This window comes from Sitophilus oryzae, unplaced genomic scaffold, assembly GCF_002938485.1.
Source record: "Sitophilus oryzae breed Bouriz unplaced genomic scaffold, Soryzae_2.0 scaffold_177_pilon_pilon, whole genome shotgun sequence".
Lineage (NCBI taxonomy): Eukaryota > Metazoa > Arthropoda > Insecta > Coleoptera > Curculionidae > Sitophilus > Sitophilus oryzae.
The window spans coordinates 4918107-5206464 of NW_022146479.1; the positions used below are offsets into that span (position 1 = coordinate 4918107).

At 30.8% G+C, this 288358-nt stretch overlaps 11 protein-coding genes and 1 long non-coding RNA gene across 26 annotated transcripts in view; 3 read left to right on the plus strand and 9 right to left on the minus strand.

Moving 5' to 3' along the window:
* Positions 1-6879: 6879 nt before the first annotated feature.
* On the plus strand, positions 6880-48859 carry LOC115882187 (calcium-dependent secretion activator). 4 transcript variants are annotated; one of them, XM_030900082.1, is made up of 26 exons: positions 6880-7063; positions 15846-15988; positions 18130-18237; positions 21126-21398; positions 23676-23851; positions 26212-26306; positions 27222-27364; positions 31084-31164; positions 31342-31671; positions 32178-32444; positions 32499-32781; positions 33219-33245; positions 33309-33497; positions 33679-33815; positions 33928-34115; positions 35138-35251; positions 35567-35754; positions 36098-36210; positions 38681-38866; positions 41955-42111; positions 42362-42503; positions 42556-42865; positions 42945-43103; positions 43157-43378; positions 43434-43564; positions 45797-48859. In XM_030900082.1, the coding sequence occupies exons 2-26, from the start codon at positions 15875-15877 to the stop codon at positions 45978-45980; spliced, it is 4317 nt and encodes a 1438-aa protein (XP_030755942.1). In that variant the 5' UTR covers positions 6880-7063; positions 15846-15874; the 3' UTR covers positions 45981-48859. The 4 variants fall into 4 exon arrangements, with proteins under 4 accessions (XP_030755942.1, XP_030755943.1, XP_030755944.1 ...); XM_030900083.1 differs by having other exon boundaries at positions 6881-7063; positions 26227-26306; XM_030900084.1 differs by lacking the exon at positions 38681-38866 and having other exon boundaries at positions 6881-7063; positions 35150-35251.
* Positions 48860-51424: 2565 nt separating this feature from the next.
* LOC115882534 (calcium and integrin-binding family member 2) lies at positions 51425-54705 on the minus strand. The gene is made up of 5 exons (XM_030900656.1): positions 54615-54705; positions 54485-54519; positions 54310-54427; positions 51694-51841; positions 51425-51642 (listed from the first exon to the last, which is right to left on the minus strand). The coding sequence occupies exons 1-5, from the start codon at positions 54663-54665 to the stop codon at positions 51425-51427; spliced, it is 570 nt and encodes a 189-aa protein (XP_030756516.1). The 5' UTR covers positions 54666-54705.
* Positions 54706-61182: 6477 nt separating this feature from the next.
* LOC115882525 lies at positions 61183-121873 on the minus strand. 4 transcript variants are annotated; one of them, XM_030900640.1, is made up of 6 exons: positions 97393-97499; positions 94953-95070; positions 64672-64926; positions 64447-64605; positions 64114-64390; positions 61749-62107 (listed from the first exon to the last, which is right to left on the minus strand). In XM_030900640.1, exons 3-6 carry the CDS (start codon positions 64894-64896, stop codon positions 61950-61952), a joined length of 819 nt encoding a protein of 272 aa, XP_030756500.1. In that variant the 5' UTR covers positions 64897-64926; positions 94953-95070; positions 97393-97499; the 3' UTR covers positions 61749-61949. The 4 variants fall into 4 exon arrangements, with proteins under 4 accessions (XP_030756498.1, XP_030756500.1, XP_030756501.1 ...); XM_030900638.1 differs by lacking the exons at positions 94953-95070; positions 97393-97499 and adding an exon at positions 94151-94528 and having other exon boundaries at positions 61183-62107; XM_030900641.1 differs by lacking the exons at positions 94953-95070; positions 97393-97499 and adding an exon at positions 121796-121873.
* An 8343-nt stretch (positions 121874-130216) lies between these two features.
* LOC115882230 lies at positions 130217-168177 on the minus strand. Its single transcript, XM_030900150.1, has 13 exons — positions 168079-168177; positions 167440-167626; positions 167103-167369; positions 155841-156016; positions 152968-153207; positions 151167-151345; positions 150926-151043; positions 150470-150593; positions 144186-144331; positions 143842-144089; positions 142461-142682; positions 132050-132245; positions 130217-130613 (listed from the first exon to the last, which is right to left on the minus strand). The coding sequence occupies exons 1-13, from the start codon at positions 168122-168124 to the stop codon at positions 130477-130479; spliced, it is 2286 nt and encodes a 761-aa protein (XP_030756010.1). The 5' UTR covers positions 168125-168177; the 3' UTR covers positions 130217-130476.
* A 5047-nt stretch (positions 168178-173224) lies between these two features.
* On the minus strand, positions 173225-182029 carry LOC115882163. 2 transcript variants are annotated; one of them, XM_030900036.1, is made up of 13 exons: positions 181972-182029; positions 180920-181013; positions 180451-180628; positions 180040-180208; positions 179636-179984; positions 179120-179572; positions 178933-179053; positions 178604-178746; positions 178342-178530; positions 177150-177302; positions 175655-175821; positions 174205-174397; positions 173225-173996 (listed from the first exon to the last, which is right to left on the minus strand). In XM_030900036.1, exons 2-13 carry the CDS (start codon positions 180990-180992, stop codon positions 173845-173847), a joined length of 2340 nt encoding a protein of 779 aa, XP_030755896.1. In that variant the 5' UTR covers positions 180993-181013; positions 181972-182029; the 3' UTR covers positions 173225-173844. The 2 variants fall into 2 exon arrangements, with proteins under 2 accessions (XP_030755896.1, XP_030755898.1); XM_030900038.1 differs by lacking the exon at positions 181972-182029 and adding an exon at positions 181219-181241.
* A 1768-nt stretch (positions 182030-183797) lies between these two features.
* Positions 183798-187096, minus strand: LOC115882164. The gene is made up of 3 exons (XM_030900039.1): positions 187082-187096; positions 186692-186932; positions 183798-184169 (listed from the first exon to the last, which is right to left on the minus strand). Exons 2-3 carry the CDS (start codon positions 186750-186752, stop codon positions 183859-183861), a joined length of 372 nt encoding a protein of 123 aa, XP_030755899.1. The 5' UTR covers positions 186753-186932; positions 187082-187096; the 3' UTR covers positions 183798-183858.
* Positions 187097-190456: 3360 nt separating this feature from the next.
* Positions 190457-200477, plus strand: LOC115882412 (basic proline-rich protein-like). Its single transcript, XM_030900466.1, has 4 exons — positions 190457-190500; positions 190562-190666; positions 197612-197845; positions 199125-200477. Exons 2-4 carry the CDS (start codon positions 190618-190620, stop codon positions 199739-199741), a joined length of 900 nt encoding a protein of 299 aa, XP_030756326.1. The 5' UTR covers positions 190457-190500; positions 190562-190617; the 3' UTR covers positions 199742-200477.
* Positions 191279-196398, minus strand: LOC115882413 (putative gustatory receptor 2a). Its single transcript, XM_030900468.1, has 3 exons — positions 196353-196398; positions 192045-192134; positions 191279-191966 (listed from the first exon to the last, which is right to left on the minus strand). Exons 1-3 carry the CDS (start codon positions 196389-196391, stop codon positions 191871-191873), a joined length of 225 nt encoding a protein of 74 aa, XP_030756328.1. The 5' UTR covers positions 196392-196398; the 3' UTR covers positions 191279-191870.
* Positions 200478-203065: 2588 nt separating the features above from the next.
* On the plus strand, positions 203066-206497 carry LOC115882397 (putative tyrosine-protein kinase Wsck). 3 transcript variants are annotated; one of them, XM_030900449.1, is made up of 11 exons: positions 203066-203217; positions 203320-203586; positions 203640-203785; positions 203844-204140; positions 204192-204418; positions 204469-204670; positions 204851-205020; positions 205073-205310; positions 205370-205617; positions 205722-205935; positions 205996-206497. In XM_030900449.1, the coding sequence occupies exons 2-11, from the start codon at positions 203423-203425 to the stop codon at positions 206283-206285; spliced, it is 2196 nt and encodes a 731-aa protein (XP_030756309.1). In that variant the 5' UTR covers positions 203066-203217; positions 203320-203422; the 3' UTR covers positions 206286-206497. The 3 variants fall into 3 exon arrangements, with proteins under 3 accessions (XP_030756309.1, XP_030756311.1, XP_030756310.1); XM_030900451.1 differs by having other exon boundaries at positions 203323-203586; XM_030900450.1 differs by having other exon boundaries at positions 203066-203207.
* Positions 206498-207478: 981 nt separating this feature from the next.
* Positions 207479-213860, minus strand: LOC115882227 (histone deacetylase 6). Of its 6 annotated transcripts, none has more exons than XM_030900145.1 (15): positions 213553-213860; positions 213435-213479; positions 212398-212627; positions 212164-212344; positions 211833-212104; positions 211588-211780; positions 211382-211441; positions 209937-210238; positions 209741-209877; positions 209516-209688; positions 209319-209459; positions 209070-209260; positions 208818-209013; positions 208638-208764; positions 207479-208579 (listed from the first exon to the last, which is right to left on the minus strand). In XM_030900145.1, exons 2-15 carry the CDS (start codon positions 213465-213467, stop codon positions 208260-208262), a joined length of 2556 nt encoding a protein of 851 aa, XP_030756005.1. In that variant the 5' UTR covers positions 213468-213479; positions 213553-213860; the 3' UTR covers positions 207479-208259. The 6 variants fall into 6 exon arrangements, with proteins under 6 accessions (XP_030756005.1, XP_030756006.1, XP_030756003.1 ...); XM_030900146.1 differs by lacking the exon at positions 211382-211441 and adding an exon at positions 211465-211524 and having other exon boundaries at positions 209522-209688; XM_030900143.1 differs by lacking the exon at positions 211382-211441 and adding an exon at positions 211465-211524.
* Positions 213861-215829: 1969 nt separating this feature from the next.
* LOC115882508 lies at positions 215830-217278 on the minus strand. Its single transcript, XR_004050200.1, has 3 exons — positions 217092-217278; positions 216502-216790; positions 215830-216033 (listed from the first exon to the last, which is right to left on the minus strand). It is a non-coding gene; the product is annotated as an uncharacterized LOC115882508 (long non-coding RNA).
* Positions 217279-221958: 4680 nt separating this feature from the next.
* The window catches only part of LOC115882532 (tyrosine-protein phosphatase 99A), a 291693-nt gene continuing 225293 nt past the window's right edge, over positions 221959-288358 (minus strand). The window contains exons 6-18 of the mRNA XM_030900649.1: positions 268526-268707; positions 254579-254693; positions 236481-236678; positions 236145-236422; positions 235843-236084; positions 231186-231499; positions 230917-231128; positions 230492-230635; positions 230271-230440; positions 229900-230197; positions 229243-229808; positions 226137-226585; positions 221959-224789 (exon numbers count right to left, since the gene is read on the minus strand). Coding sequence (XP_030756509.1) covers positions 224752-224789; positions 226137-226585; positions 229243-229808; positions 229900-230197; positions 230271-230440; positions 230492-230635; positions 230917-231128; positions 231186-231499; positions 235843-236084; positions 236145-236422; positions 236481-236678; positions 254579-254693; positions 268526-268707 — 3206 coding nt within the window. The 3' untranslated portion in view covers positions 221959-224751. The remainder of the gene's footprint in view (positions 224790-226136; positions 226586-229242; positions 229809-229899; positions 230198-230270; positions 230441-230491; positions 230636-230916; positions 231129-231185; positions 231500-235842; positions 236085-236144; positions 236423-236480; positions 236679-254578; positions 254694-268525; positions 268708-288358) is intronic.

Genomic DNA, 288358 nt, shown 5'->3' on the forward strand with positions numbered 1-288358 from the left:
AAACGGGTAATGGCGCCATTTAATTGTGGCGCCAATAAACTGGCGAACACTGGCGCCAGTAATCCTTGCATGTGGAAACCCCGCTTAAAGTTCAACGCTCCTGTACTTTTTGGCGCCAGTTTTATGTGTAAACAATACAGCGAGCATCTCCAGTCGTAAAAATGTCGTTTGTTTCAAAAAAGTGGTCTACTGAATTAATAATAAAGTTTTTGGAAGCCTACGAACAACAACCATGCTTATAGAACAATACAATAAGTGATTATAAGGACCGAAATAAAAGGGACGAAGCCTAAAAAGGATTGTTAGAGTCATGTCTGATTCTCTCAGCAACTTTGAAGTAAATTCCGCAAAGGCCAAAATTCGAAGTATTATGAATGCTTACACCCTAGAGCATAGCAAGGTGTTAAAATCTCATAAAATTGACCGTAATGACATGCCAGTTTTAAATTTACTATAGACCTGTGGAAACGGGTAATGGCGCCATTTAATTGTGGCGCCAATAAACTGGCGAACACTGGCGCCAGTAATCCTTGCATGTGGAAACCCCGCTTTTTTTTTAGTTTCAAATTAATTATAGACACGTTCAAGCTTCGGAGTTAGTTCAGATCAAATTCAAGCAGGGTATGATTTCACCAGGTCAAAGGAACAGCCTGCGCAGTCGACCGGCAGTTCCCAGTTACAGAGCTTCCACACGCGGTCTGTACCGAAAAAACGAGCGTTTATGGTGGCCTGGCATTCCATTATACTTATTCCATTATACTCCCTGGCTTAGGCAAAGAATGTAATTTTGCAACTTTATTTCTGTTTAACGGGATTTAAATTGTTGTTAATTTTTCTCTTCTATAACATTTTTTTTCTTGTACACCTTATTATGAAATTATGTATTTACAAATCATTGAGGTTTTAAATACAAAACTAGATTATAAACTGGCTTACGTTGATTGTATAATAAAATTCAAAAAACCCTCTTCATTTTTTCCTGTTACTTTTCGAACAATTAATGAGAGAGGTGTAATATCGGAAAAAAATAAAAGGGTTGACTGAATTTTTAATTCCCATCTCCGGCGTAGGATTAAGCTTTCGTCTTAGGGCGGAAATAACATCGGCTTGGTGGTTTTTGACCTAATTCTGAACAGATTTTTATGCTTTATTTTAAGCCTGGTGTTGGTATTATTAGGGTCGTAAAAATAATTTTGTAAAAAGGAAGTATAATAGCTATATACAGATTCGCTTTGTGATAATCAATTACTACAAGTGCACACAGAGTGATGACTAAAATCATGACTGAATTGAGTTGATCTCGTTATCATAAAATTCGAGAAGTATGTTTACAATTAGCATGTGAGTTAGGAAATACTGTGATGTATCAAAAACGACGAAAATGTCGTAGATGGTGGGCTCGGCAGTGGATATTACGTATAATAAATAGGGAACTATACTGAAAAAATAGTTTTGGAAGTCCGTTTTCAATATTTCATCAAAACTTGGGAAACCGAACAAAAAAATACGGCCTCAGTCTTCAGCTTGTATTCATTGTTCAGTCAAAACGAACAAGCTTTCAGTTTTACCCTTGATTATATAGATAAGGGTTTTACTGAAAGTATGAATATACTGGTCAGTTTTAAAGATAACGTGTTCTCATGTTCATTATTCGTTCAGTCCACAAGTATTATTAATTTGTTGTTCAGTGTGAGTGAGTCAATCATACTTAGGGTTTCCAATCCCAGTATCCTAACATCCCGGGATCCCGGTGTATGTTTGTCGCCGAAATCCCGGGATCCCGAAAATCTCGGAAAAATTAAATCACAATCTAAAATGATTAGACTTTATAAAATTTAGAATCTTCTTTCTAAGATCATATTTTATTTAAGCTAAGCAGAACGTCAATATCTAAACGTTATATTTCCCTGTTTGCTAATACCGTATGATCGAAAAAAAAATGGCGTCCACTTGGCTGGGAAATGACGATCAATGACATTTCCCATAAAAATTTACATATAAAATGACAGCGATCTTCATTTCATAGCCATCGCTGACGCCATTTATTTTTGATGATACGGTATTTTGTTTTTTTTTCTGCAACAAGAATTGTATTTTTTTACTAACTATATATGTATGAACGATACTTTGTTTTGTATGTTTTAATAAAACTTCTGTCATTTTCTTTTTGATATATATGTAGTAGCATTTTTATTAAGTATTTCTGTAGATTAGATTTCTCATTCTGAGAGTCAATTTCGGGATCCCGGGATTATAGGTTTTTATCCCGGGATTTCAAAACGGGATATAGATACCTAAAATTAGAAACGCTAGGCATACGGTTTTGGACGTTCTCTATACTATGTCCGAAATGTTCCACGAAATATTTCTGGAAAGGCCGCAAACTCCGAAAGAGATTGAAATCGACCGAGGAAGGCTGTGATTGGTTGTTTGTTTTTTATTATTATTGGAATTGTCTCGGTTTCGACATAATTTTGCATCTTGCAAAGCATTTGCAAAAAAAACACGCATCTATATTCTTTATACAACTTCGCGAAGTAATCAATATCAACCTTTATGGTGGCTTCAGAAAAATAAGTAAAGGCGGAGTATGAATAAATATAATTAGTTTGTAATGGAGTGTAATGTAAAACTAGATATTAAAGTGATATCAACAATCAAAAACAGTTAAAACCAATAAGAGAACATTGCTTTTTAGAAATGTCCGTGAACCATACTTTTTTACATCAAGCAATATTACTGTTATATTAATCAATTAAGGCCGTAAACAAACAACATACAATTTTACATACTGTTGCATTATAATAAAATTATATAATAAAAATATTGTAATTATGTTCCTGCGGATTAAGTAAAAACTTTTGTTCTTAAATATCTACTATACATATTATAAACACGTGTTCAAATATTAATCTTGTAGAATATATATCAACATAAAACGATACCTATGTAATTAACGACATATCATCGTAACAACAGATATTTTAGAAACGTCTAGGCTTACCTACTTCACTGAGATTTACGAAAAAATGTTCTTTGTCTCGGGTATAGAAACCGACACGTCGTAGAAGTAGTTCGAGACAAAACGAAATTGTAAGAAAGAACAGGAAACAACCGAAAGTCGCCAAATAAATCCTCCTCCGTAGAGTAGGTCAAGACAAACGGAAATCGGTCGAGACAACTGGAGATAAGCCGAGACGGGACAAAGTTTGGCGAGGAAACACGACCTGACCTACTTTGGACTGTTTTCCGCATAGTGTAGAGAGTGTATTAAACTCGTGACTCGTGAGAACACGCCATTTAGCTTCGTCTATTCATTTCACTGAACTGGTCAGTTGTATGACTCTATTATGAGTATCTCAGTTTCTGTATAATTGTATATTTTTAGTAGCGCCGTTGTAGTAAGATTAATAAAAGCATTGCTCTGTATTACTCCAAGTAGGGACAATGGAAATTGAAACTGATTATTTTGTTTCTCTTAACATTGATTCTTGAAGATTTATCAAAATTCCTAAGCAGGAAATTAAATATAATGTGTATTATGGTACAATAAACCATTCTAAATAAAAATAATATCTTCCCTTAATAAAATTGCCTCATATTTGAAGAATAAAAGAGAAAAAAAGTCTTTTAAAAGAAAAAAAAAGTAATCTGTCATATCCTCAACGGTTATGACCTTCCAGTTGGTTAATTTTGATTCCTTAGGCCGAAAATATTCTTTTTATTTGTGATGAATCTTAACATTGCAAATAAAATGGTATAATTAAAATATTGTAAGGTAGATTTTTGTTTAATTTTAGTGTTTCTATAAAATAAAACTTAATATAGTTACAGCTGGGTAGAAAATAAAGAAGTTAGGATAGGAGACTATTTAAATTTGGTTTATATATTTGATAGTGTGTACAATTGTTGCAATTAATTTGACAGTCTATATTTGACTAGCTGGAAAACTGTCTTTGTCCATGGAACTCGAAAGGCTTAACTTCTATAATAATCTAATAAGTTATTACTTCGCAATTTAAATATGTTTTGTGATGGTTCTTTAATTATATTTTATGCTAAATATGCAGTATTTAGTGCAGGTATATTATGTACTATATTGTTTATGATTTTTGTATACATTCATTTTAAACTCAAGTTTTATTTATATTGATATGTTCCTTTGATACAGCCATTATCCATAAATAATATTGTCTTTAAGTTTGACTGATTGATTGAATGAGTGTTAAATTAATAGCTTGTCAGAAGCAGGGGTATTTAGCGTCTGGAATGAAAAACATCAAGGTGAAACATAATTTATATTTTACTTTCTCATGATCTGGTTGGATATCTGAAAGCGATTTGAAGTATGGTATTATGCTTAATAGGAAATTTGTGAATGTATATTTTAACTAGCACAATTTCTAAGTTTATTATATTGGGATGTTAAGCATTTTAAAGCAACACCAAACCATCAGCAAAGAGAATAAATTTGTGACTATTATATGACTATTTTATATTTTATGACTACAATTTCAATATTTACTAGTAGGTAATTGAGTAATATGTCTCCGATGATTATCAGTTAAAAAAAAACGCTAAATGAAAAATTAAATCAATTTCTGAAACCCAGAACGAGAATGGCTTTCCAGTCCATTGGTTTAAATACTATAGCCGGAATCTATAATATCCTTTTCTGGACTTTCTGAAATCAATATAACGCCCGATTTTGGAATGGATGATATTGCAGAGATTATGAGATGCCAATAAAAATACCCACTTTTTTTAACAGAAGAATTTTCTCTATACATTATTTTTAATTATAATTAATTTTATAGAATTATAAAAATATTTAAGCTAAAAGTGTAAAGGTATTTTTTAAATAAAGTATCTAGAATAAAGCCTTTGATTTTTTAATATTCAAAATGAAAAGAAATTCCTTTAAAGGAAAGAGGAATAATAAAATAATCTGTCTTATTTCGAAGGATAATGGCTTTGCAGTCGGCTGAAAAGTACCCTAAGCCGAAAATACATTTTTTGTGACTTTTTTCTTCATTGAGTATGCAATGATATTTTTGGATTGGATGATGTATTTGGGGGTTAAGCAATTAAACATTAGGTATTCATTTAAATATTTATTTACATACTACAACTTTTTCTTTTTTTTTGGAAAAGAAAATAATTATATGAATTTTTACTCTCACAAACTAATTTAATTATTATTTTGTTCTCTTATCGAAAAAATGATACCTTATCAAAAATGAACCGGAATAAAATAAAGAATTCTTTTATTCTAAAAATAAACTATGTTTGACAAAAGAAGACATTTAAAAGATAATATTACAAGAAAGAGAGAGTACCTATCTCACGGAAAAAGAATAAAGTGTGTTTTGTATCATATCTCGAAGGATAATGGTTATAGACCTTAAGCTAAAAATATCTTTTGTTGTGTCTGAAATGTGTATACTATGTATATTTTCGAATTGGACGGTTTATATGTGTGAAGGTAGAAGAAGAAAATAAACATATGTATATAAAAATAAGTAGGTTTAGCGAAGAATCGTCTAGTCCAGTTGAATGATTTTAAATGCCAGTAAACTGAACATATATATTTCATTATGTATGATGATGAATTTCGGAGTTATTAGATGTCATTAAAACCTTACGTCATCTTTCAGATAAGTATAGAAATAAGTGTAAAGGATACCTATACGAGGTGACAACTTGAAAACGAACAGTATTTAATATTGCCTACCCCTAATTATTAGGGGTAGGTGCCCTGGGGGTCAAAGGGTTGAAAGTAACACGACAACATATGCCTCAAAAATTGTCCCTCTTGATATGTAAATTGACGTATTTCGCCAAATTTTCATACTATCATCGTTAGAGGTAATATTAAATACTGTTCGTTTTCAAATTGTCACCCTGTCTTTGTCACCCTGTCACCCTTGTCATTTTTTCGCAAAAAAACCCTCATAGGCGTGTTTCTGAGGCCGAAATATACTACCAGTTAAAATACTTGCACCTATTTCTGGGACCCCCTGTATAAATAGCTGAAACAGTTTCAACTAGTCATGGGATAACTCAAGCGAAAATTCGCTCGAGTACTCGATTATTGAAATAATCGACATCGCTCGATTATGAACGAGCGATGCAAGTGACGAGTTACGAGCGACAAACGCAAGCGATCCTAGAATGATATAAATTGAAATCCGATTTTAATGTGACATACGCGATAAAAAACCGAGCGAATTTTCTACATACATTGCAGGTAGCAAATTTATACGACGTTATCCGTTGCGTATCTGAGGGACAAAATTTTACGACCTACATCGACAATGCTTTGAAATAAACTAAATCAAGCGATCAAGCTTGCCATTCATCACCGAAAGAATATATGCCCTGCTCACCCAACTTACTGCTTGGCGTTAACGAGTACTTAAAACAAGCGACGGTCGAAGAACCGTATTTTTAAATGCGAGCGATATTTCGCTCGAGCGGTCGCTCGATTATTGCAATCGCTTGAATCTCGAGTACTCGATTATTAAAATTAATCGGTTTTTCCCATCATTAGTTTCAACTGTGATTTAAAAATAGTGGTTTTGCCCATCACTAACTACCCGGATTACTGGAGTGCCCTGTCTAGAGTTTGTCCGGATTATTGAAGTTATACTGTATAAAGAATTTGGAGTGAACGGCCCGGCCTTTAAATATTAAAAGCAAAAAATTCCTTTAAGGAAAAAGAACAAAGTAATCTGTCATCTAGCGAACGATAATGGCTTTCCAGCCGGTTGACTCGAATGCCCTAGGCCGAAAATATCCTTCGGTGGTTTTTCCGACGCCGAGTCAATATTTCCTTGAGCGTCGTTATTAGAGGCGTCGAGAGCGCCGCCGTCGTCACGCAGGCCGGAATGGCGAGTCGCGAGCCGCCATTGCCATTGATCCCTTTAGTTCGGTGTGCGGGTCGCGACTGATGACATTCGCTCTCCATCACTCCCCCCGCAACACAACACAATATTTCCAGCCTTCATACGAATAACATTACTAATATAGGGTGACGCCGAAAAGGATGACTTATTTTAAGGTAATGTTTGCCCGAAAGGGTTTCCCTATTGCGCTCGCAGCGATGCAGGTGTTTTCGACGTTTTAGGTCGCTTTACGGAAATCGATACTATCCACTTTTGTTTCGTAAAATACTGTAACGCTAATACCACTATCTGCGGTTTCGCAATGAACCGAAAAAAAGTCGTCATTGTTCCGCGTCGAAATTAGTTGCTTCATCAATTTCCAGCGTAAATGCCCGTATACTCTCGTAAACATGCTATTCTAAAATTTTACCTATGCATCAGAATATTTTTATTAAAGTAAGTAAAAGTTTATAGCTTGTAACAGTAATTAGCAAATCACTGCAAGAAATTAACGACATAGCATTTATATTGCTTTTAAGGAAAATTCTCAAAGCTGCATTTAACTTTTATTATTAGTTTTTAAATTTGAATGAAACCTTAATGTTAAAAAATATTTTTACCGCATTCATTATTTGCTTTTATATAAATTAGTTTATGCTTTTTGTTGCCTTACACTAATTTTCACATTGCACCGAAAACAAGTAAACAAGTCGTATTATTTACTTTTTCAATATTTTTAGTTAAAATGTGACAAATTGCATTATAGCTTGTAAAGAATATTCTCAAAGCTGCATATAACTTTTACTATTAACTTTTAAAATTGAATGAAATCTTAACGTTAAAAAATATTCGTACTGCATTCATTACTTGCTTTTATTAAGTTTTTAAATTAGATTATGGGCCTTCTTTACCGAATATTAGTTGTTCATGACATTGCACCGAAAACAAGTAAACTCGTGCAGTGTTCCGTCGGTCGAATCATTTACTTCCTCAATATTTTTAGTGAAAATGTGACATCGCATTATCAATTTTTAGATTATATAGGGTGAGTCTTAAATAAGTGCAAATATTTTTAAAGGTAGTATATTTCGATCTCAGAAACACGTCCTTGAGGTTTTTTCGCGAATTTTTTTTTTAAATTTGGAATTTTTTGAAAAATTTTGAATTTTTTTAATTTTCATTAAAAAACATAACATCTTCATAATATAGCAACACAGATAGTAAATTAAATTTACAAGAAAGAAAATCCAGAAAAGATCCTTAAAAATGGTTCTTAAAATTTAAGGGAAAAATTTTTTTTTTTTTAATTTTTTAAGTAAAATATCTCAGTTTGGGACTTATTTGAAAAACGGTAAAGAAAAAATATGTTTCTTTTATCGAGATCTACTAGCCCTGAAAATATTTGCACTGATTTCAAACTCACCCTGTATTGCTTTTGCTTGAGTCACCCTAGTTCTATTTTAAAAAATTGAGATATGATTAAAAATACGATTTGGGTATCTTTTAACTGGCCAGGACAATACACTACAAACGGACAACCAATTCTATTTTTCCAAGGCTCCTTGATTAAAAATTACCGTTTTTAACACAGCCATGGCACTCTAGATTGAAATTTAAAATACAACTTTTTTTAAGCGCGAATGTCAAGTTGACATATTATATGTCATTCTATTCAGACTGTCATTTTCTATCGAATAAAGTAAAAAAATACCGAGGGTGTCATTTAAAAATCAAAAGTTGTAGTCATTTCCGGTGAAACAGGAAGTAACCGAGAACAATTGAATACGTTAATTAATTCCTAATTTATGTCATATACTAACATACCAAATCTCGTTTTTTATATGAAAAAAATAAAAAAGTTATAGCACCCGGTATAGGATGAACCAAAATTACACATTCATTTCAGCTTCAACAGGGTATAGTGTGTTTTGTTCAAATCTAACTAGACTGATTAGTGGAATTACTAATACTGTTTTTTTTTCGTTTACCGGTTTATCTAGAAAAAAATGTGTCATCATCATCATCAATCAGTCTGAAGTGTCCACTGCTGGGCGTAGGCCTCCCTCAAATCTTTCCACTCTTCTCGGTCCTGTGCCACTTGGATCCAGTTTTCTTTCAATCTCTTTAAGTCATCTGACCATCTTGTCAGAGGATTGCCTCTACTTCTGTCTTGGCCGCCATTCTAGTATTAGCTTGGTCCATCTATCGTCCGGTCTTCTGGCAATTTGCCCAGCCCAGTTCCATTTGAGTTTTTAAGCAGATATATAGCATCTATTATACGTGTACGCTGTTTTATAACTGTATTGGGTATCGTGTTTTTAGAGATATACCAAGCATTACTCTTTTCATAGCTCGTTGGGCTACACGGATTTTTTGTGGACTTTTTCGTCAGTGTAAGTGTCTTTGTAAGTACTGACATCACAACCTTCCTCTTTAAGCACATTGGTAGATCTGAAAAAAATGTTTAGATATAGAAAATTTGACAAAAAAGACTGGCAAATATATAGAATGTTCGGGTAGGTTGGACAGGACTGGAGAATGCAACCTAAAAATCCAGAAGGGGACCACAATAGATCTGCAAAGGGTAGCAGTAGTATAGACCGATAACATACTCAAAAATCTAGCTATACTAAAAAAGTTAGCTATTTCATATTATTGAGTAATGTTCTTCAGTAACAGTGCATTTTTATAATATATACAGTATATATTTTAGTAAAAGGAAATAAATATAAACCCCTCCTGTACTATCGCTTTATCACAGTTTTTGAAACAAACTTTTTATTTTTAAAAGAAGCTGTTGTTACCATCTAAATTCATACTTACTTAAAAAACGTTGTACTGAGTATATATTCTTGAATTATTTTTATAAACTGTATATATTTTAATAATTAGAAAAAAGAATAAAATTGTTCTAATTTCGACTTATAAAGCCACTTTTTATACTCCACCCAGTCTAAAAACTCTCAAAGAAAGTTATAATTGGATTTGTTTTTATTATACATTTGGCTCATTATTTTTGGCTTAGTCAATTTCTTGTTGAGTGTTTATGACAAAATCCTATTTAATACCATTTTCTCCCAGAGCGACCGAAAATGACTAAAAGGTAATAAGTAAAGAACAAAATAGAAAGCAGATATTTCTCTTAAACGATCTAATTTCAGCAAGTTGGTTGCGAAAGTTTTACCGAGTTAATAAAAAAATCATTATATTTTTCACGATAATCTTTGATTTTTTAAATAATAACTATAGTAAGAAACTTTAGAATATGTGTATCATAGCATTACAAATTATGGAAAAAACTTTATTTAGAGCTATTTTTATACAAAAGATAACAGTATACTGTAGGAAATTTTATAGTGCTTATTTTATAAAGTTTTACTACACATAATTTTTAACAATAAAACTTATGTTCCTTTTACCACTATTACACTACAACGCTATATTAGTTTTCTAAACATAGGAAATTATTTTCTGGTCAAAACCAGCGCGTCGCTTCGCATAATATGATTTATATTTAACGCCTATAGAATATGTATTCTTGTCAGTAGAACGAGGATTTCTTTAGAAATGTTTGTCGCTGGCAAATATTGTAATAACTCGGTTAAATAAAGGGTGGAATGATTCGGAGAAATATAATGATGATAATACTATATAATATTGTTTCTGAAATATTTTTTAACCTTATGTATTTGTTATTTTATTCTCTTTGTTAACATTATTCTGAAAGATTTTTTGTGTTTTTAGATATCTAATCGTTGATTAGATTATAAATAAATAAATATCTTTATTGTCAAAAAATTTTTACAATTGGTAGACAAAGGTAAACTAAACAAACAAACAAACAAAAGGGAATACAAAACATTATACAAATAACTAAAATATATAATTCGCTATTGCCTTGTTTATTTTTTTATTTATCTTTGTATACATTTTCAATATCACATTTGTAGGTATTTATTTCAGTATTAAAGCTAATATGTATGTTCGTACATACATTTTATCGCTATTTTAATTCACAGCTTAAAAGTATTAATGGAATACTTTTATTTTATACGTTTTATATATTTTGTTTACAAACATATCTATTTTTGCTCTTTTAGTTTTTGTTGAACCGTTATCGATTTTAATTGGCCTGTGCTATTTTTAGGTCTTTAACATTCTTTTGATCAGCTATTTAATCCATGTAAAGGTATTTTTTATAAAGGTATTAAGTCAAATTATGGAGATCGATAATGTCGACTTTTGTTTCGTGATATAATTCAGGCATAATCTCCCAATCTGCCGTTTAGTTAGGGGCTTAAAACTGTATTATTTAGTGTATTTTTGCGTGCACGGACAGTTTTACGATATTTCTAGTTATTTTTCTTTATATAAATACACAACCACTATACGTATTATTACCCCTATTTAAATATCACAATAACTATATATGCTATTTTTTTTAAGATAAGAATTCTCTATTTTATTCTAGTTTTTATAGTTTTGTGGAAATAACTGTACACCTCGATATAACGTTATAATATTCACAAATGCAGAAATACTAACTTTAAACAGGTTAACGGATATTTAACTATTAAAGTTTTCTACTTGCCTTCCTTCTTTTATATATAAATTTAAATATACATATATTTTATAATATAATTTCAACTTTAGTATTCTAGACGATAGTATCTCCTCATGATAAAGCAAACTTTATATTATAAACACTAACATATGAGGTGGGATAGTCTGATTAGTTACTAAAATATATTTTTATCTGCTTTATTAAATGCAATTATATTCAATTGCTGATTACTGGGTAATGTTCGTCATATTTGTATAAGCATTTCCATTTATTTGCACAGACTTGCAGATTTAGATTAATTAAGAAAACAACTTTTTCAATTGATTGTATTCCTCATAAATTAGTTATTAATATGTAGAATAGAACTGTTATACAGGGTCCGGCAATAGTGCGTCGGGCCAGCTGTAGTTTCTTAAATAAAAAACTTGGAAATTTTGTTCAAGTGCTAACCTAAAGTATGTACTAAGATATATTTCATAAAAATATTTTAACTTCTACAGGGTGGTTCAAAAAAGTGTGAGTGGATCGGGATATTTTTTTTTAATGGAACGCCCTATATATTATTGAATTTTTAGATTTCTTTCAGATCACTTTACATAATCCTAAGATATGAGTAGATATATTTCGATAGTTTCAGAGATAATAAATACATAAAATATATATATTTATATCAGTCTTTCTTAAAAAAATTATTAAAAATACAAGAACTGTCTTGAAATCAAAACTATATTATGTATTTTCGTTAGATGGTCTGTACTTACTTTGCTATAAATATCGTAATCTTAAATCATACAAGATGTTCAAAATTCTACGCCAAACTTTCTAAAATATAAAATACATTTTTTCTTTTTTTAATGGAACACCCTGTATATTATTTTTTTAGTAAATGGAGAACTAAAAATTAACATTTGTTGTATATAGAGTATTTCAAAGTTTTTAACGGTTTCGCAGATATTCGCGGTTTTATACTCCATATGGCATTTTCCATAGTAAACTTTTATCAAAGCCGCCCAACGATGTTTCTCGTATTTTACCGTTGAAAGAGGCATATGAAACAATACCGCGAATATCTGCAAAGCCGTTAACATTTTTGAAATACTTTAAATACAAAAAATATTCATTTTTTAATTCTCCATCTATTAAAAGAATAATATACAGGGTGTTCCATTTAATATAACGAAGAAAAATTATTTTATATTTTAGAAAGTTTGGCGTAGAATTTTGAAAACCTTGTATGATTCAAGAATACGATATTTATAGCAAAGTCAGTACAGACCATCTAAAGTAAACACCTAATATAGTTTTGATTTCAGGACAGTTCTTGTATTTTTAATAATTTTTTTAAAAAAGGCTGAAAAAAAAATATTTTTTTATTTATTTATTAATATCTCTGAAACTATCATAACTTATTTAAAAATATCTTAAGATTATTTAAAGTGACCAGAAAGCCAAAAATGTAATAATATACAAGGTTTGGTTTGGTTTGGTGCCATTAAAAAAAGTCATCCTTATCCACTCACACTTTTTTGAGTCACCTTGTAGAGGTTAAATTATTTTCCTGAAATACAGCTTCATACATACTTTAGATGTGCACTTAAACAAAATTGCCAGGTTTTTTATTTTAGGAGCTACAGATGCCCGACGCACTATTGCCGGGCCCTGTATATTAAAAAGTATATTATACTTTTTCATTAGCTTTTATTATAAAACACTTTTTGATTTTTATAATGCTCTAAATTATTAGGAAACGATAAAGTGATGTAATAATAACGATACTTTAAGTCAAGATGTCACTTTGGATCATATATCTCGTGCAGTAATCTTCGATCGATAAGTTTCAAAGCAAATTCTGTTCATAACATGTCCTTAGAACTCCGCAACAGAGACGGAAGTAAAGGGAGTTTGAAAATGATTGCGTTTTAAAATCATTCGAAATAGTATTAAAGCCGTAAGCCCCTAGTTAGTCTTCAGAAAGTAAAAACAAATCTTCTTTTCTATAATTATTATACAATCTCTGTTCTATTATAAAGCCTGTTTAGAATCAACTGAACTTTTAATCTAACTAAAGTGTTACGCCATATAATTCTCAAGGCTTTATTAAATTTCATCCCGAATGAAATGAGTTTTATTCGTAGTGTTCAAATAGAAAATTTGATAATACAGAACAGTATAATTATTATGATATGGTCGGCAACACACTAAGTCCAATTTTTGACTATTTGTGTCCTTTGAAGCACAAAAAACGGACACCGGCAAAATTTCATGTATTTTTAAGTTTTATATATTGTGTTCTAGTGGACCGATTTTGATAATTTTTTAAGAAATTTGTAGCTAAATTATTTTACTTTTTAGTTTAGTTTAGCTCTTTCTAAGTTAAAAATGAAAGTTGTCATCTGTCAATTATACGAGGGAAAACAAAATATTGATATTTTGGGTGAAAGTTTGAAACACCCTGTGGAGTACGCTAACAATGCAAGAAATTTAAAAATCATTTAGGTGTATCTTTTCTTGATAGTTTAATTTTTGATTCATTACAATAGCTTTATTTATTTTAGAGATATTTGCTTTTGAAGAAGACACCAACATTTTTTCGTGTTTGTTACATTAAAACCATGCCTTTGGGAGACTGTTTTTGGAAAAATTATATTATTATTGTCTGTTGGACAGTTACTCTAGGCAACTTTAGCAGATATGATTTTAAGTCCAAAAAGTTGATTTTTACCTTGATCAATAATTAGAGCAACAATAGCCTACACTAGAACTTAAACCATCTCTACTAGAGTAAAATCAAGTCAATAAAAAATATTATGCCTTTTTTAATGACAGTGACATTACAAAAACAATAAACACTATTTTATAAGTGTATGGATGAGTACCTAAAATTAATGCTAAAATTGCTGTCAATTGTTACAGTCTTATTTCAAAGCGAATATCTCCAATAAAAATAAAGCTATTGAGATGAATTAAAAAAATTACTATCGAGAATTGACGTGCCTAGACGGTAACATTAATTTTAAAGTGTTTACCCTCGTATAATTGACAGATCGAAACATTCAATTTTAATTTAGAACGAAATTCTAAGAAGTCAAATAATTTAGCTACAAATTGCTTAAAAAATCATTAAAATCGGACCACTAGAACACAATACATAAAACTTTAAATTACATACATTACTTTCAGAATATAAAGCTATATTATGAAAATTTCTACTAAGTGTCTAAAAATGACTAATAAAGTTTAATTTTTAAATTATTTTCATGTTCATTAAGTCCGTTATTATGCTATGGCGTTATATTCGTTCTTTTGAATGAACGAATATAACTGTGTTAGGTTAGGACGATATAGACTATATGACATATAATGTGACACGGTTGGAGTCCATCTAAAACATTTTGTATTTATTAAGCGCAAAAAAGTTTTATTATGCATTTTAAGCTGCGTACAGACATAACGCGGCGCACGCGTTATATTTGCGAGACACGCGTTTGGCGATCTTGCTGCCATACGCCAAGCCAGTCAGATCCTAGTGAAACTTAAAAAAATATATACAGTATTGTCAGTGGCGATGAATCCTTGATTTGCTCTTATGAACCCGAAAATAAACGTCAATCGGCTATTTGGAATTTCCGAGATGAATCAAAGCCGGCGAAAATTATCCCTTCTCCAAAGAGATGGCGACGATATTTGTCTCAAAAGCCAGTCATGTAGTAACAATTTCTCTGTAAGATCAAAGAATTGCTACTGCTAATTGGTACATATCTATTTGTTTGCCGGAAGTAATTGCTGAGTTTCGAAAAAACAATCCTCAGTGACGAATGATTTGGAATGGTCCTCCGCCAAGACAATGCAAATTCCCACACAGCTTAAAAAGCAGTTGAGTTTTTAAAGCAAGCAAGCATCGTTGGACCATCCTCCATACAGTCCCGATTTAAATCCTAACGACTTTTTTGTTTTACCAAAAATTAACAATGAACTGCGTGGTCAAAAATTACGAGTGGAATAACTTCTTTTAGAATTGGGTCCAACGGATACGAAAATGCATTTTTGTTCATGCATTTCATATTCTTCTAGTTATTACTGTTCTCTGGAACCCTCGTATATAGCTCTATTAGTTCCAACTGCGCTTCATAATTCGCTCCTCCATCTCAGCATGTACTGATATCTCGCGCGCCTGCTACGCATCCTTTATTTCCGTCCAGACTGCGACACGCGCTTTCTTTGATCGGCCGTCGAAAAACCGACAGTAAACGGATAGCAATGCGCCTCGATTGTTCCCCGTACTTACTCTGAAAATTTCGAGTGCCGGGTGCGTGTCGCGTCAGGCCTGTACGCAGCCTTACAAATTCACAACAATTAGGAGTTTTTGGAAAGTATCATAATTCAATTTTTTACAGACCAATCGTTTAAAGCGAGATAAAAGAAGATGATAGATCCATCTTCGTCTGAAGAAGACAGTGAAGAAGAACATGGATCTGGGCATCATGTGGGACACCATCCATCCGCACATCATTCTCATCACCAGACGCATCAGCACCAGGTAACAGTCAGAACCTAAGTACCCCTATGCTATATCATTTGTCTTTATCTGCAATTAGTGATGAATGAAACTGGTCTTGGTCTTGCGGTATTGGTCTCGCACAAAAAGCAAGATCAAGACTAAGCTTGCTCATATGCAAGATCAAGACCAAGACCGACCAGTGCAAGACTGATCCAAGACTAAATACCAACAAGCAAGACTCTTGCTCTCTTGAATTTTTTTTTCATTCTTACAAAATCTGTTTTATCGAAATATTATAAAAGTATATAAAAATTACACATTATTTCAAAATTATTGTTTTAATTGATTGCAAATAATATTTTCACGACTTTCGCAAAAAAAATATAAAAAGTAAAATACAGGGTGGTCCGAATTTAATTTTTTTCAGGAATGTATTTTGCAGATAAAAGTTAGTAAAAAAGTTTGTATAGATTTATGTCTTAGAATGCTTCATTTCAGAGATACAGGGTGTAGAAGTCCCATTTTTATTTATTTTTTTCAAACAATTTCTGAATTAACGTCAATATTTGGATGAAAATTGATGTCTGTATCACTTGTACATGTACTTCGTTTTTTCTTTTATTTCTCACGTCAATAGTTACACATCACTGTAACTTTTGACATGAGAAATTCGATTCCTATGTTAGTATGACTCCTACTTGTAGAGGACTACCTACATGTTTTTTAAAAGTTGTGTATTAAGAGTTCTTAAGTATATACAGGGTGAGTCTTAAATAAGTGCAAATATTTTAGTATATAGTGCAAATGTTTTAGTGGTAGTATATTTCGACCCCAAATTTGTGAGTATATATTTATTCCAAGTTTATGAGGGTTTTTTGCGAAAAAAATACATGAAAGTTTGAAATGTTTTAAAAAATATTTTTTTTTTAATTTTTAGTTAAAAAACATAATATTTTTATAATACGGCAACATAGATGGTAGATTAAATTTATAAGAAAGAAAACCCAGAAAAGATGGTTCAAGTGGTTCTCATAATTTAAGCCGAAAATATATTTTTTTAAACTTTCAAAGTATAATACCTCAGTTATTTTGATTTTTTTTGAAAAATGAATTGAAAAACGGTAAAGAGAAAATTTGTTTCTTTTATCGAGATCTGTAGAGTAGTTCTGAAAAGTAATAACTTAAAAAATTATGATAAAACAGTTTTTGTTGAATATTTGGCAGAAAAAAATTTCGATTACAATTCGGGCTACCCTGTATATTGACAAATAAAAATTGTCATCGGAAAAGTTTGGTTTGCATTAAATTACTTAAAATACTATTTATTTGAAGGTTTTTTATATAAAATGTTCCTTTAGTAAAAATCCATTAAAAAAGTGTAAGACTGATTTGATTTCCCCTTACGTCTCAAGTGCTGTACGGTGGTGACACCAATCGCTCTGCGACGAACCCCATAAAACACTTATTTTCTCTAGTTCGGCCAGTGAAGGCATATCGAAAACAGTGTGGATCTGAAAGCGACAGTGTTGCCATATTGAAATACGTAATACATATCTGTAATCCGTTTAACGAAAATATCTTTGGATGAAAAATCCGCGTTTATGTATTGAAAATTTATTCGTGAACATAGAATAAAAAACAAAAATAAAAATTATTTTATAGTTACTGAATATGCTTCTATGATTGAAATAAGTCGTTTAGTTGGTAATGACAGTTATTAACATTTACCATAATATTTTACATATAAAATATCAGCGATCTTCATTTCCAAATCAACTCTGACGCCGTTCTTTGTTTAATCGTATAATATTATATTAAATTGTTTAATGATAGAAAATCCGTATTATTAACGTACCCAAAATCCTTAAATCTACGCATTAATCAGTAGTTTTGGCAACATTGTCTTCGGCAACTACTCACTCTATCGACTTAAAGCAAAACTACGGTACAGTATCCTTTATCCGCTGCGCTGTAAGATTGTTTAGATCAGCGCGCAGCGGCGCTGAGCTAAACTAAATCTCGGAATTCTCGGACAGGCTGACGGTAACGCTAGCTACATCTCGGGCAGGTTTTGTGCTGCGAAATAGTTCATAAGGTTGCGTATCTACTTATTTCTTCAATCAACGGTATTACATAAAACTGCGCGGCAGATTTTAAATAATGTTGATTTAATGTTTTAGGCGGAAGCGTCGCCGTATCATTCCCATGGATCCGAAGGCAGTGGGGTCCTAGAAATCCCCAACAGTGCTGCACTGCAGCGTTCTTTATCACCAAGCAGTGCCGTCTCGGTAAGTTTTTAACACTATTATTTCATTTTCTTTCTGTGGTTTTTTCTCAAAATTCATAGCTTCAAAAAGGATTTGTTAAAGAGTTGATTAGCGATGGCCACTATATACACTGTTTTTGGACTGCATACTTTTACTACTCCAAATTCAATCTGTAATTTATATACAGAGTGTTTCAAGAAAAATGCGTCATCTCTCGTAGAGAGATTCCTCACGTAAAGCTAATATTTATTTTATATAACATAGGTCCGATTCTATTTTGTTTCGTAGCTACAAGGGATTAAAGTTTTAATTTTTTTTCGATTTATTATAATTTTCGTAAGTGCTTTTAGCGATTCGAATGAAATTTGAGGGTTAAAGTTACCATAAGTGCTACATATTTTAATGCTAAAAAAGTGTCGACCTATTCACCATGGACGTGCATATGGGTTGTAACTGAAATATTTTTCTAAAAAAACATGTGCGCCACTGACCTTTTTTTGCCGATTAAAAGTTGTCTTTTGGCATTTTGTCGATTTCGTTCTTCTTAATGGGATAAACGAAATTTTATTAATTTGCCTCAATCCAAGTTTAATAGTAACTTTTTTTAATGTCATTACCTAGTCAAAGTGTTAAATAAGTACACATTGATTACTCATTAAAAAGTATGAAAAAAAGTTCCTATAAACATCGGTACGAAAATGCATAGTTTTAAAGTTAAAGGATGTTAAAACTTGAAAAAAATAGGTCTTCTGTAATTATCGTAAATACCATTATATTTTATTTTAAATTTGCTGTCGGTATCACATAAATGTTGTAAATTTTAATAAAATTTAATAATAAATTAAATTTAATAAATACTTTATTAATTCTATTTCAATTTTATTAAATGTGATTAATAAAATAGCGTTTATCTCATCAACGCGATCGAGATCGACAAAATATAACGATACAAATTTTAATCGCTATTAAAATGTTTATTTAATTTTGCTAACAAGAGAAAAAAGTCAGTGGCGCATATGTTTTTTTTAAATATTCCAGTGATAACACATATTATGCATATTCCTGGTGAATCTACCGAAACTGTTTAGCATTAAAATATGTAGCACTTATAGTAACTTTTACCCTCAAAATTTGATGATTGAAATCACTAAAAGAACTTGAAATTGAATTATAATAAATAAAAAAAAGTCTTTAACCCCCTGTAGCTATGAAACAAGGCAGAATCGGACCTATGTTGATGTGACAAATCTTAGTTTTACGTGAGTAATCTCCCCACGAGAGATGGCCCATGTTTTTTGAAACACACTGTGTAGTTCATGCTTTTTGTAGTAGGTACTTTTTGTCGTAAGTAGAGTCAGAGTCGAGTTAGTTGTTACATCTATATAGAAATAGTCTGTCTAACTAGTTTTAGAATCCGCATAGAACAGAATTAGACTTAGCTAAACTGTGGTGGTTTTTGTTTTAGACATCATAGTAGCAATCTCAATTTGCTTCGTAGGCTTTCTTTAAGATAGTTAAAAGTCGTCTCCTGTGTTTTTTCTCTATATTTAACATTGCGATGTTATTAACAATGCAAGTTATATAAATATTGTTAATATTCTTTGTGTTTCTTCAGTTGTAATCAGAGGAAATTTGGAACAACTGATCTATTTTTACTTTTTTAGTTCTTTCTGTTTTACTGTATCCAATAATAAATACTATGCTTCTTTTATAGAAACAAACTTATTTACTTAAGTCTTGCAGCGAAACTTTTTATTGCAGTTTGAAACAATAGTTTGGAATTAAGCCGCAAAAGTAAGCGTCTTAGAGAGAGTTTATTTTAGGAAATCTGCTTTTCGAATTAGAGATAAAATACAGCCTTTATCGCATTTTAGTAAAAGACGATTCTTGAAAAATACTGTAAGAATAAAAAAAACCTTATTTTTATTTATGAATTCAGGTTTGTGTGGGTTTCGAATTAATTAACTTGTTTTGGTCTCTTTTCTTATACTTTTTCTCTTATTAACTCATAAATGTCAAAGTAGATTTTAAGATTATTACACATACATAATCTATTGGTTTCAAAGGAAAAAGAAAAAATATATATTTCATATCAATTAAACTTTTAGTTACGTAATCGAGGGCGCAATTTTTAAATTCTGCGTTGCCAACCCCATTATTCGGCGCCGTGCTAATTGGAATTTAAATTTTGCGTTGGGAATTCAGGTGGTAGCTCTGCTGTAAAAAATGCCAAGTTGTCGCATTTATTTATTTATTTCCTGACATTGTCATTTGTTTTGACACTTTAGTTTTGTATATTACGAGTTTTTGGATTCGTAGTGTAGTGTTAGCATAGTGTTATAATACTTTAAGCTTGAAAATGTTTACTAGCATACCTTGCAGTCAAACGTTGTTCTTTTTAGAGTCTCTTTTAGTGAGAAGTGTACAAGATAGCTTAATAGCCTTAAAAAACTCATGACAACTTTATTAGAATATTTTGAACGGGAAATCGGTAATAATGTTCCTGTATGTCTCTTAAGTGATGTTAATAAGGTGAGTTTTGTTGATTTAAATAATAACTGTTTATATAATATTTATAATTAATTTATTTTTGTTTCCTAAAATATTTTGATTAAAAGTAAATATATAAAAGTTGGCAAGGCTGTTCCGGTCAAGCTAAATCACGTGACTAAAAGTTTATTTGGTATGAACTGTATATCTATATTTTTTACATAAGATAAATCCCTTGAATTGAACTCAAGATCTATTAAGTATATCGCTAAACGGTTTGCTGCAATCAATTTTACGTACAATTAACTATCAGTAAGAATATTTTAGTTGCGATCTGAGACATTTCGGATTTTGACAAAATTGACAGGGGGATGCCGAGGATGTTTGACCTGTTATTTTTGATAGGTGGTCTTTTCTAGGTGGAAACCCATAGTATTGGGTCTTCCTCGAGAGCTAATTCTCTCCCAAGACCGACTAGTCCCTCTCCTTCAGTCGCATCGGAAAAGACCGAGGTCGACATCCAAGAGAAGCAGGAGCGCGAAGAGGAGGAAAGGAAGAGACGAATACAGCTTTACGTTTTTGTATCTCGATGTATAGCGTATCCCTTTAACGCCAAGCAACCCACCGATATGACAAGGCGTCAGACCAAGATTACCCGGCATCAGCTCGATGCCATTGTAAATAGATTCCAGGTAAGCGACACGCAGGCATTGTAATTAAATAGCCGCATATCTATATGCTCCTATGCTAGAGTGTCACAGATAAAGTCTGCTTCGTATGGGAGTTCCTTTACTTAATAATTAATTTATTTACACTCATATTTGCAAAATAACACAATGGAAATTTTTTTCGTTAAATTTAAAGTGTTATATTTTTATATTATTTTCATGATTTTTAAGCAAAATGTATATAAAAAATATATTATTTCATAAACTTAGTTTTATTATAAACTAGCGTGTACCCGCGACTTCATTCGCGTCGAATTAATCATTTATAATGGTGATGATAAAGCAAAGCAAGAATTTCCATTAACTTACAAACTGGATAAAATTTTCTCACATTTATGTCAGCATGAGAAAAAAAAACAATATGGCGATATTATTATATAACTTGGTAATATTTGAGGGGTAGTTTCATCTCGTTGGAATTTGACTTTCGAAAAATCCGTTTGCCAAAAATAAGCTTTTTACGTCAAGCAGTTTAAGCAGAATCGTGGTTTATCAATTATAAAACTTTTTAGAACACCCTGTATAATTTTTTTTTAATTTCAAAATATGTAAAAAACAAAATAAATTATGGGTGTCCAAGCGTTTTCCCGAAAGACTAACCGTTTTTTAAATAACAAATATTGTAATATTTGAGGGGCGTTTTCACCCTCTTGGAATTTGAAATTCGAGAAACCCCTCCTTATCGAACCTCTACACCCCACAGTCAATCCGTTTACCAAAAATCAGCTTTAAACATCAAGCAGTTTAAGCAGAATCGTGATTCTGCTTAAACTGCGTTTTATAAAACACCCTGTATAAATTTTTAAAAAATCTTAAAATTTGTTTAACAACAAAATAAAATATACGTATATAGATTAAGAGTTTTTCCGAAAAACTCACCGGTATTAAATAAAAAATATTCTCATATTTGAGGGGTGGTTTCACCCCCTGAGAATTCGAGCTTTGAAAAATCCCTTCTTATCGAACCTCTACACCCTAAAGTTAATCCGTTTTCCAAAAATCAGCTTTTTACGTCAAGCGCTTTAAGCAGGATCGTGATTAATAAATGACCAGATTTTTCGAAACACCCTGTATACATTTTTAAAAAATCTTAAAATATGTAAAAAAACAAAATAAAATATGCGTTTTTTCGGAAACTTGACCGTTTTTTAAATAAAAAATATTGTAATATTTGAGGGGTGGTTTCACCCCCTTGGAACTGGAATTTCGAAAAATCCCTACTTATCGAACCTAGACACCCTCATCAACCTGTATGCCAAAATTGAGCTTCTTAGGTTAAGTGGTTCGAGCAGGATCGTGATTAATCAGTGTGTCAGTCACTTAAGGATTTTATATATTAGTATAGATTTTAGTATTTGGCTTATTATACAGGGGGTTAATCGAAGGGTTGCTAACTTTAAAACACCCTGTACAATAAGTTCTAAAACATTTTTTCTCGTTCAGAACAATGTCTCCTGAACATTGGTTTTTTGAATCATGTTGAATCACGAAAAAAACTTGCCCACCAACAATTTGCAGTTTTTTTTCCAGTTATCATTTATTATGATGATATTTCTCAATATGACGAGGTGGCCTTGGTGATTTTTGTGAATTATATAGCATTATAAACTGGCCCAACATGTTCGACAGATCTGAACCCTATAAAACACGTTTGGGAAATGCTTGGACATGATGGTTTGGTTAGGTCGTGAAGCGGCACCAGCTTCATTAGGCATTTGATGACATGAGACAAAAAGAAAATGTTCAGGAGACATGGTTCTGATATAAAAATAATATTTTAGGAAAATTTGTTTCCGAAATTATTGCACAGGGTGTTTTAAAGTTTGCCTTAACTTAATTAAAAAAATGACACTTTAAATTTGACTTGAAAATGAAAAAATGAAATTGAAAAATTTGAGTGTAGTTAAACTGGACGTCGCGTCGATGCTATTTTGGGAGGGTTAAAATTTATTGATAGTTATTAATTTAATTAAATGGGTTTAAGTAATTGAAATTATTTAATCCTCGTTTTATTAAAAAAAGCTTTAATTTCCGTCCAACATTCTACAAGAGGAACGTAGAAACAAAGAATTTAACAAGTATGCCAAAACATTTGTAGATTTTAAGGTATTTTTCTTCTTCGCTTTGTCTTGAATTAATAAAATCGAAATTCTTAGAATATCTAGCTTATATAATCCGACAGCTTATAAAGCTGGAAGAGGCTTCCTGATCCGTTTAAGATGCCTCGGTTTCTTGTTGCAGAGTTTTTTAAAAGGAGAAACCCAAATAATGGCTGACGAAGCCTTTCAGAATGCGGTACAGAATTATTACGACGTGTTTTTAAAGTCGGAAAGGGTCGCCAAGATGGTCCATTTAGGAGCGTGGACTCAATATGATTTCAGAGAAGTGTTTAGAAGTAATATCGAGAAGCGTGTTAGGTAAGAAGAAATTCTTTTAAAAATGCATGCAAAGGGAATCCACCATATCCTCAGAACGAGAAAAAAGTTTTATTTTAAAATATCTTTTAAAAAAGAACATATAACTTGCTATACCGGGTGTTGCATCGTCGTACAGGACATAGGAAATCCCATGTAAATTTTAATGGGGTCAATTATTGGCTTCCCTAATTATTTTAGACAATAATTCTATTTAGGTTTATTGAAGAGCACTAAAACCCACATTCAAAAGAATAACTTTAGATATTTTTGATTAGCTCGTTTACGAGTTATCGCCGATTCCTTTTTAAATATTTCTCCTTTCTTATGGCCCGGTATTTACTTATGAGCACCAGTCAAGGTAAAAGATAACTGTCAAATGAAGTTGTCATTTCAGAAATTCCAAATAATATTCTGCATTTAAATTTCGCGTAAGAAATAATGGCCGATAATATTGTGTCCGAATATCCCTGCCCAAAACATTTACTTTCTGTGGATATTGCGTCCTTGTTTCGACAAACCTGTGTTGGTTTTTGTTTGTTCCAATATCGATAATTTTGAACATTGGGTTCATTATTTAAGGTAAACGTGCATTCGTCTGTGAAACATATGTTTTTTAAAAATTCCCTATCCGTGTTTGCTCTGTCCATCATATCAAAACAAAACGCCTGCCGCCGTATTTCGTCCCCATCTCGTAGCTCTTGGTGCTTTTCATATTTGAAGGAATAGTATTTATGTCGTTTCAAAATTCGAAACGCTGTAGTGTGATCTATTCCTATTTCATCCTCAAGTTTCCTTGTGCTGATCTTTCCATCGTTCTCTTCCACGCACAATAAAACTTCCAAGTCTTTGGTCTCAAATCTCTGGATATTCCTTGCGATTGTAGATTTTCCAGGTATCGGTCTATTCGGATACAGAGCAGCAAACATGTCCGACACCTTTCGATAACTATTTCCTTGATAATATCATTTAATCATCAATATTTTTTCTTCGGTAGTGTAATTCATGGCTAATATTTTTCGATGTAGGTATGAGTTTTTAATAATAATAATAAAGCACTAAATAGATAAATTTCTGAAATGACAACTTCATTTGACAGTTATCTTTTACCTTGACTGGTGCTCATAAGTAAATACAGGGCCATAAGAAAGGAAAAATATTTAAAAAGAAATCGGCGATAATTCGTAAACGGGCTAATCAAAAATATCTAAAGTTATTCTTTTGAATGTGGGTTTTAGTGCTCTTCAATAAACCTAACTAGAATTATTCTCTAAAATAATTAGGGAAGCCAATAATTGACCCCATTAAAATTTACATGGGATTTCCTATGTCCTGCTCGACGATGCAACACCCGGTATATTCTTGAACAAACTAAAATGTACTTGCATTTTTACGTTTAAAATTTTTGTTACAATTAAGGTTTTAATTTAAAATATTTCTCAGTGAAAATAAAAATTAAAGGCTTATTCTCCATTTTCAAGATATTATATTTCTCCAACTACTGAGTTTCTTCGGACAGTTCTTGTTTTTGAAAAGAAGTTACCTTCTACGACTATAAAAGTTTTTAAAATTGTTTTAACCTCAAGACCCGCTTGAGGATAGTGATTTAGGCTTATCCTGTATGTTTAGAGTGCTTTTACTGTGAACTAATGCGTGATATTTACAAACTAAATTATTTCGTTAATTTTATCTTTAATACAAAATGTATAGTTGATATACCCAATACCCTGCAAGGAACTCTATAATATTTATAAGATCTGTATTGATAAATAATTTTTATAGTCTCCTTTGCAGCTTTAATCAATTCCAAAGATTAAGTAACTGTCCTTAGGACTACACTTTAGTATCTTGAACTAACTTGGCTTGTCAACTTGTATTCTTAAACTTTAGTAAGTTGTGATAGCAACAAATTGATCGTTAAATAAATCTTATTAAGCTTTTATGATATACTGAATATACACATTTACTTAATTTTTGAAAAACTTGAAATTAAAATCACTTTTAAACTTTTTTTGGTAACTCTATCGTATGTAATAGTCACTCTCAATTTTTTTCTTATTTCTCCCTATATGGTATAATAATTACCAATGTTGTAAATTAAGATATGATAATAGTTAGATCAGTAAGTTGTGATATCAACAAATTAATCTTTGAAACTTATTAAGCTTATATAATATACTGCATAAACACATTTATTTAATTTTTAACATAAACTTGAAATTAAAATATCTTTTAACTTTTTTTTGGTAACTTTATCGTATTTAATAGTCATTCTCAATTTTTTTCTTGTTTCTCTCTATATGGTATAATAATTACCAGTGCTGTAAATTAAGATATGATAATGGTTAGATCAGTGAGAACAGGTATAACATTTACAGGTCATTGCCTGAAATGGAAGGCTTAAGCAAAGAGACCGTTTTTACATCATGGATGGCTAAATTTGACTGCATTTTGAAAGGTAAAGAAATCATTTTTGTCACAACAAGTCATTATTTTATTAAATGCAAATCCTTCTTTCAAGAAAATTAAAACCTGTTCATCCCGAATACGTCTCTAAATTAATATTTGTTCGATATGTGCTGGTTATTTTGTTCTGACTATAAAAGCTCCAATAGACGCTCAGTTCTTTAGCACAGGCCAGTTTGCGCAGTTTAACCTGTACTAATTCTAGTCGCACATATACCCACTTTTATAGCGCAGTTTTGTTTACAGTTAACTGAGTGATCCACCCACTAATAGTTTCAGCATATTTTTTTACAGTGAAAATAGCTTTGCGAGATATAGTTCTGTCTTGCATTCTGGTCAATATTTTTTTTAATTTCTGTCATTGTACTTCATACTTTTTCTTTTCCATGTACATGGCAAACTTTTTTATAATTCGATAAATTGACATAAAAACTCTTTATTTAAGTTAGACATTTTGTTTAAAGTTAATAATAGACTGAACTTTGTCTATGGATTGAACAACAATGATGTGAATGTGAGGTGAGCACACACACGTTCAAGCTTTGAAGCTTGCGCAGGCCAAAATCAAGCAGGCTCTGATTTCGCTCAGGTAAGGCCTACAGTTTGCACAGTCGACGTGAAGTTCCCACTCACGTGTCTATATGCCTGCTGCGCAATTCAATTACGGCCTGTACGAAAAAACTGAGCGTCTGTGGTGGCCTTGACAGAGTTCGAGAGGTGAAGGAGGAGAATGCGCTATAATTAAAACCCTAATAAAAAATATTGGTATACGTTCAGTTTTGTAATGTACCTTCATATGCAGAGCTGAGGTTATAGTAGCTGGACCTGGATTTGACAGCTTAGAGACGTATCATGGGCTAATGTCCGACACATAGTTTATTTCCCGCTTTGTTTCGATTTGTTTCAGTACAAGACGACGAAACCAAAAGGCCTAGAACGCAAACCATCAACTCGGAACTGATACTATCAAAAGAACAGTTGTACGATATGTTCCAGCAAATTTTAGGGGTAAAAAAGTTCGAGCACCAGCTCCTATTCAACGCTCTCATGGTAAGTAGGTGGATGAAGCATGTGAACAACACCTATGTTGTTGGCTTAAGTGGTAGGTATTAGAGATGTGCCGGATCATAGGTATTGTAGTATCTGCGGAGATAAATAGAGTTAATTTTATAAACCTTAAATGACGAAATGTGCAAAAAAATTGTTTCCAAACTATTGATTAAACATTATCGTTTTAACGTACTATTCGGATTAAAAAATACAGGTATTTTTGTGTGGTTGACTGTCTCATTCGATGTTCTTCAGATTCATGTTTGTTGCAACAAAAAATCCTGTAATCCAATATTACCATTAAAAACCGGTAATATTCTCTTGTAGAATAATTTATATATACATAGGTAAGTAAAAGAACTAATTATTTATTTAAATACATTTGTTGATATTTTAATAACAAAGACCTGAATAAAATGGAACGAAAATGAATTTAAAGAAACCATTTCTTCTTCTACATTATCACGTATCTCTTCGCTCACCAAAGAAAAGGTAATATCAAGTAGATGCATGATCCGTACAAGTATTCTATGTTTAGAAGTCAAATATTATATTTTCAGTTAATACACGTGCGCAGATATAATCTTTATTAAATGATAAATTGCCGATTTAAATATTCGGTAAAAAATGAATTTAAATTTTATATTTTGTTTATTTTTTTAATTTGTTTATATTTGCTTTAATTAATATTATTTACTTTTAATTTGTTTGTTCTACACTACTCATATTCCACTTGCATTTATTATCCTTTTGTTTTATTATTATTTAACATTTTTATGGATTATTTTATCAATAGCTAGAACAGGTGAAAAATTTTTAGTTTGTAAATTGATCACTTTTAAAACCAGTTTATAATAGTTCAAATGTGGATGGTATGATAGAAAGTTTATTTGTAAATGGTGGTATTTAATGTGTATTTAATGATTTTATTTGTAATATCTTTGTTTCTTAGAATTGTTTGGAATGTCAATGTTTCTGATTAAAAGTCTGTTTAGGTCTGTTAATCTACACTGATGTTTGTAATGATGCCGATTGATACATCAAAAATTTTAGTTAAAAATAATTAGTTTATTATCTAAATTTAGTTAGTTGTTTAGAAACACCTAAGTAAGAAATATATATATTTACTAGACGAAATTTTCAGACTAGTTTTGGACAATTTTAGAGGTTTTCTAATTAATTAACATTCTAAGTTCATTGATTGACGATTTTGATTATAGCGTTGCATTTTTTATATTCATATTTTATTCATATTTATATTCATATTTTTATATTCATATTTCTACTTCTAAATAATATACTGTTAATGTAAAAAGTATATTCGTCTTGTAAGTTTTGATTGTTAAGAATCAGTCTATAAACTTTTATTATAGAAACCTGTGTCACTTGAAATATAAGTTAGAATTTTTAACAACTTGGTGATACGTTGACAAAAATTAAATTATGTAGTATATCCCTGACTTAGGTGCAATACCTCGTATATAATCTCAGCAAAATTATGAATACGAAGAAAAGAAAACTCCTAAGAACTGTCTAATTTGAAACACTTTTTATTGACCAATAATGTTTGTAACAGTGTTTACTGCTGTTATTGGTAGATTCTTTCTTATTTAATAGATGCTATAGAGTCAAACAACGGTTTCATGCAAAAATTTGGAAATACTCTGGACTTAAGCCTCGTGTCCACTTGCAAGTAAAATTGCTATATTATATATAATATTTATTTTTTTTATTTTTTATTGCTATATTATATATATATATATATTTATATTAATATTTTAATATTTTTTTATTTAATTTTTTTTAATTTTTATAATTTTTTTTATTAAATATATATTTTTATATTTTTTATTTTTTTTTTATTTATAAAATTTATATTTAATTATATATTTTATTTTTTAATTTTTATATATTTTTCGTATATATTATTTTTTTTTTATTTTTTAATATCTTACAGAATCACGAAAGCAAGTCTTGGAATTTGCTTTATATTCTTTTTCTTTTCATAATTTCATATGTTATGATACACATTTTATGAAATTTTACTGTCGATTTTGAATACACTCCCGAGGCGACATTTCTCCGCAACAAAAAAATGTGTGTATACGTTTCCATTCACAACTGAAGAAAACCAGGTTGCTAGAGCAACACTCTAAACTAAACTTGCAAAAACTAAAAGGCAGTGGAGACAGATCAGCAAGTAATTGCTGTAAAAATTATCGTAACTTGCTTACAAGTGGACAAGAGGCATTACGATGTATTGCACGTAATCGAGCAATATAATGTCGGCTTAGTGACTAATAGTCTAAGATCCGACTGCAGGATTAGTACGCTCATCATATTTTTAATCAAAACCTAATTCTTACGCATATTTATCAATAGGAGTATACGCTATTAACAGGGTGTTGATCAAAAAGTTACCGCAAATAGGGGTTGCGACGCGACGCGCGACGGTTCAAAGTTTTCCCTACTGTTTTACATGGGTCCGGCAACGATGCGTCAGGCATCTGTAGCTTCTATAATAAACTTGGGAATTTTGGATAAGTACAAACTATTAAAGTACGTATTAGGATATATTTCAGAAAAATGTTTTAAATTCTACAGGATGGCTGAAAAAAGTGTAAGTGGATCGGGATGTTTTTGAACACCCTGTGTATATTATTGCATTTTGCTTTCTTCCTGATCACTTTACATATTCGTATGATAATATTAAATATGTTTTGATAGTTTCAGATATATTAATAAAAAATAAATTAAAAAAGTCTATAGTTTTACTTCATTGTGCTCATTGTCTCTTTTCCCTTTCTTTACAACTTATTATATTTTGGACTATACGATATATTAGCTTCCATTGTTCTTCCCCTTTAACTAAGTACATCATAAATGCGGATAAGTCAAAGTCTCTGCCGGTTTCTATACGGCATTGTTCCCTAAAAACCTGCCTTCGTTTGCAGCCACCCAAACAGTGTATGTTGAAAATCATCATCTTAACCACAGTAGATGCATGATGCACCATCAACCCTACGACGATCGTATAAATATTTTCTAAAACATCCATGGCCAGACTTATGAAGTAATCGACTTCTCTATGTACTCGTATGTCCATCTGCTATATATTTCGTTAATCCATTTCTCTTGCCAGTGTTGGAGAAGTTTTGTGGTTACTAGATTTTTATCCATCCCATGGGGTATCTGTCATATCGCTCCTGTGTGAGCAGATCAATAGGCGCTATTTCAGCTATAACTCCTATAGCCTCTCCAGATTCCGTCTTGTATGTGCTGCACACCCTAATAGACATAATGCGGTGTAGCTTGCTGTTGTTGTTAATTCTACCTCTAAAGGCATCTATAATTCTTAAATTTTGGTTAGGTTAGGTTGTGACAGGAGCTACAAGGTTCGGTATTATTACAGGTGCTACAAATACCCGAGGCATTGTTGCTGAACGCATATAAAGTAGTAGGAACTTTGGCAACTCCTATTTGCGGCAACACTGTTTGATTGGCATCCTATTAAAAGTGATTCCCCTATTGATAAATATACGTAAAAATTATGTTTTGAATAAAAATATGATGAGCGTAATCCTGCAGCCGGATCCTGTATTATTATTGGATGACGCAATATGTGTAGCATAGATTATTATCCGCGGATACCTGTACGTTTTCGGAATATCCGGCACATCTCTTTGGTGGCTCGGGTTACGACTGACATCATTTTCCAGCTCGATTCTGCCGATGAGCAAGCAGCTGCCATTAGAAGAGAATTAGACGGACGCATGCAAAGGGTCGCTGAAATGGAGAAGGTAAGTCGTTGAATTGGACAGCCTCGATGATGAGAACCATCTTTCTGTCTTTATCGATGGACCATGGTTTCTTCAATGCGACGAATGTGGCGCGGGCAAAAATAGCCTCCTGATAAAGGCATAAAGATTACTTAGCGCAAAGATTTGATTGACGCAACGCGTTCTTTTTTCCGATAGAATCGCAAGCTATTGCCCAAATTTGTCCTCAAAGAAATGGAATCTTTATACATCGAAGAACTGAAGTCAGCAATCAACTTGTTGATGACAAATTTAGAATCACTGCCTGTATCGAAAGGATCGATGGACTCTAAATATGGATTGCAAAAACTAAAACGCTATAATCACAGGTTGCATAACCATAATAATCCGTATAATGTGAAGCACATTTTGATGAACTATGTTACTTCTTTTAGATCTCAAGGATCTTTAGCAAAATTGGAAGGTGATTCCGCAGACAGTGACACTACTCTCACTAAAATGGACGTCGTCCTTACCTTTCAACTAGAGGTAAGATTATACTCTTAATTTTTTTTTAAAACATTCCTAGTTATTGCTCATTATCTTGATCACTACTTAATCATTATCTACTTTTCATTTTTTTAAAAATAGAAATGACTATTATATCATGATTTTCAATTTATGTTTTTTACTCGATTTTTATCGCCACTTATTTTTTAAAATGTTTACATTTCTTTATAAATCAATTGCAATATTGTATGCAGAGTGTCTCTCAAAAGTGGTTCACCCCTACAACTTTTTTAATTTTTTAAATAAAAACAAGATTTGGTACGTTAGTATATGGTTATATATCAATCCTAATTTATGTCATAACACATATAAAATACAAAAAAAGTTATAGAGGCGAGCCAGTTTTGAGAAACACTTGGTATATATTTATTTAAAAAAACTTATCTAATTAAAAAATTAATAATGAATGTTTTTATTATGGTAGATATAGGCTGATTTTATATTCCTGCAAATGTTCTGTTGGGACTCTTAAACAATTTTTTAAGGTATTAGTCATGGAAGTTAGAGGTATAAAATCCTTGCAACCAAATAGAATTGTTTATTGCACGATGGAGGTAGAGAACGGTGAAAAGCTACAAACAGATCAAGCAGAAGCTTCTAAGCCCATGTGGGACACTCAAGGCGATTTTTGCACAACCCATCCATTACCAATCGTTAAAGTTAAGCTTTTCACCGAAAATCCAGGAATGCTTGCTTTAGAGGATAAAGAACTTGGCAAAGTGATTCTAAAACCGACACCTTTATCCTCGAAGGTATTGAAAACGGAGAAGTTTAAAATAAAGTCAACTTACAATAATTTTTAACAGGCTCCGGAATGGCATAAGATGACTATTCCAAAAAATCTTCCTGACCAAGATCTACGCATCAAAGTGGCGTGTAGGATGGACAAGCCTTTAAATATGAAACATTGCGGTTATTTGTACGCTTTGGGGAAAAGCATTTGGAAGAAATGGAAGAAGCGGTACTACGTTTTAGTTCAAGTCTCTCAATATACTTTTGCCATGTGTAGTTACAAAGAGAAAAAATCCGAACCGTCAGAGATGATGCAGTTGGATGGATATACTGTTGATTATATAGAAGCATCAAGCGGTAATTTTATAAAATATAGGAATGTAGAGCTATTATATAATTTTTTTGCAATATCAGATATAATTTGTGTTATATTTATGATTTCTTAATTATACTAGATCCTTACTTAGATCTAATCTTATTATATCCTCTTATGAAACGCATCATAGTTTGGTTTGGTTCTTTTACTTTAAGGTTCTTTTACTTACAAATTACATTAGATAATATATTACTTTAAGATAAAACTTGGAAACTTTTATGAACCAATTTTTCTGGAACGTATATAGTTTATATCACAATATCATTTTAGTAAAACGTTCCACGTGAACTTGAAATGACCTTTTACTGCTGAATTTTAATAGAACTTTTAAACTTTTGAATTCGATTACAGTAGCTTTTAATAACAATTAACTAAGTCCAATTTACAAACTTCAGACTAATTTACTTTATTTTTTAAGCAACTCTCATGGTGGGAACCGGTAAGCGTAAGTTATAGCCCCTATAGTATTTAGAAAATATTTTTTTATGAAAACCGTCTCATATTTTAGATTTGGAAGGTGGAAGGTACTTCTTCAATGCCGTCAGAGAAGGTGACATTATTATTTATGCCTCTGATGATGAAAATGAATGTCATTTATGGGTGATGGCAATGTATCGCGCTACTGGTCAATCACATAAACCGACCCCTCCATTGACCTTGCAAGATAAGAATTCAACTATTTCTAAAATTCAAGGAGGTAAATCAAAACTGTAGTATTTAAAATCTTAATTCTAATAAAAATAATTATTAGGTACTTGTAATAAGCATATACTGATTAATAAATAATTACGGAATTACAGAAGGAACCTGGCAATAAACAATAACAAAATTCTTTTAATGACTGAAATTTGTTTTAAAAAAATGTATGACTGTTTTAGATGCTGATAGAGCTAGAAAGCATGGGATGGAAGATTTCATATCAGCAGATCCTTGTCAGTTCGACCACGCTTCTATGTTTAAAATGCTCCAGAATTTAACCTTGGAATATCGATTGAATGATCCTTATTGTTCATTGGTAAGAAACATTGCGTAATTAATGGAAATAAATAAGAAACATACATGTCTGACGTATATATTTTACAGTTACTGTATTTATAAATAGTATATATTGTCTATTTTATTAACAGGGATGGTTCAGTCCGGGACAAGTTTTTGTGTTGGACGAATACTGCGCTAGATATGGAGTTCGAGGTTGTTTTAGACATCTGACGTATTTATCTGATCTTCTGGAAAGAGCTGATAAGAATTACATGATCGATCCAACATTAATCCACTACAGTTTTGCATTCTGCGCTAGCCATGTTCACGGAAATAGGTTTGTATTGATTTTATTTATCAATAAAGCTCTGACTAGGTAGATAGGTTAAAAAAACTCTGCGATAAGATAGGTAATTTTGATGAAGCAAATATCTGTTCTAATTGTTAAATGATTAAATTAACTTGGTTTAAATCTTGGTCCTATTCTAAGAGAAAAACTTCATATGAATTTTCTCAGAAATCTCTTTTTTCATGAAGTGAAATTTTCTTTTTCTTAAAAAAACCTTTTTTTTACAATAACTCTGATTTTATTATAGATATCTTTATGAAACTTAATACACATGTTCTATGCATCAAAATACCTTTTTTGGTGTACAAAGAATTTTATTTATTTCAACCAGTGCCGTCCATACGGGTTTTATATTGAATATTTTTAGAGAAAAAAGGGGTACACCACTGACCTCTCTTAAAATAAAAATTATCTTCAAAATTTCCTTTCATTTCTAATTTATTTTTATCTCTTGATGAAAAAAAATTATGTCAAATCGCTTAAAATCTGATGCAGTAACTGTTGTGTGGAAATAATGTCTGCATCGGCTGGAAGTAAATTAATGAATAAAACATTCTTTTTGTATATCAAAATATTAATTTTGATGCATGAAAGTATGCACGTGTATCAAATATAACATTAAAGATATTTTGAAAAAAAAATTGAAAATTTTACCACCCTGTAACTGAAAAGTTAAGATGTTTAGAAAATATATTTGTATGAAGTTTTTTTCTTAGAATATGTCCTAGAATCACCTCCTTAAATATTAGCAAGTCATTAAGGGACATCCTGTATAATTTTGAACTGTAATTAAATCTATTTTTTTGTATTGTTTTATATTCTTCTTGGATCGGAATATGGATGTGTTTATCTTGTCATTTGTTTTATAAGTTAAATATTAATAATATTTTATAAGTTAATCAATTCGATCCTTTTAAAAGAAAAATTCAACCGAAATTTGCTTTATGAAATGTCCAGTTTTGCCGCGGAGATTTTTTGACTCATCTACTCATATTAATCGGTAACTCTAGTATTGACTCTAGACCAGATGGAGTTGGCAGTGTCACCCACGAAGAGAAGGAGCGCTTCCAAGAAGTAAAAGAACGGCTTAGAGTATTGTTAGAACACCAGGTGACGAATTTCAGGTAAAACAACAGCTTTATTGCAGTGATTATGTTTGAATTCGCTAATTGCGGGTCTGTGGCGTCACTGCTTAATATTAAATATCCACAAATAATCAAAGATACACCAGAAGACACTAACACCAACAAAAACATCGTACACTTCTCTGCACAAAGGAACAACAGCTTACAGCTTATGAAGGTGTTTGAATATGGCTTGATCTACAAGTTCAACATGCAAGGAAACACTGTTTTGTCTTGTTGCTTGAGTATCTTGTTGCTTTTATTTATAATTTAGTTTCGATTTTGTTAATCGTGGATATTCGTGCTAATTTCTAGATATACATTTCCATTTGGGAGGCCAGAAGGTGGGCTAAAAGCAACGATTTCGTTGCTGGAAAGAGTTTTAATGAAGGACATTGCTACACCAGTTGCACCAGAGGAAGTTCGAGGTGTTATTAAAAAATGTCTAGAAACAGCTGCCTTGGTTAACTATACCCGGTTGTCATCTGAAGCCAAAATTGAAGGTAGGAAATTAAGTGGTAGTCTATTCAGTGATTTTTTTAAATTTTATATTGTATTTTTTTTGTCATAATTGATCTAAGTAGGAATGACACTTACTTGTTTTATTATGTTAATTTTAATTCTCATACCTTTTGATGCTTAATTTACGCCTAATATAAATAAAATTACAAGTATGATTACGTAAGCAGGACTAATTTATTTCTTATAAAAGTTTTAACATTAACGTATATTTGAATGAATATTTTTTAAATATATTTTGATAAATGATTACATATCAAGTAGGGCACATTACAAAAAAAATCATGTTGTATTTATATCTGTTTGTTTAAAAAAACAATATTTCAGAGGATTTAAGAGGCGAAACTATGGTATCGCCAAGTAAAAAACTTGACGACTTAATACATCTCGCTGAACTGTGTGTGGACCTACTACAACAAAACGAAGAACATTATGCAGAAGTAAGTAATTACCCTACTGCTTTTTTAATCATAAATTAACTTTTTTTCGTGTGTCCAAAATAGGAAACAACTAGCTATCTTGTTCTAATCTAAAATATTTTTTTTCTCAAAATATTGCTTTCTTCTAAAAGTGTCATATATTTTATATAATAGTTTTTCTGAAACAAGATAGCATTATACCAAGATCTCAACACACTATATAGTACTAGATACCTACTTAACAATTATATTGATTTTTTAAATACAGGAAAATAAACATTTGACATACTGTACTCTGTCCAAATTTTATTACTAGAAAAAATCCATAATTAAACAGTGAATGTTACTCTAACTTTGTAAATGAAAAAATCGTACTGTCGGACTTGTATAAAACATACATACAATACCTTGATCTCTCGAGAAAGTAATATAGCTAGTAGCAATGTTTTATAGATAACAAAAATATGTACAGATCAAGGTATGTCTGTAAAAATACAATTGTGTGTGCGTATGCTATATTGTGTGATAACATCATTTGTTTAATGTAATGATATAGATACTTTTCTGTCTTCTGACTGGTCTCAGTTATTACTTACTTTATAGGTATTTGGATAACTTAATATATATCTCGGATATTTAGATTTAGATTTTATTATGTAGATAAAGTTGTAGAGGGTGTCCCAAAATCGTATTTTACAGGGTTCCACGCTTATAAGTAGCGGTACAAAAATGCGGTTTTTACATTACTGTGCTACTTTTTTTATGAAGCTAAAGATGACGTAGAATTTAGTGGCGTAACTAGATTTTCGCTATGATCCAAACTTATGTTTTTTTTAATGTGATACCTTGTATATTATTTTATTCGCCTTGTTGTGAACTTTGTAAAAATATAATTTATCTATACGTATTCTCATAAGCAAGGTAAAAATGCGTTATTTAACTTTTTAACATAAGCAGTCGTCGGTTCAAATTCGGCAATCAAAACAATGAAATAATTTATTCGACGTCAAATTTTCGTTATTTGCTATTCCACGCTAGTTTCTGTGTGTAGAATTATTGCGCAAGTGCATCAAAATATCAATAACTCTGATTAACAGCGTGTTTGGTTTGGTTTGGTTTAGTTGTTAAAAAGCTGCTCAAGTTTATTTCCAGTGCAGATTATTAAGATAACACGACGCAAAATTATCTGGTTAAATTAAATAAAATAAATTAATAATACTGTTTTAAGCTAGGTTTATGTTACTTTTTTATGTTAAAAAGTTAAAAAAATCTTTTTATATTTCATTAGTGAAGATAAATATACCGTGCTGGCAACTGTTACTTTTGGGTCGGTATTTACATGTGTAGAAGTAAATCGCATAGGGTTAAGTCGGAGGGAGAGAAATGCGACGGTGTGCTGTTGCGGCGTTGCCGGTACGCCTTTCCCTATCAAGTAAAGTAAAATCACGATCGCAAACCGCTTATTTTTAAAAGATTTTTTTTTCGAAAATATAGATTTCGAGATATTAAGAAGAGAAGAAATATAGATTTCGAGATATTTTCGATAGATTTAAAGATATCGATTTTTGAATTTAGAGTTCTAATAGTGCGACCACTGTCGAACACCACTCAATTCCACTTATTTTTACCAAAAATGCAAGTGTTTCTAACTTGCACTTAAAATTTTTCAAGCTATAGGGAAAATTACAATGACTCGTTAATAAATAAACAAATAAAGCATTACGAGACATAATTAAATCGTGAAGCTGAACGCATGATGTAGCATTTCCCTAGAACTTTAAGTACTGACAGAGGTAGGTACTGATTGAGGCGACGCGACCGGTCGACTGCGACAAATCTACTATATCCCCTTCCACGTCTCTGAGCCCTTAGTAGATGAGTATATTATATTTTTAGACAGCTAATAACAAAGTCAAATAAAATAGAAAATAATATACGGGATATTCAATTTTAAAAAACATAATTTGACTAATATTTCGAAAATTACAGCTACCAGTAAAAAAACTATATACGCCACTGGATTCTGCGTGAAAAACTCTATGGAACTCAGTTTTCACCTTTTCGATATGTTATAAGTTAACCGAGATACGAAAGGGGTCGGAAAATGAAACATTTTCAAATTTGTCCTGTATTTCAGAGAACAAGAAAACTATGACAAATCTGTGAGTATCACCTTTAGTTTCATAACAAAGTAACACAGTGATGTGAAACTTTAAAACGCATCTTTGTATCTCTACTCATCAACGAGGAACCCCACAAAACACACGAAAATAGGATACCCTGTACATTGTGTATGACTATTAATATTTTGAATGCTATCTGTAATAAATTTTTGAACATTCCATAGGCGGTTAAAGATCTTCTTATTCTATGCATGTATATCAAAGCCACTCAAAGCTAAGTACTAATTGAGAACAGCCAGATATGTACCCTTTCTATCTGTAACCATATGTGACTTAACTGTCTGTGTAATTCTGTAATGTGACTGTAGCAACTGCGCAAGGCCGACCGGCCATTGGCCAGCCAGGCTCAAGCCCAGGCCGGACAGGGCCAGGCGGGGGCGCCAGGCCTCCCCGCAAATCCGGCCACGCCCAGTCGGCTCGCCAAGCAGCACTCAAACTCTGTGTCTCGCTATTGCATGCCTCCGCATGCCACTTTCACCCCACCAGATCCTACGGCACGTACTACATTTCTTTCTCTTCATTTTCCCTAGATCATACACGTTAACATAGATGGAAATATCCACGTCTTACCTTGTATAGTCTCTACTAAACCAGTGTCTAACATTAGATTTATGTTGATGCTATTAGATTACGTTTTCGCTCTTCAAAAACATATGAAGAATGTACAAGTTTATTATAATTTAACAAGGCAGCCATTAACTGAAAAGAATAAATAATAATTCTTATAGATTAAGAGTTGGCGGCTGCGGGGGTACTATTATTATAACCTCCGGCTGGAATTTTAATAGACTACCTAAAGGAGGACGCGTTCTCAATCGACTCGACTAAGAGCTATCGTCAGATTTTTTGAAAATTTGGAATTTTCTGAAAAAAAAAATTTGAATTTTTTTTAGTTTTTTGTTAAAAAACATAATTTCTTGATAATATGGCAACATAGGTGGTAGATTAAATTTACATTTTTAAAACCCAGAAAAGATCCAGTGGTTCTCAAAATTTAACCAAAAAATATATATCTTTTTAATTTTCAAAGTAAAATAACTCGGTTATTTTGGACTTATTTGAAAAACGGTAGAGGGAAAATATGTTTCTTTTGTTGAGATCTACCAGCCCCGAAAAGATTTGCTCTTATTTAAGAATCACCCTGTATATAGTGCGCTAGACTATTATTACATTTGTTTTGATAGTTATAGAGAAATTTATAACTACATATACATTTTGCAACATTTAAAAAAAAGAGATTCTCCTTCATTAACCATAATTTATTGCCTTTTGTGTATTAGAAGTTCCAACTGTCCATGGGGGTACCTATTCTTTCTTACGTACTTTGTTACCTACTTAGTAGGACTAATAAATTTTAAAATAAAAAAATAAGATCTGTTGACGAAAAACAGTAAAAAACAGCTCTCTGAAAAGGAGACAGAACGAAAAAGATAACAAATTATTGTCGATTCTAAAATATATATTTATATAAAAATTAAGATATATTTCCATCTATGTATATAATCTAGGCTTTTTCTTTTTCAAATTAAATTTTTTGTTTAACCGTGTCCACAACTATATAAATTGTTCTTAACTATGTTAAATAATACATATTCAAATTTAAAGAGATACCCAAAATAGCTTGTGGACAGTGGAAAAAAAGACAAACATAACACTTTCTTAAAAAACGCAGTATACACATTCGTGAAGTGACATACGTCTTTAAATTTCCAACATTTCAAATAATGTATTTATTGACTTAAATTTTATTTACAGTTATTAAATTGGTACAATTTTTATTTATCAATAGGTTGGTACAGTACTTTGATTTAATAAACATATCTTTAAAGCTGTATCTAAAATAGACTGACTCAGACAACAAAAATAAGATCTGTTGACGAAAAACAGTAAAAAACAGCTCTCTTAAAGGAGACAGAACGAAAAAGAGAAAAGAAAATAAGGAATATAAAATGACAGACACTAATGACAAGAAAAAAGCTGAAACAGCTAAACAAAGTATAATAATTGAATTAGGAAAAAACATAAAAAAATTGATAACATTGACAGGAAAACATAAAAAAAATAAATTAAACATAAAGAAATAAAAGAAAAAACAAACAAATTCAATTAAAGCAGGAATAAGAAACATTCCTAGTTGGTTCTATACCATAATAAATCAAATAATAATTAAATATAATAAAATAAACTAGCAAATTATAATTGTACGTATATCAACAGCAGCAAAAACAATCCATAAGTATAAAAAATATAATAAAAAATAATGTAACACAAAACAATAAGCCAATTAATTAAATTAGTCCTTTGTTTCTGTTGAAATAAAATAATAAAAGAAATATATATAATAAAACAACAAAACATCTCACAAAATAAGGTAATTGGTTGGCATTTCTGAAAAAAATTTGATATGAGCTTACATGCTTATAACTTAGAATAGAATCTTGTTATTTTTTTACATTATTTTCGGATATAATAAAAATCTTGGAAAAAGTCGACAAAGAATTTTTTTTATTCCAACTAATTTTGCTAGGATTCGATGAAAAATATATATATTACATTTATTATGTATGGATACAGCTTTAGTGTATGGTATAAAAATAGCGACATACTTATATGGCATATTCTATCATAAATTATTTTCTATATATCACTGTGCAGTTTAATTATATTATTTTAGTTTTCACATTTAATGAAAATATTCTGTCTTAGTATTATTTATGATGACTAAGTAAAAGTATTTTCAATAATATTCTTTACATTATATTTCAAATATATAGATACCTATATATGGACTTAAATTGTCGTTACTGTAACAAGAGAATGTAAAGAATGAGATTTATTAGATTTTTTTTTATTTTTAACCCAGGTGCCGACTGAGTCAAAAAACTTAGGGTGTAACCAGAACAAAATATACTTATTCTAAATTTCATTTTTATTTCCATTACACTGGGTAAATATCTAATATCTCGCTGTGCTTTTCATTGTAGTGTGGAGTGTCTCTTGCATTCTAACGCATACCTCTTCTTCGCACTTTTCAATATAAACAAAGATCTAATGAAAAAAAAACAATCTTGTGCTTGTATTTGTTATTGAAAAGTGATATTTGGTGTTGCATAAGTTTTCAGTCAGCGCCTGATATGTCGCATGCCTGAATGTTTCCCTTTATACATAAAAATATTCACATCAATCAGAACAAAAACTTAAATAAACAGAGAAAACTCTTAAAAGGTACAATTCTACAAGTGTAGCTAGGTATTGTAAGTACACAATTCGTATCAATTACTAATGAAAATTAATTGATAGAGAGTCTTGTTCTAAGACAATGTCCAAAATAAAAATAATTCTTACAGAATATTATATCTTAAGATCCTTTTGCTGATTGAAGTAGAAAACTAAAATTCAGAAATCTATCGCAAACTTACTTCCCCCGCGATGATACATTTTGAGAGGTGCCTTTAACATATATAATCTTATATATTAGCTATACTTGTACAAGCTGTATCTTCGTAGATATGAACACTTTTTAAATTTTATAAGTGCAAAAACTCAAGATGTATAAATTATTACTAATTTATGTTCTAACAGGCATTTGCGTGGTTTAGCGACCTTTTGGTTGAACATGCTGAAATATTTTGGTCATTATTTGCTGTTGATATGGATCGAGTGTTAGCAGAGCAACCAGCCGACACATGGGACTCTTTTCCACTTTTCCAAATACTTAATGATTATCTCAGAGCAGATGGTAAGATGCCTCTTGTATGAAGTTCCTTTATATGTTACTGAAGTCTGAAGTTCTTATTAGCGCGGAACGGTGGATCCAATTTTGAATGCTGCCTATTCTTATTACTCAATATATCAAGACTACTTACCTATACATCACTACTAAGATATTTAGTCTTCGGTGATTAATAGAAACGGTGGATTATATCACTGTCATTAACAGACCAAATCGTTTAGTTCTTCTTAGTCATTACGCATAATGTTTTTTATAGATAATTTAAAGAATGGGCGTTTTCATCAACATCTAAGAGACACTTTTGCACCTTTAGTAGTTAGATACGTAGATCTGATGGAATCTTCTATAGCACAGTCTATTCATAAAGGTTTTGAAAAGGAAAGATGGGAAATCAAAGGGTAATTATTAATAATTACACTACTGCTTGTTTTCCAACATGTTTTTCTTTAGGAACGGGTGTGCTACATCAGAAGATCTGTTCTGGAAGTTAGATGCCCTCCAGTCTTTCATTCGAGATCTGCATTGGCCGGACACAGAATTTAGACAACACCTTGAACAAAGATTGAAACTTATGGCTTGTGATATGATCGAATCGTGTATTCAAAGGACAGAAACAGCCTTTCATCAATGGCTGAAAAAGTCAGTTACTTTCCTTTCAACGGACTACATTTTACCATCGGAGATGTGTGCTATGGTCAACGTCATTTTAGATGCGAAAAATCAGTCCTTCAAGTTGTGCGCAGTTGATGGAATTGATTTGGTACGATAGTTTTTTTTAACCTTTCTAATAGTAATATAACGGATAAGTAATAATTAACGGATATTATTGTACTATCTAGCATCAATACCATACGAAGATCGATGACCAAATAGATAAGACATTAGCTAATATGAATCAAGGGATGTTGAGTAAACTTATGTCTGTACTTGAAGCAACTTTGTCTAAACTTTCTCGATACGACGAAGGCAGTTTAATAGGATCAATTCTAAGTTTTACAGTGTGTTTAATAGAGTTATCTTAATCAATTTGTATTAACTAATTATTTTTTAGAATGTATCGGGATCTGGTAAAGACGTAGGTCAAAGTTATGTAAATTTTTTGCGCAACTGCATGGAGCAAATTAGGGGGAAAGTTACCGATGAACTTTGGATCTTAAATTTCTTCGAACAGTGGTATACAGGCGAGATGAATATGATTTGCAATTGGTTGTCAGAGAGATTGGACCACACTTTGCATCCATACCAATGTACGTGCCTTGCTCATATTGTAAAGGTAGGTTAAAAAACCTTTAAATAAACCGACCTATTTTGAAAGTAATATTTTATAGAAAATATATTCCGATTTTGAACTTCATGGTGTTATGGAAGATAAACTCAACTCTAAAGCCTATCAAACGATAGCTCAAAGAATGCAAACTGAAGAAGCAACTTGTGCTTTAACGTTAGGTCAAACCGATGGGTAAGTTTTACATTTAAAGAAAACATGTGTCTAATATTTACTAGAACATTATACTCTGATCCAGTTTTTTACGAATTTTACCATCAAAAAGCTAAGTTTGAAATGCAATTTTTTGCATACCTCACCCCTACTCCCTTTCATAATTACTTCCCTATACAGGGTGCCCCAGAAATAAGTACAGATATTTTAACTGGTCGTATATTTCGACTCCGGATACACGCCTATGAGGTTTTTTTCGCGAAAAAAGAAAATAAAATTTGTAATTTTTTGAAAAAATTTTGGAAGGAAAAATCAAGAGATAAATGTTTAAAAATGAATGGAGATTTTGAAAATAAGTTTTATTTTAAGAGAAGTCAGTGGTGTACTATTTTCTTCTCCAAAAATATTCAATGTAAACCCCGTATGGATGGCATTGGTTAAAATAAATAAAATTCTGTGTACAGGGTGGGTCAAATTCGACGCTTTTAAATGGAAACACCCTTTTCTATAGGAGATAGACAAAAACTAATATCGGTGTCTGAGCTCAATTTTTGTCAAAAACATGATGGTGAAAACCGCATATCGATATCTGTTACCGTTTCGGAGTTACGCGGTGTTTTTCAAAAATATACATTTTTAACAAATCGCTGTAACTTTTTTGCTATGGAAAATTTTGTATTTTTATGAAAACATTTCCAAAGCACCTTTTTACGTTGAATTTAATGGTTTAAGTATAATTTTTTTAAAATTAATAATTTAAGAATTATCAACAGAAAATTTGATTTTTTGTATGGGACACCCTGTATATTTTTAATTTATTGAAAAGAATTTAAAATTGCCTTTCCAAAAATATAACACACTTGATATTTTGCTCTATTCGTCTTCGAGATATAGAGTATATAAAAATTCGCCCGCTTTAAATAAGGAGGCTTTGAACGGCACCGGCTGTAATGCAAAAAATATCTAGCTGTGAGCATCAATTAAAACGAAAATAATATTTGCTATGAGAGATGCAGAATTTTATAACAATTTAAATATATTTAACCAACATCAACACATTTAAACTATATCTAATAACAATAAAAATAAATAGCAAACCAAGACATCAGATTTTGCTACAGGTGTTCGACATATCGACGGACAGACGGGACAGTTTTTGAACATTTCTCGCGGAATTCATTAACTCAGTGGGGGTGAAACATACCCTCACATAACTGCTAAGTATTTCTAATTCTTGTCTAGATTATACGGAAGAATAAGGAACCTTTATTCTTCCGCAAATATATTCATAGGATTAGATCCATAGGCACTAAGTCAGACGGCCTCGACGGCCAACGGCTGGGATCTTGGTTAGCTATTCAATTATTCTTGAAATTGGCTGAAAAATTTGCTGATAACTTCAGCGTTCAGAGGCGGTGCGTTGTCTTGCTGGATAAATATGTTTTCGAGTTCCATTAAGGGCATATCATCAATAAGGGGTCCAAAGCCTACTAGTTAAAAGTGGTGAACTTTTAAAAATTCTGTATTACGAAGGGGATTATAACAAAATATCAAGTGTGCTATATTTTTGGAAAGGTAATTTTAAATTCTTTTCAGTTAATTAAAAATATAGAGGATGTCCCAAATAAAAAATCAATTTTTCTGTTGATAACTCTTAAATTATTAATTTTAAAAAAATTATACTTAAACCATTAAATTGTACGTAAAAAGGTGCTTTGGAAATGTTTTCATAGAAATACAAAATTTTCCATAGCAAAAAAGTTACAGGGATTTGTTAAAAATGTACATGTTTGAAAAACACCCCGTAACTCCGAAACGGTAACAGATATTGATGTGCGGTTTTCACCATCATGTTTTTGATGAAAATTGAGCTCCAGACACCGATATTAGTTTTCGTCTATCTCCTATAGAAAAGGGTGTTTCCATTTAAAAGCGTCGGATTTGACCCACCCTGTACATCAAAAATGGTATTTTGATGCATAGAAGAGGTGTATCAAGTTTCATAAAGATAACCGTAATAAAATCAGAGCTTTATGAAGAAAAAAATTAGAAAAATTAACCACCCTGTATCTCAGAAATTAAGATTTTAGGACATACATCCATATGAAGTTTTTCTCTGAGAATAGGTCCAAGAATCACCTCCTTAAATATTAGCATGTCATTAGGGAATACCCTGTATATTAATACAATGTTCTGGCATGTTCCCTAAAAAGGGAAATTTAGAAAATTAACACGAGAATATATTGTTTTCAGATTGGGAATGGGAGAAGATGAAAGCGATAGTCGTAGTAAATCATTGATGGAGAGCCTTGGAGGAGATGATGGAAATCCTTTATCAAACGTAGGAAACATGGTTGCGGGACGTGTCAGCAATTTCTTAGGAAAAGGCATTGGTGGAATTGGCTCTAAGCTTGGAGGAGGTTCTAGTTGGTTTTAAAATTTCTCTTCTTTAATCTTCTAGTAAGTTTTTTTACTAAACATTGAATTACCATAATTAACAAAAGCAAATATAAGATGTAGGAAAATGTTTAGTAAAAAAATAAAATTATTCATATAATAAAAGTTCTTACCTAACTATATATTCTTTCACACTTAAAAAGATTTTATATTATTGTTACATATTTAATTAACCAAAGCTTTGTGACATTTTTAGCTTTAGCATATTTAAATACACACAAGTGAGTATTTTGGGGCATATCAAAATTATTCTTTCATCAGTAAAAATGTTATAATGAGTCATGACAAATTGAGTCATGACCCACACACAGGGTGGTCCGAATTGTATTCGAGAAAATTCGTCAACCTATTCTACAGATAAAAATAAGTAAAAAAGTTCATATAAATGTATGTCTTAAAGTGCCTTGGAGTTTTTCGATATGGAAAATTTGATCTCTACTACTTTTAGGGGCCGCCACCTACATGTTTTTGAACTGTTTTGAAGAGTAATAAATTTTCTTCCATACCTGTATAAAACTACTGAGTGAAAAAATATTAATTTCCGTAATTTTTTTTTACGTAAAAAAGATCTCTTGGTAAAATCGCTACAAGTAATGGCTCTCGAGATATCTTGAATCGAAATTATCAATACATGTCATTATTGACATAAACTGAACACGTTGACTAGATAGTTATTTCACAGAAATTACGAATTTGTGAACTTTTTAGTTTTTTTAATTAATTATAGTTTTTTTTCTAGAAAAAAAATATGATGAAACAGTTTAAACCTTTCAAATCTATTCTTTTGATAATTTTGATTTCAAATATCTCGAAAACCATTACTCATTTTTTTACGCGATTTTTATCAAGATATCTTTTTTACGCAAAAAACGGCGGGAACGTATATTTTTTCTCTCAGTAGTTTTATACAGGTACGGACGAAAAATTATTACTCTTCCAAACAGTTCAGGAACATGTAGGTGGCACCCCCACAAATAGGTTGCCATTATATTAACACCGAAATCAAATTTCTCGTATCAAAATACTCCAAGACACCAATTTTCATCCAAAAATCGACGTTAGTCCAGACATTATAGACATTATTTGAAAAAAATCGAAATAAAAATGAAATTTCTACACCCTGTGTCTCCGAAACCAAGCATTTTAGGACATACATTTATAGGAACTCTTATTTATTCTTATTTGTCGAATATACTGTCGAAGTTTCCCGAATACAATTCGGTCCACTCGGTATATATATCCCAACGAGTTCAGCTCTTGCGTAACCAACTTTTCAAGTACTTATTTCACATGTTTTGAGTCAAATTTCCATATCCACGGGAAAAAGAGATACGTAAAATATACTCTCCGATTTAGGTTCTAGTGGAAACTTAAAGTTTGTTCATAATATTTTTTTCCACTTTAATTAATTTTTGTCTATTCAAAATATTTTAATAGTGAATCACATCGAATTCTTTTTAAAGTATATTTTTGAAAAATTCTATTAAAAAACGTTAGGTTTCTATTCAGAAAAAATCAGAGAGTACATATCATATTCAGATATTTTTTTATAAAGTAACTTTTTTTCAGTTAAAAATGTAAACTTGAATAAATTAAATTCATTTACCTTAACTTAAATCAAATCGAATTTATCTTAAGATTATCGAAATTTAATAATATAAATACAGTATTATGTCATTTTCGACAAGTCAAATATTTCTCACAAATGAAATTAAAATTATTCAATTATTCTAAAAACCTGAATATATAGGTTTGTAAAGAATAGACGACTCGCCGTAATTTTTGCTTAAAATTTGTAATTATTTAAACCTTAATACTTGAATTTAACATGATGCTTGGGAATATGATAAGTACAAATTTGTTTTATATCTTAGATAGCTAATAATGAAATAATTTGTGATAAGTGTGTAGTTAAAAGTAGGATTTCTCTATATTTATTGTATCGACTTGAAATTGGATGAAAAATAATAGGAATCCAACTACATATACGGATATGTATTGAAGGAAACCCATTTTATACATCATACTAAAATGGTTTGATTTCACCGAATTGTTTAGAAATATGCCTATTCTTGTAAGTAAATATACGGTATAAAACTAAATCAATATTTTATTCATAATATAAATAACTCAGTATATTAACTTTAGAGATAGTTTCAAGTTTCAACTAATTTGTTCCTGCGTAGATTTTAATCAAACTGGACATTCTTTATTATCTATTCGGTTATTATAAAACACAATCTTACAAATTAACATATGCCTGTAGGTTCAGAGTCCGCGCAGAGAATATTTTCGTTAAGTTTTTATAATACTTTAATATATTAATTTGGCTTATGAGCCTCGAAAAATTTCTCTCTGTAGGTTTTAAAGAAATTGTCTTTATTTTTGCAAATATGTATTTTGCTTTTGAAGTGATGGAGTTTTAGTGGAGCAATTTTGTTTGAGCAAAAAAGTGATGAAACAAAAAATACAATTCGGTGAAAATAAATCTAAACTAAAAAATGAAACCAAATTCTTAAAAAAAGAAGATTGCAAGTTCAACATCCTGTATTTATATGTGCTTAGCCTTAAAATTGCATTTAATATATGTATATTGTTAGTTATTAAATAATATTTAGAGAATAATTCTTTTAACACCAATTCATAACAATTAAGATTATAATATAAATATTAAAATTACTAATGTATATTTTCAATTAATATATAGGGCAGCGCTTCTCTTAGATATATTCCGCTAAAATTAATGCTTAACATTAACTAAAATACTAATGCTGTTTAAGATATGTGTGGTAAGTAATATTGTTATACTTAAGGAATATGTATGGTAACTTGTATGGTAATTATATTGTTTTAAATTAAGTAGTATTATTTCGACCCTAAGAAATCTTCTTATCCTTCCTATAACTTCCTTATATTCTGATTTAGTTCTAATTGCTTCACATATTGATGGGTGGTGTGTCCGACTCAAATAAGGTCAGTATATGGCAGTACATTTTTTTATGTACCTTATTTTCACTCTTATTCATTTTAATTTGTTAGTAAATTTAAGGGTATGTACACTTTCTAAATAAGGTCAATATACCTGATTGGATTTTTCAAATACAATTTTTTACACTCCTCATCACTACAGCCTTTCATAACAACCCTCTTATGGGCTTGGTAGCAAATTTGAGGTAGGTTTCTTAAAATATATGTCAATTACTACTAATACGACAAATTTAAAGTTGTACATACACTATTCGGATATAGTCACTATACCTGAATGCATTTTTTAAATGCAATTTTTACACCCCTCATCCCCACTTCCTTTATAACTACGCTTTTATGGATTTGAAAGGAAATTTGAGGTAGGTTTCTTAAATGTATGTCAATTACTTTTAATACGACAACTTTGAAGTTGTACACAATACCCCTGATAGGATTTTTCAAGATAAGGTCAATACCTGATACCTGGTTGGATTTTTCAAATGCAATTTTCACACCCCTCACCCCTACATCCTTTCATAACTACCCCATTATGGGATGGAAAGAAATTTGACGTAGGTTTCTTAAAATATATGTAAATAACACTTCAATAGCTAGTTGGATTTTTTAAATGCAATTTTCCACACCCCTTACCCTTACTTCCTTTCAGAGTTATCTTCGTTCTACCCAATCTTTGTATGGGTTTGGAAGTAATTTTAAAATAGGTTGCTTTTTTGAAATACATATAAATTACTTTTAACATATAACAGGTATGATATGTTTTTTCAAATTCATTTTTTACACCCCTCGCCCCTTCATTCTTTCATAACTACCCTCTTATAGATTTGAAAGGTAATTTGAGGTAGGTTTTTTAAAATGTATGTATGTAAATTACTTTTAATACGACAAATTTAAAGTTGTACATATTTCAGATAAGGTCAATATATACCCCTAATAGAATTTTTCAAATGCAATTTGTCATACCCTCACCCCTACAGCGTTTCATGACTACCCTTTATGGGTTTGGAAGGAAATTTGAGGTAGTTTTCTTAAAATATATGAAAATTACCTTTAATATGACAAATTTAAAGGTGTAGACATCTCAGATACGGTCAATATACCTGACTGGATATTTCAAATGCAATTTTTCATACCGTTCACCCTTACTTCCTTTCATAACTTCTTATTCTCTTATAGGTTTTATAATTTACATATTATCTTATAATTTACATATATTTTAAGAAAATTACCTGAAATTTCCTTCTAAACAGAAGGAAATTTCAGGTAATTTTCTTAAAATATGTAAATTATTTTTATTATGACAAATTTAAATGTGTACACTCTTCAGATATGGTCAATATACCTGAACGGTTGTTTTACATGTAGTTTTTCACATACTTCACCCCTACTCCCTTTCAGAATTATCCTCGTATGAAAAGTAAAGTAAAGATTTCAGTTAACGTCTCCTTTTTGCTGCCAGGGCTAATCTGGACGGGGCCTACTTTGTTTACGCGGAATCCGAACCGCGGTCCTCGGCCATATCATGGTCAATGGCCTACCGACTTGGCAAGTGTCTAAATCAACTCTTACTCACGAGATATCCGATCTCATCCGGCCTCGAACCGGCGTGAATGAGCAGTGTGTGTCAATAGATTTGACACTTTTGCCTTTATTGGACAACAGCATGATACAAAGTTTCGAACCGGTCACCCGTCCATCCACTAGTATCGCTTACGTCGCTTAACTTCGGTTGGGAACCGGTGTTTCGACGTAGCTGGGCCGGTGCCCTATCCTCGTATGAGTTTGGAAGAAATTTTAGGAGAGTTTTTTTAACATACACGTAAATTATTTTTAATCTACCAAATTTAGGGGTGTACACATTTCAAATAAGATCAGTTTATGTGATTAGAATTTTCAAGTGCCATTATACACATCCTCAAATCATCGCCTTCAGAACTACTCTCGTATAGGTCTAGAAATAAAATTTTATTTCAACTTAAATAACTTTTTTATTTACATATAAAAGTGTTCAATTTTCAGATAACATCAATATACCTGATTAGATTTTTCATTTTTTTTGTGGCAAAATTTCAATGTTATTTAAACTTCATAATCTCTCAAGGGAAAAATCAGGAAATAAATATCTTCCCTTCGAAATTTTATATAATGCTGTTGTTTACCGATACTCTTAATACAAAAAAAAATAATATTCTGATTGTTTCTTTTTTGTGATTTATGACTCCCCGTACTATACATTAAGCTGATAAAAAAAACTGGAATGTTTTTAAGAAAAATGAGCTTGGAAATATACTTTGCATTAGAGAACTTCTTGACAAACGAAAATTTAAAACACAAATTTATAATTAAAAATTATATTTTATTAAAGAGAATTAATTACAATATTTAATATTTACTAAAATTACAATTACAAAGTAGTAAAAAACGTAACAAATCTTTTAACTAAATACGTATGTGAAACGTCGATAAAAAATCTGGAGCCCTTGTAATACAGTGCTGAAATTCGATATAAGAAAGTTTCCCATCTCCATCTACATCGGACTCTTCTATTACTTTTTCTGTTATTTGTCTCCTCTCCTCGACGGTAAGCTCCTGCCTCGTCAATAAAATCAGCGCAGTGTCAATATCTGTAGGCCCGACGAAATTGTCGTTATCAAAATCTGGAAAAAAATTGTCGATATTTGCACAATAAACTTCGGTTCGCTTTTTACCGTATATTCGAAAGGCGTAAAAAACTTTAATATCTCTGGGAGCGGATTCGCTGAAAACCGATAACATGTCCAGGAAATCCTCGAAAGTTAAGTTACCCTTAGAATCCCTCGAAAAAACTTCAAAAATCCGTTTTTTGAATGGGTTTTCCTAAAAAAAATACATTAATCGTAAAGATTGATATGACGCTATTGTGAAGTAAAGAACATTACAGCTTCATATTTCGAAATGATTAGACCTAACAAAAAGTCAAAATCTCTCCAAACTTCTATTAAAAATGTAATCCCCCCATCGCATCGCATGGATTTTCCTCTATATACAGTGTCCTCAAACAGTCTACATTAAATGCTACATACTACATACTACATATAAGTACACTAAATTAATCTCAGTTGGTTTAATTATAAAATGTCCTTTTTATTACCATTTTAAGAAATGTTGTTTGAACAAAATGGTTTAAATTGTCTACCAGTCAAATCTTTCTCTGTTCGATCATTTAAATTTGTTGTCAAATATTGCGATTATTTTTTATATGTCCCTGTACAGGGTGTCCCAACATTCCGTGGACATAGAACTACTACGTATTTTTGAAATCAAAATAAGTTCACTGGACCCAATTTACCTCTATACAAAAGTCCTTCGTTTGTCCGCTAGAGGGCATCAAAGGGCTACATTTTTTGAGAAAAAACATTTTTGGATATTTTTTTTCCAAAGCAGACTTATAAAATATACAGGGAGTTTCAGTATTTCATACAACTATGTATTTATTGAATCAATATAAGTTAATTGCACACAATTTACTTCTATACAAAAGTGCTTCGTTTGTCCGTTAGTGGGATCAATCAAAAATAAACCCGAATGATAATAATTAATGTAAAATGTATTTATTTTTTTAAGCTTTTTAGCGAGTTTATTTTCAAATATCATTTGTGATACTAACATAAAATTCCATATCTCCAAAAAAATCCTTTATGGGTGTTTCGCCACTGCACTGCAAGAAAAATCTACAAAATAAAATAGTTATTTTTTGTGTAAACACTTATGCGTTAAACCTAAACGGACACTGCTTGTCAAGTTATGTTTACAGTAATAAAAATTTGCCTAACAAAGAAAAAAATGCTTAACGTTTCGGAAAGTTTATTTTCCGTCGTCGGAAGCAAAAAAAATACAAAGAATAAAGAAAAAAAAACTATTTAAAATATTTAAATTCAACTAAAGTGCTCTCGAATAGTTGCATTTAAATAGTTTAAATAGTTTTTTTCTTTATTCTTTGTATTTTTTTGCTTCCGACGACGGAAAGAGATAAACTTTCCGAAACGTTAAGCATTTTTTTCTTTGTTAGGCAAATTTTTATTACTGTAAACATAACTTGACAAGCAGTGTCCGTTTAGGTTTAACGCATAAGTGTGCACACAAAAAATAACTATTTTATTTTGTAGATTTTTCTTGCAGTGCAGTGGCGAAACACCCATAAAGGATTTTTTTGGAGAGATGAATCCGCCACATAGGTATAGACATTTTTTTTTATAAAATTCCATATTTTCGGTAACTAGATTAGAGCGTAATAGATTTTATGCACCTACATAGGGCAAGAAATATTTTTTGTAAGTCGGCTTCGCAAAAATATTTTTTTCCTCAAAAAGGATACGCAGTGGCGTTTTTTTAGAAAAGACAAAAATGTAGTAAATATTAGCAGGGCCATTTTATAAAAAAAAACGTTGGTGGGGTTGGAAAATATCTATACTAAAATTTATATATTTATGGGGGTAGTTTTCACCCTTCCCGTACTTTCTCTTTATTTTTGTGAATGTCAAATGATAAAGCACTTACCAAAACATAGGCACCCAAAATCTCATTCAAATCGGAATAACGGTTCTTAAAATATCTCAAAAAATGTGTTTATTTTTTTAAAGTTCGATGCCCTCTAACGGACAAACCAAGCACTTTTATGTAGATGTAAATTGTATTCAATGTACTTATTTTGATTCCAAAAACACGTAGTAGTTCTACGTCCACGGAATATTGGGACACCCTGTATATTGACAATTTATTATTGTAAATAAATATATCAGATACCCAGTTTTCAAAATTATATTTATGTTGAATCAACGGTAAATTTTTGATTTGGTTTGCAGAAAAAGTTTAATTCTGTTCAAGATATTTTTATTATAATAATTATATAATTCTCACTAAGATACAAATTATCATAATTTGTGTGTCCGGAATCCATTTCCAGAAGCTTAACCTTTAAAAAACTTCTAAAGTTTGACCTTTTTAAAATATCGTTTTACTCTTATCATGTGACATAAAAAACAAGAGCTGCCACCCACTTGAAGGCATTGAGTGCATCCCCAGAGATGAATTGATTATTTCTTTTGTTTTTCATTCCTAGATCCTTTTACTCCGCTTTGTCAGTTATACTACACTTCCATTTGCATACAGTGCGAAATTTTGAACATTACCAATCGGGAATATCTCTCAGATCAAAAATATTAAATAAGTCTATACCTAAAACGCGTTTTGAATATTGAAATAAAGTTTTTTTCGTTTTTTTAAGTGATCTTAAGAAACAACCAGTTTTATTAAAGTAATTGAAAAAAAAATCAAAAAATACTTGCCCTAAATTCAGGTAGCTCTTCTACAAACTCGACAGGAAGTTTAAACGTGTAAGGTTCATTTTTCTTCATTACAGTAGGCACCAAGTCTGATTTCATATCGTGAAATTTCTTGTACACTCTGCAAAACACTATGTTAAGTGAAGCAAACTCCCCTTGTCTTAGATAAGTTACCTGCCTTAAAATGTCCTTTCTAGTAAAAAAAGTACAGTCCTAAACAATAAACAGTACAATAGACAGAGGATTGATGTGATAATTTTGATTACTAATTCAATTATGTTGAGATATTAAGCGTCAATAATTGGTACCTGGTAATTTATCAGCTGTTGATCCGTGAACGTAACCAATTTATTTCCCATATTAACACTACAAGCAACGCTAAACTACTAAAAATACTCCCCTTGGATGCGATAGCTAAACTAACATATAGACTAAATGAACTAACCCTAAACATTCTAGGTGTGGTCTTCTAATTAATCAAATGTATCGATTCACCACGCTAAACGCTACGGAAAATGAAAGGAAATATGAAATAAAAATATATTACTTTCTTCTGAAAGTCATTTCAAAAATGTTGTATTACCGCAGATTTTTTTTTAATTTTTATTTTACACAGTGACCAGTGACGTAGCGACGAAGTCATGGCTCCGTGTTAAAATATCTTTTGAGCTCCTTGCATACACATTTAAATAAAAATTACATACATATTTAAATCAGAATACAGATAAAAAAACCAAAAGCTTGGACTAATCGCAAAAAGCTGCAAATGATCTCGTGAACTATTTGCCTTAAGTGAAAAGGTGAAAGTAAACTTTATGTTGCATTCATCTACCTAACGAAAGCCTTCGACTCTGTAAACAGAGATGCAACAAAAGACTTTGAGCAATTATGCAAAAGTTCGGAGTACCCAACAAATTTCTTACTGTATGTAAAAGCCTCCATAACAAGTCGAGAGTGTGACATCATGGATCACTGAGCGATCCCTTCCTGACAAATACAGGAGTTGGGCAGAGATATGTGTCCTATCTCCTCTCCTATTCAACATATTCATGGCAGCGCTCTCTATTATAGTGGACAGCAAACTGCAGGAAAGAGGAATAGGTGTTAGAGATACAGGTATGACGGCGGTCTGTTCAACATAAAAAGACTCAGGGTAAAAATACGTATAAAATTCATCACAGAACTCCAACACGCTGATGACTGCGCTCTAGTTGCCCATACGTTACAGCAATTACAGGAAACGCTGAACACATATACCTGGGCATACGAGACTTTGGGCCTTAAGCTGAACATCGATAAAACTAAAATCATGTGCACTCCCCCGGAAAATCATAACAGCGCTATAAAAATCGGAGAAGAACTATTGGAATATGTATCGGAATTTAATTACCTCGGCAGTTTGATTTCGGAAAAGGCAAATATCGACTCTGAAATTCAACACAGAATTACCAGCGCCTCAAGAGCATTCTGGAAATTAAAAGACAGGGTTTTCTACAATCATGACTTGAGCACAAAAACGTAACTTGCAGTGTATCGAGCAGTAATAATCCCCGCCATGTTATATGGAAGCGAAACCTGGGTGCCGTACCGCCGCGCCGGCACACGAGCGCATTAAACAAGTTGCAACAGAGACACCTTAGACAACTTTTAAGAATCAAATGGTACCACCATGTCTCAAATGTATCAGTCCTTAAAAAAGCAAGCTGCGAGAGTGCTGAAGTCATGATTACTAAATCTCGCTTAAGATGGGCTGGCCACGTATGCAGGATGCAAGAAAACCGCCTACCGAAATCTCTTCTTTACGGTGAACTTGTAGAGGGTAAGAGGAAACCGGGTGGACAACTCACAAGATACAAGGATGCTGTTCACGAAAACTTAAAGGGGATAAGTATGCAGCATCAGTGGGAGGAAACAGCGCACAATAGAGCGCAATGAAGGAGAATTGTAAACTCAGTTAACAACGACAACCAAAAAGTAAAGAGACAACAAAGTAATGAGATTTTTGAATGTCCGGAGTGCGGAAGAGAGATAACATCACGTATCGGGCTTTTCAGTCACAGAAAAGCTCATGAAAGAAAAGCCTTGCGTAACCATCTTCTGATGTGTCAAATACTCGTCAGCGAATAGTGGCAGTAGTAGTAGTAGTTAAGTGGAAATAATAGTAACGTTGATATTCCTGTTGCCCGATTTTTAGTTACTTAAAATTTTATCAAGCTACCAGTTTTTTTTTAATATATATTTTAGAAAAAAATTTTTTTTTTTTTCTCGTTTTTTGTGATTTGAAATTAAAGTTTGATTTTTGTTTTGACCAAAATAAAGGTATTTTCTATTTTATTTTTTTGCATATTAGCCCAAAGACGAAATCTTAATTTCTGATATATATCGGATATGATGTACATCCATAGTATAAAGATATATATATATATATATATTGCGCAGGATATATGCGCTACGTATATATATATATATATATATTGATATATGTTATCGATGATGTACATCCGATATTTCTGATATCTTATAAACCTGTTTTTTGTTTATATACCGTCATTGAATTATCGCTAAGCAAGTTACTGTGGAGCAGTGCGTAAGGAGTCGGGCTAGAAAGCGAGAGACCGGAGTTCGAATCTCGGCCGGGACATAACTTTTTATTTATTTTTTTAAATACTGTTGTATTCTATAGTTTTTTTTGTAGTATAAAAAAAGAACTATTTATTCTGTTATTTTTTAATCTCCGTTATTAATATAAATTGATTGTTGGTACAATACCTCATTTAATATAAAATAATCTACTTTTTGAAATGTATCGGGCCCTAATTGTACCTAAAAGTAATATATTTTTAGTGATATACCATATTGTAAACTATTTAATATTTCAGTCACTTAAAAAGCTAATTTGCATTGAATAATTGTCTACCATTAAAGGAAATTTGAGCTATAATATAATCCTCGATGGGCATATTCTGGGTATGCAAATACTTCCTCTAAATTTTGGGTGTCGTTCAACCAATTTATTCTCAAAACCTGAAACATCTACATATAAAAAGAAGCACAGGTCACTAATTACAATAAACTTCACCCTTGGAATTACTTCTATCATAATTACAATACGTTCATCTGCATTGGCATTTTCTACTTTTCGATGGGAAACAATAAACTTCCCAACATTTTTTAAATGATGTAATAATTCCTCTTGTGGTTACTTTTCCATAGATAACCTCATCTCTGTCCTCATGTGAATTAGAGGCAATGAAAATGAAAATTATTTACCATAAACATCGCAAACTAAAAACCTAATAAACAATTTTATACCGAATATAGAAATAAATTCAGTATTCTTACCTATCGTCCAAATCCATGTTAATAGATAATTATTATTTTTAAATATATTTTTGGAACTGCTGGTTTTAGTAATTATTAAATTAAACGAACTAAAAAGTCTTAAAAATAAACAATTCTTAACCATAACCCCAAAAATGCAGATCTCCTGTCAACTTTCTTTATTTTTTATTCATTCATTATTTTCCTAGTGACGTCACAGGTGGTATGCGCGAACTGAACGAAATTGGAGCCGCTATCGATCATACCTTGTATTCTTTGTACCATGATGTACATCCAATATTAAGATATTTTGATATTTATATAAATATCATGATATTTGCCAACCCTGAGTTGGCTGGAAAATGACGATCGATGTTATTTTCTTATACATTCGATTCATTTCATAGCCATCGTTGACGCCGTTTTCTTTTGATAATTGCAGAACATTTTTTTATTTAAAGTTTTTCCTCTTTATTAAAAAAATTAACAAAACTTTTGAAAGTTAAGGGGACAAGGAGCTACATACATACATACAGGTTGTTAACTGGACAGTTACTTATAGGGGAACAGAATGGCAACACTGCCTATTGAGAACGCATGCACTGATAGGGTTTTCTGCCGACTCGTCCCGTCGCGTCGTCTATCGACTAGCGGGCCGAGGTTGTCAAATTTTAACCATAAAGCTCTTGCCGCGAGTAATAAACAAGTTAACAACCTGTAGCAGCATCGCCGACGCAGGGCGATTTCAAATGCGGCCCACCCACAAGCTACTTTCATGGCTTTCTGGCAGCTAGCGATGTCGCCAGCGTCCGAAACGCTCAAAAATCGCAAGGAAAACGCCTGTGTGTGCTTGTTTGCTGCCGCGCTAGCGAGTCGCCCGGCGGCGGCGTCTCAAGACGCTCGAGATCCAACTTGTTTGATTTTTGCGTCGAGTCAGCGGCCGGAAAGACAACAAAACGCTTGTGTGTGTTCCAAAATGGCGCAGAATTGGCGATTTGGGCAGACAGAGGAGATTAGATTTTCTTTTTCAACAACCACTCTTTCACCAATGTACGACGGTTTCTGGATTTTTTGTTTTCATTAATTATAATAAGCGCACTACCTAGTCGTTCCTCAACGGTATTTTTTAATGCTATGCAACCCCAAAATCGCAAACTACTGGAACGCTTGTGTGTGGCAAAAATGTATTAGGTCTTGGACGCTGGCGACATCGCTAGCTGCCTGAACGCCACAAAAGTAGCTTGTATGTGGGCCGCATAAGAAAACATAACGCCGCGTCGCGCGTCGGTCGTATCACTCGCCTCGTCGCGCCTCGGTCGTATCATTTGCGCTGTCGTTGCCCACGCAGGACGCAACGTAAGAACGCTTGTACACTTTTGTATGTGATCTGTGCTTGTACACACACCGGCAAAATCGGTGCCTGAGTCATCGCCGTTTTTGCACCCGTTCCGACAGTTGTATTGCCGGTCCACCTATTTTACCGGATCGGAGTATATGTAAAGGAGCTAATTTATTTATATTGCAGTAGATTTCAGCTACGACACCGGCACCGATTTTGCCGGTTGTGTAAAAGCGCCCAAGCGGACCCCTAAGCCCGTGTTCTATCGAACACGTTTGAACACCGGTAGTTACGTCACTGACAGTAACCTAGTTCCGATTTTTTTACATAGGTACTCTGCTATGAATCCAGTGAAGTAACCAGTTATTGGGCCGCAAAAACTCGAAATGAATAATGACTCGACACGAAAAAGTTAAAAGTGAATGCACTAAATACAATCTCTCTTCTATTGAAGGGAAAATAAATAACATGATCACCCTGTATTAAAAGAAATATGCGCTACCTTTTTCTACTTTTCTTTTATAAATATATATATTTTATAATTGCAAAAAGGAAATAATGTGTTTCCCCGAATTTCGTCTCCTTTTTCTAATATCCGATTCTTTTTTCTGTTATATATATATCTGTTATATAATACATATTTTTTTCATATTTTCTTTTCTTGATTTCTTGGAAGCAACTAAGTCATCTGGAGTAGATTACATTTTTTTTTATTTTTCAATGTCCGGAAAACCAACTGGTATTTTTTATGGCATGTCACTGTCCAGTCGAACGAATCCAATATACTTTATCGATATCAGTATCCAATAAATTAAAAAAAGCAATAAAAACGTTTATCAAACTTGAACAAGGGAGAATATAGAGTAAAGCTGTTTTTATTTCATCTCAGTGAACATGACTGTCAGGAACAGGAGTGAATGAAGCAACAATAGTAATCAATATTTCAAAATTTAAGAGTTTCAAGTGATGGTATACATACGTACAATTTACAGTAATTATCAGTTTCTTAAATAGATAATTTAACTTAAAATATTTAATTAGGTCTTTTATGTCGAATTATTTTTTTATGGGTTTATAGAAATAGTTTTACGATTTTTTTTATAATAAATTTATTAATTACAAGTTTTCAATAGCCGAAAGAGAATTATTATTTAGTTCTGTTCTGGCTATAGTCATACACAACCAACGTATTTATTGTTTTTCTTTCTGAAATTAAGTGTTTAATTAAATCCGCAACTTGGGATCTAAAACATGTCTTCATATTTGGCTGCATTGGCATAGACTGGTGTATATACCTTGCGAATTTATATGAACATATTCCTTTATTTAGCTTAATACTTTTTTATTAAGTTAATTAATAGGTGGCCGGCCGTAGCTTCAGCGTTAGTGTGTCGATCTGCGGAGCGGAAGGTACTGGGTTCGATCCCCAGCCAGTACGGTCGTTATTATTTAAATAAAAATATTTATTTATTTAAATAGAGCAACCAACGAGCCGCCACCTCAAGGAAGGCAATGGCAAACCACCTTGAGTATATTTGCCTTGTACAGCCTCTCAAATAGTGCCGTTCGGATTCGGTAATAAACTGTAGGTCCCATGTACCTGTGAAACACTGATGACACACTCTATATAGAGTATGGCACTGTAAGAAGAATTAATAGGATTCGAAGAAACTTAAGGTCGTAATTTCTCTTCGTTTAGTTTTTTATTACTTTGCCTTAAGATGAGCATTCCTTGTGTATTAGTGTAATGCAGACGTAATAATCAGAATTACTTTTCTAATAATTGAGGGGAGGAGAAAATGAGACACACGAATCACAGTAAATATATATTTTAAGATGAGTTGACAGACCATCCAAAAGATAATAGTAGTAGATAGTAACATCTTTTACATATAAACATTTAGCACAGAGAGTTTTAGTTATCGATTTTCGTAACACAACACCTTTCGTTATTTTTTTTTATTTTCAAATAATTTTTATTTTTTAATTTCAATAAAGTAAAAGTTCATAAATTAAAACGCATTTTAATTTCCATTTTGCTATACAACGTTTGAGCATTTATTCACCTTTACGATAACATGTTATGGATGTAGTGTCAATCTTTTTGATTTAAATGCTTCAGAACTTAATTAAAATAACACTACTTATTTAATAAAATGTAAAAAAAGGGGACATCAAATAAAGCAGGGGTGGATCCAGGATTCAAAATTAAAATAAATGAATAATATCGTATTACTTGGCTCTGAACACAAGGAGGGGACTTGAGCCCCGAAGCCCCCTCCCCGTGGTTCCGCCACTGAAATACAGATGTTAATAAAAAAAATACATATTTTTTTTAATGGTTCAACACAGCCATAGACCAAATTAAATAAAAATGTAAAATTTTAGTTGGCTATAAAACATCTAATTATCATCTACTTATATTATTTTAAAAATAATGTAAAAAGTCCTCTTCTGTGGACTTTTCACTGAATTTTACCTTAAAAATTTAACATCTCGATTATGTAATGTTTCACAATATTAATTTGGATATCTCCCTTAGATTATTTACAAGTTTAAAGCTTTCAGACCATATTTTTGATTTAATAACTCTAAATAAAATACACTTTCATAATAGAGTAACATAATCACCGTTGAGGTCTTTTGTATATATACATAAATATATAAGAAATGTTATCACAAAGAAAATTGAAAAATATATGTATATCTCTTTACTATGTTATATAGCAAAATTTTTATTTCATTGGCATATTTTTACATAACTTTACCCGGACTTTTTGATGAACTAGTATCGTGGAATATTGATATTCCACAAACTCGTGTACAGCTTTGTAATAAACTTTAGGTTTGTTTGTAATCGCGATACTAATATATCTCAAGAAAATCTGTAACTACATCTAGTTAGAGGATATATAAAATATAACATTTATAAGTTGACTTGTGGGAAATAGTATAGAGTTTTATTTGTACGGAGATCACAGAGTTAGTATATAATGACTGAAGAAGAACGACGATTATAGTTGGCTTTTTTGTTTGGCCTAACGAAACGAGGATTGAAAGGTCCTAGAGCGTCTTCATTGGTTGAGGATGGCGATTTGTGCTCATTCAGCACTTCTAATCCTCGACATGCAGCAAATGTACCTGAAACAACAATTTACTACGATCGTTTGAAAGTGGTAGACAATGATGGGAATTATGAAGTAAAATATCTTCGTGTCTAGTAAATACATTGTCTTTAACTTAATAAATAAATATTTTACGTCAATGTCAGCCCATTTGTCCAAAAGGATAGTTTATTTTATGAATTTACTACTTTTAAAACAAACCTAAGACCTTATTAACCTTTAAAACTGTTCTTTAATACGATATAATAAAAAAATATACAGGGTGGCATTTTAAAAAGTAGCAATAAAAAAAGTCTTTTAGACTCAGTAAAAACAAAAACATCAGATATTAGCATTTTATTGCCTTATAGAGATGTGGATTGGCCTAATTTAAGCAAAAAATAATAATAATAAAACGTCTTTGTAAGAGTAAAAATTAAGAAAATATACAGGGTGGTTCGGAACTGTATTCCGGAAACTTCGAATATGCTGCCGATATTCTGCAGATAAAAATAAGTAAAAAAGTTCGTATAAATGTATGTCCTAAAATGCTTTGAAGATACAGGGTGTAGAGGTTTCATTTTTATTTTGATTTTTTCCAAATAATTTCTGAACTAACGTCAATATTTAGATGGAAATTGGTGTCTGGGAGTTTTTTGAGATGAGAAATTTGATTTTGATGTCAATATAACTCCTATGTGTAGGGGGCGCCACCTACATGTGTTTTAACTGTTTTTAAGAGTAATAACTTTTCGTCCGTACCTGTATAAAACTACCGGAAAAATATACATTTCCGTGATTTTTTACGTACAAAATATCTCTTGGTAAAAATGGCTACGAGAAACCGTTCTCGAGATATTTAGAATGGAAATTGTCAATACATGTCATTATTGACAAAAAATAAACATGTTGAGTAGATATTTGACAGAAATAGTAAATTTGAGAACTTTTTATTTTTTTAAATTAATCATAAATTTTTCTTTGAAAAAATGATGATAAAAAAGTTTCTGTTGAACTTTTGACACAAAAACATTTCAAATTTATGATTTCAGTTTAATAACTATTTAGTCAACATGTTTAATTTATGTCAATGACGACAGGTATAGATAATTTCGATTCCAAATATCTCGAGAACCATTACTCGTAGCGATTTTTACTAAGAGACTTTTTATATGTAAAAAACGTCGTAAATGTATATTTTTTCACTCTGTAGTTTTATACAGGTACGAAATTTCTACACCCTGTATCTCCGAAACTAAGCATTTTAGGACATACATTTATACGAACTTTTTTACTTATTTTTATCTGCAGAATATACTACCAAAGTTTCCGGAATACAGTTCGGACCACCCTGTATGTATCTATAATATTCCGAACCAGCAAACATTGACCTTTTTATTGACAGTTGATCGATGGCTTTCGCGTACAACTTGCGACGTTGTCAATATAACTGTTTTATATGATTTTCTTTATCATGTAGTGTTGTTAATTTTAGAAAATGTACTCGATAAAAATATAATATTTATTCATAATAAATGAAGTTGTCATAATACAGCTCTAGCAATCAAAACACCCTGTAATTTTTTAAACATACTATTAGGTTGGTTTGCTTAGGTTTTGTTTGGTTTCCGTAGAAAAAGGATTTAGTTTGGTTCACTAAATCCTTTTTGACGTATTGTATAAAAACGTAAATGAACTAGAAAAAGTGGCGTGAAATAGCGGCAACATCGCATAGGTTAAAGTCATCATATGTTTGTGTCATCTGTCAATATTCCTCCGCGGCATCAAATAGTACGGATAATCCGCAAATTTTTTTGGCTAAAATTGCCTATTAAAACTACTAAAATTCTACTGTCCGTAACGTCAAACGAATTTGGCATTGAAGAGTTCCTATTGACAGTACTTTCAGTTAAAAGGAATCAATAAATTGATATTTTAGAATTTTTGGTAAAGTAGCTATAAAAGCACATGTCAAGAAGTCTTTCAACTATGACTTAATCCAGAGACCAGATTTTCATAAAAAAGAATTTAAAATTAGCTTACTTTTGCTCCAGTCTCTATCCATACTTGCTATGGATAAAAGAGGACTTAATCCTGAATGTAAAAAAGCGATGGATTTCATCAATTCCAGGACTTCATCGTCCATTCCTCCTTCAAAGATTATGCTGAACAATTGACATGCCGTAAACGGAGCCCACAATAAGAAGAAACAAACGGCAATTAACAACATAAAGCAGCCTAGCCGTTTTCTGTTTTTAAGGTTACTTGGGACAGTGTTCTCCGTGGCTGTAGTGCTGTCCGATTCTTCTAATTCTTCGTGCTAGAAAACAAGACAAGTTAAGTACTTAAGTCGTTAAGATCAAGATTGATGCTTACTTTGGACATGCCAGCTACAATAATCACGTGGGTCTTTATCTCCTGAGGCTTTTTCCTTTGCAGTATGGGCATTGGTAAAGGTAGTTCGCCATGTCTAGCTCTGGCAGTAAGGGATACAGCTGTTAAATTCGAATGCAGAAAAATATGGCTGACAAGAACCTAATAAAAATAAGAAATTAAATTTTTTTATCCAAATTTGATTCACGACATGTAAGATGATCTTACCGTGAAAATTGGAAGGACGTTAACTAAAATAACCCTAAGACTAACAGCAACGGAAATCCACGAAAAGTCTTTATGGTATGTTATTGCTTCTGTAAGAACAATTAAAGATGCAATGATCCATATGAGTCCCACGATGTAAGGCAAGGTCTTCTCTCTTGTTATTTTTCTGTTAAAAGGTTGAAATTTCTTCACTACGCAGTAACGGTCAATAGCAACACACATCATAGATAACGTTGCACATGATGCTGGTAATTCCTAAAAACACATTCTTTTTCGATTATTTGTACAGATTCTACGAAATATGATAGCACAACGTAATTTAACCTGAACTTACTTAACATGCATTCTGCTTTATATACAGAAATAAGAAAATAAAAACTTTTACAATATAGTCTGTTGCATCGCCGACCTGGACATAGGAAATCCCATTAAGTTTTAAAAATGGTGAATAAGTTTTACCTATTTTATTTTGCAGAAAAAGATTATTTGAAACTTTTTTAAAGATCTCCCTAAAATGAAGCAAACTGTTCATTTTCATTAGGTTCGAAGAATGCTTTTGGAGTTATGAAAAATAAAAAATACCAAATTAATTAAAAACTAATTCGGTCTAATATTAATACAAATAATTATACTTTATTATTATTATTATACTTTATTTTTATTTATTATATTGAATTAGATGCAGTAGCGGATCCACAGGGGGGGGGGGCTTCGGGGGTTCAAATCCTACCCCCTAGATTCAGTCATTTAATACGGTATTATTAATTTATGTGAGAAACGGCTCCGGAGTATATACATTTTAAGATCTTTAAAAAGTTTCGAATACATTTTTCTCTAAAACAAAATGGGAAAAACTTATTGATCATTTTTAAACTTTACATGGGATTCTCTATGTTCAGGTCGATGATGCGTTACACACGTTATAAGTGTGGGCTAAAAATATGTATTAAACATTAGGTAAAAATAGATGTGTATTGCACTTCAATTGAACATATCCTTTCCAATCCCAACCTCAAATAAGTTAAACAAATAATTTGTAACAATTGTTTATTTTTATTACAAAACAAAAATACATAAAAATCACTAGAACGGATACAAAAAGAACTATGAAAAACTCAACATTGTAAGTAAAATATTGTATTTCAAGAAAATTAATCTTAACCGTTATTTAAACATAATTTAATGCGATTAAAATATAAATATGTAGTAAAATAAGTATAATGAAGAAAATAAGGTAATTAAACTAGAGGAGGAATACAAAAACTTTGTGAAACGATAACAAAAAATATTATACAAAAAGAAGGCAATAAAAGCAAATAACAAACAAAAAACGTGAACTAAAAACAATAACAAGTTAAAGAAAGCTTCGAAAAAATCAAGTATAAATATATTACATAATAAAAGCACTAGAACATATTATAAAAAAATAATATACAAAATTAATGAATATAAAATAATATATAATGCAAAAACAGCATATTAATCAACAGAAATAAAATCTAATTAGGAAAATATTGGCTTATTCATTACACAGATATACTAAAATCTGTTAGAAAATGTTATCTCTTCTAAATTGTATAAAACACAAAACAAGAGATTTATACACATTTTACAGCTTATTGCTCGCTTGAAAATTCTTTTGGTTTATGGATCATTACTTTCGGTGGTTATCCAGAGAAAAAAATACCCATTGTAAATTTTAGTACAGTAACTTTATTCCGACAAAGTTCCTAGCGTAAATAAGTACATCATAAAGGGTAACGTTGCAAACTGAACACAGCATTGCTATTCTGGAAAAATGCCATGAAAATTCCCAGTCACACTCCATTGATATACATATAACCAGTTTTAGAACGTAAAGTTTTAAACTTTGAAGTTAACAACATTTGTAGGACAAAAATAGGTAATATCTTTCACTCGAAAACTAATCTTAACCAATCAATCTTTAATCATTTGTAAGCAATTTTAAACAAAATACTAACGAATAATTATAAAATGCCACTAACTAAAAATAATATAATAAAAAACTAAAAACTTATAATATGATCAAACTAAAAACTAATTAAAAAACTTATTTACTTTAAATCTAAACAAATATCTAAATGCAATATAAGAAACTAAATATTTAGGTGATATTACAGGTATGGAACAAAAAACGATAAAAATCGATTAAATTAAGATAAAAATTAATAAAATGTATTTCTATAAATTTCAGACTACATATAAATCTATACAATTTTCACAACCAAATTGATGAGTTTCAAGAAAGTTTGAAGAGTCGTTTATCATTCATCTCAAATACAGTCTTAAATAAAACACACAAACACAATTTGAACACAGTTTTAAATAAAACAAAAACAAATAAAAACAAAAAGAACAAAAATGTATAATACAATAAGACAGTATAAAATAAAATTTATAAAAACACAAGAAATACAAAAAAAATAATTAAAATACTTAATAGTAAGCAAAAGAACTAAAGAAATCTTTCAGAATAGCATTTATTTTATCTTAACCAATCAATCTTCAATAATTTGAACGCAATCTTAAACAGAACACTAAGGCATAATTATAAAAACATAAGTTACAGTATCCTTTATTTAAAAGAACTTCTTGAGAGTTTTATTTATAAAATTTACTAGGGCTTATTATGCAGAGTTTATCGAATAGTTGTTTTTTACCCTAATTTTAATACACAGTGTAATAATTTGTGACTATTGTCGTAATGCCATTTTACCCTGCATTGGATACTCTAAATTAAAAAAAAAGTTAAAGAGTAATGATACAGTCCTCCGTTTTAATAACAATAATAGAACTAACGGTATTAAAGAAAACATAACTGTAATAATCAAGTATACAGTATGTCCCTGGATTGACTTTACAAGAGGAAAAACTTTTATATGAAGCGCCTTCATGGTGAATTTTATATAGGAATTGCGCGATAACGCAGTAGTCGAAAATTATTTTAATATATTTAGTTAATCTTTAGAATAAAAATAATATTGATAATGAAATTAAAATGATATTTTTTGAATTATTACGCCACTGTTACTACGGTATTAAAATCAAGTAAATATGTGGACTGTTATAGAGAATATTCAATAGAAGGCTGTAACTGATAGACTACCTAGAGTAAACTCATTGGAAATGTATGCTCGAAGCCAATCTAGATACACGTGTTTGAGAATAAACTTCTTTGAGCTTGTTTCACGAAGTTGTATGTAAGTTTGTACTGTATAGGAAAATACATCCGGCTGACTAGCAAATATAAGACGACTACTTGGTATTCCATATTTAAAATTTCAACTCAATTATTAGCCACTCTAAAATAAAGAAATAGTTATAAAAGGGATTATACGAATGACAAACAGCATGTACTAAAAACCTTGAATCTTCTTCAAAATAAAACTATAATTAATTGCGGTAGACTCCTTTACCATATGGATAGTAACTAAAACTAATCTGAACCAATCAATCTTCAATAATTTGAAAGCAATCTTAAACAAAACACTAACGAATAACTATAAAATGCTACTAACTAAAAATAACAACAAACTAAAAACTTATAATAATATGAAAGCCAGCAAACTAAAGAACTAATTTAAAAAAAAACTTATTTACTTTAAATCTACTACGGTTTGTAAAAACACTACGTAAAGCAGAAAATATTTCAATAAAAAAGCGAAAAAAAAAACCTACTAAATCCTTCCAAGATAAATAGTACAGTACAAAACAAGGAACTATTTGTGCACAAACAATATTTTCACGTCAAGTACGAACAAAGTAGTTTAAAAAAAGCATTATATATTGTTTATTGAAAATTACATCAACATAAAAATACTAAATGAGATCAGTAGAGTATAATAAGTAGAATAAGTTTGTTCTAGTTTTATAAATCTGTACATAAATAAATTGCAATCGTTATATTAGGGTTAAAGGTCCAGATGTTAAAATTTTAGATGGATAGTTATTAAGATTTAAATAACAACTGTAAAAATATTATTTTTTAATATCAGTATTAAATAAATTGATACTGTTCAAAGTCAAAAAATTACTAAATGCGAGTAGAAAACAGAAAAGTAAAAATTATTTAAACAAAAATGACACATGAAATAATTACAATAAAATCAATTAATAGATATTAACAAATTTAAAGAGAGCCATATCAAATTATTATCTCTTTCCATAATCTGTTTAGTTACGATACACCGTATTTAAGTATACAGCTGATCATCAGATTTAAATAAAGTAACATATTGATATACATTAATTAAATTAATAATTTATTGATTATAAATAAATTTAACATATTCAATAGTATTTTTTGATATTTATCACATACAATATTTAGGGGGAAAAGAGTTTGGTGAAGACTACTAAAAACAGAATTTGATAAATTGAAGATGATGTTCCAAAAAATTGTTAATGTTTTACAAATTACACAATTTAGTAGTAACATGAAAGAAAAAACGATTTGAAAGGAATTAAAAATATTTTTTTCGTATTGTTAAGTAATTATTTGCAATTTTTAAATGTCAAGTTTATCACTGGGCAAATTTTCTAGAACGAGAAATCATGATTCAACGGATATAAAAGTTGGACTATTTTTCATAACCAGTTAGAGCTTCAGATTTGTCGGCAAATTGAAATAAAACATCTTTTAACGACTATTGTTATAAACAGAGCGAAAATAAAGACAGTTATACAACATAATTCGCTTGCATTTCAAACGATTTCTATGCAAAAGCAAATACATTTGTTATACAAAAAAAGAAGGAATATTAATGGTGGCATTGATTGGCCCGTTTTTAGTTGTAATAGGGTACATTAATTTAAAAACATATTAGAACAGGGAAGTATGTTTATACACAAGTAAAATATATAATTAAAAAAGTTTTATAAAATATTAATTTTAAAATGTCCAAATGATTAGTTTATATTTTATAGAATACAAAAAGAAAAGTTCCTTTTTAAGAATCTTTATATATTCAAAGTATCGGTTTTGGATAAAAAAAATGCATCTAGTATACCGGTGCACCTCAAAAGTGGAATTTTTTTAATTCCAAAAAACGAGATTTGGTATGTTAGTATATGACATAAATTAGGATTGATTGACGTATTCAATTGTTTTCGGTCACTTCCTGTTTTACCGGAAATGACTAGAACTTTTGATTTTTAAATGGCACCCTCGGTATTTTTTTACTTTATTCGGTAGAAAATAACACTCTGAATAGAATGACATATCATAAGTCAACTTTTGACATTTTCGCATATGGTTTATTTGAAATTATAACTTGAGATTCGCAACAAAAATGCTAATGACGTTCCATTTGAAAAAATTAAGATATTATTAAAAATACGATTTGAGCATTTTCTAACTGGCCAGGATAAGACAACAAAAACATTAGACGATCAAATCTATTTTTCCAAGGCTCCTTGATGAAGAATTAGATTGAATTTTAAAATACAATTTTTCCTATTCTTTTTTTATTTTGTTAGTAACTTTTAAGAGTAGCATCTCTCAGTAGCATTTTCATTAAATTACCGAATTATTAATAACTGTGCAGCAAAATATTTTTGAGATTTTTATTTTTAAGTCAATTCAATTACTGTTAATGGACTTCATGTTCCTCTATCATTTATTTATTAATGATAATTAAAGGCCAAGTTAATCAAATAAATTGATACACTAATAAAGAATCAAAAACTTATTTCTATAAAATATTTCTTTATAAATTTAATATATTATTAATATATATTATATATATATATATATATATATATATATATATATATATATATATATATATATATATATATATATATATATATATATATATATATATATATGTATCTTTATATAAAATGTAATTATTATCTAGTACTCTTAAATATTTATAAAATTTAACTGACCTTACTTAAAAGTATTTATATTTGTTTTTAGCTTTGTTTCTTTATTGTTAAACTGTCATTGTTGATTATATTATGTTTCATTTATGTTCTTCGTTTATTACATATATTCTCAGCGAAACCACACCTTTACAGCGACTTACGTTTGACATAAAATGAGACAAAAGAGCACAACAAGAATCACTAAATAAATTAAAACGGAGATTACTGAATATTATTCCGTTATTCATATTTATTTAAATCTGGCATTCCTGCTGTGGACGATTGTAAATTTATCTTGAAATCGCTTTTCATTTAATGTTGCATAACGATTTGAAAAAATCTTAATCGGAAATATTTCCAGCATGGAATATTAGAATCAATATTTCTCTCATCTCCGTAGAATACATATTTGAACAATTATATTTCAATTGGAATTTGAGCTAATTTTCCAGCATTATAAAATTATTATAACTAAGTTTGTATCTGGCTCTCACAAATTTATTTGGTTATTTATTTATTTTAATTTAACTCTTTTCTAAAAAATAAAATTTTCTAATTTATATTGACCAAACTAATACTTTTATTTTTTCTTGGTTATATGAACCTTCTACAATTTCAATACGACCCATATCGAGCATAGTTTTTTAACTATTAAAATCTACCTTTTAAAAATACTTCAGCGCCTTTTTTGTTATTTAAATTGCGAGAGGGTATTTCAATCTAATTCAATTTAAATAATGGCCATGTCTACATCTACCTCAATTCTATTTTATATTGGTCGAAAAAGTTTAGCAGATGTTTTTCAATTTCAACTGGCTTTAAGATCTATATTTTATTTTATGGACGTATCCAATAAGTCTGTTGTTAATTTATTTCATAATGAAATTTAAATTAACGGGGGCGTATTTATTAAATTATCGTATGGACTCAATATGAATTTTGATTTCTGTTTGTACAATTAATAATAATGAAAATTCTAGGGATATTGTTTTATGTATGCTGATTTGTTTGATACTATATTCGTAGTATTTATGAGATATCAATGTATTAATGAGATATATCATTATAATTAACAAATTATATTCAATTAAAAAAACAAATTGCGGGGGAGGGGGTACTTAAAAGTAGCCCAAAATGTGCTCTAATTGGAAATATAGGCGATCCAGAACAATTGTAATTAAAAAAATTGGGAGGAGGAGGTTGTACATAATATGCAATCTTATTTTAACTTTTTCACATCTCTTGTTGGCTCTAACATGTCTATGTATTAAATTTATTTGAGATGTATTAATGATATATCATTATAATTAATAAATTATATTCAATTAAAAAAATAAATTGCGGGGGAGGAATACCTAAAAGTAGCCCAAAATGTGCTATAATTGGAAATATAGGCGATCCAGAAAAATAATTGTAATTGGGAATATTGGGAGGATGAGGTAGATGACTTGAGGTAGAGTTGGAAGTTGTACATAATATGCAATCTTAATTGTAACTTGTTTCACATCTCTTGTTGGCTCCAACATGTCTATGTATTAAATTTATTTGGAATGTATTAAATAATATATCATTATAATTAATAAATTATATTCAATTTAAAAAATAAATTGCGGGGGAGGGGTACTTAAGAGTAGCCCAAAATGTGCTATAATTGGAAATATAGGCGATTCAGAAAAATAATTGTAATCGGGAAAATTGGGAGGATGAGGTAGATGATGCCTTATTTGGTCGTTGACAAATTTATTTGGAATGTATTAAGAAGACATCATTATAATTAATAAATTATATTCAATTTAAAAAATAAATTGCGGGGGAGGGGTACTTAAGAGTAGCCCAAAATGTGCTATAATTGGAAATATAGGCGATTCAGAAAAATAATTGTAATCGGGAAAATTGGGAGGATGAGGTAGATGATGCCTTATTTGGTCGTTGACAAATTTATTTGGAATGTATTAATAAGACATCATTATAATTAATAAATTATATTCAATTTAAAAAATTAATTGCGGGGTATGGGGTACTTACAAATAGCCCAAATAGAACCCATAGAACCGAACATAGAACATAGTCGATCCCAAACAATTGTAATTGGGAAAATTGGGAGGATGAGGTAGAGGACTTGGAAGTTGTACATAATATGCAATCTTAAATGTAATTTGTTTCACATCTCTTGTTGGCTCCAGCATGTCTATGTATTAAATTCATTTGGTATGTATTAATAATATATCATTATAATTAATAAATTATATTCAATTTAAAAAATAAATTGCTGGGGAGGGGTACTTAAAAGTAGCCCAAAATGTGCTATAATTGGAAATATAGGCGATCCAGAAAAATAATTGTAATCGGGAAAATTGGGAGGATGAGGTAGATGATGCCTTATTTGGTCGTTGACAAATTTATTTGGAATGTATTAATAAGACATCATTATAATTAATAAATTATATTCAATTTAAAAAATAAATTGCGGGGTATGGGATACTTTCAAATAGCCCAAATAGAACCCATAGAACCGAACATAGAACATAGTCGATCCCAAACAGTTGTAATTGGGAAAATTGGGAGGATGAGGTAGAGGACTTGGAAGTTGTACATAATATGCAATCTTAAATGTAATTTGTTTCACATCTCTTGTTGGCTCCAGCATGTCTATGTATTAAATTCATTTGGAATGTATTAATAATACATCATTATAATTAATAAATTATATTCAATTTAAAAAATAAATTTCTGGGGAGGGGTACTTAAAAGTAGCGCAAAATGTGCTATAATTGGAAATATAGGCGATCCAGAAAAATAATTGTAATCGGGAAAATTGGGAGGATGAGGTAGATGATGCCTTATTTGGTCGTTGACAAATTTATTTGGAATGTATTAATAAGACATCATTATAATTAATAAATTATATTCAATTTAAAAATTAATTGCGGGTATGGGGTACTTACAAATAGCCCAAATAGAACCCATAGAACCGAACATAGAACATAGTCGATCCCAAACAATTGTAATTGGGAAAATTGGGAGGATGAGGTAGAGGACTTGGAAGTTGTACATAATATGCAATCTTAAATGTAATTTGTTTCACATCTCTTGTTGGCTCCAGCATGTCTATGTATTAAATTCATTTGGTATGTATTAATAATATATCATTATAATTAATAAATTATATTCAATTTAAAAAAAAATAAATTGCTGGGGAGGGGTACTTAAAAGTAGCCCAAAATGTGCTATAATTGGAAATATAGGCGATCCAGAAAAATAATTGTAATCGGGAAAATTGGGAGGATGAGGTAGATGATGCCTTATTTGGTCGTTGACAAATTTATTTGGAATGTATTAATAAGACATCATTATAATTAATAAATTATATTCAATTTAAAAATAAATTGCGGGTATGGGATACTTTCAAATAGCCCAAATAGAACCCATAGAACCGAACATAGAACATAGTCGATCCCAAACAGTTGTAATTGGGAAAATTGGGAGGATGAGGTAGAGGACTTGGAAGTTGTACATAATATGCAATCTTAAATGTAATTTGTTTCACATCTCTTGTCGGCTCCAGCATGTCTATGTATTAAATTCATTTGGAATGTATTAATAATATATCATTATAATTAATAAATTATATTCAATTTAAAAAATAAATTGCTGGGGAGGGGTACTTAAAAGTAGCGCAAAATGTGCTATAATTGGAAATATAGGTGATCCAGAAAAATAATTGTAATTGGGAAAATTGGGAGGATGAGGTAGATGACGCCTTATTTGGTCGATGACAAATTTATTTGGAATGTATTAATGAGGCATCATTATAATTAATAAATTATATTCAATTTAAAAAATAAATTGCGGGGTATGGGATACTTACAAATAGCCCAAATAGAACCCATAGAACCGAACATAGAACATAGTCGATCCCAAACAGTTGTAATTGGGAAAATTGGGAGGATGAGGTAGAGGACTTGGAAGTTGTACATAATATGCAATCTTAAATGTAATTTGTTTCACATCTCTTGTTGGCTCCAGCATGTCTATGTATTAAATTCATTTGGAATGTATTAATAATACATCATTATAATTAATAAATTATATTCAATTTAAAAAATAAATTTCTGGGGAGGGGTACTTAAAAGTAGCGCAAAATGTGCTATAATTGGAAATATAGGCGATCCAGAAAAATAATTGTAATTGGGAAAATTGGGAGGATGAGGTAGATGACGCCTTATTTGGTCGATGACAAATTTATTTGGAATGTATTAATGAGGCATCATTATAATTAATAAAATATATTCAATTTAAAAAATAAATTGCGGGGTATGGGGTACTTACAAATAGCCCAAATAGAACCCATAGAACCGAACATAGAACATAGTCGATCCCAAACAGTTGTAATTGGGAAAATTGGGAGGATGAGGTAAAGGACTTGGAAGTTGTACATAATATCCAATCTTAAATGTAATTTGTTTCACATCTCTTGTTGGCTCTAGCATGTCTATGTATTAAATTCATTTGAAATGTATTAATCAGATATTCATTATAATTAATAACTTATACTTAATTTAAAAAATAAATTGGGAGGGAGGGGGTACTTAAAAGTAGCCCAAAATGTGCTATAATTGGAAATATAGACGATCCAGAAAAATAATTGTAATTGGGAAAATTGGGAGGATGAGGTAGAGGACTTGGAAGTTGTATATAATATGCAATCTTAATTGTAACTTGTTTCACATCTCTCGTTGGCTCCAACATGTCTATGTATTAAATTTATTTGCAATGTATTAATGAGATATCATAATTAATAAATTATATTCAATTTAAAAAATAAATTGCTGGGGAGGGGTACTTAAAAGTATCCCAAAATATGCTATAATTAAAAATATAGTCGATCCCAAACAGTTGTATTTGGGAAAATTGGGAGGATGAGGTAGAGGACTTGGAAGTTGTACATAATATTATGTACAATCTTAATTGTAACTTTGTTTCACATCTCTTGTTAGCTCCAACATGTCTATGTACTATTATGTATATATGTCATGCCGTGTAGACCATTATTATGTATTATGTATTAAATTTATTTGGAATGTATTAATGAGATATCATTATAATTAATAAATTATATTCAATTTAAAAAATAAATTGTGGGGGATGGGAGAACTTAAGTACCCCATGATATAATTGAAAATATAGGCGATCCAGAACAATTATAACTGGGAAAATTTGGAGGACTCATAATATGCAATCTTAATTCTTAACTTGTTTCACATCTCTTGTCTTCAACCTGTCTTTGTATCACATTCATTTAGAATGTTATAATGAAATATTATAATAAATGATATTCAGTATAAAAAAATAAATTGCTGAGAAGGGGAGGGGGGTTATAGACATAGCCCATAATGTGCCATAATTGAAAATGTAACCGATCCAGAAGAATAATTGTAATAGGGGGAATAAGGTAAAAAACTCGGAATTTGTACATAATATGCAATGTTAATTGTAACTTATTTCACATCTCTTGTCTCCAATCTATGTATTATTACATTTAGGTATTTGAAATGTATTAATGTTTGATTAGATATTAGATGAAAATAGAGAATATATAAAATTAGATATCTCATTTGTGTGAATTAATACAGATACCTTATATGAAGAGGGTGGTTAATGAACTAAGAAATAGTCCATTAAAGACAATCTTAATTGTAATTTGTTTCACATTTAATTTATTTGAGGTCGTGTACAAATACTAAAAGGGTTTCCAAAAGGAAATTAGATGAATTATGCAGTTATAGAGGTTTATTATGGTGGGAAATGAGAACGATGTTCCAAAAATAATTATGATCTCTTGATTCATTTGATAGAGCTATTTGAAATTATTGAATACAATAAAATTATTGGTATTAGCATGGATTAAACAGAAATTGAATAGAAGTATATATAATGAGAATACGAGTAATGGGGATTTAATCGTTGTGCTTTCATCTGTTTGAGGTAGCGTTCAAATTCATAATTAATAGAAGAGGAAACGAGGAAGTATAATTGAATCTAAAAGAGAACGTCAGCTTTATCCCGCAGATAGTAGCAAATAAGTTTTGTTTTGCTTGCATTGGAAGTACTCTGAAATAGATGAGGTTAAATATCAATTAGTTCATATTGAGATGAAGAATATATCCATATGTATATTATGTGTTAAAATAAATTTCTTAAGGTGCCCAATATCGTACTATATTTTTCAGAAAAAATGTTAATTAAAACTAATTAATTAAATTAGAAAAAGTAAATGTATTATTTGAGCCTCTTAATTTATTTGAATTCAATGTCTAATTTTCTAACGTATTTTCAGGGGAGGAAAATATATCAGATAAGCTCTGAAAAGTCATCGCACTACAAAATTGAGTGTATTCAAACATCTCAAACCGACCAGTAAATAATTAAACATCGTTCCCTTTCAAAATTTTACGCAGAATAAAGACGAAAGTATTATCAAAAAGAGATTAAACTGTCTGAAACATCCAGAAACTAATTAACAGATAACATAAAGCAAAATTTTATTTTTTGGAGCACTAATTGAGTTTGTTTAGACCGAATCCTATTCGGTGTTAGAGAATTGCAAGGCATAAATACGAAACAATATTTTAACAGAAAGTACATAGAATTATTAAACAACTCAAAATGATTGAACTTTTAAATGTAAAATATCCATAATACAATCGTTAGTAATAAAAGATAAAAAATAATAAAAATGATAAATCAATTTAGCATTTAGAAGAGCACTTGCAAAAAGAGGTCACCCCCTAAATTAAGCCTGAACCATAAACGACATGCCATAAAGTAAATGGCACATATTTATTTCTCTTTCTGATTTTGAATCACTTGATGACAGGCAGTGTGTGGACAACGAGGGTATTTTGTAAAACAATTTCGCCCATCAGATGTAGCTGTTTTATTTTTCAGCGCCCAGAATATATTTGCATAAAATGGAAATCAATGGAAATCATTTGCCATCTCTTTGTCAGTAAAACAATAATGTCTGTATGAAATGTGAAAAATATTAGTAATAATTTATTCTCATCTTTATTCTTTATTAAAGTTAGTGTTATTTAAAATAAATATTCTTTCATAAATCTACGTAATATCCACATCATTCTGAAAGTGTTTTAATAGCCTCATAATTTTGTACAGAATTCTCTTATTAATGCAATTCGTTTTGGAAACGAAAACTTTCGCAGAAGCTGCAAACAGGGGTGGGTAAATATAAATTTTAATTAAAGGTATTACATATATGTGTTACGTAACAGTTGCAAGGAGTTGCAGTTATTCTGGGAATATCGCCACTAAACTAGAATTCATGAAAATAAAATTACTATTGGGTCTATATTTTAGTAGTTCTTGTTTGTAACAGTTAACCATTGAAAAAAAATAAAATGTATTAGGCAATTCATGAGTACTCGTACCTAATTTTCTAATTTTAGCTTCATATCCTTTCTCACGCTTTAAGTAAAAAGAGAAGGAAATATAAACTAAAGTATTTCACTTAACACACAAGTATTTTATTGCTATGCATTTTACCACATCTGCTCTGTTTTAAGTCTGTTTGAAGCGTTGTGTTCAAATTATAAAAGAGAGATTGCAAATTTGAGCCAGCGATCTGACAAAATGAAAATCGTGTTTCCCGGTTACGATGTATTTAAGATCGTTATTATGCTCCGATTAATATTATGTTCTAATTGGTCTGTTTGAGATCGCGTTCAAAATATTCGAATGGGAATGAGTGCATGTAATATGACTCAAAATAACCTAAACATTGAATGGGAGAGTAGTTATATTTAGTAGCTGTTTCAGTGTGATGAATTATAATCCTTCGGCTTTAAAACGAGTATCGGACATCGACTGAAAATGAATATAAATAAGTTAAAAGTAAAAGAATATTTTATTATTTAGATTATGGCCATTATGCTAATGGTCATAATCAGAATACAGCAATATTAATTAGAGTTTATTTAATATAAGTAGTATTTTCAATGAATTACATGAGAGGTGGAAGCTTCATATTATTTATAAGTAACACTTCCATTATCGAAGAGCAGCTATTACCGTGTTCAAATTAATGGAGAAAAATTGTATAAGAAATGAGGACAAAGTATTAATAAACAACGATAGTTAACTGACATTTTGCTCTGTTTGAGATCGCGTTCAAATTACTGGAGATGTGAGTGTTAGTAAAGTAACAAAATTACACAGAATAAGTAAAATTATATTTAATATAAATATTTCCAATGAATTAAAAAATGGGAATAAGTTTATGGAAACTGACTATCACAACGTGATGCGTTAAGATAACCAGTAAATGGAACTGAATCAATAAGAGAAAGAATCAACTAGAGAAAGTTATTTTCACACTTATTTCACTTCATTTTGGAGGATTTAAATTATATTGGAGGTGGAAGCTTCATATTATTGATAAGCAACACTCTCATTATCGAGGAGTAGTTATTGCATTGTTCAAATTATTGCAGACAAATTATATAAGAAAGGAGGACAAAGTATTAATAACAACGATAGCTAACTGCCATTTTGCTCTGTTTAAGATTGCGTTCAAATTATTGGAGATGTGAGTGTAAGTAAAGTAGCAAAAATAATCAAAATAAAATAATATTTGGTGTCTGTTTAATATAAGTATTTTCAATGAACTAAAATGGGAGTGAATTTATGGAAACTGACAATCACAAAGTGATGTGTTAAGATAGCCACTAAATGGTACTGAATGAACAAGAGAAAGAATCAACTAGAGAATGTTATTTTCACACTTATTTCACTTTACTTCGGAGGATTTAAATTATATTGGAGGTGGAAGCTTTATATTATTGATAAGTAAACCTCTCATTATCGAGGAGCAGTTATTTCAATGTTCAAATTATTGCAGACAAATTATATAAGAAATGGGGACAAAGTATTAATAAACAACATTATTAACTGCCTTTTTGCTCTGTTTGAGATCGCGTTCAAATTATTGGAGATGTGAGTCTAAGTAAAGCAATAAAAACAATCAGAATAAAGTAATATTATTTGGAGTTTATTTAATATAAGTATTTTGAATGAATTAAAATGGGAATGAGTATATGGAAACTGACAATTACAACGTGATGTGTTAAGATCACCAGTAGATGGAACTGAATGAATAAGAGAAAGAATCAACTAGAAAAAGCTATTTTCAAACTTATTTCACTTCATTTCGGACGATTTAAATTATATTGGAGGTGGAAGCTTCATATTATTGATAAGCAACACTCTCATTATCGAGGAGTAGTTATTGCATTGTTCAAATTATTGCAGACAAATTATATAAGAAAGGAGGACAAAGTATTAATAAACAACGATAGCTAACTGCCATTTTGCTCTGTTTGAGATTGCGTTCAAATTATTGGAGATGTGAGTGTAAGTAAAGTAGCAAAAATAACCAAAATAAAATAATATTTGGTGTCTGTTTATTATAAGTATTTTCAATGAACTAAAATGGGAATGAATTTATGGAAACTGACAATCACAAAGTGATGTGTTAAAATAACCACTAAATGGTACTGAATGAACAAGAGAAAGAATCAACTAGAGAATGTTATTTTCACTTATTTCACTTTATTTCGGAGGATTTAAATTATATTGGAGGTGGAAGCTTCATATTATTGATAAGTAACACTCGCATTATCGAAGAGCAGTTATTGCAGTGTTCAAATTATTGAAGACAAATTATATACGAAATGAAGACAAAGTAAATAAAAAAAGATTGTGAACTGCCATTTTGCTCTGTTTGAGATCGCGTTCAAATTATTGGAGATGTGAGACTAAGTAAAGCAACAAAAATAAATAAGAATAAAGTAATATTATTTGGAGTTTATTTAATATAAGTATTTTCAATGAATTAATATGGGAATGAGTATATGGAAACTGACAATCACAACGTGATGTGTTAAGATCACCAGTAATGAGGACAATGATTTTGAACTGCCATTTTGCTCTGTTTGAGATCGCGTTCAAATTATTTGAGATGTGAGTGTAAGGAGTCAAAAAAATTAACTATTTTTAATATAACTATTAAATTATTAAAACTATTAAATATTTTTAACTTATTTTAACTATTTTTGGGATTTTTTCCGCAAAATGTGCTATCTCTAACGATTTGACCTCGTTGGCTAACTTTTTCTCAAGTAATTTTCTTTTCTACGATAACGTATTTTATTTTACAAATTTTAAAAACTAGCTTTTATAGGGATCTAAACAACCCATTACTCACTACCATTTTTGAATTGTTCCGCTAAAACCTATCTAGAGAAAAATCTTAAAATTCCCTTAAATTTACTATTGTTTTAAATCTGGACATTAGCTGCTATAATACCTACTTCCAACGCTTCTATAGAGCAAAATATTTTTATGCTTAACCATCCTAAAGAATAAGACAGATTTTCTGGATAACCTGTTTACTCATAACGCGTTTTGATGAATCAGCAAGTCGAATAAAATTCAATTTCAAATAAAAAAAAACATAAATTACATATTTTCCGTCATTCAAGGCATGTTGTTCAAGTGGAAGAAAAACCTTTTAGATTATTATATTTTCTTTTGCTTATTGTACGTTTTTTTCACATTATTTGAATAAGTTTAAAAGAAAAAAACCCACAAAACAAGCGATATATATGTATATATATGAATGATATAAAGAAATAGTTTTTAAGTCCGAATATCATTAAACAGATGTATGCAATTTAACTGAACGGTATATTTGCTGTTTGCAATTAAGGGAAGTATCTAAGCGCAGGGATAATTCTGGTTTGCTGTAGTCAGTTTCAATTTGATGCTAATTATTTTGGCAATAAACAAAATCGAGTTGATTATTGACTAATTTAAACCATCCCAAAAAAAAAGAATGCTAAACCACAATATTTTTAATAGTAAAGGAACTAAAATTCGTATATATTGTTATGATTTTTATGAGTACCTCGTTTATATAGTGTATTGTTATGATTAACAAATTAAGGTTTATGTATATGTCAGATTGTATTATTCATAATGCATGGTTTTTATGACAGAGGCGATAGAATGGTACGGGAGATAAGATATTGTGAGCGAGGCTCCCGCGGTCAGTCGGTAACCCGGCGCTCGCACGAAGCACATGTTTCTGACATAATCCTGAGTACTACGATGTAATAAAGGAGTTATGAGAGAAATCCAGTGTTTTATTTGAAAATACAAGTTGTACTCTTACATATCAGAAGTGGGATGGCCGAGTGTTATGATTTTTATGAGTACCTTGTTTATATAGTGTATTGTTATGATTAACAAATTAAGGTTTATGTATATGTCAGATTGTATTATTCATAATGCATGGTTTTTATGACATAAGCGATAGAATGTTACTGGAGATAAGATATTGTGAGCGAGGCTCCCGCGGTCAGTCGGTAACCCGGCGCTCGCACGAAGCACATGTTTGTGTCGTAATCCTGAGTACTACGATGTAATAAAGGAGTTATGAGAGAAATCCAGTGTTTTATTTGAAAATACAAGTTGTACTCTTACAATATGCTACACGTATGCTTTTTGAAATTAGATTACGATTATTCATTTAATTCTAAAAACCATGTTGATAAAAAGGGCAAAAAAATAGAAAAAATTATATTTTTTCCAACTCATAAATGCCATTCTACCATTATTTTCTTTGATGGTATAAAATTACTTTTAAACAGGTTAACATATAAAAAGCAAAGATGTCACTTCAACAAACAAGAAAAGAACTTTATTTAAAGTAAAAGTCATTAAGTTACCCTTAATTCTTAGCTTGTTGAATTGTTACCAAACTTTGTTTTGCCATCGACTTGTCGCCCTTTCGTGGCCTTTGAAAGTTTTAACGATTCCTCATTATTTATATACTAAATAAATTATATATTTAATATAATTGGTATGTTGTTTCTCTCTACAGGCAGATGCAGATACATAACTGTAAATAATAAGGTACTTGATGGACCTTGGAAACAATTTAATTTAATTTGTGTTACTGTTTATTCGATAATAAATAAGTGAATAAAACCCTTATGATAGCAGTCGTTTGTTTTGCATCCTACTGTTTTATTTATTTAAGTATACACCACTGAGAAAGTTCTACTGTTTTATTTCCAGAAAAATAAAAAAATATATTTATACAGGGTGGCCCGAATTGTATTCAGGAAACGTGGGCAACATATTCTACAGATAAAATATGTAAAAAGTTCGTATAAATGTATGTCCTAAAATACTTCGTTTCGGAGATACAGGATGAACAAGTTTAATTTTTATTTCGTTCTTTTCCAAATAATTTCCGAATAATAGTCGATATTTGGATAAAAATTGCGCGTTCTTTGACATAAGATTGTATTTCGATGTCAAAATAACTCCTATTTGCAGAGCTTGCCACCTACATGGTTTTTAAATGTTTTAAAGTATAATAACTCTTCGTCTGTACCTGTATAAAACTACTGAGTGAAAAAAACATACAATTCCGTAATTTTTTACATCAAAATCAAATTTTCCATGTCAAAAAACTCCCAAACAGCAATTTTCATCCAAATATCGACGTTAGTTCAAAAAGAGAGAGAGATATCTACAGAATATGCTGCCGAAGTTTCCCGAGTAGAGTTCGGACGGACCACCCTGTATACTAAACGACAGTATATAACATATGACGTTCTGCAAACATTGTTCTGCTATATATTGAATGAAGCGTTTTCGATGCATTAAATATGGATGCCCATTCGCTGGAGTAGGGCAGATTTGAATTGAAACTTTTTAATGTAAACAAATTGTTGAAATACTGTAAAGATAAATAAATTAATAAAAAATATAAAAATGTAGATAAGAAACAGAATTTATTTTTATTTTATTTAAGTGATGTTTTGAATTCTATTATAAAGTTAATATAACTAATTATAAGAGGATTTAAGATACTTCGTAAAATAGAAAAAATATTTAATGAAAACCTACAATGTTTATTTATGGCACGGAACTCTATAGAAACCGATATACCTTTGTTTATCGATAATTAATACTGAACTGAAAGTTGTTAAGGACGAGTATTTGGAGCAAGAGCGGGGTAAAAAGCTTCCTGAAAATTATAAGCGATTCACACCAAGGCCAAAAACCTAATAAAACTAAACCGTACGTGAGAAAGTGCTGCAAAGGTGTGGAAGAAGTTAGCTGTAACATAAACAGAGAGACGACGCCGACGGCGAAATTAAAACTTACATCTTTCAAAGATACATAACATAGTTGTAGAAAACGATTAGAAGAAATTCTTAAACATTATCTCCACTATGCCCGAAATATTTCGTGAAACAATTTGCGGGGAATCTTGGCTTGTCTCGGCCGCAAACTCCGAAATAGATCGAAATCGCCCGAGACAAGCCGTAATGGGTTGTTTGTTTTTTGTTATTCGATTTTCTTTCGGGAAATGTTTCAAGAAACGTTTCGACAAAACATTTGTAACACGCGTCTATATTCTTCGTACTACTTCGCGAAATAATCAAGGTCAAACTTTGTGGTGGCTTCAGAAAAATAAGTAAACGTGGAGTATGAATAAATATCATTCGTTTGTAATGGAGTGTAAGTGTACGAACATAGTGGAGGCAGGTTTCTGCTTTCCGGCAACCAGCGCCGTCTCTGGGGACCTATTATTGACCACTCGCATCTTCAAATATCGCTCGCATCTCGCATCTCCTAAAAAGTCATATAACAATATACAGATGCGTAACTTTGCGTATATGCATCACGTGTATTGTATATGGCTATTTCGGAGATGCGAGAAGGGTTCGGAACTAGATAATTAAGAGGAAATTTACCTGATTAACTAACTTAACCTAACCTAACCTAACCATATTCAAACGCCGCGCCCGCCGCGCCGGCGCCTCACATAGGGGTATTTGGCCTATAAACCTGGCCAAAAGTGATATTTTTTTATTTTCATTTTTTATCTTTACTGAATACAAATCTATAAATACTAAATGTAAGCACGTTTATTAGCTTTTTTTAAGTCGTAAGTTGACTATCAAATAAATAATATATTTCAGTTATAAGTATGAATTATCTTGAGTGTATTCTGAATATTTCTAAGATTATAAAATAGTAGAATTGTTTCTAGTGCTTTTTTTGCAAATTGTTTATAATAACTGTCATGAGGGATACAGAGCCAGCTGGCAAGTCCTGTTTTATGCCATATTTTTATTTTGAAACGTTTCCTTCTATTCTATTGCTTTATAATGTTATATATTTAAAAAATCAGAGGCATTTTTATAAGGTGTAAGACTATTCGGCAATATTCCGCATGGAAATTAGTATCCGTTCAATGCTTCTCCAGCTTTGGAATATGTACAAAAATCTTGCCAATATTTGCCACTGCAAAAAAAATTGATTTAAATAGATTCTTAAAGGAAATAGTCTTTACCCTATAACAGCCATCCTCGCTCAAATATCGTCTATAATATACAAATTACTTTCTTGTTCTAGCATCCTCATCCAATTGCTTGGTTTTGCACAGAATGGCCCTTTTGATCGGTGGAAAGGGTTTCAGAGTAGAGGAAAAAATATTGTGTAGGAAAAACAAAATGGGGTTCCATATTAGCACCCTCTCCTCTAATAATTAATATTACTAGCAAAAAAGCAAAAAATCATAAAACATCATTTTGGCCAACTTTTAGTTCTTAATACCCTCTGCGCCCTCCGCGCGTGCAAAAGCAGAAATAAATAAATTTTCGTTCCGGTAAAAGCGAGAATGCCGATGAACGCTGGTTGACGGCGCCTACCTGCTTTCACTGTGAACTAGCCGATTTGATAACACGCTTTAATTTTTCAAGGTTATAAGCGCGAGGCGGCGGCGGCGCGGCGCTACTATGTACCCATATACAGGGTGTCCCAGAAATACGTGCAAGTATTTTAACTTAACTGGTAGTATAGTTCAACCCCAGAAATACGCCTATGAGTTTTTTTTCTAAATATTTTTTTTTTGAAAATTCGGAATATTTTGAAAATTTTTTTGGAATTTTTTTTAGTTTTTATTTAAAAAAAATAATTTCTTGATAATATGGCAACATAGGTAGTAGATTAAATTTACAAGAAAGAAAATCCAGAAAAGATCCAGTGGTTCTCAAACAAATCTCGAAGTATTGGAAAGAATGTGTAAGGACCAAGAACTATTGACTACAATAAAACGACGGAAAGCAGCATATTTTGGCCATATTTTTCGAAACAACAAATATAGTTTCCTACAGCTGATCGTTGAGGGAAAGGTTGAAGGACGACGGGGCATCGGGCGTAAACAGTTTTCCTGGTTGCGGAATTTGCGCCAGTGGTTTAATATAGGAGAGGCCAGTGCAATTATCCGTTTGGCTCAAGACAGGGAGGAATTCCAATTGATGGTCGCCAACCTCCGATGAGGAGAAGGCACATGAAGAAGAAGGTTCTCAAAATTTTAGCAAAAAATCATTTTTTTGAAAATTTTCAAAGTAAAATAACTCCGTTATTTTGGACTTATTTGAAAATCGATAAAGAGAAAATATGTTTCTTTTATCGAGATCTACCACCCTTTAAAATACTTGCACTTATTTCTGGGATACCCTGTTTATAACAATACACGTGATGCGTATACGCAAAGTTGCGAACGATGTCAAGAATAGGTACCCAGATTGGCGCCGATTACCAGTAAGCGGCAAACCTGCTTGCACTGTGTTCGCACACTAATGTAATACCAATATACAGCGCACTAAATTAGATTAGGCGAATAATCGAATTTTACAAGGGGGTTCTGGGTTTCTGGGTGTATAACAGGTATATACCCAAATTTCTTTATTATACCCATTGGATACTAAATAAAAATAAACGGCCCATCACTAACAGTGAATAACTGTTTTGGTAGCACGCCTTTTATCGGCTTACAATCAACGGTGTTATCTAACTATTTAAAAAGGCGTCTAATTTTATTTCTCATTTTTGAATGGATTTGTAACAAACCATGCTGGGTATTAACAAAAAAAGTATCGTCTACAGTTTTCTATTAAAATCAATAAGAGAACATTGCTTTTAAAAATGTCCGTGGACCATACTTTTGTTGACATAGGGTCAATCAATCATTTTCCCAATGAGCTCCATATTGATGATGTTACCCTGTTACTGAGGTGACTAGTGATAACTACTATTATGTTAATCAATTAAGGTCGTAAACAACCATGACATACAATTTTATATACTAATTACCCTTAATTCCAATATAATAAAATTAAATAATAAAAATATTGTAATTATATTCCTGCAGATCAAGTAAAAAAAGTCTGGTTTTTTAAATATTTATTATACATATTATAAACACGTGTTATAAGTTCAGTCAAATATTAATCTTATGGAATATATTACATCAACATAAAACGAGATGTTATTAAAGAAAAATATCATCATAACAACTTATTTCAGTCTCAATCTCAGATTTATGAAAAAAAAAAGTCCTTTAATGTCTCGGGTATAGAAACCGACACATGTGGGAGTAGCTCGAGACAAAATGAAATTACAGGAGACAACAAGAGACAACCAAAAGTCGCCAAAAAATTCCCCATGCCCTTCTCCGCAATTGCAATTTCACGAGTAGTTTTGAGACGTTTTCGAAGAAATGAAAATAGGCCGAGACGAGACAAAATTAGACGAGGAAACACGACCCGACCTGCTTCGGACTGTTTTCCGCATAGTGTATTACAACTTTTAATGAATATTTATTTTATTTGTCAAGGAAAAAACCTAGTTCGTGAATTCGCAAGCCTAAAAGTGATAACAATTTAAGTAAAAAAAATAATAAACCCAAACATACTGTTACAGATCTAAAATGAATGTAACCACCGTATAAAAATAATATAGAAAATGAAAACATAAAAATTCTTGTTGTACGTTAAGCGGGAAGCCGCTACTGCGTCTACCACTTGTTGCACGCTAAATTACACTGCTTGAATATTATTTCAATATTGCAAACCTATTCGGAATATGTTATCGATAAAATGAGATTTATTTATTATTTGTAAAATGCAATCAGTAAATTTCTATTCGTTTGAACAAATTAATAACCGAAATGTGATAAAGCCGTCGCTTAGAGACCGAAATTTGTTAGAAAAAAAGCTTTATATTAAATGAAACAAAATCGCCCACATAAACCATCATTTTTAATAACAGATCTTTTCTTAAATTCTACAATTTTAAGAATATTCTTGGCATTTTTTTGTTTTAACCAGAATTATTATCAAACCGTTCATTAATATGTAATATTTTAAATTTAGTTATTAAAACTAAATATGCCTAGAACTTCTTGGGTTATTCAGATATAATTTTGGTGTTTCATTAATCAAACGAAAATAAATTCTAGATAAACTAGATCTATTTGAAGATAAAAAGCCTACAATACAAAATTCCCCTTTTTATTGTCCTAAATAAATAAATCAAAACTTGATAGAGTCATCTCTGTCAAACATAAACGTGTTATTCTGGAATTTCATATGGGATAACACCAGTTCATTTTATATAAACGCTCCAGTATATCCGATATTTTATATACGTATATAGAAAAAAAACAATGTAAAACCAGTTTGGTAATAACCTTTATTTAAAAGAAATCATTCTTCAAAAATTCTAACATTTTTCATATTTCTCTTGGATTTTCTTTTATTCTAACCTATGTGTTATTGATTTCCGAATTTCTTTAGATATTATAAGCACGTGTTATATAGAATTTAAATTTTACCGAAAAAAACACCTGACGAACACAGAATGCTTTAAAAATATTGCTTTAAATTGAAAAAGATTTATCGTAAAATCTTTTGCGTCATTTATAATAAATATTAATGATAATTTTGGATCAAGATTGGATTATATAATTCCTTGAAAAAAGATACATTTGGGCGTTGTTTATTTTATAAAAACTGGAAAAAATACTGTTAAAGTATAGAAATTAACCATGATTCAAACATTTTCAATCTCGTGAAGTTGACAAAATAAAGACAAACTTCCCAAAGTTCTTCGCTATATAAAAATAGCATTTAAGACAACGGTGAAAAGCTTTTATTCGAAATATATGAAATATAAAAGCAAAAAGTTATACTTGGCTAATATCTTTAAGTATTTTAGTACTGGAACCATTGAAGACAATTTAATTCATGAAATAAAATCAATTGCAGTTTTGCAAAGATAACTGTAGTCTTGATGTTACAAGGAAATTGTCAATAAATAATTTAGTTGTTATACATATTATAATAATTCTTTTTATAACGGTTTATCTATATTAACTACCGAGTAGTTTAAGTTTAACATATATAAGAATTTAATAATTATATTAAATTGCTTAATTTTTGTAGGGCCATAAATTCATAGGCTGAAAAATTTCCAATTTAACACTCCAGTACAGCTCAGTCCCCTCGAAAACGATATAAGGGCGTTAAGCCTCCCTTACACCCTAAAGTTTTCGCACCACTGAATAAACACACCTAATTGAAAAAATATGGGTAAATAGCCTTTCATCTTTTATCGCGGAATAAAACATCATGATAAAATAATTTCTAGCGAGAAACAAATTTAAACCTCCCGCGATTAAAATAGGCAATCAACTGATATCGAATAAAAGTAGTCATTGAAATACCAAAATGAACTAATGCTCGCCAAGTCGAGAACAGCCATACTATTCTGTTCTCGAAGGTATGAGCGGCACTTTTGACCACCCTGTAACTTCGTTGTGGATAAAGCAAGAATATTAATTTTTACTAAACATGAGAACTTACTATAGTTGGGTATATTGTCAAAATATCTAGAAATTCTACCACATAATTGATGAATTTTCGCTTGTCAAATTTGAAAGATCATTAAAATTCTAAGGTACAGTTCTAGAAATGTCACAAATTTTGAATTTTAGGTAGCATTAAGTTTATAATGGAAGAAAAAAAAATGAAAATCTCGAAATATTCTTATAGACTAAAAGATGTCTAGTCGCTACTGGTAACTGACTTTCCGGCGATAGTAACAAGAGAACCGGCTATGAAAGGGATGATTTTGAAAATTTCGATATTTATTATATTTTTAGGCTATATAATATATATTTATGCTAGGCATATATCACAGGATTTAACAACTTATTGCCCTGCAAAGTTTATACATTTTGTAGGAACCAGTTAGACCTACTTATAATATTGTAAAATCCCTAAATTTAAGAAATTGGCGCTTATCAAGTTTTCCCCTGGACCTTTCAAATATTATCAGCGTTACAGTGTTGCCGGATCATTTAAAAAATGGTAGCATCTTTGTTATTTTAAATAGAACACCCAGTATATATTACATTTTTTGAAACTACTTTCATCTCACAATTTTTTTTATTATATACTAACCTACAAATATCTTTTATAGTTTTCGATAATCCAAAAAAATACAAAAACATAATTTGGAATTAGCATCGGTAAAACCATGAACTGAACATTTTTAAAGATGAAATTTGGGTTATGGCGAAAGTCCAACAAAAGTTGTTAGAAAACTAGAATTAATCGGTTTGATATTATATGATTTTATACAATAATTCAAAATTTATGAATTATTGCTAGTCAAACTTCTTTAATTTTGACAGTGACTCACTCACTGTCATCCAAAATCCTAAGGTATTTCCAGAAGTTCCACATAAGCTTTATGCTTATAACGGAAGAAAAAAGTGAAAAATATCGAAATCTGTATCTAAGCTTAGAACGTCTTGCAACGTTGTCCGCTGCCTAACTTCCACGTCCTTCGGTCATTCCATTGACCCTCACTTAGGCCTCTGACACTCATTGCTCTTATTACACCCTCCTTCCAAGTCTTTTTGGGTCTTCCACGCTTTCTTCGGTTTTGGGGAATCCATTGCATAATTTGTTTTGGGAGTTTGGTCTCATCCATCCTCTGAACATGTTCGAGAAATTCCTAAAGTTCTTCTCCATTTCCTTTCTCCAAATCCATTTCTACTGCTTCCACTTTCTTCGGTTGGCTTCCGTTATTCTCCAAGTCTCTGCACCATAGAGTAAACTGCTTATAACAAGGGTCTCGTATATATTGATCTTCCGTTTTTTTCCCTACTTCACATTATCCCAAAATACTCCTTTCAGACAGCCAATTTTTCTTCTAGCTTGTGATATTCGGTTTTTAATTTCATTGTCATCTTTGGCTGTTGTATCAAATTTCACTCCTAAGTAGGTGTAGTCATTGCTTCTATTTCTTCATTTTCTAGATGCGTGCTAGATAACTCTGCACCAATAGGTAGACATTTAGTTCAGTAAGTTGATTTCCAAACCCCATTGTTGGTATTCATCTTGTAGTTTTCTTGTCATCTTTATCGTTGACCATAATAAATTGATCATCTGCGAACTGCAGGGTATATAGATAGTATCTCCCAGATTAATGCCCAATTCCATTAAATTTTCTCCATTGTCTCAAGGCCTTTGCTACATATATTTTAAATAATATGGGAGAAACACAGCATCCTTGTCGTAGACCTTTATTAACGAAGAATTTTTCAGATTATGCATTACCGTTTTTCAGAGCTCTAATTATGTATAATATATAGTTAATGTCCTGTAGTACCTGAATATTACCTGTAATACCTTGAATAATCTCTAAAAATATTTTTGAATTAAGTTAGGTTTATAGTCGCTACCGGAAACTGACTTTCCAGTCGACAAAAAGTTAGAATACGATTAATTCTAGTACAATTAATCGATTTGATATTGTCTGATTTTATTTACATACAAAGTTTATGAATTATCGCTAGAGAAACTTCTTTAATATTATTTTGAATGGCATATTACCCGAGAAAAAAATAGAAGGATAACCTAGAAAAAAATGAGATCCTGTCAAAAACATAAAATGTAAAAAAATTGCAAGTCTCGCAATATAATTCTTTCACTATAAAAAGTTTTGAGATCTCGTCAAATCAAGTCGGTTTATTTTATTTAGTTTACTATTACGTTACTTGCATAATTATATACAAATTTTAAATAGTCATACTAAAACTTTATACATATTATATTACAATAAACATGCATTTTTCAATTTTACAAAGTTTATTTAATAATTTTCAACTTATAATCGTTTTGTTTAGATTATATTACACATACACCGTTTCTAATGAACACAATATTTAATGAATGAATATGCAGAGGAATATATGAAGTCGTTTGCATTTATATTTAAAAAGTATTTTATTAATAATTAAAATATTTCTTTTGCTTTTCATCAGGCAGAAGTATAATATTAATCAGATAATAAAAAACATATTTTTATATTAAATTTAATCTGCAAATTACATTTCGGCATAATTTATACATTTTTCTTATTAATTTTTTTATACGTCGGCAAAAAATTCCATTAAACGAAAAATAAAAATATGTGTACCTTCAAAAATCAAGTATTCTTTGACCATTTCAAAACTGAACTGATAAAATGTCAAAGAGGGAGATGAGAAAAAAAAAACAATTTAAGGACGGCATAAACTCAAGTTGTCCAAAGATCAAAGTAAAAGAAATTTTACTTTTAAAAGCCTAACCTCCAGAGACAAAATTACAAATAAAATTAAGGGCTTTTTGGTAACGAAATATTTGAAACTAACAGACTGTTCTATAAATGAGAAAAAATGCGAAATAAAAGCTGTGTGGTACAAAGAAGTATTTAGTAAAAATAAGTTTATGAGTTAAAACACGCACTTATGGGAGTCACTTTAAAGTTGAATTAAAGTTATCAGTACCACCAAAATACCTATTATTTATCCTGCAAATCAACTAATTAAATTCCAAGTAAAATAAAGGCAAATACTCTAGTTCGATCTATAAAAGGTTTTGCGTTAACAACTGCTTTTCAAACAGACCTCAATTTTCGAAATAAAAAAGCTAAAACTACAAATGTTTTTTGAAGGATTTAAAAGCCAGTCATGTAGAGTCAATTTTGCTATTTAAATAGCACTAATTGAAAATTCCTGTGAAATGGCATTTGATTTAATAAAATTTTATTTATTAAAGTAAGATACGACAGTACATAAGGATTTTTAAGCAATGATTATAGCACATTTTTGGTTTCGTTATACAAAATGTTTCCCTTTTCTTTTAGAAAACAAAGAATAATAAAATAACTAAACAGAGAAAATTACAAGGTATTAAATATTAGAACTAATAAAAATTGGATTAAACTAAATAAAAAAATATAACTATCAAACACACATAATTATTTCTTGAATGAAGTATAATGTAATGGTATTAAAAAAGAGTAAAATAAGTATAAAAAATGTTTTACACAGAAAATTATACAGAACTATAATTCATGTAGTATGGATAAGAATATAAACAAAAACTGTACCACATCTTCCAACTAATATGGTATATACAATATACAATGTACAAAAAAAAATAAACGAAAGTATTTACAAAGACCCTAAAAATACTTCTCATTTAATACCATTGTTATTTACATCAGTGATTTTATCCTGGAACAATTATAAGAAAAAATACTAAATTTTAAACAAAAAAAAATAGAAGTAAAACAAGAGAAAAATATTTTAGAAATACAAATTAAATAAGTATAATCACAAATTTAACAAAAATAGGAACATGTCTTGAGATTGAAGGACTTTCTGGAAAACTACGAAACAGAAATATGTAACATATAAAAGTGTCAAGCTGCATGTTACATTACTTAGAGCAACCAGAAATGTGAAACAAATTACAATTAAGAATGGAAAACAACATCTACAACGAAGAACTTTAACGTTCAGGATTAAATTGTACAAGAAAAGTCTTATTGGGAACAATTCATTTAGGTCAACAATTTTTATGGTAACAGGTAGAAACTATAATAATAGTCTCAACTCATATTAAATAAGTAAAACAATCATCAAATAAGCAAAAAAACTACAACTATGAACTAAACAAAAACTTTAAAAAAATATATACAAAAACAAATAATAAATCAAAGTAAACAAAATCAATTAAAAAATGAGAAGAAAAAGCAATTCGTAAAAATTATTTAGACACAAAAAAAAATAAGTAAAAAAACATCTAATCCTAATTTAAACGAAAAAACTACAAACCCAAAAAATATACAACAAAATCATAATGGATAAAAAGCAAAGTAGGATTATGAATAAGAAGCAATGGTGTGCAGTGATAATCAGATCTGGATAAAATATCTCCATATAGCGGAAAAGATGGGGTTAATGTGTGCCAATGAAACAGTAAGTTTACACTTCCCCCCCAACTGCCGTTACTTTCAAAAAGTATAAACCACTCAAAGATCTTTAGGGAAACATTATAAAAAATAGTTTCTTGATGTAATAAATAACAACTAAAAACCTAAAAAAGTATAATGTATTGAATCCGCGTTTCCACTTTTATCATTTGCGCGCTCAAAAAGTTAATTTTAAATTGAACAACTATGAAATATGAACGAAACCTTTTTTAATACTAAATTATAACATCGTAAAAATACTGACAAATTATAATTGAATAAACAAAAATAAAGGGACAAATAACTTTCAAATAAAAAATATACTAACCTCAATAAAATCAAGAAGTACAAAAGTTGATAAACTAGAGAATATGGGCCTATAAATTCGCCTGTATGTTTTGACTGGACAGCTAATAATGCAGACGGACAAATCAGACACCATCAACCCAACAAGCAGAGGGTTTCTAGGTACCCGGCTGGTACATAACTTGTATGCAAAAGCCAGATTTATAAAGAACCCAGCACAAGTGGTTGCGATACATATGCAGACTATTGTTTCCGATAAATCCATGCTATGAACGAATTTTCAAAAAACGGAAAATTTCAAAATCAACGTGGCGAATGCCATTTTCGAAACATGAAAAGGGGAAAACTCGCGAAAATTGACGATGTGGCGGGAGTTCCGCGCTGCTGGAAAGCCCGACAGTTTTCCCGGCCAGCTGAGAACAAACTGAAAGCTGAACGCGGGCAAATGTATATAGGTACACCCCGGCATCTTCATCCCTTTTACATTCATCCCTTCTACCCCAAAATATCATCTACTGTCGTCGCTGAAAGGGAAAACTTTTTGTCTTATTATTTCAGACTTTTCCACCAGTTTAAGGTTGCGATCTTATTATCTGTCCTATCGACAAATAAAAATGTCTAATCCGGATTTTCTAGGATATTTATATAAAGGCTATATTATTCATTATAAACACTCTTTGAAAAAGTATAAATGTTAATAAAAACTCGCCCAAATTGCCATCGATGCTAATTTTTGTCGTATAAATATGGTTTAATTATGCATTGATGCTCGATAGTTTCAGTATATTAATAATATTATTACACTAATATGAGAATACACTCACCGGCACAAAAAACAGGCACTATAAAATTAGTTTTATATATTGTGTTCTAATGTTCTACCGATTTTGATGATTTTTAAGCAATTTGTAGCTAAATTATTTGACTTTTTAATGTCTATTTCTAAATTAAAAATGAAAGTTGCCATCTATCAATTATACGAGGGAAAACAAAATTTTGAAATTTAGGTGAAAGTTAGAGACACCCTTTGGAGTACGTTAAAAAAGCAAGGAATTTAAAAATCATATTATAATCTGGGTAGGTCTTTTCTCGATATTTTATTTTTTGATTCATCTCAAAACCATTATATTTTTTGGAGATGCCTTTGAAGGAGACACTAAGATTTTTTCGTATTTTTCAGATTAAAACTATGCCTTTGTTTTCGGTCCTAGTCAACAAACCTATAAAATAGTGTTTATGATCTATGTAATATCACTGTCTTTGAAAAATCATATTATAACTAACAGATATGGTTTTAAGTCCAAAAGTTGATTTCTACCATGATCAATTAAAGCAGCAATAGCCGATACTCATGATATGCAGAAGACTAGCCGGAAATAGATGGGGCTGCTCCCCTAACATTTTGCGCTGGATGTATACCATGATAGTAAGACCCATGATTACTTATGGAGCAGTTGCCTGGTACACAAAACTAGAGCAACCGACGGCAAGGCTAAACCTATGCAAAGTCCAGAGACTAGCATGTGTTTGCATCACAGGAGCCATGAGAACCTGTCCAACAGCAGCAATGGAGGTCATTCTAGATCTAACACCACTGCACATTGTCATTGGTAGATATGCCAATGCGACATTGATTAGAATGGTCACTAACGGAATTAGTACTGGGAGAATTGTCAGATCAGGGGCTTGGAACACCCTCATAAAGGAAATACCACTCCTGCAACTCCCAGTGGACGATATGCCAAGAACGTACAACTTTGAGAAACATCTCAATGTAGTATTGAGCAATAAAAAGGATTGGAAGAGCGAAACGCTTGCCCAGCAGTTAAAAGACCATACCATAACTTGGTATACTGATGCTTCCAAAACCAATACGGGAATAGGGATCGGAGTGTTTGGGCCGAAAGCTAAATACTCCGAACCAATGGGCACTTACCCTAGTATCCTACAGGCAGAAATCTACGCTATCGAAAGATGCGTACAACTTATCTTCGATAGGAACTATCGGAAACAAGAAATAGCCATCTTGTCTGATAGTCAAGCAGCGTTAAAAACGATCAACTCAGTATCAATCAATTCGAAATTGGTCAAAGAATGCATAGAGAAGCTGAATAAATTGGGCAAAGAAAACAAAGTCCTCCTACTCTGGGTGCCTGCTCACCAAGGGATAGAAGGCAATGAAAATCCAAATAATCTAGCTAGGAAAGGAGCGAACACTCCACTAACTGGACCAGAACCGTTCTGCTTTTCAAGTGGTAACCAACTCAAGGCGGAACTCAAGAACTTGGAAGATTCCATCCGCAACCTGGAATGGAAATCTTGCAACGGTCTAAGACACTCGAAGAAGTTTCTGAGGGCTTATATCAAGAAAAATCACAGATCTTCCTGGGTCTGAGTAAGAACAATCTTCGGATTGTCACGGGTTTTTAACAGGACACTGTCTCCTCAATGAACACCTCGGTAGATTGAAACTAAGAAGAAACGGCGAATGCAGATTCTGTGGGGAAGATGGGAAAACACCAGTACACCTCATCACTGAGTGCGCCGAGACGACAACCATTCGTGCCATGAATTTTGGTACGACTGATATTGGAGATGGAGAACTACCCTCTATAAAACCGTCCCAGATACTGACTTTTGTCAAAGCCCTGGGACTGTATGATGAGTTATGTTTCAAGAAAGGGGGACACAATGGATCTGTAAGGTCGAAGTGATTAACCCCCCTCCCACTCATTCTAAATTCTAAAATTCTAGCCGATACTTAAACTAAACCATCTCTACTAGAGTAAACGTTAATAAACAATAATAATGTGCGCGTTCAGGGAACACAGCGGCTGATCGACCGCTGAGTATTTTGCTCAGCGGCTGACTGTTTTTGCGTGTAAAAAGAGACCGTTTAGGGAAATCGCTTACTCAGCCACTCAGCCGCTGACTGTCCCTGAACGTGCCCAAATGTGACTTTGACATTAGAAAAACAATAAACACTATTTTATACGTGTGTTGATGAAGACCCAAAATCAATGCTATAAAAAATAAAAAAAGCTATAAATCGTTACTGTCTTATTCAAAAGCGAATATCTCCAATAAAATTAAAGCTATTGAGATGAATCAAAACGCCAGCTATAGAGCAAAGATCTACCTAGATGAATAAATGATTTTCAAATTTTTTACTTTATTAGTATATTCCACAGGGTGTATCAAACTTTCACCAAAATATCAACATTTTGTTTTTTTTCGTATAATTGACAGATGGAAAAAAAGTACCATTCGCGTTATTGCACTAAATTTCATAATAAAAATTAGATTAACTATTTAGTTAGATTAAACTTGAAAAAACAAACACAACATGTGTCGTGATTATGACTTTCTCGGTGTGAGATTATTTTTTCTATAGCAATGACCAAAGATATAAAAAGTACTGATAACTGAGAACAATTCACCTGATAACAACAGACAACAACAAAGCCAACAACAGATATGTAAAAATACAAAAAAAAGTTGGCACAACAAAAAATGTGTAACAAACTACAATCAAGACTGCTATTCAAAATCTTCAGGAAAGAGAAAACTAAAAATGACATACAAAATTTGTAAGAAGAATAGGAAAAAAAATAAAAACACAATTTCATTAACATAAAATTGGAGAGTTACAACCAGGTTTGGGTAGGTAGAAAATTTGACATATATTCTACTGTATTTTCTACACGTAGAATATTAATTTTCTACACTAACTAATTGTCTACATTTTCTACATGTCCATATGTAGAAAATTAGTTATGTATATTGAAAGCCATTTTTGACGTTTATATTTGTTTTAAGTACTTTAACACAGTGAGTAGCACAAAGAATAGATTAATAACAATTAAACTAATTGTTATTTATTATTTAAAAAATGGATGTCATAAAAGTTTAACCATGAATAGTGACTTGTTATGATTCATTATAGAGATTATAGTACTTAATAAAAACTAATTCTCAAAAGTAACACTCAAACAGAATAAAAAAATTATAACACCTAGCATAATGATAAAAATAAGAACTACGAACTATAATATAATAATACACTATATACATAATGTATAAAACCAGGGTTTTTTGAGAAAATTGAAAAAAAGAACAACCAAAACTTGTACTATAAAATCAGACTTTTCTCTACGGTATTGAGATTAAATAGAATAAAATAATCTAATAGTTTTCAGATCGATTACGACAATTAGTCTCTTATTACACGTACTTACAGTTTTTAACACTTATAGAATTTAAAGAAAATACTTGTTAAGGGAAAAACAGCTTTAAATATACAAAATTGATTTTGAACATGTACGCGGATTTTATACATTTTCTACTTAATATTCTACGCATTTTTATACATATACGTATAAAATTAATTTTCTACGTATCGTTACCAAACCCTGGATACAACCGTTTTCGTTTTTTAGAATATATATATTTATTACTTTATTTATTTATATATCTCCCCTTCATTCCACTGAATGAAATAAGTCATTTCCGTCATTTAAATGAACTAAATACAAGACTTACCGATTTTTTAGAGAAGCTTCTATTTAATGATTGACAGTCTGATTCTGATTACAGTGACACAAATTTGACAGTGATTAGAAAATGATATTTCGTTTATATTTTTTGTGTTTAATACCATATAGACAAACTAGTGAATTTTTACAGTCTCGGAAGTATCCGTTAACATTTACCTGGTAAAAACAGATTAGTTGGCTTCCTTGTTCAGAGAGGGCAGAGCAACCTCATGCTTTGATTAATTCCTCGTGTATTTTAAACAAAATAAATATTAATAAATTAAATATATTGCGTGACCGAAAATGTTATGTCTTTGATTAAAATAATTAATAGTAAATAGTGAAATATTTATATAACACAAAAATATCAAGAAAACCAACATTTCATTTTCTTTAATACAATAGGTACATCTTTTTTAATAGGTACATCTTTTTTTTAATACAGATCTATAGGTAGATACTTATGAATCCTTGGTTCTAACTCATCGCCAAAGAAACTATCTACAGAAAATAAAAATGAAATACCTTTGAAGACATGACACGAGAAGGTGAACAAGAACTAGAAGACGAAAGAAATAGGAGCAGCGCAAAAAATCCCTAAGATATTAGAGAATTACTATATAAATAAAGACTGTACAATAGCAATTAAATTAGTTCAAGATAGAAACACATATCCATGGTGGTCCGAACTGTATTCCGGAAACTTCAGCAGCAGATTCTGCAGATAAAAATAAGTAAAAAAGTTCGTATAAATGTATGTCCTAAGATGCTTAGTTTCAGAGATACAGGGTGTAGAAGTTTCATTTTTATTTCAAATAATTTCAGAAGTAACATCAATATTTGGATGAAATTGGGGTCTGGGAGTTTTTTGACATGAGAAATTTGATTTAGATGTCAATATGACTCCTACTAGTAGAGGGCGCCACCTACATGTGTTTTAACTGTTTTGAAGCGTAATAACTTTATGTCCGTACCTATATAAAACTACCGAGCGAAAGAATATACATCTCTGTGACTTTTTACGTAAAAAATATCTCTTTGTAAAAATCGCTACGAGCAACCGTTCTTAAGATATTTAGAATGGAAATAGTCAATACATGTCATTATTGACGAAAAATAAACACGTTGAGTAGATAGTTATTTCACTGAAATAATAAATTTGGGAGATGTTTATTTTTTTAAATTAATCATAATTTTTTCTGCAAAAAATGATGGTAAAACAGTTTCTGTTGAACTTTTGGCACAAAAACATTTCAAATTTATGATTTTAGTCTAATAACTATTTAGTCAGCATGTTTAATTTATGTCAATGATGACAGGTATTGATAATTTCGATTCCAAATATCTCGAAAATACAGGTACGGACGAAAAGTTATTACTCTTCAAACCAGTTAAAAAATATGTAGGTGGCGCCCTCTACAAGTAGGAGTCATATTGACATCAAAATCAAATTTCTCCTGTCAAAAAAGTCTCCCAGACACCAATTTTCATCCCAATATTGACATTCCTTCAGAAATTATTTGGAAAAAATCGAAATAAAAATGAAAGTTCTACACCCTGTATCTCCGAAACTAAGCATTTTAGGACATACATTTATACGAACTTTTTTAGTTATTTTTATCTGCAGAATATGCTGTCGAAGTTTCCGGAATACAGTTCGGACCACCCTGTATAAAGATCGAAACGTTATGACTTAAAAACATCATTGATACGGACCATAATACCCAAGAATCAAACATTATTATTATTATTATTATTATTATTTACTCATTTGATCAAAAGAGTTGCTGCTAATTATACACATAAATTAAAGATGGGACTCGTCTTTGTAACAAAGAGAACTTATATTTTTCTTTGGCGTCTAAGAGCTCTCTTGCATTATTTTATACTTGCGATCCTCTTTGGTCCCTTTTAGTTATAGATTATAAACTCAAAACTAATAAGTTTATCAGTGGAGGCCCTTTGAAGTAATTCTTAACTTAATTCAAAACACATTTAAATGTTTAACTTTTTAATTCTCAATTTCTCTGTTTTTATACCTTGATAATAACAGGCAAATTATAAAAATTTTCCAGTCAATAAGAAACGCTATAATATAAAACACAGAACTATACTGCATTAAAGTTTTCAACTTTTAGTTAACTAGTCTTAAATCTTAAATTCATCTAATGACGACTGTGAAATGGTGAGCGAGACGTATGAGAGTGTGTTGTTGTATGTTGAAAGATTTATGAAATTTTGTTAGCACCAAAGGTTCCAGTTTAAATTGTATTATTAAAATTATTATTAACCGACCATATCGACATTGTATGGTAGGCTATTAAGATCGGCAAATATTTTTTTTTAATTTCACTCAAGATGAGTTATTTGCGTCATAAATGACCTAAATACAAAATATTTTCATGGTGTCTGTCTGTCCGTCTGTAACACGATAATTCAAAAACCGCTAAACCGATTTTAACAAAATTTGGCACAAAGATACTGTGGCACCCGAGAATCTGGCCATTAGTTTTTGGTGGGGGTGGGGGGTTGGGAAGGAGGTATGGGAAGGGGTTAAAAATTTTAAAAAATCGTAACTCCAAAATTACAGCAGCTAGCGAAACGCGGTTTTGAATTTAAGATTAGGAATAGTATTTGCAACAAAATTTGTAATAACATCAAAATCAGTCAGTGGCAGTTTTTGAGATAAAAAATATCAAGTATGGGCGGCTATACGTGCCTCCCGGCGCCAATTTTTTTTTAAGTGAAATAAAATTATTATGTAATAAAAGTACAAGCATATTTTCAATTCGTAAGCGATTTAAAACTAGTTAAAAAATAACTTTTGAGTGCTCCAAAGAACGGATTACGAATAAGGTTTTATCTTTAAATCTGAAATATGAAAATGGAAAAGTTTAAAAGTTTCGACTTAATACAATCGTTGGAATATTTTATTTTCTCTCCTAACATTCCCTTCTAGTTGATCTTTAAACGATTACAACTGAAATTCAACAAATTAAACTTAAAATTAAAACTTTTATAGAGCCCTGTTTAGAAGTTAGGATAACAAACAGTACGCTTTTGTATACAGGGTGGTCCGAACTGTATTCCGAAAACTTCGGCAGCATATTCTGCAGATAAAAATAAGTAAAAGTTCATATAAATGTATGCCCTAAAATGCTTAGATTAGGAAATACAGTGTGTAGAAGTTTCATTTTTATTTCGATTTTTTTCAAATAATTTGTGAAGTAACATCAATATTTGGATGAAAATTGGTGTCTGGAAGTTTTTTGACATGATAAATTTGATTTTGATGTCAATATAGCTCCTGCTTGTAGAGAGCGCCACCTACATATATTTTAACTAGTTTGAAGGATAGTAACTTTTCATCCGTACCTTTATCAAACTACTGATTAAAAAATATACATTTACGACTTTTTTTACGTAAAAAAGGTCTCTTGTTAAAAATCGCTACGAGTACTGGTTCTCAAGATATTTGGAATCTAAATTATCAATACATGTCATTATTGACAAGAACTGAACATGTTGAGACTAGATAGTTATGACTGAAATCAAAAATTTAAAATATGTAGGTGTCAAATGTTCAACAGAAACTGTTTTATCGTCATTTTTCGCAGAAAAAATTATGATTAATTTAAAAAAAGTAAAATTTCTCAAATTTATTATTTCGGGTAAAATAAATATATACTCAACGCGTTTATTTTTTGTCAATAATGACAAGTATTGACTATTCCCATTCTAAATATCTGGAGAACGGTTGCTCGTAGCAATTTTTACTAAGAGACATTTTTTACGTAAAAAATCACAGAAATGTATATTTTTTCACTCAGTAGTTTTATACAGGTACGGACGAAAAGTTATTACGCTTCGAAACAGTTAAAACACATGTAGGTGGCGTCCTCTACAAGTAGGAGTCATATTGACATCAGAATCAAATTTCTCATGTCAAAAAACATCCAGACACCAATTTGCATCCAAATATTGACGTCACTTCAGAAATTATTTGAACAAAATCGAAACAAAAATGAAACTTCTACACCCTGTAACTCCGCATCAAAGCATTTTAGGACATTCATTTATACGAACTTTTCTACTTATTTTTATATGCAGAATATGCTGCTGAAGTTTCCGGAATACAATTTGGACCACCCTGTATATTGAAACTAAAATACAATTAAATATTTACTTTTATTAGAAAAAAATAATTTTAACACGAAACTTTGTATTTACTTTACATTATCTAACTGTAACCAAAAAGTTCTTACAGTTACTTCCTATATCTCGACATACATCAATATCTATTACAGACAAGTTCTTTAAAAATACACTGGAAGTTTTCCTTCCAAATCGGATAAGAGCTCAGACCGAACAAAATGTTATTTTAAAGAAATATCAAAATGCTCTTAGCGGTATAGCTTTAGGTCTATTAATATGTCCAGTACACCCTGAAGCAATAGATAAGTGTAACTATTAAACAAAGGTTCTCTAAAACACGCAATAAAATATTTTATTAAATATAAGCCAAATTAAAAATTCCTTTATTGATCCAGCTCTACCTCTTTAAGCGTAAACTAATTAGTTCAAACTACACATGTTCTTGCTGTATAACTTTTCCTCAAAATAGAGTAGAACAATTTGGATTTAACTCACAACCACTGTAAAGCTAATTAAACTAATAATAAACTTTTAAGTTTGCTGAAAAGTTAACTGAAAGAAATCAGGAATTTCTCTAAAACTGAACGAATTAGATGTTTGAAATTATTTTGAGTATTCGGCAATTTTACTTGAATCACTGAAATCACATTAGGTTTCTTTTAATAGATGATAACTAATAGATGCAGGGGTACTTATTTAATTACATCATAGAGTCACTTAGAGAACTTCTCAAAAGTCTTAATTTCTAATAACTTATTGAGTAAATAAAAAATAAAAATTCTACTTTAAAAAACTGTTTCATTAAACATACTACAGCTAATTCCAAATAATGAGATAAAGTATTAAAATGTTTTATTAATACATCTATAATTTCTTTTGACAAAAACTGACAAAAATAACTTTATTTCGGAAAATTTCCTTTAAAATCTTATTATTCCTTCTTCTGGAAAACTTTTGATAAAATCCTATTTAATTTAGAATTATGTTTTTTTTATCGTAACTCTCTAAAGGCATAAATTAACGATATTAATATTTAAGAAGTTCGAAAAAAAAATTAAACAAGCACACAAAACTTTTGTCAAAAAGTAATGCGATCTTATGCTTCATAAATGAATTTTTATATTACAGTACTTAATACTTAATAAAAGAGAAATTTTCAGAAAATTTAGGTCTACATATTATATATCTACATCGTTTTGGAGATAATTATGTTCATGTAATTACACTTGTCATAAAAAAAATATTTATAAAATGCTTATTTTTTCTCTTAAAACTAACGCATAAAATTGCTTCTGCAAAAATAAAATAAAGACTTGGTAAATTAATCTGCCCTTCCCAAGAAATTACTTAGAAACCCGTCAAAAGTATCACTTTTGGCTGTAAAAATTATTTGGAATCGTCATGAGAAAAAAAATCATGGTATACAGTGTGGTCCGAACTATATTCCGGAAACTTCGGTAGCATATTCTGCAGATAAAAATAAGTAGAAAAGTTCGTATAAATGTATGTCCTAAAATGCTTAATTTCGGAGATACAGGGTGTAGAAGTTTCATTTTGATTTCGATTTTTTCCAAATAATTTCTGAAGTAACGTCAATATTTGGATGAAAACTGGTGTCTGGGTGTTTTTTGACATGAGAAATGTGATTTTGATGTCCATATGACTCCTACTAGTAGAGGGCGGCACCTACATATTTTTTAACTGGTTTGAAGAGTAATTACTTTTTGTCCGTACCTGTATACTGAGTAAAAAAATATACATTTACGACGTTTTTTACGTGAAAAAGATCTCTTGGTAAAAATCGCTACGAGTAATGGTTTTCGAGATATTTGGAATCGAAATTGTCAATACCTGTCATCATTGACATAAATTAAACATCTTGACTAAATAGTTATTAGACTGAAATTATAAATTTGAAATGTTTTTGTGCCAAAAGTTCAACAGAAACTGTTTTATCATCATTTTTTGCAGAAATAATTTAAAAAAAAAAATAAAATTTCTCAAATTTATTATTTCAGTGAAATAACTATCCACTCAACATGTTTATTTTTTTGTCAATAATAACATGTATTGACTATTTCCATTCTCAATATCTTAAGAACGGTTGCTCGTAGCGATTTTAACAAAGAGATATTTTTTACGTAAAAAGTGTTGAAAATGTATATTTTTTCACTCGGTAGTTTTATACAGGTACGGACAAAAAGTTATTACTCTTCAAAACAGTTAAAACACATGTAGGTGGCGCCCTCTACTAGTAAGAGTCATATTGACATAAAAATCAAATTTCTCATGTCAAAAAACACCCAAAAACAAACTTTCATCTAATTATTGACGTTACGTCAGAAATTATTTAGAAAAATCGAAATAAATATGAAACTTCTACACCCTGTATAAGTGAAACTAAGCATTTTAGGACATATATTTAAACGAACTTTTTTACTTATTTTTATCTGCAGAACATGCTGCCGAAGTTTCCGGAATACAGTTCGGACCACCCTGTATATTTTCTAATTATTATTAATTTAACACATCAACACATAATTTATTTTAATTATAATATTGTTTTTTCATGTTTTTTTTTTAGAATTTATGAGCTTTATCACAATTTTTTTCATTATTTTATGACAATTAAGACTCTAAAGTTGGTTAAAAAATATTGCTTCAAAGACAGACAAGAAAAAGACTGGCACAAGACGGAACGTGCGAAATGCTTTATAAAAATCCAAAACAGATATTTCTAGACTAAATTCGGTACAGTAAAAAATGTTTTTCTCCACCGATTGCTGAATAATGTATGTATGTATGGATAAAATGCGCTTTAGGGCATATAGAAACGGCGTCGGTAAAAGAAGCTGTTCGAGAATAATCCCTCGTATGTGGGACGATGCAGGTTGACGATCTAGGCCCGGTTGGCCTGAACTTGCCCCCCAAAACCGCATTCCAGCAGTGGTATTCTTGTCGACTATTTTTTTTCCAAGTCTGGTATAACCCATGCTTTATTTTAAACTGTTTCTGATAATTTTCGGGACAAGGTTCTTATTTTAATTCAAAAAATGTATCAAATAGTTATGTACGCATTTGCTTAATGTATAAAAACTGTATGGATGTGAATAGGTTTAAGGTAAAGGCAAAAGGTCCAAATTTTGAGTTATTTTCAAGACAGCAACAAATATTTTCTAAATAGAATACCAGCACCGTTACAGTATTTTTTATCGACCGCTAAAAAGTATTAATGGGCATGTAAGAAAACAGTACATTGTTTTATTAGGAGTAAAATGACAATTTTTGAAGCTGTACGTTTGACGACATACATGCGAGCCACAAAATGTCATTTTTACTCCGAAGAGAACATGCTATTTTCTTTTAAGGCCACAAATAATTTTTTAAACAATTTCAAACGTTCCAAATGATATAAAAAGATTTAAAAGTAATACCTTGTATGTAATTATAGAATAAACTATGGTTACGGTCGTTAAATTTGACACTTTACGTCTGTTTAATAATATATTTTCGTACTTTTGTGCTTAGGCGTAAAAGTGTTTTACTTTTATACCTAGGCATTAAAATGGTTTTATTATATTGTCAATCACGTCGCAGAAATTAATAATTTTGTAACGTTTGAAAAAAAATATTCTTATTTTTAACTCCCCAAAGTACCGAAAGAACCAGGAATTATTAATTTCCTGAATTCCTGGTACTTTCGGTACCGGGATTTCCCGATTCAGAACTCTATTCCAAGATTCTAGAAAACTGGTCCAAAAGGTACGAATTTCCCCTCACTGGGAATTATTTTTATAACTTTATTCATTTTTAAAACAATGATGGCTGCCTTAGTTGTAGTAGCTCATTGGTCATGTATTTTAAATTAAATATTTTAGAAATATGCGTTTTTAAAAACACAACCTCCATCATTTTGTGAAGAGTCAAATTACTTTTACCATATGACGGTACTATTATTGTACTTTTAAACATTTTTATTAAAGCCTTTTTCATGCCTGCCTCGGTTTTAGACCGACTGAATTCACTATCATTTTCGAAAGACTATATTGTTTAGGTAAAAAAGCTTTTACATCTATTCTTTACTACTAAATATTATACTTATATCAAATAATATATAAGGTGGAAATTTTGGAATCTTTAAAGGAAAAATGATAAGAGGTAAAATGTTTGAGATTCTGCCCTCTAAACGCTGATGAAGAATAGTGGGTCTCAAATGTTTTTTAAAGCGTGATCAGTGTTATGAAATCAGTTGCAGAAACCTTTTGTTATTTGTTTGAAGACGAAAATGACGCGCATGATGACGCCATAGATCTTGATGTATGTAATATAGTATATATAAAAAAATAAACTGTAAAAAATACTCTCTATAAAAACTGTCTCTTGTATTTTTTTCTAAAAAACTTATACAAATGGAGATATTTGAAGAAAACGAAAAAAATCAAGATGGCAGTCATTCTTTTTCAAACTTCCCCTACTGGGACCGAATGGAACTTTTTAGGGGTTAAATAGGAGATCATTATCTACATATTTCCGCCGAGATTGGTTGGTTAGTAATGTATTCCACCTCAACATCCAGATTTACTGGGCTATATGTAGACTTTCCTTAACCTATAAACCAAATTTCAGCATTCAATAAGCCGAATTTATGATTTAGCCAACGTTTATTCAAGATCATATTTTTGTCAATTTTGCACATGTTTCATTTTTTATCTCGAAAACTATTAGAGATAGGTATAGGTTAGTAAAATAGAAAAATTATGATATGAAAGTGGTTTCGAAAAGATGTAATAATATACCGACTGTTCCATTTAAAGTAACAAAGATGCTATTACCTACGTTTAGTATAAAACGGCAACACTGTAATGCTGAAAATAATTTAGACAGATGAGGCAAATGCCTTTATGCCAAAAATCCAAGTTTAAAAAAGTCTTATTACCGGTTCTCCATAAACATCTAATGTACCATGGCCGTGAATCACCCTGTATACCGATCTGGTCATTTTAGAAGCGTGATCTGGATTTTAACGTATAAGACAGTGATGTAGGCAGCTTAATGACAAATCAAATGTATTAAAGAGAGAAAAGTTGGGTTGATACATTTCTTCTACGCGGCATTGCCGGATTTTGCATCAAAATTTCATGCAGAATGTTGCATCTAGGGTTGTAACTTTATTTTTCACAATTAGTTACTCGTTTTACTACAGTTGTAATGGATTATATTTAGCTTAGATATATTATCTTCATTTTAGTAGTATATATGAGTTTTTAAAATAATTTATTTTCTTATATACACATTTTCCTACAAACGTAAAAACCGGCAACGCTGTATGCCGCTTTTATTTTGTCTCTTCGTCTGTCAACCGGTCATTTATTATTCTCTGTCTTACACGTTAAAATCCAGACCACATTTCTAAAACGACCAGGTCGGTATAATATATTACAATAAATAGAATGTAATGTATTTTTTTTAATACTAGAAACAGTCTTCAAACATGGCCAGTTTTCACACCATATGTTAAAGCTTCAAATCATAAAAGGGCTTATACCTATGCCTACAGTCAGATAAATTTATATTATGGTTTTCTAACCAAATAAAATCTGATGGAAATACCTACAGAGAATTAAAAAAATGTTTTAGTTTTTTCTAAAACATATCGGTCCTTAATTCAATTATTATTTAACTCAGAAAAAAAAACGATTTTTAACATGCTTGGAGATATTCCTTTGGAGTCTTTTTTCACTAGTTTTTAAGACTAATCGTTAAATCCTGAGGTCACATTCCCTCTTGTAAATACAGTATCTTAATATTCCGTGGACAACGCATTTCGCCACAAACGTAAAAACCGACAACGCTGTATGCCGCTTTTTATTTTGTCTCTCTGTCTGGCAACCGGTTAATTATATTATTCTCTGTCTTACACGTTAAAATCCAGACCACACTTCTAAAATGACCAGGTCGGTATAATATATTACTATAAAAGGTAATGTATTTTTTTAATACTAGAAACAGTCCTCAAACATGGCCGCAGTTTTCACACCATATAATGATTTTATAATAGTTCTGGGTAAATCAAAAATAAGAATAGTACTTCGTACAAAAAGGGCATTGGACAGAATAACCGAGCCCCGAGAATATTAACTAGCTGTCCGTCTCTTGAGAAAACGACAAAAGGCGAGATATGAAGGTTCGTTGTTGTGCGCGAAAACCGACAACGTGCGAATTATAAAACGTCCAGCTTCTTCGCAGGAATTCATCCGTTGGGTCGTTTCAATTAAATTAGATACCGCCAGTCTCTCCAATAAAAGTGGAACCAAACCCGAACCAGACTCGCCGAGCCGAACATTGAACGTTACCCACCGGCATTATCATAACCGGTTTTCTTGGCCTGAGCCCGCCATCGCCATCGGCCTGGTTCCATACTTCGTTTAACACTAAATTGACCAGACCACAAATCAGGGATTCACGATCTAAATCGATGGATGTTTTAACAATATTGATTTTAAAAAATGTCTATACCTATGTGGCGGATTCATCTCTCCAAAAAAATCCTATATGGGTATTTCGCCACTGCAAGAAAATCTACAAAATAAAATAGTTATTTTTTGTAAACACTGCTGCGGTAATCCAAACGGAAACTACTTGTCAGCAGTTAGGTTTCCAGATATACAAGTTTGCCTAACGAACAAAAAAATGCTGAACGTTTCGGAAAGTTATCTCTTTCCGTCGTCGCGCGTCGGAAGCAAAAAATAAAGAAAAAAACTATTTAAAATATTTAAATTCAACTATTCGAGAACACTTTAGTTTTTTAAAACAGATACGTCTACAAAAACCGTTGACGTTCTGTTAAAATGACATTATATCAAGTTAAACTTCAAAATTAACAATTACTACCTGATAACAATTAGTTAATAAGGTAAAACCAAAATGGCCCAAACTTTCTGTATGATAATTTTTAATTTTTACGTATGTTATGTTCTTTAAAATCAAAGAAGTGATTGCCATACATTACTAACATCTAGAGAGGCATGAGCAATACATTTATTTTTATTAGATTGTATTAAAAAAGCCTCTTTTATTTTTCTTTTAGAGGTTATCACTTCTTCCATTATAATTTTGGCGTTATTAAAATTTATTCTGTGCCCTGTGTCCCATGAATGCTGACAAATCTTAGATTTGTGATAATCTCTCTTTCTTAAATAATCTTTATGTTCTTTAATTCGAACATTAAGAATAATAAAAAGATGTTCTGTAAATGTTCGAATTAAAGAACATAAACATTATTTAAGAAAGGGAGATTTTTACAAATCTAAGATTTGTCAGCATTCATGGGACACAGGGCAAAGAATAAATTTTAATATCGCCAAAATTATAATGAAAGAAGCGATAGCCTCTAAAATAAAAATAAGAGGCTTTTTTAATATAATCTAATAAAAATAAATATATTGCACATGCACAGTGCCGGACTTAGGCCTAGGCCAACTAGGCCCGGGCCTGGGGCGGCAGATTTTTAGGGGCGGCAAATTTTGAGCATACCAAAATATTTATCTTTTTTATTTATTTACTTAACTATTATTATTGTATAGATATATAATTCGCTTGGGTTATTTTTTACTGCATTGTGCCATGCATACAGTTAATAAATACATAAATACCTCGAATATAAAAAAATAAATTCAAAAACATTAAAAAATTTATCAAAAACACGTGGGTCTGCACGAAATGAAGCTTGCCAATCACTATATTTGACGTCCAATGAAATAAAATTACGATGAAGTAATTGATAATTTTGCGAACAAAAAAGTACGTAGGAAAACTTTATAGGCATATAAGCAAACCTTATAGTTTTGTTGTTCGTTTATTGTCATTTTATATGAATATTTTAATATTTATTTTATGTTCTGTGTTGATCTGTTCTGTCGGTCTATTCTGTTGTTGGTCCTGTATTCAAATAAATGTTTTTTATATCCGTATTTTTTTTAATTAAAAAAAAATGTTAAGGGGCGGCAATTTTTTTTTGGCCTAGGGCGGCAACTTCGTTAAGTCCGGCCCTGCTCATGCATCTGTAGATGTTAGTAATGAATGGCAATCGCTTCTTTGATTTTAAAGAACATAACATAAATAAACATATATCATACGTAAATTTTTTTTATTTTAAAAAAATTAACGTTAAATTTTACCTTATTAAGTAATTGTTATCAGGTAGTAATTGGTAATTTTGAAGTTTAACTTGATATAATGTTATTTTAACAGAACGTCAACGGTTTTTGTAGACTGGATCTGTTTTAAAAAACTAAAGTGTTCTCGAATAGTTGAATTTAAATATTTTAAATAGTTTTTTTCTTTATTCTTTGTATTTTTTTTTGCTTTCGACGACGGAAAGAGATAAACTTTCTGAAACATTAAGCATTTTTTTGTTCGTTAGGCAAATTTGTATATCGGTAAACCTAACTGCTGACAAGTAGTTTCCGTTTGGATTAACGCAGAAGTGTTTACAAAAAATAACTATTTTATTTTGTATATAATAATTAATAATTAATTGTAATATTGATTTTTTTCGAAGAAGCAAATACATATACCAGAACCAATTTTTCTAAATAAATCTCATTAACTTATAATTCTAATTATTCAAAGTAGTCCCACAAATCTGTTGGTTAATTAAAAACAAAAACATTAAAAAGCTCGTCACCTAATCCTTTTCAGTCACACAAAGCCACAAAGCTTCAAATCATAAAAGGGCTTATACCTATGCCTACAGTCAGATAAATTTATATTATGGTTTTCTAACCAAATAAAATCTGATGGAAATACCTACAGAAAATTAAAAAGATTTTGTAATTTGTCTAAAACATATAGGTCGTTAATTCAAGTATTAATTAACTCGTTAAAAACGCTTTTTAACATCCTTAGAGATATTAGTAGTCCAATTTAAGTTAAATTTTGATGTCACATTCCCTCTTGCAAATATATTAAATAATAGGTATCGTATTGATAATAACTAGAAAGTGTAATAATTAAGAGGTATATCCTTTATTAAACAAAAGCTCTATTTGTTCTTGGGTATAATACAATTTCATTATGCATTATGATATTAACAATAAACTTCCTAAAAGTATGTATTCGAGTATCAAATGAACTCGTTTAGGGGCAATCAGACGGCATAGCTGACAAATATTTGTCGTTTGCCGGAGCAGAATCAAAGACAACATATTTCAGAGAATTATTAAAATATCTCTGAGATGTAATAAATGGAAAATGCTTGAACACCCTTCCATCTAACCAAACGTATTAATTAAAACATATTTTGGATTGTACTTTGACTTCTTGCGGCCGCAATATTAATTTATTAACTAACTGAAAAATGGAAAAACAATGAAAAGCAATTCTGGAAATGAAATTAGGATATGAAGAGGAATTTTGACGTAGCCAAAACCCCAAAATATTTAACATTATAATCTGTAAAAGTATTTAAATATAAACAACCATACCGTTTAGTTCAATTTTGTAAAAAAACTTTCAAATACCCTAGAAACTGAAAATATATTATTTTGTTATTAATTATACACTTAAAATTATACACTTAAAATTATATAAAATGTTAAGTTATAATAAAACAAAAAAAATAAATAGAGATTTCTGTTTAATATACTGTGTGTTTCTCAAAATTAAGTTGTTTTTAAGTAAAGTAAATTTAAATATGGTTCTTTAAACATCACCGTATTTCTTGTTTGTTATATATAGTTGAAAAATAATTGCAGGGTATCTTAGTTAACTATAAAATAAATTTTCTACCAAAATTAAGTACCGTCGTAGAAAAAAATATGGGGTGGCCTGAAAAATAAGTCAACTTTAAAACGATTCAAGAAAATCATGATATGCCTCGCCGAGTAAAACTCTCTGAAAGTTGCATAAATATGAAAAAAACTATAATTAATAGCATACCGCCAAAGCAAAGAAACAGCGCTATAGCAACAAAAATTAAAACTGAACAAGACATGATTAAAACCATTTTAAAGATTACTAAGTAAAAATACGGGGTTTAGAATAAGTTTACTCGAAAAAAACTATTTCTAGTAGATATTTTTATAGTCTTTTTAAAACCTTAAACCTGAAAAAGTCTATACTTGTGTCGAAATCCGAATGGTACGAACATAATTACAAATAAGGCTTAACCAATGAAACAAAAAAATACTACGAAAGAAACAGGCTTAACCAATGAAACAAAAAAATACTACGAAAGAAACAAGAAAAATTAAAACTGAACAGAGTATGACCTTTCCAACAAGATATTTCAAACTAAACAACACAAGACTAACATTAACATCGTCCATTATCAACATCTAATGTTAAAGATCTTAAGATTGGTTTTGATATATTAAATTTTAAAGTTTTCCTAGTTGTTATTTTACCACATAATTTATAATCCACTTTTATAAAAGATTATTTTTGTGTATTTTATTGGAAATGCTAATTTTTTTCAAGGATATATAAACTCTCAGAAAAAGCTTACATGATAAAGACATAAGACTTATGTATTAGAAAAACAGACCCAATAAACATTATTTGAAATATTCAATATTATTTTATACCCTTGAAAAAGATTATTTTCCAATACTGTTCTCTGTATACATTGCCTTTCTACAAGGTACCTAAATATGTTTTATTTCTAAAAAAATATATCTGTTGATATCGATGTGCGATACCAAATTTCTGTTAACATTTTTTTCATAAAGGTATATTTTTAATTAAAACAGCCTTTTAAAAAATATAAACATTCGCTATTTTTCGAGGACTCGAACCAAAATTTGATACGTAAGTAAAATATGGAATAAGCCTACTTGTTTTTTGACTACGTCGAAATGTTGTTCTATGCGGCGATTCTGTTATTTTAGTCCTTTTGATACCCTAAGACAATTAGGATGAAGGGCTTGGATGCTCTACCTGGGCGTTCTTAAGTAGTTAACACGACCAGGAATGTAAATATCCAATAACCTAAAATAAAATAGACCAATGAAAAAAAAATAACGTTTTGGCACAAATATTATTTAGATATGACAATCACAAAAAATGTAATTAAGTCAAAGAATACATGTAAGGGATTAAATCGTATTCGTGGTTAATAAATACCTCAAACTGATTAATTTATTGCTAAATTTAAGAGTCATTTTTAGAGGGGTTCAGGAAGATAGCTCTAGAAAAGATTATAAGCTTCTATCACTTATTATGGTTACATTTTAAGTTGTTAATAATATTTTAGGTTTTCGTGGTATATTAATCAATGTTATAATTTTCTTGGGAATATCAGACTACATCAAAGTTTTTGCTCAATAACAAAGATTCTGAATAATATTTCTGGAAATATTCGTCATGAAAAGATGACTCCAGTATATGAGATTTATAATGATTTGTGGCTTATACTTTCATCAAATATTAATATTCATGATTCTCAAAAGTCTAGCGCGGGTAGTTAAATATAATTGTTTCGTTCAAATACTAGTTTATCGTCCACAATATATGTTTAACACTTCAAATCATATTCAAATTTAATCACACATGTGAAAGAACGGAAAATAATTATTCAAACCAATTCAAAAATAACCATACTAAATTCAGTCGAATAAATTTTCATAATCTTTGCCAACGTATATAAAGGCATTAAACCAGTGAACCCAACGAACTTAAAAAAATATTGCATAACCGTTTCTCAAAGAGATCAAGGCTGCTAACATTTTATTTAAATAAAATGGTAATTTTTATCATTACTATACTGCCTAGAGATATAAGAATTCAATACAGATTACTGGTGATTTTCTTTAAAAATTATTTGTCATTTTTCTAGAAAAAAAATGAGTTTAATGAGTTTAATAGTAGGAAAGTTAATAAAACTATAAAAGAGCATTGTCATCTATACCATATGATCCAACATATATTTTAAATATATTTATATTGGGTTCACTGTACCACGATATTCGTCATTTAAAGTTATAAACAAAGTATATTTGGATATATTTCAAGTTATATCTGAAGATCCTGCTGAAGAACTCCAGAAACATTAACCATTTTTTGACAAAGATAATGTTATGCATTCTATTCAAATCTGATACAGGTTGTACTCTGATTTTTCATATTTTTTAATAATTTTAGTATTCAATGTACTAAAAATTAGAAAGAAATCTTCTGGGAAGAACTAATCTAGGATATATTTGCATGAAATTTACCGAACGAACTTTGGTAGATTTTGAATATTGCTGATTAAAATCGACAGGTTTCAAGACAACGGTCAAATAAATTTAAGAACAATTGGCAACAACGTATATTAACTGAAATACTATAAACATTATTTCTACGTAACCACGAAATGTGCTAACCAAAAACCTATATTCTTGTTTTGAACTATTAATATATTCAAAAGTTTTGTTCAGATTATAGAAGGATTGGCTGAGAAGGTGAAGCAGGTAGGCAGACGTGATGACGTTATAGCCATGGGTTCATGGGTATTCAGAGGCGTACACATGGACTAAATTGGTCATTTTAACGATTTATTTCTATCGGCTTAGCTGGTTTTCCAATAGCTAAAAATGTATCCGTTAAATTATAGTGATTAGACAAATTGAATTGCAGTGATTACGTTGCCAAGTTAGTTAATTGTATAACTTCTGCATAATTAGAGCATTAATGTCAATTAAAAAGTCATTAAAATTGAAAAATTTGATGCTATTATGAATATATTGATAGTGTCAAAATTAAGCTATCTTGGTTCAGATATCTAAGTACAGATACAAAATAAGCTTGTATTATTTCAGTAAAAAATTGACAATAGAAAACAACAATTAATTATAAGGCCATCCTAAGGTTATAATCTATAGATGATGCTCATGAGCCTGATGCAGCATTAAACACCAAGAACTAGCTGCTCTTTTAAATAAATACCTATATATGCATTCAAGAAATTTGTAATTTTGAGGATTAGGGAAAATGAAAATTTTCTGAAATCTTTTGCAGACTTACAGTGTCTAAAATTAGGGTTTCCTCAATTTTAACAGATTGTACCATATAAAGGCATATATAGCTGTGGAACCTGATGGTGTACGACAATGACCATCGTGGATGCCAGGGTAAGGAATGGCGGGTACAAAGACGTTTGAAAAATAACTGTGGTCCAGCAGCTTCACCAGTCACGGATTCGATTAATAAAATTCCACAGATGGGTCATTCTACAATAACAGCACCATTAATAGTACTCGGTATATTAACTGATAAATTTATAACAAAAAATCAAGTTTAATCGATGAAAATCTAAATTATATACCTAGAATGATATAATTAATAAGTCAGATTTAGAACATACAAGATTAAATCAAGCTAATACTATTTTTGATCGTAGATCTCTACAAGAATGACAAGTAATGTAAGAGGAGCAGTTTTGTATTTCTTTTGTTTATAGATGTATTATTTATTGAAATCGGTTTAATTCCAGAATCGTGTCAAAAACAATTGAAGGAAGAATATTGATCCCGCTCATTTGGATCAGATCAATTATTCGAGGAAGACAAAAGCAATCTCTAGAATTTCTCCAGTCGAAAAATTTGGGATATAAGCAGAAAGGATACAAGAGAAACAGTTCATAGCAAAACATCAACAATATTCATAGTAGGCCTGGAAGCACAGAAAAGCTCAATGACAATTTAAGGATGATGAGAATAACAGAACACATTTTACGTCGGTACGATGGCATAGTATCAAAGTGACGAATGTAGTCGACAATCAGAGGACTACACTAGCTCTGAAACTATCGCAGTGCAGTAAGACAAGAGTCAAAATAACATCTAATCTATTCTGATCTGAGCAGAAACCATCTTAAAAATCAAAGCAAATGTATCTGCTTGATGGAAACCTTCTCTTCAGGTTGCACCAAGGAATCACAAAGAACTTTATTTCTGAAAAATTTGCAAACTTTCTAGATGCATTTTGTTCATTTGTATGAATTTTGGCAAACAAAGAAAAACTGGCACGCTTTTTGCAAGAAACTTACCGAAAAACTAGTATACTTGAAAAATGGATACAAAATCACAAAAATAGTATACCTACATGTGAAAAATCTAGTTTTAATGATATTGAAAATTGAAAAAAAAACTCTTAACTGTTCTTTAGACGTGAAATTTCTCTTCATTTTTCTGCTACTACGGTCCGTATCCCCAACTACATGTTCATAAGTCTATTCATTATTTTTTAAAGTAGTATTATTCAAAAACTAGAAGTTGTAGTACAAAAAAACTCTTCATCTGGCAATGACAAACAGCCATGACTACCGCTAATGGATATACGGTACATAGAAAGTCAAGGTATTTTCGCCATTTAATTCGAATGGGATAACATGTATTTAACCCGTCATTTCTGCCATCATATTGTAACTCTGTATATGAAGTTTGCAATGCTACGTTGCAAATTTTGGTTGAAAATCTTTAAAAATGGACAAAATGCATTTATAAGTCTGCTCCCTAAACATTCTACAATACCTCAAAACACTTTTATTTAAATTCTGGAAAATCAATTATATCAATTTAAGTTGTCATAGAAGGAAAATATTATCCATTTCATACAATTTGTAATTATTACATCGATATACACTATACAGCTCATAATAATTATTATAAACGAGAAATATATCATGTTCAAATTTAATTACTTCAAGAACAGAAAAATAAATATTAAATTTCGTAAAAAAATGATAAAGAATAGAAAAACCACTTCTAACGATAGGACAACCGCTGATGGCTTTAAAGTAAATAGGTCATGTTGCAACAGGTCTCTCTGACGCTTTACAGTTTACTGAACTAGACGCCTCTCATATTCAGAAGCCACTTCATTGAATAGGTTACACAAGTTGTAAAATTAAGCTGTTTGAATAAAAGGAAAAAATCCCTTTAGAGAAAAATTCGAATATTCAGTAGGAAAGCTATAAAACGAACATTTATTGAGACTATTTCTGGATGAGTAGGCCTAATGCTACTTATAAAGTTAAAAATGGGAGATATCTACCTATTTACATTTTAAAAAATTCTATTAAGAATCATTGAATGGTAAATACAATTTTAGAAAATTCGAAAGTTAAGAAAGTTTCAAATGTATCTTGACGGAATATTTCTAGTAAAGTTTAAAAGAAATAAAAGTAATGCACAATAATCAAGTGGTTTATTATTAAACCTACCCTCTATTAAGCCAGCTTTAAGAGATGTTCAGTGACACAATACACATTAGCTCACTTTAAGAGAATAGCTCGTTATCTTTAAGAGAATAATTTAATGCTAGCAGCGTATCTTTTTACACCAAAATATGAATTCTCTCTTTAAGAGGGAATTATGAGCACGCAGAAAAATAAAACTTAAATTCGTCTCGAAATGGTTCATTTTAAATATTTTATTTTTCCTTGTTTCTTCCGACTAGAGGGGGAGATGTACCTCTAAAATATTAAGCAATTTCATTTGGTTATGCAAATTTATATTCAAGATACACCAGAAAATTTGTCTCAGTGGATTGCTAATCCAATGGGTCCTTACATAAAAGACCAGATACTTCCATTCTCTAAGTGTTTCTTTCAAATTGTCATACAACTTTACATCTAGTGCTGATGGTCAAATAGTTTTTAACAACGTTATTAAATAAAAGATTCAAAATCTTTTTTACTAGTTAAATTTTCTCCATTACATCATTACTACATTCTACTTACCATTACTACTTTCCTACATTATGTCAGTTCTTCAGAGTTCGAAGTGTTCTGTTAGATTAGCCTCAGCATTCAGGAAACCATAATCCGAAAGCTTTACTTTTCAGTAATTTAAACATTGAAGCAAAAGAGACCTACAAAAAATTTAAATTATTCATAATGATGAAAGTTAAATACAATTTTAAAACTTACCTACTTTTAAACTACGAAATTATCTTCAGTCCTTAACGCAGAAAATGCATTTACAGAGACTTTAATGATATTATTTATCACTTCCTGGCAGCCTTAAGAATTAAGCTGAATACAGAAGACCATAAATTGAAGAACTAAATTTACCATAAACTGAACACTTCCATTTGCAATCGTTTGAATGACTTGAAGTGCAAGAGCTGGGAAACAAATCTAAGTAAAAAGATTAATGATTGTTGAGGAAAGTTAAAAAGAATTTTTAAACTTACTTAAACACCACGGGAAATTTCTATACACGAAAAATGTATATTTATTTACTAGACTATTGATAATATGCAACTTCCTGCTAATTTAGCTGTAATAATTAAATATTGAATACAGGAAACCATTAATTCCAGAACTAGCTTTCAATAATCACACTCCAACTGTAAATTTAACCATTTAATAGGAATATAGTTCAAAATCTATTTAAAAATTATACTTACTTTATATGTATTCTTACATTTTTTGGAACTAATCAAACTTCTGGATTTTAATATATTTTCTAAGTAAAATATTTCAAGCAGCGTCAATTCGAAAAAGCATAGAAACTATAGAATTAAATTCAGGCTCTATTCAGCTATACAATTTGATGCATTGAAGACGCCTTCTAAAAAAAACTTAATAAAAGAAGACTTAATAAATAAAAAAAATAAACTAAAAATTACTAAATAGGTATGTATAGCTTTCTAGCGGGATTATAAGTAAAAATGATCGGTATTTGATACTAAAAGATAACTTAATTTTTTGTAAAATATCACTGTGTCTAGAATCCACAAACCTAACATTTAAAAATTGAGAGAGAGAAAAAGAAACTTTTTTTTCTAGGTAAATTCGTTTAAGAGTCAAAAGCCACAAGTAAAGTAAAAGTAAATATTTCAGTTAACGTCTCCTTTTTGCTGCCAGGGCTAATCTGGACGGGGCCTACTTTTTTTACGCGGAATCCGAACCGCGGTCCTCGGCCATATCATGGTCAATGGCCTACCGACTTTGCAAGTGTCTAAATCAACTCTCACTCACGAGATATCCGATCTCATCTGGCCTCGAACCCGCGTGAATGAGCAGTGTGTGTCAATAGATTTTACACTTTTGCCTTTATTGGACAACAGCACGATACAGAGTTTCGAACCGGTCACCCGTCCATCCACTAGTATCGACTTACGTCGCTTAACTTCGGTGTTTTAATAGAAACCGGTGTTTCGACGTAGCTAGGCCGTTGCCCTTCAAAAGCCACAAGCCACTGTTTGAATCCGTAGATTCTAAACCAAGTAACATGTGTTGGTAGTGTTAGTAGCTAAATATCCCTCATTTTAAGTTTCAAAAATGATTACCTGTTTGGGTGTATAAACAATATTGTTAAAATAAAATGACTTTAAATAACATATCTTCACATTCTGCTTTGAGCACATCAATTTACAGTACCGTTAATATTACTTTCAGAAATTCTATACATAATAAATAATTTTCCTGTGAACTCAATTGTATGTCGTAGGAGTTTAAAATATGCAAATATAAATTGCTGATAGGTGAATACAGATAAGATTCAACTGAAGAATAAGGTATCACATTTCAGAAACTTCATTTTTAATTCTGGAATATGGGTGTTTAAAAATATTTAAAAATTAAGAAATTTATTAATATACTTGAAACTTGAAACCAAGACGTTTTCTTGAAATAGGCACATTTATATTCAAATCAGAATCGTAATAGGTAAGTGTTCTTTAATTATTATCAAGTATATGTATGAAATGCCGGGTGGGTCTCAAAAGTGGCGCACCCTATAACTTTTTTAATTTTTCAGATGAAAAACGAGATTTGGTATGTTAGTATATGACATAAATTAGGATTGACGTATTCAATTGTTTCCGTCACTTCCTGTTTAAACGGAAATTACTACAACTTTTGATTTTTAAATGGCCCCCTCGGTATTTTTTTACTTTATTGGATAGAAAATTACATTCTGAATGACATGATATGTCAACTTTTGGCATTCTCGCTTAAAAAATTGTATTTTAAATTTCAATCTAGAGTACCATGGCTGTGTTAAAAACACCAATTTTTAATCAAGGAGCCTTGAAAAATTATTTATCTATCCTATTTGATCGTCGGATATTTTTAGTGTCTTGTCCTGGCCGGTTAAAAGATGCCCAAATCGTATTTTTAATCATATCTCAATTTTTTGAAATGGAGCGACGGTGGCTCATTAGCAAAAAGCATTTTTTGCAAATAATTTGGTACCACACACTTTGTATTTCGAGTCAAATTGTCGTTATGAACCGCACGTTACAGGTACCGCAGGTATGTCATTCTATTCAGAGTGTGATTTTTTATCGAATAAAGTAAAAAAAATACAAAATACCGAGGGTGCAATTTAAAAATCAAAAGTTAGTAAGTAGTCATTTCCTGTGTAATAGGAAGTGACCGAAAACAATTGAATACGTCAATCACTCCTAATTTATGTCGTGTACTAACATAGGTACCAAATTTCGTTTTTTTTATCGGAAAAAATAAGAAAGTTATAGAGGTGAGTCACTTTTGAGACGCACCCGGTATATTTATATCTTTAAACTAGAACGGTAGTAGGTACGTAAAATAATACCCAGCAACGTAAAGAATAGTAAAATGTTCTGCAATTATCAAGAGAAACCGTATGACCAAAAAAAAAACGGCGTCAGCGATGGCTATGAAATGAAGATCGCAGTCATTTTTTATTGTAATTTATATGGGAAATGTCATTGATCGCCATTTCATAGGCCACCATACGGTAGTCATACAAGAGCCAATAGCCACATAGTTTTTCATATCGACTTTAAAATTTCGGATATCATATTCTTAAAAATTAAAAACAGTACACTTATTAATGTAATAACACACAATTATCACACAGTATTAGAGTATATTCCCATTTTTATACACTATAAGCAACCTTCAGAGAAAAAAGAGGGGGCGATCAAAAGAAATAAACATAGTTAAACATTACCAAAAACACTATATGATTCATCAAGTTGTGAAGACCAAGATGACTTACCTTCTAAGAACGTAACGTTATCACAAGATGACTCAAATGAAAAATCAAATATGCTTCTCGCTTCTCGCTTCTCGCTTCTCGCCTAGTCATGTTCCAGCAACTTCTTGGAAATGTAGAAGACGGAAACACGTCACATGTCACATGTTACATGCCGGATATGATGTGGGGATATTGTAGATTGTTCTAGAAAATGATGATGGCGCTAAATTTGAAATAACCCCACTTTTATATAAAAAAACAATACTATTGATTTAATGGACACGTAGAAATTAAATTATCATACATCTCATTCTGAAAACAAAGCTATTATCAAAAGGTCTTTAAATTTCTAAAGTTTTTTGATGAGAGAGGATTTATTGAATCTAACGCCACAAATGTAAAGTTTTTAAAACCTACATCAGGCGTCAAATTTGAAATTAGATAACTCTTTACTTACTAGGCTTTGCTAGTACCTATCTCTAATAATATATTAACCATAATTAAATAAATCGTAATTTTTGTTTCAAATTTATTTTTTTTTATAGCATCGTTGTCAGATTTTTATATCACCGGTATTGCATCACTAAATTATTTATAAAAGTTTCTCCAGTTAAGAATAAATTATTTTTGATCACATATATTGATACCTACCGGTTATTGTACTATTTTTGTAATCACCACCATTAGAATTAATTTTAATAGTATTTAAAAATTAAATATATGAATTTCCTTAACTGTCTATTATTTATCTATAATTTGGCAACGTCGCTTTATAAAAGTTGGCCGAATTTCCGTCGGTTGCGCAGGTGTCTTCATACGTAGCGACATCTAACGCAAATGTCTAATACAATTAATGCTGGATATTCAAAAAAATAATTTTTTGGAATAGAAAAGCTCTCATTGCTTATTAATTATTTCTTTAATTATTTAATTATTCTATAAACTTTAAAACTTTAATTATGTTCTGTCTATTCTATTCCAGTATACAAAACAGCATTTTAATCGTTGTTAAACTAATTATTGTTAATAACATTTATCGTAAAATGAACGACCTGAAAAGCGCAGATTAAAATAATAAAGTTAATACAAAATGAATTGAATAAATATAAATTTAATGCTGATGACGGACAACTAGTAAACTTCCTTTATGCTTACGGTTATAAATATTATTGGAATATACGAAATTGAATTACAGGCCAATTGGAAAATAGAAGTAATAAATCAATTTAACAAAATAATACAGGAACGTATATTTTACCAACTTTTGCTTTGCCAGAATAATTTAGGCAGAGGGTAGAGGGTAAAACAGATCATATAAAGCTGAAGATGCAGTACTTTATTTTAAAAGAATGCTTACTACACACAACAGCAGAATTTATATCCAAAACATTATACAGGGTGAGTCTTAAATATGTGCAAATCATTTTAGGGTTGTATATTTCGACCCCAGAAAACAAATCTATGAAGTTTTTTCGCGATTTTTTTCTTTTGAAAGTTTGGCATTGTGTAACAAAATTTTTGGAATTATTTTTAATTTTTAGTTAAAAAATATAATTTCTTGATAATATGGCAACATAGGTAGCAGTTTAAATTTACAAAAAAGAAAACTCAGAAAAGCAAAAAAAATATTTTTTTCTTAATTTTTCAAAGGATAATAACTCGGCTATTTTTTGACTTATTTGAAAAATGGTAAAGAGAAAATATGTTCCTTTTATCATAAAGTAGTTAGAGCATTACAATTATTTTATCGAAATAGCATATACAGAGTGAGTCTTAAATAAGTGCAAATATTTTCAGGGTTGGTAGATATCGATAAACTAAACATATTTTCTCTTTACCGTTTTTCAGATAAGTCCAAAATAACCGAGTTATTTTACTTTGGAAATTTCCAAAAAAAAAAAATTTTTTTGCTTAAATTTTGAGAACCACTGGATCTTTTCTTCATTTTCTTTCTTCTAAATTTAATCTACTACCTATGTTGCCGTATTATCAAGAAACTCCGCTTTTTAACTAAAAACTAAAAATATTTCCAAAAAAAATTTCAACAAATTTCAAATTTTCAAACTTTTTTTTTTGTGAAAAAACCTCGTCATTGTGTTTTTGGGGTCGAAATATACTATTCACCCTGTCTAGCATTTAGTCGTTAGACAGAAATATTTACCCGATGCTGATTTGAGGTACAAGATGACACGCAAACTTAACTGACAGTAATAGTGGTAAAGGGAGATAAAAATAATAGTTCGGGAGAGATTTTGAGCCACCCTGTAGAAGTTAAAATATTTTCCTGAAATACATCCTAGTCCATACTTCAGATTTGCACTTAAAGAAAATACCCAAGTTTTTTATTCTAGGAGCTATGCAGATGCCCGATGCACTATTGCCGAACCCTGTATATATAATTTTATATAGAAGAAAGAATTATAAAAAATATAATATAAAATTATAAATTATAAAATTATATACACATATATTATACTTCTACGATACACGCTGGAGGATATTTCTATAACTTTACTTTAACAGCTTTTAAATTGTATAGATCCTCAAAAATAAGTGAATTTAATAGTGATAAAATAATACAGAGATTTAGAATGGTTATTGTTGTATTCTCCTTTATAATGATTGTCTTGCCATTATCCTGTAGGATAATGAGGCTCGTTCTATTATTTTTATTATTTCTTGGCTATTATTCGAACTTCCCTTAATATCATTCACTTATCCCAGATATAAGATAATAAAATTTTCTTTAAGGCTTAACGTAGTGATGATTTTCTCCTAGAGTTGTTCTGAAATAACTCCAGTCGATAATGTAATTATCGGGATTATTTCTATCGTCTCCATTTGGCATTGCTTTTTTATTTACTTATTCCTTTCAAATCTCGAATTTTGAAATCTTTTCGATACGCTTACTTCCCAAATTTCCATTATATACATGATTATGTGTATAATAATTACGCGTTTTCTTTATTGGTTGTTGATAAGGGCATTACAAAATATTTACAAAAATACAACATGTAATTATAGATATTTCATAATCTAAACAGTTGAGAGAGACATTCGATATTTGTTTATCATCCATTATAGTTTAGCAACAAACCAACAGAGGCACCCTCTATAATTGGTGTACTCTAAACTCCCCTTTAGTTTATGATATCGAATCTTCTAATTGATTGCCGCTTAATACACTGCTATTCCTGAATATTTTTTGTTTGAGTTTCTAGGGCAACGCACCCTCTGTTATCTGGATTAAAATTTACATTGTGGAAACGTTTCTCGCAGGACGCCTCCTAGCGAAGGTGGTGCTTTTACGTCAAAACCATTACCTTCATTCTCCTCAATTTCCTAGATTGATAGAAATAGATGAGGTTTTATAAGTAGTAGGGTTAGAGAGAGCACTAAGATGATTTAGGTTTATTCTAAATGCAAGTTTTAAACTTAAATAAAATGAAATATTTTTCTATTCTATGAAACACTGTAAAAGGAAGTAGTTAAATATGGTAGTTATTTTTCTTTTTTTACGAATTGTGGGTTATATTATACAGGGTCCGGCAATAGTGCGTCAGGCATCTGTAGCTCCTAAAAAAAACCTGGAAATTTTGTTGAAGTGCAGTTCTAAAGTATGTACTAGGATGTATTTCAGGAAAATATTTTAACTTCTATAGGGTGCTTCAAAAAAGTGTGAGTGGATCGTGATAATATTTTTTAAATGGGACACCCTCTATATTATTGCGTTTTTGGCTTTCTTTCAGATGACTTTACATAATCCTAAGAAATGAATAAATATATTTCGATAGTTTCAGAGATATTAATAAAATATTATAAAAATAATATTATTATTAAATATTACAAAATAATTATATACATATATTTTTCAGCCTGTCCTAAAAAAAATTATTAAAAATACAAGAACTGTCCTGAAATCAAAACTATAATAGGTATTTACTTTAGATGGTCTGTACTTACTTTGCTATAAATATGGTAATCGTAAATCATACAGGATGTTTAAAATTTTCTACGCCAAACTTTCTAAAATATAAAATAATTTTTCTGGTTTTTTTTAATGGAACACCCTGTATATTATTTTTTTAATAGATTTTTAATAGATTGTATTTGGAGTATTTATTTATAACGGTTTTGCAGATTTGCGGTTTTATATTTCATATGGCATTTTCTACAGTAAATTTTTATCCAAACCACTCAATGATTTTTTTCTCGTACTTTACCGTAGTATGATTAAAGATTACAATATTTATAGCAAAGTAGGTATAGACCATCTAAAGTAGGCAAATACCTAATATAGATTTGATTTTAGGACAGTTCTTGCATTTGTAATATTTTTTTTTAAAGAAGGTTGAAAAATATATTTATATTTTTTATTTATTTATGAGTGAAGACCATTTTGAAGACATTCCAAAGAAAATCTCACCCCTCATACAGAAGGAAAATACTTTATTGAGGGACGCTCTTCCAGAAAGACTAAAATTACAAGTAGTTTTAAGGTATTTAGCCACGGGAGATTCTTTTCCATCTTTAAGTGCACTGTATAGGCTAGCTAAAAACAGTATTTCATAGTTCTTACCAGAAGTTTGTAAAGCCATATAGAGTTGTTTAGAAAATTTTATTAAGGTAAGTTTATTAATCAAAAAAAACTTATTTAATAAGTTTTTAACATTTAACATCGGTTAAAGTTAAAGATTCTATGTTCATTCCATCACGAATATTTTCATAACTTTTTTCCCGTAGCGTTATATTTTTATAATTTTCACATTTGAAGTTCCATAAACATTCCTCTGCCTGATATAACTCCTGATATAACTCCAGAACTTTTGCAACATGGAAATGCCTTCATTTAAACGACATTTTGGTTTACATATTTCAACAGAAACACACACCGAAAAACACTTCGATGCGACTGAACGCTTGTTTCAGCTTGTTCTCACGGGCAAGCACAATTCAATTTCATTGAATCAATACGATTGGTCCACCAAAAGTAGAAATGGCTTCCAGTTTTCTAGAAATGCGAAAACATTGAACGATATTGTTGAAATAATGTTCACATTAATCTGTTTTATTTCAATGACATAGATTCAATGATATTGATCAATAAAATCGACTAATGAGAACCCGCCTTTATATGTCTCGTATCAACCAGATCCCCATAGGCATCCAGTAATAGTAAGAATCATCCAGTAATAGTATTAAAAAGTCAAGCAGTCATATAACTCATCTTCTTATCAAGTATAACGATACAAAGGCTACTTGGGCATTGTAGAAGTCTATTGTCTTACCTTTTCTTGAGTTATAACTGATGATATATATGATACAAAATCAGGGCTTTCACAAAATCCACTAACTGAGATGGTTTTACAGAGGTTAGATTCCTTTTCCTTATATTATTTAAATCATTATTATTACTTAAATCGAGGAAAATCAAAAATTCGGTCGAAAATCACTTGGACTTATTGGACTCTTTGTACATCCTATCCTGGGCTTAACTTTATCAAGCTTCCATCGCTTAAGCCATCAACCAACGTAATTTTCGAAATGAATATGAATTGTTGCTTCCTTACTGGGTACCGCAAAATTCCTTTAGTTGGCAATTACCTATCTAAAGTTTTGTAAGAGGATGGTTTTGATTTTATCTATCATCGCCGCTGTTAGCATGACGGATCTATACAATATTGGATGTTCTTTAACCCACCAAATATACACCTATTACTGCGATAAGTTTCCATGCTTATTTTGAATCTTCATGTTGGAGAACAGTCCTTTTTATATTTCCAGAATCTTTCATTGGTTATATTGAAAAACTGCTGTAAAGTTCACTATTAAGGTCCATATTGAAGAAATGTATTTCTATTGGGTATGATTAGATATTCAGTTCTTTGGCCTTTTTCGTTGGAATAGATTCATGAGTTCATATCGTACTCTTTGATTATATATTGTAAATTGGTATATATTTGATTTGTTTTGTTATTCTATGACTATGGAATATTTATTTTGTATCATGGTCTTGTGTCTTTCTTCGAAAGGATTTAAATGATTGTTTATTTTCGCTGGGATAAATAACTTGATTATCATATAAAATTGTAGCAAAGGTGATTTTGTTTTCGTAGAATAACCCAAGTCGCGGCAAAACCAGCGCTGGTTCGAGGTTGATGTTTTAAGAGTTCCAAATATTGCCTTGAGAGTAGAAAGTTTGGCAACATAGTGACATACAGGGCGCTGTGAGAGAGTCTGGCGAGGCTTGGCTTTTAAAACTGGTTTTTCTTAACTGGCCAATATCGATGGGGAAAGCCAAATGCTACTGCCCACTCTTGCTCAGTCGTGTCTGCGACGGTTGGTCAGTTCTTGAGATGGTGCGTTACAAGCTATTTTGTCCTTGCTTTTATCAAATTGTCTTCTTTTTGTGTGCGGCTTTGTACATAAAGTGTGCGGATCACGTGGCTGCAACGGTCTTTTGGATAGATTTTTTTCAAATTCTTTCTGGTAATTATGTCTTCAAACGATTAGATGCGTAATTTTTGTTTTTTTGTGCCGTTTTAGCCAATGGAATTGACATTTTCTTTGGTTATCTAGCTGTATGAGTGACTTGGACATCATAAAGCTAGGTTACCGGAGTTAACACCAATTCCACACACATCTCGTTTCTTCGTTATGTTTAAGCTAATTTAGTTACAGATTGCCAAGACGCTGTTTTCGTAATTTGGATTTAGGTACGAAAACGCATGTTGCTTGCTATTGTATTCATATATATGTTTTATATTGCTTACTTATTTGCATTTATGTATGTTATGTATTCGGTATATTTATATTATTCTGGTTTAACTCTTAGGGTTTTGATTATTTATATGTTTAATACCTATGAATGATTAAAAAGTTTTATTTTATTTTAATATAAACTTATATAATGATTTTTTATAGTTTCAGAGGGCAATGAAGATAATTAATGGCACAATTGTATATTTACCTGTGTTTGTGATCTATTTGTATTTTTTTACTTTGATTTCTTAACATATTAGTCAACATTTACTTTTTTTATTTCTTCATATTTTTTAACTTTATTTTTCAGTTATGTCTTCATGTTTATTAATAGTCGCTTTAGTTCTTTAGTTGCAAGATTTAAAAGATATTTAAAATAAAAAACACATGTAAAAAAATTGAAGTTATAATTTTTAATTTTTAACCAAAGCCATATTTAGACATTATTTATTTATTTTTTTGTTTTTTTATACAATAATTGGAAATTTTAATAAATGAAAATTGAGATATAACGGGTTTTATTTCTCAATTTACTAAAATATTGTCTGATTTTTATTCAATAAAATTGCGCTCGGTTTTCAATATCGTTAAAGGTCCAAATTGATGGAAATTAAATATTATAAACTTTAACAACAGATGTAATAACTCTTGATCAGACAAGGCGCACGTTTTCTTAATAATTATATTTATCTATCAGGTTGATGATATTTATGTATAAAGATTTTTAGTAGTGTGTTACACTTAAGATATTTAATTTTCTGAAACACCAAAGTTATAAACTTAAAATGCACTATAATTTTTCGTTCTAAAAATATCATATAAGGAAAATAAATCAATCTAGCGATGGATATCTCCAACACATTACATATTTACTCTATATATTAATGCCCAAGATTAACATCAAGACGGTAATCCCAAAAATATATGGACTTTTATCTTGTTTCAAAAATTTTTGGTGAATTATACAGGTTGTTAGCAAAGTAACTTGCTAATTGATCCAAAATACATTGCCATTATTTAATTTGCTGTTTAGGATACACATAAAATTTTTAAAAAAATCAGATACATTTGAAATCACAAATTGTGTTGGTATTAAACCTGAATGCAAGATTTAATTCAATAGTCAACTTCATATAAACTACTAAATTAGGTATGAAGTACTTTTTTAAGTACCGGAAAAAAACGGAGTCAGCGATGGCTATATGAAATGAAGATCGCTGTTATTTTATATGAGAAATGTTATCATTCGTAATTTTCCAGCCATCTGGACGCCGTTTTTTCGATCATACGGTATTTCTTATCATTGTTTGAAATTATACAGATGTTATCTAAAGAATGGGGTTTTATTTGGATAGCTGAGTATAAAGTACGTATTAAACAACTGTCAAAATCAGATTTTAATTAATAAAACTAATAATCTTCGAAAAAAACTATTTTTTTATTTTCTCTGACATATATTTGAATATGTTTAGTGTAATTCTATTATCTATTAGTTTATTTTTAGTTCTAGGATGAATATTTCTTTTAGCACCTTTGAATTTAATTAGTTAATGAGCTGATTAGCATACTGGAATATCTAATTTCTACAGATTGAGTCAAAACTATATATAAACTATTTAAATTTCTACACCAGTTTTTCCTGAAATTTGCAGTATTAAAAAACTGAAATAAAATACAATATTAAAATCACAAATGTACTTTACTTAGATTTGCTACTTAATTACAAAATATTCTAAATTTGATTAACAATACGATTATAATAAAATATACGCTAAGATAATAAGGTAAAATGTTTGTAATAAACTGTACAGATAATAATAAACTAAAATTGTTCTCTAAATAATTAATGAGATTAGCTATAAAAGTTACTAAATAATTATGGCCGCTATTTCAATACGATTTTTACTAAAAGTATTTTTTGTATGTTTCTTTTTGGATAATTAAAACAAGTTTGTAAGCCAAGCTACTAAAATTAACGAGACAGACAAGAAAAAACCAGATCCCAAGCCAGATGAGCCGGATGTGTAACTATAGGTTATGATGACCAGCACTTGATCGGGATACCTACAGTCGCTCTCTGAAAAGAAAAGAAAAAATGGTACAGGTAGATGATCTGCTTAAAATTCTTTTGAATCCATTCCGTAGGGCCTAACCCCTACAGGTGCATCTTTTTCTTGTTGAACCCTTTTCAGGTGAATATTGGACGTTTATGTACCTATTGTCTAGCCTGTAAAATATATAGTCTGCCCTGACAAAGGATTTATTATACAAAATGAAACAAAGTTGCATCCCATAAGCTTTCGATTTTTTATCTTTTGAAAAAAAATTAGTAGAAATTTAATTTAATTCGTTTGATTCATACTTATAAATTGTTTCTTATTTAATAATGCATATATAGTTAAAAACAAATAGTAATCTTTTCAATAATCAAATGGAAAAAACTAAATTGTTTATAAACCATTCGCACGCAAATCTATTCACTATTTTTAATTTTGAAAATAAGTATGTTTCTGAATTTTTAAGTAGGTATACTCTATTTAAATATTAATCTTTATGTCAATTTTTGAGAAATTACATTCCTTTTCGTCAGATATTGTCATTTCAAAAGCTGCTGCGATGGGATTTTTTCGATTTTAAGGTATAGTTTCTTTAAATCTCAGAATTGCAGACTTTTAACATTAATATTCTGTTTAGGAAGTGGTTGTAATTAAAATTAATAAAATAGATTATTCATGTAATAAGAAACCACAAAGGACAACTCATATCCTAACATGAATTGTAATTATTATATAAAAAATTAGATTTGCTGTTTATATTTGAATTCTTAACATTTTTCCATTAGACTTTTTTTTCAGGTAGACAACGACATTACCAAATATTTCCACAAAAATAATTTATATTATCTAAGAATTACATTCTTTTGTGGGTTCTTCATACGGAAGTAATTACTTTTATTGAGGTAAAAAGATTTTAAAAAAAGATTGCCTTTCCTCTTTTCAATTTAGCAAAAATAATTTGCAGTTAATTAAATCTTTTAGCTCTTAACTTCTTGTTGCTTGAAGATGGAATTTCCCTGAAGCTAATTTGTACTTTAGTGAATATTGCTGCTATTTGAGAATGTAAGTATGAGATTAGAAAATCACATAGAAAAACATACTTCAGTGTTGTTCTTCCTTATAAGATGAGTTTTAAGCGAAATCTCTTAATTTAAACAAAAACTAAAATTGAGGAAAGTCACTCTTTGTACACATGTTAGGTAAATGTTAGGAAATATGCTACAAGAAGCTAAATTTTATGGTTTTAATAAATATACCAGCCATTCTACGAGAATTCATACAGTAAATCGATCATTCGAGTAAAATGGAAATAGAAGATAACATTTTAGCTTATTTTTTATTGTCCATAATATGTCCGATTTTCGTAGAATGGTCTATAATCATAGACTTTGATTGAAAACGCATTACTTGTCCTTTGCGGTAGTCATTTTCTGATATTTGCATTGTAATAATTTACCTGCGCATTTGACCTGGCTGTTGTTCGACGTGAGAGTATATTGAACGTCGCATGCTGATTCTGTCGTACACAAACTTCTAGAATTAAAACTGATCTCACCGTTTACAGTTAAAGATTGACACGATTTGTTGGTCGGTGCCGAGGTCCTGCTTGCGAAAAAACAGACAGCGAGATCACCATAGTCCTTATTTAGAAACTGAAACATAAAACGTGTTCTGGATCAGTTATTGTCATCAAAAATTTCAATATTTTTCTTGTAAATAAAAAATGAAGCAAACATATTACGATATTCGGTTAGAAAAGAAAAGAATAATTCATTTCAGAGTTATTAAGCCAGTTTGTAAACTCATATTCGAAAAGGTCAAAATGCAACATTCTTCCTAAAATCCGTTTATGGAAAACAACAATACAAAATATTTTTGAGTTGCCAAAATTATCTGCTCCCACACCTCATGCAGGCATACATTCTCATAAATACAGGGTTGTTCACCACATACGACACGGAATGTTGTGGCTAAACGATTAGATTTTTACAAATTGTAAGTTTTGGGTTCGATGAAGGACTATTAAAGGTACAATTTAAATTTTTTTATACAAGATACAGAGTTTCCCAAATAAGTAAAAAATATTATAGTTGTATTTTTTTAAATGGAAAACCCTGTATATTATTCTATTTTTAGATTCTACGATTGAAATAAAGGTAAATTTGATTAAGGTTTATCACACTTAAACCTTACCGTTTTTGAAATATTTTCAATTTTATGAAATTGTAGTAAAAATTTTAAGGCTTTTTTTCTCCAAGGGTATCAAAATTTTTGATACTAAATATTTACTGAAGATTATTTATTGAACTGATATTGTGTTGCAATAATAAAAATTTTACTACTTTATACAGAGTGTCCAAAAATTTATATTACATAATTACTAGCTTTAAACGGCAATAACTTGTTTAATTTAAATGGAACACCCTGTATATTTTACGTGAACCAGATGCACAATTTAAATGTCTATCAAATTGTGTTAAATCATTTTTTACCTATATCTTCAAGTTTTCGTAGAAAATGCATTTACTTATAATTTAGACCTCATTTATCACTATACCCGTGGAAAATTGACATTTCAGATTTTTTTTAAAGCAACATATATGTACAAAATGTACAGGTGGTAAATTAATAATATTGCAAGCCAATTTGTATACAAAAAACTATTTATATCTTTGTAAAAGAGTATACCAGTTAAAATATACCACCATTATTTCCGACCAAAAATTAGTTAGTTACATACTTAATTGTTTTAATTAATTAATTATTCTAAATAAATGTGGATTTGGCTCAGAAATTAATATAATAATAAGTTATGAAAATGAACGTCTCTGTTGATATAAAAATAAGCATTCTTTAAAAAAAGAAATAAAATTTATAAGGTGTTACTTTTTACCACACTTTCTAACACATACAAAATTCAGTTTTTTAGTATTTGTAGCAATTATCATTAATTAAAGGAAACAGTCAATTAATGTAGTTTGAATACAGGGATCATATTAATTGGTCATCTTTAACAAAAAATATTTAAACAGTTTTTTTTTAATAAAATAAGCGAACCATATCGACAATATTAGTAATGTACTCTTTGAAAATTTGTTAAATCTTTAAAAATAATCTAAAATGTCAATATTCCATTGGGTATAGTGATAAATGAGGTCTAAATTATAAGAAAATGCATTTTTTACGAAAACCTGAAGAGACAGATAAAAAATGGTATAATACAATTTGACAGACAATTAAATTGAGCATCTGATTCACGTAAAATATACAGGGTATTCCATTTAAATTAAACAAGTTATTGCCGTTTAAAGCTAGTAATTATTTAATATAAAATTTTTGACACTCTGTATAAGGTAGTTATTTTTTTTTATTGCAACACAATATCTGATCAACAAATAATCTTCAGTAAATATTTAGTATAAAAAACTTTGGTAACTTTGGAGAAATGAAGCGTTAAAATTTTTACTGCAATTTCATAAAATTGAAAATATTTCAAAAACGGTAAGGTTTAAGTGTGATAAACCTTAATCAAATTTACCTTTATTTCAATCTTAGAATCTAAAAATGGAATAATATAAAGGGTGTTTCATTTAAAAAAATACAACTATAATATTTTTTACTTACTTGGGACACCCTGTATCTTGTTAAAATATTTTTAAATTGTACCTCTAATAGTTCTTCATCGAACCCAAAACTTACAATTTGTAAAAATCTAATCGTTTAGCCACAACACTCCGTGTCGTATGTGGTGAACAACCCTGTATATTTAAAAACTGAACATACAGCAAACAAGTAACTTTTTGGGTTTTAAGCAAGGAAGGGTTTCATGAATCTATTTATAAACTGAAACAAAGAACGTGCTCTGTATCAATGATTGCCATTAAAATCAGTTATTTTTTTACTAAATCTAAACAGTTGTAAAAAATAATACTGCTCAAAGTCTTAATGTTAGGCGATTTAACTGATGTTACACTCTAACTAAAATTCGTTTATCGAAAATATCGAACAATTCTTCAATATATTCTTGGGTTAGTAAAAACATCTCCTATCTCCGATATTTATTTGACATTTATTATTTGTTTTTGCAATATATAAACCCTATTATTGACTTTAACCCTTAAAAACTTGAAGCCTTTGACGTCTTATGCGAGCTTATACATTTTTATATTTTGATCTTTGCTGGCGATTGAAAAGAAGACCCGCCAAAAAAAAAGTGTATTCGACATCAGATAAATAAATATACTTAAATCGCATACGTATAGATTCATTTTCTCTGTACATCAAATCAAACATGGCCCACTTTACTTTTTTCCAGCATTCTTGTTTATCATCTCGTGACGGAGGATTTCACCCGAATCATTTTTCCATCTTTGGAAAAGCAAATTTTCCAACGACTTTACTTTAAATATGGATGGAACATTCATTTTCATTCGACAGAAGTGTTGGAGATTGAAAGTAATAAACGAGCTCAAAGATTTTTCATCCAATACAAGTTTTACATCATTGTTTTTCCAGAAAAGATGCGCCCCCGTGTAACTTTGCTGAGTTTATTAAGAAGAAAACTATAATTTAACTTGCAAGGGTTTAGCAATATCAACTTATTTATTTTTTAACGTTCTCTTTGCGTATTAATATTATGCACAGACAGCAATTTGTTTAATGGAAAATTTTCATATTATTCATGTAAAATTTAATATTTTTATACAAGGTTTAAAATATGAGCCATCTCCTGAACTGTAGAAGACATATGGACTGTGAGAGTTCTGTTATCCAAAATTATTTTTTATATGCATAAATATTTTTGTTATCATGTATATCGGAGTATTTTTTTAATGTTAACAAATACATGTGTGTCGAGAAAATAAAATTAATTAGCGTTTAGCTATCTTACTAGGCAGAATACTATATATTTTTTCAATTAACAGCGCTATTTTTAGATTCTGACCGGTAAATATATATTCCTTTTAATTTTTGCTAAAAGGCAATTTCTTTCGGACTACAGGGAAAATAATGTGACATACTAAAAATCATCTAAATAAAGATAATGAAGAAGAAACAAGCCTCATAGGTTTTATTTTATATTCAAATTCAAATTCAAATTCAAATTCAAATTCAAATTTCTTTATTAGACCCCATTAAGTTTTACAGAATAATATTAGGATTAATAAATGTGTGTCTAAAGGGATCGCACCGCGATTAAAAAACCGATACAATGGCACAAAGTGCCAGAGTGGTGCGACCCCAACCATATTTTATATCCTTTCGTTGCTAGAAGAACGGAGCTGTATTTTAAAACAAAGACTTCTGGTATTTTTAATGGTTACCTACGTTTCATAAAATAATGTAGAACACGTAGTAAAGCGAACAATTTTGCTTTTTATATTCTTGTCGTACAAGGCAAACATTCTCTTTCCATCTTTCTCTAGCACATTAAGAAATCAATGACACCGTGCATAGACATTATGTTAAACGAAACCGTTCAAAATTCACAGCAGGTTTGTATTACAAAAAGAATTAACATTTAAGCCATGGCTCGACCTTTAAATCAAAAACCTGTTGATTTTGTGATATTATCACCAAACAGAAAGTTATTCACAAACATGGGAATATACAAAATACCGTCGAAATGTTTAATAACTAACTTTTATAAAAGATTCAATAAAAATTATATATTTTCTTTCTGAAGCTATAAAACACTAAACCAGGGACCTGTGTACAACATGTAAATGTATAATGTATTATACATGTTAAAATGTGATTAAGTGTTTTATTTATTTATCGCCCACCAGCAATTAGTAATCTAAAAATTTCTCTACTTGACGCCAAAAAAATATTTGTTTAATCATAGTTTTAAAGAAATGATTTTTTTATATGATTTTTTTTAAACAATAGAAAGTAGTATGATTCTGACTTCATGCCGAACATAAGAGGATGTTAGGCTAATGAAAGGAGTGTGTGTGCTCTAAATACTTTGAGTGAGCGTAGCAACGTTAAGTTAATTTGAGTACCAGAGCACGAGGGTCACAAGGGTAACGAAAAAGCAGATGAGATGGCCAGGCAAGACTCATCAATGCCATTTATAGTCCCTGAATCCCAGAGGTTGCTCTGACCACCGACCAGCAAACCTCTCTAGAAGAGGCTATACTGGACGAAGCGCAACACAACAATCTACAAAATGTGGGTTAGTTGCGTTTTGCGGGGATACACTTTCGGGTGGACATGATCCTCATAGATTGTGTATCTCAAGAATCGGCGAATTGGTTGGTGGAAATCGCACCTAAGCTTAAAAATTGGCAGGGGTCGGAACTGGTTGCAGTGAAGGGAGAAAACATCCCTAAATGGGCGACCATCACGGTCTTTTTGCCGAGGAGCAAGGGGAAAGACACCACCTACCTGCTGAGCCTTATCCAGGGTCAGAGCTTCAATGTTAGGACATCAAGTTGGCGAGTCATCAACTCGAGGGAGGAGTGTCATGGTCAGGTCCTCACAATACGAATTGACCTCAAATCCAAGGAGGCAATAGAGAAAGAGAGGCATATCCTCTATTATAGATACGGGACAACACCGGTATCAGGTCTAAGGAGAGACCAAGTTAAAGAGGTGGAGAAAATGGAGACAGATCCTCCAGCCTCCACCTCACGGGTACCTCAGCCGGAGGAAAGCTCCTCGACTGTGAAGGGCACGGAGGGCCAAGCTCCAACCGTGGAAGGGTGTGCACCCTCGGAGGAAGAACATCTGTTCTCAGGGGAGGATGGGAAATACCCTGTCCCCTCTACAACAGAGGTATGATGGGTTATAGACTGTGTAATGATTCAAGGAAGGGGACACAATAGATCTTTAAGGTCGCAGTGATTAACCCCCCTCTCACTCATTCTACATTCTAGTTCCTGAACCCTTCTACGGCGTTGCAAAGGCAGTCACGAGAAGGGCCACAAAACGATAGGTGACTAACAAATCTCTAGAATGGTGCAGAAATTCACCAGGGCAGAGACAGGCTAAAAGTTTCACATTTGCCAAAATTCACAGCAGACCTGAGAAGCAAAAACAAAAATTCTGTCAAAGCTGTCGTCTACTAACAGGGCACTGTAAGCTGAATAGGTATCTAATGCTAATGGGGTTGAAAGAAGAAGCCATGTGCAGGTTCTGTCAATCTGAAGAAGAAATTACAAAACACATTTTATGTCGGTGCGACAGTAATAGACAATGATAGGCCATTGACAAAGAGCTACATGGATGGTTCATTATTCAAGTTGCTAGACCTTGTGAAAAGGATAGGACTAGAGAATGTAACTTAAGAATCAGAAGAGGTCCACTATAGATCTGGAAAGGTCGCAGTCGTCAACAATCGTATTCACAACTTTATAAAAGACCACTGTAATTCGCATTCCCTAACGAGAACGTTTTTTACCAACATATACTTTCAAATAGGAAGGGGTGCCTTGTGACACATCTATTCAAAGGGCTTTAAATTCCCTTTAAAATGGCGTTTCGTTTTTCAAAATTTGAAGTACGCATCGCTCAGCAGTGGAATTTCAAACAATTTACTGGACCTCTGACAAAAACAGGTTTGCGAACAAAAAACTTATTTTAAAGTTACAAATGGCATTTGAAAATTCGACTTTAACTTTAGCAAAGTCGTAGATCGGTATATTTTGTTATTTCTATGCTACTCTTTCCTTTTTTTAAAGAATGTTTTATATCCGTTGTTTACAAAATATTTGTATAAACTACCCCAATTTTGTTAAAAGCTTTTATTTTTTTATTTTCATTTTAAGCTTACAAAGCCATACAAACTGTTGTTATTACACGTTTGTTTTTTGAAATCTATATCGATGATAAAATGATATTATTTAGAAATTTAAGGAATTGTGGTGTGTATACCTATATCTGTATTTTTTTGTAAACGAAATAACACTATACTATTACTTTTATTAGGAACCCTCATATTTTTTATTTTATATATAGAATCAAATAATAGAACTAAAATATAATCTGTATTATTGTTTTTTATTTACCCGAAGAGCGTTATTTGTGCAGCCACCTTGTTGTTGCGTAAAGTTAACTCTTCAATATTGTAAAATTGCCACCAAAGATGCCTTGAATTTAAAAATTAACAGAGGATCTCTATAAAAATTCATTGACCGGCTCTTACTTTTTTGAAACACTTTAAGCGGCGTTTGCATATTTAATGAAGGTAGCTAAACTATCGTTTATTTTTAATGGGGTATAGAAGAATCTTTTAAAAAAGCATTCCTGTTAATATATTTGCACAGGGTGTTTCAAAAAACATGTGCCATCTCTCGTGGGTAGATTTCTCACGTAAAAATAAGATTTATTTTTCATATCAATATAGGTCGGATTTTGCTTTGTTTCGTAGCTACAGGGTGTTAACATCTAGGGTATCAAGGCAAATTAATAAAATTGCGTTTATCTCATCAAGGAGGCCGAAATCGACAAAAGACAACTTTTAATCGGTATTAAACTGCTTACACTATTTCGCTAACAAGAAGAAAAAGTCAGTGGCGTACATGCTGTTTTAGAAAAACTTTTTTAGCTTTAAAATTTTAAAATGTGTCGCATTTATAGTAACTTTTACCGTCAAAATTTCATTCGAAACGCTAAAAGTACTTGGAAGAAAATTATAGTAAATCGAAAAAATATTAAGACTTTTAAGACCCTGTAGCTACGAAACAAAGCAGAATCGGACTTATTTTGATAGGAAAAATAAATCTTATTTTTACGTGATGAATCTCCCCATGAGAGATGGCACATGTTTTTTGAAACACCCTGTATACAATTCTATTGAGTATAAATGATCACGAAATAGTAACTAAAACTAGCTGATATTTTGAGCGATTGAACCACACTAAAAGAAACATTTAAAAGTGAACCTTTTAAAAATAGATCCAAAGTTTTATGCGCGATTTCTTAAGTTTTTTAGACGCGCAGATTAATTTTCAAGTAAAAAAATGATCTCGAGAGGTAGCCATTAAAAGAAACGTTTTTAAATTTCACAGTAATATTTAATTTGCTCGGAATAATGTTTTTAATGGGGTAACAAACATAAAAGTTTAAAAACTCATTTTTCGTGTGTGAAATCTACATTTAACGAGAGTACGAAAAACGTTTCAAAGGAAAAATACTTTAACGAAGCTATTTTCAGTCTTTAAAAAAAGAGTAAAAATATGGGGCGAAATAAAAGCCACACTTTGTCATGGATCATTTTAGTATATCTATATACTTGCATAATTTAAAGAGTATATATTTATCCCAAGGGATTTTAATTGTCGCGTTAGAAATTAACGAGTTATATTTTAAAGCACCACGACAATTCGATAAGATTTACAATTTTTTCCCATGGTCAATGCCCTTCTGCTAGCATCTGCACACAAGGTTAAAGAACTTATATAATAATAATAAAGTGTCTTTATTAATATATAAATTACATAGTGCAAAAAATATTTAAATAAGTTAGTGACATCCAGCAGGCGTGCTGCTCTTCCATGCAACCAACAAAAATTGTAACTAATAACGAATAAAGGTTAAGAAAAAGAAAAGTGTAAGAAAAAATTACAAATAGAAAATTAACAGGTTTTTGCAAAAATTTTATGAATAAAAGAAAAGCTAACTAACTTTTTATACAGGGTGAGTTTCCTACGATGTTCTCTATGGGTATCTCGGAAACTACTAGAGATAGAGAGTCCGTTAAATGGGGAAAGGACTGCAGTTTTGTGGGGTCATAAATATGCGCCTTTCAGATTTTTGAAAAAGTTCATGGCTTACTAGATATTTCGAAAAAAAACAAATTTCGGCTATTTTAAAAATTGTCCCTAATTCCATTATAAGCTATTTTAGACAAAAAAATTTCAGATAAAAGTTGTAGATAATTACATCCTTAATGAGACTGTGTTCTCTGTTTTTTTCTAGAAACAATTTCACTTGGTTAGCCATGGAAACAAGTTTAAATCGTTTTTGCTCTCAGAACTGTGAAGATGTCACATCCAAACTTTGTAAATTAAAATAAACAAAAATTGTAAATATGAATTTTTCAAATGAAGAAAAGCGTGTAGGATAGTTGGTTCAACTTTTCTTGACCACACATTTTCGAGGATACGTTGACCGGTGAATGTTACGTTTTTTTAGAGAACGGTTTTCAAGACATGTTAGAGAAGTTAAATTAAGTTACAGCCAATTCTTATCTTTCTTGGCTAATTTCACTAGATCGCATGGTATTCTTATTCTGTTATGATTTATAACTTATAAATATATAGTCAGAATATAATAATATTATTAAACGGTCCTTTACAATTTACGTTACACAAACTAAAACTTAAAAAAATAATATCACTACATATACTTTAAGTTATTTTAGAAAATGTTCAAAAAAACCCGTCATTGTTTCGAGTTGCATCTTTTTAAAACTGAATTACTACCTATTATGACAGAAGGACCGGTTGACTTAATTAAACTTCTCTCGTACCGCCACTTTGAGTGCCTCTCTTAATTCATAAGGTTTTTTGTAAACCTTATTGTTAACCATACCGCATAAAAAATATATAAAATGGATAGGTCAGGTGATCGGAGGAGGCCCATGCAATTGGTCTACCTCTTCCTATCCTTGAGTTTGCATAATTATGATATAAATAATTTTTAACATTTCTTTCATTATGGGGGGGTCATAATGAAAGTCGTGTTGGAACCACTCTATTGATGCGCGAGTATCTACACGCTTTTCTTCATTTGAAAAATTCATATTGACAATTTTTGTTTCTTTTAATTCACAAAGTTTGGATATGAAAGCTTCACATTTCTGAGAGCAACGGCGATTGAACTTGTTTCCATGGCTAACTAAGTGAAATTGTTTAAAAATTATAAGAATTGGCTATAACTCAGTAATTTTTCGAAGAAAACATATTATAGCTTATATCGCTGAAAAGCTTAAAAAATGGCGCTTTTTATGAAGTCATGGCCAACTATGGTTTCCATTTAAAAAAACACATGTTTGTGTCATATGTCAAAATGACAGGCTTTAGAAAAAAACGGAGAACACAGTCTCATTAAGGATGTGATTATCTACAACTTTTATCTGAAAACTTTTTGTCTAAAATAGATTATAATGGAATTAGGGACAATTTTTAAAATAACCAAAATTTGTTTTTTTCGAAATATCTAGTAAGCCATGAACTTTTTCAAAAATCTGAAAGGCGCATATTTATGACCCCACAAAACTGCAATTCTTTCCCCATTTAACCGATTCTCTATCTCCAGAAGTTTCCGAGATACCCATAGAGAACATCGTAGGAAACTCACCCTGTATACATATAAATTAAGAATTTTTCTCTAAAAAGGTTTTGACCATAGTTTCAGCCCTTTTTACATCTGCAGGTAGGTGATTATAGATATTTATGACGTTCTGTAAAAGAACACCTTTCATATTGTGCAGTTTTGTGCCTCGGAGTATCATACACACTTTTGTGACGAGTATTCAAGACATGAATATCCCAGCGTGGTAATAACTTAGCGTATAAATATTCCGTATTTTTGGTCACATTAATTCTATAAACTAAGCACGATATATGATACTGATAGCCCTAACACTGTTCAAAATTTAACCATTTTGTGTTTTTAAAAGCATCAGTTATGTGATGAAATTTTCGAAAATTGTGAATAAATCTAACACAAGAGTTTTAAATTTTCTATAAGGTATATTTACTATGAAATGTCAATGCGGACCAATAGAGTGTATCACAGTAGGATAGTCTGCAATAAAGCATTTTTTCGTCGCGAAACCCAATAAAATAATGAAGTTTTTGTGAACTGTGATTTTTCCTTTGTTAAAATTGTTTAACACATAGTTGTATCTTTACCTTTGTAGTTACTGCCCCTCGTTTTATATACTCTCTATGGATTTCAAACCTATTTTCCACACCGGGGGTTAAATACTTTTCAAATCGAACATCGGCGTAGTTGCAATAAAATTTAATTAAACCCGCTGGCAAAACACTTAACTTGGAACTGATTTCTTTAGCGGTCGAAAGAGCATCAGCTGAGGGATTAATAATAGAGTCATCGTCTTCCACTAGTAAGTCCTAAAATTCAATAAGGTCTTATAGTTTATACCCATAGCACTGTTCAGTTTATCTTCCAACTAAGAAATACTTTCATATTTAATATTAGATAACTGTTGAACAAAGATCATATGACTGAGTTTTCTTTTTTTGTCTTCCAATAAAATATACAGGGTTAGGCAATAGTGCGTCGGGCATTTGTAGCTTCTAGAATAAAAAGCTTGGAAATTTTGTTAAAGTGAAAACCTAAACTATGTACTAGAATGTATTTTAAGAAAATATTTTAATCAGATCACTTTACATAATCCTAAGATATGAGTAGATATATTTCTATAGTTTCCAGACATTAATAAATAAATAAAAAATGTATAATTTTCAGACTTTCTTAAAAAAATTATTAAAAATACAAGAACTGTCCTGAAATCAAAACTATATTGTGTATTTATGTTAGATAATCTGTACTTACTTTGCTATAAATATTGTAATCTTAAATCATAGGATGTTCAAAATTCTACGCCAAACTTTCCAAAATACAAAATTTTTTTTTGGTTTTTTTTTAATGGAACATCCTGTATGTTATTTTTTTAGAAATGGACAATTAAAAAATAAACATTTTTTGTTATTAGGGTATTTAAAAATTTTTAAGCAGATATTCGCCGTTTTATATTTCATATGGCATTTTCCATAGTAAACTTTTATCAAAGCCACCCAATGATTTTTCTCTCGTATTTTACCGTTGAAAGAGCCATATGAAGTAATACCGCAAGTATCTGCGAAGCCGTTAAAATTTTTGAAAAACTCTAAATACAAAAAATGTTCATTTTTTAAAAAAATTCAGAAGATCTTTAATTTATTTATTAATACCTCTGAAACTATCAAAACTTATTTAAAAATATCTTAAAATTATATAAAGTGATCAGAAAGGAAGCCAAAAATGTAATAATATACAGGGTGTTCCATTTTAAAAAAACTCACACTTTTTTGAGTCACCCTGTAGAGGTTAAATTATTTTCCTGAAATACATCCTACGTCCTAATACTTACTTTAGGTTTACACTTAAACAAAATTGCTAGGTTTTTTATTTAGGAACTATACAGATGCGCGACGCACTATTGTCGGACCCTGTAGAATCTAGTGTACTAATTGTATCAATGTTAAAAACATTATATTTAGGAAATACCTTAAAAAAACTATTTCTATCTTCACTCATATACAGCATATGTGTTTGCGGGTATGAATCTTTAATGGTTTGAATGAGTCTTCTACTTGGAGCACCGTCATTATCGGTAATTCTTCCATCATTGTTAAAAACCACAACTGCCTGTGCCACAGGCCAAATGACTCTAGCGCTACAGTCAATATTTGTTTTGTTTTGATAGTAATTTATAACAGATTCCAAACTACGACTCAAAGAAAGCGTCCTGGGCCCTTTAGTAATAATTGGAGAAACGATTTTAAAATACTACATTTTAAAAGCTTTAGCAAGATAAAAAGAGACTTTTAGATATTCAATATTTGACGTACATGTGCTGGCCTGATCCATTTGTTCGAAACTCTGGAACATTTGGAAGTATTCCCTGGTCACGTTTACTATCCAGTTGCCATTTTGGCCATTTATAATCCCTATGCTGCTTCCGTAATAGGATAAATCAATCAGTTCGGCCAACGAACTAAAAAGGAAATTAGTCGGTTGTGTAATCAATGAAGTAACTCGATTTTAGTAATTCACCGGCTAACTACAATTAAGATAATTGAATGTTATCGCAGGAATTACAAATCTTTAAAAAACAAATATTTTTTTTATTCCAGCCCTAATGAAAGCCATACATTATACAGATTGTCTCAAAAACAAGTGCAAGTGTTTCAAATTTCTTGGCGGTGTACCGAAACCTCAGCGATCCTCTCCTACGTTTCCCACATTCTTCATACTCGTATGTATAATTTTTAGCCGACCATACTAGGGGATTCAATCCCGGACAATTTTATGTTGTCGGGATCCCGGGATTCTTAACCCCGAATCTCGGGATCCCGGGATTCAATCCCGGGATTTCAGTAATAATGTTACCAATGTTACTTTCAAAGAACATTTTATTAAAATTAACGTTAATTAATTCCGGGATCCCGGAATCCCGGGATTGAATCCCCTAGACCATACCGACAGGTATGGTAGGCTATTAAGATCGGCAAAAAAAAGTTTTTTAATTTCACTCAAAATGAGTTATTTGGGTCATAAATGACTTAAATACAAAATATTTTCATGTTGTCCGTCTGTCCGTCTGTCTGTCCGTCTGTAACACGATAACTCAAAAACCGCTAAACTGATTTTAACCAAATTTGGCACAAAAATACTGTGGCACCCGAGAATCTGGCTATTAGTTTTTGGTGGGGGTGGGGTGTTAGTAAGGGGGTATGGGAGGGGGATAAAAATTTTTAACAATCGTAACTCCAAAATTACAGTAGCTAGCGAAACGCGGTTTTCAGTTTAAGATTAGGAATAATATTTGCACCAAAATTTGTAATAACATCAAAATCAGTCAAAGTAGCAGTTTTTGAGATATTCCGTGTTTCCGTAGTCCGTTTTTGAGAAAATCCGTGTGGTTTTTGAGAAAATCCAAACTCCCATCAGACGCGACCCCAGGTGGCGGATAGGGGAAATAACCGCGGACCAAAATTGGAAAAATTCCTTTACTTTGAAACTAAAAGAACTGCCTACCAACTTTTTATTAACATATTTTAGTATGGGCGGCTAATGTGCCTCCCGGCGCCAATTTTTTTACTTTATTTGATAGAAAATGACACTTTGAATAGAATGACATCACGTGTCAACGGTTGACATTGTTCTGTGGGTTGTAGTAATTTCCGGTGAAACAAGAAGTGACGAAAACAATTGAATCCGTCAATCAATTCTAATTTGTCAAATACTAACACACCAAATTTTTTTATATAAAAGAAAATAAAAAGTTATAGGGGTGAATCGCTTTCGAGAAACGCCCGGTAGATATTTGTATAAAACGAATAATAATTGTAATTGTTAACTTTCATCTTATTTTTATATGATCCAGTATTCTAAAAAAACTAGATTTTATAAATAATTCTAATCAGAGTTATTTGAATATACAGCATTTAAGTTCGATATTCTAACCTAAACGTATGTGAGTTAAATAAACATATCCATAATTATCCCCGACATCCTTAGGTTAATAATAGTCTTATTTAAATAATTCTCCACATGGAAATTTAGCGCACCAACGCAAACACCACATACCACATTAGGGTGTTTTGTGAGACACATCTAAAACCGAATTAACCATTTTAACTGTAATAAATTCTTGTTACGTGTTGACCTGTATACATAATTCGCAATTTAATGTTTCTTTCTAAATACGTTAAATTTTATTATTTTGAAAGGGTTGTGGTGGCTGTTATTCTCGGCCTATTTTAAGTAAATGCTTTGTAAAGATTATGCTATCGAATTTATATAAAAAAACTTGTATATCACTACAAAACAACTTTAGGTAATCTTAGTTAAGATAGGACCTAAACCTACAAAAAACAAAACTCACCGTAATAGTTTAAGCTGAACCTTTTTATGCGGAAAGACCTTTTCAGTAACTTTACAGCTGAGATAAAATTGCGGTTTCCATTTAAATGGAGCATTTACTGTTTTAGGTGAATAAAAATCTTTACGATATACTGTCATATAAAATATGAGAATTAAATGTTGTTTTGTATTTATATATTTTTATATTTATTTTCATTGCTTCCCCTGTTGGGGTAGATTACAAGAACTAATAACAATAACGATTGAAATAAAGAACATTAAGATCAACGTTTTATTATGTCCCCAATCTAAAACCTTGCCGACAATAAAAATATAAGCACTTTACTTCGCGAACTAAGTGAAAATAAAGCAATTTTTACAACGACGAATTTGAAATTCAAATTTTCTGTTCTGTAATAAAAGCGAAGTTTAAAAACTGCTAAATAAGAACTTTGATCGATTATAACTTAAAACTAACATCTAAATTATATTCTAATTATAAAGAAAACACTTCAGAAATACTAAATAGACTTTTCTTTTAGAATAAAGTAGACTATGCAGCCGAAAAGGACTTATAGTACGCCTGTCCATACCATTTTATGCTTTATACTTCAGTACCATGTTATCATCATCATATATGCAACTTTGTTCTACCTGTGTTAATTAATGTGGTGCCTCTCTTGCATATTATGTTTGATTTGTGCTCATTTCTTATTGTTGTTGTGCTGTTTGATGTTAATTGATCTTCCAATCCTGCATAACCCTATACTTTATTCGATAGAAAATAATACTCCGAATAGAATGACATATCTTATGTCAACTTTTGACATGTTCGCATATGGTTTATTTCAAATTATAACTTGCGATCCATAACGAAAATTTGACGAAAATACCAACTGTGTGGTATCAAATTATTCGTAAAAAAATGCTTTTTCCAAATATGCTAATGAGCCACCTTCGTTCTATTTGAAAAAATTGAGATATGATTAAAAATACGATTGGAGCATTTTCTAACTTCTCCTTGATTAAGAACGAGTGTTTTTAACATAGCCATGGCACTCTAGATTGAAATTTAAAGTACGATTTTTAATTAAGCGAAAATGTGAAAAGTTGACATATGATATGTCATTCTATTCAGAATGTCATTTTCTATCGAATAAAGTAAAAAATACCGAGGGTGCCATTTAAAAATCAAAAGTTGTAGTCATTTCTGGTGAAACAGAAAGTGACCAAAGACAATTGAATACGTCAATCAATCCTAATTTATGTCATATGCTAACACGAAATCGTTTTTTATCAGAAAAAATAAAAAAATTATAAGGGTGAGCCACTTTTGAGACGCACCCGGTATAAGTACTCTATGCTAACTTAATTCTTCTGTTGATTTCTGGTAGTAGAGATCCCGAGCTGTTTATTAGTTGTCCAAAATATATATATTCTACTACTATTTTTAATATTGTGTAAACAATGTAGTATTGTAATTTATTAAAATGTATTTTCTGTCTACTAGTTCGTACATTACTTAGTTTGTGCTGAATTCATTTTGAGACCTTATTCTATATTGCTGGCTGTATTTAGTTCATTAATTTGTGTTGTAGTTCTTCTAGGAGGCCGGGTGGACAACTGAAAAGGTACAAGGACATTTTCCACAAAAACTTAAAGGGGATTAACATGCAGAATGAGTGGGAAGAAGCAGCTCACAATAGAACTCAATGGAGAAGAATTGTAAACTCAGTTAACAGCGACAACCAAAAAGTAAAGAGGCAACAAAGCAATGAGATTTTTGAATGTATCGGGCTTTTCAGTCACAGAAAAGCTCATGAAAGAAAACGCCTTGCCTGACCATCTTCTGATGCCTGTCGAATATTCGTCAGCAAGTAACGGCAATACTATGTACTATGTTCTTCTAGACTATTGGCAATTAGGACTATGCCATCAGCGAATCTTAGGTGGTTAAGATATTCTCCATCTATTTTTAATCCTTTGTTGGTCCAGTCTAGTTGACGAAAGATTTCTTCTAGTGTTGCTGTAAACATCTTTGGGAATATCGCGTGTCCCTGTCATATACTCCCTTGCCAGTTAGGAACTCTAGAGTTGTCTAACAGTTATTTGTATTTAATAAAATGAGTGCAAATGTAGGCAAACTTCTTTCTATGTTGTCATTTTTACGTGCTTTATCAAACATTATTCGGTATACACCCCATAAAAAGAAATTCTGCTCCACAGGATAATATTAATAACATAATTATCGTTGTAACATGGCTTCTATTCTTTTTAATGGAGCCCGATAAAAAAATGGATGTATTTTGTTGCCCGGCGGCATCATAGAAAGAAATTATTGAGGGTTAAGATACATAAAGTGGTGCCGTCTTGCCGGGCTTAGAGAGTAAACAAGATGAACAAACTTCTTAATTTTCTCAATAACCCCTATGGCGTTTTCCCGTTATAAAAATAATAAATGTGTAGAGCGACACAAGAAGGTTACTGTCATAAAAAAACCTCGTGGAGTTTCAGGCAAATCGTGACTTAATTTGGATCATTTTTATTTCTCAAATTTAATATATCTTTAACGGTCTATGCAAAGGCACGTTGTAATAATTGCTGATTATGTATTCATCAGCTTTTGTTAATTATCCTATTTAATAGTATACAGGGTGTCCCAGGCTGAGCGTGCATTAGAGGTTTCTAGAGAACTACAATATCTAGATCGGTGATTTTTTGCACATCATCGTTTTACAACGAGATTTATCGATTAAAAATATTTTCAATATGGCGGCACTTCCGGAAATACCGGAAGTTGACAGCACCTTTCTGATTTTAAATGGGTGTCCCAATTTTTTATTACATACTTAATTTCTCTGTAAAATTTTATGAATTTTGGTATTAAACACTCTATATCTAACATTATCCGTTTTTGAGAAAAAAAAATATTTAAAATTTTTACATAAAAAAACTGCCTGTCAAAAATATATGTATGGTCTAAACGTCAAATTTAGTGATTACCACAGCTATTGTCCCATAAAGAGAAGATATGTGGCTATCTATTTCAAAAATTAAATTGTTCGAATGTCAGATAATAATGGTCGCAGCTGTCATGGAATTGAGCGATTAAAAAATTATCAAAAATCATTTTTTTCAAATGGAAACCCACTTTTTCTTTTTCATTAGTGAATAGTTTTTTCAATTCGTTACTTTTTGACTATACATGTTCCTATACCTAAAATACATCGTTTTAAAGTTATTTAAGATTTAGTTGTAAAGCGTATATTTTTCTTGATTTTAACGAGTAGCCTATGACTTTAAACGTCACGTGATGTAAAACAATAAATCTGACCATGTCATATTGTGACACTTTGTTCAAAAAGCAGTATGTTATCGATCATCATTTCCAAGCCAACTTTGCGCTATTTTTTTCGATCATACGGTATATTATTAATAATGAATAATATCAACTATAAGATATAAATAAAGAGTGAAAATACGAGATATATTTTTATAAATACACCAGGATTTATAATATAGGAAATTCAAATAATTCGTTTTCTGACAGATGAAAATAAATTGTCTGACTGTCTGACACTTTTCAAATGTCAAAGGAAGCTAGATAAAATGAAAAATAATATACGTTTTCAAACTAAATCTTAAATAACTTAAAAACGATTTATTTTAGGTATAGGAACATGTATAGTCAAAAAGTATCGAATTGAAAACCCTTTTCACTAGATAAATAAAAAAAGAGTATTTCTATTTGAAAAAAAATATTTATGATAATTTTTTAATCGCTCAATTCCATGGCAGCTACCGCCATTATTACCTGACATTGGAACAATTTAATTTTTGAAATAGATAGGCACATGTCTTTTCTTTATGCCACAGTGGCTGTGGTAATCACTAAATTTGGCGTTTAGGCTATACATATTATTTTGACAGGCAGTTTTTTTCGTCCAAAAATTTTAAATATTTTTCTTCTCAAAAACGGTTAATATTAGATATAGAGTGTTTAATATCAAAATTCATAAAATTTTACAGAGAATTTAAGTATGTAATAAAAAATGGGGGTACCGATTTAAAATAAGAAAGTTGCTGTCAACTTCCGGTATTTCCGGAAGTGCCGCCATATTGAAAATATTTTTAATCGATAGATCTCGTTGGGAAACAATGATGTACAAAAAATCTCCGATCTAGATATTATAGTTCTCTAGAAACTTCTAATGCACGCTCAGCCTGGGACACCCTGTATATCGCATTTATTTCCTATCATACTTACTATAACATCCGTTGCGTCTCGTAGGGAGCAAAAGTATTATCCAATATGACAATGACTTCGAGATTTGCCTTTAATTGAATTCCACCAACGTATTCGATTTGATCAAAACTATTTGCTATCGATCCTGTAATTAAAATTTGCACAGGATAATTCGGTAATCATAGGTTTGTAATTATATCAAGATACGCATCTTCTAATTGGTTGCTTACTTATTCTCGGTCATTTATCATTTAAAGCTATTTATCTATGAAAATATCTATGGAAATACTTAAATTAAAAGTTTATTAAACCAATATATTAAAAAGAGCAGAATTAATTTAGAAGGAATTTATATTTATATATGATAAGTCTTACGATATGAGGTTCAGGGAAACACATTTGGAAGAAAGATTTTTTTTTGTATTGGGCAGTGTTCTCAATATACTTTGGGAGAATTAAAACATATTTTTGACTTACTTGATGCATTGGTGTAAACTTGACTGATCGAAGTGCTAAGTTGTCTTATATAATCGGGAGTGAGCGTTAATGGATAAAGTGCTCTTATTTCTCGTAAAAGAATAGTAGCTCCATAAATCTGAAAATAAAATTGTGCTGGTACAAATATCTTACGTTAGCTAGGTTCAGATATTACTGTTTAAATTAAATGTTGCGAATCCATATCAATGATTGATTAATTCTTGATAATAAAATACGCTACCTGATCTTCCAGACTTTTAGATGTTAATATAAATTCCAAGGAATTTGACCTATTACTAACTTTGAAATCAAACTGATATGGTATTCCTCGACTTGAATAATACATATCGATAATTTGGGATAGTCTGGTACTATCGAGAATATTTACTAAGTGTTGTACAGTTTTACCTATAATAGCAGCTAGAACAAAAGATAAATATTACTAGTAAACCGAACTACATACTTCTTATAATATCTAATGATAAACTATATCAATACAAATAAAAAATTATCTTGACTGGACAAGCTTCCATTGCAATTATTTAAAAATATATTTAATTATTGATCTGAAACATATATTTTTTTAAACAAAGACAATGGAAATCCCACAAGAAAACATATTATACAGACAAACCCGCATCGTTTTATATTTAATTACCAAAGCATTAGACCCCTAAATTATCAACTTCTTTTTAGAGGCAAGAGGCTTAGCAGATAATCACAATAGACTTAATTAATTTTGTCAGGTTTTTTCATTTATCAACTTATTCGAAGTGACAATGGATATATGGCATCAAAATATTTATCTTTAAATAAACAACTACAGTTCTGTTCTACATTCAGAACTGGAATAAAATCCTAATCAATTTAGAGAACCTGACCATTTCAAGCAGTATTTGAAGAAAACAAAGAGAAATAGAGTGTCACAGCTAAAACTAATTTTCCTTTCTTGATCAAGTTTACATAAATTACGAAGAAAACTTATTTATCTCAGTAGGCTTTCTCGTTTTAGTTGATTTATATTTTTTAGATTGTTTATTCCTACTTTTTCTTTTGATTACGCTTATTTTTGTGGTGTAAACAAATGTAAATAAACATTTATTCAGATGATCTATAAATAAATATTGCCAGATGCAGGGTTTGGTTTGGTTTGATAAGTATGTTATTAGGATAAATATGTAAGAACCTTTTTCGCTAGAGAGGTGAAAGGTTCTTGAAAGAGTCTTTTCAGATATTTTTTTGCATTATTAAATTATCTAGAATTTTTTAAATGTTTTGCTAAGTTGTTTGTGTTGAATTGATCTATATACAATAGCGACAAGATCTTGAATAATATTGGTAGTATAGAAAGAAGTTTTGCAACGGAAACTAAATACTCCATACCAATAGGCACCAGCATCTTTCAGAGATAAATCTACGCTATCGAAAGATGAGAAATTATCTTAGAAACTATCGAAAAAAAGAAATAGCCATCGTATCTCCAGATAGTAAAACAGTATTAAAAGCGATCAACTCAGTAACCATAAAGAAACTGGAAGACTCCATGTGTAACCGGGAATGGTCTAAGGTACCTCCAACGGTCTAAGATACTCGAAGAAATTTCTTAGAATTTACAACCTAGAAAAATCAAAGATTTTCCTTGATTTAAATAAGAACAGTCTTCGGATCGTCACGGGGTTTTTAATATGATACTGTTTCCTCAATAGATTGAAGTTAAGAAACAACAGCGAATGCAGATTCTGTGAGGAAAATGGGCAAACACCAGAACACCTCATCACTGGGTAGTTCTCCATCTCCGACTGATATCGGAGATGGAGAACTACCCTCTAAAAAACTACGAATGAGTTATAACTCTAGGAAAAGGGACACAATATATCTGTAAGGTCGCGGTGATTAATCCCCCTCCCATGCATTCTACATTCTACATAGAAGAATAAAATAGAAAAAACCGTTTATTGCTTTGTATCGTACTGTTGCCGTACGCCACTGAAACGCCCACGTGTTGCCCGTCTGCCAATATGCATATGTATATAGAAAATTACCATCTATTCCAGCCAAAATTTCTGCTTGTGTCAAGTCCCACTGTCGAGACCTCAAATAAAAAGCCCGAGGAAGTAACGTATCGTTCCAATAGCCCTGATTACCGATAATGGGATTCTCCGTTGCCTGGCTTAAAACCACTTCTCCCAAATCACCGACTATTGTGGCAAAAAGGACGTTATCGACCTCGTGATTTACGTCATTTGCATCTGAAAGCAACGCCGAAGAAATATTTGTGGCTCCTGCAAATTCAAATCAAGTCGTTTCAGTTAGAGAACATTAGAGTTAGGATCAAGTAACACCAACTTCATGCGAATTAACACAAATTAATCTACTATCTACTCCAGAATTACATTGTTACTCTATCAAAGGAAATTTATTCTTATTCCAATTATTTTCTTATCTATACATACAGGGTGTATGCATACAACGAAATGAAAATTTGCCGGTATCATGAATAGTTTTTATCTTCAAAAATACATATTGCCTTACCTTTAGTTAGGTTAGACTAATACAATTTTTGGTATATTGTAGATATTAAATATCTGTTATTGAAAACGCTATTGAAAATTTAGAAATAATAAAAAAAAATATTCTTAAAAAGCTCTAACCATCAGGTCCTACATTGTTGGTCTTTTAATTCGCTTCTAATAAAATAAAGAATATTACAAAGGCGAAGAAATCGTCGACAATCTTTAGTTTGAAAGTTTCAAAGATCCTCAAACTTCCCCTTAATACATTTTTATTTCAGTTTAACCTCTTTATTTTCTATTCGAGCTGTATTGGGGTGTCTTCAAGTAAAATTGGTTAACTTAATTAACAGAATACTTCAAAATAATCGAAGTTACGGTGTCTAAACGAATTGCCTTAAATTATAACGAAATATTCCCGCGAATGAAGATATTTAAGAGCCAATTATCTCCTGGTATCTCTACAGATTGTATATTTTAAACAGACTTAATAATTTTAAACCTTTAGTAATGCTATGGACGTAATTGCAATGCTCGTAACGTAATGCTCAAGATGGCTAGAAGAAAAGACAATGCAGTTTAACAAACTGTATATTGATTTTTACCGCAGCTACATCGTAATTAATTGATCATAAAAACAAATAAAACATTTGATCTTAGTTCTATTTTAATATTCTATGTCATAACAACTGTAATATCCTCATTGTTGCAAAACTGTAAGTTAATTGCAGCAAATTACGCTTTAAGAATTAAATTCACTTCAACTCTACATTTTTATCATTTCAGACGAATGAAGAATTTTGTTACCAATTAAAATGGCGTTAGTAGAGTAGTTTAAAATAGGGGAAATCAATTTAATATTGGCGGGTAAATTCGGTGAATCCTTATTACATTTTCTATAAAATTAATTACGGTGTTTGACAGCTGAATTTGATAACCATGATAATTAGGGCGCGCTAATAAAGGTAAAATTATAGTTTGGAATATTCAAACTTTAAATTAATGTCATTTTAATACAAATCTGTTCTAGATATTATGTCTCATTTATATAATAATTTTCCATTTCTTGTTGCAGGAAAAAAACTATTTGTATTGTATAAAATATGGATACAACGATAATAAATCTATTGCTATGGTGGATCCATAGTTTTTGGTCTTGTTTTAGTTTTCTCCAAACCATATTTTTCTGGTATTAACTTTAAAAATAAAGCACACTACATTTTCTAACATGATACCTTAGAGACATCTGTTCTTAGTTATGACATACAGGGTGGCCTATTAATGCAAGAAAGTCCAATATCGTCGTCGTTGTCGAAGTTATGAAAAAACGTTTTATACAGATGTTGCATGGTTTATACAGGGGCATATTTTAAAAGTATTTTGTTGGATACAGGATGTCACAAAAAAAGTTATGATAAAGTTTTAAGTTTTTTTAAATTGCACCACCCATTTTTCTTTACAGATTTGTATTCGGCATAATAATGGCAACACCGCATACCGCTTTAAATAAAAGTAGTGTACTAAATATACATTTTTATGCTGAATCTAATTATGTACAGAAAAATGGGTGGTGCATTTAAAAAAACTTAAAGCTTTATCATAACCCTGTATATAACAAAATATTTTTATTTTTATGGCTTGCACGATTTTAAACCGTGTAACATCTGTACAAAACTTTTTTTCATATATTTGTCAACAATCACGATAATGGACCTCTTTGCACTAATAGGCCACTCTGTATTCACAAAAAATTGTATCAGTATTATTAATTTCTGCTTATTCTTTACTGACAAGAGCTTTCAAAGTTTAAATGTTTTACATTTAATTAAAGGATAATTTAGATTTATTTATATGATTTAAGTATGTTTAACGGAGAGACCCTAGAGAGTAGTTAGAAGACACTCATTTGTTGCCATGTAGTTTTAATTTCAAATAAATCTAATTTTATTTTATAGAAGTGTGTTTATTTTAATCGCAAATAAAGTTTACGGTTACTAATGTATTATTAATTATGTTTATTAACAACGCTGTAGGCCAATGGGTAATGGGGAGTGTATTAGAACATGTTGTTATGGCTTTATTTGTAGCTAATAATGGGCGAATGCCAAATTTATGTTAGAACTATGATGTATTAATGTAAAGACCAAAACTAATAAAAATGCTTTTTAACAACAATAATTAAATAGTGTAAAATCAATTGCAGCATATTTTACTTTTAATAGTATTGTTCGTAATACATTTACATTTTCAGATATTAAACTATGTTAGTATATTTGTTTTGAGCTTTAAAAAGCAAAATCTAGACTTTGAACATTTTATATAAATAATTATACATACATCATGTTTTCTTTAAAAATTACTAGAGCATTTGGAATGCAATTATAAGATCAAAAATGTATACTGGCCTGTGTTAGTATGAATTGCATCGATGATCCGTTGAAAGGTAACTTGATTTTGTTGTAGCCCTGTAGCTACACCAGCGATTAAGTGAGAAACCGAAATTGAACCCCAATTTGTTTTAACATTTCCCAGCTTTAAAGGACAAGCACTTTGTGCATCGCTTCCATCTGATGCAAATTGCCTGCAAAACAGAAAAAAAAACATTTTTCAATATAGCTTTATCCATTATTTTACATACAAAACATAAAAGATACAAGATACAATACAAGATGATGTCATCAACATATTCAGGACAAGTAGCATGAGAGCCCATTATAACTTTCTGAATCTTGTGGATATGCATTTTGGTATATCTACTAGTTTTTGATAATTAAAAAAATTACTGAAAATGTCGATATTTTTAATGACAACTATAAATTAAATATTTTTTTTCGCTGTAACTCTACTTCTATACCTGTATAATTTAATTTTTTTATGATAAATGACCTTATCATTGGGGAGACACGTTTCGTATCATTAATCACACCCTTCGAAATTTTTTGCGAAATATAAACTCGACTGAAATCAATATGGCGCCAATTCTATGAGATTTAAATCGCCATCATAAACATATCTCCTTTTTAATGCTAAATAAAAATGTCTTTTTGCTCATAAAATATCCCATCTTGTCTTTGCATATCTATATAGCCCCTGATAACTGAACTGGCTAAACATAACTATAATATTTTTATTAATAAATTAAATCTAAATATTTATATATATATACATATATATATATATATATATAGTTATATATATATAGTATATATATATATATATATATATATATATATATATATATATATATATATATATATATATATATTTATTAAATCGACGGAGTCAGACCCGATACGTTTAAGATAGGCCGTCAGACCCGGGGTATATCGGACGAAAAATGTTCAAGCGATGCTTTCAGGCCCTGATGCTGGACCGTTTAATTTGTCCCATTTATATAATAAATAGACGTTTATTCGTTTTCGCCAGACCCACGACGTTGCCGCTTTTAATTCTCAAATATTTATATTCGAATTAGACGAACGGACCTTTTGACGCGGTAATTGATCACAGTGCAGAAGTGAAAACGGTGCATTTCTGCTATAGTGAATATTATTGTACTTATTGTTAGTATTAGATATATTCTGTCTTATAAATGCATCTGTACGAAAGCGTTTTTATCTGAAATTTCTTTGTAATAAGCATAATCAAGTTACAATGCATTATCAATTTCGTTTAGTAGATTTTGTAAGTGTTTACTAAGTGATGATGGAACCCCGTTTATTATCTTTAAAAGAAAAAAAGTTTAGCTACTTCTACAACGAAATCATAGCATCGAATTAAAATTTTAGATACTCGTACAATTTACACGACTATCGATTCCGACAATAAAAATTAGTTACTTCTACGATATCGTAGTATCGATATAAATATTTAGGTACTAGTACAATTTTTTGACACGACGATCGATTCCGACGACTGTCATTTCTAAGGTAATTTGACGCCGTGTTTTGGAACCATAGGGTATTTGTGTATTTATCATTAACCTTTTTTCTATTTTGTTATAAAGAATTATTTTAACTTATTTTTTTATTACATACAGATATGAGGGCGGCAATTTAAAAATTTGCACTGTGGGCAAGACAGGTAGAAAAAAGATGCTCATTTAGAATATTAAGAAATTTAGACAAAAAAATTAAAATAAGCATTCTTTAAAGGTTGTTTCTACTAGTTTTATTTAAAAATATAAATAATATTAGGTCTAATCCTGGCCGGTTTGAGTTTGGATGAGACTTAAACAAAATTTTTAAAAGTATAAATGTAATAATTTAAATTTTCTGCGTCTGATAAAATTCATGTAGTAGTAAAGTAGGAAAAAAGTGTAGGTTTAAAAGCATCAATTTCTGGGAATTCCATATTTGTAGAGGCTGGGAACCACCTACTTTTCTGGGAACCCCATACTTTCAAGTTTAAATTATTAGAAGTGTGATTAAAACAAATCACTATTTTCATTCATATTGCAATCAATGAATAATAAGAATATTATATTACCAAATATTACTCTAATTAAATTTTCGAATACAAAGTAAATATAGAAGATAGAACATATTATAGAAATGCAACCATAAAACGTGTTTGTCATATTTACATGGTGTTGGTAGATAGCATCCAGCCGTAAACTGGATATACAACGTATTACTGTAGTGTGTAGCCACAGTTTAAAGAATACGTGTAGCCGTCAAAATTTTTGTTTCACTGAAATTACTATTTTAGATCTCACTGAACGAAATAATGCAATAAAATTAATTATTGTGAAATAGCTGAATTCTATCATATTTATGATCGAAAAAAAACGGCGTCAGCGATGGCTATGAAATGAAAATTGCTGTCATTTTATATGTAAAATTATATGGTGTATGTCATCGATCGTCATTTCCAAGCCAACTGGACGCCGCTTTTTTTCGATCATACGGTACCTTTTTGTTTAAACTTTTTCCTGTGGGGAGAAATATCATACAAAACGGCCTTATCGTACAGTCACTATCATATATACGATGATCGTAATTATTTTGATGTAATTACTTCGACAATGAAATCATACCACCGAAATAAATCTTTAGGTACTCGTACAATTCTTTGACCCGTCGATCGATTTAGATGAAAAAAATCTTTAGGTACTTCTATAACGTAATCATAGCACGAAATAAATTTTTAAGTACTCGTACAATTCTTTGAAACGACCATCGATTTAGACGAAAGAAAACTTTAGGTACTACTACAACGAAATCATAGTACCGAAATAAATTTTTGGGTACTCGTACAATTTTTCGACACGATGATCGATTTAGATGAAAAAAAACTTTAGGTACTTCTGTATATGTATAACCATATGCGAAAATGTCAAAAATTGACATATTAATGATATCATTCTATAGGTGCATCCACACTATCCTAAAAACGGCGTATCGGCGGTTAACAGCGTAACTGATTTGAATAGATTTCCAGCAGTAATTCTATTGGCTGAAAAATTCATCTGTCAATAGAAATTTTATCTGTCAAATTCATCTGTCAAAAATTTCAGCTAATAGAATTACTGGAAATCGATTCAAGGTCATTACGCCGTTTTTAAGATAGTGTGGATGCACCCTCAGAGTGTAATTTTGTATCGAATAATGTCAAAACACAAATACGACGACTGATTTAAACGAAAAAAATTCAGGTACTACTACAACCTGTGACTACAACGAAATCATAGTACCGAAATAAATTTCTAGGTATTTCTACGTACAATTCTTTGACACGACGATCTGTTTTCTGAGACGAAAAGCATTTATAGGTATAGGCGTAGGTTTAAAAGCATGGACTTCTGGGAATTCCCTATTTGTATAGTATAACCACCTACTTTTCTGGGAAACATACTTTAAAGTTCAATTTATTAGAATTGTGATTAAAAGAATGCACTATTCTCATTCATATTGCGATTAATGAATATTAATATTAATAATATTATACTACCATATATTACACAAATTAAGTTTTCGAATACATAGTAAGTAAACATAGATAGAAGATAGAACATATTATAGAGATGCAACCATAGAACGTGTTTGTCATATTTATATGGTGTTAGCATCCAACCGTAAACTGAATATACAACGTAGTACTGTAGCAATCAACATTTTTGTTACACTAAAATTACTATTTTAGATCTTAGTGAACGTAGTAATGTAATAAAATTAATTATTGTACTGATTAACTACCATATAATCGAAAAAAAAACTGCGTCAGCGGTTTGAAATGAAGATTGCTGTCATTTTATACCGGGTGCGTCTCAAAAGTGGCTCACCGCTATAACTTTTTAAATTTTTTTTAGATAAAAAAACGAGTGGTATTTTAAGTATATGACATAAATTAGGAATTATTGACGTATTCAATTGTTTTTGGTCACTTCCTGTTTCACCGGAAATGACTACAACTTTTGATTTTTAAATGACACCCCCGGTATGTTTTTGCATTATTTGATAGAAAATGACACTCTGAATCGAATGACATATCATATGTCAACTTTTGACATTCTCGCTTTAAAAAAATTGTATTTAAACTTCAATCTAGAGTGCCATGGCTGTGTTAAAAACACTAATTTTTAATCAAAGAGCCTTGGAAAATAGATTTGATAATCTAATGATTTTCGTGTCTTGTCCGGGCCCGTTCTTATAAGAGATGCTCAAATCGTATTTTTTAATCATATCTCAATTTTTAAAAACGGAACAAGAGAGGCTCGTTAGCATATTTGGAAAAAGCATTTTTTACGAATAATTTGGTACCACACACATGGTATTTCGAGTCAAATTGTCATTATGAACCGCATGTTACAATTTCAAATAAACCATATGCGAAAATGTAAAAAAATTGACATATTATGATATGTCATTCTATTGAGGGTGCATCCACACTATCCTAAAAACGGCGTATCGGCGTAACGGCATAACGACCTTGAATAGATTTTCAGTAATTCTATTGGCGAATGCGTCTCAAAAGTGGTCCACCGCTATATCTTTTTTATTTATTTTTTTTTGGATAAAAAAACGAGATTTGGTATGTTAGTATATGACATAAATTGGAATTGATTGACGTATTCAATTGTTTTTGGTCACTTCCAGTTTCTACCGGAAATGACTACAACTTTTGAGTATTAAATGACACCCCGGTATGTTTTTACATTATTCGATAGAAAATGACACTCTGAATAGAATAATATATCATATGTCAACTTTTGACATTTTCGCTTAAAAATAGTATTTTAAATTTCTATCTATTATAGAGTGCCATGGATGTGTTAAAAAACACTAATTTTAATCAAGGAGCCTTGGAAAAATAGATTTGATAGTCTAATGATTTTCGTGTCTTGTCCGGGCCCGTTATAAGATATCAAAATCGAATTTTTAATCATATCTCAATTTTTTCAACCGGAACAAAGGTGGCTCGTTAGCATATTTGGAAAAAGCATTTTTCTACGAATAATTTGGTACCACAATTTTGGTACTCGAGTCAAATTGTCATTATGAACCGCATATTACAAATAAATCATATGTGAAAATGTCAAAAATTGACATATTTATGATATGCCATTCTATTCAGTGTGATTTTCTATCGAATAATATAAAAATATACCGGGGGTGTCATTTAAAAATCAAAAGTTGTAGTCATTTCCGGTGAAACAGGAAGTGACCAAAAACAATTGAATACGTCAATAATTCCTAATTTATGTCATATACGTGACGACCTTGAATAGATTTCGAGTAATTCTATTGGCTGAAATTTTTGACAGATGAATTTGACAGATAAAATTTATGACAGATGAATTTTTCAGCCAATAGAATTACTGGAAATATATTCAAGGTCGTTACGCCGTTACGCCGATACGCCGTTTTTAAGATAGTGTGGATGCACCCTCAATAGAATGACATCATAATATGTCAATTTTTGACATTTTTGCATATGGTTATACATATACCATATACGAACCTAAAGTTTTTTTTCATTTTAATCATCATCGTGTCGAAAAATTGTACGAGTACCCAAAAATTTATTTCGGTACTATGATTTCGTTGTAGTAGTACCTAAAGTTTTTTTTTTCGTCTAAATTGATCGTCCTTTCAAAAAATTGTACGAGTACCTAAAAATTTATTTGGTGCTATGATTACGTTATATCGATCGACGGGTCAAAGAATTGTACGAGTACCTAAAGATTTATTTCGGTGGTATGATTTCATTGTCGAAGTAATGACATCAAAATAATTACGATCATCGTATATATGATAGTGACTGTACGATAAGGCCGTTTTCTATGATATTCCTCCCCACAGGAAAAAGTTTAAACAAAAAGGTACCGTATGATCGAAAAAAAGCGGCGTCCAGTTGGACGATCGATGACATTCACCATATAATTTTACATATAAAATGACAGCAATTTTCATTTCATAGCCATCGCTGACGCCGTTTTTTTTTCGATCATAAATATGATAGAATTCAGTTATTTCACAATAATTAATTTTATTGCATTACCTATTTCGTTCAGTGAGATCTAAAACAGTAATTTCAGTGAAACAAAAATTTTGACGGCTACACACTACAGTAATAGATACGTTGTATATTCAGTTTACAGCTGGATACTATCTACCAACACCATGTAAATATAACAAACACGTTTTATGGTTGCATCTCTATAATATGTTCTATCTTCTATATTTACTTTGTATTCGAAAATTTAATTAGAGTAATATTTGATAATATAATATTCTTATTATTCATTGATTGCAATATGAATGAAAATAGTGATTTGTTTTAATCACAGTTCTAATAATTTAAACCTGAAAGTATGGGGTTCTAGAAAAGTAGGTGGTTCTCAGCCTCTAAAATATGGAATTCCAGAAATTGATGCTTTAAACCTACACTTTTTTCCTGCTTTTTCTGCTCCATGAAGAATTTTATCAGACCGAAAAATTTAAATTATTACATTTATACTTTTAAAATTTTGTTTACAGTCTCATCCAAACTCAACTCGCCAGATTAGACCTTATATTATTTATATTTTTAAATAAAAACTAGTAGAAACAATCTTTAAAGAATGCTTATTTTCATTTTTTTTGTCTGAATTTCTTAATATTCTGGAAATGAGCATCTTTTTTCTACCCGTCTTGCCCACAGTGCAAATTTTTTAAATTGCCGCCCTCATATCTGTAGCCCATGTAATAAAAAATAAGTTAAAATAATTCTTTATAACAAAATAGAAAAAAGGTTAATGATAAATACACACACACCCTATGATTCCAAAACACGGCGTCAAATTACCTTAGAAATGATAGTCGTCGGAAATCGATCGTCGCGTCAAAAAAAATTGTACAAGTACCTACCTAAATATTTATATCGATGCTACGATATCATTATAGAAGTAACTAAATTTTTTTGTCGGAATATGATCGATCGTGTCAAAAAATTGTACGAGTATCTAAAAAATTATTTCGATGCTATGATTTCGTTGTAGAAGTAGCCAAACTTTTTTCTTTTAAAGTATAAAAGATAATAAACGGGGTTCCATCATCACTTAGTAAACACTTACAAAAAATGCTTATTACAAAGAAATTTCAGATAGAAACGCTTTCGTACAGATGCATTTATAAGACAGAATATATATAATACTAACAATAAGTACAATAATATTCACTATAGCAGAAATGCACCGTTTTTACTTCTGCACTGTGATCAATTACCGCACGTCAAAAGGTCCTGTTCGTCTAATTCTAATATAAATATTTGAGAATTAAAAGCGGCAACGTCGTGGGTCTGGCGAAAACGAATAAACTTCTATTTTTTATATAAATGGGACAAATTAAACGGTCCAGCATCAGGCCTGAAGGCATCGCTTTGAACATTTTTCGTCCGATATACCCCGGGTCTGACGGCCTATCTTCAACTGTACCGGGTCTGACTCTGCCAATGTAATAAATATATATATATGGCAGAGAGTTATATAGCAGCAGCAGCAGCAGTTATATATATATATATATATATATATATATATATATATATATATATATATATCCACATATATATATTGTTATCTATATATATATATACTACATATATATATGATATAATATATATATATATATATATATATATATATATATATATATATATATATATATATATATGCTATAGTATATATATATATATGTTAACTTACATATATATATATATATATATATATATATATATATAGCTGCCATATATATATATATACTATATATATATATACACATATATATAGTTATATATATATATATATACATATATATATATATTATATATATATATATATATATATATATATATATTGATATATATATATATATATATATATATATATATAGCTATATATATATATATATATATATATATATATATATATATATATATATATATATATATATATATGTAATAAAATCCAATTAAGTGTCTAAAATTAACAACTGCTTTGTTTTAAGTCGCTTTTTGTCCTTTTTTCGTTCATTAATATTTTATCAAAAATGTAAAAATTCTCATTCTACGACACTGAATCTTTTTAATACTTTATAAACTTTTTCTCTGGCAAACTGAATTTTAAGTTTAGCTAATTTAGGTGTAAACTTTTTTGACATGAAGCATAAAGGTATATACAGGGTGTCCCAGAAATAAATACAAGTATTTTAAGGGGGGGTAGATCTGGTCAAAAGAAACATTTTTTTTCTTTACTGTTTTTCAAATAAATCCAAAATAACCGAGTTATTTTACTTTAAAAATTTCCAAAAAAATGATTTTTTCCTAAAATGTTGAGAACCACTGGATCTTTTCTGGATTTTATTTCATGTAAATTTAAGCTACTATCTATGTTGCTATGTTGTAAGAAATTACGTTTTTAACTTAAAACTAAAAAAATTTCCAAAAATTCCAAATTTTCAATTTTTTTTTCGCAAAAAATACCTCATAGGCCTGTTTCTGAGGCCGAAATATACTACCAGTTAAAATACTTGCACTTATTTCTGGGATACCCTGTATATGTTACTAATTTAGCTGCAGTCCCTTAATAAAATTACACCTGTAAAGTATCGACTACTTATTACATACAAACATTTTATTGGATACAATTAATCAATATTCATCACGCTTAAAAATATAAAAGCAGAAAAGTCTTTTTTTATTGCTGTACATGTTTCACCGACATTTTGTTATTTATTAATATAAATTGTGTAAATAAATTCCCTTTATTAGAGTATATTTGTAGACATAAAGGTATCGTTTGTTACAATTTAGAAAATATTTTCTTCGTATAATAATTCTGATTTTTTCATTATTAATAATTTTGTTTAATATTTTATGTCTATATTTTATAATAATAATAATAACGTTTATTAAAGTATCATTACATGTTCTCTTGAATTAACTAGATATAAAATAGAACTGTATGATCGAAAAAAAAACGGCGTCCGGTTGGCTTGGAAATGACGACCGATGACATTCTCCATATAATTTTACATATAAAATGACAAGCGATCTTCATTTCATAGACATCCCTGACGATTTTTTTTCATAAAAGTCTAAAAATTACTCTAAATTACTCTACCTTGATCAACCATCCATTTGTGTAGCCCTTTTTACCCAGGGAAACTTATAACTTCCTTTAAGAGGGTTGGTAAAATGTTATATAAACGAGGTGGAAAAAATTTTGATGATCTCTGTCCAATAGTTTTAGAGTATAAAAGGGTATAAAGCTAAAACGGTCTTATGTCTAGTTTCATGTTCAACATATTCCCCGGTATTTTCCCATTATAAATTAATTTTATTACAACTAGACAGTACAGATGACGTATATCCAGTAGATGCGCCTGCTTAAAGAGAAGGTTTTCTTGTTTTTATTGTAAATAATTTTTATGAACCATTTTTGAACAGAATTCAAGCTTTTTAAATGACATTTAGCCGCACCACCCTACCATAGAATGCCATATATCAAATGAGATTGTACAAGAGATTATTATTATTATTAGTAGTACAGGATTTTAAGCTTGTTTATTATGACGTTCAAAAAACTTTTCAAATAATTAAATTTCGGTGACAACCCTCTTAATTTTATAGTTATATTATTAATATGAATATTCCGTTTAAGATGGGTGTCAATTGTAACCACTAAATATTTTATAAAATCACATTCTGATATTATTATAAAAAAATAAAGCTACAACAATGCAGCCAAATAATGCATGAAAATATTTGTTTTATTTTAAAATTTTAATGATTATTCATTCGAAACTCGGCACATTATATATTATCGTAGTCGAAAAATATATTTTGTGACTCTAAAGCTTGCAAGCTTTCTCTAGATTTTAATGTTTTTCGTTATAAAGGTTTATCTTAAAATAATGATGGTATAATATGAAACGAGGTTTCATTCTGACAAGCATTTATTCAAGAGAAGATATAATGACGCTTTGAAATAAAAGATTTTACAAAGGGCAGGACCTTACGAAGCTGGGCATTAATAATACGATAAGTAGAAGATTGTATCAGCTGATATTGCTTCTATCGTGGGAAAATTACAGGTTTAATGAAAAAAAAATCAAAATTGCCTCCAAACCGACGAAAATGCAAACTGATTATGTTAAATTAAGCTAAATAGAGAGGAAATTTAAGTGGCTTCTCCTAGTATTATTTTATTTTTATTTTCTATTTTTATTTCAATACAGCGACAGATAACATTTTTGTTTGATAATAGAAGAGCACATCAGCCACATATTTTATCTATGCATAGTTTTCTAATGTTGGGAATGAGTGTGAATAATGTGTTGCCCTAAATACACATTTTTATATCAAATCCAAAAAAACTTCTGACTAAAAAGTAACTGGATATGTATAAAAGAGATTTAGTAGGCTTAATCGAGTCTATTACAATTTTTCATAATTTCCATCATAAGATTTAATAATTAAATTAAAATAATACTCTTAGAAACGACTAATATTCGATATTCGTTCAAAAAACTTTATAGATTTTGACGTTAGTCTTGTTATAAAGGAAGCACAAAGAAAAAATCCGTATAAAACCTATTTAACAAATATATTTTTCGTGTTTAGAAATAAGATTTCCTATATAAAATATTTCTAAAAACTTTTTAAATTAAAAGTTCCATTTCCAATCTGATCCTATTTTTCTCACATTCAGAGAGAAAAAGTGATCAAATAAGCAAAAAAATAAAGATAAATACTATTAGGACCTTAAAGTACAAAGAGCAAAGTCTCTTAAATAAAAGAAAAATGTTTAAAAAGCTTCCTAATAGAGTTTAAGCTTGAATGTAATAGACTCGCACATTGAGAAAAAAAGAATATATGTTTTAAATTTTAGATTTTTCTTTTAAAATTTATATAATTTATGCCAATAAGAAATACCTATTACAGGAATGACCGTTTATTTATGAGAACTTTTAGTATTTTATTGACGCATAAATTTAAGGCTACCGGTGTGTCACAAATCAATTTCATACCGGATTAGGCAACAGAACAAAAGTTAAACTGATTAAGCCATATTGAATAGATACTTTTTAATACAATATATTTCATTTTAGAGCCAATTGATACTGTTTTGATTAATTCTATTGAAAACATTTATTGTTTCATCTGTCAATAACATTAAAATTACTCACATGTTTGAAAATGAGTTATCCTGACATGTCACTGATAAATCTTCACCGTTTTCAAATGGATCAATGGAATTTGACACAAGTTTATGTAAAAAACATAACTCGTCTAAGGTCAAAAAGTCCTGAGAATTTATTCTAGATGTTCCATCTAATAAATAATCATTAATAACTTTGAATTTATGGAACTTATTTAAGGTAGCTGCGTATGGCAGTGCGATATTTTCGTCAATATTTAAACCTGGAGATTTTCTTATTCCATCATAAACAACCCTAAAAGAAAGTTTTGAAAGAAAATCTTTCTTCTGTTCTCATATAATCACTTGTAGCATATTTTACTTACTTACGCATCATCCAAGATGACAGCATCCTGGTATTCATAGTGTATTTTGGATCTATTTCAATTTTTCTGATTAACTCTACTAATAGTGGGACAGTTAATGGTGGTCTAGCGGTAATAGTAAAGTTTCTTCTGTAACATCCTTGCAATTCTTCGGGAATAGAATTTGTAATTTGACATTTCGCAATTTCTATAACAGAAATAACATCATCAGATGATATAATAATTAATAATTTTCATGAAATAAATATATAAATATTGTTCCTTTGTGCATTTTATAGAGAATAAAGTGACTTGGAAACCAGGACTTTATTGAGCCAATCTTACATTGCATATACTTTTAAAACAAAAACACGTATTAACGTTTACCTCTAACGATCTAGGTTCTACTGTATATTATGAATAATATAAAGCTGGATAAGTTAACTAGAGAATAATTTAATAACTACCCTTCAAGGATACAAAATATTATAACGAAGATTTCAAAAATTCAATTTTAATCTTAAATTTTAATTTAGTTCTGGTTTATTTTAAATAACTGTTTTACTGTTTAATATTACCCAATTTAAATATTAATTAACCCTTATAAGAGATACAAGATATACTTACCTTATAATTAAAAAAATATATTATTTAACTTACCAAATAAGCAAATTGATGTAAATATAACCTTAAAATAAAGTGCCATTGTTAGAATAATAATATCATAAGTTGTTGCTGATAATTATTTTCGCCTATAATCTAATAATTATTATCTTATCTTTTACTCGTACAGATGATTCACCAACGTATCTATGCGTATCAGATTACAAAATTACAACTTTCCATATAACATTTTCCTAAATAAATTACTATTACAAAGCGCATATCTTTGAACCAACGTAATAATTTTTTAGAAGTTACACTAACTTCACTGACGTATTTATTTATTTAATTTTGTCTTTAGATAATTGTGCAAAAAACGCAGCAAGATTATATATTTTTATCATTCTTTTGTGAGCATTTTTCAACAGTTTTAATTTCCTTCCTTTCATTTCTCATAAAAGGATTCCCCAGTTCATTGGAGAATGGAACAAGTGAAAAATAAATAGAACGTTAAATCAGCTATATCCAGTAGTCTTTTGATTTGTGTAAAGGGGAAGAACGCAACTCAAAGCTTTTTTTAGAATACCTATTGAAAATTCCATTTTAAATGGGCTCATTTCTTTTAAGCATATATGTTTCTCTAAAAGAAAAACATATTCTTTATCTCTTTATGTCTATATCTAATAAATTGTTTGATAAATATCAAATACTTGTTTTATTTAAAGTTACGGAAAATATAATTGGGAATCTACTAACATTAAAACGGTGCTTAATCAGGTTCTTTATTTTTTTAGTGTGTTTGTTACAAAGTTTTCTACCAGAGAACAACTGTTGCTCTTCTTTGTTTCTGCCCCAAAATAGGGGAGTAATGCTTGAAGGCAGTGTGACTTCAGTTATTCTGTTTCGGGTCACCAAGATTAAATAACACTTAAATAATAGGGAAGTCTCAGTTAAATTTCCAAGAGGAGCTCAATAAACTATCCTTTGGCATGAAAATGGTACCATTCTCGGTACCATTTCATTTATTTTCGAGCATCGAAGATGACACACGACAACATCCCGATAACAAGAATTCTACTACCTCTTTCAGTTTCTTAGCTTGAAAGGAGAGGGGGAATCCCGTCTGGCACCTTGGCTGGGTGGGGAGGGGTTGGTCGTGGCTTAACCGCGACCAAGAAGAGCCAACCTCACAGCCTGGTAACGTAGCAACTACGTCACCTAGAACTCATTTCCCTTAAAGGAATAAAATGCTCACTGGGAAGTCGTCCAACACCGAGAGGCAAGAAGGGACGTGTGTCACCAGGGGTGGAACTTTGTAACTAAATAGCGATCGGTAGCATTTAGTTTCTACAGCCAAGGTCAGTATTCTTTTCATTGCTACCGATCACTAGTTAGTTACAGGGTTCCACCCCAGCTTTACTAGGACTCCAATGTAATGACATCGAGTTGGCGAGTTCACTCAAGAGTCAACTCAAGGGAGGAGGGCCATAGTCAGGTCCTCACAATAGTAATTGACCTCAAATCCAAAAAGGCAATAGAGAAAGAAAGATATATCTTCTATTATAGATTCGGGACAGCACCGGTATCAGGTCCAAGGAGAGACTAAGTTAGAGGTGGAGAAAATGTAGGACAGATTCTCCAGCCTCCACCTCACGGTTAATTCAGCCGGAGACAACCACCTTGACTGTGAAGGACACGGAGGGCCAAACCCTAAGCGTTGAAGGGTGTTTACCCTCGGAAGAGCTAGATGCCCACTCCTCGGGAAAGAAGATCTGTTCTCAGAGAAGGATGGGAATTAGCCTGTCGACTTTACAACAGAAAAATCCCCATGTATGATAAGCTATGGACAGTATGGTATAACTTACTCAGCAAGTAAAGGTAAAGCTGACATTTCTTTAATTCTAGAATAGAGATGAAGACTAATGAATCCCGCGCTACAAATATTGGTTTGGACGACACAGTAAAGCGTCTTCAAATTAGACCCAATTTTGGTTAAAAAAATTATGATGATTATATCTTATCTTAATTACAGCCTACTGTTGGTAGTGATAAAATTCCAGTAGAATGTTTGAACTCAAAATGGAGCTTAGCTTTATTTAATGTAATATAATGCGGATTTTTTACGACATTCGTCGTCTCCCGTTTCTCAACTTCTTTCAGCTTTCGGTCTGTCCAGTCTTCTTCCTATAGGCCCCTTGAATTCATAGCACCAACTACACCCTCTTGTATCTTCTTTAATTTTATAAGCTTTGCATTGATATAATAGATTAAAATAAAGAAATAAATGGAAAAACGGATTTTTTCTTTCAGTTATATGTTTTTGTTCTTGCACTGTTTTTCTTTCGTGCAAAAGATTAACAACCCTGTAACAGATTAGTTTCGATCCATTTCAAAAGTAGGATGCTTAGCTTAGGGCTTTTCACCTTTGGAAAATCTCGCCCACGAAGATGCGCTGGTGCAGAAAGGTACAGCTTGATCTACTTAAAGTTTAAACTGGATTTTCATCCTGGCTTTGTTATTAAGGATAAGTCGATTCTTTTTTCGAAAAATATTAAAATTCATATATATTTAATTCACCTTGAAAATTTAATGCTGCTTCATTTTTTATTAGCGAGTATAATTTTGCAGTTTAATTTCTCATTTCCTTTAGAAATATTTATGATTCTTTTGAGTACGTTTTCGGCCTGATTTTAGGGAACTAAAATAATTTATTTATAATGAATGTTTAAATCTCAGACAGGCTATCTCATCAGTTTCTAGAATATGATCGATAAAAAGTAATTAAATCTTCGAAGTTAACTGAATTGAATCCTGAAGTTTTAATATTTTATTTAGCAAAATATTTTTACAAGATTCTACAGTATGTCCCCGGATTGTCTTTACAAGAGGAAATTTTTATTTTATTATTGACATTTAAAAAAAATATTCGCAAACATTTTTGCTTGTTCTAAAAATGGTTAATCACATTTATAGTTTTCCAAATATCCATTCCGTTTTAGAGAAATTTAAGAAAAACAAGAAAATGTAGTTGAATAATGAAGTCCCAAAAATTCTATGGTAATATAATTTCGATTTCATTCTTGGATAAATCGTTATAATTAATTTTGGTTAACGTCACATTTTTTAAAGTTGTTAAAGTATCACATTTTCCAATAACTATTAGGTATCACCCTTTCCGTACCATTGAACTAAATAAATTGTGTGCTTCTTTAAAATTTTATAACGGCAAAAAATACGACTTTAATTAAAATTCTGTCAATAATAATCTATCAAATAATGACAACGAAATTATATTACCATAGAAACGCGTTTTGATTTTTAGGACTTCAAAAATAAAAAATTCAATTATTTTCTCTAAAACGCTATGGAAATTTTGAAAAGTATAGACGGGATTAACCATTTTAGAACAAGCTAAAATTTTTATGAAGAATGTATTTTTCTCAAAATGTCAATAATAAAAAGGTTTTTACTCCTGTAAAAAAGACAATCCGGGGACATACTGTATATAACTGAATAACAATGAACTATATGAGCGCAATCAAGAGAATAATATACAAGGAAGACTATGATAATATAGTGATGGTGATGATGATAATGATTACAGTGATGATGATGTTGATGATTATGATAAATATGACTGAATAACAATGAACTATATGAGCGCAATCAAGAGAATAATATACAAGGAAGACTATGATAATATAGTGATGGTGATGATGATAATGATTACAGTGATAATGATGTTGATGATTATGATGATGATGAAAATTACAAGATCCACTAAGTATGAATTTATGAATAACTCACACTTAGCTCTGTTACGAACTACAGCTCTATAGTTCTTTCCATTCCTGAAACTTAAAACCTACTTTTAGCAAAGCTTTATACAACGGTGAGTTTTTGTTATATCAAACACACATAAAAAATTCACCTGCACAATTAGACATACCATATGGTAATTTGTTTCGGTCTTTATTATATTGCAAATATTTAAATATTTTGATTACTATTTATTATCTATTGATAAAAGTCTGCAGTTCGTGAACAGCGACATCTGACAGTGTTGTTTGGGATCATTGTTAAATGTTAAATCTAGAATATAAATTACTTGGTCCCGAAACGAAATAAAATCATGTTAGATTTTTTATATAAGACTGTTTTTATGTTGTTGCTATATATAGCTGGTTGGCAAGGTTTGATTTGAATCCCCTATTAGCTCAGTCCCACCTCCCTTTTCTAAGACCCTTTAATTTGGCTTCTAGAGGGCAGATAATTAAGGCATGTCACAGTTTCAATAGAATTGATTACGCAGGTTTTAGCAGGAAAAGTAGTCTTTAAGTTTCCGACAACGTATTATGTGGGAATATTTTTGACAAGATGGATTTTCGCCTACGTATATTATTAACTAGCTATGGAAAATTATATGTATAAGTCAAGAAAATATATCAATTAAAATTACAATACCTTTGTGTCTGATAAGACAAAAATATATTCTTTATTTTGATTTTGATTTCCTTTAAATATTAAAACAAACGGCTTAATCCAAGATTATTTCTTGGATTCAGAACTTGCTTCTATATTCAGAACAATTTAGTATATTATAAATTCGTCTATAAGACAATATATTCTTTATTTTGATTTTGATTTCCTTTAAATATTAAAACAAATGGTCTAATCCAAGATTATTTCTTGGATTCAGAACTTGCTTCGATTCAGAACAATTTAGTATATTATAAATTCGTCTATGTAAAATAAAACCAACTCTGTATAACAATGACGGTATCTATACACAACCTCACAAGGGTCTTCGTTAATTAATAGGGGACGGCATCCCGTATTTAAACCAACAATATCATTTTATACAATATATAGGAAGTTATATGATATTATAATAGGTCTCTACTTTAATATCAATTATTTTGCCCTTTCGTATAAAACTACAATATATATTTTTACGCTTTCATTTTTAGAACCAATAAATTTAAAGATAATAAAATATATATAGGGTCATTTCTGTCAGTAGCTTTTGCGTTTTATTACCATAATTATGCAAGAATAAAATATCTCGGATAACTTTAATAGGACTGTGACAAGGAGTTTTTTTGTTACCTTTTTAACAACATTCAACGTTTTAAGGGTTTAAAATAATTCAACATCAAGATTATTAAATGCTACATTATTAAAATTAAAACGCCATTTCATATATTTGGTGGTTTATTGTGAACACAAATAAAATAACTGTATAAATATACAAATATACACAACACAATATAAAACTTTTGACTTAAGAGTAATAATTGTAAAAAACACATATAAAAAGCAAGACATAGCGTTCAAAATTTTAAAAATACACTATTAACCACTGTACTCTAACTAGACACTTAATTTTATATCAGGGATGAAGTTCTAATACTTATGCAAAGTGTTCGAGATAAAATTTTGCATTTCTTGTAATGTACGAAAATATTTTTTTCAACCTTTGTGATATGAAACTGCATCATCAGTAGGGTTATTAAAAGATATTTTAAATTGATTATTTTGTACAATTCATTCTTTGCCACATAAATTTATGAAATATTCTATTTATTCTTAATTCTAATTTAGACATTATTCAATAAAGTTATAGGGTTAACACTGTTACAATGATAAACAAAATAAAAATGATGATATACCGAATAGATTTAATGTTGTTAATTATATTTTGTCTGTTATAAAAAGGCACTTAATATATTGTTTGGTATGAATATATAGATTACATTGTAATGAAACCTGAAGGAATGTGAGATAATAATTTATATGGAATAATATGAAACCCTATAGGTTTTAAATAGATTTTCCTGATAAAAAGTATGTTAAAACACACAAGAAAACGATTAAGAGCGGACTTGAAGTGAAGGCTATCGATCTTCCAGTGCATCCAGTATTTTCCAGAGTAACCGTGAATTTGATATCATTGGGAAACCGACACAGAGAATCTGAAAACAAAAAGGCTCTGTAGGTAACGTCAAATTGAAGAGAGGCTTTTATTAAATTTTTATTTTTAGAAGGTTGCTTTTTAATTTCCTGAGTGTAATCTCTTGAAAGCTATTATACACTAAAATGAGATATTTTCAAATTATTTCTCTTTAATAAAAATATACTGGGCGAACATTTTCAATCGGAACTCTTAAAGTGTATTCTTACCGGTACATCTGGCGGTAGAACTGACTCCGGAAATAGATAAATATATAGGGGAACATGAACTAGCAGAACTACCACCACAATAGCCTGTGATATCGACGGAATATTCTGATCCACTGATATTTTCACAAGTACTACTCTGATTATCTGGCTTAGTATTGTCTCTGGATAGACAAATGTTTATATTACCATTACTCTGAAAATTTAATATGATTAATATATAGTAGTTACTGGAAAATATTGCATTAAATCATTCAATTTTATTAATTCAAGTACAAAATAAAACACTAAATCATATCGAGACACCGAAACACTTTTAAACACTGAACGCGCGTTTCGCTAACCATGTTAGCATCATCAGCAGATAATTAAAACTTGTTACCATCATCAGCTGATGATGCTAGTGGTTAACGAGACCGCGTCCAGTGTTTAAAAAAGTGTTTTCAAGTGGTTACAATCAATCATTCAATTGGTTAAATCACTCAATTGATTATAATAATTAGGTACACTTTAATTATACAGATAGGTAATAAGTAAAATACTGTTTATTTATTACCTATCGTACTTTTAAATTATATGTCTATGTGTTAATATATACCAGGTGCATCTTAAAAGTGACTCACCCCTATAACTTTTTTTAATTTTTCAGATAAAAAAACGAGATTTGGTGTGTTAGTATATGAACATAAATTAGGATTGATTGGCGTATTCAATTGTTTTCGGTCACTTCCTGTTTCACCGGAAATGACTTCAACTTTTGACTTTTAAATGGCACCCTCAGTATTTTTTTACTTTATGCGATAGAAAATGACACTCTGAATAAAATGGCATATCATATGTCAACTTTTGAATCGTATTTTAAATTTAAATCTAGAGTGCCATGGCTGTATTGAAAATACTAATTTTTAATTAGAGAACCTTGGAAGAATAGATCTGATGGTCTAATGTTTTTCGTGTCTTGTCCTGGCCGGTTAAAAGATGCCAAAATCGTATTTTTAATCATATCTCAATTTTTTTAAATGAAACGAGTATGGCTCAGCATATTTGGAAAAAGCATTTTTTTACGAATAATTTGGTACCACACATTTCATGTTTCGAGTCAAATTATCGTTACATTTATGACTATGGCACTCTAAATTGAAATTTAGAATAGTGTTTTTTTATAATTGAACATGAGAGCATCATTTTTTATCGAATAAATTAAAAAAATACCGAGGGTGCTATTTAAAAATCAAAAGTTGTAGTCATTTCCGGTGAAACAGGAGGTGACCGTTGAGGGTTGAATAATTGAGTAAATTAAAAAATAAACCAATTGAAGTTCGACAATAAAATTTTCAATAAATATTGGCAAAAATTGTATCTATTTATAGTTTGTTTGTAAACAGGTTATTAAAATTTTATTTCTATAATACCATTATATCAGCAAATTATTTTTATTCAAAAATTTATTTACCTGTTCGCGAACTTTTAAATATCTGTTGTCTCCGCCGTAATGGAAATAATTAGGAGAAATCCGATAATAATTGGTGCCCTGCGGCTCAACATATTGTGTTAAGGTAAATGTGCTGGTTCCTCCATTATACTGGGACGTACATGATGGATTAATTACAGCCCTAGGTACTAAAAGAACAATAATATTATTTAATACAAAATATATTCTAAAATAAATATATCTAAACTAGAAATATAATTACTTTCTGTATCTGTATTTTTTATAGGTATGAAAACCTACTAGGCTAAGAATCCGTAGGTTTGTATTGCAGGTTTATACTTAAGATGAAATTTACTTAATAAAAGGAATGTAGAATATATGGGAGAGGGGATTAATCACCGTGACCTTAAGGTGCGTCCAGACTTGAACATTTTAGCCCGAACGAACCAGAACAAACCGAACGCGCAGAGCAGAATTTGCTAAGTCTGGACCTATCTCCGATCGGAACCGAACGTGCCAGACGTTTTCCGGAGCGTGTCGGTAAATCGGAATTGCGCAAAAGGAAGTCTGGACGCACCTTTACAGATCTATTATGTCCCCTTTGTTTCAGTTATAACTTATCATACAGTCTCAGGGGATTGATAAAAAGCAATATCTGAGACGATTTTATAGAGGTAAGTCCTTAATCTCCGATATCAGTCGTACCAAAGTTCACTTGGTACGACTGACTGGCACGAACGGTTAGCTTCAATCTACTGAGGTGTTCGTTGAGGATACAGTGTCCTGTTAAAAACCCCGTGATGATTCAAAGATTGTTATTAATTAAATCAAGGAAAATGTTTGATTTTTCTCGGTGGTAAAATCGGAGAAATTTCATCTGGTTTAGACCGTTGGAGGATTCCCATTCCAGGTTACTGATGGAATCTTCCAGGTTTTTGAGTTCCGGCACATTAAGTTGGTTTCCAATTGGGAAGCAGAACGGTTCTTGTCCAGTTAGTGGTGTCCTCCTTTTCTAGTTAGATTGTTTGTTTTTTCATTGCCTTCTATACGTTTGTGGGCAGCACCCAGAGTAGGAGGACTTTGTAGGACTTGTAGGAATATTTGTCTAATTTGTTCAGCTTCTCTCGACTTTCTTTGACCAACTTCGAATTGATGGTTACTTATGCTGCTTGCATGCCTACCGGATAAGATGGCTATTTCTTGTTTCCAATAGTTTCTATCTAAGATAAGTTGTACGCATCTTTTTTTAATAAAGGCATACGTAAATATACATAAACTACAGAATTATTTAAAATTGGTTTCCGTTTAGATTTAGCCTAGTAGGGTATAGGTTGTTATATAAAAAGTTAGTGGAAAAGATCAACTATTTAAACTCTTCGATCGATTCTATTAATTCTAAACCGAAACGTTCACCTTTTGCTAACATATTATCATCGACAAAATACGATGAAATCAGAAAGTTCGATAATGCCAACCTGATTAGAGAAATGTCTATGTGTAGTGAAAAACTACTTACTACTTTTTATAGTACTAACGACATCCTGTCCGTATGTTTTTAATTGTTCCTCAATTGTCGTTTCCTGGATTATAACAACGTCTCTTTCGGTATTTGACACAACTGTACTGTAATCACCTTGGGAGCCACTTCCGATCACAAGAAAACTCAAATCTAAAATCATATCAATAAATCTACCATGTGGTGCATCGGAAAACGGGACTTAGGAAACTCCATGTTAATTCTGAAAAGACCAAATATTATCTCCCCAGACGATTTTATGCAAAAGATGTATTAGACTTTTTTGAGGAGGCGTTAAAGTTAGTACTAGCCTAGAATTTCGTTTTATTCGGAATCGGCATTTAAATGTTATTTGCTAAAATAACATTTAAATGTAGACTTTATTAGTATGTAAGCCTTTTAAAACCACACAACTAAATCCCTTTCCGAATAAAACAAAATTCTAGACGAAAGTACAACTTTAACGTCTCATCAAAAAAGTCTAAACAACTTTTACGTAAAATTATCTGGGGAGATAATATTTGAACTTTTCAAAATTTACGTTGTATTTCCTATATCCCGTGTTCCGGTGCACCACACGGTGTAACAATCTGACAAATATTCTTTAATTTTTATTCATAAAAAAATTTAAATTCATAACAAAAATTAACCATTTTGTTTTACTTATTCGAGCACGTTACAGACAATTATTGATTTTGTTATATTTACGACATACACACATTTACATAAGAAAAGTATTCCAAGAGATGTGTGAACCCTTTTGTTTTGTAAAGTGTCTGTAACAGGGAGAGAATTTAATATTATAAGTATATTTGATGAAAAGTATTAAGAGTTTTAGAAGATTTAATGAAATGCTAAATCCTCCGCAAACTAAGTGGGAAATTCTCAAGTGTTGACATTAGAGAAGTGGTAGAGCCTAAAGATATAAACGGAGAAATCTTTGTAGATTTAATAACCATATCGAACGGATTATCTTTTCACATGATAATTTACATACTGTTTTATATAAAAATAATATTAAAAATAGAATATAGATATTTTAAAATTTGTACTATTTATTTTGAAAATAAAATTGTTGAGGAATTTTTAATAGAACAGAGTTAATATAAAATTAACAGTGTTTCTAAAAAATATCCTTGACATTTGCACTGAAATAGTAAGAACTTATATCATTTTTCTTGTTGTTACTTACGTGGTAAATACTGATTTATAACCGGTCTTCTGCCAGATATATAGTTTTGTTGCTCGGAATTTGGCGCTGTACGAGTTACAAATAAAACTATGGTTGACTCTCCACCAGCATAAGAGTTATTATTAAGTTGACCATTTCCTATTGCTTCTATCTTCTGAAATATGCTGATATAATCGAAACCAGTTGTTTCTGTATCCGATAAAAAAATAACGAAAATATAATCTTTTTATGAAAGGGTAAATAGAACTGTTTGTGATATTACCGTTGCTGTGTACCGATTGGTTGTATTGTAGATAAAAATCAGACAGGTAGTAGGTCTGATTTACTGTATTATTCAAAGTGCTTCCTCCGTATATAGAATATCTTGTTCCAAATTTGTTTACGTCGATGTTATTTAATATATACCTAAATTAAATAAATATATCAAAAATTTCTCGATTTTCTCCAGGTACCTAAAAGAGCGATGAGGTAAAAGACTGAATAAAAATTAATACATTTTATTTGCCTCATCGCTCCTAAAAGGGCGATCGAGAAAAATTAATCTAAAAATGTGTTCTACAAGAAATAATTATCATACAAAATAGTACTTACGATAAAATTGATTGAACTGTAGCATACGTCCAACTAGAATCGATAAATATATGTAAATCAGTAGCAACCCTATTAATATACTGGTTTCCAGTGCAAGAGAAATCCGAAGTGGCTAAACTGGCTAAAACATAATTTTACATAATTATTTTACTCCCTTTTAAATTAAGTTGGAATATAAATAACTTACGCAAATAAGAGTTTAACGCTGGTATTGCTGATGCGGATAAAGTAGAATAAGAATTATTAACAAAAGTTAATCCTGAAATAGCTCCTGTGGGAAGATACGGCATAAAACTAAGCAACTGATCGTTTAACGTATCCTGTGATACTAACTCGGTGAAAAGTATGTTTCTATTGCAAGCTTTTAAAGAATCTTCTAACACCCCTTTCTCATAAGGCGAATAGTACATGTCAATAATTTGCGATATTTTTAAATCAGTGAATGTACTAGTCCAGGAATCCATTCTTAATGCCATGTACAATCCGTCAAGAGCACCTCGAAGCTCAGCGTCGGTTGCTTGTAAATTGTTATTGCTTTGCAAGAAGAAATATTTCGGATTGATTGTACTGTTCCATCCTCCAGAAGCACCAAGAGATATATTAGGTTGTACTTGGTATGCTGCAGCTTCGGCCAATTCACCTTAAAAAAAGTACAGAACACATTAAGTCAAAAATTTCTAAATAGTAGGTACACTATACACACCCACGAGAGTAGCAGCATATCTATTATCAACCACATTATTGACAGTTTGTTGGTTCAAACCAGCAGCAATTCCAGCAAGCACATCTCCGGTTTTGATAGCTCCAAACTGAGAGTACGTAACACCCAATTCAATAGGACACTGACTAGTATTACTAGACAGTTGTTCAATAACTCCACCAACTCCAAAGGTATTTGGTATAGGTTCCGCGTCAGGATTTGATTCTTCTTCTTCCCCATCACGCTTTCTGCGTGATCTTGAAGTGTATCTAGCTGATCTAGCACATTCTGATTGTTCGTTTAGTCTTTTGTAGTCATCAATTGTATTAGATATCATGTAGTGGAGGGAACACTAAAATAACCGTTATATAAAGTGGTGTTAATAAATAAAGCTAATGACTAAATACTTTTTGTATGGCATTTAATTCTCCATATTGCAAAGATGTTTCAGGAACAGGTAAAAGCTGTACAACTAAACTTTGGAACTTGTGTGATTCTACGCGACTGGCTGCATATGGTATTGCTAGTGTTTCGTCAACTATCCGGTTTATCCAGGCTATTCCATCTTGACGCAATCTGAAATATTACCAAGAAAACTTAAGATAGAATAATATTCCTTTGCTTTCTCCAAAAAGAAACAAATTTCTTCCTTTAAGACAAATTAACCGACCAAAATAAAAAAATATCTGGTTTATTTGTCTCTTAATTCTTAACTGCCAAGTAAAGTTTAGAATTGTTTACCAATCAGCCCAAAAAAAAATATTTGATTTTGTATCTAGCAAATTACTACAATATTGGATTAATACAAATTGCCTCACCTTTGAATTATTTGTACTGATAATTGCCTCGCATTCATCGTAGGATTTGCATCTTCCAATTTTCTAATATACTCAATCAATAAGTTCAATGATGAAGGAGGTCTTACATTTGCCACAGTTATACCAGGCAATGCGGTATTATTATAACATTCTCTAAGTTCTGGCGCTACACTACTTCCTTTAATGAAAAAAGTATGTTTGTATTAAAAATAACACCAGATATAGAATCACTAACAAGTTTGTGTGCTTTGGATTGTAAACCCAGATGCTTTTACAAAAATAAACATTGTATTTTCTAGATTTCTGTTTTAGTCCAGTAACACCCAGTTTTAGTCCAATCACACTGTTTCCAAGTATATATTTATTGCAATGAAACATTAAGTTCTATTTTATTTTGTAAAATAATAATATAATATTTATATATTTATGGTTTTGTTTTTTATATTTGTTAATAAAATGTAAAAATTACCTGCATTATATTGACTAGATACTGGATTCCATACTAGAAAGTAATATGTGAAAAATAGCACTTGTTTCTTCATTCTTAGCAATATTGTTTAAATCTGAAACACTTATAAATATAAAATATATGTATATAGCCTTGCCATATTGGTTTAACTAAATAAAATCCTGAGTTTTTTAAATTATTTTGACTTTCCTTGAAAATGTATATTAAGTATATATAAAAATCAATTCTACCCGCTCTAAAACTTAGCATAGTTACGCCACTGCGTTTGTATGTATTATGATAAGATAAAAATAATATACCTCTAAGTACTCTTGCCTCAGGTTATTATTATTTTATAAATAATATAATATATCAATTTGGTAGATATTTTTGAAAAAAAAATACTACAAAGGATGGCACAACAATTAACTGAGGATAGAATTTAAAAAAAATATTATTTATTGTGGCCATTATCTTAGGTGGGTTCTAATGAAGTATTTATCAGATAAAAAGAATTATTTATGATTAGATCATCATTTCCTCGCGTATTTAATTTTTTTTTAATGATTTACAGTGTGTTGAAATTCTTCGATTAGATGTGAGTCATAAACAAGACGTCTTTAATTACTAATAAGTCAAAAAATCCATTTAGAATCTTGATTACGAATATCGCAGAAACGCCAGTTCCGTCATTTTTAACATTTCTTAAAACCTCGTTACGAGAACAATAATAATTATTATTTTTTATTCATGTATTCAATACGGAAATTGTTATTATTGAAATTATACATTACACATACACTCAGACAAAACTGCATTGTTTATAAAACGATACTTATTAAAAGACGTGTGCTTATGTTGCTTTGTTTAGGATGATCAAATGCAATTGTGCACTACTAGACTCGCACATTAAATAAATTTATAGGCATAATTTCAATTCATTACAAATTCTTCAAACTACTTCAGTACGGTCTGATAAGGAAAACGAATGAGAAAGCTTAGAAAGAGAACTAAAAGGCTTTATAAATAATTATTAAAAGTAAGAGTAAAAATATGGAGAAATTACTACATACCTGTTGGCGTATCATCACTAAATACATGCCAAATAGACTTCACCTATTTTTGATAAGATAAAATTGTTAGATTAGTGAGATATCGAACGGGTTTAAATACGAGGTGTTTCATTTGTGATTCAGACAAGCTTATCTTTTATTGAAAACATTAATGAAAACCAAAACAGAACATACAGGAAGAAAATGCATAATATACAGTAGGGTGGCACCAAAAAAAATAATATTTTTTTTTCTTTTTAGTTACCCTGAAAATCTTGCAAAGTTTGAGCTTTTAATATCAATATTAAGAGGTGCCTCATCGTTATTTTTATTTCCCATTTAAATAACAGGGAGAAACAATTTTTATTTTTTGGAATTTTATTGCGTTCTAACAAATCAGCGTTTGGTAAAAATCAATAGATATTCTTGTAGGAAATTGAACGGCCTTCAAAAAGTTCTATATGAATTTTCATTTAATCGACTCGTTTGAAAGTTATTGAAGGTTAAAATTCAACTTCAAATCGTATATTATGATAACTTCCAGAATTTTTTATATTTTATCACGAAATATTGGCTGAAACACATAAAATATCATATTTTATGTTTTTTCGTGAGAAAATATAAAAAATTGTGGTGAAAAAGGTATCATATTACGATTTGAAGTTGACCTTTAACCTTCAATAACTTTCAAACGAGTCGATTAAATGAAAATTCATATCAGAGCTTTTTTGAAGACCGTTTAATTTTTTCCTACCAGAATATGTATTAATTTTTACAAAACGCTGATTTGTTAGACCGCAATAAAATTCTAAAGAAAAAAGAAATGTTTCTCCGTGTTATTTAAAAGAGAAATAAAAAATCACGACGAGGCATCTCTTAATAGCTCTTATATTAAAAGCTCAACTTTACCAGAAAAAGTAAAAAAATATTTTTTTTGTGCACTTTAATATACAGGGTGGTCCGAATTGTATTCGGGAAACTTCGGCAGCATAATCTGCAGTTAAAAATAAGTAAAACAGTTCTATAAATTTATGTTCTAAAATGCTTCGTTTTGGGGATAAAAGGTGTTGAATTTTCATTTTTATTTCGATTTAAAAAAAAAAAGAAAATATTTGGATGAAAATTGGTGTTTGGGTGTTTTATGACATGAAAAATTTGATTACGATATCAATATGACTCCTACTTGTAGGGGACGCCACCTATGTATTTTTTAACTGGTTTGAAGAGTAACAACTGTTCGTCCGTACCTGTATAAAACTACTGAGTGACAAATGCATTATTATATTTCCGACATTTTTTACGTAAAAGAGGCCTCTTGATAAAAGTCGCTACGAGTAACCGTTTATCAACATATTTGGAAAGGAAATTATCAAAACATGCATGGGCCAAAAATAAATAATATATATAATAATTGTAATCTGGAAACTTTTTTTTAAATTAATCCTATCTAGAAAAAATTATTATGAAACAGTTTCTGTTAAGAAAAACATTTCAAATTTATGATTTCTAATTTTCCAGAATACAAGTATTTATTCCACTCTGTATACAACTCACAATTCCATACATACATTTAAAAAAGTTAAGATGGTTATGAAAACAATATAATTTCTTAAATTTAAATCTAATGAGTGGATCAGAACGTCAACAGTTAATAAACAGTTTTTTTAATTCCTTTTAATTTTGCCAACGACTGCCCCAAATGTCGTTAAATGCTGTTCGTTGACAACTAAAATCCTAAGAGAATCTGTGTTGCAATTTTATTGGATTCTACTGCAGTGGCTTTTAGAAAAACAACTTTTTTATTTTTTAGATTGCTGTTTCAGTGCGCCACAAAGGTATATACTATATATGATATAGCTTAGTTATATTACTAAAACATATATTTACAAAAAAATTGTACACGACATGTTAATATACACTCTTAGGTATTTTTTGTATATGGGAACTGCTATTTTCTTCGGGGCTAATGAGGTTTTCCTGTTCGTCCAGGGGGATTTTCGTTTTTCTGTTTAGACTTTTCAATTTCGACTTTTCCTTGAGCAGTTCGCTAACTTTCCGTCCGAATGCGATTCTGCCATGCTTCTGAGCATTAAACTCGAATGCTTGCGCCAGATCTGCGTTTATGTCTCTCAGCGGCGTGTCTCCTGGTCTTATAAAAACAGGAACTATTCCAGGTATAGCCGGATACGGATTGTACAATCTGGAACTGGGAGCGCTATCTGAAAGTTATTTATTTATTTATTTAAAGGTCCAGTGCTCGATACCATATCGTCGGTAAAATGTGTTAAACTGCTAACTCCATTATTCATGATTTTAGAGGTACAGAAAAAAATAGAATAGGGTTATAGCTCAGTCATTGGGGATTTTTGCTTGGAAAAAAGTCCGGAAGTTTTGCAACTTTGCAGGTTTATAGGTTTTGGGGTCCCTAACTAAAATCCATAAAATGCACATTTCCAGTCTTGCCGCCGGCGCCGCCATCTTGCCAAGATGGCGCCCAAAATCGGTATTTTGTGAATATCTCGAAAACTATGCGTTTTTCGCGAAAATTTGAGGAGAGCAAAATTAAAGAGAATAAAATTTCCTATAAAAAAGGTTTTATGAAAATTTTCGCTAAAGTCAACCGTTTAGGCACAAAATCCCTGGAAATGTTACAATTTTGCGTAAAATTTGATATATTATGTATAGTCGATTTTCCGAAATCAAATGTCGATTAGGGTTCACTAAAACTAGTTTTAGTTTAGTTTCTTCAATTTTGTTATAAAACAGTGGCGTATCATTAATTCGCTCATTAATTTATAAATAATTAATTTTAATTATTGAAAATGTCTACTTGTTTCCACACCACCCAAGAGGTAAAGTATATGGTCTCCCCGGAAGCCTACTCCACTAGATAATTTAAAAACTTTAACTTATCTGCACAAGCCCGACGGATCTGGCTCATTTATGTCAAAGTCGATCGTGTCTGCTGTGCTGGTCTCATCAGGGGGTCTCTCAATACGTCCAACTCTTCATCTTCAGCCGCCAGAGGGATAGGCAAGTCCAACTCCTCTTCATCGGATTCGTTGAGTGACACTTCAGTGACGTCACAGGATTTCCCATTGCAGTATGCACAAATCATTGAACATTTTAATCCTGCTTTTGTGTATCCACAGGCTTTACCATAGTTGTTGGTTTTGCATTTACAGGATAAAAATGCCAAGGGATTTTAGAGCTGGATTTTTCAACGTTGCGACTGGAGTAATGCCTGTTTTTGTTTTCTTCCAACCCGATTCTTCGGCATCTTTGGTACAACCAGACCAATGCTGAACCTGGTGGTAAGTTCGCAATGAATGCTGTCCAGCACGACAATTAATTATTCATAAATTAATGAGCGAATTAATGATGCGCCACTGTTTCATGACAAAATTGAAGAAACTAAACTAAAACTAGTTTTAGTGAACCCTAATCGATATTTGATTTCGGAAAATCGACTATACATAATATATCATATTCATTGCAAAATTGTAAAATTTCCAGGGATTTTGTGTCTAAACGGTTGACTTTAACGAACATTTTCATAAAACCTTTTTTATAGGAAATTTTATTCTATTTAATTTTACTCTCCTCAAATTTTCGCCAAAAACGCATAGTTTTCGAGATATTCACAAAATACCGATTTTGGGCGCCATCTTGGCAAGATGGCGGCGCCGGCGGCAAATCTGGAAATGTGCATTTTATGGATTTTAGTTAGAAACCCCAAAACCTATAAACCTGCAAAGTTTCAAAACTTCCGGACTTTTTTCCAAGCAGGCCCCTTTTTTGATCCCCAATGACTGAACTATTATTTTATGTACCGGGTGTCCACTGTTTCTCATAAACTACTTATCGTATAACTTTGTAAAAAAATATTATAATAAATAAATCGGCCAAGAGAAATAGCTAGAAATTATATTGAAGCTCTAAAAATATCCGCTAGGAGGCGCATTTGTGATGGCCAATCAGAAAACAGAGTTTTTCTCAAAAGTACGCACGTGAGGATATATTTTAAATAACGCTATGGTAGCCAATGGAAAATTTGTATTTTTTAATATAGCGTATTTTTCTCTATCTCATAAAATAAAGTGGTAAGGGAAGGTTAAACTTTTACTGGTCTTTATAAGATATTGAAGGAATAAAAAACGGATTTTTTTTTTCATACAAAAATTCTGCATTACACTTGTTTCATAAAAATTAAAAACTGCTATGTTACTCTAACTCCCTTACAGTGCAAAGAAAGCGCATAATTAACAATAAATTTAACTTATTTTGCCTAGTTTTAGATAAAATAAATTATTTTCAGTTGTCAAGTATATACCTATTCATATTTTAATATTTTGTGATATACTACTATTGCATTTTAATCTGTTTAGAGCACCTAAAACTTTATTACAACATTTCATGAGAATAATTTCACAGCATATTTATTATATGCCGCAAACTAAAACGAAATAATTTTATTAAAAAAATAGCGTTATATTTCATTATTTAATTTAATTAAATCCCTTAGAAATTTGTGTCAAAAGTGATTTAAATTTTTTTTTTATATTTTTTTGTATTTTTACTTGAACATGAACATAAATAACTTAACGTAGGTTAAGAACATTTCTTTATAAATCTAAAGCCAATGTTTATAGTGGGCTTTTGGTACTTTGACATGACGTTTGGGAAAATCAGTGTGAATCGCTACTTATGAGCTTTATAAGCTTAATAGTACGTTACATACCGACCAGTGATGCTAAAATAACAATTAGAAGAGCCGATGAAAGCTGATGTGGCGCCGGCATTGTAGACAGAACTTAAACGCACAGAACTGAAGAGCTGCACTAACCGACTGGCCGTATATTTCCGAGAGTACCTTTTATAACGGACTAATGATGTCCGCTGGCCGGACCATCGATTAAAATGAAGATTTACTGAAGATCTTCATCTCAGGGTTTAATGTCTTCTCAGTCTTTTTGACATTTCTTTAATATGTAATCAATATCACCTTTACTTCAGGGTACTTTATAAAGGGTGCAATCAGATTTCAAGTATGCCCTTTTAACAACACAACAACTTATAGATAGAGTAATCTTGAAAGTATATCTCCGTTAAAGCACACTATCGTAAGTACCTTGAAATAAATTTATCGTGGCCCTTGCCAACGTTTCAAAGCTATATCTAATTAATCACTGACATATGTCTCGATGTTGAGTCTCAAAATTCGTTTGAAATAAAAAGATAAAGGTAATTTACTAATAAATGTTTGATATTATGAACTGCAATTGCACATATTTCTAATAATATACTGTATAACAATGTTTTAATTGCTGTAATCTTTATTAAAATCAGACGCTGCGCAATCAGCTGAGAGAGTAATTTATCAAAATACACCAAAACGCTTTAGTTTGGACGCACACTTTGCTAACCATGTTAGCATTTAAGTTTAAATCATTAACATCATAATTATTTTAATGCTCGGCAGAACAAAAAATTAAATCTGTCCATCAACATGTTTTTTAATATGAAACATTTATTAGTTATAGCTATTATTACATACTTCATCATTTTAATGTCAAATAACGTCTCAACTCTGGAGAATATATCAAGGTAGCTGATTCTGAATTAATGAGGGTTTAATAAAGTGTCATATTTTGCCTATATTTTCCTAATTGTTTTCTATTCTTGGATTAAATTTAATTTAACTAATTTAGCCTGGATATTGAAAGGTTCGATTACCAATAAATTTACAAGCCTATATCTAATTATTTTCCGACATTGTAATATGAAACTGGCGCACACGTCTGTGCTTGATTTTTGAGGAGTTGAAGGATTGTAATTATATACTCAATTATTATTGAAGGTATTTTTGGTCTTAAACGAATTTCCAACGTAGTTTTTATTAAGTATATATATTTCAGACATCCGCTCAAAACTAGGCAGTGTTGTCCTGTCAATTTCCAATGATGAAGCATCATTTAAAACTTTTTTCAAGCATGTAATAGAAGGTGGTTCGCATCACCGATGCTTTTAAACGTCTAGCTATTTCAACTTCCCGTTATAGGTATTTTCTGCATGACTAACAGGTCGAAACCTTCACGTTAATAGAAATTTAAACCTCTTTCCGTCATCTGTCATTTTTTAGACATCATGATTGATCCTTACATGCAGTCGAATGAATATCGAATAGTGGAAGGTGAGTCACTATTTGATTTGTTTTAATAAAGAAACATAATGTAAAAAGAAAACACGAAATATATTTGTCAAAATAACAACACACTGACAAGAGGATGAGGTTGATTAAGATTATCATAAATGACTAATAGACCCTGATAAGATACCTTGAATTAGATAAAGCAAAGAAGGTAATCCATTTTGGGAAAAAATGTATTAGGTAAATATTTGATAAATTTAGCCCTAGTACATTTCACATATATATTTTGATTAGTTTGTTTATTTAGATTAAATTTATGCCGCATTAGTAGCTATTATTTGTAATTTTGCTGATAAATTGGTCATAATTGTAATGGCATATTACTATAACGAATGTATTGTATCTTTAAATTAATTATGCATTAAAACGCACCACAAAAATTATTTGGCATATTAATGTCAATATGGTTAGAGACATACAGGGTGTTTCAAAAAACATGTGCCATCTCTCGTGGGGAGATTCCTCATGTAAGAATAAGATTTATTTCTCATATCAACGTAGGTCCGATTCTGCTTTGTTTCGTAGCTATAGGATGTCTTTTTTTTCGATTTATTATAATTGCTTTGCGATTTAACACCCTGTAGCTGTAGCTATGAACCAAAACGGAATCGGATCTATGTTGATATTAAAAATAAATTTTATTTTTCGAGAGAGATGGCATATGTTTCTTGAAACAACCTCTATTTTGTTTTCTGTATTGCTTGCTCATATCTGTTTTTATTGGTATTATAACGTTTTGTTATAATTTGTTATAAGAAACCGACCTGACTCATCTCCATCAAAGGGCAAGAGAGGGAGCGAGAATCTTTCACCTCTTCTCCGGCAGGGAGTGAAAAAACCCAGGATGGAAAGCCGTCCAATACCGGGAGACAAGCAGGGACGTATCACCAGCTTTGCCGCTATTGCTGGACAAATGAAAATGGCGGTGCTGCCAAAGGATTTCCCAGAGGTTCCTCTGACCACCTACCAGCAAACGTCTCTAGAAGAGGCTATACTGGACGAAGTAGTGGCGATCGGATCGCAACACAACGATCTACAAGTGGCGGCCATCACGGACTGAGGAGCAAGGGGAAAAACACCACCTACCTGCTGAGTCTTATCCAGGCTCAGAACTTCAATGTAAGGACATCGAGTTGGCGATCATCAAATCGAGGGAGGAGGGTGATGGTCAAGTCCTCACAATAGGAATTGAGCTCAAATCCAAGAAGGCAATAGAGAAAGAGAGACACATCCTCTATTATAGAAACGGGACAACACCGGTATCAGGCCTAAGGAGAGAGCAAGTTAAAGAGATGGAGAAAATGGAGACAGATCCTCCAGCCTACACCTCACGGGTACTTCAGCCGGAGGCAAGCTCCTCGACTGTGAAGGGCATGGAGGGCCAAACTCTAACCATGGAAGGGTGTGTACCCTCGGAGGAAGAACATCTGTTGTCAGCGGAGAATGGGAAATACCCTGTCCCCTCTACAACAGGGGTATGATGGGTTATAGACTGTGTGATGAGTTATAACTCAAGGAAGGGGGCGGAATAGATCTTTAAGGTCGCAGTGATTATATAATCCCCCTTCTCGCTCATTCTACATTCTATAATGGCTCACTTCAGAAAATGAAAATTTGGTGTGTGGATGCGAAAGGCCCTAATCAAAAAAATGTAGAGATGCGATGATACAGCAAACAATTATTATACCCTTGCAGGTTTGAACTCTGTAGTTGTAATTAGATAATTACAACTTAGTTGTAATTATTAATTTAGATAATTTAGGCTTACCGATAATCTGATATGACCACGGAAAAAGATGTAAGAAGTTTAATTGGTTTCTTTCGCAAGTCAACCCTAGAACTATTAAACTGAACAACATATGAAACAGTGTTATTTTTCCAACTAACAAATAATTATAGAACAGGGTTACAACACAGGGAACATAAGTTACTATTTTACTAATCAGTTGCTTCCAATCTAGTAAATAACAAACTGTTTTATTAATTTATGATTAAAATATATTTATAATAAGAAAAAAATAAAAACAACAATACAACTCTGATTAAGTATTATCGAATAAATAAAAACGTACCCGGCTTCCATTGTGTGCTTGTCAAATTATGTTTGATTATTACCTTAGCATAAACACCAATAAATTGCTTTAAAATATACAGTGATTAAGCAGGTTTCTTCGATTTCAATTGTTACGTGCAACTTAGGTCCTCGATATTTTTTGGCTCACACTGTCTAGACTTAATTTTAATAAACGTACTTTGTAACGTTATTAGCGAAACATCTTCCTCTTGATATGTTAAAATTCGTCAGCGATTGTCGGATCAGGCGAGAAAGCTTTTTGATGGTATAACTGGTTTTTCCATACGGATTTAGTAAAATTTATTTTTGTTATTAATGACTTCTAGTACTGTTCGCTGTTTTCGAAAAATGTCATTTGTTTTTAGTAGTTAACTGTTACGACATGAAAAGTTTCGTATTTGTGTCAGTTTGTATTTTCAGTATATTCACTGGTAAGTTTTTGTTTTTTAATTATTCCATTTATGTTCTATTTTTTAAAGCAATTAAACCATTGCAAAGGGTAGAAAGAAGTAGTATTAAGAAATTAGCATGAATTAACAAAGAATAATTTCATATATATATATATATATATATATATATATATATATATATATATATATATATATATATATATATATATATATATATATATATATATATATATATATATATATATATATATATATATATATATATATATATATATATATAGGTAGTGTGATAACGACAACAGACTTTTAAAATGATGAATGTATCGTCAGTACTTATTGTTTATGTACTAAAATGAAGTTTTTTTAATATGGCATGTTAATGTAGAGATTAGAAATTAAGCATTAATGATACATTCACATTTTAGTTAAAGATGTAATATATTAATTGCTGTATTTTAAATTAAATTTGAACAATTTATATATTTTTGATAATTCTTGACTTGTTTTTAAAAGGGATGGAATAAGTTGTGAGAAAATAGACTTCTTTTATAGTCATTTATTTTTATTTCTATACACTTTTAAAGTAATTGCACTAATGCTACAAAAATTAAAATTAGTAGTTGATAACAAAATCTACATATTCAGATATTGAAAACATATAGAATTATAACAGGTTTGATTAAATTTATTTTTTAATTAATTGTTAAATATTAAGAAACAAGAGTATAATTGGAATGAGGAAATAATTGAAAAACTTTTTGTATTACTTTGCTTTTTTTGATATTGATTATTCTTTATTGCGATTTCACCTAACAGAAAAATGTTTCATTGGAAAAAATGAATACTAAGATATAAAGTTGTCCAGGCTCAGAACCTTAGGAGGAAGAACAACTGTTTTCAGAAGAGGATGAGAAATACCCTGTCCCTCCTACAATAGAAAAATCCCTCAATAAAGAGAGACACAATAGGTCTTTACGGTCGTCGTGATTAACCCCCCTCCCACTTATTTTAAATTCTACAAAATAAATAGTTCTCCCAATATATTTTATATCAGTTCATATTACTCATTCTGTCTATCTATCATTAAAGTAGAATAAAAGTATAATACAATATACAAGTATGTGATAATGTAGATTCACAGATGTATAGCATCATTCTAGTTTAAATCTACGCTGTTTTTATTAATTACGAGAAAAATTTTTTATGTTATAAATTATTCGATTTTTTATTGCGAAGCGTTGCGTCTAGAAAAAGAATACTGAAATCCGGCAGAATTAAACTGAATAAACATAACGAGGTACACCCCCACAGAGCCCACAATCTGAAAAATCAAAATTAAAACATTTAAATAGAAATTTAATATTTATGATTCGCCTTTTTTCCATAATATTTGACTCACCGTTTGCAGCAGGGCAGCGTTTATCGAAAAAAATCCGCAGGCTGTGAAACTGAATTCTTCATGAAGCAAATGTCTTGAGAAAATGCTTATCTGCAAAAAATATACATTTTTTTAATAGAAGAATTGTTTTATACAGACTAAAGTTAACTTTAATAAATACTAATTTAACATTACCAAGAATGTACTAAACTATGTAGTTTTTATAAGCTCTATTTTGTAGATCTAGGAAAGGTTTATAAATTGTTGATTGTGTGGCATCGTTTCCGCTAAAATTTTGCAATCACATTATTTTATTGCCACTTCTAAAAAGCATTTTTTACTCAATTTTAGAGAATTTGAAAATTTTTATTGTGTTTTAATAGTATTGCGTTGAAAGAAGCAAACTATAAATAAACCCGTTATTTAAAACACAATAAGCAAAATGATAATTAAGTTACGAAAATTGTAATGAAACATTGTTTTCCGCGATATTTGAACAATATACGCTCATGTTGGTTTTTAATTTAAAGCAGATGTCTGAATTTTTACAAGAGACTTTTTGTTAGCCCTTTGATTTCAAACAATGGAACTGTACATTGTCCCTCTGTATTAATTTACTGGCTAATAACGGCATGGGATTTTTATTTACAGACTTTTTCGAACGCATTTTTAAGGCAGAATTGTTCAAAAAAAACTGCAAGATACTAATTCACTTACTAATAGGTGCACACAAAAAAATTTTGAATGAATATATTATAAATTATTTAATATAAAGATGGAAGAATTATACTTAACGGAAAGACAAGTATATTACAACTAATAAGAAGAAATTATAAACTTTGATTTCTTACCCTTTTGTTGATTAAATGTGAAGCTTTAATAGGCACCTTACACAAAATCAATTTTAATTTCTTATATTCTGAAAGAACCATTTGACAAGTTGAACAAAGGAAAATCGCTTGAAATACTGTTTCCATTGAAAATGTGAAAGTTAACATACGCTTTTGGTGAGTTGAGTTTTTCAAAAACTTGTCGTTAACTGACTTTCCTTGAATCAGTAAATAAAAATTACTGAATAAGTCTATTTGTGTATTAACAATTTTTAAACATAAAGGAATGCCGTAGATCTTTTCGTTTAGACGATATATGTCAAGAATCTCATTGAAAATTGTTTGAGTGTTAAAAATCATTCGCTCTTGGATAATCTGATCTCTTGACTTTGGAAGAATATCATAAATATGGTTTAAATTTTTATTAAGGACAGAAAGCATATGTTTCATTATAAACATATGCGTACAAAATGTCACTATATATATGTCATTAATTTTCGATGGAAAGTACGAAATTACCCATACTCGAAAGCATTTTGCTAATGATTCCTCGCATTCCCACAAATTGTATAATAAGAATATACTCCAGCCTAACACCATAAAACCGAATAAACCAAAAAATATTCTATTCAAACATTTGTAATTCTTCCAAATACCAAGTTGTCTTATAGTACCTTCCAAATGGTCTAAGTTCCTTCTTAAGAGATATAAATCTTTCTGGAAGTACATAGTGCAACCTATGACTCCTAAAGCAGCTACAGCAACACTCAATGTGCTAATGAATTCAGCGATACCACTTAAAGTATCCTTTTGAAAAGAAGTCTTATAAAATCCCCAATATAACCATCCTGTAGTCATCGTACTACAGAGCAAAATATAAACAATACAAAATAGTAAGCCCCAAGAAACTTTTAATTTTATTTCGTATAAATGATGGCACTGGCAAAACAACAGACACAGAAGCCAACAAGGCAAAAATGTTTTTCGATAACCTTTCAACGAGATTATGTCTAGAAATGCCATTATTCCAGGCGACTACGGTTGTATAATTAAGTAAAACGAATTTCGGACTAACGGTCATTAAAATAAAATAGATTTTCTAACAAGCGCTTCGGCTGAGCTTAATCGAACTATTAAAACACAAAGATTTCTAGATTAAAATAACAGTGACAGGTGACACTATTCAATTCTGCCCTATTTCTTTTCACTTTAATGATGTAGGGCGCATTTATTATTTAATCGTTTGTTGTTTATTATTTATTTGTTAAGTTATGATTGTAACGACAACGAAAATACAAATATATTTTGCTATTAACAAAATACCTTGTTTGAATTTCTCTGAGACCCGAATTAAAACGATGTCACAATAGGCGTAAAAATTACATTGCTTTTTGCACTTTAAACTGGGAGCACAGTAACTATTAGCCGAGTACTACCTCTACCAACTGTCGAGCACACCCGTACCATCCTTTTCTTGAGGTAATTCAACTGCACTTCTAATCCTCTTGTAACTTATTTGGTGGATAATGCAAACATGTTAATTTTCAGTGACCAAGAGGACATACATTAGATATTATATCAGTATATCTAATAGTTATAACTTATAGTTCTTCCCCTAGGAGATGCAAAACTTTGTTGGTGGAGAAGCTCCTAGTCAGGTGCTAGAGAGAATGCCATCTAGCATTTTGGCTGGGTCTAAGCAGAATCTCGCTGTCATGTCCTTGTCTGTAGTGTCGTTGCAATGAAATTATAGGCAATCATAGGAATCATAGGAATCATACCAGGCAACCTCTACTGTCTGTGATCATGTCACATGGCCAGAGGGTGTGGGAAGTCTTGGGTTAAGCATCTGAACCAAGAGGAGACAACCTCACCAAAAACCTAAATCCTACGATGGCGGGACCAGGTCAAAGGGATGCGTGGCTAGATAGAAGACTAGCTTCCACTGGTCTCAACCTTCGAGAAACCAGAGCGCACCCCATTGCATTTACCCTTTATTTCTACATGCGAGACTCCATAGAAGTAGACCGACTAATCCTAGCGAAAACCCCTTAACAACACTGGGAACATTAACTGTGCAAGTTCCAAGGGACCAACCCCAAAGGAAACTACAGAAGAGGCAGCTGACACTTGCGCGAGATCAGCCTCCACAAGTGGCACACAAGCTACCACCTCCTGTAGTAACAGTCGGGAGCCTTCCTCTAGACCTAATACAAGATATCGTTTCCTCTAGCCGGCCTGGGTCAACCAAGCGGGCTAGATAACCCGCAGAGTAGATCTCAGCCGAGCAGGAGTATGGAGATAATTCCGACTGCTCCACGAAGGATTTGCTCAAAAGGAAACAAAAGCAAAAACACTCCTCGCAAAAGGGGAGAGTACAGGAACCAAGAAACAGTCTAGCGCATCTCCATAAAAGGACAAGAGAGATAGCGAGAACCTCTCATCTCACCTCTGCTCTAGCAAGGAGAGAAAAAGCCAGGGTGGAAAGCAGTCCGGAAAAAACACCGGGAGGCAGGCAGGGACGTTTCACCAGCTTTGCCAGAACACCAATAGAACCAAATCCTTCTATTGGTGTCATCAACTCGAGAGAGGAGGGCCATGGTCAGGTCCTCACAACAGGAATTGAGGCAAAATCCAAGGAGGCAAAAGAGAAAGAGAGATATACCCTCTATTATAAATTCAAATAAATAAAGTACGATTCGGGACAACACCGCGGTATCAGGTCCAAGGAGAGACCAAGTTAAAGAGGTGGAGAAAATGGAGACAGATCCTCCAGCCTCCACATCACGGGAACCTCAGCTGGAGACAAGCTCTTCGACTGTGAAGGTCACGGAGAGCTAAACCCCAACCGTAGAAGGGTGTATAATGTATACCCTCGTAAGAGGTAGATGTCCACTCCTCGGAGGATGAACGTCTGTTGTGAGCGAAGGATGGGAAATACGCTGTCCCCCCTACAACAGGAAGGTCCCCGTGCATGATGAGTTATAAACCGTATGATGAGTTATAACTCAAGAAAGGGTGTCACATTAGATCTTTAAGGTCGCGGTGATTAACCTCCTCCCACCGAGTCTCACAAACTTAAAAGAATTATTTGGCCTCTACTCTATAAAGTACGAAATGAAAGAAAAATTTCGTTATTCAATAGATGTAACATAATGATAAATAACTTTAATTAAAAATTAAACAAAAAATTATATATATATATATATATATATATATATATATATATATATATATATATATATATATATATATATATATATATATATATATATATATATATATATATATATATATATATATATATATATATATATATATATATATATATATATATATATATATATATATATATATATATATATATATATATTATTTCTGCCTATATGTATAGATAAATTAACAAAAAAACTAAAAATAATGTACAGAGTATTGAAAATTAGAGACTATAACTAGATTTTCTCAGAAAATTATATTGTTAAATAAAAAAAAAGCTTACCTGTTTTCGTATAAAGGATTTCAGTGGCAATGAACACATAAGCAACAAACACCTTTCAGCTGCTGATTTCACCAGTTCACAAATAGTAGATAACACAAATAATTGAATTATAGGGTACACAGAAAATATCAAAGGAAATAAAAAGTGTACTAAAGTCTTCGGTAGTATGAATTTTTGATTAAGAGTGTATCCAAAAAAGCAATAGAACAATGTTGAAAAAATATTAATAAATTTATTACTGATAATGAATATTATAGGATATGAATAAATTCTGTTGAATTCGATGTATATCTGAAAAATTTCACTGTAAGAGTCGTACACATATTGTAGAATGTTTTCAGCTTTTAAAGGGTTAAATCTCGGAAGTAATTTAAGGGCGTCGTTCAGGTGAAGAATTTTATCATATAATACCAAAACGAAAGTAATATACTGCAACAGAAGAATGTCTCCAATACTTTGAGGGAAATAAATCACAAACCAGTTATTTATACACGATTTTGTAGAACTGTAGCAATGAATGATATTATAAAGAAAAAAAAACCCAATATACAGTATTAGCTTCAATCCAATGTATTGAAATAAAAACAAACTGATTCTTTTATTCGAATGAGTTTTCACAAAAAGTTTTAAAAGACACTCTAGTTTTCTAAATTTATCTAGTATCTGAGAGACGCTATTTCTATAGAGAAACACAGTTATAATTGATACGAGCATACAAGCAATGTTGCTTAATTCTGTTAGTATATCCGCAAATTGAACAATTAAGTTATAGTCACGATTTAGGGGATAATTGAAATTTTCGTAGGATAAATAGAGTACACAACATAGCACAGTCCCGTAATACAAACAAGACCAAACATATCTTATACGTTGACTTTTAACGTTCAAATTCAATCTCATGCCAAAAATATAGCTTAGAAAGAATACCAGATATAAAGATTTAACGATATTTTTCGTAGCCATTTTTATTACTAAACCTCAATGCATAATAGTTATTCTACCTACATTTTAACTTTCCTCCATTAAAACTTTAATGGTTTTTTATTCTTTCTTAATGGGTTTACCTTTACTTACTATAACATTCTAAATAAAAGAAAGATAAATAAAAACATAATACGTATGGATTGATAGGGTTTACATCTACTAAAACATTATCTAAATATTTAAAATGAACATTCGTTTATGTATTACGTAACATGACATTTTGGAAGTTGATCAGTTGATTGAATTAGATATTTGAAATATTTTTTTTCTTTCAGGATATGAGTGTCAAGGGCAAAATCAAGTTCAAGGTAATTACAACATCAATCGCAACAATTTGTTGGGTTTAGCTTCTTCATTACAAAATTTAGCTGGGAATATCTTAACCAACTTACAACAAGGTAATCCAGTTGACATTCAGTTCTCTACTAATTTTGGAGGCAATATTAACGACCAAAATTATCAGAGAAATCAGCAATATCCTTCAAGATATCAACAGACAGGTCTACCAGGTATATTTATAATTATATTTATTGTAGCCAGTGAGTTACTGCTAGTTACAACAATAATTATTAATTACCAAAGTACGTTAAGATAAGTAGTTATATTGCATCATTAATAACCACAGTTAGTAGTGGTAAACTAAGGAATATTTTAATTTACAATTTTTAATTAAAAAACACTTAATCAAATAATCATTGGAATAAACAAACTTTGAGACGCTCGCGAGACCCGTCCACACAGCAAATTTAGAATGCCTCCCGCTCGTCTCGCTCTCGTCTCGTTATGCGTCAGGTCTGTACGCATCTTTATGATGCTCAATAAAAATATTGAATAAATAATATAATGTTTATAATCATGAACATATGAGGTGTTCAGAGGTGAACTGGATCAAGTCCTAGAAGATAATTATGGAGAAAATGAGAGTTAAAATTTTTTAATGTCACTTAATTAAAATAAAACAAGCAGGAGAAGAAAACTTGACGCAATGCTTTATTATATTTTTAATTGCATAATGGCAAACTAAAGTAACTCAAAATACAACTGTGGTCATTTTTAAGAATGTTTGTTTATACTTTTTTGGACTTGAACTATTTTATCTCTGAAAATATTTGAAATTTTAGATATAAATTGGTTCATCAGTACATTCTTCTTCGTCATTTAGGGATTTGTTGACTTCCCATTGTCTATTAATAGTGTTTCCTTAGATTTTTATAAAAATTATGGTATATAGGCGGGATAATGAGAAGTATATAGATCTTTCATGTGTTGCCTTTTAGAGTGTATTACATATTACGTCTATATGAAGATGTTTCTTCCTCGTACAGTTTTATTCAGATCAACAACATGTCTAAGTGTTTGTAAGAAAAACTTATTGATGTGGTAAAAGTGAAAATAATGATAAGTCAAACTATATTCTTTCAGAATCGATCTTTTAGATAAAAAAATGGTTCAGACTTTGTTTAATTGTGATCCCTTTGATCAAAAAAAAAAAATTTTTTTAGCTCTAAACTTTAGCACCTATGTTAAAATCGCGCACAGCGTTAAATTTTATGGACTTGGTCCAGTTCACTTCTGAAAGGAACCAACAGAATATTCAGAAACCTAACAGAAACAGGCTATAGCGGCTTAATGCGTGAATATGACTTTATCTTAAAATAGTAGGAAATTGTACTTGATCCATTTTAATTCTGACCACTCCATATATTGCTGTTTAAAGGAGTTTACTATAGCGAGTAACTTTAACAAAAATAAACCTCTATATATACTGTGAGTCATTTCTCGCCACAGGTCCTCCTGGTTTCCAGCATCCGCGAGGGCCTCCTGGATATGGTCCGCCACCAGGGCCACCCCCAGGACCACCTGGTTATGGTCCACCCCCCGGGCCACCTCCAGGGCCTCCTGGATATGGTCCACCACCAGGACCACCTCCAGGGTCTCCTGGATATGGTCCACCACCAGGACCACCTCCAGGGCCTCCTGGATATGGTCCGCCTCCAGGTCCACCTCCAGGTTACCCTGGCTATGGCCCTGCTGGATATGATCCAAGACCCGGTTTTGGTTTTCCAGGCCATGGCCAACCTGGACCTCCACCGGGGCCTCCTCCTCCTGGTCCGCCACCCCCTGGACCACCACCTCATGGACCACCACCACCTGGACCACCTCCACCACCTGGGTATGGTCCTGTAGGATCACCGCCATTTGGACCACCACCTCATCAGAATCCTCGTCACCCTGGACACGGTCGTCCTGGACAGAATCAGCCACTTCAAAGGCCTGACACTCGAGAAGATGATTCTGACAGGCCAGTATTTGATACAAACGAAGACGAAGATAGACAGAAGATTTCTGGCTATATTAATGGAGACTTTCCTGTAATTTTGCTCGAAAAAAATGAAATCCGGTAACTGGTCTTTTTGAATGAACATTTTGACAGATTTTTTACTTCTTCTATATATTTACCAATAGAAAACATATTATAAATGAAAATATAGATAATTTTTCAAACGATTTTTATTCATTTAGTCTTTTATATTCTTGTAAAATTATGAGTTAGTAATTTCAAGTAAATGGTCCATACAGATTACATGTAGGTACATTCAAATACACCGTTATGGAAAGAACAGGTAAAAATAATTTACTGCATGTGAAGCAATTATTTGTTCCAAAACAATCTGGGTTTTTGCTTTGGGCTTTTGTAACTTACAATACAATTGTGAATAAAGTAATCTATGCGGTGCAGTTTTTGGTTCCTGTTTTGCCTAATATATGCAATATGATCGCAAAAAAAACGGCGTCAGCGATAGCTATGAAATGAAGATCGCTGTCATTTTATATGTAAAATTATATGGGGAATGCAATTGATCGTCATTAATTTCTAAGCCAACTGGACGCCGTTTTTTTTTCTATCATACGGTATAATTGTAATAGTTCTCTCTTAATACTGTACTGACCCAAAAAGTAAATATATTGTATAATTTTATTAAATATCTCTCATACCACAAACTGATGTTTATGTTCGTATGATTTTTCTTTGGTTCTCTTTACTAAATTTATGAAACTATATCTTAAAATAAAATGAGAAATATTAATCTAATGCGTTTATTTATTTCTTCATAATAAATTATGTAACATAATTGAAGTAAACCCATAATGTCACAACCAATACACATACATATTTGTTGTAATTGTTAACATATGTGTAGGTATAGCCATTTCATTTTGTTCAATTAGAAAATATATAGATCTAATAAAATACTATATCAATACAATAAACTTAGAATAATAAATAGCGTATAATCGAGAAAAATCGGCGTCAGCGATGGCTATGAAATTAAGCAGACCACTGTCATTTTATATGTAAATTTATATGGGAAATGTCATCGATCGTCATTTCCCAGCCAACTGGACGCCGTTTTTTTTTCGATCATACGGTACTTAATATAAAAGTATATTATATTAACACAGTAAACAGGTGAGGATACGGTCAAAAAACGCATCAGAGCTGGCTTTGAAATGAAGATCCATGTCATTATTTGTCATCACAGTTTGTCATCAAACTTTACATATGTATATATACGATACAAAACATACAATAGTCATTTCCATGGTAACTTTAAGGAACATACAGGAGTCTAAGGAAAAATTTGAATACCAGTCAAAAATTGTATGCTCTATATATGACTCCAAGTAGGAGGACATAACTACCGACTTTCGCAAATAGATCTACAATTATTATATTATTTTCCAAAGCAGTTAGAAAATTCCATATGTGAAATGTTATCGATCGTCATTCCCCAGCCGCCGCGGCGCAGGTTTTTTTCCATCATACGGTATATAGTTTACGGTAGCTAAACAACTCCAACGGACGGGGGACGTTAGCGATTTAAGTAAAGAAAATAGTAAGTTAGTATTATTGGTTGCCTAATGATGTAGAAGTTATGTAGCACCCTTGTATATGAATTTAAGGGTAGCACTGTGGTAGCACTTATGGAGTGTAGTAGCACTGTAACGCATAATTTTATTTTGCACGACAGTTTGACGTTCAGTGGCGAAAATTTGATAGTAGCCGAGACCCTTGCAAATAAAAATTGACTGTGTATCGACACAAAGTTGCACGAAGGAGTTGTAGTTGCTTTGGTTAGCCTTTTTTGCCTTTTTTGCACAGCTTTTTTGGTTCTGAATTTTTTGTTTTTTGTCTCTTTTAGTGAGTTTTAGACAACCAACAATACACGTGACGTCAAATTGTCGTGCAATAGATTTCCAGTAATTCTATTGGCTGAAACATTCATCTGTCAGAAATTTTATCTGTCAAATTCATCTGTCAGAAATTTTATCTGTCAAATTCATCTGTCAAAAATTTCAGCCAATAGATTTCCAGTAATTCTATTGGCTGAAACATTCATCTGTCAGAAATTTTATCTGTCAAATTCATCTCTCAAAAATTTCAGCCAATAGAATTACTGGAAATCGATTCAAGGTCGTTACGCCGTTACGCCGATACGCCGTTTTTAGGATAGTGTGGCTGCACCCTCATTGGATCTCAATGACTAAACAAGACACTTTATGGTGGGTTCATACAGCCAAATAAAATAAAATAAGAATAAAATAAAATAAAATAAGAAAGTTGGTTATATGGGATACCGTACATGCGTTCATACAGCCAAATAAAATAACAAATAAAATAAGAAGTCTTTATCTTTTAACTTCTTGTTTTATTTTATGTGAAAACGGCTTTGCGCACGCTTAATTCTAACCTACAAATATTTTCAGTTTGGATTTAATTTATTTTATAATTTCACATAAGTAAAATGTATAATATAGTAGGCAACGAATAAATAAATATACTATAAATAGTAAAATTACTATAAACAATCGTAAAAGTTAACTTTTATCCAGCCTCATCGTACTGCGCATGAGCAAATATATATTTCTTATTTTATTTTATTTGACTGTATGAACGCACACAAATAAGAATTCCTTATTTCTTATTTTATTTTATTCTTATTTTATTTTATTTGGCTGTATGAACCCACCATTAGTCATTGGATCTCATATATAATCATAGACTTAAAATAAATAATATATATAATTTGTATATTATAAGTTATCTATGGTCGTGAGTTGACTAGCTGTCTATGAATAAAGCCGGAGTCTCATGCATCCGAAATCCGATGACACGACGATCCGACGGTGCTCCTATTGGTCGAAATATTTTGACAACAATTTTTATCCGATAATTTTAACTAATCATCCGACGTCGTATAAAGTTAAATTTTGTTTAACTTTTGTACGATATCGTGTGTTTTTAACCTCACTTTTTTAAAACATTTGTTTTAAAAACAAGTTTAGTGGGAAGTGGGCAATTTCGGGATATTTGGCGAGGAAGTTATTTTTTATAAGTGTTTCTCCAATAAAACATGACATGAATCTCTATTCAGCGCAGCAGAAAAATGTTAAAACTGTCAAATTTCGGAACGAACTTTCGGATGTATGTGACAGGCTTTTTTTATTTCACACGATAACTTCAAATTTCGGATGTCGTACCATCGGATTTCGGATGCATGAGACTCCGGCTTAAGCCGAATCGGATGATTAGTTAAAATTATCGGATAAAAATTGTTGTCAAAATATTTCGACCAATAGGAGCACCGTCGGATCGTCGTGTCATCGGATTTCGGATGCATGAGACTCCGGCTTTAAGCTGTGACAGAAACGCTCTGCTGATTATCCCGCAATGTATATACCTAGTTAATTATTTTATGGTATATACAACCCGTAATACATACCTCCATGGCTATGCTATATCTATACCCGCCATACCTAGGCAAACCGTTAAACAAAACAAACTGGTGCATCAATGCATTTTTGCAGGTAAGCACAGGTAAGCAATAAGAAATCGATCAAACAAACATCTTTGCAAATACTATCAATATTGTCTACGTGATGATATTTGAGTAATTTTGAATTGATTTTCATTTTTTAGCAGCCACACAGTGAGAAATCAACAAGACAAGAAAAATGTTTTGGTGATTCATTATTTATTCCTGTTTTAAATGAAGACTGACCAATGATATTCTAAATCTAAAATGAAAAATATTATCCTAATATTTTATTTTTATAACATAATATATGGCTTTGAGGATGACCTCATCGGTTGTTTTAAAGACATGCCAAAGAACAGGAGCATATATTTGGCTGAAATCCAAGGAGAAGAGGATTGTATGAATACTTGCTTTAAAAGATATTATAGGTATCAATATTTTATGCCCAGCAAGTTGAAACTATTAACATAAGAAATTTTAGATTTTTTAGTTTTTATAAAGGACACTGTTCTTGTGGAAATTTTCTTGGGGAACAGCTTACAAATACAACTTGTGACTCATATTGTAAAAATAATCAATGCGATGCCTTAACACAACTAACAAATGTATATACAACTGCAAACATGGGTAATGGTTCATATTCTGTAATTGACATAGCATATAAGTAAAATATTCTTTTATTTAGTACCTGGTCCACCTCGTGATCTTAAAATAATAAATATAACAAGTAACAGCATGAGAGTTTATTGGAAAGAACCTGAGTCATATGTTGAAATAACTGGATATGAAGTAAGGGTTGAACCAGTGAAAACTTTTTCACATTATCCTATACAACCAATGGAGTGGTCTTATGGAAACGGCACCTTTCAAAGTGAAATATCAACGCTTCTGTCTGCTACTAAATATAATATAAGTATATATTCCATATATAGTGAAGGAAAAGGAGCTAGTGTAAATAAACTCATAGAAACAAGATTGGCTGGTATGTTGGGTTATACAATAACATCAGTTTTATAGGAAAACCTTTTTTCAGAGCCAGATAATTTACCACCACAACCAGAGATATTAAGCAATGAGGGAGATAAAATAAAAGTCAGGCTAACAGGAACTACAAATAACAATGGCCCTATTACAGCTTACAGAATTATTGTTGTAAAGTCTGATGACAATCAGGCATTTGATAAAGACAGTATATTATCATTTAGTGAAGCGCAGAAAAATGGTTTGAGTTACTATATAGCTGCAGAGATAAAACCAAATGTAAATTAATTTGTTATCTTTGTTATATATTTATAATATATCAGTTGTAGGATATTGAGAGGGATTTTATAGTGGGTGATGGCAGGAGGTATGGATCATTTTACAATGCTCCTCTAGATCCAAGTATTAATTATGATATATTACTTGGATTAGTAAGTTATTTTAATGGTGAAACCAAAGTTGCATACAGTCAGGCTAGTGGATACAGAAATGGCATTTCAATATTAAATGTTTATGATGGAAATAGTCAGGGTATGTGAAGTTTGAGTTGTTGACTGTTTTATGATTAATAAGTATATCTAATAAATATGCACATCAATATGTACATGATATATATTGTTCTACTATAGCAGATAATTTAAGATTTCTAATAATTTAAGGTGTTATTTATGAATCTCAAAAGAAAATCACAATATAGTAATATTTTCACAGGTGATTCCCCTGGTGTTATAATAGGCTTATCAGTTGCCATAGGTTTCCTAACATTCATGTTTATCACAGGCATTATTGGTTTTCTTATATTAAAAAGTAAAATAGTTAACAGACGTCAAAGACTATCTGATAATCAAGAGCTTACTTTACAAGGACCCATGATTGAAGTTGTAAGTCAATTTTATTTTTTGCATAAGATTTCTTAATTATTTTAATTTTAAGGAAAATAATGGGTATATACATGAAGAAGACCACATTTCTGCTGTAAGCCATTACAGGAATCTCAAACAGAAGGTTAGAACTTTATCACCTAGTCAGCTAAAAATCGAACCAACTAATTTACTAGGAGTGGGAAAGTTTGGTAAAGTTAATAGTGGCACTTTACATGAATCTGACATTCTAACCACTGTCACTTGCTATAGTATTTATGACAAAAAGATGAACCAGGAAACTAAGAAAAGTAGATAGAAAATAGTTTAGTCTTTTGTGTTTATAATTAAAATATACTTCATTTTTTAGGTATGTTGCAAGAATTGGATGTGTTAATTAAGACTGGGAAACATGAGAACCTCATTAACCTTATTGGTACATCAGAAACAAGAGAAATGGTGGTTGTAGTTATGGAATATGCATCAATGAATTTAAAAGATTTTCTTTTGGGAAGCCGCGACCATTTTCCTGGAAAATTTAGTAGTATGACGGAAAAACAAGCTTTGGACATTGCTCTAGGAATATGTAAAGGAATGGGACATCTTCATAATTCAAATGTACATAGAATTTTCCACTTTAAAAATTATAGAATATATTTTTTTATGATTGTTATTAGATCTCAATACTTTAATGCACTAAAAACGCCTATATTTTTTTCTAGATTATTCATAAGCAACTTTGTGCTAGAAGTATATTAATAACAAACGACTTAGTCCCAAAAGTAGCAAGTTATGGATTAGCTCAATATTTCAGCCATAATAAAATTCCAGACTATACAAGATGGACAGCGATGGAGGTTTTCAAAGGCAATCAGCATACTATGAAAAGTGATATATGGTCATTTGCTTGTTTGCTATGGGAAATTGTGGCTTTAGGTAAGCAATGGCGGTCTTTTCTTTAATTCTAAAAAGGTAAAAAGCTTGTTTTATTTACAGGTGGAACCCCTTATGGAAATATATCAAGTAATAATGAAGTACCTGCAAATTTAAGCAAAGGTATTCGTTTACCGCAATTGAGTTATGTTAATGATGATTTATACCAAATAATGCTGGACTGTTGGCAGTTGGTGCCAGATGAAAGACCAAAGTTTGAAGATTTATTAGAATCTTTAGAATCTCTAAGAGGAAGTAATTTAGTTCATTCATTAAGCTTTAGTATATTTTCCAATTTTCAGTATGAACAGTTCTATCCTGACATGGAATTATCTGTTCGACCTGTATTTTAAAAATCTCAATAATTATGTACTTAAAAAAACAAGCAGCAATTTTACATTATGCAAATTTTAAATTTATCAATTTTTGTGATTTAAATATATTTTTTTTAATATGTACTCTTGTTATTGCAAAGTGGATATTTATAAATTAATTTTAGTGTCAGTATTAACGCTATCAATACATTCCATTTTAAGTGAAACAAACCAAGTCTTTATTTTTATTATACTCATTTTGTACTTATGTAATAAAAAAAATCGAAATAAAAAGCTGTTTTTATAATTGACCTCTAAACCTATACCACCTATACCCTATGTTAAAAGGTACGTATAACGGGTATAAGGTATAACCTACGGTTATTAAACTAATTTAGATACCTCCGGACGTTACCTCCATATTATCCTTGTTTATTATGGAGTGTAGAGATATAAAATATATACCATACTAACCATACTCCATAATATAAGGATAATATACATATAAAAGAGGTTACCCCTAATAGGTATGTAACCAACAAAACACTCATTTCATTTACATTTCTTAAGGAAATGCACTATGCAATTTGCACTTACAAGATCATTTCTGAAGAAATTTTCTTCAGAAATAATCTGTCCATTTAAGTCAATCAAAATGTTATTAAGTTTATAGGATCGAATCTAAGAAAAGTACTAAAAGAATATTGGATATACTGCCGAATAACGCAGTTAAAACCATTTAATTATGAATATTTTCATAGTAGCTCAGTTGAGCAGTTTCCACACGTAGGCAGTATGACTAGTCATTCTGCTTTGAGGAGTGACCACGGACCCGAGTTACATGGGCACCAAAAGTAACTTGTGAGATTAGTTAAAGATGAAACTAATACCTGGTGCTACCTACACCTTCGACTAAGAACGCTGAGCTTCTGAGAGTACCTACTCAGTATAAATCATAGAGTATAAATGCTACGTCTTGGATGTATTCGTCCAGATAGGAACAGAACTAGATTTGAATTGCTCAATAAATATATGCTAAATGGATATAACCACCTATATCCAACAGTGAATTATTGAATGTGAAATCTAATTCCATATAACCGAGTCAAATTAGGCTCATAACACAGCAGACAGCAGAAGACTTTTTAGACATTTTTCAGTCACTGCACCTGAAAACGGATTATTCTTTGGTTAACACTTACAATAAGCTATTTTGAATAAAACACATAAGATATTGTGAACATGTTATTTATCAAAAATATAATATGACAATACAATGTATGGAATGTTTTGTTCCAAATAATTCAAACTATAGAAAAGTACCATAAACGCATCTATTATTGTCAATTAATAAGAATATCAATTAAGTGTTTATAAAACGACAATAACTAAGTCAGGTAACAAAAGTACTAAAACAATAACTAAATGAACTCAGTTTCAATAATTAAGAGTAATGACATGCAGGGTATATGTAAGGCCTTAAAACCATGACAATCTGTAAGTGATAGCAGAGAATGATTCTGTGAGAACATAGATAATATATTCTAGTATAGAGTATAATACTCCACGTGGTTCTGGCTCTTTACATATGTTACCCTATACAAATTATAAATCAAATACAAGAAATATTTAAATTATCAAAAATTATCAACGATGCTAAACTATTAAACTTTATAAAAAATAAACATGATGGAATGACTTTCCTTAACCGAACGATTTGAGGTTAATGCCCTCAAAGTTTTTCTTTGGTATTAGTAATATAAATAAGCCCTTTCCTAAGCGAAACGACAGCTTAGTATCACAGCTTTAGTAGGAAGTTAGAACAATAAAATTCAACTGTCAAGGTAAACAAATACTTGTTAAATATATTAGACTGGTAATCATTATATTTATAATGTAAAGACCATAATATTAGTAATTAAATTTAGTACCTTGTCAGTTGCTAAATAAACGACAAAAACGATTGAACGAAAACAATTAAAAAACGAACAAATTTCAAACAATACTGAACAATTATTGAGTTTCCTCTTCAATATATTCAGACTTGTGTTCATCGCGTATTACCGGATCGCAACTTTTATTAACTTGTAATATTGGCCAATGGTACTTAGCTATATTTATCACATTCTGCATAGTTGCCTTGGCTTCATCAGTTACTTTACTTAAAACTGGCATTGGCAGCGGATGACCCAATAAAGCTCGAACGCAGTTAACTACGCCTAAAGAGGTCGTCTCTAAATTATAACCACCTTCTAGAGCCAAAACCATTGGCGCTACTGACTTTAGAAGATTAATCATGTGTCCAAAAGTCTCTGGCGCTACACTATAATTACCTGTAAACGAAAATTGGATTACAAATATGTGTTCATTTTCAAGACCACTTAAATATACCCAAAGGATCATTAATCCCGGCATCAAATCCGGCTGACACAATAATTATATCAGGATTATAAGAGTAGCTGACAGGTAGAACAATCTTCATCCAAGTGTACAGATAATCAGCATTTCCCATTTTGCCCTAAACCAAAAACATATATTGCCTTGGGTAGGGGAAAATTGAACTAAACTTACACTACTAAAAGGAATGTTAATATTAAAACCTAGTCCAGGGCCTGATCCTAGATAGGTAAAGTTTCCAGACTTATCCTTAGGAAAAAATTTCGCATTGTCAAAACGATGCATTGATATGTACATGATGTCTCTTCTGTTATAAGTGAGTTGCTGAGTGCCATCTCCATGATGAACATCAAAATCGACGATCAAAATTCTACAGTAAACTGAACATTCAGGAAAGTTAATTTTATGATTAATGAGGTGACGTACTTTTTATATCCACTCTGATTAATCAAGTAGTCGGCTGCTACAACTACATTGTTGATTAAACAGAATCCACCAGCACTTGATTTCTTGGCATGATGGCCCGGAGGTCTAACAATTCCAACTCCATGAGATATTTCTTTGTCTTTAATTTTCATCCCAATCCAGGCAAGAACAGCAACTGACCAGCGACATACCTATATTTTATTAACGTCAATTTATAAACGTATTATTAGTATATAAAATATTAGTTACTTCTCTGGTCGATGAACATAGGTAAACATCTGGTTTTTTAGGGAGGGCATCGTTGTCAATGTTCTTTAAATACTGCTCCCCATGAGTTGATTTAATGTACTGATCAATAAGACTCCAAGATATTGGTCGTTCAGGGCGAATCTATGGATTACATTTATTTTAGGCAAAACATACTTAAATCAAATAAGTTTGCATACTGGTACATTAAGATTTGTCATTTGTCCAATCAGATTAAAGTCTGTAAGCTTGTCTATTATTACATCAATGCGGTCTTGAACTTCTTGAGTTGTTTGATTTGATGGAGGGTCATGAAGAAAAGCTTCTTCATTCACCATGTAACCAATGACTGTTTCACTCAAGTTGTAGCGTTCTGAAAGTATTATAACGGAATTTCTTGAATTACCATTACCGAAAAGAATTACCAGTTTGTAAAAATGTGATGTAATTTTTTATAAGCGCTTCTTCTCCTAAGGAATTCAAAGGATAGAAGCCTCTAGTAGGAAATGGAGGTCTCTCTGGTTCTCCAATAAAATGTCTCACTGCTACATGGTAATTGAATCTAAATAGAATAAATGTGAACTATTAGATTATTAGACAAAAAACTAATAAGACTCTAACCTGTCATAATTCTGTATATCTTTTATCTCCACTAATGGTTCCATTTGAAGGCAATTCCAATAAGGACGTAGGGCAATTTTAGTGTTATTAATAGAGTCAATCACGGAAGGATTGATATGGGTAGTGTATTGCAAAGGATGACATGGATCACCTAGAAGGGCCCTTACTGTGCGCAGAGCAGAATCAGCCAAGCTTGAAAGACAGTAACCCCCCTCCAAAAACACAGCAATTTTACCATTAGCAAGACCACTAAGCAGAGTAATTAAGTGGCCATAAAACGCCGGAGTCACACACATACGGCCCTGCAATAGCACAAACATTTCTTCAAAATTGAGTGAGATTAAAACATTATAATAAGTTCCAGAACAACTATTAGTTCAATTTATTATTTCTCTAAAACGTTCCAGGTTTGGTTTCCAGTTAAATTATTCATTTTTTCTGGCTACATTTTTAGTAAATAGATCTGTTGAACTGAAAGGAAATAGTAAGACAGTTTAATCAATATCCGGCGAGTTGGATATACAGCTTTGCATTTTCTAAGAGTCATATGCATCACCTGCAGCACATATACTCTGTCCCTCTCCGTCAATGTGTATTAGAGAGACAGAAATACTGGTTGATTAATGAGTTGTGAGGATATAGCACGATCTTTCTAGCAAAGTAATGAACAAGAAGTTATAGTAAAACTATGCATAAAAGGTGATAACATGCAATATTAGAATTTAAGAATGTAGCATGCTCGTAAACTATTGTTATTTTATATATGTATATATACAGATTCTCTCTAAAATAATGGAGCATGCTATTGTACATACAGGGTAATACGTGTAATTCAGTGAAAAAAAGTAAATGTATATTTGGCGATTATAAACCGATATTAATATAACTGCGGGCTAATTTTAATAACTAAAAATATAGATATATGTAGCAGTTTAATGATATTTGTAAAAATGTGTTTTCCTGTAGGAAGACAACCTAAACAAAGTAAAACAATAGTAAAAGCTACAAAGGCTTCAGAAAATAGAAGGACTATTCTACAATGTTCAAAAAACTATTGTGTTTTTGTTACATTCATTATCATGAATGAAGGAACTAAATCTAAATTGGAGACTAAAGAGTTGAATTATGATTATGTTGTTAAATATGATTATTCTCAATATATATGTTACAGTTAAAGTCCGATGTCCGGATAATGTCGACATTAACACGTTAATGTTTGGGTTAGGTTTTCTGGTTGTTTTGTTGTGTGTTATTCTCGAGATTAACCGGGTTATGTCGACATTAACCGGACATCGGACCTTAACCGTAACATATACATGCACACATACATTCATATATATAACACACAAATATATGAAACAGATGAAATGTTTAAATAATGAGAATTCTAAATATATATAAAATTAATGGCCAATCAACTGAACTACATTTCATGTATTCCATACCTTCCCATCTCCTACACAACTGTCATATCCAGAAGATACCAATATTACATCAGGATTAAACTGAAACAAAAAAATATAATTACCTCTGGGCAGCCAATACAAGCATCATAACCAGCAGATACTAAAATAATTGATGGATTAAACTAGAAAAGAAACAACACTTGAAAGTTACTTTTAATGATTCTATTAGTGAGTATGAAGAATACCTCATATGCAATTGGCAATAAAATATTGATAATAATGGCTAGGTAATCATGATCATTAAGTCTAGTTTCATTGAGTGGGACATTGATATTATATCCTTTGCCTTCTTCTTGTCCTATATGATCAAAATTACTTTCCACTAAGTTGGGCCAAAAGGTTCCATGTTCATAACGATGAATTGAAAAATAAAGTACTCTGAAAACAAGTAAATAAGTATTGGTTTTCAAAAAAGGAAATTTACCCTTACTTGTCAGAATTATAAAAAATCTCTTGAGTTCCTTGTCCATGATGAACATCATAATCAACAATAAGAATTTTTTCTGCTAGATTGTTTTTCAAAAGATATTTGGCTACTATAGCTACATTATTAAATGTGCAATATCCATTTGGGACACATGGCAAAGCATGATGACCTGGAGGTCGGATATTAGCAAAACCATTTTGAACTTTATCTTCTACTATTAATCTTGTCAAAGAAACTGCTGCTTTTACAGCATCAATGGCACCTTGAAATGAATGCTAAAAATTATAAATATAGAAGATAGATCAATAATTACAATAACTTTAAGTTATTTTACCATGCCATTAAAATAAATACTGTCATATTTTGTTGCTTCATCTTCACTTTCAGAAGCAAATAATTCTTTAATCTTGTCAACAGCATCTGGTGGATGAACAAAGCTTAGCAAATCACTTACATCAGTTTCAACCATATCATTATAACGTAATAAATCTAATCTGTCGATGAGTGGTTGAATACTAAAAATTAAATCTAATTTAAAGTTTAAACAATATATTAAAGTTATGCTTACGCTCTATTTATATTTAGTGCTCTAGAAGGACATTCCGGGAAATCCTTATCCCATGGAGAATAATGTCTTTGACTGGGAACATATCCATAAGCAGTGGCGAGTCTTTCTGAAGCTTTATAATCATATGTAGGTTTGTATGGATCCTCCACTACAGACCTTATTTCAGGGTTATCCAGTACAACTTCAGTCATCTTTGCTCGACGTTTTTCTTTTATAAGGTCTTTTAAAGACTGATATAAAATATGGTTAATTAGAAGATTATAACTACAAGGCACGGATGTATAAACAACTGTGCGGCAAGGCAATTGCTTTGCGATTTCCCTCTAAAAATTGAAGAGCACTCAGGAAATATAATGAAAGTCCATTTTCTGCTAATTTCATTTTAATGCATCATATTTTTCGTCTTAAAAAGCTACACCTTTTAGTACCTGAATAAACAGAAACACTGATAACGGTCACATAGAAACAGGCATTTAGAAATGGGAAAACCCATAAAAGTCCAGCATAATTTAAATTAAAAAGTGCTCTCCTGAACATTCATCGTTTTTGGACCATCATCATGTTTTCCGTGTGCTCCTCAATTATTATTAGACATCTTTCTTCCCGCCATTATTATTTTTCCTGCTAGGAATACCTACTTACTGCAATAATATTATTCTCTATAATATTTATGAAACCAATTTATAATAGCTAATACCTATCAGCTATATTTTGTTCAAAAATGATACAACTGAAATTAAAATATCCACTACAAATATCAGATCACAGTATAACAAATTATTAAAAATGCTATTCCCTATTCTCCATTTGGAATAGAACTATACAGGAAAATACATACATAACAAAACAATAAGGTATTATATTAAGATATAAATGCTGCTTTCAAAAGATATACAAACCTCTTAAGTTGTTACTGTTGAATTGTTTTTATCAGATATACAATTTTATTAAGACTGCGACAAAATATTTTGAGAAATAATATTAAAAAAGCTAACAAATTACAGATACTTTAGATTACAGAAACAAATGAATATTACCTTTTTGGGAATGGCGCCCTTGTTGCTATCCATTTCCTATTAAACCTGCAAAAAGAGGTACTCTAACATAAATAAGATTGTAGTTTTATTAATATTTATCAATTAAAAAAATACTTACGACTACGTTTTCACATCGACCGTCAATTTTTATCAACTTTAAGTAAACAATATTATCTTCCACATTATCTTTCACCAAAAGTATCTCAAGATGTTATTTAAGAAACCAACTTAACCATGCCATAACCTGCCATAACCTTAATCGAGAATGTACAAACTGGTACAAATACCAAATTTAAACGTATTTGACAAATACCAAATACACAGACCAAATACCTGCCAAATACCCACAAATACCATCATATACATATGACGGATACCATGCGAATACCAATATGGATACTATGAAAATGCCCACTACTCACTACACACCCGTGTATATTCGGTTGTCTGTCTACTGTTCTTGGGTAGAGCTACAGGGTAGAGCGGGTAGAGCTATTAGGCCTCCAGAAATACGTTATTTTAAACGTATTTGGGCCTCCACAAGTGGCATATTAACCAAATTCTTTAGTAACTAAAGCTGTAAAATGAGTCCCCTAAATGCAAAACTCGGTATTTGACGAAATTTTGAAAAGCGGGATTTTCGCGCCATTCCCTTGCTTATCATAACATGCACCTTATCTGCTAGTTAGTAAGTTGCTAAAGTGTGTATCTGTATCAAGATCTGTATGTTAAAAATACATTTGAAAACAAAGCTTAAATGCAAAACTCTGTATTTGCTCTCACTTGTCAGATGCAAAGCTGTGTAAATGCATTTGGTAAAGGGCAGTAGTAATAATTCATGGTACAAAGAAAACAAGGTATGATCGATAGCGGCTCCAATTTCGTTAAGTTTGCGCATACCACCTGTGACGTCATACGCCATACAAAAAAATATCAATATTGTTCAATTGCCACTAATAAAAAAAAGACCTAAAATAGGGAAGAATTAGGACATAACCCCAAAAGTTATGTTTTGACATCGAGCTTGACATTTGAAAAATTATTTTCACATTTTGACACAATCAAATTTCACAGATGACATAATCTGTTTGACAATTTGAAATTGGCGCGCAGAGCTTGCCGACCTTAGATTAAGAATAAAAATAGATAGAGCAAGTCATTCATAAATTCACAAAATCGAGGTGCCTACATCGTTTTATCGGTGAGTGCCCCCACTACCATAGTTTATGGACAGCGGGGTAAAGAGGAAAGTGGTAGGGGAGTTTACAGCGGAAGAGCATCAAAACAGAATTTAACCTTGAGATTCATTGATGATAGTAAAGTAAAAGCCAGAGATATAGAAGTAGGTGGTTAGAGGCTTGTTAGAGGCAAAGATAAAATATTTTTTAATAATAAATTTTAAAAATATGTTCATGCAATAAAACTAATAAATTATTATAAATACATAATAGTATATGCTATAAAATATTTAACAAACACTATAAAAAATTTGTTTATTAAATATTCAATAATTAAAAGTTAGATATAATTAAAAGATATTATACATCGTATAGTGATTGATAATTATAAACTAAAATGTTAATGGATCTATTATATAAGATGTCTTGTTATTTAGATAGTATTAATTACAAAAGAAAAATAGATGCATGTGAATAACTATTTTTTATATTAAATATCAGTAGATATTATTTACAATAATAATATAATTAATATAATGTATAATTAAAAGCACAAAATTCATCTTTTCCTACCTATACCATAAATATATTCGGTAATTTTAAGTGAAAATATTAGCACAAAAACTAAAAAAAACAATGTTCTGTGGTTTTCAAATTCATATTAGTAAGAGAGTAATATTTTGACCAAACGAATTCTCAGTGTAAGGATATTTACATACCATATAATTTTACATTAGTTAGGTATTAATCATAACACAATATTAATAAAAAACACAAGTGTTGTATTTTAATAATATATTTAGGGACTGAGTAAAAATATAATATATGTATAATATTCTTACATTTACAGGTTCATATTAAATAAAATATTGTAACCTGAAAAAATATATATTTTGTTAAATGCCACTGTAAGGATCCAAGCAGAAACTAATTTCTCATTGGCTTTTTACTTGTTGACATATGTATTTGCATAACAGATAACATAGTTATAGCAAATATATTCAATCAATCAATCATTTATTTATTTCCATAAAACAATGTACAATTGTATAGGAATAGTCAATAAATTCTTAAAGCTAACACAAATATATAATACAAAATATAAAAAACAAACACAACAGATCATAATAAAATTATCATATCACGTAAAGCCTCATATTATAATTTGCAGGTATTCCTCCACACTATAAAAGTTCATTTCGAACAAATCATTTTTAAGTAAAAGTCTAGAATATGCGATTCTAATCACTATCATAATTTGTCTCTCAACAAAAGTAATTCTGTAGCTCTGCCTAGGATTCACATCTCTCAATATTTTGCATAGTAGCATTACGTCAATTTTAAACATGATGTAAAGGACCAATTTCATATGCACTATGTAATTAAAGTAACGACTTCCACACCATGAATATCTTCACTTCCTAAAACAAAATATAAACATGAAGTTGGTGAATATAAATATCTACATTGAGTATACATTGTGAGCAAAATAAAATTGACGATCAATGACATTCACCACATAAATTTACATTTTATAAAATTACATAAATCTTGCTTTCAAAGCCAACCCCTAACGCTGTTTTTTTCGATGGTGAGGATCTTATACAACTATAGTGTAATTTTAGTAAAATAATATTAATATAGGTATAGGGTAACACCTCTCATAGGGACTTAAAGGCTCCAAGGAAAATGAAAGTAATTTGTATGACTTGATTGATTTCTAAACCCTCCATTTGTTCTTTCAATACAAACTTCCATCAACAAAAATCCTTGAAACCTTCATATCGTATGAAAGGCACCACCCTGTACACTTTGAATCTGTGTATACATATTAGTATATAGTAATATTTTATATTAAAAAATTAAACTGTAAATATATATGTACTTACATATTGTGACGGAATAGGTATCCTAACAAGATCATAGTTCTTATCTCGTTATATGCAGGATCCTGATATCTTAATGTTAATTTCCTAGGTGATGTTGAAACAACTGAAAGACCACAAATCGCGACATAAATGGCTGTGAAAATCATCAGATTTTAAATATTTTCTTCAATTCCTTATAAAAAAATCAGCTGTTCTTGAGTTCTCTTTTGCTCGACTTTTTAATATTATGCTATGAATAAATCCTAACAGAGAAAACCATTTAATTTTTCTCTCACTATCTTTTAGAAATCTGAAATAAAATATTTATCTTAGTAATAGAAAACGTAAATAGGCATTATTTTACAAATGTAAACATACCAATTATAATTTATGTAAACATACAAATTATTTGTATTCATAATTAAATACAAATATACGATTTTAAATCGGACAATATTGTAACAAAAATATAAACATTACTTCTTATAATATACATAATATATTATATTCACAAAATTATATTATAAAACAAATAAACAAATTTTAACAAATATGGTAAATATTTTAGGTAAATAAAACGAGATGTTGTATTACCACAGAACAGTACTTACTTTTGAAATGACGATGTTTAAATTCTTTTATTCTCACACATTTTGCCAGTGTAGACCCATTTTAAATGCTAATTTTGGTCTTTTATATAAAATGAAACAATTATACATTAATAGTTTATTAATAGTTAAGAAATATGGAAAAATAAAAGCACGGCAAACAGCTGATCATGCCAATCAGCTGTTTATCGACAGTATTGACACTGTTGACCGCGTCCAATTCCCCTACTATAGAAAATACTATAACAACAGAGCGGCGTTGTCAGATTAAAAATTAATCCTAACGGCTGATGAAAAATGACGAAATTTACAAATATTTCAAGTTTATTTTTCTTGTAATCTTGACTGAATCTTAATAAGTACTAAATAAAATTATAAATGTCGAAATTTTGAAAAGTAGTAAGCTAATTATATTATTATTTTCTTAAGATTTCCCCAAAGTATACGTATACAAAATTAAAAATAAACAAAAGCGGAGAAATACTGGGCAACATACCAAACAATAACAATAGGATGTTGGCATTCGCATAAAATGTAAACAGTTCCCCTGTGTTGCCGACCAATGGTGCCGTTTATCACCTGTGACGTAGCGACCAACCTGCGCAATATCATACCTTGTATTCTTGTATCATGGTACAGTGCCTTCTATTAAAAGATCAGCCTACGGGCGGACTTTTGTTTACTTCATCAGCTGTACATACTTAGATATTGGGTTAGATTCTGTATTCATATTTTGTCGGTTGATTTTTAGTATTATTTGTTATTGTAGTGCAAAAAACTAATTATTTTGGTGTTTAAGTGACATAAAGTACTACCAGATATATGGTCGCTATGATGGTCACTCTGTTTCTCATAAAAAAACACGAAATATTACACGTTTTGTTAAGTGCTTTAACCTAAAAGTGCCCATAAATTTTTTATTTATCGTGATTTTTGTGTGTGTTTTTTAAGACTCTAACAATTCATCAATAAAGCTTAAGTGGAGTGTGTTTTTGGTGCTTTGGCTCATCTTTGTTGTGTTTGGTTTGGTGGAAAGGATAGTTATACTAGGCAGCTTAAAATATCCGGAAGAGCAAGAAAAGTGGGTACGAGTTATAAATCAGAGACAATTCTATTGAAAATCTCTTTAATAAATTTAAAAATAATATTCTCCCAGGATGGTATTAAAAGAAAACTGGACAATTATGTTTATTTTATTCATATTGTGGAATCTCCACTCCAAGTGTTGTTGGTTCAGCTTCGATAGATTCAAACACGTAAGATAAACACGTAAGTAGGTATTATGATGATCTAGGGAAAAATAAAGAATATGTGTATTAAAGATCATGAAAAGATTATTATTTTGAGTTCAAAATTAAAAAGATTTTGTAAAGACAAGAATGATAAAGTTTAAAAAAGAAGAATGTGTTTTGTTTGATAATATAATGTATGTAAAGAAGCATAACATATATTTGTTCAGTAATTTTTTACTGAATAGTGTTGATTATTTATAATACCAAATTAATATAAAATATTTAAGTGATGGCTGAATACAATATGAATAAAATAACAATAAAATTGGTATATTTGCAATACAAAATTAAGTTTTAAGAATAAAGGTGTTACAAAAATATACTAAGAAATTCATATTTCTTTGTTTTAATTGGTCTAATGTTATTTACATTTTACGTAAGAATTATACCGTATCATCGAAAAAAAAATCGGCGTCTAGTTGGCTTGAAATGAACATCGTGACATTCCCTAAATAACTGTACACATAAAATAATTAACTAGAATTTTACAATCTTGGAAAATTTGATATTCTTGAACCTTGATTCTAAATATTCTAAATTTTTGATTTTCTTGGAATTTAGGTTCGGGAAAAACGCTGATTGATTTTTCATTTGGTTTTTCGTTATTTTTATTTGGTTTTAAAAAACAGTTCGGCTAACATTATAGCCTCCATCAGTGTTGTGTCATATGAGAAAAAATAGTGTCGAATATAATCAAAAAGAGGTGCATATAAAATATTCACACACAAGCACATAATGTTTACTGCGTACTCCATAGTCAATGTAGATAATTTTAGTGTTAAGAATAATAATTTTAAAAAATATGTGGTCATCTTTTGATAAGTTTATATTGGTTTATTAATTGCAGTAAACATTATGAGGTGTGAATTATATTGTATATGTAATTTTTTGGATTATATTGACTATTTTCTCATATGACACAACACTAATGAAAACTATAGTTAGCAAAACACGTTTTAAAACAAATAAAAATAATAAAACAAATGAAAACAATCAACGTTTTCAAACTAAAATCAAGAAATCAAAATCAAAAATTACACAAGAATTCTTTATATAAAATGCCAGCGATCTTCATTTCATAACCATCGCTGACGCCTTTTTTAGATAATATTGTATTATTTGTAAATATAATTTTTCGAACATTGATACTTGCAAATATACATATAAATTTTTGAATACAAATAATAATACATCACTATTAGTAGATATTAAATGTTTTTGTGAAATTAGATCGATTTTCAAACCCCAAAATTTAAAATATATTTACATTTTACCCATTATCTTATGTACCTATACATTACTTGTACATTGTAAAACATTTGCTGCATTTGTATGGTTCATAGTTTATTTGCCAAAGTATTTATTACTATAAATAGGTATATATGTTGTAGTTATTAACTGTATATTATGTATATTTTATTTAGTTCATTATATCATATTTCAAGATATATCATTTTTAAAATACAAACCAAAAATCTGAGGAATAATTATGTTTTCCATGTATTCTACAACATATTTATTAATCCGTTATATCTAAGTAGCGTGACGTCATAAATCTCGCCCGTAGGCTGATCTTTTAATAGAAGGCACTGCATGGTAATAATTACCATCGCTCGTGTTTGCCATTCTTCGTTAAAAAATATTTTCCATCGCTCGTGTTTGCCATTCTTCGTTATTAAAAATTTGTGAAATTGGCAAAGGTAGAAAACGAACAGTAAACAGAGAGATGAAGACGGCTTAATTATTATGGAAGAAGAAAATCCAGAACTTAGAATCTAAGCCCTTGTTGTTTGGAACCTGTTTCCTAAAGTGCCTAAGAACCAGCGTTGCCAATGGTCCAAACTTATATTCCACGGCGAACATACCCAAATTCCACAAAATTCCACAATCACTAGCCAGGGGCGCTATTCTGTACAATCGTCGGTATCGGCAAGTAACCGACAGCTATCGGTACGTACGGCCAATGAGCGTCGTGTTGATTGTTGTTGTCATAGTTACTCGTAGAGATACCGATTTTCGTCGGTACAAATTTACGATATCTGCCATAGGACCGATCGGTAACTATGACAACAACAATTAACACATTTTTACTATATACAAATACGTATCGAGAGCTGTCGTAACTTACCGATACCGACAATTTTACAGAATAGCGCCCCAGGTTCGGTCTTTAGGTCTGCGACCAATCCGACATTTGTTTTATATAAACCACGTGATCTTAAAGGGATTTTACACTTATTTTACATAATATTGTGACGTGTGATATGTGATATGTCGAAAATTTCGTTGGATTGCTTGCAGATCTAAATACCCAAATACGTTTAAACTACCTATACCGCGGCCTTCCCATAAGAGCAATGAGAGATATTATGTCCCAGTATTGAAGGAGGACAGAAAATAGAGTCGAATGGTTTCAAGACATAGGTTCGTCCTTGTTTAGTCAAACCTCCTACCACACAAGGATAGACTTATGTAGGAAATGCATTGAAATTCTATAGCCATCCTTTAACATCGGGACAGGAATTTAAGCGGTACCCTCCGTATAGGTAATTTAAACGTATTTGTAAATACCGAACCTAGCTGCTGACCTCCACGGCATCTTCTCACGCTCTTTTTACAGAAATCTGTAAAATTATGATGAGTCTTCTAATTTTTTTTTACTATTAGCTAAATAAAGGGAAAAAAAGGAAAAAAAGAATAATTCCGAAAATTCCACAAAATTCCACATTTATTCTATTCCACAAACGTTCCACAACATTATTACGAATTCCACACATTTTGTGGAATTCCACAAAGATTGGCAACGCTGCTAAGAACCTGCATGTTTTTTAGTTTAGAAAAGTTTCTTTTTTCGGTTCTTGTTTGTAAGGATTATTATTATTCCAAGGACTTGGAATTTGAAAGTTTGCTTTTCAAAGTACGCACCTGTTTTGTTTAGTTAGTTAGAAAATATTTTTTTGTGTTAAAATATTTTTTTATATTATTATGTCTAATAAATAATGTTTTAGCACTACTTTGTGCCTTCAATTTAAAGAAAATGGGTTTAATCTGAAAGTAATTTTTAAATTCCACAAGTATATATTTATGGGTATGGGCAATTTTGAGTAGCAAACTGGGTATTCTCAAAACACAGGTGCAAAACTCGGTATTTTAATTTTAAAAGTTAGTTTTTGGTAGGATTTCAAATTAAAAAGAATAGTAGTTTTACATCGATATGACTAGAGTTAACTAAAACCAAGATTTAAAACAAATCATATGTATTTTAATAAGTGACAAATTTGTTGGTTTCCTGAACATTTGCGTGACTAGCAAATACCGAGTTTTGCATTTAGGGGACTCAAATATTTTAATAGCTGCCGGGGCTGGCAGAGACTACAATAGCTGTGAAAATTCAAATCTATGGATGTGTATTTTGGTTGCGATTGATTCATTTTATTAATGTAAAGGGTGTTTTAGTGTTATAGTTTCTTACCCACTCTTCCCTTATTGAAAACTTTGCAGGTATTTAAGTAAAAAAGCCATATTGCCTATAGATACAGGGATATCTATACTTAGTCATAGATACTGCGAAAAAAAGCTTTTTACTTTTTAATATATTTATTTACTCACTTTTATTTGTATTTTGAATACACTTAAATGTCACAAGTTCATACACAATTACAACTATGTACACATACAATTTTATATAATTTTAACTCAACTAATGACTTGCCTGGATTAAACTAACCCTAAAGCCCACACCTATCAACATCAGAATCAAAAATTTAATAAAAACTTTGGAATTTTATGATGTAGGATTGGGCTTTAGTAACGTAACGTTTCAGCCTTTTCAATTTTACAATCCAATTTAACTTATCTAAACTTAAAAAAAAATAAAAAATAAAATTAATTAGCAAAAGGAACAATTAAATGGAAGAACAGTACCCCAAGCAGAATATTTAATAGTATCAAAGCCGATGGACGGATCTGAAGCGATCAATAAATCAATTTTGTCTAATAAAAGTTTAAAAACATAAAATTTACAGATGTATTCCAAATATTTAAACAATATACAATATTAAATTTTCTGTTGAGGCATTGGAAAGTGAGCAAGAGTTGCACAACTAAATTTTTGGTCCAAATATACCTATGATAATATACATGTAAATATAAATATAAAAAACTGCGCTAAATTATGTAACATATATAAATAAATTAATAGAAAGACTTACATTAATATACATATATTTATATTTATTCTTTTGAAATATTCTACGTTCTACAAGATCAGTTAAGCTTAAACTGTATTAATACAGAGCTGTTAAAACAACCCTTATAACTAACTCTTTAACACCATATTACACCTCTTTAGACAAAATTTATAAATTCTAAAATATCCAACTTTGCAACATTCTTTTTAAAGGTTTATTTTGCCCTGTATGCATAAAAGTTTAGGCATTTACAGCTATAACATCATTACTGTGTCTATAAACTATTTTTTTTATCGCTTCAAGAATTTTACTCTAACCATATAGGCTTCCTGAAAGCGATAATGAATGTGCTAAAAATGTTTAGGGTTTTAACTTTTAGGAATTTGTGAAAAAAAAATATGTAAGAATTATTCAATGAAAAATATAAATGGTATTATTAAATTATCGTTCTAAATACTACAAAGGTATGAACAATTAGTAGGCCTATTATCTAGTGATTGAACGGAAATGGAATTATAAAATCTTTGCATTGACATGTATAACATTTAAAATATTATATTCAATCGGCTAATCTAAACATTTATATTTTCTAGTGTTTCAGCATACTTTCCTTAACAAAAATACATAATATTCATTTTTCAAGATATTATTTTAACGCCTCACAATCTCATTTTAAACAGATATTGTATTGATAGTAATATAAAATATACAATTTTGATGATTGTCATAAACCAAATAATTAATAATTTTTAGACTTAGTAAAGAATTTATTTCCAGGATAGTGAGATGAAAAATGACATTAGTATCCGTTCAGTCTAAATGCTATTTTACTACTTGAAGTAAGCCTTTTCCTCTTTATATACAGACAAGTTAGTGTGAAGGACGACAAACAAAAAATAAAGAGCTCCTACCTCAACTATTTCAAAATATAGTAGGTCTTCACACTCACTAGTTAAAATGTGCCTAAGTCTATAATTAAATTGTGCTATTTAGTTAAAGATGTTTTAAATTTATCTTACAAAAATCTACAGCCAGTAGTTTCTGTTCCAATTTTAAGTATATTCCAAAAATAATAATAAAGGGGAATTTAGAGTTCTTGAAATATATTTGTGCTATAACAGCGTGTTTGTTGAACCCTGTGTTTTTACTAATAGAATTACAAAAACGATTAAATAATAAAAAATCACCCTGTATAGTGTTTATCGTTATTGTTAAGATGTGATGTCAACCATGAACATAGACCAGCAGTAAGGCTAAGCACAAATTTAGTCGCGGATAACGCGTGTGACGTGACTTGTCGCGATGCGATTTTTGGGAACCTACAGAAATAAATGGAACAGCGCAAATTGACAACAAAGAGCAGCGCGGCGCGACCGGCGTGACCTGATGAACGCGCGTCGCGTGCATTATTTTTTATTATGGAATACAGTAACATTTTTTCTTCGGAATCATCTGATTCTGTTTCAGAACTAAAGTTTAGTAAAAATAATTGTTTCGATGGCGAATCAGACATTTTTATGCAGACGTTTTATACAATACTGAAAAACTGACTCCCAATTTGCGGACCACCACGCAGCGCGTGTGACACACGTGTCGATTCAGGTCGTGTCCCACGCGATATACGCAACTCAATTTGCGCTTAGCCTAATAGTTTAAAATTAATGAAAAAGTAATGTTCAAATGACTAGCAATCAATATGCAGCAATTTTAAATAGACACTAAATTATATATATACAACACTAAGAATATACAACTTGGTTGTTGCAAAAAGTTTCACTTTAACTGCAACATTTATTTCTGTTGATACAACAGAAAAACATTAATTTGGTTGTTTATATATTACCGCTAATATTTGACACAAATACATTAAAAATTGTTAGAAAATGCTATCTAGAGTGAAAATAAATGCAAACTATTTCAGATGCATGAAACAAATGGAAATAAGCACCGCGATTTTAAAATATCCTAAAAATTATAGCACCACAACTGAGGTAAATAAATAAGCATAAAATTAAAAATAAATTATAAATATTAAATAATTTTAACACTACCTTAAATAGAATAATTAAAATATGCTTTGGATAATGAATAAATATGTAAAAAAAATCACCCAACTCCTTGTCTTACTTAAACTCCAATTCGGAATTGTCTTGCATATGAATATAAAATAAATAAAAATACCTACACTCTATTCTTCAGATTCTCTAATAATGGTATGGCTGAAAAATAAAATTAAAAATGTGTAACATAAAAGTATTGTAAAAAAATATTAAGCTAGTATGTATATAAATGGAAACCATAATTACAAAAAGCAAAACAACACACTTATTTTAGGAACATAATATCAAAATTATTAGTAAAATATCAACAGATCTTCAGAAAATCTAGTAATAACAATGAAATTCAAGGTTACCATAGAAAACATTTTCAAGCAACACGAAACTGCATCTCAAAACGAGCTACAATACCATAGACATAAACGACAATTATTTCATTTTATGTCACTATAGATATAATATAAAAAGTAATACATCTATAGAAAGTTAAATGTAGATTATAAGTAGTAGAATCCCCCCCCCCAATATATAGTTCATATATATAGATCATTATAGTATAATGTATGTTACTTATTATACACCAATCATAACAAATATCTATATTATTTTCCCCAACATACTGAGATTATATAATTGAAAATTTGATGACAATAATGAAATGGCTATTAATATCGCATAATATATAATATAATATATATAATAGAATGTTGTTTCAATACCTCAACTATCAACTCATCAGCAATAGTCAAATTAACATATTGATTTAATTAAATCAGTTAATTATGAAGTTAAATATGACAGAAAACTGAAAACAGTGTCATTACATTTTTACCAACCAAATTTTAGAATTATTTATGACAGATGAAGCAAGGTGAAATGTTTAAAATTAAATCAATTCTTAAAGTTTACTAAATCTTAAATGTCAAATATTATTATACGAGATTAGTGACGGCAAAACTTATATAGCAATAGCTTATTATAACATAACGTTTCATATTGCATATTATAACACACATTTGTGAAAATATATATGACTTCATGTCTTGATATTTTTCTAAATATAAAATAAGGAACTAAAATAATTTTTAGATTTTTGGCATTTTAGGAACTCACAAAAATTCGATGTAAATCAATTTACTTAAACTTGTTCGTTGTTAAATTGTTTTCCTATTCAAGACATGAAATCCTATATTAGAGAGAACTGTAATCCCACAAATAGTTCTGAGACAAGGACTGATTAACTACACGTAAAAAGGGGTGACATCAAGCGAGCCATTGGCAATATACACATATCATTCAACACAAGACATAGTTAAAAATTGACATCCATTTGAATCGCACAAAAAGAATTCAGCTTTGCCTTATTTCTATTGTTATTTACCAAAAAGCGTGTTATTTTATAACAATAAGTAATTAATACTCAAAGGCAAAACCAAGGAGTTTTGTAGCGTAATTACGAGAATGAAGTTAAAGAAACAGTTCATATAACAGCGCCTTCAGATTCCATACCTTCTGGTGGAACTCGTTCAAATTCGTCTTTTGGTTCGTGCAGAGTAGTAACATGTCCAATCTCGGACGTAGACGGTCTGTCGCAACTAAGTTCTGAAACAGCAGCAGTAGCAGGGAAACCATCTGGAGATCTAGAACAGCTTGGTTGGGAGTCGGAACAGTTCGACGCCTTTCCAGAACAATTGGAGCCAGAAATACGGTTTTTAGCAATGCCATTTGCAAGAGTATACATGTCTGGTGGTACGTCATCAAGGTACTTCTCTGTCTCACAACAGGCTGCCTGAACGCAAAGGTGTAATTTCATGTAATCGTCCACATTAAGCCATATGCCTGGTCTTTTGTTATGGTATAATTTCGCATACATGTATATGTCAGCCTTTTGCTCGTAAGCTAAATGTTTCTTTATCGTTACTAATGAACAAAACGTGGCTGCATCAGTTCCACCAAATCTGCACAGACCAAAAAAACAACATTTACAAAGGTGAATATTTAAAATGAACCAAAACCAATTTAGTGACAACAGGAAAGTCGTCAAGAACAAAAATTGTCATTGGTTTGATGTAATGCAATTGGCTGACAAATTTCAATCATGACCTACATTGCGGAACTTTTGAAAAAAAAATTTGTCAATCATGTATATGTAAAAAACTGACTTTTTACATAGTATAACGAAGTGGCATGCAGTGCAAATCAATTCAGGGTAGGTAAAATTGACAAAATAAGAAGACTTTTTATAAATTATTTTTTTTTAGATTTGGCAACGCGTTACTCCCCAACTCTATCTCTTTCTGACAAGGCACAACCTTTACCATCCCATTAGAGACAATATAAAGATATCAAACTGCCTTAGTGTAAATTATATGAAGCGCCTTTTTGGTAAATTTTACATAGGAATTGCGCGATAACGCACTAGTCGAAATCGAAAATTATTTTAATATATGTTAAGGACGGTCCACACTTGCTATATAACACTGCTATATAGCAAAGTTATATAACATGTTACATATTTTTTAGTCATATTTATCAAATTTCGATGCTATATAACTTGTTAGATGTTAAGCATACCGCGCACTTATGCGCAGCGCGGCGCGGCGAAGCGCGGCGAAAAACCGTGCAACGGATTAAATTTGTGTTATATAATGCACGTCCGCTGACTCAAGCGAAGCAACCGCTTGCACCGCGCGCCGAAGCGCCGTTCGTTGCAGACCTGGAATCCAAAGCGAGGAAATTCTCTTCGGCGCGCTTCGCGTGCCCTAGTGCGCGGTGGTCTGCGGAAACTATCTCTGTTTTCGGTCATTTTCGAAATCTATTTCGGGTGTCTTCGGATGAAGGATTCTACGATTAATGTATTACTAATTGGCATTTAGGTTACGTTTAATCAAGAGCCGTTTTGTTTCGTTTAAAGTCTTTCGATAACGTCAATTGAGCAGCGAAATCTAGAATTTTGACGCTCTATACTTGGTCTTAACAAAGAAAGAAGTTCACTAAATTTTTCGTGGGTCATTCTATAATACTTGAAAAATTTTCTTTCGTCTTCCAGAAGATCTGAGTGAAGGTGATGGAATTCTCCGTACGTATTTCTTTTTATATTTATATTATGAATCCAAGATTTTCTTTTTTGTTCTCACGCATTTCTTCTTCCTCAGCTATTGTACATAAAGTAAGAAAATCTCCCTCTGAACTGCTGCTAGAACTTGAGCACATAATGAAATTTTAACACACCTTTATCAAACCGTCATAGAGATAACACTAAAATTAAAACGGTCAGCTCAAAACAACTTTAAATACCAACCGCGTACGCAAAACCGTGCATAAGTTAGCGGACCCATCAAAAATTCGCCGCGCTGCGCCGCGCCGCGCTTCGCATAAGTGCGCGATATGCTTTATCCATTTGTAGTCGGTAAAGATCAAAAGATGTTGTGCAACACTGCTATTGTAACATGAAACAACGCGTCCACACTTGCTAAATTTCTAGTTTAGCCGCTCATATTTTCAGGGACGTGCGCGACAGAATCTTAGTGTGGTGAGCTGATATTGGTTTGTTTATTTACTGGTCAAAAATATTGTATGATCGAAAAAAAATGTGTCCAGTCGGCCTCCCGTCCAGTTGGCTTGGACATGACGATCAATGACATTCCCCATATAATTTTCCATATAAAATGACAGCGATCTTAATTTCATTCATATTCATAGTATGTATTTGGAAAGAGAAACAGTTGAGAAAAAAATGCGTTATCTAATAGGCCAGTTCCAGAGGGAACAAAAGAAATGGAAATCAGGTACTGGTTTAGGTGAAGTGGATAATTCAAAATGGTTTGCTTTTAAGATATTAATATTTTTAAAAGACAGAAACACCATGAGAAACAGCCGAGGCAAGTATTGAAAAGATAAGCTAATTGAGTTCAACTATATCTAAATCTTGCTGGTAGGTTATGGCGGACTCAAAACCGCTTTTTTTCTCGACTTTCTTTCTCTTTGTTCAAAAATAATTACGCACGCCGCTGCTGCGAGCTGAACCTCTTTCTCACCAAAACGATTCATGATTACGAAAACTATAATGTGGACGGCTCCCGGTTTTTTAACATGTGATATGTAGCATGTTAAATAGCAATGTTATATAACATGTTACTAAATGTGGACCCCCCTTGAGGTAATCTCTAGAATAAAAATAAGATAAAAAATGCTTAATATGAATATTTGTTGGTTTAGTAATAAGTTATTAAGTGATGATATAAAAAATATTTTTAGCTTAATTTCTTGAATTGTAATATTTATAAATTATGCAGATTCTTGGAAATACAGTTCAGTTTAAGTTGCTTAATCTGCTGGTTAATCTGCAGACTGTGGTTGAAAGGTTTATATAACTAAATTATTAAAAAAATATAATATGACATAGATATAATGTCTATTATTTCAACTGAACTGCATTCCCAAGAATCTCTGCATAATTTAAAAAATATTTTATGACACCGCTTGGCTTTTTGCCTACATTAGATGCACGCCACTACTATAAAGTGTAAAAACATTTTTCTTTCTTTTTACTTGATATGTTATAGAAATAAGATATTAATTTGATACAATATACATTAGTACGACCATATATTACCTGTCAACAACACAAATTGGTCCTTGTCCTTGCTTCTGCAAATCAATGATGTAATTCGGTAAATCGTACATATTCTTGATACTCGGAACTCCGTGATGTGGCCAATTTAAGCACTGAACAAATTTCACTTTAATTTCGTAATCGTCCTGAACAGACTTCAGCAAAAATTCTCTCACTATATACGGCGAAGATCGGCTAATTATCATTTGTTTGCATGTGTAAACGTCCGTTTCAAGCACTTCATCTCCTTCAGGCCAGAACGTCTGGAATTCGTCTCCCATAACTACACTCAACATGACGATCAGTTGGCAGGCGTGGTCCCAACACATTTTCCAGAAATCTTCGCGCGACAATGGATGCTGAGTTACAATAAATTCTCTTAAGCTGTGAAAGCCCGGTAACCAACTAGCGTTTATATAATCAGATCCGTCTTCGCCAGGCCGAGGAGTCAGGTGAACTCTTGAACTTTCAATTGGTATCAGAATGGCGCACCGGTTTTTCTTCTGGTTCACCGGCTTGTTAGCGGAGACTAGATATATGTCTCTTGGTTTGAATTTTATCACTTGCTGCACATGAAACAAAAAAAAATCATTTTAAAATATGATTCGACCACAGCTTATTCAAGCAGTCAAATTCTTCTAATTAGAATATCCATACCTGAAATTGCTCACTCAAACTCTTCCAGGAATTGTCAGCTTCAATCCTGCTGTCTGGATTTTGTAAGAATTCGACATATCGTGAAACCTGATCCCGAGGAATGTCCGTTTCTCCTCCCTCAATAGCTTCAACTAAAGCATCATGAATGAATATATACTGTTCTTCAGTCTGCACGAGAAAATTACGTTGAGCTCGTATATGTTTCAAAAACCCGAATATATTCACTTCTCCCCTAGTTTTAATTTGCTTCAGCATCGCATCTAAGACGATATAAGTTCCAGTCCTGCCAACACCAGCACTGAAATCGAAAAATAATTTTTAATAAAAAAAAAAAGATTGTGCAGGTAATAATTGTTCAAACAAAACATTACCTGCAATGGACGACTATAGGTCCACTATCTGGTGGATTGGCAGCAGAAGATTTCTTTATAAAACTTATAACAGGTAATGGATGATCTGGAGTGCCATGATCTGGCCAATTAGTATAATGATATTGGTAAACTGTCTTCTCCAACAATGCTGCATCTTTGGCTCTTTTTACCTGTAAAAGTAACTAGTAGATAAAATGTAAAACATATTGATAACATTTTACATTGTCCATTTTGCTTACCCTGGTATGCCTGATCACCAAGGTCCTTATAGTGTAAGTTGCCATGACATCCTCTTTCACCAACTTCACTTCTATAACACCGTACATTTCTGAGCCTTCCTTGGGCCAGTACATATCACATTTTCTCTAAAAAGATATACACACAATTTATCAATTATAAAAGTTAAGATATAAAAACTAAAAACGTTATAAAAAAAGATAAGAAAGGATAACAGGTCGTTAGAAGGGTGCAAAATAAAAAAAAATACAGTGAAAACAAAAGAAAGTTAGTCAAAATAAAAATGTAAGCTCTCTAAAAATTACCTAGAAGTAAGAGCATTTGAGAGAAATATCTGGCAACCTGTTAAAAATGAAAGAAGGAAAATTCTTAATAAAAAAGAGGCTGTATACGAAATCACGGTCCTTACCCGTCCCCTTTCAACCAAATTCGTAATCATAACAATGATTGTTACTCTCTGTTCCCATATCATACGCCAGAAGCAGTCAAAAGTCGATGGAAGTGGCCCTTGGGTTCCGATATAAGCTCGGTTCACTTGAAATCCATCAATATAATTAGCGTTTATATAAGTGGAAACTTTCTGACCGGGCATCGGTAGCAGCTGGACGCGAGAGTGATCATCTGTTGAAAGAAAACACTAAATACCAACCAACATGAGTCCAATATAAAATAACTTACAGGCAATAATATTTAAATATCGGTTCTTAGGTTTATTTTCTGGATGTTGAGAATTCTCGGAGCTATTGCCTTCGTTGGTCGGATCATTTTGGATAGAATCATACTCCTTGCTAAATCCAATATCTCCGTCAGCATGTAGTCTTTGGACGTGCTCGGGGAATCTCGATACCTCTATAGGCCCACTGTAATCTCTCCTGTCGTCGTCTGGATTCTCTGGATCTGGATCATTTTTGGCAGGCTTGTTGTTCCAGTCCAGAGGAGCGGGAGTGCACTGCGTATTATCCAGATAGTAATACGGGGCTTGTAGGAATCTCCTGGAAAGATGGCGTGTGGAAATAACTAGTTAACGATGCTTCAAAAACCGTCTTGTTAGACATTCATGTTTAAATAAAACTAATGAAAAGAACACAAAACACAAATGGTGATATAGACGATTTTAAACCGTACAGATGAATTTTATTTTCATTAACTGGCATAGCAAAACCCTAAATACGGGATAAAATTTATTTACATCACCCATTTAACAGGCAGTAGTATTATACAATGCAAGTTTTATCACGTCGATTTTAATTGTTTTGAGTCGTTATTTATCACTTTTGCTCTTAATGCTTGATGTATATAAAGGTTAGAATAACAAAAATACAGAGTTGATCATTTGTAAAAAGAAACGTAATTTACACAGATTTTTAGCTAGCTAAATAGTCGAAAATAAATTTTAAGCATTAAATGATTGTAAAAAACTTGCTTATTGTCACTTCTGCTGCATATTGAATGATACAAAAAATGCTTAAAAGGAAAATCTTAAGGCGGACTCTGACGACTCGTGTACTTATACAAACATTGGTTATTGAGATATTATACTTGCCATGTTGCGTGAGCGGTTTCCTTGTGCAATTATTTGTCATTTGAGGCGCCGCGTGAGCGCCAAGCTTGTTGCAAAAAAAATGTTTACAAAAATAGTATACTTGCCAAGTACACGAGTCGTCAGAATTCGCCTTTATCTACACTGTGTTTCTCGATCTTTGCCTGTTACATCACAGATTATCACTCTCTCTCTTGTCAATGTTTATCACATGAAACGGAAGTCTTTCGTTATAAACGTAAGTTCATTTTATTTCAAGGTAGACTTTGACGACTCGTGTACTTGACAAATATACTAATATTTGCGTACTTGACAAGTATACTATCTTTGTCATTTTTTTTGCAACAACCTCGGCGCTCACGCGGCTCGACGAACGTTTGCGCAAGGAAACCACTCAAACAACATGGCAAGTATATCTAAATAACAAATGTTTGTCAAGTACACAAGTCGTCAGAGTGCGCCTTTAGATTGTACAAGTATTTTGGCTTTTATTTACTGATCAATGATTACGGAAAAAAAAGATCATGTTTCCTTGTCTAATGTACATGAAAAGAGGAAGACAAACATTGTCTTACAGTAGTCTCAAATATAATACAACATTTTAATATCACCTCTGTTTTCTGTTAGTCTATTTTTTTTCATAATTGATGTCTACAGTCTTTATAAAACCTTTATGGTAGGTGCATTACAGTATTCTTCTAAAAATAACACTACTGAGATAAACACTTAAAATAATTATATATTTGGTTTATGTAAAAATAATCTACGGAGACATATACATATATCCTTCAATGGCTCTTTGCTTCAACACAAATTTTCTTAAATATAAATAAAATATTTCAAACAATTCAAGTTAAGTATATGTTTTAGTGGCGTTTTCCAAGAAGAATTCCCGTGTTTTAATTACTCTTTATATACAAATGAAAAGTGATAAATATTAGTGTGGTGATCGCTACTTTTTTCTATCAAATTGGATAACAGATCCACACTTTCTATAAAGTTTGATAGAAAAAAATAGTTGGACATTAACATCTAAAAAATGTATTTTGTGTGAGTGCGTGTCGCAATGCCGTGTTGCCACATCAATATCTGTTGATGTAATTTGATTTGTAAAATAAATGATGAAAAAAATAAATGAACCTTTTTTGAAATCATGGGACATATATAAGCTAGAAAATAAACTCTAATACGGAAATGTGAAGTATGTGTTAATGAATTAAAGTAAGAATCTGTCCATTGTTTTTTGTACCTACCCGTTTTCATAAACAGGGTGTTTTCCTTACCCAAACCTATAGACTAATAATATGCAGGGTATTCTTATTCTAAATTTAAACTTTTAATTAGATAAATAAATTCAATTTTTAGTCAGTCTTTTCGGTTGCATTCAAAATATGTATTATTTTTTGTATACTATTCACATATATAAAAAAATCCAAATTTATACTAAACTTCATAAAAAAAATTAAACATAATTTTTTTTTTGAAAGCACGTTTATAATATATACACACACATAGAAAAAAATGGTTCAAAATTTAAACGATAATAGGAATGTCGGTTATATGGTCGTGATTAGTGTGAACATTATTAAATTGGGGTTCAGCGGAATCTGTATGATCGACATTGTTAACATGTGTGTTTTCATCAACAGAACACCCTGTATATTGCCTAGTTCTATGGCGGGATTTGCAGAAAGCCCTGCTGTGTGAAAAAAACCTGAGTTAGGTCTGAACAAAATTATATTTAAATACAGGTAATTTAATCCTTTAGCATTGTATAAAGGCTAAAAGATTAGTTGAATAATTCATCAATATTGCTCAAGTTGTACATACTTCTTTTAATTGTCATGACAGTTTTATCATCTACATAAATAAATATCGCTTATTATTTTTACTATTTTACGTCAACTTGAGCACTCTGAATTAATAATTGAAAAATTATCAAAGAAATAGGAGACCATAAATTGTAAAAATAAAGCACTTACCTATTATCGCACATATTAGAAAATATCCAGCAAAAAGATATTGCGTATTACAACCAGATATTTGATCATTATAAATAATTCCACTTTAAGCCTTAGTCATTCATAATTGCATTGAAAACTTAATGAGAGTTATTGTGAAGTGAATGAAATATAAGATTAAGATATTAACGTCGAAATTATAACTGAGAAGTAAGCTGAATATACCAAATCTTTTCTTACATTAGACATTTTGTATATTCCACAATAATAATGAGAAAGAAATAAAAATGTTGTAAACTGGGGGCATATAGACTGTTCTAGCCGGTCTATTACACATTCAGATCTATTCAAAACTAAATTCCAGCTAGATTAAAACAATAACTTATTACTAATAATGACTCATTTTTAAAACGGGCATTTAAATATAATAAACAAGATGGTTTTATAAGATATAAGTATTAAAATCTTTGTTGGACATCATAACAGAAAGGGACGACTTCAAGTAAAAATTAGTATACTAATTAAAAACAGATTATTCAGAAATTTTTGGTTAAAACTGAAATAATGCACAGTTGGTGATAATAATAAAATAAACATAACTAATAGAATTGTTAGTTTACTACCACAATAAATGAAATACTGTGGTAGTGTTTAGTAGTCTATATGTATGTTTTAATTTTATGACATAACAATAGCATTTTATAACAACATATATTCTTAAAATGAACATTAAAATGTCTAAATTTTCCATTGCAAAAATATTCAATTGCTGTAGAATTAATATATTTTCGCACCAAAATAGAATCAATATTAAATATTTTAGGCTTAGAATTCTTAAAAATTTATTTAATTGTGTTAACTGCAAAGTAAATAGCCAGTGTAATAATGTTAAAAAATATGAATAGTAATATAATAAATAATAATAAAAATAGTAATATGTATATGCATATAAGCCACTATAAAATCAATTTTAACGGAAATTGAAATGCTTGTAACATGCTACAAAATGATCATTGTACAACCATTGAAGAACCCATTTTTATAGAACAGTTTGGTAATATAACCCTTCTATAAAAAGTGTTATCACATACAAAAACATGTTAACTATAAAATTATTATATTATTAAAGAAATTCACTTAGTCATATCCATATTTTAATTTTATTTTATTCATGGTACTGTTGTTACTATGTTGTGAATTCAATAATTTAAATCAATAGATTGTTGGACCTTACAACAAAATTGTAATTCTTACAATTTAAATATTTGATCCTTACAACTTTGAAACAAATACTAGTTAAAATATATGTGGTATAAAATATCAAATACAATATCATTATCTATTAATATTATAGAATTGTAATTAAAGCAGAAGTAGTAATTTTGCAATAACTTAATTTAAGTGAATGCAATCTTTGTCTAAAAAGTATAAATTATTTCTAAGGTTTCATTGTTTAAATCTACTCTATGAAAGTCATTAGGTAACAAAGTGTTAATTGGCTAATTTTACTGCTATTTTCTATTGTCCCAAAACAAATGCTTCTAAGAAAAGTTTAGTTAGACAAATAATGAAATCTATCTTAGTGTGTAAAATATAATGTTTAAAAATTTAAAAATAAAAATTAATAATCCTAAAACAATAATTTTATGCTATCTAACAAGAGAAGCGATACATCACAATGTGAATTAATTAAATACAATTAAATTATAACTTAAAAAAATTTAAGCAAGTTGATATGGTCTCTTATTCTTTTTCTACTTTTTCAATTTCAGGATAAAATTTTTTTTAAGAAAGGTTAGTTAGTGATAAAATTAGCAAAAACGATTTAACTCACTTCCAAATTAAATATCCTCCACCTCCCAAAAGCAACACTCCAATTGCACACATAAAGCCAGCCATAATTCCTGCCCAAAGCTCAGTTAAGGGTTCTGAAGGAATATAACAGCCTTCAGAGACAAAAACACGCACAAATTTAGACTTTTCTCCCATGACTAAATGACCAGTCCGGTTACTCTTTGATGCAGCATACACTTGAATATCATAATGTGTATCAGTGGTGACATTCTTAATGACATACTGAAAAGAAAAATAAATATGAGAAAATGTAGATCATGCAACAGTAGCAAAATTTCTTACAGTGATTGATTCATATCTCTTCTCTACAGACATTTCTGTTTTATTTAAAGCAATACCATTCTCATAAGTATCAATATAATACATGTCCAGAGAATCTGGTATTCTTTCTGGCCGATCAAATTTAACCGTAATAGAGTTGTTATATTCACAAGAGACATTTCGGATAATTGGTGAACTAGGACCCATTATGTCTGTCCGGCCAAATATAGGCTGTGATATATTTCCTTCATGTTTAGTTGAGAATGCTTTTACTGTTATAGAATATTGTGTATCTGGCTCTAAAAAAATAATAATAAAATAGTTTCTTCTTAGTAAAGGTGCTTCTCTAAAACTTACTCAGTTCATTCAATACATAAGTCTTGACAGGATCCTTAGGATTGGTGGTATCTTTGCGAATATCAGTGTAGTTACCATGAGTAAAATATATCCGGTACCCCTTCAGCTCTCCATTTGGTTTTTCTGGAGCATTCCATTGTAGAGTCAAAGATGTATCAGTGGCATCTCTGATTGTGAGGTTTGTTGGACTACTTGGTGCTGAAATATTAATATTAGGCGTGTCATTGTTCTTTAGGGTACTAAGAAACTCTGTAATATTAGGTACTGTAAATTCGGTTACTGCATATTCTTGTGCAGAAATAAGACCGCAAATAATGGCTAAAATATAAACAAAAGCATTGCCCATCCTAGACAAATAGTCTAGTCGAAAATATCAATTCAAAACCACTCTTTCATAATAGTGAAGATTTATGTTGAATGGTAATCATTTTATGATGTTAAACTTTGGAAATTAGTACACTAAAACTTGTATTTCTCCAGAAAAATATAAAATAACAAAACCGTATAACCACCACCCATTAGGCAACTGCAAAGGGGAACGCGGTCCCATTTGTCACTTTAGCGATACAATGTTGCCAGCACTTAACAGTGCTCCTTATAATTTCCTTAACTAAACTACATTAAGTACTCATATTGTATATTATCAATCGAATCATTAACTTAACAAAATATGTTTATTGAGTTGTTTTATATAACTAATAATCCTCCCCTAGGTCCCTAGTCATAGCACACAAAACGGAGTGTGACAATATTAATAAATAAATCGAGAAGCTTCACAGCAAATCTAATTAATAAATATCTACTAATTATTATCTATGTACTATTTGATTTTCAAACTCTTAATATTTGTGTTACTCGTACAATTTTACTGTAATAAAATAATACAAATACTTGAAATTAATACCTATAAATATACTTAAAAGGCTTTTATCTTTTTAAGCTGTAAAAATAACGCCTTAAAAATAGGCCAGTATAAAAAATATCTTTTAAATATCACATTATGGTAGTACCCTATTTCGTATTTCCTAGTTTTAATATACTATTATTTACATTTCATAAGAAGGTTTTACAACTACAATATTAATACCATATGATAAAAAAAACGGCGTCCAGTTGGATGGGAAATGACGATCAAAGACATTTCCCATACCTATACCATATAAAAACAGCGATCTTTATTTCACAGCCATCGCTGACGCCGGTTTTTTATCATACAGTATAATGAAGATCGCTATCATTTTATATGTAAAATTATATCGGGAATGTCATTGATGTGCATTTCCAAGCCAACTGGACACCGTTTTTTTCGATCATACGGTACTTAAACTAATTGTAAAGTAATAGATTAGTTACACATTTAGGTTCCTTATTTTAGTTATTCGCAACAACTTTTAAGAGTTTATTACATACATACATATTACAATATTAACTGTCAATTTTAAAGAAGCTAATTACTTTTTTAAAAAAGGAGTCAATAATCGCAACTGTAATGATAATAAGAAGAGCCGACAACGTTGCAAAACCCTGGTGCATAAAGCGCATACTCGCACTATTGCCGGTTCTGATCGCGGTGCTGCTCCTCTCATGCAATTTCCATGCGCTTAACATCGTTGCCAAATATCTTTGAATTTACGGAAAATTCTAATAAAAATCATAATAATCAGAAAAATAGCAGTTCAGTTAAAATTAAAATGATTATTTTAATTTTGATCTAATAGTAAGGATCTATAATTGACTATATGTACACAAAAAGGGAAAATACATTTATATTTATATATACATTAAGTTTTACATGTTTGGTGTAGAATTACTAGTTTATCTTCTAAGAATTCTAAAATATCCTATGAGCGGTTAAGCGTATTGCTGACAATGTAAACTATAGTTTTCCTGACAGTACCAAGTACTTTCATTCTCTTCTGTTTAAAAAAAACTTTAAATTTTATATCTACCTACTCTTTTATGTATTTTTTTATATATGTTTATATACAATATGATATATCGAAAAAAGGGCGTCAGCGATGGCTATGAAATGAAGATCGCTGTCATTTTATGTAAATTTATATGGGAACTGTCATCAATCGTCATTTCCAAGTTAACTGGACGCCGTTTTTTTGAATCATACGGTACCATATAGTGACATTAATACTCCAAATAAATACATACAAATGATTTATTACTTCATGTATAACTGTAGGGTAGATAATAAGCCTTTACGATTTACGATAGAGAGAAACTCAAAGAAGGAATCCATCATCAGGATGACAACTTGAAATTAGCTTTACTGAGAGTTATGAGACAAAAGAAATGTCATTAGAAGTTTATATTCCCGAAAATAATTCAGTTATCGTAATAGAAAAGTACAAAGAACTTGTATGAGAACTGTCTACTGCGTTTTCTGGGCAAGAAAACTTAATTGTGCGAGATACAATAATATTAGATTTTGTTCTATTGCTACACTATAATATCCTAATCGTTGTATATGTTTTCAATCGTATTAGTATTTTAAAAGACAGTTTTGTTAAATCTGTGTATATTCAGATTCGCAAATATCAAAATTCGCAAGATTTTCCTGATGAAAATAAGTTCTTTCGACTTCTCACAGAGCGCATGCAATCCAATGATCTTTATGTTTTAATTCAAATAAGTAGATAAAGAAAAAAAATAATACGAAATATATCTATGCATGTATATATTTTCTTTCACTATTTATTGCACTGAGTGCTTTTTCTGGTTTTATCTTCTATGAAAACCTTTAAATAAAACAAAATACAATTAAAAATAAAAGATTTTGTAGAAAATCAAAAAATTATAATAAACATTTTTTAGAACCAAATAGGCCTGATTAGTCTTGATGTCATAATGTGTAAAACATTACTGAGCCTTATGATTTGCCTACTCTATTTAATCATTCTATTTTTATTCTAAAAATAATTGACATAAATCAATATTCACTTAGCAGTTATCTAATTATTAAACAATAATAAAAGGCAGTTTATGTAAGGAAAGTGATCTAACATCATACACGAATTATAACCAAAAATTAACTTGTGGTTTTCTAACTATATTATTTAAAAATATGAAGAGCACTTTCTCTATCCCAATTTACAGTAACAAATAAAATAAATATTTAATTATTAATTTAATGAATATGTCCATATTATAAAGAAATAACATATAGGGTGTTTCAAAAAACACGTGCCATCTCGCGTGGGGAGATTCCTCACGTTTGTTTCGCAGCTACAGGGTATTAAAATCTTAATAATCCTTCGATTTATTATAATTTTCTTCCAAGTACCTTTAGTGATTCGAAAAAAAAATAATTTTGAAATAAAAAAATGAATTTGAATTTTTGAGGGTAAAAGTTACTATAATATTATTTTTATTATCATAGGGTAAAAGTTACTATAAGTGCTAACATAGGACGTGCATATATGATTTTTTCTTAATAACCCAAATACTGACTTTCTTTTTTAGCTTTATATAAGGACTTATAAAATCTGCCTATGTATACGATTTGTTATTAGGCCGAAATCGATCATCTTTTTGTTGGAAAAACAGAGGCAAAAAGAAAATTTGATGGGTTGCTTTTTTAGCCTTTTACGCGTTAACTTTGAAAAATAAGAAAAGTTTTGAATGAAAAAATGGGCTCAGAGTGACAGTTTTTGTTTTATCCCTGAAGATTATTTAATTTAAAGTTTTCCTCATGTTCGAACGAGTCTCCAAAAATATATCTTATTTAATATGTGCAACATTAAATATTAATGTTGTAATATTTCTTCGTCATCTTTATTATATTCTATTTTATTGTTAGCAAATTAAATTAACTCACAAGATTTGGAATAAAATTTCTGACAAAAAAGTATGTTATGTACATATATGTAGTTTTACTTATAAGGAGGTATTGTATATTTTCTCTTGTAAGAGTTTATACTTGGATAACGTTAAAAAATGGAAATACTTATTGATTTTTTAAATAAATACTGAAACACAACGGCAATAAATATATTATCGAAAAGGAAACGTCTACATGCGCTTGAAATGAAGTAAATTATACGATTTATTCACCCTCGGTTTATATTTTGCAAAGCGGAAGAGCCACAAAATTATTTTTAAAATTCACAAAAGCCCACAATACCTCCATACATTTATCTAAAGCAAGCTGGCATATCAAAGTGGTTAAAAAGAGACTTTAATATGTGACTTCGGATACTAATAAGTGGTCTAAAATGTATAAAAAATCACATAAAAAGGTGTGGGTTCTGGACGTAAATATCTCTCGCGGTTATATCGAACATTAATTAACAAATAGTATAGTACCAACCTTAAAATATTTAGTTTCAAAGGGTTTATCCTCCAACATTGTTGAAATAAAGAAAGAAGTAAATTGATAAATTGCATATACAAGACATTATCTGACATTTATACTTGATGTATTTTTAATACTCTCTTAAAAATTCAAAGAAAAATTTACATAGCTGTAAAAAATAATTGTAAAATAAACATACCATTCATTTTTGTTTACATCGTGTAAATAATGTAATATAACATGATATATATCTGTACAGTTAGTCATTAGCAAGCTTGTTCCTTTTAAAATTTAAGTTTGTTTTACTTAAAAAAAACTTAGGGGCTTTATATTTTCAACGTTCAAGTATTTTTCTTCTGCTTTTCAATAAATTTTAATAGTTGCCTCAAGAAATGTACATTTTTATGTGTTCATATCGCATTTTTGGATAACGATGTCCTGAAATATCTTATTTTTGTTTTATTTAATTTCAAATTTTTGAATATCCATTTTTAAATAAGACAAAGAAGTTTTTAACACGTTTAATTTGATTTGTCCTTAAAATTTTAACGATAGTCTTGTTAATTATGTCTCTCTGCGTATGTTTTCACTTTTCAAAACCCAAAAAAATATGTGTATATTTAAATAAAAAGGCACAAGAAGGAAGTATTCAACCGAAACACTTTAATTGGATGTTTATTTTGTCTTGCTTTTTTGGAAAGTCAATAAAAAATACTTGAAAAATAAGGTTGATTGACCAATTTTTAATGGATATATGATGGCTCTTTTTATATCGTTAATGTGATTACAGTTGGGGGTTGGAACCTTTGGTGTTATACAGCAAAATAAAACACTAAATCACCACAATACACCAAAACACTCTTACTTTTACACTGGACGCGCGTTTCGCTAACCATGTTTGCTAACCACTCAGTGGGCACCGAGTGGGCGTGGCAAGGTCTAGCCAACCGAGTCAGAGCCCACCGAGCGTAACAGTAAGATTTCCGCCACTAGAGTAGTAGGAACAAAGAACTTGAAGGAATTGGACCTTTGTCTCTGTTCATACTATCTTTACATTTATTAATTCTGATGCTTTCATATACATCTAATTGCCTGGAATTTGAGACTTGTTTAATTAACTTTAAATTATTAAGATCTATACAATGTTCTTTATCAACAATATATTCAGCAACGCAAGATTTATCCGGTCTACCATATCTTATCTGAGCTAAATGTTCTTTAAATCTAGTTAATATTGATCTTCTAGTTTGCCCAACATATTTCTGATTACAATCTTTACAAGAAATTTCATAAACACCCGATCTTTCCAGTAGAGGTGTTTTGTCCTTTGGATTACCTAATAATAAATTACAACAATTATTTAAAATTAATTAAACAAACAAGTCTCAAATTACAGACAATTAGATGCATATGAAAACATCAGAATTAATAAATGTAAAGATAGTATGAACAGAGACAACGGTCCAATTCCTTCAAGTTCTTTGTTCCTACTACTCTAGTGGCGGAAATCTAACTGTTACGCTCAGTGGGCTCTGACTCGGTTGGCTAGATCTTGCCATGCCCACTCGGTGCCCACTGAGCGAGTATATAAACGCTCTAATTGTAGATTGTAGTATAGTTTTAATCATCTGCTGATGATGCTAACATGGTTGAAACGTGCGCCCAGTGTAAAAGTAAAAGTGTTTTGGTGTATTGTGGTCATTTAGTGTTTTATTTTGCTATCGTTAATGTGTCTATGGACGTTAACAAATTTCAAATTATTAAATAAGATCTATTTGTATAATAATCATTAAACAGAGCAATTATTTACCGACTAAAATTATTTAGGCAATAATTATAAAAGGAAGATAGTGAAATATCTCTATACCTAAATTTACGTATGTTGTACGTCAGATCAAGGTTATACGAACAACTAGAAAGGGAAGTAAATCCATTAGAATTACAGTAGTGGAGGAAATGATGTTCGCAGCTTCTAATGCCTATTTAGAAATATTAAGCCTGTAATGGAAAATTCCTCTAATAAATAATATATGCATACATTAACTGGCAGTTGAGTTATATATCATGTGTTTCAACTAACATGATAACAATAACAAACCAGGTTTATTATACAGGGTGAGTGCTAAACAAGTGCAAATATATTTAGGGGTAGTATATTTTGACAACAGAAAACACGATTATGAGATTTTTTTCAAGGAAAAAAGAGTCCATTTCACTAGTCCGAAAAAGTAGCAAAATGAGCGTTCGGCATGGTATTTTTACACAAGTGAAGAAGGAAATTAAAGATAAAGGATTTTACTATATCCGTATTGTAGCACATTTTTAGACAACTTCTTTATTTGTAAGATTTTGATGGTCAAACATCAACAAAATATTCTTTATGTTTGGACTAAATTTACTCGAAAATAAAGACAAAATTTAATATTCCGTTACAATACGGAAATAGATTGAAGTTTTGTGATTACAGTGATATATAATTTATATGGTTTTGTAACAAATTGATCGCTATTTTATGGCAAATGCTGAAGCTCTGCAAACCTTAATCACGCCTTAATCAAAGCACGTGTGTTTGGAATTTTGGGTGTGGCTTAACACGACAGGATCGGGCTAAGCCTTAGGCAGATTTCTGGAATATAATGTATATTTCCCATATATATATCTCCTTCGGCCACACACCCGCTTTACCAGACCCCTGAGAGCAACTCGAACAGTACAGCGTAATAGACTCTTAAAGAACACAATTTCTTGATAATATGGCAACATAGGTACTAGATTATATTTATAAAAAAGAAAATCCAGAAAAGAACCAGTGGCTCCCAAAATTTTAACAATAAATCTTTTTTTTTGGGAAATTTTCAAAGTGAAATATCTCGGTTACTTTGGATTTATTTGAAAAACGGTAGAGAGAAGAAGTATGTTTGTTTTATCGAGATCTACCAGCCCTGAAAATATGTGCATTTATTTAAGACCCACCCTGTGTAGCTTTCTAAAAACGATTAAGCGTTAATAATATTACACTAAGTTCTTGTATTTTTTTTCCTTGAATTTTACTTTCTTAACTCATTTTCAAATTTTGTATAGTTTTTGAGATTTCTTATATTTAGATGTTTTAGTTTTTCATATATTATTTAGCTGAGTTACGGCGCGCACTTTATAGAAAAGGCAAATCCTTTTACCTCAAAAAGCGAAAGTAGAAAAGAAATATATAAAGTAATGTGAGAAACAAGAATGATTGTTGGGCTTACCCTTTTCATCGATTAATGTCCAAACCCGAAGTGATAGAGATTTGTCAATAATAATTAATTCCTTACCATATGGAGGCTGTTTTATTTAAATATGGATTTTGATGAAATAATTTGTTCTTTGTATTATATTAAGGATTACAGAAACCCATTTTCTATGATTACTTAAGGAACACTTTGTTTCATAAATTTCATCTAGTTACAGTAACGTATATTATAATATATTATTAATTTTGTTGATACACGTACAAAAAATGTATCATGATATTTTATCGATTGAAATATGAAGAGGATTATAATACTATTATTTTTATTTTATATCAGGCCTTATAGACAAGTTCAATATTATATATAAATATTTGTACCAGAAATATATGTGAGGACTAAATATAAATAGAGCCTATGTTTATCTTATAGAGTACGTACAATTTTGGAGGGAGAAGACTATATCAGCACACAATAAAAAATGATTCTTATTTATTTATATCACCGAACATACTTATAGAAATTTACTTATGTACCTATTTACTAACATATATGTATTTGTATCCTTACTGTGTGTATTGATGGTTTTCTATGTCTTTATTATACGATAAATAAATTTGAATAACAAGTATTTAAAAATAGGAAGAACCATAAAATGCTCCTCGTAAAACTGCATTTCCCTGCAGGATTCTAATTGAATTCCTGTTATTTTATCGTACTATAAATACAGTGCCGCTTATAAAGCAGGCTTTTATCATGAATGGAAGAAATAGTGTGTAAGTTGTTCAGTGCTAAAATAAAGGTCCGAGCTAGACGTAAAATGTTTTATCGGAAAACGGCTTTAAATAAAGGTGAGTCGGCTTTAACACATCTTTTTACATCGGCGGTAAAATCCCACAACTAAAACACGGAAAAGCCTACGGACAATCCCCAAACGACCGGCTACGAATGTGTCGGAGACACGATTATTCAGTTCAAGTCCCTAATCCAGTCTCAAAGGAGAGCAGACCAAGTCTGTCCTTTCCAGGATTGTTATTATTTGGCTCTGTTTACTTCATTTCAGTTCATATGTGGCCCGATTGTGCAGCTGGACTGCTCTAAACGTCCAGAGCGTTAGCTTGCTCGAAAGCTGTCCCGCAACATTTCAATGCAGTTCGCAACTGTCACCTCTCTGGTTAACTTTTGTTCGGTTAGATTTGGGCCTTCTAAATTTCTATTAGTGACTTTAATGACATGGATTCTTTGGCACAACGAAATTATGAATAACTTTTTCCTCTGATTTCTTTTATTTATCATATAATTTTTGAAATTATAACAAATTTGCATTTACGAATTCTAGATATGCCAATGTGACAATGATTAGAATGGTCATTGACGGAATCAGTACTGGGATAATTATCAGCTCAGGAGCTTGGAACACTCTCAAAAAGAATCTTCGCTGGAAGGCGAATGTACAACTTTGAGAAACACCTCAATGTAGTATTGAGCAATAAAAATAATTGAAAGGAACGCTTGCTCAGAGAAGATATCATAACATGGTATACTGATGCTTCTAAAACCAAAGCTGAAATAGGGATAGGAGTATTTGGGCCGAAAACTAAATACTCCGACCAATGGGCACCTACCACAGCATCTGTCAGGCAGAAATCTATGCTATCGAAAGATGCGTACAACTTAATTTTAAATTGGAACTCTTGGAAACCAGAAATAACTATTTTATTCGATAGTCAAGCAGCGTTAAAAGCGATCAACTTAATAATCATAAGTTCAAGTTGGTCAAAGAATGCACCAAGAAGCTGAACGAATGAGGCAAAGAAAATAAAGTCCTCCTACACTGGATGGATGCAAGCTTACGAAGGGATAGAAGGCAGCGAAAAAGTAAATGATCTAGCTAGAAAATGAGCGACCGGAACTTCTGACAGAACTGTTCTGCTTCACAAGTGGAAACCTACTTAAACCGGAACTCAAGAACCTGGAAGATTCAATCCTTAACCTGGAATGGGAATCTTCCAACAGCTTAAGACACTCGAAGAACTTCTCAGGACTTATGACCGAGAAAAATCAAAGATTTTCTTTGATTTAAGTAAGAACAATCCTCGGATAGTCACGGGGTTTTTAACAGGACACTGTCTTCTCAATGAGCACCTCAGTAGAAGGAAGGTAAGAAACTACGGAATGCTGATAAAAGCCAGTAAGACTGTATGATGAATTATAGCTAAAAAAAGGGGACACAATACTGCTTCCATACATTACCAAAATTCAACCATCGTGAATAAACTAATATTTAATGCGCAGAAAAAAATCACGATATTCATTTCCTCTAAACTTTCATATCGGATATGCAGTTCATAGAACATTCGGAAATGCAAAACTAGAGCAATAAAGTTCAATATTTTTTCCATTGCTAAACTAATATTAATATTACATACACATTGGTAAAGCAGTTAATAATTTAAAGTTCATTTTAACAATTTGTCCTATCAAGCAAAGCCTAAGGTCAAAAATGTATGATTTGATAATAAATCGAGTAAGAAAGTGTAATAATATACCTACAGTATAGTTGAATGAAAATATATTTAATATAAATTCAGCTAGTTAATTTTCCAGTCAGATTTTTATTATTTACTAAGAACAAGTTGCATAAATTATATTTATTTATTCGTGGAATTTATTAATGGAACGTTAATATAAATTGTTCCATTTTGATATATACATAATGTAAAATATATTCGAACCACCACTAACTAACAGTTGTGGATAATCTCTATCTTGTGCTATAAACATATACATTATAAATGGAGATATTAAGAAAATACATGAATCCATTAGAACGCCGCTGATTCGCTTCCAAGGTCCAGAAATACATTGAGATTTGCTTTTAGGATAAAACAAACCTTTTTGTCGGGTGAAAAGCATGTCCTTGGACCATTCAATTAGGATTCAGAGCCACTTCCCGTTGAAATCGCTTGGATAAATGACTTATATAAATTCTAACACGTTTGCCTATTAAAAAGTTGCGTTGTAGGTTTTTTCCCTTCTACTTAAGTTGATTAGGTGTTTCCGGTCATCCGTTTTAGCAAAAGAAATATTGGCGCTTTTAAAACAAGCCCCGGCAAAGTTCTTGTTATGATGGTTACGTGAGAATTTTGACAATGCACGTCGATTAAAATTTCTAGTTTAGAAACACCGCCACTATGGATCTCGTCTGTGCTATAAATCCTTGAATCCATCGATATATAATCTATTACATAGTGTAAGCATGTTCATAATTTTCCTGATGATTTAATGGTTCCGGTAGAAAAAAGTTTCATAAAGGGATTTTACAAGCAGTTTATCTTGTCTATAAATCCTAAAATATGTTTATTGCTTAATAAAATCTTTTATTTTTTACCTCATATGATGGTTCAATTCGATATTAAGCAACACAATAAATAAACATGAAAATAATCGTGTAATTTGGTGGTATTAATAATGATTCTACCGCACTTAAGTCCTTATCGATTATATGAACATAAATTACATTGTAACTAAATAACATTTTAATTAATGAATAAATTAATCGTATCTGTAACAATACAATTTACATTCTGTTAAACTTATTTTATGTGTTCGCTGAACTGCGATAAAAGAATAAAATATATGGAATTTTATAATCTCTAAGCCGATATAAATCTCTGTTAGCTATACCAAACATACAGCGATTCAACTTTTATTTCAAGAGCGTAAATTCATTCGATACGTTAGCCAATTCTACCAGGCCATTTATTTGAATGTCCCGACCAATAATAACACATCTTTCTAGGCAGTTAATCAAACATCGAGTTTTCAGAATGTAGTAAAGGGTAATAAATGGTAGTAACATTGACACCATTACGTTCTTACGAAGCCTGCTCAGAGTTTTACCTGATTAATGATTGTAATGTTTTACTCGACTAAACTGCGCAGTAAATTCTATTTGTTTTAACCCTTTTAATCTGTCGTGTCCTTAAAACAGAACTTAAAGTAATAATATGTATTAAAACGTGAGTTTCAAATATTCACAGCCATTTATATCGAATTACTTATAATATTAATAAATAATAAGTAAAAGAGATAAGAGCTTGCGTGTTTTCTACTGCGCATATACGTACTTCCTTCGCACTCAGAACATTGACATTAAGCATTTAATGGTAGTAGAATGTAGAATGGTATGGGGAGGAGGGTTAATAACCGCGACCTTATAGATCTTTTAATTTTTTGAGTTGTAACTATCACACAGTCTCAGGGCTTTTACAGAAGTCAGTATCTGAGACCGCTTTATAGACGTTGCTCTAGTTTTGTGTACCAAGCAACTGCTCCATAGGCAATCATGGCCCTTACTAGTAAACTAATAATTACAACATAAAGTCACTTAACTATGATTTTAAATTATTACTGCTAAGTCATGAATAATCATATAGCTAAAAATATATTAAAAGAAGAAAATATATAATATATGTAAATACAGTATATCGATTCGAACTTCTAATATTTATATAATTATTAATTTATATTCTGCTTTTCTTTCGATTTTCCTGCAAACGGATTTAATTATTATGATTTAACAATATATAAATTAACATATTGACGAGATGTTAGCAAAAACATCAGTGTACAATTACGTTTGAAAAGTTGAAATTATATTGTCTAAATGAATTAAATTTTAAATTAATTATAAATGAGATCAATTTATGTTTAACATAAAACGGGCCCGTTTGGAATATTAATTTTTCTCTAGATTTAATCGAATTTATAAATCGTTGAAATTAGGTAAACATGGTTTATAAACATTAATATAGTCCATTATTTCCAAATTATAAATTAACGATCTATTTAACAAAATTGTATTTCAGTTTTTTGTACTCATGTTTCTATTTAATCATTATATCAATAGTAAATATTTATGTTCTTTATAAATAAAACAGGCAGAAAATTGTTAGAAATACAAATATCAACTTGTTATCGATCAAAAGCTCTTTTTTTTTCTTTGATGCGCATATATCCTCATAGATATTGGGAGATATATGTGTATTAAATAGGTATGGCTATGTAAGCATAAACATCAACGTTCAACGTTCTCACTTCAAAGCGAATGGCCAAAAGATAATCAGTTGTCATTGAATAAGCTGTGATAAAACTAAAACTTGGTTTTTGATAAAATATCTCAAATATATTTTAGATTGGGCTTTACTTTGTTAAAACATTTTGGACCACTTTCTTGACATATATCTGTAAAACTAAAATTAATGTTGTCTTATTTTTATTTGACTTGAAAAAATCCAAGGATATTAATAAAAGGTATTCTTTTGTTGTTAGTAAACATAAATTACATTATAAAAAAGTCTATATTTATTACTAAATAAACCAATAGTTTTGAGGTATTAATAGGAAAAACAAACTGTTTACTTATTTATATATAAAACTTAACATTTTCCTGTTATAAATAGCACTTTAATGGGATATTTAATGTGTCAATATATCAAATAACGCTAAATATCGAATATTATCAATGATATAACAATATTTCAATGAGAATAATTCTGTCTAATTATACTACAATCGAAATCCCCTAAATCTATATTTTGAAAATACAATTTTGACCAATTTGTCGCGAAATGGAAATGTTTGCGTATTTTCGATATGAGATATATTAATAGTCATGATATTATTCTGATAATTAAGGAGATCATTTTTGTTACCGATCCATTGTATCCTATTAAATATATATTTTAATGTGTGGCAGTGTATGATACTAAAATAACGACGCATATTTTATTTAAAATATTAAACCCTTGCTAGCAGATATTTTGCCCTCCGATTCTGTCAATTTTGTTTAAATATGATCAACGGCCTTGATATATATTTCAAAACAAGCTCAGAATAATATAATGCGAGTAATAATATAATAATGAAAGTAAAACTATAGAGATTTGGAATTTTTCTTCCCAAGTTCCTAAAATATATCCGGCCTGATAATAAATTATTAAATGTACGTTACCTTGTTAAACATTTAAAAGAATTTATTTACATGTTCAAAGCTGATAAAGGCAAAAATAATTTAATAATAAATAATAGATTAATTATTCTGGATTTTCTCAGTCTCTATTTTTGGCAAGTATTATATATTAGGACGATATGTATCCATTAGTACCTATAACATTTTTAAAGAACATAAAATTGCATTTGTTCGATAGGAGCTCTTAAGAAGCGGACTTTCACGACAAAACCAAAAAGTACAGGGTGAGCCAAATTGAACAGATTTAAAGGCATAAAGTCTTTTTTCTAAAGGAGATTAAGTATTATATTTTTTTTAAATTAATCATTAAAGAGTTATCAACAGAAAAAATTATGTTTTTATATAGGACACCCTGTACATTTTTAATTCATTGAAAAGAACTTCAAATTTGCACGATTCCTTTTCGAAACAGTAGTGTTTTTTAAAATTCCCCCCCTTTGACTCGAACAAAACATAAAGTCTGCTATATTTTTTAAAAGGAAATTTTAAGATCTCTTTTCGGCGGGTGTCCCATATAAAAAAATCACTTTTTCTGTTGATAACTCTTAAATCATTAAATTTAAATAAATTATACTCAAACCATTAAATTCTACGTAAAAAGGTGCTTTAGAAATGTTCTTATAAAAACACGAAATTTTCCATTGAAATGAAAAAAAAAATTGAAAAACGCCCCTATCATCCAAACGGTAGCATATTTGGATGTTAATGTTCTTGATAAAAAATGAGTAGACGCCGATATTAGGTCTTCTTTAGAAAAGGGTGTTTCCCTTTAAAAGTGCTCAATTTGGCCCACCCTGTACAATGGACCAAAAGTACTACATACATACAATTACACGTGACCTAGCCAACAGTTATTGAAAAGTGGTGGATACTACTCTTATTTCTTGGTATACTTATACCAAGAAATAAGAGCCGAACTCATACTAAAAATTGAATTCGAGACGAAGACCAACTTTTGAAGAATCAGTTTGTTTCATTTTCTAAATAAGTCCTAACGCAGTTTTAGCAAATGATGTAAAACTCAACTGTTACAATGTTACAACTCACTAATTCAAAATTCATAGGATTTCGTTCCAATATCGTAAGCATTTCGTATGCCTAGGTAATAAAAAGAACTCTATTGGTACATCTAATTGGATTTACATTCGACACTTTTATCTACTCGGTTCTTCTTTATCGCTAATTTAAATGTACTTTTTAAAAGGATTGCAATTTTCTCCCAGCTTGTTCAAACAAGTATTTACAAAGAAAGCGCTCTTTCCCCTTTTTTATTCCTTATACTATAAATTAACCAGCATTGCGAGTTGTGTAAAAACTAAAGAAATTAAGGTGTAACAAGCCCACGTCTTGCCTATAAAGTAGCTGTTTCCCTTCTAAATACAACACAACACGGTTGGAGCGAATGAAACATAAAACTCCACTAAAGGATAATGACCTAATTCCAGAAGGATTTCACTCAAGATTTAGCGGTGGAAATGTGTCCGCTTCTAGAACCCACAAAACCGAAGTAAGATCTTAATTATAACGCTATAAAGCAAAAACTCAACACTATTCTAGGGAAGTCAAAGATTAAGGAAACTTCTTGTCCATTAGAAAAAATCTACATTTCAAATCCAGTTAATTCTTCTCTGCTACTAGACTAAATAAAATGTATAACTCAGCTAGTTTCAAGCATTGAATTCTTTTTCTTATAAACATTTAAGAATAAAGGGAATGTATTTTCTAGGTTGTATTCATTTCATAAAATAAGCATTGCTAGGAGGTGAGCCGGTAGTAGAAATAGTAGTATTTATTATTCAACCAGTTTTAAGGAAATGTAATATACTTTATTATTCTAAGGTACATATACGTATATATTTCTAAACTATTTTATTTTTATGATAGGCAAATAAAGAAATATCAATATTTCAATACACAAAAGGATAGAATGTAGATTTATTTTTTACTTTAAGGTCTCGACTTCTTTTAAGTCAATTTTGCGGAATCACCTGTTAAGAGTTTTAAAATAAAACAGTCAAGCCATAAATAATCTTCTTTAGTAGATTAAATTAAAATGTTACATAGAAAGTTTTTAAATGCAAGGGCAAAACTCTCGAATATTTTCTCGTTCTACTAGATACCATGTTTTACATTATCCTTCTAAATTAAATAAGTAATTATGCAGTACCATTTTTCTAAAGACGAAATGCAGTTACAAGATACCTTAAATACATACTGCATCTCTGTATCTTACATCTAAGCAATTATGTAAATAGTTCGGCATAAATCTTATTTATTAATAAATATGGAAATTTCAAAGCCTCAAATGTTAGACTACCTATATGTATACATAATATCCTTACAATAAGGTTGTGGAGAAATGAAATTTTCGATGTTGAAGTTAAAATTAGGTTAGAAATTGCTAGGTAACCAGACATCTCTTGAATTTCTTCAAGATATATTATTTGTATCAAACTTAATTAATTCAAGTCTAACTTAAAAACAAATAAAAGATTTACTAAGAATTTGGAGAATAAAATTAGAGATAGAAGAAGAGCAGAATCGAGTTTATCCTTAATTCTGAATAACGCCCCTTTCCAGGACTCGCTTTTTTCTTTGTGTTTTTAATTTTTATTGTATTACTAACATATTTTGTCTTCCCCTAGGAGATCGAGACCTTGCCGTTGATGGGGAAGCTCCCAATCGGGGACCAGGGGGAATCCCCTCTGGCACTTTTGCTGGGTTTAAGAAGCATGTCGCTGTCATACCAAGTACCCTATACTGTCTGTGGCCATGTCTTACTGGCAGGGGGTGTGACTACCTAGCAACACTGAGAACATTAACAGTGCAAGTTCCACTACACTACAGGATAGGCAGCTAATACTTGCGCGATACCAGCCTCCCACTAGTTTCCACCTCCTCTAGTAAGGGTCGGGAGCCTACCTCTAGACCCAATAACCTACACAAGCTACTGTTTCCTCTACCCGGCCTGGGTCAACCAGGTGGACTACCAGGTACCCGCTGAGAGTAGATCTCAGCGGAGCAAATGTACGGAGATACCTCCGACTTCTCCATGAAGGATTTGGTCTCGAGGAAGCAAAAGTAAAAACATTTCTCGAAAAAGGAAAGAGTAAAGGAATCAAGAAACAGCCTGGTGCATCTTCAGCATATCTTGGTCCAGAGCCAGTACTGGGAATACCCAAATGTATGCCCGTAGTGTATTAAAACTCTGGATCAGGGAAAAGCAGAATGTCCACTGGAGAAACAGACAGGGGCACAAGCACAGCAAGGCTTTTATCCAAGGACCTTGCTCTAAAACCGCAAAAGAACTGCTAATGCTTAGCAGGAATAAATTGCGGATTACAACAGGCCTCTTGACAGGACATATAGCTGTCAAGTGTTACCTGAACAAGCTCAACCTGTATCAAGGAAGTCTTTGCTGCAGACTCTGCGATAAAGATCCTGAAACAGCAGAGCACATAATATGTCACTGCGAGGCTCTGGATCGCATCTTTTTATTTGGGAAAGCTAGGCCAGAACCGGAGGAACTATGCACCCGTCCTATCAAGGACCTGCATAAGTTAGTGCAGGGCACAGGGATAGGAGAATGGGTGCAGATATAGAAAGGGGACAAACACAATAGGCCTCACAGGTCGCAGTGTTTCCGGCAGAGGACGGCCCCTTATTGTGAAAAAAAAATCTTCAGCAAAGTGCAAGAGAGGGAGCGAGAACCTCTCGCTTCTGCTTCGGCAAGGAGAGAAAAAGCCAGGATGGAAAGCCGTCCAATGTAAGGACATCGAATAGGCCAGTCATCAATTAGAGGGAGGGGGGCCATGGTCAGGTCCTCACAATAGGAATTGCGCTCAAATCTAAGGAGGCAATAGAGAAAGAGGGATATATCCTCTATTATAGATTCGGGACAACACCGGTATCAGTACTAAGGAGAAACCAAGTTGAGGAGGTGGAGAATATGGAGACAGATCCTCCAGCTTCCACCTCACAGGTACTTCAGATGGAGACAAGCTTCTCGATTTTGAAGGGCACGGTGAGCCAAACCCCAAACGTGGAAGAGTGTATACCCTCGGAGAAAGAATACCTGTTGTCAGAGGATGATGGAAAATACCCTGTATGTCTGATGAGTCATAACTCAAGAAAGGGGACGCAATAGATCTTTAATGTTGCGATGATTAACCCTCTTCTCACTCATTCTACATTCTACAACATATTTTGTGTTGTTTTAAGTTTGTACTTAAATTTATTTTTATTTCTTTTAGAATAATATTTACTACGGCATTTAAAAAATACGATATTTATAAATGTTTTATTAACAAAATGTTACTAAAGCGGCAAGTAAAAAAGATTTACCTAGTTTGTATTTATAGAAGTATACATTTGGGTACATTAGAAACCCTCGGAAAACAAGGCTAGTGTTTGAGGGGCGCTTTGTTAATGCACCTTTATCCCGTAAAGGTCTAGCAATTTCCTACCTTATACATAGTTGGGGACATAGCTGACATAAGGACAGGGAATATCAACTAATTGTAATACTTACGCCCTTCGTCTGTAATTATTAGTAATGTAGTATTTGGACCGTATCCCTCGGGGTTGAATACGCTCAGGCCGACGTGGTATTCGGTGTGAGGCAGCAGGTTTGCGATTATGTGTTTCTGTAACAAAATTAACAGAATCGATCTTAAAAGAGGCCACAGGCAAGTCGCTCGTTATATCATTACTACTCTTGTTGTTCTCTCAAATAGAATTGCTTTATCGCTAGGAGAATATTTTACATCAATTAGTTTATTAGCAATCTGGAAGTAATCTCTATTAATATAATTATTTTTGTACTTTTTATGGTACAAGGTGTCCTACTAAGGATAGCTCTCGGCTATATCTCGGAACGTATTAGCCGTAGACCTGCGGAAAAAATACTTTCCGAAAGCTATTCTTAGTAGGACACCTTGTACTTTGAGACCCTTACTTGTTTTGCACTGAAAGAATCCGAATATCTATTTATTAGAGTAACTAATTTCCAACTTTTTAATTTAGATATAGTATTTTGTTAATTTTTTCTCTCTTTTTTTTCTTGTCTTTGAGTATTTTATTTATTTATTTTATATTTTTACATTGATTTTTATATCATTTATATATTTATATATTTTCAAATACCTACAGGGCTGTGCGACACAAAAACATTTACTGATTTTGTTTATCGGTTTTTCTTATAGATGTTTCTTTTTTATTTAATGTGTATATTAAGTTTTAAAAAAGGTAAATAAACTATTTGAACTGGAATTATTAAAATATATACCAAAGTAGCAAAAACTAAAGTAATGTACAACGAACTAGTAGACAGAAAAGACATTCTAATAAATAACACAAAACTGGAAATAATAGAATACATATATTTGGGAAACCAACCGAAGAATTAAGTTAGCATGGAGTACTTATGGAAGAAATTCAATCATATTCAAATCTGGAATGCCATTTTATCTAAAGATGAAAACATTTGACCAATATGTACACTTAAAACATATATAACTGGACACTTAAAACGGACATTACAGGGAAACTGTAGGTCGCACAACGTACGATGGAACGAAATATCCTGGGAATAACCAAGAATGACCGTAAAATAATAATGTGGATACGACAAAAGACCCAGGAAATAGACGTCATCCACAGAATCAAATCCCTCAAGCGGCAATGGGCAGGACACCTGGCAAGAAGGACGGACAACAAATGGACCACAAAAATTACAACATGGTACCCATGAAAAATTAAGAGACCTAGAGGAAGACCAAACCTGAGATGGGACCATGATATTAGGAAATTAGCAAAGATAACTTGGGCCAGCATAGCCAACAATAGACAACAATGACAGTATCTAAATATGCATGAGGGGCTACACTATAATTGAATAAGCTGAGAATGATAATGATGATGATACAAAAGTGAAGTATTGTATTGTATAATACTTTTATATTTGATTCTAAAAAATGTTTATTACTGATACCTATTTAAAAGTATGTAATTTATGCAAAAAGTAATTTACAGAATTAGAAAATAACTTATGAGTTACAAAAAAAAAATTGATGTTATTCAGTTTGATATATCTTTTTATTTCGTTGTGTGAAATAAGAAGCCAGAAATACTTATTCCACTGAGTAAAGAAAAAAACTCTTTGTGTATAAAAAACCTTGTAATATATTAATACGGCGACTTGTTTCATGTCATTCGTATTTTGTCTTATTTATTTTTAATTTTCGTATTCTATTTTAGTATGTTTCATTATATATTATTCATAGATATACTCTATTATATTACTTTAGTATCTGTTCGATTTCAATTACACATTCTTCACATATTGTTTTAAAAATAACATAATTGATAGAGAAATTCCATTTTCCAGACTGATTTATTGGTTCCCTCGCTTTTTATTGAATAATCCAATCTTACATTAATAATATATTTCTTATTTTATGCTTAACTTTTTTTTATGAATTTTTATTATGGATTTTTAAATGCAATTATTGTAGGATAAGCAGAACAACTTCCATGTATAATTGCGGTATATAATATTTAATTTAAAATTGATACTTTTACTGTTTTATATTCAAAAATACGTTGAAAACTCATTTATAAAGCATCTATTAAACCAACGCTACATATTCAATTCTATGAATTGATTGATTAACAGAGAATCTGTAATTATCAATTAACATTAATACTATTATAATAATGATGTGTTTTATTTAGATTAAACGCAAATACAATGCTAATGTACATTAACGTATTATCCTAGCTATTTATTGATGAATTTTATCAATCCCAGCCATATATTTTACCAAAGTAAATATTTTTAGGTGTATAGAACGAATTTGGCAAATTGGAGTGATTCGTAGAATAGCTCGAACCACTAAAACAAACACAATCAGTCAGGTAATTCTAATTAGAATACACAAAAGCAAAGAACACATTTATACATTAATTTAAATAAAAATTGAACACCGAATGCTGCTACCGTCTGGTATAAATTTCCGTTTCCCAAAAGGGCTTGCCACTAATTATACCCTAGAATCTTAATTAGCCTCTTTGGGGGATGTCTGAACATGATTTTGAGACGATTTGCCCAAATAAAATTATGTTTCTGCATTTTGAATGTCACTTCTTTTATTCTCTTCCTTTTTGCATTTAATCCTTATGTGAAAACTTCAAATCAATCAATTCTGTATCATTTTAACGACCGGGACGTTTAAAAAGTAAACATTAATTATAAATTATGATTTTACAACTTTATTGGTTTAATGCCAGCTACTTAAAAGAAAGAATTTAATGTAGAACTTTCCGCCAAATATATTTAAGCGAGTGAAATGGCATCTGTTAATAAGTGCTTGGCTTTTATGCTTAAGAAGTACTTCTTCCAGATTGAGTCGAGGGCCAGTAATAAAGTTATACGTTTAAAAAGAACATTTTCCAATCCTGTAATATTACCGTTATATGGCAAATACCATTAACCAACCAATAATTCTTTAGTTACAAAGTTACAATTTTGAAGCCATTTGCCAATGTATTATCGTAAATGTTAAAGTTTTATATTTAAATTTATTACCCTAGAGCTTTAAACAGTTAACGTTCGCTTACAGGCAATTCCGTAATAAAAAATATATAGCTTCATTTATAACAGAATATATAACTGTTGTCTCTGTCGTCTCGCCATAATCGTTCTTGTAATTATCCTTAAATCCCACAGTGCCACATCTTCATGCCATATGTTTAAAACATGTAAAAATATCAGTTTACTCAATGCTAAAACATAATATATATTACAATTTTAAAATGGGTTTCTGTCCTACAAAATATCTGTTCGAAATACTAAATTCGTTAAAATGAAACCTTTTCTCTCTAAAAAGAAACTAACTTGATGTTATTCTAAAGACACAGTCCTCAGAATGAATCCATGCGTTATTGATTTAACATAACAATATCTGCACTGGAGAGAACCAAAGTTTAAATGCAAAATGTTAATGTATTTATAAGCGAAATTTAGGATTTTACATTAAGGAGATAGCTATGTTAAAATTAATTAAATTTTCACGAATTAGGTAAACAAGGTAAAGTTTTAATAATTTTCACACTTTCTGTAGATAGTTTTATATAACAAATTTTGTACTACTTGAATAATAATTGTTTCAAAACTAATTTCAATTTCTATCTAGCGTTCGCTTTTGAAAGTAGGTATAGTACGAGTTAGTCAACAGATTCTTATAATGACTATTTTATAATAATAATAATAGTTCCCGTATATAGCATACAAGGAAGATAATGTGGCTAGCACTACGCTTCAACCGCCTATTATTACCTCAGGATTGTGAATCCCAAGTACTCATTTAAGGCTGAGTCGACTTAGGTACCCAAACATGCCGGGTGTAGGATGACTATTTTATACGAATTGTAAAAAATAGATAATAAAATAAATAAATGTAAATGCAGTATGAACATGATAATGTTCCTATTCCTTAGAGCGTCCGCACACGGGTCGTCTGGCTTTCGAAGCGGAAGCGTCTCGAACTCCGAGCGAATCTCCCTTCACTCTACCTTCGTAGGTAAATAATAGTATCAATCACTTCGACTCCGCGTCGACCGCCAAACGACCCGTTCGTGGACCTACTATTACATACGTAGGAAGTAGAGTAGAGGGAGATTCGTTCCAAATTCGAGACGCTTCCGCTTCGAGTTCGAGACGACCCGTGCGCGCCCGCTTTTAGAGTTACATAAATCTGATGAATAACTTTCAATGTACATAATGATCCCAGAAAATAGAATTAAAAATAAAGTGTTCTGGTGTTAGTATGCCTTGTTACGAAAACAGGAAATAAGTAGCTTAGCGGTAAGACTTAAGAATCGGTATGAAAATCCGTCAAACCTGTATGCTTTATCTAATTTGCTTGAATGATCTCATTCTATTAAATAACGGTTTAGAACCCTAAAATTTTAATGATCATAAACGGCAAATCCCTATACCGTTTGGTGGTAATAATGAGACCTCGCCGTTTCGCAGTTTAATGTTAGCTTTAGACTTGATCATAGTTTAGTTAAACCCTACTCTAAATTCGCGTACAATATACAATGTTAAATTATTTTACTAGAAAATGTTGCACAAAATAATTCTGAAGTAATTTACATGTAAATTATTGAGCCTCTATCTCGTAAACTGCAGCATTTTATCGGAAATACCTAAAAAAGAGAGGACAGTTTAATTCAGCCAGTGACACTTTTTTCTTTATTTTTTTGTGTTTAAAATATGTAGGACGTTTAAAATCATTTTCGATGGCTGTCTATAAATATTGCGATTAAAGAGACTAGTACATCGAATTATTTTGGTCGAATTTGCTTCTATTGGTAAAATTATTTTGGCATTTATACTGGAAATGCAAAAATGTAACATTCAATTTTCAACCGATATCTCAATAAACTTTTATTTTACCTTCAATTTTGTTGTACATGTATTCTATATTAAAAATATTTCATTTTACAAATAAAATTACAAATAAATCTTTCCCAATAGATAATTAATAATCAAACTAAATATTAATTGATGCTGATATTTGGCAGTACAAGCACGTTGAAAAATTTAAACTCGTACATAATCTATACATCATTTATAGTTTCTGCTTGAATCACAACACAACAATCAATACAGGGTGGGCCACTGAAAACTTACAATGGCTATAATTTTTAAACCAAAAAAGATATCAAACAAATAAAAAATACCGTTTCTATAACATCGAGGGGGAATACATATGACGTATTTGAAAATCTTGACTCACTTGAAAATCTTAAATGGCAACACCCCACTTGTGGCGTCTTTTTGGAAAGCTCATAAAAAATGCTAAATGATGATCATAAAGTTTTTAGGGTGAAATTGAAAAACTACCCTTACACGAACAATTAGGTGGACATTAATGAAAAAGGTGATTTTTTCAGCATAAGTTACAAATTGGGACCCAGCTAAATGACGCAAATGAGGTATTTTTCAAACCACCCCAACCCACCCCTAGGTGGCACTCCCTCACTTCTAATCTCAAGACAGCGATACCCCAGCGATACCCCACTTGTAACACTTCTTTGGAAAGCTAATTGAAATTGCTAAACGATGGTCATACAGACTTCAACTTAATTACTGGTTAGTGACAAGAAATGTAGGTGTGACAATTTAAAAGAAATTTAAAATGATAATTTATTTTAATAATTGCTCAAAATGACAGCCGTTTTGTTCCATACAAAAATACAAACGATTTTCAAATTCTTCTCTCACTTTTTGGAAAGTATCTCTCGGAATATTTCGACATGCTTCAGTTCTCCTCTGCCGCAATTCTTGCAACGAACCAGGTTTTGTCTTGTAGACTATAGATTTAGTGTAACCTCACAAGGAAAAGTCTAAAGGAGTGAGATCAGGTGACCTTGGCGACCACTCGATTAGACCCCTTCTGCCAATCCATTGCCTTGGATAATATTTATCCGACCGCCGCCTTATGACAATAGAATAATACGAAGGGAATTGCTGAAAGTGTATGAGGTCTTCATTAAGAGTTATAATAAATTTCTTTGGACCAGCTTTTTTTTCTCGCAATGGTTCATGGATACAAAAATAATTCATTCTATTGATTTTGACACGTTTTGACATTTTTGTTTTATTTTTAGGCTCTATTTTTTTCGTTCTTTTTTATGACAGTCGTTCAGCATTTTTATACGCTTTTCAAAGAGGTGTCACAAGTGGGGTATCGCTATCTTAAGGTTAGAAGTGAGGGGGTGGCACCTAGGGGTGGATCGGGGTAGTTTGAAAAAAAACTCATTTAGCTGGGTCCCAATTTGTCAATGTGTAAAAATCACTTTTCTCATTAATGTCCACCTAATTTTTCGTGTAAGGGGTAGTTTTTCAATTTCACCCTAAAACTTTATATCATCGTTTAACATTTTTCATGGGCTTTCCAAAAAGGCGCCACAAGTGGGGTGTTGCCATTTAAGATTTTCAAGTGAGTAGTGGTGCCGCCTTAGGGGTAGGTCGGGGTGGTTCAAAAAATACGTCATATGTATTCCCCCTCGATATTATAGAAACGGTATTTTTTATTTTTTATATCTTTTTTGGTTTAGAAATTATAGCCATTGTAAGTTTTCAGTGGCCCATCCTGTATATGGTACAAAGCAACTTCTATAGAGTTTAGGTTTATATCATAAAGAAAACTTTACTTTTATTTTGTAACATCAAAATCAACAAAATACTTTACATGGATCGACTTCTGCTGAGAATCACTTTTTCTGTTTGATAACTATTTTTATTAGTTGAAAAACAATTACATCCTTTGTTCAACACAATGTCAACTAAAAATAACAGCTAAGCCATTAAATATAATTGTAAAAACAGATATTCTGAAAGTTTAAAATTGGCTCATCGCTTTTTATTGGGCAGTTCGTTTTATTTTATATACAGCCGTTACTATAAAAAGCTACAACAGTACCAAACTGGGGCGATATTTTATTTATCTTAATCTTTCCAGGTATGATACACATTTTGTTGTACATATGTTGTTTAATAATATAGCGTAGAAATAATATATATCATAACTGTAGTTTGCTATATATTACACAACAAAATTTTCCTTATATTTTTAATAATTTCCGAAGATAAATATCAAATAATACTTATCTATTAAGGTAGCAGCGCATTTCTATTATCGAATGAAACATTTATGTCGCCGTTGCAGAAATTGAATCGAATAGATTTTTTGATTATAGTGTTGTATGCATCGTATGTTGGGAAGCGTTACATATGCAGTTTACATTAATATATAAACAATTACCCTAGGGAATCATTGGACCAATCTCAACATATTGACCACGCAAACAATACGAATAATTTGCCTATTTTGCAGACTTCGTTCTATTTAGAGTGCCGATAATGACGCTAGTCTAACACCAATATTGAATATTTTTAATTCCACATTTTAACAGAAAGTCTAATTAAATAAAATAAATGGCATAAAAAATGCTATTTAGGAGCTATACTATTTCAAATGTATCGATAAGATGTATGTTGAAATATTATTCTTGGTTTATATTTCATAGGAATTATGCTAATTTAAAAATATTCCGTTGATATACCGTATATATTTTTTACTCGCTTTATTGGTATATCCTGTGTAGGCCCGCATCTTTGAATAGGGTTACTTTTTCTCGCGTACAATAGGTAATATATCACTACTTCTTTAAAGGCTAAAAAGTGTTGTTTATTTTCCATATATTTCAAAATGATCGTCTTTGTTTTGAAATAAATAATGGATGTACGAAAATCCAAACCAGGTTTTTGATTTCGTGGCATAATAATTTATTTGCTTTGCTTACCTTTTGCTCCGTAGAAATAATAGGTATATATCGTTCCAGAAGCTTATACATATTATCTTTTTCAGTAAACATGTTGAAGATAAACATATTTTTTTATTATGCCATACTATCTTAATATAAAAAAAATAAGAATAAAACTTGAGGCTTTCGAAACATTTACCACAACCAATTTTATTTATTGGAAAGTATCAATTAGGGTTTCCGGAACCGGACCTGTTTTTCGAAACCCGGGAATTTAGGTAGTATCACAAAACTATGCCTCTAAGGAACCGGGTTTTTGCTTTTTTCGGTACCTTCGGTACTAGTGAATATTTGTTCAATGATTGTGCGATGATTTTTAAACGTAAAACCGATAAAAAAAATAAGTTTTAAATTAAAATAATATCAAATTATTAAGTAATCAGTTATAAGAATCCGTACAAAGCGAAGAAAAAAACGAGAAAAAAAACATAGTAATTTAAAATTTACATAAAACAACATTAACCAACTTAACCCTAAATTTGATTTGCATTAAAAATGCCTATAAAAACATAGCCTATAAAAAAAGGCCTATAAAAACATAACATAAAATATTAATAATACATTTACTAAGCTAATACCATTTAACAACATTATACAAAACAATAAAATAATATATTTAAACTTCAGTTAATAAATATTTTAGAAACTTCAAAGGAACTTCAGAACTTAGAACAATAAGAGATAACATCACTATTTATTTAGAAGAGATTCATTTCGACCGCTAAAAAGTATCAAAGGGCTTTCGCATGTAACAAAAAATGACTTGTTAGTTATTGTTACCCCGAAGTCCCGTAAGTACCGAAAGAACCGGGAATTAATAATATCGAGTCCCGGTTCTAACCCCTAGTGCCAATATATTGTCAAAATTGTGAGCGAAGAAGCTAGAAATCTTTAATGTAAATTTAATAATATATATAACTATAAGATAAATAGTACGACTTATCAATTTGTGGCAGTGTAAATTTGTTGGTAAACACAAAAGTTATGGGAATTAACGTGGACGACTTTAGGGCAAAGCCAATCGATTAAGTGAGATATAGTTAAATTAATCCGAATTTAAATTAATAATACTTGGGTTAAAATTATACTAAGTACGATATCTAATAGAGGGTCGAGCTTTCTTATTCATAGCAAATTGATAGCATAGTTTTGTTCCCTAAGAGCCATTTAAGCATACGTGGGGTCAACGCCAGGGGACTAATTCTACTAAAACGTCTTGGAAACGCTTGTTAAGAGCAAACTATGGACTCTAAATTGACCATTTATTATTCAGGAAGCATTTTCAAAACGATTTTATTTTATAAAAAGGGCAAAATTCTCTAGCAAAAAAGTTCGGTGTCCTATCGTATACGGTTTTTCTAGCTATAACAACTTGGGGTCTATGTAATCGCTTAAACTCTCTCATGTATTTTGTCAAATTACATATCTTTATTTTTTAGTATTATAGTTTAAGTTATGGATAATGTAACAAAAATCATTATAAAGATTGTAAATGAATAGGAAGTCATATCTCCAGTTATTTAAACCACTTCGTATCAAAAGATATTCACAATAAGACAGTTTAGTTATTTTCTTATATTATCTTAGCTCTCCTCCGTTCATGTATGCAATATTATAAAGGTGAAGATGTTCATTAGTATTAGTAAAGCTCCTGTCTATATCAATGACTGAAACTTCTGCTTTAGATGTTGGTAACAAAGTTTGCATCAAAATTCATATTCGGGTGAAAATGGGTTATATACTTACAAAGTTTCAAGTCAAACTCCAATATACGCTAAATTTAGGGACGACTCATAATTTATCAAATAACAAAGTAGACTTGATTAAAAGTCGCATTATTAATATAAATTAACCCAAGTGAAAGTTGTCGGAATTGTTTTTTAATTAATTTAAACTAGATATACGCACGGAATATGTCTGGTTAGTAAGGAAAAGAGCAAATTGAAGCGAATGTAGCTAGAGAATTAAATAGTTAACTAGTTGGTCACCAGAAAGCTTGTGTTCAAGTGAATTCGAGAGCTTTATAATAGACAAAGCAAAGTTTCAACACAATATATGTTCAATTAAAAGACATGAAACCATAGTTTTGTAATTTGCTATTCATTTGACTTTAAATGACATTCTCATAAATACAATCACCGGCACGAAAAACGGGCACTTTAAAATATTGATATATTTTAAAGTTTTATATATCATGTTGTAGTGGTCCGATTTTGATGATTTTTAAAGCAATTTGTAGCGAAATTATATGTATTTGTGACACACAAGCTAGCGCGAGACAAAAAGAGTTGAATGGAAGAGCAGAAGCATTATGCTTCTGAATTTCGCTCCACTCCAAAATTGGGTTTTGAATATTTATATGTACAGGTTTAGTCAACGATAGAGTAAAGTCCATTATCTCATTTGTTTCGAGGTTTACAAAAAAGTTTTAAATGTAAAAGTTATAGGGAAGGTTAAGATACACATTTTAAAATTATTATAGAGTATGCAGGGTGCTTCAAAAAAGTGTGGCAAATATAACATGTTTTTTTTAAATGCAACACCCTATTTTTTATTTTATTTTTAGATTCTGCGTAAAATTCCATAACTTTTTTATATAATATTATATACCTAAAATTAATAATTTTTGTAATATTTAAATTTGTTTAAACAAATGTTAGATTGCAGTGTGATAAAAAATTGTCAGTGATGCCGTTGTTTCTGAAGTTGAGCAACTAAAATTTGGTAGAAGAATTTCATATAGATATAGAAAAAGACCTATGTAAAGATATATTAGTTAGATGCTACAGGGTTTTCAAAATATATTTATGAATTTCAACTACTTAAAATTAAAAAATCTCAATTTTTTTAAATAGGACACCCTATATGTTATTTTTTCTGATAGATTTTACAAAACTCTTCAACTTTCATTAAGTATGTCATATACCTATTTTTAATAGTTTCCGATTTATTCCAATTTTTTCTATTTTTACCATTATCTTTAATACAATTACGCTATAAAATCATAGTTACCATGACAAAACAAACTATTTATTACTTATCTTTAACAAGTAGCTTCATAATTAGTTACAATTGTTACTATTAGTTTTAATTAATTAACTTTACTCAAATAAACTAAAATCGCAGTGGTGAATTACTTGGTGTATTTCTATATTATGAAAAAAGACACTTGGGGGGGATTTTCCGTCGGGGCGAGTAGCGACAGATTAGGGTAATACTAAATTACTTAATTGTTTAAGACTATTGATATAGTGACTGACTATAATGTTTGACTGATTATAATTCATTTCGTAAAGCCCATATTACTACTGCCGCCAAACCATCTCATTACACACTGAAGATATATCTATTCTTATAATACTTAGCAAAGTACTATATAATATATAGTACTGAACCAAAAAATATGGTTTTCTTGGCTTGTTCGTGTATATCAGCCACATTGACTAATTCATTTCATACGGTCACATTGACTAATTCATTTCAGGAAAATATGTAACTATATTATCATTACCATTACCACCATACGACAAAATTCAAATTTTGTTCTTAACTTAACTTAACAGACATGAAATTATGATAATCATTATTTTTTTTATGGCATCTATGATATTATAGCGTAACTATATTAAAAATATGGGTAAAAATAGAAAAAATTGGAATAAATCGCAAACTATTAAAAATAGGTATATGACATACTTAATAAAAGTTGAAGAGTTTTGTAAAATCTATCAGAAAAAATGATAATATATAGGGTGTACCATTTAAAAAATTTGAAATTTCTTAATTTTAAGTAGTCGAAATCGTAAATGAAGACCCTTTAGCATCTAACTAAAATATCTTTACATAGATTTTTTCTATGTCTCTATAACATTCTCGTATCCTGTATACTCTATAATAATTTTAAAGTGTGTATCTTAACCGTCCCTATAACTTTTATATTTAATATTTTTTTCTAAACCTCGAAACAAATGAGATAATGGGCTTTACTCTATCGTTGATTCACCCTGTACATATTCTCATGGTGTAATTATTTAATTTCTATGATTTCCTACTATTTTAATGTATTAATAATTAAATGAATTTTATCTTACTTTTTTGGAAATAAAGGCGCATTATTATTAAAAAGTGGTAAGGACCAGCCGATGGCTTAGAATATATTCTTAGAATTTATTAATTTTAAAATTATTACTTTTTCAATATTTCAAACTACACTTTTTCAAATGTCATTCAAATCCTTCAAGTTAATAGCTGTTAGTAAGAAGTTTCTCTTCAAATATGCACACATAGTGCATACACAATTTTTTATACTACTGGCAGTGTACACTGAAAAAATTATGAAATATATATTTTTTTTTTCAATCAATATGTTAAATTTCACTTCGTTTTAAGTCAAATTACACAAAAATTATGGGCATAACATAAAAGTTATACAGGGTGGCTCGAATTGTATTCGGGAAACTTAAGAAACATATTCTACCGAGAAAAATAAGTAAAAAAGTTCGTTCATATGTCCTAAAATGCCTCGTTTCGGAGATACAGGTTGTAGAAATTTCATTTTATTTCGATTTTTTCCAAATAATATCTGAAGTACTGTCCATATTTTAATGAAAATTGGTTTCTGGGTGTTTTTTTGACATAAGAAATTTGATCTCAATGTCAATATGACTCTTATTTGTAGGGGGCGCCGCGGCCGTCTACAGATTTTTTAACTGGTTTGAAGAATAATAACTTTTCGACTGTCCCTGTACAGAACTGAGCAAAAAAATATAAATTTCCCACCATTTTTACGTCAAAATGGTCTCTTGGTAAAAACTGCTACGACTAACCGTTTTCAAGATATTTGGAATGTAAATTATCAATACTGAGAACTTCTAATTTAATTTTAAATTTTTTATTATATTTATTATTTTTCAATTTTAATTCATTAACTTTAAATTCATTTCTAGAAAAAATTGTGATGAAACAGGGTGAAACTTTAGCACAAAAACATTTGAAATTTATGATAATATCAATATGGTCAACATGTTCAAAATTCTTGTCGCTGATGACATGTTTTGATTACTTCGATTCCTAATATCTCGAGAACCATCACTCGTAGCGATTTTTACAAAGAGATATTTTTAAGTAAAAAATGGCGTAAATGTATAGTTTTTACTCAGAAGTTTTATACAGGTACGGACAAAAAGTTATTGCTCTTTAAACTAGTTAAAAAATATGTAGGTCGCTCCCTATAAGTAGGAGCCCTATTGACCTAATATCTCGAGAACCATCACTCGTAGCGATTTTTACAAAGAGATTTTTTTAAGTAAAAAATGGCGGAAATGTATAGTTTTTACTCAGAAGTTTTATACAGGTACGGAAAAAAAGTTATTGCTCTTTAAACTAGTTAAAAAATATGTAGGTCGCTCCCTATAAGTAGGAGCCCTATTGACCTAATATCTCGAGAACCATCACTCGTAGCGATTTTTACAAAAAGATTTTTTTAAGTAAAAAATGGCGGAAATGTATAGTTTTTACTCAGAAGTTTTATACAGGTACGGACAAAAAGTTATTGCTCTTTAAACTAGTTAAAAAATATGTAGGTCGCTCCCTATAAGTAGGAGCCCTATTGACCTAATATCTCGAGAACCATCACTCGTAGCGATTTTTACAAAGAGATTTTTTAAGTAAAAAATGGCGGAAATGTATAGTTTTTACTCAGAAGTTTTTATACAGGTACGGACAAAAAGTTATTGCTCTTTAAACTTGTTAAAAAATATGTCGGTCGCTCCCTATAAGTAGGAGTCCTATTGACTTCTAAATCAAGTTTCTTATGTCAAAAAACTCCTAGACACCAATTTTCATGCGAATATCGACGTTAGTTTAGAAATTATTAAAAATCGAAATAAAAATGAAATTTCTACACCCTGTATCTCAGAAACAAAAGCCATTCTACAACAAAAATATATACGATCTTTTTTACTTATTTTTATCAGCAAGAATATGCAGTCAAAGTTTCCCGAAGACAATTCGGACCACCCTGTACATTAAAGAAAACAATAAAATGTATCGCTTATAAAAGGGGGAAGATATTACTTACTGTAACGCTGGCATTTCGGATATACTTCTCTTGAGTAATTTTAGGATTGTTGAGTTGCATCCAAGTTAAGCGATAACCAAGGAAATCGCCGTTAACCAAATCGATGTCTGGAGGTTCCCAACTGATGAACACCGATGTCGAGGACATGTTCCGAGCCGTAAAGGGAATGCGGGCCTCTGGAACTGCAACAAAGTGGATTTATTTCCAAAACTATTCGGCAACTGTTCTAGAAAATCATTGTTTTTGATAGCCGCCATCTGTCTTAACATCGTCATAACCGCTTACGCTCGAATACCTTAATTAATTATTTAAGCCAGAATAATAACACTCATTATAGTTATTATTTCGGAGTGTTTATCACTGTAATTTTCTATTACTATATCATTTATTTCCAAAAGTGTTCCATAAAATCATTGTTTCTGCTAAACGCTATGTCTCTTTTAACATCGCTATTACAGCTTAAGCTTGAACATTTTAATTAGTTATATTCGTCAAGAAAGCTACCATTTTACTTAGATGACTTACAACATACTTAGGTTCCATATATTTTACAGTACGTCTGTTCGTTCTGTAGCTACGGGGTATCCGGGAGAGGGGAAACGTTCTCTCGATGTTTTTCGTAAAAAATTAGACGACGCGTCCCATCAATAAAAATTCGACAAATTTGCAAGTAGCCAATAAAATGAGTGGGCGGAGCGATTTGCGGTGACGTACTCGCCAAGTCGACGTATAAAATATATTGCCGTATATTTAAATGTTTTTTGTCCGCATTCCTTTCATAGACACAGATCCAGCAGACGTACTGTAGTAACATCATTCGAATTTATCTACATTTGATATCAATAAAACTTTAGTTTCGTAATCGATGGCGCGATTTTTAAACTCATTGTTGCCAACCATGGATATATTCGGCGCCGGGCTGACTAACTGGAATTTAAATTTCGCGCTGGGGATTCAGATGGTAGCTCTGCTGTAAAAAATGTCAAGTTGCCACAGTTATTTATTTATTTCCTGACATTGTCATTCGGTTTAACACTTTAGTTTTGTATTACGACTAAATAGTGTTGTGATACTTTAAGCTTAAAAATGTTTACTAGCAGGCCTTGCAGTCAAACACTGTTCTTAGAAACTCTTTTAGTGCGAAGTGGTACAAAATAGCTTAATAGCCGTAAAAAACTCATCGCAACTTTATTAGAATATTTTGAACGGGAAAGCGGTAGTAATGGCCCTTTATGTCCCTTAAGTGCTGTTAAGAAGGTGAGTTTTGTTGATGAAAATGATTATTTTTATATTTATACTTTACTTTTGTTTCCTAAAATATTTTGATTAAAAGAAAATATGTAAAAGAGGGCAAAGCTGTGCCGGTCAAGCTTAATCACGTGACTAAAAGTTTATTTGATATGAGCCTTCAACAAATATTCAACCACAAAAAAATATTTTAAACGTTATATTATATCTATGAGTTTAAATAAACAAAGCAAAAAAAATAAATTATAACTACAAAAAATAATGTATTTCAAATACAATAAAAGAGCAATAAAATGGAGTAGAGTGTTTTCACTAATATTGGGGATTCAGTGGAATTCTTTGATTTTAACTGTTTTTGTTGAAGCAAAAACCAAACGAAATAACTCATATGGATTTAAATAAAATATTTTTCATTTCATTTATTAAATAAGATTAGCTTAATATTTTATATTTTATTTGGAGGACTTATTAATTTTTTATGTTTCATATGCACAATTAAAAACAAAAAAGAAATAGGGAACATATATTCAATATCTTTTTTTCCAAAATTTTATTCTCATGTTTTTTTCCTAGGCATTTCCAATTCCAGTTTTTCATTGTACTGATCTAGTATTTTCTGGAACTGTCATTGGTATCTATATTTCAGGTGACCTATCTTGACGTTTGAGTTTATTCAGGTCTAATATTATTCCAGTTTCAGGTATTAGTCAGGGAGGATTTTCATAAAGTATTTCATTGACTATCATAGGCAGATGTTCTTCCATATGACGGGATAGCATTGTTTCTCTCACTATATGGCTAGGATTTGCCAATGCCGAAGTGAGGTAGGATTGCGCTAACTTCCTCCTTCTGTATTTAAGAGGATTGATTCCCACTTCAGCACATAGACTAGTTGCGGAGCTTGTGTAAAAACCTCCAAGAGCTTGCCTTAAACGTGCATTTTAAACGCGGTCCAGGAGCTGTAGGGTTGATTTGTAAGAAGCAGAGTATACAACCTAGCCATAATCTATATATTCTGATGTTATTATATAGTTACTTAAATAAAATATGCACTAAAATAATACAATTAAGTACGTTTTTTTGCTTGTGAAAACTGAATAAAACAGAAGCTGATCGTTTATATAAAATGAATATTTCATATTTTTTGCCACACAAAAGAAAAACTAAATAAATCTATCTTCTTATTTGAATACCAAAAAAAAGGGGGAACAATGCTAGTGAGAATAACTCTGGAAAACATATATTGTTAGATATCCGTGGAAAGCAGGATATTGAAAACTTCTGAAGTCGATAAAAGACTACGTCAGAGACACCCATTATAACCTCTATTGTTCAACTTAGTATTCAGGAAAGTTTTGAAAGACAGCAGTGTGAATATATACTATAAAATACACCTGTTTTAACTATCTAAATAATGATAGAATATCATTATTTATATAGTTAGCTACAAAAATATTAGGTTTAAGTTAGACTGTGTTAGATTGGTATATATTTAGTAGTAAAAATTGACTCTATCGACTATGCAATGAATTATTCACTTAACTAGTCAATTTTCATTATATATTTAATCATCAGATAGGATTAAGGATCAGATACATAGCAAACTGAATTATACATTTGCCCGACTCATTTAGGGGTTATTCATTAATTATTGTATTTTATTTTAAAGATGCATATACTTGTATTCAATTATTCAACAAATAACTCTAATTAAGTACAGTGTTCATTATATATTAAGATGTGTACGAACAGATGGTAAATAAAATTACACACTTTTAGTTCCCTAACTTCTATTCAAGTATAATTTACTAAGAGTAATAGCATATTTAAAAATGGATTTTTTTGTCGTACTTTATCTATTATTCAAGAAGTAATATTGGTGCGCTAACTTAATATAACTTAAAACTGCATACGGACGGATATTTTTACATCCTATTAATATTATAATATATATTATTATAATATCGGTTTGGTTGGTTTTTATAATATAATATCGATATATTAACAATTTATTTTGATATTCTAATATGATTATGACTTGGTGACAATCGCATTTGTACGATTAGTGTGAATTATTTTTTTAAATTAATATTTATTATATTTTTAAGATGAATAAAAACGTTAAAACTGCGATTACATTAGATTATGTAAAAAACGCAATTCGGATAATTTAGCTGTGATGATAAAAATCTGAAATGCAAATAAACGACATTGCCAAACCTTAACTTTTATCCGCTATAGGGCGATTTGGCTCCAAGTTGCAACAGCGAGAGCTTAAAATTACCTTTGTTCTAAACTCCGAGTTGTAAATATGTTGCAATTCTTACTTGGAGCTTAACAGCTTAGCACACTAAAATCATAAACATTAAATACTTTTTTTTGCTCGTTCACTTTTATACCATTTGCGTGGCAAGTATTTCTCTAGTATTCCAAGCTATTTATCTGCATACATTTGGGAAGCCGAAATATACGCTCATTTTTATTCTTAAAATGTGTGTAGATTTCTTAAATTTTACTTGAAAATGCACAAATGTAAAAGGAATTTCCTAACTCGTCTAAAACGCTATATTATGCAAATAAAACTAAAATATTTCTGTACTACATCTATCATCTCGATCTTTATTCAATGACACAATATGCTGAAAGATGTTTTTGCTAGTTTATATCTGTCGCACGATGTTCTGAAAGGCTTTAAAATATATATGGATCTGCTTTTAAATAAGTCTTAAGGGAAAAGAATTCATTCTTCTCTTTTTAGTTTATACACAAGAAATAAGTTTAAGAAAATAAAATTAATAATGCTAGTAAATGTATGTCGTAATTTAACATCTAGTCAAGACTTTTACAGCGAATAGTAAGATAACTTTTACAGTTTTTCTCAGAATAGATTCTTCGAGGTGACTATCGGCCTGATCATAGGCCTATGCCTCAACCTATCAAAAACTAAAGTTTTGTCATATAAAAGTACTATACAACCTTTTGTACTTAATAACACCACTATTGACGTCGTGGACTATGTGAAGTTCTTAGGACTTGTTGTAGACAACTCGTTAAAATGGGACTTTCACATCGAAGCTCTATCAAAGAAACTAAGCGCTGCCTGTTTTGCGCTAAGATCAGTTTCTAAGGAACTTAACTTCTCAACCTCTAGAATAGCCTATTATGCCCTCTTCGTTATACCCTTCCATTCTGGGGTACTTGCTGCGCAACAAAATTTGATCGTGTTTTCAGACTTCAAAAGAGAGCAGTTCGATATTTATTGGGACTGAACAGTAGAACTCACTGCCAGAATTTCTTTAAAAATTTGAAAATACTGACTCTTCCTTCTTTATTCATTCACAGTTATTCACAGTAATATAGATCTACGAGATTCGGCTTTAATATTTATTGTCGCATTATACATTTTGTCAAATGAAATATGGTCGCTGTATCACACGTGTTGATAACAAATAAACGTTTGTTGATAAAATCAATATAAATTGTAACCTTTATTAAGTCTATTGTGTTAAAATTATTATATGGCAAATTGTCTACAGAGGGTGGACATTTATGTGCTTTTAGGCGTAGTTACAAGTTAATATTGCAGACGATAAATTACTGGTTGAAAACAAATATGGTACATTTAAACAAAATAATTAACCCTGTACTTGTGTCGCGCTATATTCTGCAACTTCGGATAATTAAAATATTATTTGTATCCATGTCAGCAGAATACAAACGCGTTTTACAATAATAGCAATAAATTTTTAATTGAGGAAAATGAGATGTTTCATTCTGTACAATAGTATTTATGGTATTTATTTGGAGAATGGAGAAAGTGCTTCAATTAAGTTATAACTTTGACGACAAATTTAATTTAATTTTTGGTGTTTTTGTTTTATATTATAAACAAGATATATATTATAATTGCATTTCTCGTACTAAGAATAATTCTTTTATCAAAATTGGCGACCTGACCAAAGTCGACAAATTTCATAAGAATTTCAATACAAGTTTTCAAGAAAATTTTATGTAGATTTATGATATATAATGGTTTATCACCTTAAGTGTTTTGGTATTGTAAGAAACTGGATTTTTCGAATCCATGTTTTCGCATGATTTTTCATGTTACCTGCAGTCCATTACTGAATTCATAAGACCAAAATAGCCTATATTTTCGTGTTCTATGCCTTTTACTTGGTAAATAAAACTAGTTCCATCAAAATCGGCGACCTAACAAAAATAATAATGTCGACTTCCATTCCATAATTTTTTAACCACATAATTTGTGTATATATGATTCGCATTATTTTATTCAAATCAAAAAGTTATATCCGCAATATCCAAGTATTGCTGAAAATAAAGTTATAATTATATTAGTAAATAACAAAATATAATAATTTATATCTTTCAAATTAGATATGCTATTTTTCTCGTTACATTATCTAATAACATATTATGTATATTGATGTATATTTTGATATTTGATATTAATTTTATTACTGATGTATATTTTAACTAGAAAAATACTGGGAATGATTTAATTAAATTTTATATAAATACAGATGACCTATATCCGTTAGATTATATTTAAGATCAATATCATACAATATCCCTTTTATCGTTCGGCAAGTTTGCATTACCTTTGAGAGGTCTGTGTTTGAGAATATTTAACAGGACCCTAATATTTTATATGTAAATCAGATAGTTATCTTCCTAAAAATATATATCATGAGGTTTGACATTTTTATTACAATTTACTGTAATAAAAATGAGAAAACTTTTGACATATTCAATCTATAAGGTGTTAGTGAATGTACTAAACAATTAAGACCTACAAATGAAGTCCTCCAAACAGTATTTTTTACAAGAATCAAGATTTCGTCAATTACATATTTTTTTATTTTCTGACATTATCCTATGCGTTAGAGCATCCGGTTATGTATATCTTTAAAAAAAATTCGTTTACCACCTGATATTGATAAAATATGTTAGGTTAAAATAATTCGTCTACCCTGTATATTACGAAATATACAGGTTGTAAGATGGCCTTTCAAAATAATTACAATTAAATTAACAAGGTGGTAACACGGAAAACAATTATATACGCTTACTATTAAAATATTTAACGGGCGAGACAACATATTGCTATGGATTTCAGCACAGGATTATCCTGACGTCCTGGTGCGCCACACGTTGGAACATGTAGTTTACTCTTACCACAACTGGAATAATTAAACCTGGATCTTGTTTTGCTTACAAATAAGTTTCAAACCGTCCTTTTCCTTTTCTAATGGCATTTCTCTTAAGAAGTGAACATGCAAAACAAGAGCAGCATTTATATTATATTTATTCCCCACACTCGAATTCTGTCACAAATAATTTAAGATTTATCGATTAATCGAAATAAATAGAATTGAAAAAATGACTTCAGAATTTCGTATTAGCTTCTTATGAGTTTCTGCCTTTTTTAAATTTATATTATTTTCATTATTAGAAAGTATTGGGGGAAAAGACCAAATGGTCACCATCACTGGAAAATTACTTGAGGTCAAATACCAACTCAAAGTTTATTAAACCTTGGAAGCAAAAAGCTACCAAATGATATAAACAAGAATAATTTAAGGTACATCACAAACCTCCTCACTAATATAATAATAATAATAGTAAAAACGTTACACCATAGAGCAAATTGTGGGACAGACTCATTGATTCGCCAACCTGAGAAAGATCTTTTGATGATTCCATATATAAAAGGAACGATAAAAAAGATCAGACAAATAAACAAATCACATAAAAACTAAGAAGGGGTTTAACAAAAACAAAACCGGAAATATCGGAACAACAGAAAGAGTGCATCTACCAGGTTTGAATATGGTGAGTCGTATATTGGAGATATTGTGCAGGTTCTATCTGAAGGAGAAACGACAGAACATATTTTTATGTCATTGACAAAGAGCTATATGGGGGTTCAGTCTCCAAGTTGCTAGATTTTTTAAAAATGATAGGGCTAGAGAATGTAACCTAAGGATTAAAAGAGAACCACACACAATAGAAAAGGTCGCAGTGGATCAGACGGATAGCCACCTTGAAGAATCTAATCTAATCTATGCTCAGTAATTTTAGGATCCAACATTTTTCTAGTATCTACCAATAAAACTGGTATTTATATCGGATTAGCAAAACCGTTTAATATTTCATGTAATGATCTGCGTGAACAAAGTCACAAGAAATTCTTTTAAAGTGGAAACAAGAAAAACGGAGCTGCTTTAAGTTAAATTTAGTAAGAGAATTGAAGCATTCAATCAGAAACTATACAAATCGAGTTCTAGATCAGGCCATTAGTCAATCGGCTAGATATAATTCCAAGTTCTGGTGTTACCCCCTGGATTTCACCCTAGGAAAGGAGAATTATGCGCTGCACCTAAGGGATTTCAGGAAAAGTGCTAAATCAGCGCTTTACTTGTCGCCCTATCTATAAATACGACAAAATCTATTTATTACGTCAAAAACGATTTTATATTTTCGGTTTAAACACTAATATTATAGTTTATTGGGATTTATAAATAATATGCAATATCGAAACTTTAATAAGCAATAAAAAATCGTGTATTTTATTAATTATAGTAATTTAGATGATTATTCCTGCTTATTACAACATAATGAAGTAATCGTAAAATAAATAGTTATGTCGATATTTCATTGCTATTGTGAATAATAGACCAATAAATTATAAAAATATTGGTCAGATAACGTATCCATTGTTTGGCAAATTTTAGCAAATAAACGATACCTATATAATATAATAAATTTATAAAATTAGTGATATTTATATGAGCGTAACTACTTTTATATTTATGTTATCTACTTTATAAATTAATAACACTGCATTATACTAAAAAGCTACTGAAATATATGCCAAACAAAAATTTAAAACTATAATATGAAATCAAATGCTTTCTTTCTATTGGTAATTGGCTTTCTCTGATGATAAAGAATATATTATATGTAAAATAATCCAGAAAAAATATTTAAAAAAATACTAATGGTATAAAAAACAATGATACACATAGTATTCTCAAAATCCCATTTACAAACAGTTAAGAGAGAACAATAAAACAGTCTGTATTTTACTCTTTATACATCTTTTAAATCGCAATGACTTGTTTTAGAGAGTTATGCTTCCGATTTCCCTTGTGCATAACAGTTTTAATCATCGCTATACCTAAAAAGTTTTTCAATTTATGAAATTACTTTTATATAAATAAGGGCTAAGTTTATTTGTATCGCTCTAGTTTATAAGAGATATGAAATTTATTCGAAAACTTTGATTTAATTTTACTTGTGAGAGTATTTGAATAACTTTTACGTACAGAGGCAGATAGGTATATTGGAAACAGCCAGAAAACAATTTAAATATTGAGGATTTTCATTAATATACCTAAACGAGTTAAAACATAAATTAAATTTAATACTTTTTATACTAATTAACACATTTTCCTTAAATAAATGTTAAAAAATCAAACACATAATAAAGTGCTCGTTGAAAATTAATATAATAGAATTAATTAAAATAATCAAGTTAAAATTTCTGTGGTGCGATATTTTACAACTTCCTGCAATTAAAATATTGTTTCCGTGATAACACAACAGAAGCGCGTTTTACAATAATCGTGATGAATTTTTAATTTCGTAAAGTGAGAAGTTTCATTCTGTACACTTGTACTTATTAAGAAGACTGATGGAAGTGCTCGAATTTGTGGAAATTTTAGGAATCCAAAACGATATTACTTTGATTACAAATTGATTCAAATTTCCTGCATTTAATTTTGCTCCATAATTTTAACATTTATGATGCACGTAAGTTTAATAAGAATAAATTTTCATATAATTTTTCTATTTTAGATTTAAATTTGCAAAATATATCGCAATACCAAAAAATCTCTAGATTGTCTCGTTTTAGGGGAGCATATCTCCTTTAATAATTCGGCTGTTATTAATTATTAATATAAATGTTCAAAAATGTTCTTATTTGCTCTCCTTCTCATTATATCCCTTCTGCTAAGCTCGAAAACTCTCACCTTGAGTGAAAGTTTTTCAGCTTAACAGGAAAAGGGTAAAATGAAATACTTTCTTGAACTTCCACGGCTTTTATTCTTGAACTTGTATAACAAATGGTTCAATGGAACGTCTCAATTACTAAAAATATATATCTGACTTTAGCCAATAAAAAGGGATGTTGTTCGAACAGTATAAATGCTATTATTAACATTTCTTCGGTTAGAAATAATACAGTTTCTATATATTTGTTTTTTTTTTCATCTCAACTAGATACCATTTTTTATGATTTGTAAGATTATCATTTATATTATAGATAACTAAATCTGAAGGAGATATACGTTCTGCAATGAGTCTGTATTTGCTATCTTAAACATAATCTCATCGTCTCGAACCCTATACCCTATACTCTAGTTAGGTTTCAGTGAGTTGTTTAATTTTTTGTTAGAATGTATCTGGTATGTACTGGGCTCGTCACCATAGAATCTAGAATGTATGAGAGAGAGGTTAATCACCGCGATCTTTCAAATCCATTGTAACGCTTTCTTGAGTTATAACTCAATATACAGTCTTAGGGCTTTGACAAAAGTCAGAATCTCAGACAGTTTTACAGTCGTACCAAAGTTTATGGCACGAATGGTTGTCGTCTCGGCGCACTCAGTGATGAGGTGTTCTAGTGTTTCCTCATTTCCCCCACAGAATCTGTATTCACCGTTTTTTTTTCTTAGCTCCAATCTACTCAGGTGTTCAATGCGGAGACAGTGTCCCGTTTAAAACCTCGTAACAATCTTTCTCGGTCGTAAGTTCTGAGAAATTTCTTCGAGTGTCAGACCGTTGAAGGATTCCCATTCCAGGTTACGGATGGAGTTCTCCAGGTTCTTGAGTTCCGCTTTAAGTTGGTTTCCACTTGCTTTTGACAAACTTCGAATTGATGGTTGCTGAGTTGATCGCTTTTAATGCTGCTTGATTATCGGATAAGATGGCTATTAGTTGCTCTAAATCATCCAGTATATTTTTTAATCAAAAAGAACATTTTAAATTATTTTTAATTAATGTCAATATTCTCCGAATATTACGACTACGGTTTTTTAATGCTAGTGAATTTTCATGGAATGAAATTTAAATTTCACACTTGCGGTAAAATAAATATAGATAGGCAAGGAAAAAAATGAGATAAATCAGTATCCTTATCCTATAAGCAGGGTGTCTTCAAACACAATTAAATCAATTGGGCCACATTTTTTTCTTAATTAAATAGGGTGCCGAAAGCAGCGACAAAAAGAAAAATAGAAGATTTAGAACCGGAGGACAGATCTTGAAAAGAATCTAGAAATAAAGCCCCGTGATTAATAATGAATAGGGAAAACCATCCCGTAAAATTAAGTTTCTGGATAATTAGAACTCCTGGATTTTGTCAAGAAAGATTTTTCTACAGGGGGTGATATCTTATCGACACTTAAACCGCAATATTGATTAAAATGGCTGGAACAATCATCAGCGAAGGGGTTATGGAAACTTCGGGAAAGGGGGAAATAATAATTAAAATATTAATTATTTCTAAATCTCATTGCTAAATTAAACTAGCTATTTTTAACTTCGTTTCCCAGCGAGAAACACTGTTGGCATTTCTGTAATAAGATCTGCTACCACACAATCTTGATATAACATTTTGATAATTACTCTGCTCTAATTGGTTCCCCGTTGGTTTGTTGGTTTTCTTTCATGAAATAAACTTTTATTAAAGTGTTTACAAAATATTTCTATACCAATAGAGCAAAGTTGAATTAAAAAAATTAATTAATTGTTAAATACTAAACCACTATACAGAAATACTACTTGATTTAGACTAAAGTTAAATAAATAAAGTTAAAAAAACAATTAAGCGTGCGTCAAAGTAAAGAAAATAAATCTGTCGACGTTCCCACAACTGTTGGCAAGTTAGAAGTCTCAAAATTATAAATCACAGCAACTTTTGCAACCATTTATACTAAACATATTATAACGGAGCAACTTTTGTGATTCATTTGCTCAGAAATTTTGGAGACGATATATTTTCACTGGCTATAAATAATCTGTATCACACACGCAGACCTACACGAAAAAGAGATCGGCTTCGAAACAAGTGGAGAGCGTCAAAGGAAAATTAAAATATTTTTTCCACTCTTGCATTAGATGAATTAAATAAAATATGAGAAGCGTAGTATCACTCTTTGTGAAACATTTGCTGCGGACCGAATTGAGAAAAAATAAACAAACCTGTAACAAGTTTCTTCTTAATAAAGTTTACATTGAATACAAACACAAGGTTTAATAAATCGGAGAGTAAAGCAAATATGTATACCGACAGTAAATTGCCTTTTTCCCGTCATGATAAATTAAGTGGCTGGTATTTTTTATCAGTTTTTTCTGTCGTGTACATTTTGAATTGAAAATGTTTTCAATTTTGGAGCAAATATCGTTTTAAATGAGGGAAACAAAGTCTAGACAAGTAAATATGTGGAGAAATAATGAAACATTTGTTGAACTACAATTCTTATTTACCTTTTTTAAAAATGTTAATAAAACCACCTTCAAAAGCCAAATAATTTGATCAGTCGCAAACATATTGTTACGTTTTTCCTCGGTTCCGTGTGGATAGAAAGTCACAATTTATTTAAACACAATTTATTTAACACTAATTTTTTGTTAATTAGTGTTAAATAAATTGTGTTTAAATAAATTGTGACTTTCTATCCACACGGAACCGAGGAATAACGATAAAAGACTTAAAGAACTTATTTACAAACGATTTATAATTATTTATCTACAAAGAATTTATTTTGAATTTTAGCGCGTCAACTGTACTCGTCTATTTATGTCTGCCCTCCTTAGGCCCCAGCCGCCGGCTTTTATACCCACAGCTAAAGATTTCTAGAATAGTCCATAGATCGTTAGGTGCATAGAGAAGGTTTCGATTGTTCTCGTATGTACTACTCCATTCCAGTGGAACTCGATTTTTCTCGAACGTCCGAATGAATCATTACGGTGTCTATTCTTTAATGCGATGTTAAGGTCATCTGAGGGCGGGACATATAGTTTGGTTAGATCGAGTCCATACGGGTCCGCAACAATATCTTGATTAAGATTATTATAAAAGCTACCTTGAATGTGTTAGACAATGATTGAATTCAGTATTAAAACTAAAATAATTTCGGATTTCCATTGTCTTTATTTATTTTGATAACACAACGTTTCGGTCAGAAGTATCACTGACTTTGAATTCCTAAAACTACAGAGCTTATACTACAGCCAGGTATTCACCTGTGAAGAAGTTGGGCGTAGTCAACCGTGAGGTTGTCCACTTAGAATGGTGCGTTTTATCAGTGGTTGCCATATCGTAGATGTTTCCGTACTAGGATTGCTTTTTTCTATCGACTCCATTCCAGATTATGAAATTATCGTCAACATATCGAAGCCAGCTTTTAGGTTTGATATGGGTCTCAAACCATTCCATATCTATATTATATTAGCTATCACTTGAGAGAGCGAGGAACTCATCGGTAAACCGTCATTTTGAGCATAAAACTTATCTTTAACTTGAAAGTAAGAATTGTGCAGACAGCACCTTAAGAATTCCATCACTCCCCTAAGAGGCAGCGAAATTCTTTCTGAAAATGTTATGTCTGCCCTCAATCTAGCCTTGACAAAGTCTAATGATTCCTCCAAAGGGACGTTAGTATATAAATTTTCCACATCAAAACTAACAAATTTGTCTGAAGGACCTAATTCTACGTTTTAGCATTATGTTCTAGCATTTCTACAAAATGTTTGGAATTCTTAACAAATGAAGTTGTTTTTCCTACTAATGGTTGGACAATTTGGAGAAGAAATCTACTTAAATTGCTAATTGCTGAACCTCTTGAACTAGAATATGTTCTATTATACCTCTATTCTATAGAATAACTAATATTCTATGTTCTATTATAAAGCAAAACTAAGCTTATAACAAAGTCGAAAAAATAATATTATTAAAAAAAACTAAAACATATTTTAATTTATTTATGGTAATACTAATTTTTTTCCGTAAAGGTATTAATTTTTTTGAATTTAACACGAAAAAACAAGATCTATTGTCGAAGTAATAGCAAATATTGAAAGTTAATTAGACCGCAAAATTGAAAATTTTCGAACAAATACGAGAAAGAAAAATACGGCGCCCAGCGTTTTTCTAAACTGGATACATCCATTTGGACGAAAAATACCATTTGAACTTTAGAAACAACAATAACAGTTGGATTTGACAATATATATATAACGAGTAAATAAAAAATATTAAAGCAGTAAACATTTCAAATCTGTCATTTGCATTGTCAAGTCCTGAATCTGTAAACAATAACACTTGATTTATAAAATATATTTAATAATGAAATTCAGTGTATACGATGCAAGTCAATATATAGATAGCATTATTACCACAAGACGGGAAATTCAAAATTACAAGCATATATTTTATAGAAACAGCTAAAAAATGGATTCAAAGGTTACTAGAAAATTTGCAAGCAGCGTTAAAAGAGATCAAGGCAGTTTTCGATTCGAAGTTAGGTATCGTAGTATAAGCTCTGTAGGCAAAGCAAATAAAGTCCTCCTCCTACTGGGAACCGTTCTGTTTCCCAAGTGGAAACCAACTTAAAGAGGAACTAAAGAACCTGAAAGACTCATCCTTAACCTGGAATGGGAATCCTCCAACAGTCTAAGACACTCGAAAAAGTTTCTCAGAACTCACGACCAAGAAAAATCAAAGATTTTCCTAGATTTAAGTACAGTACGTCTGCTGGATCTGAGTCTATGAAAGGAATGCGGACAAAAAACATTTAAATAAACAACAATATATTTTATACGTCGATTTGACGAGGTACGTCACCACAAATCGCTCCGCCCACTTATTTTATTGGCTATTTGCAAATTTGTCGAATTTTTATTGATGGGACGCGTCGTCTCATTTTTTACGAAAAACATCGAGAGAATATCGTTTCCCCTCTCACGGATACCCCGTAGCTACAGAACGGACAGACGTACTGTAAGAATAATCTTCGGATTGGCACAGAGTTTTTAACAAGATCACCTTAGCATGGTGGATGCAGATTCAAGAACGGTGTAAACTTTGGTATGACTGATATCGGCGATCATTTACAGAACTACATTCTGTAAAGCCGTCTCAGATACTGGCTTTTGACTTCCATACAGGGTGACAATTTGAAAATGAACAGTACCTATTTAATATTACCTCTACTGATGATAGTATGAAAATTTGGCGAAATACGTCAATTTACATACCAAGGAGGACAATTTTTGAGACATTTGTTGTCGTGTTACTTTCAACCCTTTGATCCCCAGGGCACCTACCCCTAAAATTTTAAACGGCAACCCCTATTTCTTTTACCATTTTTGTGTTCCTTATAAAATTCTCAAAAAAATAATGCAGTTTATGTAGAATTCTATAAGAAACACAAAAATGGTAAAATAAATAGGGGTTGGTATTTAAAATTTTAGGGGTAGGTCAAGAGGTTGAAAGTAACACGACAACAAATGCCTCAAAAATTGTCCCCCTTGATATGTAAATTGACGTGTTTCGCCAAATTTTCATACTATCATCGGTAGAGGCAATATTATATACTGTTCGTTTTCAAATTGTCACCCTGTATAATGTACATCTACTATAGAAAATTTAATAAAAATCTAATATTATATGTTTTTTTAATAAAAATATATAATTATTATGAACCAAATTGAGTTAAAATTTTCCAAATTTAATTTAAGAAGATCTAAGAATTTTGAATTCTGCCAAGGTACATATCCTTGGTAGAACAAAATATTGCATATTTTATGGCGAATTCCGCCTGTCTAAAGGGGCCAGAAAAGGTTTCCCTTTTCTGACAAAGTTCTGGCCAAACCGTTGCAGGTAAAGAAATTATCTCCTAAAATCCTGAAAGTTTGAAGAAAAAATGTGTAGGCGGAACTAACGTTTCAAAAACAAATCCCTTACATAATAATTTATGTAGCATACGTGTTTAACAGCCGAAAAACGGCTACAAACTTCCGCATTGGAAGGAAAGTAGATAAAAAGTTATAGGGCCAAGTTCGAGTTTAAACTCCGGTGAGATTTAAAAACTAAACGTGGTTATTAGAGAAGAGTGTTCGGGAGATTTAGAAAGGTTCTATAATCCAAAAAATTCACCACATTACGGACCCTTTTTCTAAAGCTTTAAATCAATAATCGAATATCCAAAAAGACTTCGATCTTCTCCACATTTTATATCATTTTACCACTTTCAACCCGAACCGAAGGAAAATTACTTTATATGTCGAGAGAGTTACCAAATCGAGTGATACTTTCATTTTGTAATACTAGTTGCAACACAAATATGAAGCGCTCTTTATTCCAAATTAAAAAAAGGACATCAGTTCTCATTTTTCTTTTAATTTCAACTCTTTCTCCAAAGCTATAACTACCCTCCCACAGGTGTCGCAGGAGTGTCACTGGATTAAATTAAAATTTAAAATTAATATATGTATTATTTAAAGTAAATAATATAATATACAGGGGGTGAATCTTAAATAAGTGCAAATATTTTTAAGCGTAGTATATTTCGACCCCAGAAACAACGTCTATGATGTTTTTTTGGAGAATTTTTTTTTGGAAAATTTGGAATTTAAAAAAAAAATTGGATTTTTTTTTAATTTTTAGTTAAAAAACATGATATCTTCATAATATGGCAACATAGGTAGTAGATTAAATTTACAAGAAAGAAAGTCCAGAAAAGATCCAATGGTTCTCCAAATTTAAGCAAAAAATCGCAAAATTTTAGCGAAATTAGCGGGTTCCCAAAATTTAAGCGAAAATTCTCAAAATTTAAGCGAAAAAAAAAAAATTTTAAAGGAAAATATCTCAGTTATTTTGGACTTATTCGAAAAATGGTAAAGAGAAGATATGTTTCTTTTATCGAGATTTACCAGCCTTGAAAATATTTGCACTTGTAACTTGACATTTAGTCTTAATTTATTAATTATGATAAACCAATATAGAGAACTGTACAGTATTTTTAGCAATTTTTATTTTTATAGTTTCGGTTCAAATTGAAAGAACTAAGATATTTCTCTATTATGTATGTCGCAAGAACGATCAAAGGCTTCGATATTCATTAGTTTCGGATAGCAGGTTATTTACATATTTATATACTTATGATAATTAGCTCGCGTGCCTGGGTGTTATATATTAACTGATACTTGTTTTAAAACACAAAGTTTGTTTAGAACCAGCCTAATTTAAACCGATCCACGCAAATGCTTAATTTGAAATAATTTTTCTTTGAATAATTGAATCTGTTAGCGTGAACATTTATTAACGAGCTTTTTTAGTAGCCTTAATTCTGAAGATATATTATTTTAGTAATTTATATTAGTAAGAAGTTTATTAACAATAATGTGGAAAATATATTTTTAGTTTAAGCTTAAAAATATTTTAATCTCTTAATACGAAATATAATCTAAATATTACATGATAAATGATTCATTAAGTAGGTATACTAGATCCTTCTTTACCAGCTTTTAAACGATTAAACCTCTTGTTTGTACAATTCCACTGCTAAAATGCGAAACAGAACTGAGAATTACGTATTTCATACGTGCATTATTTTGTACGGTACAATATATTCTCACTTAAAATAAATAATTATTATTTAAAACCCAATTTTCGCGTTTGCAGACTAAACATGAAATCGGTATTATAAAATCTTTATCTGCAAATTTTGCACAGAATAGCTTTAGAGTTAGCTAATTTCTCTTTCGAAATGTGTGGCTTCGCCAGAAGGTTTAATTAAAATAGCAACACTTCGCGTTATTTTGTGCAATTTGCCCTAATAAACAAAATTTTAACTAATTACAACTCTCCAAATTCGGTTGCTTGCTATATTGTGCACCTTTTCGTTGTAAACTCTAGGGTTCAGATGTTTTGTCAACACTGCTTTGAGTAATTGCTGTTAATTATGCTATGAATAAACAGTTTAGCTCAATATTAATACTGTTTGATGGTTTTTACTGTTCCAACAAGCCTGAATCTATTTTCTCTTATTCCAGCCTTAATTGCAATGTCAAGTTATAACATAAAATATTAATTTTTCATTTCGGTTGTTTTACCATTAACTTTTCCTTTATAAAAAAAAAATTAAATAAACGAGATTTTCTTTTGTGCTCGTATTTTTTATGTTGACATATTTTATTTAAAAAAGCTTTGAAATGTCTGTTAGACTGCCGGCGCTTTTTGATTATATAAATAAAATTGAGTTTTTTTAGCAATACGCTATTATACATATACCGGGTGCAAATGTTTAATTGTCCAAATATCGGTTCCCCTGTTGATTTTACAGCGAAGTCGTTAATAGGTAACATGCCAAATTTGAATAATTTTGGATAAGTCGTTTTTAATTAATTTAAGAAAAACTGCATCCATTTTTAAATTATAAGTGAACAGTTAACAATGCTAAACCAGACAAAAATGTCGACATACCTTAAGTCCTCAACCTATGATTTTGTCAATTTGTTGTGCTGTTTACCCTGCTACGTTACAGTACCAACAGCTAAGTGTACCCAAAATGCATTTTTGTAATTTTAAACTTTTTCCAAACAGGCAAAAGCCTAATAGTTTAGGAAATACAATTTTACTTTGACAAAATTATAGGCTGGCAATTTAAGGTATCTTGGCATTTGCCTGGTTTTGCATTGTTACCTGTTCAGTTTTAATTTAAAAAAGAATTTTAAATTTAAGAAAAACTGCTTCTAGTTTTTCTTAAATTACTTAAAATCATCTTTTCCAAAAAAGTGGAATATGCATTCAGCATACGCAGACCTTCAAAAAAACTTATTTATCACTTACCTGTAATGAGGAAGATGCATATATTTTATTTTTCGCCAGAAACTGTTCAATTTATTAGAATAAATATGTGTAAATGCAAAAAAAAACTTTTTTCTTGAAAGCAGTACCACAATTTTATAAAACGGGCCATTAAAATACTATGGATAACGCAAACGACGCCTCGCGAATTGAAACGATATTCTATTGGTCTGACGTCACCCGCCGTTCTCGTCGACGCGCGATGGCCAGCAGCAGCCAGACGTGTTCCGTTTATGTACGTATTTAGGTGGCGTACTAAGACATTTTTGTTGCTTTTAGCGTTGATTGAAGGAGCTTTTTATGCTTTTTTGTGCAGTTATTATTTGTATGTGTTGTGTGTTCTGAGAATTTTTTAAGTAATGGCAGATTCCGGGTTTGTAAAAGCACAATCAGATAACTTGCCAAAAGTCGATGCTTTTATGTTGGCTGCTTTTATAAATACAAATTCCCAATTTATTGGTGCTGAATTACGAGGAAAAAAACAGAGAGGTATGTAACATTTATTCTTTGTAGTACTGAGGCATATTTAAGTATAAGTAGGTACCTACTGTTACGAACTTTTATATAGTTATAAATTAATGTTATAAACTTATTTTTCAGATCAGGTAGGGAGACGTATGAAGATAATGCTGTAGGTTATGTAGAAGTGAAAAGAGACAAAAATATTTGTTTAGTGAAAAAGAAAGTTTTTTTTATATATTGATACCCCCTTACCCTTGTTATTTTTAAAGATTGTTTTTTTACGAAATTATAGGAAATAAATTGTTTATCAGTAATGAAAATATTATACAAGGTGTCCCATAAGCAAACGCCAAAATTAAGTTACTTTTTTAAGTGAAACACCCTATATATTTTTGGCTTCTTCGGAAATTTCTAGATATTCTAGATATATTTCATGTATAATATCCTATGCCTATCTTCAAATGTTTACGAAATATTGACAGTTGAAAAGCGAAAAATACCTACAATTTTCTGCACCACCTTTTTTGAGACACCCTGTATAACTAGAACTAATTTTAAAAGAGAGTATATGAAAAACCATGCAACTTTTTTATTTAATGTTTTCTTCTAAAACTTGCAGTTAAGGCTGTATGTGGGTGTCAAAATATAATGAATAACCCTGTACACACACACATCCAAATTTCATATACCTATGTAAGACAATATACATAAATATATGAACTTACATCAAAATGATCTTCACAACAACAAATTGTAAAAATAGAGGATAATTTAACGTTTTTCTTTTCATCTCTTCTAATGGCCTTGGACCATTTTTTTCTGTTTTCGCTCATCCATTACTATTTTTATAAATATCACTAATTACTATTATGTATTAATTAACACAAATAACTAAAATTTTGACTCGGATTCAACAGCGTTTAAAAGCAAACTGTGTAAAATAAACACGCGTCTGGCTCCACTCAACCAGAAGAACGGCGGGTGACGTCACAGCGGCAAGACGCGGTAGAGAGCGCTTGCCCGGCCATTTAAATTAACAATATTTAATTATTTTATATTAGAGGCATTTTTTAACCGATATCAACGATTTTTCTTTTGTTCAATTTGTAATTATATGAACTATTTTTTAAAACCATTATTATCTTTATCTGTAAAATTAA

Excerpts from the sequence above, each read along its gene's own strand:
- LOC115882230 (XM_030900150.1), bottom strand. The coding sequence starts at position 168,124 with ATGGCACTTTATTTTAAGGTTATATTTACATCAATTTGCTTATTTG. Across the intron at positions 156,017-167,102 it reads GATAACTCATTTTCAAACAT|GCAATTTGCATCAGATGGAA; the intron begins GTGAGTAATTTT and ends TCTGTTTTGCAG. Across the intron at positions 151,346-152,967 it reads AATTTTGGCTGGAATAGATG|CTGCTATTATAGGTAAAACT; the intron begins GTAATTTTCTAT and ends CTTTTGTTCTAG.
- LOC115882397 (XM_030900449.1), top strand. The coding sequence starts at position 203,423 with ATGAAAAATATTATCCTAATATTTTATTTTTATAACATAATATATGGC. Across the intron at positions 205,618-205,721 it reads GACATCTTCATAATTCAAAT|ATTATTCATAAGCAACTTTG; the intron begins GTACATAGAATT and ends ATTTTTTTCTAG. Across the intron at positions 205,936-205,995 it reads ATGGGAAATTGTGGCTTTAG|GTGGAACCCCTTATGGAAAT; the intron begins GTAAGCAATGGC and ends TTTTATTTACAG.
- LOC115882163 (XM_030900036.1), bottom strand. The coding sequence starts at position 180,992 with ATGAAGAAACAAGTGCTATTTTTCACATATTACTTTCTAGTATGGAAT. Across the intron at positions 178,747-178,932 it reads ACAGTTCAATCAATTTTATC|GTATATATTAAATAACATCG; the intron begins GTAAGTACTATT and ends TATTTAATTTAG. Across the intron at positions 174,398-175,654 it reads ATTTAAAAGTTCGCGAACAG|AGTAATGGTAATATAAACAT; the intron begins GTAAATAAATTT and ends TTAAATTTTCAG.
- LOC115882187 (XM_030900082.1), top strand. The coding sequence starts at position 15,875 with ATGATAGATCCATCTTCGTCTGAAGAAGACAGTGAAGAAGAACATGGA. Across the intron at positions 26,307-27,221 it reads ATTTGACTGCATTTTGAAAG|TACAAGACGACGAAACCAAA; the intron begins GTAAAGAAATCA and ends GATTTGTTTCAG. Across the intron at positions 42,504-42,555 it reads GAAAGATGGGAAATCAAAGG|GAACGGGTGTGCTACATCAG; the intron begins GTAATTATTAAT and ends GTTTTTCTTTAG.
- LOC115882227 (XM_030900145.1), bottom strand. The coding sequence starts at position 213,467 with ATGGATAGCAACAAGGGCGCCATTCCCAAAAAG. Across the intron at positions 212,628-213,434 it reads AGGGCGCCATTCCCAAAAAG|TCTTTAAAAGACCTTATAAA; the intron begins GTAATATTCATT and ends ATTTTATATCAG. Across the intron at positions 209,878-209,936 it reads GATATACAGAATTATGACAG|ATTCAATTACCATGTAGCAG; the intron begins GTTAGAGTCTTA and ends TATTCTATTTAG.
- LOC115882164 (XM_030900039.1), bottom strand. The coding sequence starts at position 186,752 with ATGCCGGCGCCACATCAGCTTTCATCGGCTCTTCTAATTGTTATTTTA. Across the intron at positions 184,170-186,691 it reads TATTTTAGCATCACTGGTCG|ATAGCGCTCCCAGTTCCAGA; the intron begins GTATGTAACGTA and ends AATAACTTTCAG.
- LOC115882534 (XM_030900656.1), bottom strand. The coding sequence starts at position 54,665 with ATGGGAAATAAATTGGTTACGTTCACGGATCAACAGCTGATAAATTAC. Across the intron at positions 51,842-54,309 it reads AAGAGCTACCTGAATTTAGG|GAAAACCCATTCAAAAAACG; the intron begins GCAAGTATTTTT and ends TATTTTTTTTAG. Across the intron at positions 51,643-51,693 it reads TTACGCCTTTCGAATATACG|ATTTTGATAACGACAATTTC; the intron begins GTAAAAAGCGAA and ends ATTTTTTTCCAG.
- LOC115882413 (XM_030900468.1), bottom strand. The coding sequence starts at position 196,391 with ATGTGTTCATTGCCACTGAAATCCTTTATACGAAAACAG. Across the intron at positions 192,135-196,352 it reads AATCCTTTATACGAAAACAG|ATAAGCATTTTCTCAAGACA; the intron begins GTAAGCTTTTTT and ends TATTTTTTGCAG. Across the intron at positions 191,967-192,044 it reads ACGCTGCCCTGCTGCAAACG|ATTGTGGGCTCTGTGGGGGT; the intron begins GTGAGTCAAATA and ends TTGATTTTTCAG.
- LOC115882412 (XM_030900466.1), top strand. The coding sequence starts at position 190,618 with ATGAAAAGTTTCGTATTTGTGTCAGTTTGTATTTTCAGTATATTCACT. Across the intron at positions 190,667-197,611 it reads TATTTTCAGTATATTCACTG|GATATGAGTGTCAAGGGCAA; the intron begins GTAAGTTTTTGT and ends TTTTTCTTTCAG. Across the intron at positions 197,846-199,124 it reads TCAACAGACAGGTCTACCAG|GTCCTCCTGGTTTCCAGCAT; the intron begins GTATATTTATAA and ends TTCTCGCCACAG.
- LOC115882525 (XM_030900638.1), bottom strand. The coding sequence starts at position 94,393 with ATGGATTTATCGGAAACAATAGTCTGCATATGTATCGCAACCACTTGT. Across the intron at positions 64,927-94,150 it reads TACTTCTTGATTTTATTGAG|GAATTACCAGCATCATGTGC; the intron begins GTTAGTATATTT and ends ATGTGTTTTTAG. Across the intron at positions 64,606-64,671 it reads ACGTCCTTCCAATTTTCACG|GTTCTTGTCAGCCATATTTT; the intron begins GTAAGATCATCT and ends TATTTTTATTAG.